Source organism: Drosophila biarmipes, chromosome X (assembly GCF_025231255.1).
Source record: "Drosophila biarmipes strain raj3 chromosome X, RU_DBia_V1.1, whole genome shotgun sequence".
Lineage (NCBI taxonomy): Eukaryota > Metazoa > Arthropoda > Insecta > Diptera > Drosophilidae > Drosophila > Drosophila biarmipes.
The window spans coordinates 25778421-26003844 of record NC_066611.1 but is presented as its reverse complement, the minus strand read 5'-3'; the positions used below and the strand labels follow the sequence as shown (position 1 = coordinate 26003844).

The following is a 225424-nucleotide window of genomic DNA, read 5'->3' as shown; positions in this document are numbered from 1 at the left end:
TCGAAATGGGAAAATGGCAATGGCAAAATGGGAATAGGAATAGGAATAGAAATAGGAATAGGAGTAGGAATATCGCACTCAATAAAGGATTTCCACTTGAATGTTTTTCGGGAAAGTACAATGGGTAAATAGGAAAACAAGAAATCAGGCAAATGCCAAACAAATGGCAATGAAACGAAGCTGCAAAACGAATTTTCTCTCATTTTTTCTATCTCCTTTCGTGGGTTGTATAAGCCGCAAACTTCAAGTAAAGTGCGTTTCGGAAGTGTAAGCGAAACCTGAGGAAATAACAGAAGATGCTATGTGTAACAAGATAGCTGAAGGTTAGGGGAAAGAGCCATTTTGATGTCTTAGCACTGATAATTAATCTTCAATTTATAAATATGCAAATATATTTGTCACCTAACCTGGCGGGGAAAACTTACGTAACTTTTCTAGTTTTTTTGAGTGATATACAATCATTAATTTATCCTTGTTTTACAACAACTAAGTACAGATAAATAAGTAAGTACCCAGTGGAAAAAGTATATACAAATACACTTACTGTTGCGAAACGCACTGTCGGCCTTCTACAGATGCACAGGAACGGAGCCAGATACATAGATGTATACGTATAGATGCATTTGCCAGATTGCAGATACATCTGCGCGACGCATCCACACTTGATCGACTTCTGACTTAACGCAGCTCGGGCGTTCAGAATGCAATTTAGCGAGCCTCGCAAATCTCGCCAACGGGAAGCGCAACAAAAATAAAAGAAAATCAAGGAAAAGAATGAAAAGGCCAAAAACAAGAAGATAAAGGAAATTGGGATATGAGAGGGCAATCATCGAATAAATACGTGAGTGCCTCACAAAGTGCCGAGTCCTTGTTTTCCTCCCCGCCATTCGGGGGCGAATGTAAATAGGGGAGGTCCACACAAAGGGAAAAATGAATGGCGAGGAGATGAAAAAACCGAGGCCCCGTCAAAGTCGAAGTCCTTTGAAGATACTTGATACAAATTGAAAGCGATGATCTGGAAACGTCGAGTTTCTGGAGATGGTATCTGCGCGACGACGACGACGGCGACGGCGATGATGATGATTGTTTATTTGAGGGAATTTAATTCGCCAGATCGATTGCGGTAGTTGATCTTTGGAACGTAATTTGTGCGATTTCCAAAGGGTATTCTCGGTGGATTCGAGGGAGCCGGAGTTGATTCGAGATGAGTTGGCCAAGCGAACGGAAGAATGGAATCGTGGATGAATGAATTTGAGCCCAAGGAGGTGGCATCGGCGTCCGCGATTATGGATTTATTGAAACGAAGTTGTGAAGACTCGTGAATGGAGAGGTACGAGTATTGCATAGCAGACAGAGCGATACATATTTTGCATATGCTTACTGCCAAATTTAAACTATTAATTATCAATAATAATGTTACACAGATCCCTTCCCCTGTTCCGACCCTTTCGCCAACTTCCTTTCCGCTAGAGATTTATGGGACTCTGATCGGGCATCACTAATACCCATCAATTGCCATCTGCGCTCCTCTTCCCCATCCTCGCCGAAAAATACCCCTCCGAAAAGATCACCGCTCATTTTTTATAACTTCCGCTCGCTGGCTAACAAAAAATTGCATTAGGAAAAATCACTTTGGGCACGCATGTGTCCTGCGTCCTGTGTCCTGTTCCCTCTGACCCTCTGACCCTCGCCCACTCTCTGGCCTTCGAAGCGGAACCCCCTCCGATTTTATTTGTCCCCGATTTGCTGGATCTCTTTGTTTTTTGCACGTCGCGCGCCGCCCGCGACGAATCGAGCGTCCTCTTCTTCTCCTCTTTTGGTTCCCTTCCCAAACGCCCTGCTCGCTTTTTTCACCTCGAAGGATCCCGGTGTCCTTTGTTCCCCTGTCTAGGGAAAAATACAATCTAGGAGTGGTTGCACCGGAATTAACAATTAGTATCCTACATTGCGAACAAATTTCCCGAATCTCACCCATATTCCATCTAAGGTCTGGTTCCATTTTTAATTTATTTACTTAGGGTTTGAACATTTATCTGGCCACCTATCTTTGCTGTATTACATCTAAGAAGTGTTAATATCAAGCAGTATACGAATCACAATCGTTATTATGGCAGAAGTGGGAAATTGTGCCTAATTAAGAACCGAAATATGTATGTTCAACCTAATAGTTACAATAAAGTTATAAATACTCATCATTGTACAAGTCCGGTTGTTCTGCAGTTGCATTTCCCGTTCATATCTCGTTGGCTCTCGTACTGTTGCAGCTTTGCTTACCTTGATAATTGTAACTACTTTCCTCTTATTGTTACAGATTCGATTGCTTAGTTTTTTTACAAGTCTCTTTTCTACGTAAGCTGCTTTTCATCTTGGTTTCTGCAGACTTACTTCCCTAGCTTTCATTGTGGTAACGGCTGAAACTCAAAAATGCTGGTTAAATAATAGTGGGTTTCTTTCAAATAGTGGCAAATTCTTGGCAGAAATGATTCTTCTTAATAATAATATTATCTACTATGGTATTATGTGAGCCAAGCTAGGATGCCATTTCTCTTATTTTTTTGGTCTGGTTAACCATATCCATTCAGTTTTGCTATTACACATTATATTATAGCATGAGATTTTATTGTGGCATTGTATTATAATCAATTTTAATTTTTTTAGTGTGCTGTTGTTTTTACGCGCGCACAACGTAGCATTGGAACGCGGGTCTTGGGTGTTGTGTGCGTTCGAGGAGGACATCGACGACAGTCAGTCTGGGCAGAGCGGCCATCATTTGGGATTAGAGCGAGTGCGAGTGTGCGTGTGTCCAGGCGCGTGTGTGTTTGACCTTTGCATCTGCCAGAGGTCGCTGGTCGCGGCGCGGAGGGGGAGGGGGAGGGGTCACGCTCGTTTCTAGCTGCTTCTTCGGCCCGACTTCCATATAAATTAAGATCCCTAAACGCTGACAAAGGCCACTAATTCAATGGCAATAAAACGGATATTAAACACACATCGGGCTCTGGCTACCGACGAAAGTGAGCCAAAAGGGACGGGAGAAGGAGGGGTGGGGTGATCACCCCCGGGGCTGCTGATCACTGTCCCCCACCCCCTTCTCACAATACACTGTCACTAAATTCGAAGCATATTTAAATACTCTCTATCGAGCATTAAAAAAACACGTGAACTAGAAAAAGGTGAAAAAAATATATTTTGAAAATTACTAGAAAGTACCAGGACACTTAAAATATTAAACACAACTAAAGCAAACAAAAATACGCAAATTTGTATAGTAAAAATGTGAAAGGGGTACCTTTTCTTACTGTGTATCTTCACCCATTCTATTTTGCCGTGCATCGTTTGCATTAATGAATTAAAAACTGAAGAATCTGGAGGGGGGAATGGTAGCTATGGAAAAATGAGTTCACCGGTTGCCTCTGCTGCTTCGATCTCACTGCTTTTTGTATATTTTTATGAAAGAAAAAGAAAAAACGTGGCAATGCACCCTGCAGGTGAAGCTTAGTTCGTTGAGGAAATGATGAACTAAGTGCTAGGAAAGATATCATGATTATAAAGTTTGTAGCACCTTTTATAATTTGATTCAAAAATGTGTAAAGTATTTTATTTTCTGATTTTTAACACGTTTTACATTTTATAGTTAAGACCTTCTACCCATGTAAGGGCATATAAAAATCCCGCGGAATCTGCCGTTTCGAGTAGCCCTTCCCTGCCAGCTTCCCCGTCACTTTTTTATGACCCGCCGTCCGAACTGATCACTAATTCATTTTTCTAATTTCCCAAATGTCCGAGAAAAAGGTGTGTGGTTCACCTTGGTTGTGGGGCCATCGGAAACATCGGAGGGTCCGAGAGTGGCGATCGATTCATTATGTGCGGTAATTTATGTGCCGCTGTCAACTGTGAACAATTGCGCGGCTGCAACTGGTCTTCGGCCGCCTCGGGGCTGGCCCTCTGGCCTCGACTTGTTTTGTCTCCCCAGCCCGCCCAATTTTCCTCTTTTCCTGTGTCAAAGGTCACTCACATCGAATCAGGTGCATCCTTACCGGCCGAGCGGGCCTCATAAATTAGCCATTACCAACCAATTATCAAGGTAGCCGTGGACAATGGACTGAAAAACCCGGGGGAAACCCCGGGAAAACGTCAGGGAAAACAGGAAGCGCTCGCCTCTGTGTGTCACCGCTCTTTTTTGTTTCTTGAGGAGTCCCCTTCCCAATTCGCATCCGAATACGAATTCCATGCCAAGGCTGTGCCCAGGATTGTGCACAGCAAGAAATTAATAGCACTAATTAAAAATGAAAAATATACATTTTAATGCAAATGTGACGCTGCCTTTTGGATTTATTTTTTAGGACTTAAAGAATATCCTCAAGCTAAAAATGCACAAGTTTTCAATAAAAATATATTAATAAATTGATTCTTATAATGTTTATTCTCATCACATCTCTATAATATGACGATCCAAAGAATATTTCTTAAAATAAATTGTAGTCTTCTTGCATGTTGTTTTCAGTGTAGCTACACCACATGGGTAATGGTTCGATTCCTTGCGCGAAATGCGGCCAGAACCTCGATGACAGGCGCAGCAAGGAGGAGGGGCCAAAAGGACGAGGGTGAGTCCTTGCGGAAGTTGACCGGATATTGAACAGTCTTTGAGACGGTGGACGGGCCCCGAGATGAGCACTTACAGGTGGGTGGTCCACCTGGCAAGTCCAATTCCACGTGATCTAAGAGAATAATCAGCGAGAAGTCCCCGCACAGCTTCCCAATTATTTTATTAAAGGTGAAAGGTAAGCTAGGAAAGAAGAACAAGGTGACAAATCTAATTTTAAACAGTATATTTTAAATTTACAATGTGTTAAGAAAAGCATAACACTAGTCTAAAAAATTGTAATCCTGTTTCGTGTTTAATAAATAGGAATTAAAAATGTATGTAATTAAAGAGTGTTGAATAAAAATCAGCTAAACAGCCCACAAATACGCATATGAAATGTTAGCAAAGCAGCATTTAATTTATGGGTTTTCCATATTTTCCCAGCCTCTCAATCGATTTCTCAGGGCTTGTTATCCCATCCGAAGCGAAGCCCATGCTCTATGTCGAGCACCCCATGACCCCATGACCCCGACTGCCCGACCGCCCGACTGCCATTAAGCAAATCAAAAATCATTAAACTTGACCAAACCCCCGTTCAAAATCAATCAAATCGGACAGAAGTAAAACAGATGCGCTTGCTCCGGAGTCCGGAGTTTTCCCCTTGCTTTCTGTGCCATGTGACTACCGATTGGATTCTGGCCAAGTTAAGGGCGACCACCCTGGGCGCGGCCAAGCAAAAGTCCGGCAGCAAATCGGAGGGGGCTAAGGAGGTAAAAAATGTGTGTATTGGAGGAGGCGGAGGAACCTGCAACCGGTCGCCGGTCCCGAGCTGTCTGCAGCAGTTGGAACCTTGGTCGCGACCCCAACTTTAGGGATTTTCTCCGACTTTAACAGCTCGGGCTGCAGCTCGTGTGGCAAGTGTCTCGCTCCGGCCTGGCACTGCGAGAAACTAGGAGTATGAAATAAAATGAAATTCAAATAGGATTTTCAACACAGTTCCAATTTATTGTAACAGATCCCAAAAGAACACATTATTTAATAATTTGTTATACATTTTATATTAGAATTTCCCACCTATACTTTTTGAAATATATAAACTATTTTAACACGATTCCTAAACTTCAAAAGGTTATTATATAGTTCTTTAAGAACCGAAGTTTGTATGATGGCACATACTTTGTGATTGTTCGGCTTCGGTACGTATTTTCTCTGTGTGTATTTCCTCTCCCCACTCACTGCCTCCTCGCGGATGCCATGCTGTGCCGCTTATTAATGACGCACAATTTTTGTATCATTTACGGGTCACAATAATGTGTCCCGCTTTTCGATCGCTGCGTTCCTCCGGCTTCAAACTCTAAACTTAAAACCCAGAACTCCCAACTCCCCAGTTACCAGTTCTCAAATCCCGATTCTCAGTTCCCGTTCCCGAATGCGTTCTTTTTGGGGCCTGCAGTGCACAGAAGCGCATTCTTTAAGCTCCCTGCCCGGCCATAATTTATTATGCGAGAAATCTTATTCACGTGACTTATTTGCTTCTGAATGCCGCCAGAAGAACCGAAATCAGCGGCGGACTCCGATCCGAACATGAGTTCGAATCCGCGCCAGAAACCCTGGCCAACTGCAACTTGACCAAATGACTCACCGAGGAACCTAGAGAGAGCAGCGCGAAGGAAGAGGGAGGGACCCAGCTAGATAATGGCGGCCGCCTTGATGTGGGTCCGATTCCAATGACACTTCGATACCCACACACCCAGCAAAACGGCCCCGCGAATGCCATTGGGGAAGACCGAAAAGAATAGTATCTCGTGACGACAGCGGGCAGGGATCACAAATTGGATAGTTCATTCGGGAGGGAGATGTCGTATTCATAGAACTGGCAGATAGTGGGATCTCTACAACACCAAACTCGGGAAATATTTAAGATACCTTAAAGCGTAGTTATGTGGATTAGCGGTGTGTGTGGGAAGACGCTAATGCATTTGTAGTTATCCATTCCAGGCCTCCATTTTTGGTAGTTACTATTTCTGATAAATAAGATGGGCAAACACAGAGTTGGAAATGATTAAAATATCGGTACTAGATAGGGCATCATAAGATTCGGTGACTCTGCACTGGCCTTTCCCATTTAGTATTATTTTTCTCGCTTTGCCTCTTCGCTGTGCTTTAATTTATTTTCATCTGGGGCCGCGTGCGATTTTTATGCTCATTTTTGTCGAAGACATTTAATGATCGCATATATAATTTGAGGGAATGCGCATATGCACAGCCGTGTCTCAGTCGCAGTCTCAGTCTCAGACTCAGTCTCGGTTTCTGTCTCTGTCCGATTCCCCGGCATTATTGAAATGCGACTGTGCGGATCGGTGGATCTCGGGATCTCGGGATCTCTGGATCCGCGGCCTTTGCTTCTTCGGATGGGTGATGGAGTTGAGCGCTGCCCTGTCGCTCCCCTTTCGCTGCAGTGGCTCATAATTTTATGGGAGCTGCTTCGGCAAATACACTCGCTAAATTTATGCACATTCCGATTCCGACCCCCCTTAATATCCATAACCATCCCTGCGATCCCCGCCCTCCGAAACAGCCAATTTGCATACCGAACGGGGGAATCTAGACTTTTGGTGACGACATTCTTACACCCTTTTGAGGTTTAACTTATTTGGCAAGAACAATACTATATTATGTTCAAGAAGCTCTGATTTTATAAATTCAATAAAGAAAATCGTTGCCTGCTTTTTGGCGAACGACTGAGGGGAATATTCGGAAGCCAGCTAAAATCACTCCTAATAGCATAGATTTTGTCCAACCAATTCCAGTTTCGGAATGCCTGCAGGAAATAGTCTAGAGGTCTGAAACGCATACTCTCCATCCACATTCAAAGGGTATTCTTCAGTATACCAGGTGCACCCCGCCACTAAAAAGGAGCCGCTCGCGCAGTTGGAGCTCTTAACAAATTTGTTCGGGGCAGCACGCCCAAAAAAATGGCAACAACAATCGTGCAGATCGCGAGGGAGATCCAATATGTTAACCCGCCCGAGCCCTGCACTACCTTAACCCCGGCTGCCCACGTTTCTAATTACGAGCTCGTGTGCTGAGCTGCGTTTCGGTTTTTTCAGAATTTTTTCCCATTTTGGCTGGGTTCGATCTGTTTCGTTACGCTTCTGGTTTTTGGTTTTCTTTTCACTGCGCTGCGGTGACAAAACGAAGAGGAGGCAGGCAAGCCAGCATCTGAACATCTGAAAGGCCGCATCCACAGCCAACAAGCCAACAAGCGGGGGAAAACAGCACGGGGAATCAAATAATATACACATACATAACAACAATGACAACGCCTCGGATAAGCTGGGTCAAATTAGGAATGAGGGGAGAAGGGGGAGGGCCAAAGGGGGTTTTCGGTAGCCCACCACTTGTAGGCGCGGCCCTGGTTGACCCGCCAGTCTGCCCCCTTTTCCACACTCTTCGAGTCCCATAACTTCTGACCAATAGGCCCCTGCCTGTCCCTTTTCGGGCTCAATTTTTATCTGACTTACGGTAGCTGCAACAGCATTTTCTTAAGTGGCCATGATTGAAGGATGTTCACTTTGGGAGCGGCCTCACGAAAATGGGAAAACTCGGGAGAAAGTGGATGGATAGGTGTGCAGGAACTGCGGCTGAAGATTACCCTAAGCTAAAAGCTATATAATGAAGGATACAGCAAAATACAATATAACATACTAACCCAATTCATCAATCCACGAATTTTATTTAATTTCATCAATTACAGTGGTGTTAAAATACTCTTGTAGTGTACTCAAGTTCAACACCTCAAAGTGAGCACGTTCCGCGCCAAGTGATCGTTCTGGTTATTAGGCCCAGAAGATCAGGTATCAGTACTTCGAGTCCTTATCTGCCACTCCCCAGATATTGCCAAATATTCCCTTTGAGGAGGATGTGCCAAAAGTCAGGCCAATGTTTCAGCTGATCTTTGACCTCCTCCGAACTCTCCTCGAAAACAGTTTGAGATTCAGATTTCAAATCTATAGATCCCGGTCTCCGAGCCCCTTTCAATTAGCCAGGGGCGTTGGCCAGGCTAATTGGGCGAAGATCAGAGGCAAAAGATATCCCATGGAAATTCGATCGCCGTAGAATATGGCATTTCCCCCGAAATGGGCCGACTATGGGCCGCACAAACATACGTAAATATGAGAAAGATTCCAGAGCATTTTCCGGAAAATAGAAGTGCAGGCAGATCAGCGACAACAATTCATCTCAATATGCCAAAGTCGCTTTCAACGATCCCATTGTTTGGACATCGGGAAGAAAAGGATAAATAAGGGTCCCGTCCCCGTCCCCGTCCCCGTCCCCCGATCCCAATTTCAATTCCATCCCGAGACCGAGACCGAGACCGAGTGAAAAGGCCAGACTTTGGGACGCCCGAAGACCCAATTTCCAGATCGAAAAGTTGCCGGCAGCTTAGCAGAAGAAAGGCGAAAGGAGAAAGGAGAAAGGGGAACCAGAACGAGAACGAGAACGAGAACAACGGCCGAAGAAAATGAAAATGAACAATAGGGGAAGGATTATCCCGGCAATGATCAGCGGCCATATAGGATGAAGACATCGTCTTCAAACAGTAGGCCAATTCTCACACCGAAGGAGACGGGCTGAGGGCGAAGAAAGAGAGGCCAGAAGCACTGGAATACACGGAAAATAAAAAGATCAGCATCTTTAGAGCCAGCACCGTTTTAAAGAAGGAAGGAAGAAAGTAGTTTTCGATGCAAGTGATCCTGAAAAAAGTATGACAAAATATTACCAAGCTATGAAGTTAGACGAATTTAATGCAGCACATGTATATAATGCCTAAACCAATTTTGTTCTGTGTAGCGAGTGACGGATCGGGATCGGTCTAGTTTCGGGGTAACGTTGAACAACTTGTGGCGGAAAATGGAAAGGTTAAACAAAATAAAGGTCGAGCGGTGGGTAGGGAGGGTAGAGGAGGATGCTGATGAGGTGGAGTGGTGGGAGGAGGTGGGGGAGCGGCCAGAGCGGGCGGGGACAGGTAACGTCGGTCGTCGATGAAAGAAGGGAAAATCAATTTCAACTCGAGCAAAACAATTACCGATATTGCATTCACACACTGTACTGAGAAACACCAAACGGCAGCTTGGAAACACACCTAACACTTTGTACCTGAAAAATATATAGCAAAATAAGTTAACTTATTAAGTTATTAACTTAGAAAGATTTCTCTTTCTAAAAAGCGTGTTCATACTTTGTCTTTTTCAGCGATACAATTTTAGGGACTTGCACTTATGAGTTACAAATTTTATTTTTGCCAGCACCTGAATATGAAGTGATACAATTCCCCTCCAAATAAATAACAATACCCCTTCTCTCAGTGCACTTGTGTAGGCAGCCAAATCGAAATTCGGCTCGGCTGTCTTCGGTCTTCAATCTGCACACACAAATAGTGTCAATCAAAAAGGTTGCACAACTCAGAAATGCCGAGGCGGGTTTCTTAGCTGCAGATAAACGCGGTAAAGCCGGAGAAACCCGTTGCACCGTTCTCGGCATTCCGGGAACCGAGATATTCCATTATATACAAATAAATACCCCCAACCTTCTCGCACCACGGAAAATGTTTTGGAAACTCTCCGCGCATTGACAACATTTTGATTTGATTCGATTCGATTTAACTTGCTGCGGAGGGACTTAACTGAAAACCGAATATGCCCCATAAGGCAATCTGTCCACTCGCCATTGTTCATTGTTGTTATATTCCAGTTGGTGTTTTGTCAGCATTGGTTTTTAAGCCAGGGAAAATAAAAAACGTTGATTGACAACGCTCATTGTTGCAGTTAACGACGGCGACGATGATGGGGATTTTCCGGCGAAAAGGGGGGAAGATCTTGGAAAATCGGGGTCACCTGCCACCGAATTCGAGCCCGTGGGTTAAGTCAGCGTCAAGAACGCGAAGAGACCGAAAAACTTTTCGTGTTCAACGCAATCAATCGAAAAAGTTTGATTTGCAATACGATTCTCCTTCAAGTCAATGGGAAATATTTAAGTGAACATTACATTTTTTAAACATATTTATAATGGGAGTTTGGCTTATCTGTAAGGAGGTGTAAATTTGTTTGTTTTTAGCTTAGCTCAGAGCTAGCTATTCAAAGCTATTCAAGATATTCTACAAGTGTAGGCAGATATGACAAGGAAATGCCCTAAAGTCTTGCACTGCCCTTTTAAAGTCGCACCCGAAATATGAAAAATACAATCGTTCAATAGCAAACACAACCGCAAACATTTTGCCCAGCGCTTCGGAAAAGTTTTTCACTCGTTGAAACTTTTATGAAAATTGCTCATACGCCGCGTGGCCTCCGCTGCTCTCCCTTTCTCTTTCCCGCCGTCCCCCCGTCTGTTTCGGGGAAACGGTCAACTGTAAATAACGACGGGGAAATTTCAATTCGAAATTCCAATTTCCAACAATAACACAAAACTCCTAGCCGTCGAATTCGGTATCTACATATCTTCGTATCTGTGATATTCTGATTTTTTCGGCCTTTTTGTGGAGTTTGTATTGTGTAGGCATTTCCGGTGCGCGGCTATGGAGGAAATTTTTATGACGTCAACTCACACACAAAGCCGACCGGCTCCACCAAAAAGGGGAATGAAAATACTAATAATAATAAAAGAAATGATTGAAGTTAAAATTTTTAAATTTTCTTCGTTTTTGGCTGCTTGCAACCAAAAAAATGAATTTCGACCGGAGAATTTGGGAATCAGATCCTATGAATTTACTTTAATCTGTGATTTTTAATCCCTTCTGCTCACAAATTGCGAAACGAAAATTAACAAAAAATAATTAAAAAAGCGTGTAATTTTTCAAATACGTGTAACTTGGTTTTTAGTGCTATAGCAAAGAACCATTTTGTGTTATAGATTTGTATCATACGGCCCATTTTCTTGTATTCCGTTTTGTATTTTGGCAATGAGCCTACAAATTGGCTTGCTTGTCTTCGGCCACACATGCATAATTAATTTTGTTTCTTTTCCTTGACAAAACCCCCTCAGCCAGCCTGCCCCACCATTTATTTTTCTATGCAAGCTTCCGAGCAGATACAACCAAATGAATAACACAAAGCGATCCCTGCGACGCAGTCTTCCCTTTCTTCTCCAAAAACCTTTTCGCTGGGCTTTTTTGTTTAATAATGAGACGACATTTCGAACGCATAAAATCGTCATAATAATTTTTGATATATGAAGCAGCACAGGGCGATACCAGAGCGCTAATATCAAACGAATTCTTTTCAAGATAAAGCAGCCTACAGACCCAACAAAGGCAACGGCGGCAGTGGCAGAAGAAACCGAAGACCCGACGAGGAGACTCTACCTCGAGCCCCAAGGTGATGCTCGCAGTGAAGCTGTAAACTGGGCGGACATAAAGTGCATAGCTACTGCGCGAAAAAACGGCTTTGGAAGCAGGCGAAGCCTCTGTCTAAAGTTTCCCTGAGCCCCAAAAGTACCTACACCAAACAAGCCCCAACCCCGATCTAAGTCAGATACATTTACTTCCATTAGGGCCCCAAAAATAGCCAGATGCTAGCGGGGAACGAGCCAAATGGCCAGCTTCTTGGCCAGCTGGAAACTTGATTTTGTTTTTGTGGAGCGACAGTAGCTCAGTCGCAACGGGTGGGGGGTGGTGAGTGGAGAGCGGGGCGAAGGGCAGGGCCACATGGGAGGGGCAGACTGAGGCTGAGGCTGACGCTGACGCTGACCAATTCCTATAAGAAAAGCCCCGAAAGACGCAAGGGCGGGGGACATAAATAAATAAAACAGCCACAGAGTCAGAAAAATCGACAATAACAACGGCGGGGGAGGGGGAGGGGGAAGGAGCGGAGTGGAGGGGCGGGAAAGGAGTGGCGGGCCAAAAAGAAAGAAAAAGAAGAAGCATTAATCGTAACAATGTTATTAGTCGTACAACAGGGGATTAGGCTACCGATTCGTGCGTCCAAGGAGGTGGAGATGGGCTCCCGGAGAACTCGGACGCCCCTCTGTCTCGCTCTGTCCCGCTCCCGCTCCCGCTCCCGCTCCGCAAGCGATCTCCCCCTCTCTCTCTTTGGGGCGGGGAACCTGCAGCTGCCATTCTGCCGCTGCTTCCCCCCTTGGCTGCCCGCTCCTCTTCCTCGCGGCTTCTGATTGCCTCAGCTTCTTCATATTGGCTGGCGTTCTTCGATACCCTTTAAAGAAGCTGCGGCGCAGGCATATCTTCGTATAACGATGTTTGTTGAGTAGAGTGACAGTCCCAAAATTCCCCATTGCTTTGACCATGGCTATCGAGATATGAAGGATATCAAAAGTCACCTAATCAAAGAGGATTATTGCCAGTCGAGGTGGAGTTTTGGAAAGACTTAAGGGAGTACTTTTCAATTATGCTGGGAAAGTACTAATTTTCTATAATAGCAAACTGATCGCGTTGGGAATTCCGAGCCACAAATAGACACATACTTGTTTCGAGCCCATCCAGGGGTATACTTAGGTCAGGACACCTGATGTACAATGCGTGTCCGCTGCGCCTCCTTCCTCCCCCCCCATTTTGGGCGCGTTTTATGGACAATCTTATGGCGGTGATTAAATCATGTTGCACGGGGAATGAGGCTGCCGTGGAAGGGGTTTCAGGGGTGTTCGGGGGTGTTTAGGGGCTTTCAGGGAGGGTGGACGGACTCTGTTTGTTATTCCACCAACGCCAGATGGGTCATGACTGTGATTGCGCGATAATTGCAAGTCACGGTGCGCAGAGTACCCTATACGAATTATTGAGTGGCACAACTTTTTGTTGCTAATTTCATGTCGGGCGTCGTCTTGAATGAGGGCATAGGTTGTTATTTTCCATTGCTTTGGGGCACATATACTCATATGCACGTATGCATATACTTACAAAGCTTGGTAACATCAAGTATTTCTAGGAGTATCAGTTTGTTTAAGAAAATCAACTCAACTAGAAACTGTATTAACCCCCTTGCACCCTATTTTGGTCGTAACTCCCACTTGAGTTTATTACTTTCCTCTAGAATGTTTCGTTTGTTGTTCTCCTAATTGCATTAATTAGAAGCAGCAGAAGCTCACGAAAGTGCAGAAGGAAGCTTCGATTCCAAGGGAGGAGCAGGGTGGACCCTTGTGAGGAAGACGCTGCTCCTTTTCCTTCGGCGAAGTTCTTAAAATTTTTTATGGTGGTCAGTTTTCAACATTGTTGCTTGAGGGCCCCAAACAACTTTCACTGCAATCCCTCTGAACGCGAGTTATTCTGAACGGAGGCACCTCGCGTTCAGTTAATACGAAAAAAAAACAAAAATAGGGGTTACAACATTTTTGGGCAACTCTTCTGAATTTTTATACATTTTATACATTTTTTGCCTAATTGGTCAATAATAGTTTCCAGGTATAGTGCCATTTAAAAACAAATTTAGTTACGAACTCAACACGGTATTGCCTTCCTTTTTCCGACCTTTATTTGCAACATTATTGTCAAAATACCTATTTTTTGGTCACAGAAAGGTCTAGTTTAATTTTTCTCATTTTTTTACATACGTTTTTTTTGCCAAAATGGGTCAAAAATTAAAGTTTCCAGATTTGAATGCATTTCTTTTTCCGACCTTATTTCACAAAATGTTTGTCAAAATACGCATTTTTTGGTCACAAAAATGGGTAGCTTAGTTTTTGCCCAAAATTCCTTTTTTTTTGCGGTTTTTTAATCATAACTTGGTCAAAACGAAGCGCACAGCTGAGAGACCGACTATTTTGGGCAGCGAACAATCTAGGCTTACGACCCCCAACACATACCGACAAATTATTTTTTGAACAATTTTTCGTATTTTCTTACGTACGTTTTTTCTTACCAAAATGGGTCAAAAATTTAAGTTTCCAGATTTGAATGCCAATCGATGGGAAATTTAATTACGAGCTTAACAAGGGATTGGATTCTTTTTTCCGACTTTATTTCACAAAATGATTGTCAAAATACGCATTTTTTGGTCTCAAAAATGGGTAGCTTAGTTTTTGCCCAAAATTCTTCTTTTTTTGCGGTTTTTTAATCATAACTTGGTCAAAACGAGGCGCACAGCTGAGAGACTGACTGTTTTGAGAAGATAACAATCTGGGCTAACAATCCGCATCGCATTCCAAAAAATTATTTTTTTAAACAAATTTTGGAATTTTTTTCACGATTTTTGCCAAAAGAGGTAAAAATTGATGTTTCTAGGTTTGAATGCCAATCGATTGGAAATTTAACTACGAGCTCAACGAGATTCCCGCCGCCTGTCACCCCGTCACTCCCCTAGGAGCCACGCCCGTTGCTGATCCGCAAAACACTCATTGAAAACGACCAAGAGCAAACCCCTCGGGGAGAAATGGAATGGCAATCGGGAAGGGTGGGGTAACCGCAGTGATCGATGGCTATCGATTGGAAGGATCTGGGGAAGTGAGCAGAACAATGAAGGGAAACAAGGAGGCGAACTCACCGTAATTGCCGAATAATGGCACTAGGACCCCTTCGCTGCGCAGACACTGATCTGACCCTGGACAGAAGCGAAGCTGTTCCTTTTTTGCAATAGCTATTTGTTGATGATTTTGAATACACGCAGAACAAAGGCGGATTCTTGATGGGATCGTAAAATATTTACATCTACTAGGACTACTCCTCTTCTAAGATATTTGTGTTAACTTCAAGACAAAATGGAATATATTCTTGAGTAATAATAAAATGACTCAGCCTGTGTACTCTGCCAATATTTCCGAATTAATATTTTTAATTTGATCTCTTTTAGCTGGGATCTCCCATCTTGAACTTCCACTCCTGTTTTCTCAGTGCACCTTTCAGGCGGCGCAAGCAAGCGTAATTAACGCGAGTCGAGTAGTTGAGGTGCAAAAGAGGTGTTAAGAGAAGAGGGATCGAGGAACGGGGCTGACCGAGTTTTTAATTAAATGCATCTTAGCGTAAAAGGTGAAAATACTCTGCCTTTCCTCCCGCCACCCTAAAAGACAAGACAAGAAACTTGCGGAAGGTAAGTAGGAGAGGAATAACATTATGAGGTGATGAACAAGAGGGTTAGTTTTAGTTGGGATACGCGAAAACACCGTATTTGTATATAATAAGTGAACGAAATAAAAGCACAATTCATGAAAACCACTTATATCACAGCTTTAGGAATTTGTTCTCCCAAGAGAAGCCGTTTATACGGTATTTTTGAACGGTTTTTAGGATATAGCCACTGTTTCAGACTGTTTTTTGGGGGGAAGTCAGGTGCCCAGCGTCTTCATTTTCCTCGCCCCTCCGCGCACCCTTTCGCATCGTTTATCGTCGACTAGCTTGTGGCCTGCTTGCTTCGCTTGCTTGCCAATTTCCACTTTTCCGGCTTTAAGCTCTCACCAACACACATGACTTGCGCTCAGCTTTCCATTCACCCCGCCCTGCCCGCGCTTTTCCAGCCCCCTCCCCACAGAGGCCATGCCTCTGGCTCATTTTCCATTCGCTTATGCATTTTTCATCATTGCCGTGAGTTAACAAAAGTTCTTTAAGTAACTTTAACCAACTGTTAATGGTGCTTTGGTTCCTGAGACGCAGGTCCTCCTTGCTTTAAAACAATAGCAGCAAATATGTATGTAAGCTATAAAACATGAACATGAATTAAGAAGATTAGCGAGGCAAGGTGTTTAATAATACATTTTCTTCGTCCTTTTTTATATTTTAGTCGAACATCTTTTAGTTTCTTGATAATAATAACAGTCGATCTTCATAGAATGTATGAACTGTTAAGAGTTTGGCAAGGAACCTGTACTTTAAATATATAAAAACACCTATTAGCATTGCAATACCTTGTCGGTGAGTGGGCCAATGGGCACTTGTTACAGCCGAATTTGCACGTATTTCCCAGACTTAAGCCAAAAATGTGAAAGTGAGTGGAAAATCAAGCGGCATCGCTGTGATATATGGCAATCACGTTCGCAAGATGGATGTGCGGATCCTCGATCGCCGTGCATAGCAACTAAAAACATTATGGCCTGTTAAGCACACCTCGCTTGATTAACTGCAAATTGCTGGCCAAACATCAACCGAAATCAGCGGCAGATTTATGGGTCTATGCCCCCACTATATCCCCTATAAACATAAAACTTTGCGCATCCCAAACGAACTGAAGAAGTGAAAGATCAGTGGGGAAGAAAACCCATGAGAATCTCCAGCGAAGCGTGCAACAATTAAGTTTTTCCACCGGAGTCAAGCAAATAAAAAATATGATTTTCATTAATAAAAGGTGGGGATAGGAAAAACAGAGATGGTGTGGCAGGGGGAAAGCCAACCGAAAGAAAAGAGGAAAACAAAAATAAATCAGCTAAAACCAGAGGAGGCCGTAGATTGTCGCTTGTCTCTGGTTTCTCGCTGTTTGATCGACAGTCGACCACTCCATCTTTCGGTTCCGAGTCCGATCCTCCAGCTCTTCCCCCGACTCCCTCCTCTGATATACACTCGTCCCTCTCCACGACCCCTCTGCCCCTCTCTCTGGCGGACTACGACGACGACCGTTCATCATATACCCTTCAGTCCATTTAACACGTTTCTGACACTAATCCTGCCTTGATGAAACTAATTTTTTCTCCGCTCGCTTGTTTTTTCCTCCTCGTGTTTTCCATGTGGCCCCCGGAACCCCTAACCCCGCCAACCCGCCAACCCGGCAACCCGAGACCCCCCCACCTGGTCAAGCAGCCAGTTGATTTATTTCAGCGTGCGCTGCTGGTGATCTCCGATGCTTAGACAAAGTATATGGCTATATAAACTATATACTAAGCCGGCCAGCCACTGCGACAAAAATACTCGAAAGGGTTGCAGCTCACGGAGAATTTGTTGTATCCGGCAGGGTCAAGGAAGTAGGGAACATTAACATATCTATAAGATTCAGACTAGTACAAAGATTTTTGTATTGGTCTTTTACTTGGCAAACGAAAAATACTTAAAGTTGGCTCACGAATTAGGACGAACTGCAGCGAATAGAGAAAAACCAGTGGTTTTTAAGTTACGCTTTCCTAATTTTTGGGCCAATTCAAAGCAAACGCACTCCCGATTTCTGCAGGTGCACGAAGTGACTGACAGCCGACGTGTTTTCATTGCCGCAGCTTCTGCTTGGGCTCATCGCATCTCTTATTTTTTCTCAACGCAACTCAACTCAACTGAAGTGAACTTGACTGGCTGAAAGTCGGCAAGTCGGGGACGGGTCCCAGAGATAAAGACGGAGACGAGGTCGGAGAATCGAAGATCGGAGATCGGGGACCTGGAGACCGGGACTGGGATCGGGACTGGGCCGCGATGGCTTGCTGTGATATGTATGGCTATATCTCTGGCATGATCTTGCCACAAATTAGTTTGGTTAGCTGCCGTGGCCCGTTCCGATGGTCTGCTCTAAATGTGGCACCGAAGTCCTCCTCAGTTCTTTCGGTTCCTGATTTTGTCCATGTTTTTTCTCTTTTGGCCCCCATACCATCCTCCGTTGCCCTGTCAATCATTGAAATGTTTGCGGACCCGAACTCAAAAGTCGAAGCGTGGTTAAAGCGACTTCAAGTCCGGCTCGGATTGGCTCGGGTTCTCGCATCTCTTGGGTATGCTGTTTTGGGATCTTTCTTGCCAACTAACCAAATATACCCAAATACATATTACACATATCATAGATGTCATCATCATCCCAATGCCACCTTTTGGGATCAAGGGGGAACAAATTTTCCCTTGTAATATTATAGGTACAAGCTAGAACTTGGGTGTGGTTTTGGGATAACATATCGCCTTCTTACCAAACGACCAATATTTATTTAAAACCGGAGAGTCTAGGGTATCGCTCAGTCGAGGATTTTTTATTTCCCATTCAGTTTCTGGTTCTTCTTCGGACATGCAATGTCATGCTTCATTTCCTGGGTTGTCAATTTGTCTGGCAGTGGTCGTTGCTGATCGGCAGCGAGTGGAAATCAAATGAATTATCGCTTAAATGCCCGCAAATGATCAAAACAGCAGGTGTACGACGGGGTTGGGGATCTGGATCTCCGAGAGGGCGTTGCCTAGGATATGATATCCTGGCTCGGGCGCAGCCTAAGGCCTTACAACCTCATAGGGCCTAACGACCAAAACCAGAAGTCGGAAATCAAAAGCGAGAGTCGCGAAATGTGAAACCAACCCTCGCCAAGTTTTGATTCCGTTTCAGATGTCAAGTGGATTGGGATAACTTAATTGCTGCGAACGGGGGAGGACGACGACGACTTTCCACTTCCACTCTGCTACCACTTCCCCCGAAAACGCCCGCTCAAGTTCAAGGGGTAAATTCGTAAATCTCATTATAGATAACGCGGTAATCGCCCGATAATCGGCCATGTTATCATCATCATCATCATCATGAGGCGGCGGCGTCTTGGGCTCATTGTCGTCAGGTCTTCGGGCCCTTTCCGAACGGGGTTTTCCAGCGAAATCCGCGCGCATCATAAACTCATAATCACCTCGGTCCAAAAAGGGGTCGGATCTGGATGTGGGCTTAGTTCCCGGGCTTATTACACGGATAGGTCAGTTTCGTCTACGGAGCAGGTCGCCGTGCTCAGCAGGTCATGTTGATTTGCATCTGTGGATTACAATTATGGTTCCATCTCCACTTGGGTGGAACATTGAATTCCTGATCGCCTCTTGAGCTTACACAATTGATTATATCATAACCCGTTTAAACAAACTCAACTTCTGATCAAACTTTTTAAAACAAACTCTTGGTTAACATTTTTATAAAAATATCTATTCTAGTTTGCGATTCATTAGTACGTCTTCCAGCCAGGTTTTGGAGGAGACAGAAGTCCTTGTTGTTCCCCACAACTATCCAGCACTTGAGCTCGACCGGCTGCTGAAGTTTTCCACGCGAGTCAGGTTGATCTGCACCTTCTGGTCTGGGTGGTCTTCACCAGCGGGTCAGAAGAGTCCACCTCGCAGGTCGGTTTGGTTTCGTTTGGCTTGGTTTGGGCCCGAGATTAAGTACTTGTCCGTCTGTCCCTTCGCATTTGTATTGTTGCCGCGCACTGGGACAACAATGAAGGCGATTAAAGGCGTTTTATCCTGCTAACCGCAGCGGTCCTCGGTGGACCATCCATGTCCGTCCTTTTGGCATGCGGTTAATCCTTTGGCTATGTTGCACGCGAGGCGAGGGCGGAATTGCGAAGGACGGAGGACGCAGGACCCAGCACAGGTACTCAAGGCATTACCCAAAACTTGTGCAGCTTACGCGAAAGTCCTTTGCCTGAATCCGGGCTACCAGCGAGTCCTGGTCGTGCACTGTAAGAAATACGTGTATAAATGAAGACGGTAAGAAACAACCAATTAGTTGCAACTTTTATTCAAATGAAGTGGTGTTTTCCCTCTGTAAAGGTTTTACTTCAGATTATTTACTTGAAACTGTATTTCTTTTACAGCTTATTTTTTATTATATCTATTTTTCGCAGTGCACTCGGAGTTCTTGTCCCTCCAGTTGGTCCTTGCCACTTGGTCCTGCGTCGTGTGCGCGGCCACTTTGCGGTTGCGAGCGCTTAACCGCATCATAAAACCATCAGCGAGCATAAAGGCAAGCCATTATAATCATCGGGCCACGCACAGCGAATAAACCCTGGAAATTAAGACCGGGATCTCGGATCTCAGACCTCGAAACTCGAAACTCGAGGCCCTCCCCGCTGGGCTCTACGCCTACCTAGCCTCCTTTCAGATGCTCTGATCCTGCGGGTCGCCTTAATGAAACTGGGTAAATGCAATGAAGCGGCGGAAAATCCTCCAGATCTGGATCCGCTGCACTTGCCACACAACAAAGTAATCGACAACTCTCGCCCTTTCGGGCTTCTGGTCTTCCTCAGGGTCTCCACTGATCCCTTGACATTTTATTGACTTACTTAATATATTTGTTAGTAGTATACACACTCGACGTGATCATTAACTTTCTGACTTAAACTTTAATTTTAGGAAGAGCCAAGAAATCACTAACCGAACTTAAAGTCAGTGGTGTTTTAAATAGTGAAATATTATGAGCTCCCAAAACACAGGATATTACAAGTCCGCAATCAGCTTCAACTGTATTAAGATGATAGGTGCACCTAATACCGAATATCTTCGGTGCCGCCCCATTTAAATTGCAATTACTATTGGCCAAAACCAAGCTCTTCAGCTCTTCAATTCAGATTAAACATTTACTCCCCTACTTGCCAAATTTACCTTGCACCATGGACAATGACATGTTAATTAGCGCAGGCCCTAGTACAATACAGTAAAGTTATAGAAGTCTCTAGCCAAATCCCCTCCCAGAAATGAACTCCTTGGACTTAATGGCCGGTTGCCAGGCAACGAGCCTTCTTAACCAGGCTGATGCCACGCCCCCATTGTCACCTTGTTATGCCACTGCCACGCCCTTCGCCCGCAATTTGGGATCCCCGCGAACCCCAGAAAACCTCTTTCTGAAGACAATAAACGACAACGGCTGAGGCTAATGAAATTTACTGGCTCGAGGGAAAACAAGGGGGTGTCATGTCGGGGTCCCGCCCCACACTGTGAATAAGAGCAGCGTAAACTCAATATGCATATGAGATAGCAAAGTACAATTTTAAAATATACAACATGTTCCATCAATCCTCCATCTCCCTGAGAATAAAATTTGTAGTAATGTTTGATGGTTTTTCTTTATTTTATATTTTTGATTACTTCTGGTGCTGCTTGCTAAATTGCTAGAGCAATTTGATTATAAAACAAATCCCTCTATCAAATTTAATAATGTATTCCTATGTTTAATGTACAATTTTCCTCAGTGCATGCTGCATGCCACGCGCCTACGACAGAGGCTAATGAATGTGCTGGGCAATAAAAAATCAGCCAAACGAATTGTCGTTAATCAGCCAGCAAAAAAATGGGAAAAAATTGTGAAAAAATGGAGGGAAGAGATCTGGAAAAAATCGAAAAAGCCAGGCCGTTGCCTGTGTTTCTAGTTGCAGACCTGAACACCCACACATAAGACACCCCCACCCCCTCAGTTTTTGGCCCACGGAGCAATCAAAACTGTCGCCTATGAAAAATGTTTTGGGGCAAATGGCGGCGAACTTTTCGCTGCCGGTGACTCGCAAAAAGAAAAAAAGAAAAACGACGACAGAAGCACACCCACGTGTACATATGTGCGTTCAGCTTTGAGTATTTTCATTTTCAAATCGGCGTTTTACTTGCTTTGCACCTTGGGCTGCCTTTTTCCAAGGGTTTGCTCGTTGACGTTGAAAGTACGAATGGAAAGATGCAACTTTAGGTTTTTCAGAGGAAGTTTTTTGCAATAGTTAAGTGCGAACCGTATTGGATTTCGGTGCGTTTTCTTTCACCCCTTTCTTTTTTAACAGCCACAAACGTTTAGAAAGTAAGTTGAAATATCCCCAAATTTGCGTCATAGTTATATATTAATTTACAGTCAGTTATTAGACATAGACTTCTATGTGTTTCGAAACGTTTTAATTAAAATTGAAGTCCTGTTTTCGGGTTAAACTCAAACTTTTTTATTTCAACGCACGTCATGCTTCCCTGAGTTCTACTCCAAAAACATTTTAAAGTGTTCCGCAACATTTTTAATGAAAGTTAGTTCTTGTTTTATTTTATTCCTGGCTCTCCACAAATTTCCCGGATTTTCCGTAGTTGCTGGAGACCCAATTTGCGCGCTAAGCCCTCCCCTCGAAGGGTAATTGCCTCGTGTTTCATCTACACATCAATTAGCCGCAACAATTTAATTTGCCCGCCTGGAAATGGGAAAAGTGCAAAAGCGGGAAAAAACAGCGTTTTCGACAAGAAAAATCCATAAAATATTTGTGCAACATTTTCTCGCCCCCGCTCGCTGTGGGTGCGAGCGAGAGGACGAAGCACTGTCGTCAGCTATTTCAAATTGTCATAAAAGTTTGATAAGGTTTTTCCGCTGGTCCCCAATTTCCCCAGCCCCCAAATTTTTTTCTGCGTCAGCTACATAGGAAAATGTAAAAAGTTTTGGTAGAAAGGTTGGTCGCTTGACTGTATCACTTGCAGTGGGTGGTGGATGGTGGGGATACACTTTGAAATACGGGCTAGGAATTGGAACAAGATTTGTAAAATCTCTTACCTCGAATCAACGAAGTCAGGTATGACTGTTTACTGAGCAATGTTGATAGTATTTTCAGAAGTTGTTGTAGTTATTCAAGTGGGTTATCGTGCATACCCAATCTATGGGGTGTTTTAAAACGTGAATAGTAACTGATTTCCGAGTTCCTAACTCGCGGACCCAAATTCACTTGAGTTTCGAACCTTTTCGCCTCGTTCTGCGTAAATGATAGCGGAACAATGGGGCCGCCCGTTGGGGAGAAAGAGAGGTGGCGTGCTAAAAGCGAGTGGCTGCCTCTCTCCTGTCTCTCTCTCCCTCTTTCGTGCTAGTGTTGTTTGCGTTGTGTGTGCATGACAATTTGCGACGCAGAAGAAGAAGATAAAGATACAGAAGAAGCAGCAGCGGGAAAAGCAGCGGTATTGACCAGCGTCCTTTGAGCACCCTTCGCCACCCACTTTTCCTTATCTCTCGCTGTTAGCTAACAAATTTTTGCGTTGTTTTCGCTGCCTTGTCGTTTTCATTAAAATTTCATTGCTGCCGCGCAAAAATACGAAGGTACCTTCTTTTCCCCCTCTTTTTATGACTATGTATTTTTTCTCCACTTTTTTCTTTTCTGTGGCAACAACAAAGTTGTTGAACTGAATTTTTTTGGGGTGTGGTTCCACACTCAAACGCACACGCACACACTCAGGCCCACACACATTAGCCAGGCCAGCAACAACACAGAGGTAAATACAGCTGCTCGGAAAGCAGCAAGGAGCAGTGGTCTCGCTCTCACCAGTGGCGGTGGCAGGGCGCGAGAGACAGAGATGGCGGGAGAGTAGATGACTGGAACGGAAAGGAGTACGGCGGCCTCACTCTAACACGCAGACGAGAGCTGGGCAGCCATTGCTAAAAGCAGACTCTCACTCTCTCTCTCTCGCTCCCTCTCTCTCGCTCTCACCACCAGTTGTTTGTTTGTTGTTTTTTCTGCTTCTTTCTTTCTTTCCGTTTTTTTCGGCAGACCCTGGTCGAACGACTTTTGCTCTGCCCGCCCGCTGCCCGCTGTTCGCTGCGCTGCTGCCGCCGCTGCCGTCGTCCGTGGAAGGTGTACCGCAATTCATTTCCAGAGTAACTTTCGTGCCGCTCGGATTGTTTTTGTGCGTCGTCCGTCGCCCAGTTGCTCAGTCGCTCATTCGCCCCGTTCGCCGCTCGTTCGATCTCTTCGCTTCTCGCCGCGTTCGCCGATAAGCAAAGCCAATAACAACAATCAACAATCAATTAGCCGTCGCCAAAGCAAACAGCAAAAGCCGAGATTCAAAACAAAAGCTGCAGCTATAGCTGAGGCTGTAGAGAAACCACAAGTCGGAGAGAAATACTAATAACAAGGGATATATACTGCGGAGATTTCCCGGATATATCCAGTGCCAGTGACGAGTATCTGTTTTTTTACCGTGTTGCCAGTGCCAAACAATAAGCTCGCATAGAAACAAACATCTCTGGAATACAATACATGTGTGGCATATATTACACATACCCATGCCATAACCATATAGTAGCTGGATCCGAAAACAAGTCGCCATTGGAATACTGCACACCGTTTTGCTTCTAGTTTCTTTGTGTTTTTTTTTCGGTGAGTGCAATCCGCCGATGTCGGAATATCGGTAGAAGTCTTTACATCCAGCGAGGATCGTGGAGAGGAGAGATGAGCCTGGGATTATCGGGGGAAAGCGGTAGACCTAAGTAGTCCACGGGTGCGACAAGAGGCGGGAGTATCTTTAAGATATTGGGCTTTAAGAATCTCCCAGCGTTCTTTGCTTTCCCCCAACATCTCATTTTAAGTTTCATATTTCACTCTAATTAACTCAAAAAGTGTTAACTCTTGATGTAGAGTAAAGCGAAGGGACCCAACAATCAGCAAATGTTAAATATATTATTTCGTTTTAAAATATCAGGTTTGTTCAAGTCATTCTATTAAGTTTTGGCACTTACTTCTGTTGTCTTCATACTGTCTAAAAGCATCTAAGAGTTACTTTACTATTTTTTGAGTACTTGCGTTGGGTAGTTAGTTGTTAAAGTTTGATAGTCTCCGTCAAAGATTTTCTAATAATTCATTCACAGTTCAAATTCCTAAACCTGAAGATGCATTTTTTGTGATATTGTAAGGTTCGATAAGGTTTTGTTTATGCTTTTTGATTCCATATAAGACTGCTTCTGTTTTAAAAATTATATTTCCTGTTGAAATTGAACTCTCATTTTTACTAAAACGCTTAGAGATCAAGTTTTTCGAGTTTAAAGTCAAGATCAGAATTTTCCGAAAACAAAAAATAAGTATTTAAAGCTTAACAAGTTCTGTCAGATGTGAATTACTTTTAGCTGATATCAATTCCCATTCGTTTAACAGGAGAAAGCGTAAGAGATATTTGTGTTTAATCACTGTGGATATCTCTTTATTTGGGCTTACATTCAATGGGTTTTAAGAACTTGGAACTTTGTTTAATCTTCAACTTTGTTTTAGTTCCTTAAGCTCTCCGTAGTATCCAGATGCACATAGACCGGGTTTTGTTCAGGAAATTCCGCCTATGACTAATGTCCGCATCGTAATGTGAGAAAAAGCGAGACGCGGGAGATTCGTTATGATTTTCATAATTTTAATGGGCATATTAAGGCCGCCTCCCTTAATTAGGCAAAATAGAAAAAAGGCAAAGCAAGCCCGACGAAAATCAATACGAGAAATGTGATATAGAAAAAGGCTACCAAATGATGGGGGCAACGGCGAAGAAACCCTACGAAAACCAATATTGGACACAATAGAAGCCAGCCGACGGACCCGTTTAGGTCACATTATTCACACATATTCCCCACTTCCCGACCTCAGCGATCTCAGCGATCGGATCGTCTAATTTCAAAGCGGCGGCTATAAATTATAGTGTCTGAATAAAACGTTGACTCCTCGCTGGCTACTTTGTTGTTCTGCTTTATTATTAATTTGCATATGGCTTTTCTAACAAAAATCAAAAGAAATTAATATGCACGTCGATTCATTTTTCCCCAGCCGATGATCTCTCTCCATCCGAATTGGATTTGAGCTTGGACTCGGATTCGGATTCGGATTCCGAGTGTGAAGTTTGTGGGGATCTCTTGGGATCTGTTGGCCCCCACCCACGACTGGTTGTTGGCCCAGCCTAGATCGCCCCAATATCTCAATAGCTCAGTGATTCAATGTACCAATGTCCCAATGTCCCAACGTCCCAATGCCAATTCATTCATTCACAACATCCGCCCAGCGTTTTCGATTGTGAATTGAAAGTCGACGAGATCGCGTCGCGACACATTTGATACCTTATCGCGGATATCCAACTGCTTCAGCGAATATGTGAATTTCGCCCTAGGCTGCACTGGAAAAAATCAGGAAGTTTGATGTGAGTTCTGTAAGGAAAATCCTGGGAAATTCCCTTCAAAAGCGTAGGGCAAAAATACAACATCTTACAACTCGTTGTGGTTCAGAAACACCCCTCCGGGTACTGATTAAGTAATAAATGTAATAATAGTAATAAAATACATGCAGTTCTTGGACTATAACCAACTCCATGGCTTGTACTCGGCGTCTTTTCGCTCACTGTGAAACGGTTTCCATTGTTCCGCCTCCCCAGCACGCCCCAATCTTTCGGTTCGACTTCGACCCGGAGTCGGACGCGAACTCCCACACACTTGGCCTGGGTATGGATAGGCCGCATATAGCTGCTCGTACCTGGGAGATCGGGTGTTGCCTTTTTTTGTCGTCATCTTTTGTCAATCTCTGTGGCGTCGCCTCGCCCTAAGTGAGGTTTCGTTTCGTTCATTTCATTTGATCTCAACTGGGCTTGTGGCGTTTCTGGGACTCACTTCTTTTTTCCTACCAATTATTTGTATTATTAATTTTTATCTCTCTTCACTCTGTGCTCATTACGCGGCACTGGCGGTGTTGTTGCTGTTCGCTTCTCAAATTTCGTTGACAAAGCCATTTAAATAGAAATCACTCAGACGGAGGTTTACTTTTCAGGTTCCATTTCCAGTTTCGACTTATCAAGATCACATTGACAATGCGTCAAATAATAAGTTTTTCTAGCCGCTGCCGCCGCTGTTGCTGTTGTTGTGACCCGCCTGGATCTCTCTGCTCTATTAGTCTATTATTGATTTATTTTTCGGTCCACTGTCCATGATGCAATCATTTGTACACGGCAACAGCCGTAACCAAAACAAGCGCAGTTCATTCAGTACACGTTTGCCCACAGATCTGTGGCTGTTTTTTGATGCTTGTAGCCTTTTTTGAATGAAATTGTGGGGCGAAGCAGAGAAATGCTGTAAAGACAGAAATTCGATGAATTAAAAGCATTTATTTGGGAATTGAAACTTGGGTTCTGAATGAACATGGCCAAGATCCTAATCCACATACATGTCACAGACTTCGTACGCCACTTACAAGTAAAAGATACCAATGCATATTTTCTCTGTTCAACTTGATTTATTTTTATTTTATTTCATAGCCTGTCAAATCGCTAATTGCTGAGTTAATGGGAAAACAATTAAAAAGCGCAAAGCAATTAGCTCGCAATTAAGTAAGCGTAGCTACGTGCCACCGACTATTTCATACTAAAGGGAAACCTTTTCCTTTCCCAACAAGTCGGGGATTATGCTTAATCTATGGACGATAGATTACTTTGATTGAGCAATCTGCCTCGTATCTGTTAATTACACCAGCGTCTGCTCAAGTGTCAATTCGATTAGGTAAATAATAAATAATTTGCCGTGCGATAAGCGAAAATACAGAAACTAATTAAAAAAGTGGCAAGTGGAAAAGTTGTCGCAGCGGCACAAACAGTTATCGCCTGATTTCTAGGCCATGCATGGAGGCGTACATGGGGATGTAGTCGGAGGCTCGGTTTTAATGCCTCTTAAACTTGTCAAATCTTCACACTTTTTCAATTATTTGGCACGTTGCTTAATTAAACTTCAGCCAACGTCAACGTCAAAGTCAAAAGTCAGTAGCTGGAATCCGCATCAACAGCCATATCCACATTCGCATCCACTTCCAAATCATCATAATCGCAAGGTTGCACTTTTCACCATAGCCAGCTGGAATAAGTAAATATAATTTTATGCGAAAATTGCAAATTTAAATGTCAAAATGCATTTGCGTAGAAATGGCAGCGCGTCTAGCTGCGAGTTTTCCAACCCGTTTTTCTTTCTTTTTGGGACGTGACTGCCGCTCCTGCTACCTCATACTTGGGGCACTTCTCGTTCTTTGTTGCATTTATTAAGTTGCATTATTGCCGAAGAGACAGACAGGCAGACAGGCTTATTATGCTGGCCAGCGTCAGAGGCAGAAACAGAAACAGAAACAGAAACTCGGACTTCGGGTTTTCGGACCGTCTAGTCCAGCTCCGCGCCGAGCCAACCCATATGCACCGTGCCATGTCTGCATATATATATATACCCTATTCCAGTAGCCGCGGATCAATGTAAATGAGCCTGAGAAACGCATTTTCCCCGCCTCCTCTGCCGCTCCCCGTGCTCCATCTCTTCGCTGCCACAACGCGTTATCCAAGTAGACGAGGGCAAGCTTACACTGGCTAGCGGGGCCCCGAACAGGGAGCTTTGGATGCTCTTGGGTGGTTACGTAGTGCTGGAAACTTTGGTCTACAATATTGTCTCGTCCCAAAGAGTTTCAGAAACAGGAGTATTCGGAGTGGCTTTGGTCTAATATTTGGGCCACTATAACTCGGAGTGCAGTGGCAGAGATCCCACCTGCCTGCTGGTCAGTGTGGAGAGTGTGCAACTCGCCCGGGCATATTAAGTTGTTACGGGGCTCGTTACGACGGCTAATAGCTGCGATGGCCAGAGAGCAGCGACCACTGCGATCAGGGGACTGACAGGCTAGCACTCCTGACAGCTGCACACAGTGGCCCCGGGTGACTGACTAACTAAATATAGAAATAGCCGCGGAGACACCGCGCTTAATATTAGTCGGAGCCAAAGCAGCCCAAAAGTTGTGCAAAGTCGGACCATTAATCATGTGGCAACGGACGCGGGACGGAGGTCCCAGAGACCAGGTCCATTCCCATGGCCCAGATGCACAGTAGCCAAGTGGCGGTTCGATTTCTTTTCGACTCTTCGACTCTCCGACTCTCCGACTTTCCCAGGGACCGTCAGACAGCAGCATCAGCAGCTTCATCAGCGAACAAAACACTTGGATGTGCGGGCTTGTGTAGGGTCTGGTTCCCCTTCTACGAAGGCCGAGACCCCAAAACCTTACGGTAGCGGTGGCATCTTCAATCCGCCGCTGGATTTCTGGGCTTTATTTTGCTTCTTGCTCCCGGCTGTTTATCCAACAAATATTATTTTGACCGTAATTACGCGCTGACAAACGAATTGAACTGTTGAACCGCGGAAATCGAAACCGAGAGTGAAACCCGTAGAGGCGTCTGAACACGCCGTCCTAAGATCGGGCGAATCAGAAAGAGAAACCGAAGACGTTAGGAAAACCGCGTTCAGAAATTGCCGAATGGAATTTATAATGAAAGTGTCTGTCGTCCGTACGTGATATGTGTCCGGCCCAAATGATTTTGTCCCGACTCGTTTCGAACTCACAATGGATCTCCCTCCTCCCTCCTCCCTCCTAAAAAAGAGCCAGCGGGCCTCTTGTTTTGTTTTTTACTGTGCTCTTTTTGCCATTTACCATGATTTTTCATAATCAGCGAGGGCGGAAGGCCAAGGGGGCAAAATGTCTAGAAAATCACGTAGAGCTACGGATCGCCATTCCCCTCCCGGCTGTCTCCGAAAATGTGTCACACTTCTCTTTCGACAGATGCTGGGAGTTCGGCGGGTTGTTTTCACAGTCCCAGTCGAAACAGCCATCGATCGATGGCTAATGGAGGATGGCTCCGCGAAAGGGCCCGGAACTTTACTAGGACGGCGAAGAAGCAAGGCTAATTACTTAATTGACTCTTTATTTTGACTCCTTGTACTTGCTACAACCATCGCCGAACAGGCCCAACGAAGTTCATACATCTTTTTAGAAGACTCACCTCGCATTTTGCGCTGGTGGGGGTGTATCTCTGGATTATCCCTGATGAACTCCACAGCCTGGCCCCGGCCCACTATCAATGACAGCTTTGGCCCTGATCAGCTTCCGCTGGGTTGGACTCCGGAGATACCGGACCGAGATTCCGAGAGAACCCTCCCTGGACGCTTGAGGAGGGAATCGAATCCTTTAGCGCTGTATGCAGCAACCGCCCCGTCCTTTCCGCCTCCCGGTCCTCGAGTTGACGCCAGATGTGTTATTAATTTGCGTGTGCGCGTGAGCATGTAATTTGGAACTGCGGAGGGCAGGAGGCACAGGGTCTGTCGTCGCACATCGGGCGGGGATCGGGACGGGGATCGGGGATCGGGCACCGGCCACCGGGCACCACTTCGGGTGCTGTCGCAGGGTCGGGCCTGGGATGGTTTCGGTTTTGGTTTTGGTTTCTGTTTCGGTGCACCGCGCTTTGTGTCCTGCGCATCTCGGGATCCGGATCTGTTCTTGCGGCTGCGTTCTGAGGCCGGAGTGCATTGGGCCATGAAAACGACATGACAAAACAAAACAAACTCTGCACATACTCCTCGTATGTGGATAAGGGCACACATCTCGGCGATGTGACAAATAGCTCCCTTTTCAGTATTCGGCTCTCGGCTTCAAAACAAAGCGAGGTGTTCGTGCTAATTCCGCAATTACAGCCTCACGGCTTGTCTCCTCCCTTGAACTGCTGGGTCGGGACTCTTCTCCCTACAGTGCTGCCAGTACCGCCAGTAGTGCTAATTTTTTCGCACGAAAACTGCCGAAAGCATGCGGAAAGTATCACAAAGGCAGTTTAATCCGGACTGGCCGTCTCTTTCTGGGCTTAATCTTAATGCCCATTGTCCTGGATCAGGCGCTGTCCTGCCCGAGACATTGTGTGCGAGCTAGTAAGTGTCTGAAATAATCCTGCGGCTAAGCGCAGATCAAAGATCTTTAAACCACAAGATAAGCCGAGCGCGACTTCGGATCCCTTCGGCAACCGGGACTCGGGACTCGGGGCCCCGTCTTGGAGGCGGTTGGGTAATCTTCCCGGTCCCGAATGTGTGTTGCCCAGATTAGAAGATTTTACATCATAGGCAGACCTCGGGATTAGGGCCAAGGAAGGGAGCGATCGGGAGTGGGCGATAGAGATGGAAATAGATAGAGCCGGCAGATAGAGATGGAGGCACCCGAGACCTGCCTTATAAGTCGCGGTTCTGTTTGGTCTTGGTCTTAGAGTGTTTTTGGAACTCGTGGCAAGAGCTTAACCCACAACAAATTGAATTTTACAGATAATTGGCGAATTGTGAGTGATTCGGCGGCATTAAGTGGTTTTCGCACGGACTTCCATATCTCGGGCACTTTGGTCAAGTAATAGCTGTTTGCACTGGCTGGGGATATCCGTTTTCCTATCTTTCTTTGCTAGCAAGATATGGGTTCCGAGTGCTAACGATAGAGTGATAAGTAATTCAAGTGGCATTTGAAGGGCAGACGCGAGGCTGTGGGTTCAAGAAGGCTGTGAGTTTGGATTCAGGTGGGATTATCCAAGGGGGAGACTTGCTCAGTTGAGATTAAATAGTATTAGCAGATATTAAATAAGAGGAATCACATTGTTAATAATCGCCTTCGATACCTTGCAGATCCCTTTGGAAGCAGCCCTGTGAGCGGACCAAACAGCGACCATTGATTATCAGAGCGCACTGGTGGACCGATCCAGCCATATAGACACGGATTACAGGAGCCTGAGGCCAGTGGAGACACACAGCTTCAACGTGGCGCTGCACTCGACCGAGGCCTTGATGGCGGCGGGCTTCCTTAAGTCGGGCGACCTGGGCCCCCACCCGCACAGCTACGGGGGTCCGCATCCGCACCACTCGGTGCCCCACGGACCCCTTCCACCGGGCATGCCAATGCCCTCGCTGGGGCCCTTCGGCCTCCCACACGGACTGGAGGCCGTCGGGTTCTCCCAAGGTATGTGGGGTAAATATCGCATCGACAATTTTGGTATATGTGCCCCGTGTGCACCTCACGTAAGCAAACCAGATCGCTCAAATGTGCTGAAAGTTGCGAAAAGCAAATGCTACACTGCGGGGAAACCTCGTGAGTTTTTTAGTCTGTCTTGGGATCATCCGAACCATTCGGGTCCGTCCCTTGTAATCACACCTCAACTACACTAGTACAACCTTCCGAAATGATCAGTCCAGTCATTGGTCAAGTAATAATGGCTGTTATAGGGCTAGCCTGCTAAGCCTGCTTTGGGTAGTCTACATTTTTCCCACTGTAAGTCGGGCTTCCTCCTCGTTTTGCTGCCTCTCAATGTCAGTTCGCTTCGATATTGCATCATTATCAGTTAAATTGTCAAAATGAATAATGAGCTTCGGGCTGTTTCGGAGTCTTCGGTCGTCTCTGCGACTTTATCTTTAAGTTTTCAGCTTTAGATTCAGCTTTTCGGGTCCAGTTTTTGCTTCGCTCGGTGACGCTGCAAATGACAAACAAAACCTGACAAAAATCACAAAAAATTGGCTACAAATCGCCAACAAAAGACTCTGCCAAAGCAACACACACAAAATATTGAACAGCTGAAACACAAAACGAAGAAAAAACCGAATCGGTAAAAAGAAAAATGATAAAAAGAAAACAATTTGATACTCGTAATAAATTTGTGTGCTTATTGTTGCCTTGCCTTGTATATTTTTTGCGATTTACTTTTGTAATAAGCCAAGTAATTGACAGAATTTTAACTTGTTATGTAAGTGAGTTGTGGCCACGGTGCAGCTATAATACGATAATAATAATATGATGAAAGAGGGAACAATTAAAGAAAGCAAAACGAGTGGGACGCGACCTAAAGTGGAAAAGTGAGGGCTCTTAAAACAAAAGCTGGTGGAAAAAGTTAGAAGAACTTGTTACAATCAAGTAGCTGGTATATTTTTCGGTTTCAAAAATTTCCGGTCGAGCCATCGCAAAAACTGCCTTCCTGGAATCCCATAAATTAGCCATAAAAATATTTGAAAGAAGTCCAAAATTTATAGGTGCAGTTAATTAAACGACAGACCTCTCCATAAAGTCAAGGCGAAAATCAAAATATTAAGCACCCAAAAAAACAGGCACGGGCACACATTAAAAATTACAATTAATTGTGTGGATAAAAGATATAAACCAAGTTGGCAACCATTTTGAAAGCGAAAACGAACCGAAGCTGAAGCTGAAACAGAAACAGAAACAGACACGAAATGCGGCAGCTGCACGGTGAAGTAAAGTTTTTTATTCAATTTATAAATTCATGACCAAAATGACTAACTCATTAATTTTTGATAGGGCCGGAGGGGAGGGCGATAGTGGCGGGGTGTACTCGGGACAAAGAAATATCATATAAATACATGGAGTGGGCCTATCCGATGGCGAAGTCTCGATCTCGGCGAGTTCGGGGCATTCGAATTTTAGAGTTTTCGAGTTTCCGAGGGTGAGCGACAGAGAGAGCTGGCAAGGCAAACAATGCGGCGGCTTAGTACGCACACACAGATACATCTCACAGATACCACACACACACACATCGCCGCTGTACATGCAGGGGAATATTATGTACTGGAAAAGGGAGTCGAGTTTTTGGGGCGGCTGCTGCTCGGGGGTTGGTTCCTTTGCCAGTCCTTTTTATTCTTTTAGGGGTTGGCCGCCGCATTTTTCGGGGGTTGCTATATTCATACACACACACACGCACACACACACACACCCTCCCTCGAACACCCACAGAAGCTGGGGCAGCAAAATAACGGTTGCTTCCGAAAATATTACTGGGAAAAGCCACGGCAGCCGAGGCGTATACTTAATTTGTCCCTGGCCAAAAGCGAAACTTTCAGCACATTCGGTTAGGCACTCGCCTTCCCTGGAACTCGCAATCTTATAATTTCCTCTCTTTCTCCCCCTCATGCGATCTATGCTATCCAGGCGTCAACACACGAAAGCAGCGTCGCGAACGCACCACATTCACACGCGCCCAATTGGACGTCTTGGAGGCCCTGTTTGGCAAGACCCGATACCCGGACATTTTCATGCGCGAGGAAGTGGCCCTGAAGATCAATCTGCCCGAGTCCAGAGTACAGGTAAGCACCTCTCGTAGCCCGGTGAGAAGCACAGTTGCCCCTTCGCGGAAGGATTGTGCGTGGTTGGGCCTAACTGGCGGAGTAGTTCTGTAGTTAAGAAGACACTTTTGGTTATTACTTTGTATCCAGAGTGTCAGCTGAATTCCTTTGATTTACGTCACTGATTCCGAAAACCAACTGCTTCTCCCCCCTATTACCCCAAAAAAGTGCGTTTGTTCCTGGCCGCATCGCCTTTCCCTTCAACCTCTCCCGCCCAAAGGCAAATACAAACACTTGCTGACCTGCTAACTCGTTTTCCGACTTCGAAAGCCTCAGTGCCGCGGGCACACGCCCATTACCCGCACATGTGAGCCTTCTAGCCCACAAGGACTAGCACAGATACACTGGTATAGTTGATTTAATTAGGCGAAATGCCCTCGAAAAGCGCCTGCGAGCGCGGCGGAGGCCGAAGGAAATCCATAAAACAAACAAATTACAACAGCTCGAAACAGATTGTCGAGATTGGCGAGCATATCCGTGGGATGGCCGGGATGTGGGGGTGGTTCCCGTAAACACATATGGAGCGCACAGATTTGATGACTTTCAATGCAAATAGACAGGCAGTGCGAGCGCCCGTTTCCATTCTGAGAAGAGTCTTCCCCTTCGAAGGAAAGTGAGTTTCCTTATTTGCCGAAAGTATTTGCGGGGTATGACAAGTCACCCCTCCAGGACATTGGATGGGAAACAAAAGCGTAACTGAAGTTTGCTCAAGGCATTAGGCGAGCGTAATTTGCGATAATTTCTAGCGTCAGCCAGATGAGCACGATGACAGCAAGTTTTACAACTCAATTTGGGTGAACGAGGACGGCGTCGGGGTTCGGGATCTCTTTATTTCACCGTCTGTTTGTTTAGGTGTCCACGACCGATCGGGCCTAGACAAACAGAGTTCCCTAGCGCCGTTGGCCCGAAAACTGCCAAATGGCCCAAAACGATCTCGGTTTCAGTTTCCGGTTGCCGAAACTGTCATCTCCTTTGGTAATTTCTTGGGTAAACACAGCCGCAACATGGATCGTTTGGAACTGCAATGAAAACACACAGACGAGCCATCAAAATAAACACTATTGGCAACTACATTGATCTATCGAGTTGTTTGCTTTGCTTATGCCACTGCTTTTGCTTTTGCCATGCTTTGCTTGCCCTCGCTTTGTCCGCCACTGCCCTTGTCCGTATAATTTAAGGACGTGACATCGCAGGGTCAAATGCGGCAATTGCCAGATAGTCATGTAACTCAAAACTGGGAGAGAAAACTGCTCAAGCTCATAGCTTTAAAAAGTCGAAAAGCATGCTTTCGAAACAAAAAAGAACTACAACCTTGTGCATATGTAGACCTTAATGCCGGTGCCGAATATTATGAGACATGAGGAACCAGAAGGCTTTAAGACCCGGTCGCAGAACTACGGAGGAGTCGACTTTAAAGACCCAGCCGGGGAAAAGCAACAGCGACTAAGGAAGCCCCTGCAGTGGTCGTCTTGGTCGGCTCGGAATGAAAAACGAGACGCTCTGTTTCCAGGGGGAATGGGAACGGAAAAGCAGAATGAATGGTGAATGGTGCGAGAACCAGAGCTCTGGGATCGTAGTGCTGGAGCAAGGACACCTTGCACATGTCCCATGAATCGACTTCTTTTTCATTGTTTCCCCTTTAAAGTTACGTTTTTTACACAATTGATTCCAGTAATGCACACCGGGAAGCGGAGAGAAACACACATAGGAAGTGAATACTTAGGGCATTGTATAGATTTTCTTTTTCCACGTGTCTCTTCTTGGATAGTCTCGAGCGTCGTTGTCTGCCTTTAAATTGTTTTTTGACCCGGACAGCACAGTGTTGTATGGTCAAGACTTAGCTCCCCAATAAAATCAAAGTCTTGTTCTCAATAAATTATGCTTATATTTTATGCCTTAAAATATATTCGCTTGTTATGTTCCCATCATATGTATTATCATAAGCCTCAACTGGAGTGCAGAAACTTAGCCCCACTTTGACCCACTGTTCCTGTCCTCGGAGTGACGCAACATGTCAATGCATCCGCTCTTGTGAAAACACCCACACTGCTTCACGTATCAGATTACGGACAGGAAAACTAGGAAAAACCTTACAAAACCCCAACTGACTGAAACGGCGAATGGAAATGCCTGGGAAAATCGGGGGAGGGGCAGCAGCAGAAGCAAACACGATTCGTTTGCATGTTACAAGGCGTCTGGCTTTTGGTTTTCGTTCGGCTTTTGGTTTGGGCACTGCGGATTGGGGATCCGATGGACTGGTTCTTGAGACTGGGGCTTGGGGTTCGGGGTTCGGGGTTCCGTGTTTTGCACTGCAAGGAAGCCAAGCAACTAAATTAGCCAGGCTAAAACTAGTCTGCCGGCGGGTCGGGAGAGAGTTTTCAGCTGGGTGGTTTGACTTCGGAAGACTCGAATCCGAGGAACCGTCTATGTAAATAAGAACAATGGGGAATACATCATTTTGTATCGCCAGATTAGAAGTTAAGGCACCAGGCTACCCGTCCTAGGAGGTCACAGCGAAGACCACCTCCAAAGGATCGCATCCTCCTTATAACATAACCATCGAGTCTTCGCAGCAGGGTCCCCATTGAAAGGTCACCACGTTGCCACTGGAACAGAAAATCACATCACATAAATAATCATTATCGCCAGAGAAGGGAGGGGCGGGAGTCCGGAACGGAGTCGGAAAGGGAATCAGAAGCAGAATCAGAATCGGAATCAAAGTCAGAATCAAAATCAGAATCAGAATCCCCCAACGAAAATGGAGTCATAATCAGGAGGCCGGGGCTTAGGCCTGGTAAATATTAATTGAATGATAGGCATCTTTATGGCCCGGCAGCGAGACGCGGGACTCGGAGATCCAGTTTCCGGGGTGGGTCCGGCCGCTGTCTCTTTCGCTCGATGCCAAGTGAGAGGGCGTTGATTGCAACCAATACAAATAACGTAATAATTTTACGCAGCTTATCTGCACCAGAACAGAGCAAACATTTACGCCCAAATGTTTTCATTCGCCGCTCGGGGGTGCGGACCGGGTTTTTCGCTCGGCGGTCGGATGGCTGCCATCGCTGGCAGTCATAAATCACGGGGAAACTGGGAACCGGGAAGCTGGGAGACTGTGAGACTGTGAGACTGTGAAACCGGGAAACCGGGAAACCAGCAGTAGAACAGCCTCGTCCCAATCCCGGGCACCCAGGCACCCCTTTGGTTACCACTCACAGATCCTGTGCACTAAGAGGAAATCAAGGGAACTTGGAAAGCAAGTTATGCGCACACATGATCTTGGATATTTCTGATCTGAATTCCAAATGAAAGACATTTTGGATAGGGGATTGCCTTTTTAAAAGCCCTGCGCCTACTGACTGTCCTAATTAGGTCATTAGAATGTAAAGGGCCAGTTTACGAGCCTTAGATTGGCTGAATTCTACCCATGGGATTTCCATTAGCCCCAGCATATCCATTGCCTATCATATCGCTGATAGGTTTAGTTCTCAGACTTATAGACTTTCGCCTGGTGTAGACGCACCCCTTCCCTGGGCTCCCTCCCTCTCCCCTGTCACCTCGTCCTCCGATGTGCCGCCTCGTTTTCAGCTGTTCCTCATCGGGGGTTGGAAGTCGAGAAAGAGACGGCACCAGCGGGTGCGACAGAGAGGTCGCGAGGGAGCGCACCTAAACTTAGCCAACTCTTTTTCTATACGTTTTCCATTTTCCCTTTTTTCCTTTGTTGCAAAAGGATTTGTCTGCTGCGAAAAACGAGGGGAGCGCGCAGAAGATCCGCACAAGGGAAAACTTTGCCGCACAGCTGTTTTATAAAATTAATTTTCCCATTGCGGATTAACAATTTCCACTCTTTTCCCCGTTCCCCTGTGCGCGAAGGAAAGCAAATATGGGGCTTAGAGGGGGACGGGACGAGTGGCGAGACTTATGTATAATTTTCAATTTGTTAATGCAACGTGAAAAATTATACGTGTGTTTAGCTGAAGGCGAAGTTAAAAGTCATTCGGGAATTGAGTAAATAAAAAGTATAGAGAAAACTACACTAGATAATCCCCAAAAGAAGTGAGCAGTCGGATTTCCATGGTACTATATGTTCAATTTTTGAGCACAACGTTGCTACATAACATTTATTCATTGTGCTTTTAAAGTCGAAACGTGAAGCTCAAAGATTATCTTAAAAAACAATTTCAAATCCAACTAATTTGTATCTTCCGAACGATAAAAATACTTAATAAAAAAAGGATTAAGTTGAGGACACTCTAACAATTATACAATTTTTAATAGGGATCTACATATATGTGGAAGTAAAAAACCATTTTCTAAAAAGTGTGAAACCGTCGAAATTAGCTAAGAAGTGTATGATACAATTCCCATCCGGAATTTCCCAGAGCCCCAACAATTCGCCTCGAGTGTTTGCTTTAGTCAAGTGTCTCTCTCACTTGCCTCACTTTACTAGGTGGTTGCGCTTGTTTGTTTATTTGTCAGGCGGGGGCGTCAAAGTGGGCGTATGCCGATGGCCAGCGGCTGCCATTTTCCCACATCAATTAGTTTGCCCGGCGAGCAATGAATAAATTATGCGGGGGTGTTTGCGGGATGGAATATATACGTACAAATACATGTGCTTGGTGTTCGGGTGGGGGTCTCTGGACGCACAACAAGTGCAAAAAGTCACGCGCTGCTGTTGCTGGCAAATAGAGAGAGGAAAAGTTACATCAACAGCCGGCGGCGGCCAAAAAATTGACTCGATTATATTGTCACACGGAATCACTCCCCGCCCAAGCCACCCACAAAATTGAGCCGGAAAACCACCCGTAGCCACCCACTCGTCCGCCCCCGGGCGGAAAAGGCATCCCTTCTGGACCGGGGAATCGGAAACCCGGAGACAGGAGGACAATAATAAACAGCCCATAAAGCGGCACACTCGAGCGCAAGGAATTCACTTAGCCTTGTTTGTTATGCTTAAGGGGCTGCAAACAATCCGCTAAGTGCCAGCTCAGGCGGATTGGCTATATTTTAGCCGAAGCTGGGCGTTTTATAGCCAGAAAGGGGATATTTTTGGATGCTACGACTATGTTCGATACCCAAAGAGTGTGGCAACTCAGGTCGCCTAAGTTCGAAGCACAAATAGTGCTGGCAAAGCAGTCATTAGTAGGGGACACGGAGAAGCAGGGAAAGCAGTCCAGCTGACAATGATTTCGAGTTACATAGTTCCGACTTTGTATAGTCCCGAACTATGTTCAATACCCAAACAGTGTGGCAACTCTGGTCGCCTCCAATCAAAGCACAAATAGTGCTGGCCAAGCAGCCGAAGAGCAGAGCAAAAGCAGAAGCAGGGAGAGCAGTTGAGCAGTTGAGCAGGCGGACTGACTGCACGGCAAATGTTATTTCAGTGATTTGTTGTTTGGGGTTGGTGTTGCTTGCTAATGGCTTGTGCTTTGGTAAACAGCTGAATTTATTACCGCTCCCCCACGCAGGCCAGCCGCCACCCCCTGCCACCCCAACCTCTCCACGAGGGAATCCTCGCCCCTTTACAGAAGTTAACACTTGCCACGCGGCTGCGGCCACTCGAGCATTTCATTGCCGTTTCATTATTTCCTCGATGGGGAGTGTGGGTGCGAACCTTTCCGGCAGCAGAAAAGGGGACTCGACCAAGTAAAAAGAGCATTAAACAAGGCGTATCAAATTTCATTATTTGTCGGCGCAACGCTGCGCCACCACCCTCTTCAAACTCGAAATTCGATTTAAATTTTCAATTCCATCCTGCATTTGTAAATCCCCTTTTGTGATTTGACTTCGCCCGCTCTGATTTCCTATTCCATTTCTTTGATTCCGTTTAATGAACTGCTCGCAGATTTCATAATAATATTTGACAACACTAAGCTTGGGAATTTTCGCAAATTTTTGCAGAAATTTAGACAACATTTGGCGGTGTTTGAGAGCGCCTTGATTCGTCCTTCTAATGAACTTCAAAGGGACCGAGGGTGGGCCTCGACTTCAAAGCGTTTCTTTTTTAAATTGTTGGCTCGTTTGCGGTTTTACCTTGTTTTCGATTTTATGCTGCGGCAGGCGGAGTGGGAAGGAGCTCCGGATTTATGGGCACATGATTTGCTTGACTGGCCTCAAATTTGTAATATCGGAATTCAGGCTGCGGTCTATTGATTTAGCCGAGCCCCGTGGCGGAGGAACAGTTTTAACGGGGAGATGGTGTACACAAAATCTCGGAAATTAACAACCTGAAGGATTCTCAAAAAAGGCTTTACAATTATCAACTACAAAATTATAAATTAAAACCGGAAATCTGTCACATCCTAACAATTGTTTTCCCCCTTGTTTTCCAGGTGTGGTTCAAGAACCGCCGCGCCAAGTGCCGCCAGCAGCTGCAGCAGCAGCAGCAGTCGAACAGCCTAAGCAGCTCGAAGAACGCCAGCGGCGGCAGCGGCGGCGGCAGTTGCAGCAGCTCGTCGGCCAGCCGCAACAGCAACAGCGGCAACAACAACAACGGCAGCAGTAGCGGCCACAGCCACAGCAACTCGCAGAGCTCCGGCGGCAGCAACAAGGCCAGCCAGAAGCAGGGCAACTCCCACTCCCACTCGCAGTCGAGCGGCGGCAACTCCTCCGGCGGCGGCAGCGGCAGCAACAACTCGGCAGCGGCAGCGGCAAGTGCAGCGGCCGCGGTGGCAGCCGCCCAATCGATCAAGACGCACCACAGTTCCTTCTTGAGCGCCGCCGCAGCGGCAGCCGTGGCCTCGGGCGGTACAAACCAGTCGGGCAACAACAACAACAGCAACAACAACAATGGAAACAACAGCCAAGGGGGCGGCAACTCCACGCCCAACAGCAGCAGCAGCGGCGGCGGCAGCCAAGCCGGCGGCCACCTATCCGCGGCGGCAGCAGCGGCGGCCCTGAACGTGACCGCCGCCCACCAGAACTCCTCGCCACTTCTGCCCACGCCGGCCACGTCGGTGAGTCCGGTGAGCATCGTCTGCAAAAAGGAGCACTTGTCCGGCGGCTATGTGGGCGGTGGTGGCGGCGGCGGCAACGGGGGTGGCGCCTCCTCCGGCGGCCTCAACCTGGGCGTGGGCGTGGGCGTCGGGGTGGGCGTGGGTGTCTCGCAGGATCTCCTCCGATCCCCCTACGACCAGCTCAAGGACGCTGGCGGCGACATTGGCGCCGGTGTGCACCACCACCACAGCATCTACGGTTCGGCGGCCGGCAGCAATCCCCGCCTGCTGCAGCCGGGCGGCAATATCACTCCGATGGACAGCAGCAGCAGCATCACCACCCCGTCGCCGCCCATCACCCCCATGTCGCCGCAGTCGGCGGCCGCCGCGGCCCATGCCGCCCAGTCGGCCCAGTCCGCCCACCACTCCGCCGCCCACTCGGCGGCCTACATGTCCAACCACGACTCGTACAACTTCTGGCACAACCAGTACCAGCAGTATCCCAACAACTACGCCCAGGCGCCCAGCTACTACTCGCAGATGGAGTACTTCAGCAATCAGAACCAGGTCAACTACAACATGGGCCACTCCGGCTACACGGCCTCCAACTTCGGCCTGTCACCGTCGCCTTCCTTCACGGGCACCGTCTCGGCGCAGGCCTTCTCGCAGAACAGCCTGGACTACATGTCGCCGCAGGATAAGTACGCAAACATGGTGTAGAACCTACTCTTCCAGTACTGCAGCGGCAACTCCGGGGGCAACGGGAGTGGTTCGGGATCGGGATCGGTATCGGGTTCGGGCTCAGCATCGGGGAGCAACAGTTCTCCCCAACTGGATCATGGTCACCACCAGCAGCATCATCAGCAGCAGCCGAACCAGGGTCAGAACCATCTTCACCACAATCACCACCATCCAGAACATCAGGATCAGGATCAGCAGCTGGATCACTCCTTCGGCTAAGTGGGTGCATGCGACCACACAGCCCCACAGATACATATCTACACACCTGCAGATACAGCGCGGTCCACTCTCCCCCGACTCTCTGCTGCTTTCTCAGAACCTACTCAAAGACAAGGCCCAGGGGAGGCACTTCCTTTGCGATCATACTTGGTGACAAGCTTGCAGATACAGATTTCTAGAGACCTCTAAAGTTAACAGGATATTGTAGTCCCGCTGTTCTTTCCGGTTAGATTCTTCTCGACTCGTATAAAGACATGCCAATGTATAGGTAATTTAATAAACATTGAAGTTCGGAGGGGCCTGTCTAAGCCATAAGTTTAAAATAGGTTTTTAAATTGACCTCACACTAGCGTTCATTTGAGTTGTCCACCAAACCTAAGCCTGCTTTTTTGATTCGTTAATTTCAAAATGATTTTTATAGATTCAAGAAGAATCTCAAGGAACAGCGTCACAACACTCCAGATACCAAGTATGATCGGGAAGGGAAACCCCCGCTGGGTCGAGTTCCCATTTTTTTGTAGTTAACAAGAATTTTTTTTATATACATAGTAAACCCCTAATCTAGAAGCGTGTGTAAAAAGCAGAGATTGAATAAAATGAATAATAATAATAATAATAATAATAAATGAATAAATCTATAACTATGCATAGGAATATAGACCTAGCTTAAGCCGCCAGGATCAACGAAGAAAATGAGTGATAAAACAGGAAGCCCCATGACAAACGCAGACATTTGTTAGATTCCCAAATTCCAGGAGCAAACGCAAGCGAGGGAGCGTGAGGAAGGCGTAATTTGTAAGTCGGAAGGAGAGTTTTTAAATGCAATACGTAGACCATTCCATGGTAAGGCCAGGGGGTTGGGGGTCCCCAGGAAGGGTTCTGGGGGTCTTCAGGAAAAACACAACAGGAGCTGCACCACCATCGGGCAGGCTTAGCATATCATAACGCTAGCACTTAATTCCAATTTCAAGTTCTTTAAACCAAACTAAGACATAACATTACTAAAAAACGAGAAAAGGAAAAGAAGTTTAAAGTTCAAATCATCATTTTGTCGTCTTTATATAACAAAACAAAGCAAAAACAAAAATATTTATACATAACATATAAAGATATATAGAGAATATAAACCCAAATCAGCTAAAACGAATTGACATTTCAGACTTTAAAAGCATATAATAAAGTAATAGCGGAGGCCCAACTAAGGGAGTCCGTGCAGAAGACAAAAGTATCTAGCAACTAAGCGACTCGGAATGATAGACACAAACGATGAAATACCACAGACGACGACGATTGATTGATATATTATTACATATAGGACATTTTATTGCAAATAAAAACAAGCCACAATCCAAAAGCGAAACAAAAACGACAAGAAATATTTATAAATTAATTTAATGTAATTTTTAAAAAATGTACAAAACCCTAAAAAACATGGAAAATATTTGGTAAATATATATATATTAATGATATATATGTGTGTGTGTAAATGTTCTTCATACAAAACGCTAAAAGATTTATGAATATATATAAACAAATACGACAAACTTTTGTAATATTAAACCACACACGACGCAGACAGGCACACAAGCAAAGATAGTTCAATGGAGTTTTCTGGAATTTTGTTTAGTTTTAATTTCAATTTAATTGTAATTTAAGCTTGACAACTTGTTTAAAAAACACGATCACACACACACAACAAACGGCAGCCCACACACAGCAACACACTCATAAGCAAAAGCATGTAAGGAAAATCGAAGAATATTTAGCATTTAATTCACTTAAACTAAGAACATTTTTTTTCCGCGGGATACTCTTTAAGCGAAAAACAATGTAAGATGATCTAGAGGGATGAGAAAGATGAGGAAATTAGTTATTAATATTTAAGAGCGGATCTATATACAGCATATATATAATTATATATATGGTCCCTATATATTATGTATAATTATATGCTAACGTTTAAGCAAACTGGTTAATTCTTTTTTTTTTTTAATTATAAACCGAAAGAAAACTAAAATAATTGTAAAAAGTTCACAAAAATATGATCAGATGAATAATATATATAAAGAAAAAACACAGGCCCGTCTTTTTATTTATTCGACCTTCTGCAGCATCTTTGGCCTGGGTGAACTGGAAAACCGGAGGGAAAACTGACGGAACAATTACTAGTGATACGAAAAGAAACAACTTATTTTGAGTTTTTCTTTATCATCCTTCGAGAAGCTTTTTCTTCTAAACTAAGCTGAGTCATAGGTCCCGTCGACCGATACACACCTGAGTGCGAGGAATTCGGCTGGGCAAGCCGAACCCGATCCTCGGCGGCTGCCAGAACATTCCTGGCGGTCCGAAGCCAATCGCTTCTGAGTCTCACTTCCAGTGGCCGCGGCTGTTTGTTTGCACTCGCGCATTTATTGGCAGCCGTGGGGCACGCGTCCGCTGATCCCGGGTCCCGACTCCCGAGTCCCGAGTCCCGAGTCCCGAACCCCCAACCCCCAACCCGAAAACGCCCTTCGACTGCGCCTGGACAGCTATTGAGGCACCTCCACTGCCAGTCCCATTCCCACTTGCAGTGCGTTCCAAGGCGAGCCGGGCGAGGCAGGGCGACCCGAGTCAGCCATCATCATCATAAGCCATTAATTCAGATCATAAAACTTGCCACGCCCCGACCCCGACTACACTCAACGAAAAGGAGATTGAGTAGCCGTGATGCCGTGTTTTCAATCAAACAAACTAGTTTATCTCAACCTCTTTAATGAATCATAATTATAATGCAGGGCAGCCATAAGAACTTTAGCTTGGGGAGTAATTCTTCACAAGCTAAGGTTGTACTTCGACATTTTTAATTATTGAGACTTAAAAACCAATTGTGACGCCTTCAAATTGTTGAATATAAGTCATTATGCCATATATTTTTGCAAACTGAAGGTTGAGTAAAACCTTACCTCCATCCTAGCAACGCACACCGCACTCCGTGCGATGCAGTGTTATATTATTTATGTGCCTTTCTGGCCTTATGATCCTAGGAGAACGGTTCCTGATTGTCCAGCCCCTGGAGCGAAATAGCGCTGCTGCACTCCCTGCCATAAATAGCTTGGTTTTTCCTTTTAACGAGCCCACTCAGAGTTAATCTGCGTCGACCGCTGCCGCTTGTTATTTGCGATTAATTATGCTAATGAAAATGCTGGGAAATTCATTTGCCATTTGCGGCTAATTGTCGCACCAGCTGGCGGCGCGTGCTGCGGCTCAATCAGATTGCGAACCGGAGAACCGGAGAACCGGAGAGCCGGCGAGATAGAGGCCATCCTATGGAGGGCTTTACGAGCCGTCTATCTGGGCGATCCATCGATTCCCAAACTTCTCGAATGGCGGACCCCCCCGCACCGGTTCCATGCCGTTTCGCGTGCTATCTGCCGAGACACGCGACCCATTTCTTTCTTCTTTTTGCTTTCCCCATCCCATTTCCATTCCATTTCAATTTTCCCTGGCAGAGAACAGGGACCCGAGCCCCGGACCCCGCACAGCAGTGGCAATCCATCTCCATCGGCCGACGTCGTCATCAATGGGCGCGTGTTGCTTATAGAATTACCAACTAATTCGGTATTTATGAGGCTTCGTCGAGTGCATTTTGCTGGTCTAGGAATCGCTGTTGGCTGGGTTCCGCTTGGGTCTCGCTTTTTCTTGGTCTGGCTGGGCTTGGGGGCCGGAGGAAGCCAGCAAATTGAGATGCTTCCCCGGCAGGAAAATGTTTTTAATCTTCCGCTGCGCCTTTTAGCGGCACGTAAACGCGAACGTAACCCCCGGCGAGAGCGGCGCTTAATAAAATAGCATCCAGTCAGTGTTTTCCCTCCCAGCCCGTTTTCGGGGTGGCTCTTAACCGGGTCCTGCTTTCCCGAACCGAAGCGATTGGGTTAGGCCTGGCCGAAAACCGCCAATTAGTCTGCAGTTTGCAAAAGATAAGATTGGTCGCTGGCCTGATTTTGCCGATGCTTTTAATTGGACACCTACCCTCCAGTTTATGATTAATGCTGATAATTAATTGCCTTTAAAAATGCACCCAGTAAATGATGACTCGGCGATGGAAGCCATCAACTGGAGCCATCACGGTTCATTATAAATACATTTAGAATAGGTATATTCTCTGAAGGATGGTCAGACAACACTAGCCCATTGATTGATTGGTATTATTATTGAAGAAATTGTTGACATGTAAGGTATATTTTATAAATTTAGTTTACGCCCACTTTACTGTACATCTCCATTTCTCAAAAAACAAGCGCCGTCTCACCTACATTCGCTACCCCGGGCACTCCCCAAGTGTACTAGATGGACCACTTTCGCTGTTGATTAGCGGTTGCTGCCGGTGGTCGATTTGTCAGCCGCCACGTGACCTGCCCCTCATCTGATTAAGGGCCACTGGAATCCAGATGCCGATCCGATCCTGCGGCAGGAGATGGGGACCGTGATGACGCTGGTGAGGAGGAGACCTTATCCTTACCGCCCGTCAATGTTTTCATCTTTCACGCAGGGCGACGGCGGCTGCCTTTTCGGCATTTTATTTATCAACTTAATTTTGGCTTGGCTTCGGCTAATGGAGAGCCATGTGAACCATGTGAACCACTTAAACCACCCCATCCAACCACCGCTGACTTCGGACCCACTGTCCTTGCACTGAGAGACATTCCTCAAAAATATCTTACGCACCACTTCAATAATTAGAATATAAAGCACAGAGCTTGCAAAGCTCGAAAAACATATCATAACTTTTTAAGCTCTGATAATATTTATATATTTATTTTTATAATATTTACAGGTACATAGAATATATTTTATATTCAGGCAGTATTTACAAAAGATCGAACGCTTCTTTTCGGTATAACTATATTCGGGCAGTATTTACGAAAGATCGAACCCTTCTTTTGCTCTAACTGTCCCCCTTTTCTGGCCGTGTAGCCACCCCGTTCCGGCGGCGCCTGCTGCACTTGCCCGATAATGTGCGGCGTGTGTGTTTATTTTGATTTGCAGCCCGTAACTCCGCCTCGAAGCCCCCGGAAAACCCTGAAAAATCCCCGCAGCAGGTTGACGGCTACGGCTTCGCCTTTGAAGTGGTCCGCTGATCAACCGTGAAGCCGGCGAAAAAGAGGAAAAAACTTATGCTAAGCAGAACCAGTCGAAGTTTCGGTGGGGAAATCTCTCATCTCACTTTTTTATTATGCATTTCTTGACAACTGATTAATTGAGTTGGGACAAAAAGACAGAACAAAGGACGGTTGTTTGGCACATGGAAAATTTTGGCACAGAATCAATAGACCACAATCAAAGAGAAGAGAAAAGCTTTGGCATTAAAGCCGCTAATTAATGTGCGAGTGGACTTTTAATATTTTCTGTTGCCAGCGGATCGCAGCCTGATTGAAGTCTGACAAATTGGCGGGGAGCCATCTAAGCGCCAGTGCCAAAGTGCCAAAAAATGTGGGGGTATTGAGGATATAGAGAAAAGACATATTAAGTGGTGGAGGCCAAGACAAGTATCTAATGACATTGGCTTTCCAAACTTTTTGCTCTCAGAAGAACTTTTTTCAAACTTTTAAGGCCTTTGTTTCACATTCAACTAGCTTCGAATAGGTGGATTCGGCTTGCGTTAGTTCTTAGTCTCGAGTGGATAGCTTTATTAAGATCTGATAGATGGAATCAAGAAAAATTCTCAAGAGTTACCTAACCAATGGAAAGGGAAAAAGCGTAATTTTAAAGCAGCTAAGTTGAACTGAAACCAACACACTTTCCAATTCATATCACTCTTACTGAAACTCAAAAATTAACTGTCAAAAAGGGGCACCTACAGTTCAGTACTCTAAGGTCGGAGGTCGATTTCGAAAACTTTGGGGTGCTTCTTTTTTTGGATGGGGTCACCTCTCCGTCTTCGGTTTTCGGTTCCCCCATCCATGAGATACTTCTCGGATGGTAGCTGGGCCCAACAAAAGGTTAAGCTTAATTTGATTAATTAGTATGAAAAATGTTTTGAAAAATACCCATTTCAAGCGCGAGCGAGATGGTAGCACAAATAACGACGACTTCTCAAAATTCGTGGGGCTGCCCTGCCTCATACAGTATATACAAAATAAGAAGATACATAAATGGATTTCGGGTCTTTGTTTACTCCGGCCGCATTGTGGCCTGTGGAATGTGCTACTTGTGTTGAAAAATGGCCCACAACAAAAGATGAAGCTGGGAAATCAACGAAGTTACATACGGGCATTTGCATATATGGCTATCAACACGCATTGCTTTAGCATATAAAGGCGTGTGATTTAAGTTGAATTGTTTATGCGATTTTATGCTATTTTTGCACCAACAAAAACGCACCGAATTCATTATTGTTTTTTAAATACAATATTTAAATGACTCGGACTCACTCGCCCGAAATGCGATAAATAATGCAGTTGGTGCTGGGCCGGTGCCGGTGCCGGTGCCGGTGCCGCCCTGCTACCCGTTTCCCTTTGTGTTCATCTGATCTGATCTGACACTGTCATTGCATAAATTTCGGTTTTTTACAGCTGACAACAAAGCCAGTCCAGCTGACAAGAAGAGTTCGTTAAGGAAGCCAAATAAATAAATAAAGAAATGCCTCCACGGTGGCTCATTCCGTTCATTCCACTGGATCCCTCTTATTTCCCCCTGGAAAGCCCGCGGAATCGGGTTCAAGAGCTAGGGCTCCCGAGAAACAATACGTTTCGATCACTCTCGGGGTGAGAACCCTAGGAAAATATCCTTAATTTTAAACATTAATGTAAGTTTTGCAGTTTTGAGCAGATCCGACTGGATTTCCTCTAAAAAACTGTATAAAATGTTGTACGGCTAGGTATAATAAGGCTATTTAACTAAACTTAAAGAAATAATAAAATTGTCAGCTTCAGAACCTCCAGTAACCTAGTTCTTAGTACCAATAAAACTATACTGTAAAATGTACATTGCAGACATTTATGGAAATATAATTTAAAATTTAAATAAACAAATAAGATACTTTTCAGTTAATATTTCGTTCTATCATAAGAACTGTAGGCGCTGCAAATTTCCGGGGATTGTGGGCGTCAGAGTAGGCGTGGCCCGCGCAGAAAAAAATTTGCGCTGCGCAGGCAGCCGAGGAATCTGCATGCCTAGTCTGACTGTTCTATCTCTTATCTCAGAGGGGTCTCAGCGTTCATACGGACAGACGGACATGGCTAGATGGATTCCGCTAGTGATTCTGATCAAGAAATATGTATGTACTATATACTTTATGGGGTCGAAAAGTTTTCCGTCTACCTGGTATGTACATACTTTCCGACGAGTCTAGTATACCCTTCTACTCTACGAGTAGCGGGTAAAAAAAAAGTTCTTTATATGAAAGTATATAATCAAAATCTCTAACAATTAAAGTTAAGGGACTTAAGAACCGTTAATAATTAAATGGAAACATGAACAAGTCTACGTAATTTGTTAAAAGTAATTATAAAAACCTTAGTCATTACGTGTTTAATAAATTGCTTTGCTAAATCATTCGCTTTTAATTCGAATATTAAAGCTAAACTATTCACCTATTGAAAGTCGGAAATATACAAAAACACAACAGAAGAGTCGACCGCTGTGAGTTGACTCGAAAAAATCGCATTTAGAAATGAGAAAACTTAGCCCGAGCAGTTCCCAGTGCTGCCTCCAGCTCTGTTCCCAGCTCTGTTCCCAGTGTTCCCACAGCGGTGTGGAATGCGTTCCACGTGCTCTCGCTCTCGCACTCGCGACCTCTCTGAATGGCCATCCCGTTCTGGCGCGGAGGGCGTGTTCACAATGTCGCCGAAGCAGCGCCGGCAGCGACGTCGACGCAGCGCGTCGCTCACCGTTAAATTGTCGCCATTGCAGTGCGAGAGAGACGAGTATAGGGGCTGCCTCCAGCGCGCCTGTGTGTGTGTCTCCTTTTGTTGCATGAATTTCTTTGCGTTTGCGTTGCTTACATTAATGTTTCGTTGCCCCCTCTCCCTCCGTTTCTCGCGCCCCTTTACCCCTCTCCCCTTCTTTCCATCCTTTCCCCCCTTTTTTGTGGAACCAAAAAGCCACCTTCAACAACATTTTCGCCCCTCCAGAATTCACTTCAAAGTCAGAATGCCTCCTCTGCGCCTCTTCTTTCTCTTCCCCTTCCTCTCTCAGCACTTCTTTCCTCCTCTTCCTCTTCCTCTTCCCCCCGCCTTACATTTGTTGTTGTTGTTTTTTTGGGGTTGCATGGGGTTTTTCTTCTTGTGTTCTCTGTTCCGTTTTATTTTTTGCGGGGGTTTGATTTTCTGCTTTGCTGTTTTCCCCCTTTCCAGGCATTTTTCCTTTCTTTCGCTGTATTTTGCCTTTCTTCATTTGCTGGCAAAAATGTTTCTTTTCATTTGGCCAAACAGGCAGCGCCAATCGAGCCAACCCCCATCCCCGGCCTAACCACCCCCGAACCGCCCCCACTTTCCGGTACATAAGCCCCGACCCCCCCTTTTCGGCAGCCCAAATATCGCACATAAAACTCATGGAAAGTCGAGGGGTGGGGCGGGATAGGGTGTTCGGCAGTAGGGGTTGGTACAACGGCACCAGAGATAACGAACTAACTAACTAACTAGCGTTGAAATCAAAATCAAGCAGGCCAAATTCTGCTACCTCGCTAGTGGAGGGAGTGCGAAGGGGGTTGAAGCGTCGGGAACTAGGAACTAGGAACTAGGAGAAAGCGCGATGACAGTACGAAAGGGCGGGACACACACTCGAGGCAACTGCACTAGCGAAAATATCCTGTAAGATGTGGGAGTATTTACTACTGTCATAATGGAGTGTTCCACTGAGTTGGGTTGCAATATACGGCATTGAGTATCTTCGAACTACGAAAGGTACTTACACTCCGTTCCACTACACATCGCTCCATTTAACATGGCGAGCATTGAAACTATTTTATATTCTCACGGTGTAGAAGGGAGGAGGTGCGTCAGGCTCCACATCGGGGACTCGGGTCCGCCCCCAAACCCATTGCCGACTAGGCCTCCTCACTGCCCTCCCTCGCAAATCCACTTGGCAACAATTTTTCAGTTGACTTCAAACAGTTTTCTTTCTTCTCGTGCTGCCTCCTGTTGCCCTTGTTTGTTTAGGATTAATTGGGGGACTAAGGCAATTAGGGTAAAAATTGATCGGTTTGAGGGATTTGGATTTACTCCGAGAATGGCAAACTTTATCTGCTGCCAATTTGATTTGGTTAAGGGAGCTTTAATCAAGGTGATTTCGAAAACATGGCAAAAATCCTTAAACTCAGCTATCTATTTTCAGGAGAGGTGCACATTTATCTTACTAATCATTTTGCATTCCACTGAGCTGGGCTCGTTTCTAGGCGCCCAACTAAATGGTGTTCAAAGACCTCGGATGAAAAGTGACCCTCCCAGTCCAAAGGTTTCTTGGCTGCTAGCCTTCAGCCCAACAAAACTTAAGTTCAGAAGTAAAAAAACAAACAAGCGCCGACGAAATTAAAGAAAATAAAATCACATAAAAAATGAGCAGATTTTCGTTGTTATTGTCATTCGGTGTTTGGTATTATTATTATTGTGATTACATTTTGTTGTTTATTGTTTTAAATTCTGGCCGCCTTTGTTGTCGCTTTTTGCTCTCGGGTAATTTGCTGATTAAAACAACACAGGCCGGTGCAAACACAAGGTAAGACAACTGGCTGTTGCTGCTGCTGTTGCTGTTTTACCTGTCTGCTTGCTGTTTTCAGTCGCCGGTTTTCGGTGTCCCTGTGTGCGAATGCTTTTGAGATTTAAGCATTTTGAGTTTTCAATTCATTTGACTTTTCATTGCAAATGCCAGGGTATTATCCACACGCTTTTAAATTAATTAAATGCAGCAGCGCCGGCAGAGCAGCCGCATGGCAGGGGCAGCGGGGAGTCGGTGGAAATTCGGGGGCGAGTCGGAGGGAAAGTCGGGGTGAGATATAAAAACGCTGCACAGAACACAGAAATACGGAGTACGGGACTACGGGAATACGGGAATACGGGAATACGGGAATACGACAGTCCTGTGGCACAGAAGCACAGAAGCACAGACACAGAAACCAATCCCAGGGCCAAGTCCTCCACGGTAGCCAAGCAGCAACATCAGCAGTCATAATCGTTTGACAACGAGCTGCGGGGACCGCGGTGCGCGGGGTGGCTTGATGAAAACTCTACGCCCTGACCCACCCCGTTCGGGCAGGGCGGGCCGAAATGTGCAACGGTTGTCCTGCACGCAAACAAAAACCTCCTCAGTGCAGATATAGTGCGATCCAAAGTTAATACCATGGTTTTTTATTTACGCAGCAATTACAATCCCCTCTCTATAAGATGCGAAAGACCTCTGCAGCACCAAAAACTGCCATGACAACGATGTTTACCTCTCAGTTACGTATCAAATCACCGAATTGAACATGAACAGTCAACCTTTTACATTTTATTGAGGGCCATCGAAAGAGAGTTCCATTTGAAACACATCGAAATTCGCTCTGTGTGGAGCTTCGATAATGATGTCGATAATACGGCCTGCATTGATAAACGAAGCTAAAAGGTTCGACAGACCATCGGCCACCCTTAACCCACTGCTGCCCAATTCCGCTCTTGCTAATTGGCATACGCTCAATTAAGCAGTGCGGCAACCAGAGCAACCAGCAACAACACTCGATTGCAGCTAGATGGCAGAAAGGGCAGCAAGATCCGAGGAAAGTGTTGCAGCACTTGCAGCCAGAGGTGTCTACACTTGCAATGGGCTTGCCTCGTGAAACAAACTCGGGCATCATTCAACTCCTAATGAGCGTAAGCCAAGATTGGGGAAAACTGACAGAAGCAGCGGCCAGTCATAGACACTACGCAAGCTTTCGGGAAACTGCGTTGAGTGTATCATGCGAGATGACACTGCTGGAAAAACAACCTTAGGTGTTTAGGGGAAACAGCAGTGACAGAGTTGCTGTGGAAACTGCAGCCGTGAGGACAACTGCAATGGCCAGAAAAATCAGCCAGCATAAAAGCCGCAAGTGTAACAAAGAAGCCATAGTGCTAATGCCAAAAGAAGAAGCGCAAAGCAAACATTAGTGGCAAAGACCTCACACCATTTAGCCAGCCACATGCGATAAGTTCAGGGGAGCCACCCAAGAAGTACAAACCAAGCGAAACTAGCGAAAGATTTAATAGTTTTCGAGCAGTCTCGTGGTGACTGTAGTAGAATATTAACCCTTAGTGTGTGAATCGAACTCGATAGTAAATGAAAGCTCCCGAGCCACCGGTTTTTTCGAAATGCCCACAATCAATCTGTTGCAAGTTGCAGCTGCAACACTCAACGGCAATGCCCGGCAGCAACATCTCAAGCAGCTTTGCGAACTAGCAACCAGAAAACCCGGACGAGAACAACGGAGCACCCATCAGCAAATCAGCAAATCAGCAGCCGGGAGATGGAACAATTACCGGGACGAGTTTACCGGCTGATTAGATCGGGTAACTAATTTCAGAGCCGCCCTTCCATTTCCCATTTGTTACGCAATACTTGCACCCGCTTCCAGGGGTTTCAGGTCGTTTCAGGTGCTTTCAGGGGCTTTCAGGGACTCTGATTCCGACTCTGATTCTAGTGCTGATGCTGATGCTGATGCTGATGGTGATTCGCATTCGGATTCGGCACTCAAGATTGCGTTGCTAGGTGTTGGCATTAACTCGCAGGCACAGCAGCAACATCAGTCATCATTTAGCATAATCAAAGCAATCACCCGCAACCAGGGTTATTATTAAGGGGGAGGGGTTTTGAGTCCTGCGTTCCGGGTGCTGAGTGCTGGGCCTTGAGCCCAGGGGGGGTTTTCCAGTTTCGCCGGGCAGAGAGCTAAGTCAGAATGTTAATGTTCCCCGTTCAAGTTAAATGCATATGTCAACATTTTGTGGCATTTTCAGGGACTTTACACTGCGCAGGGGATGGGGTGCCTGGATAATGCCCTCAGCCGGGGGACATCCACTGTCAGGGACGGGCGGGGGGCTCCTCTAATTAATGAAATTTTTCACCAGGCTGGCGAGGCGCTCGGTACTCCGTAATTGAGTTGTTTGCGAGTGCACAGATAATTATCTCGGTCCGCATTCGATTGCCAGCCGGAGCGAGCGAAAACAACGAATCTATTGATTGCTATTTCAACACACGATTATGCATGATTTATACAATCAATTATTATTTATTAGCTATTACAGTCACTTTGTGGGGATTTGCGTTCGGATAGAGCTGTTGCCAACTCTACCTGGCGGCCAAGGAAGGGTTAACCGCATCTTAATTAATTGCCTATATATCAGTTTTATTTCACTACATTTACTGAGGTTCATACGTCGGCCCGGGGGCTCGAATTCGATTTAAAATGAAAGAAGCCCTTTGGCACTTGAAAGCCCGCATTAGTATTGCAACAGAGTGCCTATTTTTATTGAATAAACATAATGCGGTTCTGCTGCTCATTTCCCATTGGCACGGCCAAACCCCCTACAGATCGAGTTCCACGAGATCGCATTCCTTTCTTTTTATCAAAGCCAATCAGCACCCAAGCAAAAGTTTGTCCTTTGTTGTCGCCAAACGCCCGGTAGGTGATAGTTCCAATTTCAGAGATAGCCTGATCCCCTGCACACTGAGGTTTGCGACTGTCAATCAAGCGATCGGCTTTCAGAGCCACATGCACTCACAGCGGAGGACTCCGCACTCCGCACTCCGCACTCCGGACCCCGATCCCCGATCCCATCTGTCCCTCCCCGAGCCAGGGATCGAAAGCGGAATCGAATCGGGCCTCCATTGTGTTGATTTGCTGTGTGCCGAAGGCGACACCATCGGCGTGCACTGCCGGGATCATCTGTGGCCTGAACTCTCCTTTCCGAACCTACATTCGTGTGTACATGGGGGCAGGGACAATCCTTGCACTGACATTTCTCACTTGGGCGCGATAAGAGATCTGGGATCTGGGATCTGGGATCTGGAAATGGAAGCCGGCGAGTGTCAAAGCCATCTGAGGCCAAATAGAGCAAACATTTCAATTAGGCAATATCTGGTAACCCAATATGCCCGTGTTGTCCACGAATGCCTTTTTGTTCCCGTCTTATCCCCACAAAATGGCGGATTCAGTACCAAAGTTGGTATTTAAGTATTGAGGCAAGCAGATTGGCCAAATGCCTTGCCCATCCAACAACTGAAAAAGCATTGCTTATCACCACAGGGTATTTGACGTGTTTACTTTCAGAGTAGAGCTGGACACATATTTAGTTTCTAATTATTGCAAATAATATGCTTTTTATCCCTCTTATTATTTAATTTATTTTCATTTAAAGTCTAGTTTTTAAAGCTGTTACCTTTGGCGAATACTACCGCCATTATGTGGCCGCCATCAGGATCCTTGGACGACCCCCTCCACTGAACTTGAACCGAGAGGCAGGACAACAAGACTCCAATTAGCCGGGCTCTTCAGCTCGGCCCACCGAGGCTCATTACGATGGAAGGGGGTTTGGTTTCGCAGGGGTGGGGTGCGGAGGGAGTCCGAGGGGGCTTAGTTCGGGGAAAAGCGAAGCACTTGCTGAGGGCCTTAACACTTGGCATCTGGCCAAGGAGTGCGGCCACGGGTATCTGGTGACAGCGGCGACGCTGGCCAGTGGTCCACAATAACCCGGGCACACTGGAAAACAGGCAGGGGCTCGGGAACAGCAACGTTGTAAGATCACGTTGGCATGACATGACCAAGGGTAGTAATATTTATCCCACACTTGCACACAACAAGTACACCTATCCCGACGGTAGGGAGGAAGGACTTCGGTCGACCGTCGAGTAGTAGCACTTGCTTTCTCCCAGTGCACGGGTGTGGGCTGGGCGGGGGATCCTACGATGTTGCTGTAACTATGCTTCAGCTTCAGGTGGCCAACAGGTGGGCGGGGAAGGGGAAGGGGAAGGGGATGGGGAGGGACAGGGGCGGCGTTCTGCTGGCTGGTGGGGGGATGAAAGCGTCAACATAAGAAGGCAAGGTATTATTTTTAAGCTCTTCCTTCATTGTCTGCCCTCCCAGACGATGACCAGCGACATGGGGAGCTGGGGAAGAGAATGGGGATGGGCACTGCGGTGGGGAAGGGGGTGGATGGCCAAACCAAGACCAGGGAAAAGAAAAAGCCCATGCCAAAGAAGATGTTGACGTTGACGTTTGGATCGAACTAAATAAATGTATTTACTTGTACTTTGTGGCTCAATACACGAAGGGGCAAGGAGCAAAGGGGGTTCTGAGCATGGGCGGCGGTGGCAGTGGCGAATAAGCCCTTATTCCGGGGGGTGTGGCCAATCTTGGGCGGTTGTAACTTGAAACCCTCGCGCACGGAACAACTACAAGAAGTAAATTAAAAGAACACAAATGCCACCAAAGACAACGGGGACGGAAAGGGAGACGAGTATATATAGGTGGAAAGATAAAGTTCGAGGCACAGGGGACCCCTGTTGCATGAACCAGGCTGTATAGGAAACACACTTTTCGAAAGCTTTTCTTCAATAATAAACTTGGTTATCATATCGAACCGAGGCAAATGATATGGTATGCTGTCCCAACTAAGACATCTAACAAGTTATTTCAAAATCTGTACTGCCTTCTGGAACCGATGTATGGGTTTGCTTAGGGGAGCTGGTCTGTAGAACGGGGAACCTAAGTCGGAGCTGGCGAATCACAAATGAAATGCCAAGAAACATGTCAATGATTTCCGAGTGCCCTGACAACCGAACGAGGGAGAAGCCCTTATGCGGAGGAGGACGGAGCGACAGAGAGGCAGCCAGGGACTTAGTGTGGTCCAGTCCACATCCACTCCACATCAGACCCACTGTGGCCGAGTCCAAGTCCCAGGTCCAGTTCCAAGTCCCCGAACCAATCCACTGGAACCTGGCCACTGGGCACAGGGAACGCTCGATGCTGGGTGCTGTGTGTAGTGTGTAGTGTGTTGTGTGTTGAACGTGGGACGCCGTCACATTGATGGACGGAAAACGTGGCGGCCGTCGGGGTGGACCGGGGGCGGGGCAGCGGCTTAAGCTGGACCCGAGTCTGTCGCTGACTGTGGCCCCCGTTTTGGGATACCCTAATTTCGATGACAAGGGTATGGCCATTTGTTCGTTCCACCGAGCTTGCTGGGCTTTCTTATGGCAATAACTTGACTTTATGACGCCACTATCATACTTCAAACCGGTATTTAAAACATAAGGTCAATCCAAAATAAAAGGTACTATGTGGCACTACAGTTTTGAAAAGGCAAATTTCAGAAATATATATTTTTTGGATTAATATTCGCTTTACAAACAGAGAAACGAGGAGATGGTTCCAGAGTTTTTTCTGGATATAAAAAAGTTTACATCTGATTGGGTGTATTATCAACCTCTAAGGGCATCCGGAATGCGGTTCGGTCGCCGGTCGAAGTCTTTCTTGTTGTTACTCGCGTTTTGATGAGGAAAAATGTGTGCTCTAATTGACAGTTTTTAGATTTAAATCTTTGGCCTTTGGGGAGGGGACGAAGGGGATCCCGTGAGCAGGGAATTCGACTCCTCGCTAATGCATTTTCAGCGTTTTCGGACGCCCGTGCGACGGGAGCAGCTTATGGCCACCAACAATGACATGTGTGATGTGCGATGGGCGGTGTGGGGATATTCATATATTCATTCATGCATCGCATATGCTCTTTGTCAATTAAGCAATCAGCAGGAAGTTTGCTGCGCACTTTGCCTTATCATCCGTCGTCCGTTCTCCTTCTGCCCACGACAGCCCTCTCTTTCTGGAGCTCGCTTCATTGCATCAGAAAATCACATCATCAAAAGCCCGTGCCTTCGCTTCTGAACATACCCTCGATCGGGATCGCATGGTAAGGGTAGTGAAGCGGGAACGGTGTTTTGAATCCCTGAAAAGGGGTAGGGACCTGCAAAGTACCTATCTACTTCTGTATCTTTCGACTATAATTTTTCTATGCTGTAAGAGCTTGTACTCACTTCCTCCGAATAATAATACTGTTTGATAAATAATAAATAAGACCTTTTAGAAAATGTTTAACCTAAAAAAGGCTAAGAACATTTTATAAGGAAAACCATATCTGAGCTTTTTGTTAAAAATTAAATATTAAAAAAATGTAATTAATTAAAAAATTAATTATCCGTATTTTTAGAACACCACACAGTACTCCACAGTGTTTCCATCTTCGAACCCCCAAGTGCGATCTTCCCATCTCTCGACTTTTGCCTCCTGACACTTGACGTTTGTCGTTTGTCGGCGGGCGATTTTCATTTTCGCAGCAGTCGCCAAAGAGGAGGAGGCTTTCGAGTAAAAAGGGAACTGGCGGGCCGGGGAAAAATACTCGGCGAACTGAAAAGAATGTTGAGCCGCATATTAAATACCACCGCCTGAGCTCAAGTGTCAACAGAACTCTACGACTCCGCCCCTGATTCAGAATACCTACCCACTGCCTCTTTTCCGATCCGGCTGCCGACTCAGGCTCTGATTCTGGTTCTGATTCTGATTCTTCTTCTGACTCGGATTCTGATTCTGATTCTGATTCTGATTCGGGCAATAATCGGCCACAGGGCGACTGCAAAGCGAGCCGGACCCGCCAAGACCTCCCGCGGCGTAATTGAATATTTGGAGTGCAAAACCGCACCCGGGTTTTGCAACCAGGAGGAAATGAAAGGTGGTGATGGGCCATGGGGTCCTGCACCGTGGACTTAACATCTGTATATTACTCAGTGCTTTCTGGACGAGATATGTGTACGCCGTGGGACTGATTAAAAATGTATTGAGAGAGTTACCCATTTTATAATACCTGACTGTGAGTCCTAACAGCAACATGGTCCATCAGAGGATCTGAGTTGGGAAATACCGCCTTAACCCATCGATTCCGATTAGTTTGTGGGCCGTTTCCAAAGCGCGAACCACTGTGCCCCTTAAGGGTGAAAAGGAGTGTGGTTTTGATGTGTGTAAATAAAATGAATGACTTTTTGCACGCATGTGGGCGAGTGGCCCGGGCGAGTGGGCGAGTCAAGTCGCTCGATTATTAAAAAACACAAGTACAATAAACATATAATAATAATAAGCAGCATAATGACGAGCTCAATAACCGAAGGGCGGCGACAAAAATAATGCCCGGGAGGGGGACGGCCGGAACAGTGGCTCGTTGAGTTTCGCCAAGGAGGCCGAGGGAGGAGCTGGTTGGCGGAGGATACTTCCTCCGGGCTGAAGGGGGCTGCGACTGCCTCAAGTAGGGTTGCCAACAACTCATGAATTGCTCATTTAGCTGCCAGAGCTGCCACTCGAGCGAAGAACGCTGAAGTGCCGAGTGCCGAGCGACGAGCTTTGTTCGTTGAAGAAACAAACGAGAGTCGCGGGTAGAGCAAACTGCAGGACACCCTGAAAACTAGAGTTATTATCCGACATATATGTTAAAATTAAATTTGAATCGTATGGATAATCAGTTCACAACGCATTAAATACTATTACTAGTTGCTTAGTAGGTGACAACAACACCCGTACGATCTCATCACCGATACTCTCGTGCTTGTGGCATTCGACGACAGGGTATCCGAAACAAGGACAATTGTCCCGTGTCGAGTGGTCGCCGAGTCTCCCGAGCTGGAAAACAATGCCAAACAATTGACTAGGACTGTAGGCACTTGGCCGTACAGATATGTGCATTTAATGTATAGTGTGGCAGCCTGAATGGGAGCAAGTGGCACCTGTGCCGGTCTGAAAACTTGGCTTCTCCCTTCGCTGGCACTACCACGCATATTTGCCTTTGGCATTTGCCACTTGCCATTCGGCGGCGACTTTCCGTGCCATTTTCCTCTTGCCGCTCCTCGGATCTTGCCGTTTTCCCGGCAGTTTGTCCAAGAGCTTAGTGCTCCCAGTCCCAGCCCAGGCGTTCCTCGCTCCGCAGTGCCCATTTGGCCTGTTGTTATCGGCGAGATAGCGACGACGGGCGGCGGGCCCAGACCTGCCCGGATCACTGGCTGGATTACGGCGAGAATTCGGCCCAATGCGATAAGCGATTAAGCCGCCGATCAGCCGCCGGATGAGGAAGGAGCTTACCACACGGGATTACCATCACCGAAGGACTCGCGATACTGGATGGGAGGCGAACGGATCAAGTGCGATCGAGGAGGATTGAAGAGCCTCCAGATCTCAGGGGTACCAAATACGTTCATTATTTAAAAAATGGTGCGATATGATTTACGAGTCGGAGCTGTACAGTTTTGCTACTGACATTTTTCCTTACATTTTCTCAGTGTAAGTAGTTGTGTAGTTTTCACGGCTCCCAACTGTGTAATCCCACTGAAATATTTTCGACTTGATCGACAGATTTTTGGACGGCAGTGCATTGGCCTCTGGCTAAGTCGGAAATCGGTGAGTCGGAGAACCGGAGAATGGAAACCGGAGTCAGCTAATTGCTCTGCCATTGTCCAAACAATGACGCAGTCGAAATGAGGAAAACCCGCCAAGCACTTGATTAAATTAGCGCCTAATGACCGCCGACCGTCGCATTTACCAACTAAAAGCGATCGCTGGAAGCTAAGTCATGGCGTTAATTGCGTAGAACCAGGTGGCGAAAGGGGGGAAAATATCGAAAATATCAGTATCATCACGCTGGCTAATCGAGAATAATTGACCCACGATTCGAAAAAAACGGCGGGAGCTGCGAAGCAAATTCCACAAAATTTGTCAAAGGTTTTTTCAGGTCTAATGATAAACAACGATAGAATGTATGGCGATAAAGGGTTTGAAGCTATTTGTTAGATATTTAAGAGTGATATCTAAATATAAAAATATCAGCGCATAAAAACTACGTAGTTTGGCAAGGTCGGAAAAAGGAGTGCCATATATCGTTGAGCTCGTAGTTAAGTTTCCAATCCTATGAAAATGGTCAATAAAATGTAATTCCCAAAAAGTAAAGGGGATCGTTACCCCAGGGTTTTAGCACTTGGTCTTTTAACTTTGCGCCCCTTTTGACCAAGTTACGATTGATAAACTGATGCTACCCGTTTTTCGACCCATAAAAACTAGCTATTTTTGCAATCATTTTTCGAAATGGTGTTGGATTAAGGAATGCCGTACCTCGCTGAGCTCGTAATTAAATTTCCTGTCGCTTGGCATTATAATCTGAGAACTTTATTTTTTGCCCATTTTTCGTGAAATCGTGAGTTATCCCTAAAAATGAGAAAATGGGTCCACAAATTTATTTTCCTACAAGTGATGGGTATCGCTAGCCTATGTTGAAAGCTGCTCAAAACAGTCGGTCTTTCAGCTGTGCGCCTCGATTTGACCAAGTTAGGATAGAAAAACCGCAAAAAATTAAATCCCAAGCGATTGGCATTCAAACCGGGAATTTTAATCAAAAAATCATGCCGAAAAATAAATACTCAGAAAAGTTATAGGGCTCGGTAGTCTAGGTTGTTAGCTGTTCAGAACAGCTGGTCTTTTATCTGTGCCCCCGTTTTGACCAAGTTAGTTGAAAATTTGTCTGAAGTCCGACCACCTATTTTTCGATCCAAAACAAGTAAAACCGTACCTCGTAGAGCTCGTAGCTAAGCTTGCAATCGAGTAGCAAACAAATCAGGAAACTAACTCTTGACGAATTTACAAAAACACGTAAAATCAAGCAGCAGTAAGCGAGTTATAAAAAAGTCTGCAAATAATGCCAGGGACTTTGGACTTAATGGCAGTGCTGCTGGCATCCTAAGCCCTATGCCGTCTCCTCCCCGACAGCACTCCCTCAGCCAGGCCGCTTCCCTCACCCTCCGAATCTGCTGGGCTGTCGCTTTTTGTGTGGATGTAAACACGGGGCTGGCCGAACAATAACTGTTGACAGCTCGTAAATTAATAATTTTGCACAGGCACAGGCACAGGCGTCGGCTGAGGGGGCGGGGGAAGCGGCAGCGAACTGAGCAGGGAAACCCTGGGGAACGGAAAATGGGAAATCGATCTGGAGGCAGGGGTGCAAATTAGCCGCGTTTCCGCCTCGATCCGGCGATCCTACGCGGCAACAATAATGACAAATAACAGCGGCAGCAACAAATAAATAGAAAAATCTCCGAGTCTCTGAGCCCTGACACTTTGACTTCCTGTGGCATTTTCCTATTCATTTTCGTTCTCCTTGGCCCCTTCCCGATTTTTCGACATTTTCCCAACCATCCCGCTCCCGTTCCCTTTGTTGCTGCATTTCCACTCTCAAAACAAATTTCAAAAAGAAATCAAAACAAAAATTTCGATATGCTCATCACCGCTCCTAATTTTCCTACTTTTCCGGCAAGGAGTTTGTTTTGAAAGTAGCCGACAATGGTGCAAAAATAAAAATAAAGGGCCATCGAAACTCTGGCTCAATTATCTTTACTCCAATTGTTCAATTGCCGAATTGTTTGATCGCCAATTTTCGAAGTCTCTGAGTTGTGCGAGTTGATCTTTAATGATGTAGCCGCAGCGGGCGGCGAGCCTGTGATCCGTGTGATCCGAACTCCGAACTACAGGTGAAATGTAAGTCCCTTGAATATGCATCGAGCTCTTCTTAAGAGAGCCACGATTTCCTACAGCTTATAGTCTGAAGCAGACGCTTTTATCAATATTATCAGTTATGCTCACCAAGTGTACTAGCACTATCGATTGAAGGATCAAATGATATAGTCTTGTATAATAATGTTCTCACATCAAACCCTAAAATCTGAAATATATAAAACAGAAGGCATTTTCTACCAAATGTGAGGTACAGAAATGGAAAACCCCTACCGAACTTATGGGAACTTTCTTCAATTTGTGCAGATGACTTGTGGAAGTCGCCGCAGAATGACAGCTCAAATTGTAGAGACCATCGGAAGCCCGAAAAATGACAGAAAATGTGACAGATCACGACCGATGTGTCAAAGGCTGAATCAAGCTAATTTGTTGCAACAAAGCTTACAGAATCTCAAAAAGAAACCTTCCTAAAAGGGGAATACTTGAAGAGAAATGTATGTTTCAAGAACTAAAAAACAAGACTTTTCATATTAAATATTACCTAAAGCTATCCCAATAAGAAGCTAAATATCTTACTAATGAGCTTTGATTGCCTAACCATAAAACAGATTACAAGTAAATAAATTCGGAACAAAATAAAAACCCATTATTATTTCCTGTGCAAGGGAGCGGAATTGAATCTGACAGGTTCGATCACAAAAGGTTCGAAATGGAATCGAATGAAAGAGAGAGGGCCGTGGACACTGGCGGAAAGTGAAAAGTGTGGGAAATTCGTGTTCGTGGAAATCAAAGTCCGGAAAAGATCCGATCCCGGGGAGAACAAAAGTCGCATTGTTCCGAAGGAAGTTGCAGTTGCGTTGCCCAAGGCAAGTGTGTCAACCCAAGGCGATCCCGAGTACCTGTCCCTTCCTCCCCATCGCACAGTGCTGTCCACCTGGCTGTTTACAAAGTGTAATATTGGCCAAAGGAAAACTATACCACTATCACTAGAAACCACACACAAGCAGAACTTTAGCAAGAATACACATTTTACCTCAATATAACTCAAATGGGTTTTGGGTGATACACAATGGTACTTAATAATTAAACAACTTTAATAAGAATACTCTTTTCCTCCAATGGATCTCCAAAGTGTTTCAGTTCTAGCCTAGGTAGTACTAGTTAGCTAAACACCGTTGTTAATAAAAGCTTGTAAGTCCTTAAACTAGTGCTAGTCATCTTACATGAAAACTGCTATGCTATTTGGTTCCATTTGAAGTCACTTTTTCCCAGACGTACCCCGATTTCTTGCCAAGCTGACAGCACTACCTGCCACTTTCTCAGGTTGTCGAAACTACCTGGCCGCCCCGCCCCTTCGCCTTTCGAACCACCGCCTCCGCCCCTGGGCCGCTGTCATTCCCCTTCCCCCGGCCTGTTACAATTTTAATGCGTGTCCGCTGCGTCAAACGGCATAATAAAGCAGAGCTGGCGGAGCAGGGCACCAGTACCGGGCCCTGGCTAGTGGCGAAAGAATGGAAACTAAATGCATGCATGCGTGCGTCCTTTGCATTGAAATAAAATAGCATAAAAATGGGCAACTAATGAATTTTCAAAGCGATTCCTGCGGGAATCGACCTTCGGCCCACTTCACTTCTGTTCCGTTTCGAACGGGCCCACATTTTGCTTTTAGTACACGGAAAACAATGTTTGAAAATGTTGGTAATATTGAGCAAATTCAAAAACATATTTGAAAACCTACAAACTCATTTGGCTTGCCTCTAGATTGTTTGAAGACTTTTTATTCACCTTTAGGACAACCCACTTAAGCCCGACTCAATATCACAATTTTCCTCACACTTACCTCTCAACTGCCAGTAAAAAGTATTCGAAAATACAAGCAAACTTTATTCCCACTGTGTATTTTTAGCAGACACCGAAGGAAGCCACAAATGTACAGAGAAAGAAAATGCGGCGCAGAGTGGGCGCTGGAGCGGTATTCACGGTAATCGCCAAGCCCGAACCCCATTCAAGGGAACCAGAGCAAGCGCGGCCGAACCCCACCCCAACACCACCCGGCAGGCCAACAAAAGGAAACTCAAACCGCAACACTCGACCACCCACCGTCCCACTCCCACCTCCCTCCTCCCACCAGCGAACGCCCACCACCCCCTGACAGAAGCTATTCAACCAAATGTTGTCTAAATGTAATTCAATACTTTTTCAATCTTGTTGCCATTGCCGGTTACTTTTTCCGCCCACTGTTACAGTTACCGCCGTTCACTGAAAACAAAAGTTTCTTTTCCAATAGGTTACTTTTTCCCGCATTTCTGTAAATGCGCCTAAAATCATTCTACCTAACCAATTGCCCAACTAATTGAGATCCCTGGCTGCAAAAAATTCCTCTTTGGAGACAATAATAATCATGAAAACAACTATTTTTTGCAGTGTTAGTAGCAGGTAGAACAACGAAAAGGAAAATAGGGGGAAATGTTGCTGCAGCAAATTCGAAACACATTTTACCCTCCAATTACTTAGACATAATACGAGCTCTGATTGATCTAGGTTGGTCCTGAATGTTTACCATAATGTTTACCAAATGTTTATGGCATTCGAAATACAAATTGTTTTAACGCTTAATTGTTTAACGCTCACTGTTTTCATAATTTATTAACTAGTAGTCACTTAGGAAGTATGGTATCGCATTAATTACGTCTGTTTGAAAAATATTTTAAAGTCTCTATCCCTCGCTTATTTTCAGCACATGTAAAATAGTTTGCAGGATAACCCCATCACATTGGCCGTGGTTACTTTGACATTATCGAAAGTCGCTACCTCCTTCCTGTCACTTTGACATTTCGCCGGTCTGACAGTCGTGTCACTTATGCATGACAACAGGTCTCTAATTTCACCGCGCCTGTCTGCGCTTTCTATGCTCACCGCTTCGTAAAATGTACTGTGCTCGGTGTTCAGTCGAAGTTGCTGGCTACACTTAAAGAAAGACGCAGTGTTATGTATTGCCAGTGAATGTGAAATATATTCTTGAGAGCGGGATCAGTAATAGGTTCCCCTTACACAAAGTGCCGGTGAAATGTATGCTCAAATATTTCATAAAATGTAAACAGTAGTACATTTCGTAGTAGCACTATTTCGCAAGCTTTAGATTTGTACCAAAAAGCATTTAGGTGTGTAATGAACTTAAGGACTCAAATTTCAAGGCCTTGAGGCCGAATTTTGAATTCAAAACCACTGCTCCTACCGTTCTTAGCTAACCCAAAACCGTTTTTGAATCAGAGCAAATCTGTTTACAAAATGTTCAAAGTGTTTGGCCTCCTTCCGCGCCATCCCTCCCCGTCGCGCCCCTGCCTCTGCGCCACCCCCCGCGCGGAGTGGGTTTTGTGAGCGCTAATAGATTTTCTATTACCAGGGGGAAGGGCGCCGGGAGGAGGGAGAAGGGAGGGCGGGGCGGGCGGTGTACCGCACCCGTTCACACGCATGACCGAATTCCCATTTTACGCCCCGTCTCATCCGGGGCCAGGGGCCAAAGGTCCCAGTGGAATCGATGCGGCATTATTATTATCATTATTAAAGGAGTCGATATGGCGGTGGCAAATCCCGGCCAATGCGAGTAATATGCCGCATGTCCACCCACTTCACCGCGACCCCGTGCTCGCCATTTACCGCCCCCATCTGCAAGAGCTGCGAGCGGCGCCCGCAACTTGTATCTCGTCTCGCGAGCGCTGCACATGTCAGTATTAGGCAGTCGCCAAGGCTCGCAGCCGAGTTAAATGGGTTAGTTCTATTCAGTTAGCTCCGTGGCGCTAGTTTCTGAACCAATCGCAGGCTTATCCTCTACCTGTAGGGCCCATACTTGTTTAATTGGTTACGTTACTATGTTCGCACTATGTGAGCAATTTTACAATTTCTACTAACTTTATATGCTCTTGATATTTCCCTTGGTAAGTACCAGGAAAAGTCCTGGTAAGTAAGGTGCGACTTAACCCTTTCCTCGCAAGCGGCAATACATGTGTTGGGGTAGTAGTTGCCCCTTTGAGCTGTGTGTGCGTGTCAGCCTTTGCAACAAATTGTAATTAAATGAATGTATTCCGGCGAATCACAGCGAGTCGAAGCCGGAGGCAGGATCTCGTCCTCGCGCCCGTCCCCGGCCGTTTTCATTCCCGGGTCACCATGTCAACCATTGCGATTCGAAAGCCGCAGTGGCAGGTGGAAAGGGGTCAGCAGAGGCAGTTGTTGTGGCCGCAAGCATTTTTCCACTTATCCGGGATTAGCAAAAATGGAGCATTAAACTAAGTAAACAGTCATTGTCGCCGGCGAGTGTCCCCCAGTGAAACAAGGGGCAACATTAAAGACGAGCCCAATCAGCCTGGCTTGACGAAATATTTGGGGAAACGCCAGTTTTAATTATTCACACAAAGCCGACCTCGAGGGCAAACTATTGGCATCGGTTGGCTTGCATCAGTAACGAGCACTTTCAAGATAAACATTTATTTTATATTGAAAGCGAAGCGTTAACTGTTTCTGAAAACAGCACAAATTGATTTATTTTAAGTCAATTGACACATTGGTAATTATCGTATGGATTTCGTTTCAAATTCTATACCTAATCAACGTACTGTCTAACAGTCATACCTAAAAAGCGTCAGTAATATTAGTTCTACTATTTATCTTTTAAAAGTTGTTTTCTTACTGAAACCGAGTCACCCGCAAACTAAACCACTATTTCTGGTGATCTTCAATTTGAATAAAAATAGGTATGGACTATTCGAACGCTTTTCCCTAGCAGAGTTCCGCACCGTTCGGCCGCTTGCCAACACTGGTGCGCGTCATATGGCGCCGATAGCCGACCATCGATCTATCGATCGCGGGGCCAATCTATTGGCGGCAATCCGCGCCCACCACTGCCATCGCTAGTGTGTTTTCAGCGCCTTTTTGTGGCCAGACGAAAAACAAGCGAGGATTTGCTGGTGGAAAGTAAGCCGCAGGACACAGGAAGACAGGAAAACAGCAGAATGCCCGCCGGCATTGTGAAGACCCCGATCAGTGGCCGGACAAAGGAGGCGGCCGTGGCCAAGTCCGCGGAGAGAACGGCCAGCGGTGGCAAGAAGTTCGTGCAGACGCGTCTGCCGTTCAAGTTGCTGACGCCAGGGGGCGGCGCAGGTGCTGAGACTGCAGTCGGAGGAGCCGCCTCCGGCGCCTCGTCCTCCGCCGGCGACCCAGTCTTTGTGATCCTGGACGAGAAGGATCCCGCTCCCCGCAAGCGCAAACTGTCGTACGGCGACGAGACGCCACTGGAAGGCACCGGATGCTCTGCCGGACAGCTGCGCCGCTCGAACAGCAAGGAGAACCTGGATCTGTCCAGCTCCATAGCCACCAAGAAGGTGAAGACGGCGGATTCGGTGGCGGAGGATGTCATCGAACTAGATGATGATGATGATCGCGATGATGGGATTGTGGAAAAGAAGGAAGAGGTGGCCAGGGAGACCAAGGAGGTCAAGCCGAAGCCCAAGAAAGCCTCGCCGGCACCCATACAAATTAAGCTGCCGTTGGTAAACAAGCGATCCAAGCGCAGGAAGTCCCTGAAGAAATCCGAGGAAGCGTTGGACACTTCGCCCAAGGAGACGGCAAAGACGGGCAGTGAGTCCAGCGATGATATTGAAGCCTTGGCCGAGGAGCTTAATCCCCAAAAGAAACAGAAAGTACAGAAACCACTGAAAAAAGCACCAGAAATAAAGCATGATGGTGAGGAGGAGGGAGCTAGGCAAAAAGAGGAGGAGGCTTCAAAGAAGCAGGAAGAGCCTCGAAAGACGGCCAAGGAATCCAAAAAAGAAGAGCCCAAGGGCGTAGAGCATAACAAGAAGAACGATCAATCCACTATTGATCTCTTTATAGCCAAAAAAGTTGATAGCAGCAAGAAAGAGGAGCCGGAAGCCAAGAAGAAAGATCAATCGGTAGCAGAGGATCCCAAGCAGAATAAAGCCCCTAAGAAGGATTCAATCAAAACGTTGGGAAAGCCCAAGGCGGAATCAAAACCTGTAGAAAAAAGCAAGAAAGACGAAAAGGAGGCCGGCACAACTAAGTCGCAGAAAGAGAAAGAAGATGCAGCTGCAAAGAATCAAAAAGAAGAAACAAAGGAGAAGAATGCTGAGCCAGAGAAGGCGACGTCCAAGAAAGCTGAAAGCGCAGATAAAGAGAGGATCAGCAAACAAGCCAAGAAAGAAGAGCCTGCTGCCCAAGAGAAATCGGACAAAGGATCCCCCGAGGCCGCTGAAATCTCGTTGATCCTCTCCAGCAGCGACGAAAACAGTTCCAGCAGCGAGCACGAGATGGACGTGGACACGGACACCGCGGCCGGTGACAGGACCTCCGCGCAAAAGGACGCTCTCCTGCAGAGGAAGAGTCTGCCGGAGGCCAGCGATACCCAGAAAACCCTTACGCCCAAGCAGCAAAGGCTCCTGGAGCGAAGGAAGAAGGCTCGCGAGGAGAAAGAACAGAAACTAGCTGAGGAGCGTCGCCTCAAGCAGCAGGAAAAGGAGCAGCGCGAGCAGCAAAAGAAGCAGGAGCGCGACGAGAAGGAGCAACAGAGGAAGCTGGAGAAGGACCAGAAGGAGCAGCAAAGGAAGATGGAGAAGGAGGAGAAGGAGCGCAAGCGGCAGGCGGAGATGGACTCCAAGAACGAGGAGAAGCGCAAGCGCAACGAGGCCAAGGAGGAGGTGCAGCGCAAGAAAGACGAGGAGCGCCGCAAGAAGGAGCAAGAGCGCGAGGAGGCGGAGCAAAAGAAGAAGCGCGCCGCCGAGTCTTTTTCCAAGTTCTTTGTGCCCAAACAGCCCAAGGCCGGTGGCGGCTCCAACAACACATCCTATCTGGAGCACGAACAGAGCAGCTGCGACAGCTCCAAGGCCAGCAGCCAAACGCTGGCCTTCCGACCCTTCCAGATTAAGGACGACATGCTGCTGGCGCCCATTGTCCGTGCCTCGCTAGGCGGGGAACAGCGCTCCCAGCTTGATGGTCTCTTCAGGTTCCTGGAGGAGGAAGATGATGAAGAGGAGGATATCGTCAGGAGGAAGCCACCAAGTCGGGCCCATCTCTATCTTAGCGAACTGAGCAGCGGACGGAGAGAGCCGCTCAAGATGCAGCGCGATGCCCGACTCCAGAGGCGCACCAAAGATGATGAGGAGGAAGACGAGGTCCAGGTGATAGGTGTGTCTCCCTTCGACTATAGTCCATCATCTGCCCCAACTGATATATTTATCTTACTTTTTCCGCAGATGATTTGTCCAATGCTGGGTTGCCCATCGAGGTGGAGCAGCCCAAACAACTGGCCAGGATGCGGGCCAAGTATCTGCATTTCGCGGACAACCGGAGGCCGCCGTACTATGGCACGTGGCGCAAGAAGAGCGGCAGCATCTCCGCTCGTCGCCCACTGGCCCAGGACAAGGTAGGGAACACACACTTCTGGTTTAAATATTAAATAACCTTCATCAATAACCTTTTTGCTCTTAACACAGGTGCACTTCGACTACGAACTGGACTCCGACTGCGAGTGGGAGGAGGAGGAGCCGGGCGAGTCGCTAAGTGCCAGCGAGGACGAGAAGGAGCGCGAGTCGGAGGAAGAGTCCGAAGAGGAGTACAACGAGTGGTACGTGCCACACGGCCATCTTAGCGACGAGGAGCTGCAGAACGACGGCGAGATTGACGATGGACACACGAGGGAGGCGCAGAAGGCCAAGCTGCAGGTGCTGCAACAGGAGTTCGCCCAGGAGATGAAGAAGCAGACGAAGAAGATCAAGCCGCGCCTGCTGGGGCCCGTTTGGCTGGACGAGAATGGCAACCCTTCGCAGCTGTTCCCGGCAATGTTTGCCCACACCATCGACATGTACGCCTGCTGGCAGATGGAGCCGCTCAGCCTGGAGCCTCCAGAGGAGCCAGAGCGCGAGGATCAGCTGCCCGAGCAGCCGGTCCCGCTGCAGCTGGACGATCGCCTGATGCAGCAACTGGTGCGCCTGACCCACGGCAATCGCAACTCGAAGATGTTTCTGATCAACGAGTATTTAGAGTACCTGAAAACCCAGGCGGCCGCCGAGTCCAGTCAAACGGTGCTGCCCTCGAAGGCTGTGCTGCGCGAGCGCTTCGACGAACTGGCCAGCTGGAAGACCGTCGAGCTGGGCACACCCGAGGCTGCCTCCGGCAGCAGCGCCAAGAAGACCAAGAAGCCGAAGAAGCGTCTCTGCTGGGTGGTGGCCAACGATATGCTGGAGAAGTTCCAGCTACCGGAGCTCCCGCTGCAGAACCAGTGGGACTACACGCTGACGCCGAAGATCAGCGAAGGAGCGGATGCCCCGCAGCACGAGCAGAGTCCGCCGGCGGAGGTGGAGGCCAGCGCCTCTCCCGTTGTGGCAGCGGTGGCGAACTCGGCTCCCACAACGCCCATCGGTGAACAGACGCCGTCAGCGGCTCAGGGCGCCAAAAAGCGGGCCACCCTGATCATGTCCGTGCCCCGCGACCATCCGATCCACCCGGCCACCAAGAACAAGCTGATCAGTCAGTTCCTGCGGCGGCGGAGCGATGCCAGTAATCCCAAGGAGAAGAAGCCGGAGAAGCCACCGCCCGCCGTCAGCGATGATGTGGTGATGCTCTCGGACTAGGCATAGGTTCACCTCTTAGGAAGCCGCGGACCCGCAACTACCGTCTCTGGTTTTGCGGTCTTCCTCTAGGCGTGTATTCAAATTATCCAAACATTTTTTTTCGCTAGATTCGCTCGTAAGTTGATTTAATTTCTTAATGTTCCGATGTACGTTCGACTTGTATGTCCTCCCTCACCACTCCATCATCCTCATCGGGAGCATCCTTCCTGCCCACCACCCGTCACCCACCCACTCATCTGTAGATCTGTTAAGGGGTTCAGCGAAACAAGTAGTAACCAATTGCAATTATCTCTACGTTTCGATTGCGTCAATGAACCATCTATACATATATAGAATATATGCAATAATACATTATGCGACAGTCTTTGATTTGATGGCCGGCACTCCCAACTCGGTCGAGAGCCGACGCGATGAAGACGGGGTCAGGGCTAATTCTGCGCGCGCTCTGGGGAGTCTCCTCCAGATCCTGCAGCTCCAGCCGACGGACTGCGCCAAAGTGAAGCGCGGGCCCCTTCCTACTACCAGCCGCCTGCCTGGGATCCTCTTCCCTGCTCTGGGTCAAGTGGCCGTGCAGCTCAGCCGGATGCGCTGGCCATCGTCCTTTGTTGGAGCAGCAACGTCCAATCGTCACCTGACCCCCTGGGCGACCAAAGCTTCAAAGGCGGCATTCAAAATTGGTTACACTTTCCCAACTTCCTTTCTGATCGAATTGAGAAATAATACAAAGAGATGGGCGACCACGACCGTGTCGCAGTAATTTCTTGATTTTTGACACCAGGCGAACATAAATCATAGCAGGTGGCTGGTGGGCGCTGACATTTTCTTCCTGGAAGGGAACCGTTACTGTGGTATAAGCAGACTAGAGATGGTCACTTGCTTGATCAGCTTTAGAGACCGTACAAACTTTTTGAGCGGCACACCTCTAGTAAACCCCTCAAAAATTGTCGTTGTCCACCTACTAATTACCCTGTTCGCCTGGTGTTTGCATTTGATAAATCGCTAAATTTTGAACTGCATTTCAACATTTTGAAGGGCTTCGGAACCTTTTTTTTAGTCAAAACGGAAGATTTATTGGTCTCAGACACCAGGCGAACAGAAAACATAGCAGGTGGCAGCTGGTAGCTACAAGCTAACTAAAACAGCTGTTCCTTTTTCAAGATGGCGGTCCTTTCCACATTTCCCCTCCCCCATTGGCCAATAGGAAGCGATCTCCTTCAAAAAGCGCCGTTAGTTGAGATCCAAGCTAAGAGTAGTGATGAGCAACCCCAGTCGTGTCACGAATTTGTCACGCCATGCACGAAATAACAGTTAAGTCCCTTGCATTTGCTTGGGCCGTGACAGAGGGGAGCATTCACGAGGGCATCTCCGATAAGCTTAGATCAAACTAATCAGCTGATCATTTCGACACTTGCTGAACGTTTATGTTCGCCTGGTGTCGAGAAATAAGAAACCAAGCAATTTGACAATTTGGTGGACGGGAAAAGAAGGTATTTTGCATTTCTGATCTTTATTAACATTTTCATAATGTCAGAAAAGTAATTTCTTGATCTCGACACCAGGCGAACATAAATCATAGCAGGTGGCTGGTGGGCGTTGACATTTTCTTGCTGGAAGCGAACCGTTACTTTGGTATGAGCAGTCTAGAGATGGGTAATCGCTTGATCAGCCCTAGAGTTCTTACATATTTTTTTAGCGGCCCACCCCTGGTAGAACCCTAAAATATTGTCGTTGTCCACCTACTAATTATCCTGTTCGCCTGGTGTTTGCATTTGATAAATCGCTAAATTTCCACTGCATTTCAACATTTTTTCAAAGGCTTCGTAACCTTTTTTCAGTCAAAACGGCAGATTTATTGGTCTCAGACACCAGGCGAACAGAAAACATAGCAGGTGGCAGCTGGTAGCTACAAGCTGACTGAAACAGCTGTTCCTTTTTCAAGATGGCGGTCCTTTCCATATTTCCCCTCCCCCACTGGCCAATAGGAAACAATCTCCTTCAAAAAGCGCCGTTAGTTGAGAGCCAAGCTCACAGTAGAGATGAGCAACTATAGCCGTGACACGAGTTTGACACGATACTCACGAAATTACAGTCAAGTCCTATGAATTTTCTTAGGCCTTGCGAAAGGGAAGCAATCACGAGGGCATCTCCAATAGGCTTTTAATAATCTGATCAGCTGATTGATTCGACACCTGCTGAACGCTTATGTTCGCCTGGTGTGAGAAATTAGTATTGTACAAATTTCGCAATTTGTGCGACAAAATAATACCTAAAAGTATGCAGTGTGTTTGCTTGGGCTGCGCCGAAAGGAAGCAAGCACGAAGGCATCTCCGATAAGCTCAGAATAAACTCATCAGATGATTGCTAAACTCTCCCACTCGCCTTTCTTTTATTTATTCAGATTTTAATGTACGGAACGAATCAACCGTCGATTTATTTTTAAAACTTTTTTGTTTATTCTTTTTGCCATTTTCGTATTGTTATTTTTTCATTAATTAAATTAATATTAAATATACATTTAGTTAGGATTCCCGACAAAAAAAAATACCGTGGCTGCGTTGTTTAAGTGAGGGTGTCGTGTGTGGGTGTCGTGTTTAAAAACGTGGACGTGAACGTGGTCGTAGTTTGATCTGCAAAAGTAATGTATTCCATCTACTTGTATAAACGATTATCCATTAATTATTGCTATTGTAATCGTTGTTTAATTGTTACATGCTCTCGTTATCAACCGCCTGCCCGCCCCATTGCCCTTTCACGACGAAAGTTTGCTTAGCTAACTAAAAGACCCGAGCATTGTGAGGAAATCTCAAGACAATAAAGTGCGATTTCTGGTTATTTTTCAAATAACCGGTTGTTGGAGAGGGTGCCCAGGGAGTGGGGTGGGGGTTTCCGGTTCCTGTCCCGTTCACAATGCTGATTTACAAGCTCGCACTTATAGCTCTGTATGTACATAAATACGTATCGTTATATTAGATATAATAAGGCAAATTCACGAGGGTCAATGAAAAGTGGAGTACACATCTTATGGGGTTCTTTTTGTTTTCAAGGAGGGTAAGTACAGTGCGTTTCGGCCACACAAACCAGTTTCCTCTAGGAGTTCCTTATTCGGGAGAAACACAATGAAAATTGTGCGGAATCAGTTGGGGCAGTTATTAGAATAAGTAGTTGGGCCTAGTGCAAAATATTAGTGCCAAATAAACAAATCCGTCTTTGAATTTCCTTACTGTTACACGTATGAAACGCACTGTCTGAACGTATTTATGTATTGTCACAGAAACCAGTCATGGTCAGTCAGTCAATGTGTGTGAATATCTTTTGATTAGGTTTGAACAGCGAAAATCGTTAAGTACTTATAATGTAAGATCAAGTCATTTACAAACTCATTTGCATGTTTTCACAATATTAATAAAAAAATTTAAAAACCTGGCTTGTATAGAAATAAATCGAGGACAGTTCAAAACTTATGCATTGAAAACCTGGGAACACTTCGAATCAAATATTATTCGTTTAAAACAATTATATTTTTGTAGCCTACTAGGAATAGTTCCGAAATACCGTCCTCTTCTTTTTATAATGTAAATAATAGCTTTGATTTCTAATAGAAATTAGTTAATAATCGTCCAATCTATAAAATCGACCCCAGCCTACGGTGTGTGATAAGCGTTTCTTGTCGTAAAACTTTTCCTTTTTTTTGTTATTAACTTTTTTGGTCGCCTTGTCTTTTAAGTGTTCGCCACGAGTGCAGCATCTGCCTTTCCTGGCGATCATGTCTCCTCTGCGGCATCGCCGGGCGATGCTCCTTCCTCGCCGCCCGTCTCCTCCGGCTGGGAGTCACTGCGTCAGGGCAGCAGGAGCGGGCGGAAGTAAGCGCGGCAGAAGATCGTCGACGCGGAGGGCGGCAGATCCTGGTTGCGATAGTACATGTTGCACTCGCGCTCTGTCAGCTTGTCGAACACGGCCGCGTAGTCGCGATGGAATGTGGCCAGGTCGACGTTGGCCCTTCCAATGGCGGTCAGGGCCAGGAAGAGGATGTCGCGGTAGAAGGAGTGCGACCGCTCCACGCCGTTGTTCTTCAGCTTGTGCCGCTCGTTGGCCAAACGCTTCAGGGGAGTGGCGAAGTCGTTGCACCGAATGGCCGAAATGATTTGCTGAATGACACTGCCGGACACAAAGGGATTATAGAACAGCTGTCGTCGAGGAATTCCTCGCCGGGATTACTCACTTCTTGTTGAGCTGTGACTGGTCGGTGAGCAACGCCTTGATGAGCGGATCCGTCGGCTGGGTCTCCCTGTACAGTATGTACATCGGCGGACCACTGGCCTCGGTGTGCAAATTCAGGTTGTCCCACAGGCATTGGATGTGCACCGTCTTCACCTTGCTCAGCGGATCAATGTGCTCCTTGTCGCTCTAAGCATTGGAAAACAAGGGGAAAAGATTTATTAGTCGGCCTGAACAAGCAATCTTCTAATTAAGCTGTGATATCATAGTATTTATCCAGAATCTACATTTACAATAACAAAAGATTGCGTAAGAATGCGTTAAGTAACTCTTGCTGAAAATATGATTACTAATTATCCACTAACCGGTATGGGCAGACAGAGCTCGGGCAGGTGCGTCTTGCACTCGATGCGCTCCATCAGCCAGAGCAGGTTCCAGTAGATGATCGGATGCTCCTCGACGAACTCCGGCTTGATCAGCGCAATGTCACCCTCCTGGGTGAGTATGTTCTCCAACTCCTTGCGCAGCACCAGCGGGTTTAGGTACGGCACGGTCAGGCTGGACTTGTGGCTAGAGCCGTTGGCTGCTCCTGATCCTTCTGCTGCGGGCTGCTCCTTGCCGTCCTCAAACGGCTCTGTCTGATCCGACTCCTCCGACTGTCGCTCGATCTGGACGCTGAGGAAGGGCACCGTGAGCTTGTTGCAGGCGTGGCAGGTGGTGTTCAGGTTGGAGTCCTCCGCTGTCCAGCCGCTCATGATCTCCTCGTCGTAGACGAGCACCGAGCAGTTGTGGCACTGTGAACACGTGGTCAGCTGGATCAGCACGTCGCAGTCACGATCCGCGGCGCTCTGGGGAATGAAAATTCGTAAGACTTTGACTGCGGTTCCACGGTACACGAACTCACCTCGCCGATGTGGCTGTAGAGGTTGTCGGGCAGAGCGGGGAAGGCGTGCATGTGGAGAGCGCCGGTGGAACTGTTCTCGCCCAGCGGCACCAGGTTGTTGTAGCTGGACTTGCGCGACTCACTGAGCCTGCCCCACGGATCCAGGTCGCTGGAGACGCGCCGCAACTTGCCCTCCTCGTGGACGGCGGCGTCGTGCTCCTCCTGCTCCGCATTGCCGTGCTGCGCATGATGGTGATGGTGATGGTGCGGATGATGCAGGCCGTGCGGATGGTGCCCGTTGTTCGTCTTCGTCGGCGTGGAATTGGCAGAGATCACGCCCTTGATCTCGTCGAACTTCTTCGTCAGCGAACTAGCCGCCGACTTGATGCTACTGAGGCTGCCCTGGATCAGCTCGTTCGACTTCTTGCCCGTCAGACTGGGACTGTGTTGTACAAATAACGAGAATTAGTCGGGTTTTCATAATCGGAGCATACTATAGGTCGATGTATAACGAAACAAGAATGAAGTGGAGCCAGCAGCAGCTGATTTCAGGCCAGAAGAGCCTTTTAAGGTCAGTCTGTTTCAAGGAGTTACCAGAGTTAAAGACCATCTTTACATTTTTGGAGAATGTATATACATATCTGGCCAAGACCCAGAAACCAGTTGCTGGTGGTGCTGCTATACATTATGGTGGTGCGGTGCTTGTGGATGACTATAGCTAGTTAGTTCGATAGATTCTTTGTGTTAGTATGGATGCTATGCGTGGCTTTTGTCAAACCTTGAATTGCCCGCCACCAACGAAGTTTTACAGGGACTTTAAACCGTAACCATAACCATAACCATAACCATACCCAAAACCAATGGCGAAACCCTGTGGTACGACAATTATGTAGAACACAAAACGAAAACAAGAGGTTAGGTCTCTGTTGCGTGTGTTCTTGTTGTGCCGCTGTGTGTTAGTTGCTGCTGACCACTTGCGAATAAAAAAAAGCAAACAAACACGCTTTTTAAAAAATACATAAAAAACATAAATATTGTGAAAGCATGAAGCTGATGTGAAAGAAATATAGAAAAAGGCATTTACAACCGATTCTACTTTATAATAAATTGTTTAAATAAATATTAAAAAGAAATGGTCGAACAATATCACAATGAAAATTACTGAATGAGGAAAATAAATCATCATCATTTCAAAAACATAATTTTGGGGAAAAAAATGGGAACAAAAATTATGCACTTCTTATTAAAAACCAACTTAAGATAGAATATAATAGTTGGAACGTACACCTATACGAAATATAGGGCTTGTGATTTCAAAAGTCTCTTATTTTACTGTACTTGTAGGACCAATGTGAAGTATATGTCCCCTAATGCATTTTAGAAGCGGCCCTTTGATAATGAAACAATGAATTGTAAAAGTAGGATTCACAATCCAACATATGATCGAATCTTATCTATTCCCTCACCATGGAGCACAAGTTGAGTGTGGAAAGCAGCACAACACACATTTGGTGTAGTTTTCGGGTATGTGTGTCTAGAGTTCTCTAAGAAAGGTCTCCACTTACCTTATGCTCGATATATTTTCTATAATATTGGCGGGCAATTTCAAGTCTTTCTTAAGGGACAATCGTGCGGGTGAATAACGTCTAAGATATAATTATATATATATATATGTAAATAAATCATAAAACGAATGTGGCACAGGAACGAGGTTGACTTAAAGAGAGGTAGATTAGGAGAGAGACATTCAGGGAGGGTCCAGTTTTCAGATCGCTAGGCCAATTTAAAACAGTTATTTTATAATCGCAAAATCAATGACCAATACTTCATATTTACTTTAATCTTTTCCAGCAAATGATTTGAAAACTGGATGGAAGTGGATAGAACGTAGCGTTATGAAGTAAGAGACAGATCCGCTTGCTTTGGTGATTGGACGTGGAATGCTTGTGGAACTGTGTATTCAGATGAATCAAAAGGAGGCACAAAGTGGGGAAAACGGAGGGGGAAAGACTGCGGAACGCCGGAGTTACCCGAACGTGAACTTCAGCGAGGATCCGATGTTGGCCAGGCTGTTGGTCACCCCGCTGCTGGCCACCGGCATCGTCTCGGAGCGGTGCATGCTCTTCCCGATCTGCGTTGACTCGTCAAAGGTGGCGCTCCTCTGGCCGCGGAACAGGATCGGCTTGTCGGTGTACATGCTGCTGTCGATCTGCGACTGCGAGTGCTGCTGATCCTGCTGCGCCTGCTGTGTGGGTGTGGCACTGGCGGTAGACTCTTCCTCGTTCAAAGCGCCCAGCGGATCGTTCTGGGTCACGGGCGTGCGTGGCGAGATTCTGAGGGGTAAAAATAAGAGTTACTTCCAATTCGAATCCTTTGAATTCTCGGCGAACTTACTTGGTTGGACTCTGCACCCGCTGGCGCGCCCGCTGTGCGGCCACATGCTCGTCGACCTCATCGTCGTCCTCCTCGTCCGCCTCGTAATCACCTCCGCCGGCGTATTCCAGCTCGTCTGCGGCCGCCTCCAGCTGCTTTTGTGGCGTGCTCGGCGATCCAGCCGTATAGTCCTCTTCGTCCTCATCCTCGTCGTCGTCATCTCCGCCGCCAATGCTCATGATCTGCTTTCGCGGCTGCTGTTGCTGGAGGGCCTTGGCCAGGATCTCGGTGTCCCCGCCGTAGGTCGGCGTGTTCGGGGCACTTCGTTCGCCGGGGATGAGCAGACCGGCGCTGTTGACCGCATCCCCCATGGACTCGTTGTTGCCGCCCGTAACCGTCTGCCGCACAATGCTGCCCAACTTGTTCCTCAGCCGATCGAAGGCGGCAAAGTCTAGCAGGCCATGGCCACCGCCATCACCGGAGGAGGAGGCCAAACTGGTGCGCGACTGCCCGTCGACCGTCTCCAGGGTGCTAAGGTTCTGGTCCTGGGACGCACTCAGCGATTTGTTCACCTTGGAGGCGGCCCTTTGCTTGCCGGCCTTGCGGAACTGCGCCGCTCCCAGCACCACGTTCTTGATGCGGTTCCAACGGATCTGGCTCAGCGTGGTGCTGTCCTGCGGCCATTGCGACTCCAGGACGCAGCGGTTGTAGAAGCCGTAGGTCAGCGCATTGGCTTGCACGCCCGAGCGCTTCATTAGGTAGTGCAGGCGCACGGCCAGCACCGGCAGGTTGTGGATCCCGCACAGCTGCATCATGATCCTGTAGCAGAACTCGTCGCAGGTTATCTTCAGGCGACTGGCCCGCACCAAGACGTCGTAGGCGGCGCGCAGGATCTCCGGCTCTTTGCCGGAGTGTCGCGTATCCAGGACCATAGAGGGCAGGATGAGAAAGTACAGCGAGTAGCAGGTGGCCAACAAGTACTTGGACCACGCTTCCGGATGCTGCTGACACCGGCTGGCCATCTTCTGGGAGAGCTTGATTTCGTGCTTGGTGCGCCGGGCAATCGGTGATCCCGGCGAGAGGGATGCGTTCAGCTGCAGTTGCAGGAATTTCGAAAGGGCCGTTTTTTTCGTGCTCTGCAGAAGCTCCGGTTGCAATGTGAAGTTCTCGTAGTTGTAGGCCAATCCTGCTCCTCCTGCCGTTTGAGATCCCGCCGGCGTCACACTGTCCGGCGGAAAGATGTACTTAGTCCGCTCGCTGTTCTGACCCGTGTCCCAGTCCACCAAATGAAGCTGAGCGGGGGTCTCGTCGTAGTTGCCCACCTTCTCCGCACACTCGTCAAAAAAGCTCAGGCCATGATCGCCATCGGAGACGAAGGAGCGCTCTTCGATGAAGCGGATAAACATCTGGGTCTTCATCATCAGCTCGAAGAACTTCTGGTGTGACTGTTAGGGAATGCATAAAGGAATTATAGTCTTAACCAAAAATCTTAGATAAAACGTGATTTAGACCGCTGACAAGCTAAAGTGAGAAGGAGCCCCACTACTATTTTGATATAGATGCAGTTACGCTGTTGCCTACCTTATCCCGCGATCGCAGAAAGGCCTTCAGCTGGAAGAGGGCACTTGGATCGGTGGCTCCCACCGAGGGCGCCTTGGAAATGGGCACCAAGAAGTCTCTGTAGCCGCGAAGAATGCTGGCCATGAAGAGAAGAAAGGCCTCCTGGATGCGCTGCTCCAGCACCAACTCACGCTTCCGCTTCCTGATGTCGCGATCCAAGCTGTTCGTGGAGTCGTAGCTGATGGGCTTGGCGTTCTCCAGTTCGGTGAGGGTCTGGCGGAGCAGGCGGGCTGCTCGCTTTGGGAGCAGCTTGGGCGACAAGTGGCGCTGCGATTCACATAACTGCCGAGAAGGAATATTAATTATATATTATTATACGCAAAGGTCAGCCCCAAACTCACGCTAATGTTGTTGGTGTCCAGGTCGATGCAGGTGACGTCCGTGGGCGGCTCGTACAGATCGAAGAAGCGCGAGTCCACGCCAATAAGATAAGGCAACGGGGCGTGGAGCACTTCCGACAAGCCCAGCGGGCAGAGTGGGATGTACGGACACTGCCACTTGAACGGGAACAGCAGGGAGACAATGGCCTCGGCCACAGCAGTTAATGTGGCAGGTCTGTGAAGGCGGAATAGATGTTTAGTAGGTATAACTGACACAGTCCTTCGGAGAACGTGGAGCACATACCTGAGCGAGTGGATGAGTATCTTCTGTTCGGTGAGGGCCAGCAGGAGCACATGTAGGCAGTTGTCGGTGCCCAAGTTCTGGAGCAGCATGTGGAAGCCGGCACCACTCCGAGGCAACGGGGAATCCTCCGGCTGAGTGAGCAGGATGCGATCATTGGACTCGCTGGACAGCTGCAGGTGAATACTGGGCGCCGGAAACGGCACCTCGTCCAGCAGCTGGGTTATGTACCGTTCCACCGGAATGGGAATATTAACGCCAAACAACACCATGCGCTGCAAATGGATACAAGATCAGATCTAATACATTTAAAGGGCAAGACCTAAACTCACATGAAGGTACTTCAGCCATTTGTCGAAGGTGTCGCCGAAGGGATGGTGCGACAGCAGGCAGATGGCCTTAATCATGTGCAGCGAGTGCTGGCTGCTGAACTCCTCGTTCCAACCGAGCAGCTCCTTCTGCTCCGCCGACAACTGCGACTCACTGCAAGGATTATTCTTAGAAATCTCCAAATTGACAAACAATTATTGGCAACCTACTCGTAGTCTTCGTAGAAGGTCAGCGCTGATCCGTAAACCTTATATGTGCCATCGTTCACCGTCAGAACAAAGGTGCTGAACACCGGACTGATGGGCTTTCGCTTCTCCGTTCCGTTGACGTGTGGCCAGGCCTCAAGGGAGGCGCCCATCGGCAGGCAGAAGAGCGGCACGCTCGGGCACAGATTCAGCGGGAAGTCGGTGTGGTCGACGGTGGGGTAGCGCAGCAGGATCTCCGGCTTGTAGCTGATGTGCTTCGGCCGGTACATGGATTTCTTGTAGCACAGATAGACGTCGCTGCCCACGTAGCCCTTGTTCAGCGTCTTGTAAATCAGGCAAAAGGCGTGCGGAGCCCGCTCGCCCCTGCTCTGGACGATGACGCACAGTTCGGTGACCACCAGCTCATTGCAGGGCATGTCCGCCCGGGCACGGCGGTACGTGAGGAAGGTCTTCGCCGAGGAGTTGTTCACGTTGGCCACACGGCCGCCGGGCGTCTCCGCCACGATTTCCGCATCCGACATGATCCGCTCGTGGCCATCGTACAAGACTCCTGCAAAAGGTGTGGCGAGTTAATATTACAGTACACATTTTTGAATGAAAGTAATCCCTATTGAAAGTGGGACGTTAACATAGACACTATACTTTCTGTTTTTACGCTCTTAATAAATTTCCATGACAAGGATATCAGCTTAAGGTTTTCTTTTCATATCAAGAACCCTAACCAAGCTATTTTTCGATTGGTTCTTTTTAAGTTTTTTACATTTGAGTTGGGGTTTTCCACTAAAAAAATAAGAAGCCTAAAAAAAGTCGAATGTATAACACTAAGATTCAGTCATACTTAAAGTGTTATTCATTCCTTTCAATTTAATAGGTACACAAAAAATTCAGATTGGTTGAGATAATTATTTCCAGGAAATAATAAATATAAGTCATGCAGGCGCGCATAAAAAGCCCAGATTCATACTAATCAAATATAATTTCATAAGTCTCAAAAAGTATTTAATTCAATAAATTTAAATGGGGCATCACAAACTGAATCTTTCATTTTGACTGAGTTTGTATAAAAGTTGTATGTAAAAGAGTCTAGATTATGAAAATGCATGGATTGGCGGAGCCTATCAGACCTTTTAACAATGCCATAAGCCCTGACAAGTGAAATATTTGGGGAGGGCATTCGAAAAAATCTTATGACCACCCACCTATGTCCACCAGCGGCGGGCGATCCTTGCCCCGCCGGTAGTAGATGTAGCAGTCGGTGGTGCGGACCGATCCGTGGTTGAGGTTCGCCTGCAGCCCCGTGGGCGTGTGCGAGAGCAGCTCGTATCCCTCGGGCACCTCCTCGCCCAGCAGCGGGAAGTAGACGCCGATGTCCGTGATGGGTTCGATGGTGCTGGCCGCCCGCAATCTTCCCGAGTCGTTGAAGCTGTTCTCCTGCAGCAGCTGGGGGTGCTCCGGCATCCCGGCCACCACGAAATAGTCGGCGATGCGCTTCTCCTCCATAGCAGCGCCGTTTCCTCTGGAAAAAGACAGCACAGAGCCGGGTTGAGTGGTTAATTCTCGGGTCTCATGGCGGGACTTGCAGGCAGATTAGATAAGGAGGGCCGACAGACAGTGGCTACCAGTTGTGCCCGTCGTACCAGTTGGGGTTGCTCCCAATCCCATATTAATTAAAGTTTTGCTCAGCTATCTTCGGTCGGTGGGGGCAAAGTCAACGAAACTTCCGAGGGGAGATTTGATATGTGACACCAGTAATCGTGTGCTTCCCAGTTAAATTAAGAAGTAGTTCGTTGCTACTTCATATTTTAGTTTAATGTTTAATGTTTATCTTGTTGGTAAATATTTAGTTTGAGTTTCCTGAAGTAATTACCAGGAGTAGTTAATTATGTTAGGTTTTTGAATTCAGCAATACAAAAACTAAAATGAGCCTACGTTTTATCATTTTTATGTCAATTAAAGCTGTGATTAGTATGTCGTTTAAACTAAAAACAAGCATCGCCAGAAGTTTCATCACCATATCACATTACCCACAAAGAAGAACCGCAGAGTCTTGGTTTTTCTGGGTGACCCACTGTGGAAGACAGCTGACCCCGACCAACTCGCACTCGAGGCTTCACTGTACCCACCGCGCGGGGCGCACATTCTTTTGTCAACATGCATTGGCTGCGACTCCGGTTGAACTTTGTATGCTGGGCACTCGTGCTCCAAACAACAAGCAGCAACAAATGGAGCTGGCGAACAAGTTCCGCCCGATGATTCAACTTCCTCCGCTTCCGTTCCGCACAACAACAGCAGCAGCAACCGCAGCAGCAACCGCAGCAGCGCCTTTTGTTTGCGTCGATTGCCGATGCGTTGTTTTTGTTTACAGGAGTGCAGTCGGAGGAGGGGCCAGTGTCAGGGGCGTGGGCAGAGGGAAAGGGAAGAGGGGCGCCACAAACTTACTGCACTCCCGACTGGTGTCCTCCGAGGGGCGGGTGGAGCGGCCTGGCGCTGCGGGCAACCTTCAGCTGCTTCTGTTGTTCGCCTTGGACTGCAATTGTCGTCTTTCCTTCGCCTTTTTCTTCACACTGCGTTAATTTCCACACACCAACACGGAACACACACACACGCACACAGTTGGACTAGTTGGGTTTTCCTTTACATCATTTTCGCAGGGTTTCCTTTGGAACCTCCGAGTCCGACCGCAACCACGATTGCAACACGCACAAGGCGCTGGGTCCGCGAATTCCACAAGATTAGGCTCTACGCACGTACGTGTGGAGTGCAGGGGACAAAAAGTAAATTAATGTTCGCCTAACTGGCCTGCCAGCCGTGTGCGCGACTCTGAGTGACTGGCAAAACGGCCATTCGCCTGCCCGCGCTGCTGGCCAACTGTATAATTAACGCGCACTGCGAAGCAACCACGCGACTATTATTAACCGACTTACTATTATTAATAACTTTTTCCTCCTTCCAGTGTTACCAGACGGTTCTCTTTGCTCTTGCCCACACTCGACTGTCGATGACTTTCGGTGTGTACCATCACTAAAAGTTTTCCGCTCGCGCCAAAATGAAATTCAATTCATTGCGATTCCTTCAAACATTAATGTTAATAGATACATTTTAAAATCTTTCAATTAAGACATAAGTACTTGTTTGATAAGCTGATTCCTTTCAATTTCATCGACAATTGGTCCTGTTTCTGAACATTTTGAGAGTAAAATTCAAACTGCTGTCCTGCTATTATACAGACCTAGTCGATACATTAGCGTACTCATTTTGTCATCTCCAGCAAAATCGATAGGCTGCCTTGATTGTGCCATCTCAATTGAGGCAAACCTGGGGATGGAAGCGAGTTCGAAGCCGAAGCGCTCTTTTAAGCGTCCCTTCGCCTTTCCCAAGAATTGTGTGTACCGCCCGCTGCGGCAGATAAGCAATATGGAGCGGAACCTGAAGCTGCCCGCCGACAGGCCCACCTGTGAGTACGGGAAGGTGCGCGTTTTGGCCACTTACCTGAGTTTGTACTCCCCATTTCGCAGACTTCACGCTCAATGCACCGCCCTCGCTGGTTCCGGCCAAGAAGTACTCGGACATCAGTGGACTGCCCGCTCCGTACGCAGATCCCCACACAAAACTGCGGTTCGCCAACGCCGACGAGTACGCGTCCATGCAACACATGCCCTCGGACATCATCAATGGCTACCTTACGGTGCGCGGCTACACGAGCGCCGTTGGATAGTCACCTCGATCTACGTAGTATACATCCCGTTCCGCCGAGACCCCGCCACTCACAACAGCCAATTACGGAACCGCTGGCCTTTTACTCGCACTGGCATTGCGTGCGAGGCTGTTGGATTCCAAGCGATTTGCTGACTGCTCCCTGGCTGGAACACTGCCTTCTAACAACAAGAACATGCGCTATTACCATATATGTAGACAGCCTACCCAGAAAGAGGTGCCCTTGTAGCCGCCAGCCTCTAACGCACTCGAACCCATAGGTACTTGCATTGTTAGCATCTATTATTTGACTGTAACATTGGCTCCGAGTCCAAGGTGAGACGCATGCCTTGAGATAGGTCCTAACACAAAAACTAAATATTGTGACAGCCATTACGTGCGTTTGCGGTTGGTAGTTTGTTGCGCTAACCATGTGGTCTTAATCGCAAACACAATAACAACAAACAACAAACTATCTTTAGGCTTTAAATGTTATATTATCCTGATTTTGGCCAAAGCAGATGATAAAGTTAATGGAGTTTTTATTTAAGGACGATTTATAAATGATTACGAACTACATTTCTACTTTAATATCATTCGCATAATCATTGTTATTGTGTACTATTTAGCAGCTATCAGAAGTACCAAAAGCAAGTTTCTAAAACTTTTGTTATTATTGGGGCTTCTCCCTACCTCTGTCCCTCAGGGTCTCCCTTCGCCATCTCTCCAGTAAACGTAATTCGAGCTTGCTCCTCCAATGGTTTCAAATACAAAGAAACGGACTAGTGCTCCGTGATGCGTCTCCCCTTACCTCCCCCTCTTTTGTGGCAGTCGACTCGGGCTATTTCCTTACGGCTTTGGATGCTAGCCAGCCTGGTTGATTGGCCGGCTAATACTGTTCGGCTGCGTCAGCATCTGCAGGTCAGAGCGGAAGCTCCGCGGCAGCCCTGAGATGTCCAACTGGTGCTTGAGCACCACCATGGTAGCCAGGGTTTTCAGCGTGGGCTCAAAGTCGAGCACATGCAGATCGCTGTAGTCGATTAGCGCCAGGCCTTGAGGAACAACTCCGCCGGTCGCAGTTGCTCCGCCCGCCTCCTGAGTGGGCGATACGCCTGCCGATGGCGAGCCGCTGGAGGAGCCGCTCCTCGGACTAGTACCGCCGAACAGAAACATTCTAGTGGCCATCACGATAGCACACTGCCTTCGCCGCGCCGTCGGGGCCTTGCCGTTTGCCCGTATCAGGTTCCACAGCTTGGTGCGCGGATCGAAGGTGTACAAATCGTTGAAATGCTGGTCAAGCAGGCCATTGTAGCCGCCAAAGACATATATCAGCTTGTTGTAGACGAACATGCTGTGGCTGCGCCGCCCCACGGGCACCTTGCCGGCCGTGAAGGGCCGATGCCAGACCTTGGTCTTCATGTCCAGGTAGACTATCTCGTGGCAGTAGGTCTCCTCCTGGCTGTGGTATGGACTGTGCTTGTCGCCCCGCCCACCAAAGATGTACATGCGCTCCTGCTCGTAGGCCACCGCCGCATGGAAGTCTCTGTAACTGGGCGGCACGCCGAATGTCTGCACATAGCGCCACTCCATGGTGTCCAGATTGAGGCTGTGCACATCGCTGCTGAACTCGTTGATCTCGTCGACGAAGCCGCCAAAGATGAACATGCTGTTGCCGATGACGCAGGCCGAGTGGCCGTCCCGCGCCCCTGGCAGGCAGCCGGTGACCTGTGGCCTCGACCACTGGGCGGTTTTGGGATCAAAGCAGTAGAGGGCATTGCAGAGGTTCTCGTCGTTGCGACCTCCCCAGATGTAGATGCGCTCCTTGTAGGCGACCACGGTGTGACCATAGCGCTGGAAGGGCACCAGAGGATACTTGAGCGGCACTCCTGCGGCGTCGAGCTGCTGGGGAACCAGTGTCCAGCGCATTGTGTGCGCGTTGAGGGCGTGGACATCGATGGGCTCGTTATAGCGATAGTCGTATCCTGTGCAGTAGCCACCGAAGCTGTAGATGAAGTCGCCCACGCCCACTGCCGCGTGGTTGACCCGCTGCGGCCCGCCGTCCAGGTGCACTGTCCACAGCATTTTGGCCAATTAGAGCACCAAGGAGATTGGGACTGGGGCTGGGGCACTTGCCTTGGGCCAAAACAGCCAAAGCACACAAAGGAAAGCAAGTGCGCCGCAGTTGTCGTTCTCTTCGTGGGCTCGGGGGAGGCAGGAGGCGGCGGGGTGCAGGTGCGAGCGATTGAAGGCCACACAGGTGTAAACGCAAACGCTGATACTGATACCAAACGCTCCGCTGCTAAAAAAAATTAGCCTTTTTATTGTTGTAGTTGCTCTCTAGAGATGGACGCGTGACGACAATTCGAAAACACCCAGCTGCTCTCGTTCGTAATGGGCAGGCTCCACTGATCCACTGGAATGTGAACTTATCGATATTGGTTTCACATTATGCAGCTGGCTCCACTGGGATGCCAGGTTATCGCTGGACTTGACGCACTATCATTAGTATCGATACTTCAAAGTGGCTCACTTTTTTTAAAAATTCAAACTTGGTTAAAAGAATGTGTTCACATTTACAATTATTGACAAAAGACCCGTATTTAAAAAAAAACCGACTGTTATGAATAGCTAATAACATATGCTAAAGATCCCCATCACTTTTCCGAACAATACTTTTCTCACCCATTTTCACCAGATTTTTCTAGCTTAACGATGTATACAATTCCTTTTTCCGACAATGTTTCGCATAATGATTGCCAAAAAAATAAGTCGTTTTTATAGGACGAAAAAGGGCGATACGAATTGATATATGAAGTAATAGAAAACATAAATCAAAAATACTTTACTTGCTTGTCGGCATAACTGTTACCACCGTTAGTTGCCGCGCCAAAAGATATGCTATGGTATTTTATTTTATAATTGGATCCAAGTAAAACGGTATAATATTATTCATAATAATCCTCAGACACCAGGCGAACATAAGCGTTTAGCAGGTGTCGAAGCGATCAACTGATTAGTTTTATCTAAGCTTATTGGAGATGCCCTTGTAATTGCTTTCTTTTGTCACGGTCTAAGCAAATTCATGGGGTTACGTTATTATTTCGTGCTTATCGTGACTAGATCGTGAAAAACTCGTGACGAGCTCCTGAAACTGCTATGCTTGCGCATCTCTCGTCTGCGCATTGTTCTTAACCAACGGTTCCCTTTCACAGTGATTCTATTGGTCATAAGGGAGAGGGGAAATATGGAAGGACCGCCATCTTGGAAAAAACAGCTGTTTAAGTTAGCTTATAGCTACCAGCTGCCACCTGCTATGTTTTCTGTTCGCCTGGTGTCTGAGAGACGCACGCTTGTGGTTGCTCATCCATAGTCTGCGCGTTGTTTTCAAGTAACGGTTTTGAGGGGAAATATGGAAGGACCGCCATCTTGGAAAAAACAGCTGTTTAAGTTAGCTTATTGCTACCAGCTGCCACCTGCTATGTTTTCTGTTCGCCTGGTGCCTGAGACTGAGACACCAAGCATTTCGACTGAAAAATTGTTGCGAAGCCCTTCGATTTGTGGAGGCAAACTTCTTAATTCTTAATTTCAGACACCAGGCGAACATAAACTTTTAGCAGGTGTCGAAACGATCAGCTGATCAGTTTATTCTAAGCTTGTTAGAGATGCTCTAGTGATTGCTTCCCTTTGTCACGGTCCAAGCAAATGCCTGCGGTTTCATTTTAGTGCCGTGCCTGTCGTGACTAGACTGCGACAAGCTCGTGACGAAATCGTGACACCGACTTGCTTGCGCATCTCTCGTCTGCGCTTTGCTCTTAACCAACGGTTCTTTCCCATGGAGATCGCTTGCTATTGGTCATTTGGGAGAGGGGAAATATGGAAGGGCCGCCATCTTGGAAAAGAAACAGCTGTTTAAGTTAGCTTATTGCTACCAGCTGCCACTTGCTATGTTTTCTGTTCGCCTGGTGTCGGAGAGTCATAAATGCAGCACTTTGGCTGAAAAAATTTATCGAAGCCCTTCAATACGTTGAAGAAAATGAGTGATTTTTAGATTTCAAGCACCAGGCGAACAGGAACGTTAGTAAGTGGCCAACGATAATTCTCGAAGACTTTATTAGTGGTGTGGCGCTTTCAAATATGTAAGCGGTTTGTTGGCGACCAAGCCGTCGCCCATCTCTAGTTTGCCTGTACTAAGCTAACGGTTCCGTTCCAGTAAGAAAATGTTACGTCCAGCAACCACTTTGCACGGATTATGTTGGCCTGGTGTCAGAGATCAAGAAATCAGCCGTAATTCGCCGGTGCAGATATATTTTTCAAGAATATTTTATTTATTTTAGGTACCGAAAACGCATAGATGTATGCTATAACTTTTTACGTCTGTCTCCAGCGCTGAACAGTAGGAAACATTTTGAGAGAAATTTATATTCAAAAATTCAGAAACGCACCTATGCAAATGTAACCAATAACGCTCACAACTAGTATGATTCATAGGTGTTCCAGTTTGCAGGCCAGTCGTATGTGAATTTTATTACGATCTGAGCCAGGCATGCCCTTCTTTATTCCGCCCTTATTTCGCACAATGATAGCCAACATACACACTTGTTTTTCATAGTTTTTGCAAGCTTACTTGCGATATTTATTTTCTGCTGTATATAGGTGTTTATATACGTCAAGTGTTTGTGTAAATTAGATTGGTTGTAGTACAAAAGTTATAACAAAATAAATAACAAGAAATCATTTAATACAATATTACGTGAACATACATTATTAAGATGCAATCTATGCTCATTTTGGGCCCGGTCCCCAGTTCCAGAAAAAAAGACACGACTTTGCGGGATGGACACGAAAGTCGAATCAAATGCTAGGATTGCGAGGAGGGGATAGGGAATGGAGGCGCCCGGGGATTCGAAACCCCGCCTCCTAGACGTTCGTGGGCGCGTCCATGCCGCAGATAACCGACTTGACCACCGACGCCGCCGAGATGGCTGCGAAGTTCTGCCACTTGCGGGTGGATGTGCCGTCCTTGTAGTCGGCGATGCCCTTCACCAGAATGAAGCTCTCCCGGCAGTTGCCGATGATGCTGTCGAGCACACTGCTCATCTCCACGTCCGTAGCCAGGAGGCCGTACTTCCTAGCGAACTGGGTGCGCAGCTCGTCGCTCCTCACCAGATCCCTGCCGGAGCCGATGGGTCCCAGGTGGAGGCGCAGGCGATTGACCCCGTCCACCTCGTCGGCGGCAATGGGATGGGCCACCTCGATGACCTCGTTGTTGCCGATGTTCATGAACAGCTTGTCCGTCCGCGCGTCCGGCCGGTTGAAGTCCGCCTCCGTCTTGTGGGCCAGCGCCTGCTGGGCCTGGCTCAGGTAGTCCTCCCAGGGCCTCTTCACCTGCATGTTGGCCTGCAGGCTCTCGGCGATCTGCTGAAGCGAGTCGTTCACCGGGAAGTAGGTCTTCACGTCGTCGCCGCTCTTGTACAAGTACACATACGGCTTCTCCTGGCTGTTTGGGCACACGATTGGGGTACATAACTGTGGGTTACCAAATACGGAGCCCTCCAGTGCCTCACCTGCTGCTGATCAGCGCCCGCTGCTTGTCCACGTACGAGATGACCACGTCGCCCAGCCGGACGTGCTTCTTGTAGTCCGTGTAGTGGGGCACGCCCCCGGCCACGCCCACGATGAAAACGAAGTCGACCTTTTGGAATGTGCCCAACAGGCGGGTGGTGGTGTTGCCTGTCGCCGTCATCGCCTCTCGGTTGCTGCCCACCGACGGGAGCTTGGTGCTCACAATCCTGTGCGCCCCGATGTTGCCCAGGGTATAAACGTTCGATTCGCCTGCGGAATAGAGGAACTCATGGTCAGCGGGGTTTCGGGCAGTCGTTGACTCACGCTCGGGACAATAATATGCACCAGTAATGAAAAGAAAGGAGATGAAGATCAGGTCATACATAAAAAGTATCCAGCAAATATAAAGTTAACAAGGAAGAACGCTATAGTCGAGTGCCTCGACTCTCAGATACCCGTTTCTCAGCTTGAGGAAGCAAAATAAAAATCGAAGTATATGGCTGCAAATAAGTATTGCAAAGCGTAACCTACCGGCTACTTCGGTATTTGTTATGCGGCAGACAGTTTTAAGCGTTTTATCCCTTTGGGGGCGTTAGAGTGGGCGAGCCAAACATTTTTTTCTGTCAATCGAAAGATTTCACTCCGACAAATACATTTCAACAAAAAAAAAATCTAACATGACAGCTGTGGCCACCATAGTTTTGCGGTTTGTGGGCGTTAGAGTGGGCGTGGCACCGCGCTGCGCTGCGCAGGAAGCCCAGGTATCTGCATGCCAAGTCTGCCTGTTCTAGCTCCTATAGTTTCCGAGATCTCAGCGTTCATACGGACAGACAGACAGACGGACATGGCTAGATCGACTCGGCTAGTGATCCCGATCAAGAATATATATACTTTATGGGGTCGGAAACGCTTCATTTTCCCGGTTACATACTTTCTGACGAATCTAGTATGCCCTTTTAATCTACGGGTAACGGGTATAATGAATAAAATGTATTTAATAAATTGATTTCCAAGCTTTGGCATTCTAGAAAGTTAAAATAATATTGTCAAAGAACTGTAAAATGACCGCTCATCCCGATTCTTTTGTGGTAAACACAGGATACTGAGATATGTATATTGATGGTTAACCATTTCACCAGGTGCGTGACGGAGCCAATCCGTCTGATAGTGAAGTTGCATGTATGTACAATATAAGGGCATGTATCCTAGGACAATCCTTTACCTTAACAACAACCAAATACAATGAAACCAAAAACCGACGACACAACACACAAAAAGGACACGAAAATGACAACAAATCAAACTGTTCCGGGCCAAGTTCATAATTTCTACCCAAGTTTATGGCAAGTCATTCGAGCACAGGGCACACTCGGTAGTTGGGAAACGCGTGTTCACAGTACTCGCACTACTTGATGACTTGGGTAATACATTAATATATGCACTTGGTCTTAATATAAAGTTATTTAACATTTTATAGACAGTATTTTATAGGGGTACAGTACCATACGCCTCGAAACCTATGAACTTGACCTTGACTTAAGAGTGCTTCTGAGTTTTGATGTGGATTCTGGAAATTTGGCTTACCGAATCTTCGTTTCTTTTTGGACTTTCTGAGTGAGTTCGTTAGATTGGGATCGGTATCTGTTACATGGGTTGGTTTTGGATTCAGGGGCGGGTGAAATGTTTTTATATTGCAGGCAAGCAAACAATCAACAAATTGTATGCAAATTCATTCGCAATGGCGGAATTTTCGTGATTTTTGGCCACCGCAGTCGAGGTTAGGGAACAGACGGGGAGAGAGAGAAACAGAGAAAAGATGGTTAGGCAAGAGTTCGATTAGTACGAGTTGGGGAGAAGTCGACGAGTCGCGTTCCAACGCCAACGCCAACGCCAATCGATATTGGCAACGGGTAATCGTGCGATCCTGCTGTTCGTTATCGAACTAAACCTACCGACGGTGGTGTATCGGACGAATGTCTCCTTGTTCTCGAGCATCGCGTCCACGGCCAGCTTCTCGCAGTACTGCGCCGTGATGATGGCGATGGTGGGCTGTTTGCTGGAGGCGATCGTGGGCATCTGCTTGACTACCTTGATCTCCTTGTCCTCGTGGTGGATGCGGGTGTATGCGTTGTACTCCATCGACTTTATCAAACCGCGCTCCTGCAGCGACTTGATCACCAGCAGGACATCCTGCTCCCTCCAGCCGTAGTCCCTGCGAAATGGGAAAACATTTTAGAGTCATAGGAGTCCATTCTAGTGATGCCTTGGTAGATATAGACAATTATTCACTTTATACTTGATCGAATAGACACTTGCACCCCTGCCCTTTGCAGTGCACACAAAAGTAGTGCTAAGCTTAAACACTATATGGAACACCGTTAAAAGGAGTATAGTATATTGGTAATTCAAAGAAATCAAAACCTTAATATGATAAATATTCTATTATTTTAGAAGACCCATTGTTTAAAGGGTAGACCCTAGGTCTATAACTTTCCCTTGTTTCATCACTTTGGTCAACTACTCACTTGGCCAGATCCTCGGGGGAAACGGGATTGGGGTATGCCTGCTCTATGAGCTCCAGCACCTTCTCCTGGGTCAACGGCGGAGACTCGAACTGGGATTCCTCGAGGGAAACTGCGGGAGAAGAGGGGGAAGCACACGATTAAAGCACATGACTGGGAGTCCCCTTTTCAAATGGTTATTCACTTAGCCAGGATTTCAGTTAGCGAGCAACGACATCTACTCTGAGCGGTGGGCGTGGCTGGTTAGGCGGTGTCTGTTAGTAAGGAAAACACACACATACGCAGACGTCGGCTGGCAGGGCGGTCAATTAAGTGCTCAAGCAGCGGATTTTAGATTTTAATGGCAGACGGCAGACAAATTGGACACTTGAGGTGTAGACTGCACTTTAGCACAACTGGGGGGTTTGAGTGCCTCGGGTTGGGGCTTTGAAAGTACCGAAGGCGGCGGGTGGAGGAGCAGGTTCCAACTAAAGTTTGGAGCAACAAGCGTAGTGAAAGGCCAAACCTACATATCATTTATTGGGTTGCTTCACTTTGCATGTTATCTTTTGCGTTTCGAGCAAGAGTTTTTGACGACCCAAATTGTTTTGTCAATGGTTTGCTTGCAGGTAAATAGTAAGCACCAATGGAAGCGGCAGGTTGAATGGTCAACCTATGAATAAGGGTACATTTATATTGGAAACTGTAGCATCCAATTTCTGATTTCCGATTTCCCTGCCTTCAATCAACGCTTATTGTATGCGAAGCGTTATCAAAACGACAATCTTCATGGCTAGTTCAGTGTTTATTTGAACATTGAATAGAAGGAACAGTTGGAGGGCCATTCGCTTGTCAACAGGAGGCCAAAAGATACATCCTCTACCTCTCGGAATGCCTACAGTTTGGCAAGCCCTCACGAAGAGTGCTTTGCTAGCACACAAAGCCACCTAAAAACCTCAACAGTTTGCAGGGCATTTATTTTAATTCGCTTTATTACATTTCTGTTTTTTATTTCTGTGGAGTGCACAACACTTTTTATGCACATAATGATTGCATATTTGGTGAGTTTTTAGTGCGTGCATTAGTACGAAGGAAGAACAAACGAAAAACAAAACGATCAAGAGCAAAAACAAGGCGGAGGAAGGAGGGAGGAGAGGTGCAACGAAGCGGATACAAAACGGAGTTCATTGAGCGGATTAGATGATTAGTTGGGGAGCACTGGGAGCACTTCACTTCCGCCGGGCGCTCAGCTGCTCGGTGTACATGTCCAGCCAAATGGCCTTCATCAAGTTGTCGCCGTCACCTGTCTTCCGCTGCGCCATCAGCGCCTCCTCGAACTTCCGGTTGCAGTCGCCGTAGCAGTAGATGATGTACCCATCCCGGGCTGATCGCCAAACAGCCACCCGCACAGCCCAGAGAATAGATGGAGTCGTTCGGTTCAGATGAGAAGTCAGAAGATTATACGCGGAGAGGCAAGTTAGGCTCGGAACTTGATATTGAAACCCCCAATCAAGGTGTCTAAAAGTATGCAATCAAAAATTTATACCGAGATCCCAGCGTAAAATGTATGATTGCATTCTTTTGGAACGCCTTCTTGAGCAATTCCAGTTGATGTTTTTGCTCATATCAAGTTCCTTTTCTACGCTTTCCTATAAATAGCATTGGACGGTACTCACGTGGTCGTGAAGGCGGTGCCGAGGTCTCCTCCAGGATGCGCAGCTCAATCTCGATGGACTGGATCTCCGAGTATCCGTGCTGCAGCAGCTTCATTATCTTCTTGATGAATCCCACATAGTCTACAGGGTAAAACGAAAACAAAAGAAATTAAAGCTTTTTAACAGGAATCAATACACATTCAAACATTGTCTTACATTTTAAGACATAAACTCGAAACTTAAAAAAAAACCAAAAACCGGTTAAATAATATATATTTTTTAGCGTTTATAAATGTGGAAATGTTTTCTTGAGATTCTAGGTTTTTACAATACAATATAATAATTAGTGGGTGTTAAATTTGTTTATAAAGAAATAAAGTTAACATAGATTTGAAAGCACTTTAAAAGGCGCCCAAGGGTATACTTCAAAATGCTCTCATTTAAAATATATTGTAGCCTACCTTTAGAACCCTTCAAAAACGTGTAATAAACTGATGCTAGCACAATGCAAACCCACCTCTCGGAAAGTCCTGCGGACTGACCAGCTCCTTGAAGAAGTCCTGGGCGATGTGGGCCTGCTTCTCGTCGTTGGTCAGCCAGTCGCGGAACCAGAACCTCAGCGTGCGCGACTCCTGCGAGTGCTTGCCCGTGTTGGCGCTGACCAGGAAGACCCGGAACTCCAGCGACAGGGCGGCCGCCTTGCTGGCGCTCTTCTGGCCGGCGACCGTGTCCTTGTTTATGATGATGCCCGTGTGGTCGCCGCCGGCCACATGGACGCGGTCGTTGATCTCGTCGACCAGCTTGCGCTCGATGAGGATCACCGTACTGTTGGCCGTCTTTCCGCGGGGCGTCATCACGACCTGTTCTGTGCGCGGTGGCGACTGGCTCCTCTGAACGCCGCCCGAGTTCTGAGCCAGCTGGCCGTGCTCCTGGTCTGGGCCTGCGACAATTTTGCCATAGTTTTTATTGCCATTCGGCAGGACTCCGTTGCCTGTGCCGTTGCCGTTGCCGTTGCCGTTGCCATTTCCACTTCCATTTCCATTGGCTGGCTGCGATTTGTTTGGCTTGGGGGGCGGCGGTGGCGGCGCCATCTGTATGTGACTCCTGCGCTCCGACATGGTGTGCTCCTTGCTCCCTGCTCCTTCGATCCGATACGATTCCGCTGCTCCGGCGACGTCCTTGAGCCCAAACTTGCTGTTGCTGCCGAAAGAAAAGCAAAAGTCGGCTGACTGTCATTAGCGACTGGGTGACAGTGAAACGTGCTAGTTAAGATCGAGCTTAGTACTTTGTGCCACCCAAAAATGTTTTAAGGTAAATATAATTTATATATAAATAAGTCAAAATAATGAGTTCTGGGGATTTGTGCTGAAACTCTTCCAATCACAGATGGGTTTTACATTAAAAACTACAACAAATATTGGTTGCAACGCAGAAAAATTATAGTCAAACGTGTAGTATTTTACTTAATGTTTTAGTCATTTTCTTACTCGCCTGTTTTTTGGCTTAGAAATTGCTGCTACTTTTCAGAGTTTACTCATAGTTTCGTTATAGGTAAATTAAACATTTTAAGAACCCATTGCTCTGCACTTTCGAAGACTCCTCACTGTGGCCCCTATTTTTAGCCTCCGACTCGCATGTCCAAGTTTCCGCTCCCCTCGGTCGTATCAAGTGTTACCTGTTCCCCTTGACGCCCTCCGATTTCGGGCTGCTTTCACTGTCTGTCTGGCAAGGGGCCAAACAGATTTAGAATTCATAAATAATTGGTGTCATAAATCCACCCTTTGCCAACCTCCGCGACCCAGTGACTTGGATTCGGGCCTACGAACCAACAATAAAAGCAACCAAAACAGAGCGACTAAGAAAATCAATAGGAACTTGGTAACGCCGAGTGCATGACTACCAAAAGGGGTCCCAACGGGGGCTTTGGTGCAGGGGGTTGTCGCTTGGGCCAGCCACCTGCCACCCCTGCAATTAGAGGCAAAAGCCAACTTCCGGCCAAATGTCACCAAGCAGCCGCAAAAGGTTTTTGAACTCGCCCTGGGAGAAGTGAAAGAGACGGAAAACTGCTGGGAAATGGGTGAGGAAGGCCGGAAAATGGTGTGCCTCCGGGCTGACCTGCCGCCTAATTTGCATAGGACAAACAAAAAACGCAAGCCCCAAGGGAAGGGAGAGGCGAACGAACCGGGCTGGTGGAAGGACGAACGAAGGCGGGAAATGCAGAGGAAACAAAATTTACATTTCTCAAATGCCTGTCCTTGGAGTTCCAGGTCCCCAGAAGAACATTGGGGCGGCCAAACTCATTAGGTGGAAACTACACTTCTCGGCTGGTGAGGGAGGAATCCAAGCACCAGGCACACGCAGTAGCAAAAGTTAGTTCCAAAGCAATGACATTAGTCAAGTCAGACCACCCCGTGTAATATAAACATAAATAAAAGCATATTTTTAGTTTTAGTACATGTCCAATGGTATTCAGATAACCATTGGCATCAAGTGGCAGAGCGAATACTGAACCTTGGGCCCCCACACACTCGAGTATGAGGCATTATCCGTTCATCCCACTCGCTTAATTAGATTAAAGCGCTTCCTCCCTCTCTGGACTTCGTGCGCCGAAGGGTGCACCACTCGAATTTCACGGCCGGAAATTATTGCCGTCTGCAATTTCAATTAAAACAAAAACATGCTCAGACATGCGAAGATAAAGTGCACCAAAAAAGGTACAGTCCCGCCCGAGGCACTCCCTCTGCGAGTGCATTTCTTCACTTCCGCCGGGCAGTATTTTCGTTGTTTTACAGTTCGCCGATCCTCGGGGCCGTCTGGAATGGAAATTCCTATCACCAGTGCCTGGCGATGCGTAACTCCCGGAGGGGCAAAGGGCTTGCCCCGGCGAAAACCCTTTACGCTCGACGGAGCTCCAGTCACGTGTCGTGTGTACTGCGGACTTGGCGCGCGGTGCCATGCCCAGACACACACAAGCCAAACCAAATTTCATATTTGGCTGGACGAGAACCACACGCTTAGGAGGAGGGATCCAGCTGCAACTTCCGTCAGCAGAGTCCCCCTCAACCCAGGCCAAACCAATTTTCCAGCGCCCGTTCTAGTGGGTTTTCCCCATACGGATATAAATATCAGAAGGAAGTTCATTTCTTGGCTGTCGAGATGAAACTGTCATTTTAGAGTAAGTGTCAGTGGCCAGCGATTTCCAGTCAAATGAGACGGTAATCTGCTGTTCCATTGCAATGCTCAGGCAGTCCCCAAAGTCCCATGTTTTCATCGAATGCATCGCCAAGTTTGTTCTCAGTGTGCCATTCGAGTGCGGCACACTCAGCCCGAAAGTGGGTTGCGGGAGGCCCACGCAGAAAACATCATATGTAGACACTTCTGTGCCAGCGGCTTCCTGTTCCCCTCCTGCGTGGGCTCCGCTGTTGTTTGGCCAAGGAGTTCCCCAGCCTCTCCTATCGAAAACAGGTTCGTCTCACTGTTTGCCGGACCGAAGGCAAGGCATCGACGTCTATTCGGCGTATCCACAGGGGCACAGCCGCTAATTACCGCGTAATTTCAGTTAATTTTCCCCTTCGCAATTAGCCTAGGGCGAACGTGACTCGAAGTCAAAGTTTCCGAGCCGATGCGACCCAGCGGTGACAACTATGCGGTGACTCACGGCGGAGAAGCGTGCGATCGAACCTCGTTGATTCAGCGCCTAGTTGACGGCCGCGTTTGCTTCGCTCCACCAGGGAAGGCTCCTCCGTGGGGCCATCCACCGTCCCACCACCTCTGTCCGACTGAGCAGTGCGCTGCAGTGCGTGCATCTTGCCCCATCGAGCTCTAAATATACCCGAATGGTCCCCGGCCAGCAGCGCTTCTGGACAGTTTCACAATCTCGTTTCGGGTCAAGGCTGTTCGGAAATCGTTTCTCACCCCGCCCCTCAGAACGCCTCGAGTTCTGGCGGCGCATCGCTTTCGGTTGCTTATAAGACCACATGGAATTCTCGTAGCCAAATTTTGAAGGAGGCTCCTCGAGCACTTGGGGCTGAAGAATTGGCCAATTTATTTGGGAAAACAAGAAACTGTTCTATCAGTCCTTGTGGGCTTTTATTTTCGAGTAGTTTCTTTCAAGAGCCAAACCATTTTATTTCAAAATAAGGCTAGTATGTGATGCTTTTGTCTTCTCCGTATCTATTTCTATCTTTAAATTCGATAAAAATCTGGGGCCGGTAGATGTTCTACTAACGCATTTTCCTCCAGAAAACCTATCTGACAAAACCAAAACCAATGTTATATTAAACTGGAACCTCCAGCGCATCTGATTATTTATTCTCGCCCTGAACTTTAGCTGCCAATAGAATTTGCATATCTGAATAACGCTTGGCGGCTGAAATTGTTTTTCCATTTCGGTTAATTGAGTTCGTTTGGTTTTGCGGTGGCATCTCTTCGAGGCACCCAAATAGGCGGTGACGTCAGCCCTTTTTCGACATAGTATTTCAGAGTGACGGCTTTATGGCCTGTGGCGCAATATCTGAGGCATTTGTGATTATTTAAATCGGCAAACAAATCGCACAGTCGGGAGCTGACCTTCGAAGCGAACAATCCAAGCTCGGGAGGGATCCCGAGAGTCATCAGTATCACAACTGCTTGAGCTCTCCAGTTTGTATCTTTCCTCTGCCCCCAAACTTGTTATATCTGCGGTGCCTCGCATGTTTTTCTATGTTCTGCGCAGAACCGCCAAATCCACGGCCTCCCGTCGTCGGTTCGTCTGGTTTCCTAATCACCCAGTGACTCACTGCCCAATCTTGCGCAATTGGAGAAATATTTATACTCGGATGCGAGATTTATTTGTCTTCGTCAGATGGCTCGCAAACCCCATTTATTGAGTCTCTCGTGTGGGCGACGGAAAACAGTGCTCTCCCTCCAGATTCGCTCGATGCAATGTTGTAGGTTCTGGGGCACGGGTGTCGACATCGTCTGTGCGCCATGTCCCCGTCCGCCTCTACTCTGGTGGATTCCATGATCGGATCACTTGATCAGCTGGCCGCGGATCAATAATTGACGCAGTGCGTGGGTTCCACTTCTCTCCCTGCCCTCAAATGACCAGTGCCCGCCCCCTGAACTCCCATTTCCTGCTCTTTATTGCCCTGCTGCACGGAACAAACACTTTTAGAGTACGTCCGACCTGCAGATACCCTACAAAACATGCGCCGAGTGTGGTCAGTATTATAGAAACACTTAATGATGGTAAGTTTATGGGTAAAGTAGACATGTCGGAACTGTGAACCCAGATAAGTTCTTCGAGATAACCAAGTTTCTGCTTAGCTCTACCTTATTCCACTATGAAGCACTCACAGATCACAGTATAAGGGCCAACAAAAGCATAGCGATGGCCTAGTGGCTTGGAAAACAGGCAGTTATAGAGTGCGTCAGGTGGACCTTTAGTTTCGAGCCACAGCCCCAGCCATCGACGTACCCGAAGTGCAGCCATAAGTGAAGACCAAGAGAAGTCGGCTTTCCTTTGGTTGCTCAATAGCCGGCAATATTCCGGGAATTAGCGAGGCAGAGTTCAGAGCAGCACCCTCCCCAATGGCAGTCCGCGGTGGTGGTTTGGGTGCTCCGCAAATTGGGGCGACTTGTGGCAATATGGCCGAGCACACGGCCGGAACACACATCGAGAGTGCAGTGTGCGAACGCCGAAGGGCCCCTTTCCACCCCTTTGCGATTGGGAGAACCCCTTCGGCTTTTCCTCGCTTTTGGGGCAGGGTTTCTCAGTGTGCCAGTGGGGTGGTTGAAGGAGCGCCGATTAGAGGCGTCATCGGTGACCCACATAGCAGTTAATGATTGGAGAAGCGGATGCGATACTGCTAGGGGATACCCAGCACAATAGCACTTGAAGCCGGCATAACCGATTCAGACAGTCTTCAAACTTAAGCCTTTGGAGAATATTTGACTTTCAACTCAATAACATGTGCTAGGTCGAGCAGAGCCTTCAACTCATTAGCGCACTGACAGCCAGCCGCAAAGCCAGGCCCGTCCACTCCGCTCTAGTGTTACCAAGCCACTTTCAAATGGGCCGCCAAACGCACAGAAGCCGGGTGAAATTCGCGACTCATCTCGAATGGCACTTGGTTATCGGCAAACTGAAATGAGGTCGACTTCCCGGCGTCCCCCGACAACCTCGTATCACTTACACCAGTTGCACGCCCGTCTCACGCCCCGTTTCATCCCTGCAAAAAGTAGCCCGGCATCGGGAAAAATCACAGAGGAACTGAAATCAAAACAAGAAACAGCGGGAATTATTTTTAACGCGGAGCCGGACGAGAAGAGGCTTCCGAGTTGAATGAACCGCACACCGGCCAGCGAACATATCGAACGGGCAATGGAGGCGGAGCAGATGGTCTCGCCTCGGCCGACAATTATTCCCCACGAAAACGAGGTGTCTGAAATGGTAATTGCATTCCTGGCGAACTCGCGAAAGCAAAGAACAGTAAGTTCTTATTTTTCCCCGTAATAGAGCGTTCTATAGACAAGATGCCCTTGCAGCATAAGAGATATTCAGCGTTACACCATGGTAAATTCTAGGGATTATTGCTGGCTTCTGATATATATTAAACAGAATATTTCGTTACTTCTCCGACCGTTTCGTTTCTTTGACTGCTGTATGCAAGAGTCCTCCGATTTGTATTAAATCCAGTTTCAAATTCATAAAAATATAAAACAGAAAAATGATATTCCCAATACTATGAGATAATGTGTAAAAACACCGAAGCCATAATTCGATTCATGTAATTTCCCCACCAGTTTTCCGATCGTTCTATGACAAAATGATAAAATCAAGTTTAGAACAATTAAAAAATGTTATTTCCGGGCGTAGGAGGTTGCATATATGTCAAAAAGACCAAAGATATAACTTTTCTTTTCTACAAGATATAGTTGACTGAAATCAATAGTATTATTAGTATTAATTATTAGTTGTTTGTCAAGTTATTGTGATGAATACGAAACCTTTTCTGAAATATGTTGAAACTAAACTATTCAACGCAAATAACTCAGGTTCAGAGGAATTAGATGTGGAGGGAGGGAACTCAAATTTGCCGAGTCCAATCTGTTTTCAAAATTTCAAATCTCCCGAAACGTGCAACAATATGCCCCCATAAACTGGAAAAGGAAAACTGTGCTAAGCAAGCACACTGAGCAACCCGCGCAGCCGAACGAGAATGAGATCACTTTCGGACGCCTCTCGCGTTGTATACAATTTGTTAGCCAAATGTTTTGGCCTCGTAAAAACCGTTCGAATTTCCACCGACCGGAGCGGCGGACGCACGGAGCTCAGAAGAGGCAGGGGGAATGCAGGTCGGTCGAGTACGTGCGAAGCAGAAACAAAGCGGAAACGGATTCGGATAAGCCCCGGACATTGTAGGGAGCGCAAGCTGTGCTATCAAAGTGCTCCCTGGAGGTCAGCGTCGTTATTCCCACTTAGCCTTGCTGCCCGAATTGCCAAATTGACATTCAAGTACGATACGAGTGCCCCCGAACCCAGTGGCAGTGCACGAATTCAGATTAGACATCAGGTTGTTGGGAATATTTCTGGGCCCGAGAGTTGTCACTCAAATTGGCATATCACAAGCTAGTAACTCCAACTAGTTTGTGGCTCATTTGCTGCCAAACAGTATCTAGTCGGGCAATGAAATCACCAAAGGTGGCGGAGCAAAGCACAATCCGAGCCTTAGGGCTTACAAGTAGCCCCATCAGGCCCCGGCAAGGGAGAAGTACAGCAGACGTAGCCCCACCCTCCCGGACTCCCACCCGGACTCCCGCCCGGAGACACTGCCATTGGGCACGGACTCACCTGTTGCCAGATCCACCTCGGAGAATCGGTGTTATTTGCCACTGGACTGGCGCCGGTTTCCCTTCGGTCGCTTCTACTTGCCCAATTCGTACTCCACTGCTCTGTAAGAACAGACGTGTTAGCCACTCTTCACAAAGCTCTGATTGATGCACAGCGCAGAAATATCTCGGCGAAAAGAATGCGAAGCACGCGGGGGAGGAGCGCTTTCTTATCTTATCAGGGAGTGGGTGGCCAGGGGAGTTGGGCATGTCCCGCTATCAGCCGACAGCGCGATAGCGCGGACATCGATACTCGCTCCGTTCGCTGATTGCTGTTTGCTGTTTGCCGTTTGCTGGCTGTTCTTGGCATTCTGTGAGCTACAGTCACTAGCTTTGCGGGCCTTTCGAGATGACGTCAGGGCTTAAAGGGGGGATTGAGTCATGCACAGCACTGAAAGTGATAACAAGAAGTTACACAGTGAACGGGCGCCGTATCAGGGCAGTGCAAAGCCAAGTTACTCGCTACACTTCTCGGGCGACCCGACTGCGATCCCACTTTTCTCAGTGCACCTGAGTCATCTGATCGCCAGAACGGGCGCTGTGACGTCACAGAAGGGTTGCACTTGAAGCACGGAAAGCACGGCAAGCAAGAACAGCAACTGGTTCACCTTCAGCTGATCAGCCAGTAGCGCCGTCTCCCTCGCGCACTCCATTCAATTTCCAACGAGATTCTCTTGTTCTACACTTGCAAAAACAAAAAGCAACAACGAGCACTGTAGCTGTGTGTGTTGAATTACGCGCTATTTATATTAATAAATTGCACACTCGCTGCGTTCTGCGTTCACCGTTAGTTCACTGGGTGCGCGCGTCACTCGCAAAGGTGTGTGGAGGGAGGGGAGGGGTGGGGGGCGCGTACCTTACGCCAGAACGCCGGCAAAACAATCCTCAGTTCAATCACTTTCACGCGCCAAATGCCTTGGTTACACTTTAATCCGCGCGAGGCAGAGCTCGTACCACCGCAGCGCGAGGAGGAAAATTTCGAATGAATCGAATAGTACCGAGCGAGGCTGAGAAAACCGCCGCCCGCATTTGAGAAAACGCGAAGAGACGGACCAGGGATGGTGTTATTTTCAGGGTTTCGCGGCGCTGGGCGGACGGTCACACAGGCGGATTTAGAATTTGCCCGCTCTCCGCTCAACAGAAATGTTAAGGCATTCTCTGCCGCTGCTCTGTCACTGTTACAGCCGCCGAGCCTTAACATCGCTGTTAATGGACCGAAAAGCGCTACCGAACCGCGTCGAAAACGCGCAGCGAATGGTCACACCACTTGATTTCGAATGGCTCCGAAAAAGCTTTCACGCCGCTTCCACACTTAAAATGCTCCAGCCCTTTTCTGATTTCGAAAATGAACAGCTTTTTGAAAATTACTTACAAGAAATTCTGTGTCAATCAAATCATCTTTAAGCGGCTTAAAAAATAGTTTCAAAATGAAGTTTGTACGCGTGTTTCACGTACTTTCTTTTGCGTTAACCTTTTTACAAAAGTATTACTTTATCGACATCGAGATGCAATATTTCGAATACCGACCAAAAGTTCGGCGAAAAAGAAAGAGATGAGACTATTTTCCTTTGGCCGACCTCTTGTATTGAAAAAGAAAGAGAGGGGACCTATTTCCTGTTGAACCCTAGTTATGTAAGTGTTAAAGTAATAACAAGAAGATCGCAAGCAATACATGCTTATAGATTTACGGAATTGGTCTATGGATTTCAAGAAACAGCTCCACTGTACTGCGATCCGATGAGGTGGGTGTGAAAGTTTTATAGCTGAGCATGGTCGTCGCCAACCAGCGTCGCAAACTGGCAACAGCAGCAATAGAAACAAAGGGCGATCCTCACGAGCATAATTTTACAATATTCAAAACTCACTCAAAATTTCCGTTGCCGTCTTTATTCGAAAAAAATAAATAAAAATGAACAATACAACAAGCGTTCGTAGGTACTTCAAATATCATGGGTCTACCTCGAATAGAGGAATATTTTCAAAAATGCTCTTGCATACAGTACATGCTAGCTTTGTGACACCTTCGTACGCAACACGTATACATTTTTCTTTTTGTTTCTTTAGGTTTACAAAAAAGAGACCATTACATGTTGTCTTTAGGCTCGGATTATTATATGAATCGTTGTCAAAAAATTAAATGTTTTCAAAAATACATCACAGACAACTTAACAAAACAAAACGTTACTTCTACGAGCGTTTTTTATAACCTTCACACAGCTTCCCAGCATTTCTTAATTCTACTATCCGAGATATAGCTACAAAGGCTCCTGCTTAGCGACGTTTGCGCTTCAAGGTCTCAAGGTAGTCGATTATAAGCTGGGGGTACAGGTACCTGACAGACGGAAGAGTGACAGTGTCCATTTCGGAGCAGCCCTTCCAGGTGACGAACAGGAAGAGAAGGCCACGAACTTTAAAACTGTGCTGAACCTTCTCCATCTCCAGACCGCGCTCCAAGCCGAAGACACCCTGGTACGGCTGCTTCCAAGGATCTCCGAACGCCCTGCGCCCGCCGCATCCGCTGCGTCCACCGTTTCCACAACCCTTGGTCAAATTAAACAAGTTTCCGGCCGGCCTAGACAGACGGCTATCCAGCTCTTCAAGCAGCTGGTCCAACTCCATCTGGATCGGATCCTTAATCGTCAGCTGCTCCAGGGCTTCCAGGGAATTCCATACTCCCCTTGGTGGGTCCTCAGGAGAACCAGCGGCACTGGCGGCACAGCAGGCCAACGAAAGGGGCGCTGCTGCTCCCAAGGCCTCATCGCTGCTGGTCTTCCTGTAAGATGTCACTTTGAGTTTCTTGGCTTTCGCCTCGTTTGCAGTGACAGCAGGAAGTGAATTTAAGGGCTGGGTTGCCTGGGTCAAGGTTACCGAACACGACGTGAAAATGGCCGTATCCACTTCGCTTCCAACGTCCTTGATCGCCGGCTTCTGCTGGGTAGAGGCTGGGCTCGGCTTCTTATTGCCTATCTTTGCCTTAGCCTTGCCGCCTCTCGCCTTCTTTTTCTTGCCATACCAAGGCTGGTTGCTGCCCCAAGCCGTCTTGCGTGCCGAAGAGGTGGTGGGAGCCCCCTGACCCTTTGGCTGTCCGACGCCATCAGCGATTGAAGTCTCTTCCGGCTCGCTTTTAGAGGAGCTCATGGGAGGCTCCTGATCAACTTGCTCCACAATAGTCTGCTGTTTCCCCGGCTTCCTTCCTCCGAAGAACATTGCGGGATAATCCTGATCTTCTTGCTCTACAAGGCCCTTCACGACAGCCAGCTGCTTCCGCTGGGTAAAGAATACCACCGGCTTCTTCTGGGTAAAGAATACCACTGGCTTCTTCTGGTCCTCCTGCTTTACGAGGTCAATGGATAGTGGAAGCCCGATCGGCTTGATCTGGGTAGAGGGTCTACCTGAAGAGGTGGTGGGGACCAGAGGAGCGGGCTCTTCGTTTACGACCTCATCCTGCTTGGCCTGGACAGAAGATCCCTCGCCCTGTTTCTCGGCTCCCAAGCAAGTTGTGGGGAGCTTTTGGTCCACTTCCTTTGCGAGCTTCGCCTTCTCCTGGCACTCATAAAAAAGTTGCCGCTCGAAGTTGCTCAACAAATCGAGACACTTGTCCATCTCCTCGAGCGGTTCCCAGGTGCTCTGCTCGGGTGGATAGCCCTCCCACTTGACCAGGACCTGGGGACGGCCGTTGAGGAAGCGTTTTCCGACTATTTTTTCTACTTGGAACTCGGGATCCTGGTCATCGAACGGCGATTCGCCCCCATCGGAGCGCCCTCCAGCTGGGCTGGCGGTGCAGCCTTCTCCTTTACCAGACATTTAGAGCTTTTCAAGAACGATTAACAGGAAGACTGGAACGGAAAACGGGATTCGGAGATTTACCCTGGAAGCGTCGACGACAAAGTGGGAGAAGGAAGCGTCGCGCGGAAAAAAGAAACATGGCGGCAAGCTTGAGCTGGGTGCTGCCAGCCCGCTGCAAAATGCATTCGCTACACGTGGTCTGGATAAGCAGTCTCCACTGCACTGTCTACATATATAACTACCATTTCCAAGCAAAATATGTTGTAGACGAAATTTTAAGCAAAGAAAAATAGATATAATATATTTTTCTGTAATAATATCATAATTATTCTTGCCTATCATTCTACGTCGTTCCTAAAAGCCCTAACATAGAATAGAAATCCCAACCTCAATTTGCTGTAAATTAACATCTTTGTCACCGCAGTCGACTGAAGGTTTGTCGCTATTGCTCTATTCAGAAGTTGGTTTTAGTTAGTTTTTCTAAACATCCAATTTCCATGTACACTTGAATGGCTAAAAAGCTTACTAGCAGTTCCTAATCAGTTCAAACTAAGAACCTGTAATACTTCATTTTACTTTTAAGTTAATGTATAACATTATGTTTCTAAATTAATTAATTTTAAATAAATTAATTAGTACTGTTAATACTAAAATGCTTCAGAACAGAACAGAAAAATAAAGTTCGAAAGGGGCAGTTGAAAAAGGGATCCCCGAAATTCAACAATTGAAAGTGCGCACTTTCGTCTGAAATATAACAGACTGGAATATCCCCAACGGTCGTATTTTAAACGCGTTGGCAGCGCCGAAGCTTGCCGCCATATTTCAATTTTACATTCCGCGTTTTTCTTTGTGTTCCTGCGAAAACATGCCTGGTGGGCAGCCGGACGAACCCCGCGGCTCTCCGGCCGTACCTGAGCCGGTGTTTATCGTCGAGAAGATCATCGGCAAACGCATCGCGAACAGTCGCCTCCAGTTCCTGGTAAAATGGGAGGGATTCCCCAAGACATCGAACTCCTGGGAGCCCATAGAGCACGTGTCGCACTGCTGCGACCTGATAGGCAACTTCGAGAAGGAGCTGGTGAGGCAGGGCTTGGCCAGGGAGTTGGCAACAAGTAACGAACCAGTAGCGAAAATCCTGGATAAGCGCCTCGTGGACGGCTGCGTCCAGTACCTGGTGAAATGGCGGAGCTATCCCCAGGAGGACAACAGCTGGGAGCCCCTGGAGGCCCTGAGCCACTGCTTGGACCTCCTTGGCGACTTCGAGGCGCAGCTGATGGCCAGGAGCCAGGCACAGGAGGCGCAGTTCGTGGCTCAAAGCCAGGCCCAGGAGGCACCTTTCATTCCTCCTAGTCAGGGTCAGGAGGCGACTTCCTCGGCCGGGAGCAGCCAGTGGCCTTCCGGCAGGTCAAAGCGAATGAGATCGCTATCTAAGGATCCGCTAGTTGGTCAACAAGCCGCGAGCAATACGCTTGCAGTGACAAAGCGCAGGCGCAGGGGTCCCCTTCCCCGACGAGAAGCTTGCATTGTGCTCTTGGACGAGTCCAGCGACCTTGGGGCCCCAGAAGCAGCAGTGGCATCTCAATCGGAAGCAGCTCCATCGGCAGTGATCAATCCTCCTGTAGTGATAAAACGCAGGCGCAGGCGCCTTCCCCGACGAAAAGCAAGCATTGCGCTTTTGCACGAGTCCAGCCACCGTGTGACCCCAGAGGCAGCATTGACATCTCAATCGGCAGCAGCTCCGCCGGCCCAGGAAACGAACGAACCGAGCATCAGTGAGCAGCCACCATCGGATGTCTTGGCAATGGAGCCAGTGGGTGCTGGGGCTCCCAGCGCATCGAATATGCCGAGCCCGGACACGGAGCAGGAGGAGCTGCCAAGCTGCAGCAGCGTGTCCAATCCAGCCCCGCATAGCTGGAAAATGCCGCCGTGCAAGAGCACTTTCGGCCTAATGCGCGGCTTGGAGCTGGACAAGGTTTGTCACAGCTTTGCGGTGCGCGAGCATCTCTTCCTGTTTGTCACCTGGAAGGGCTGTCCAAAGGTGGACGCTGTGCCGCTGGCAGACCTCGCGAAGGTATACCCAATAGAAGTTTTGCGCTACTTTCAGAGCTTGGAAAAGTTACCTTAGGGTAACCAAAAGAGAAACAAGACAAACCAAACAACCAAAGATTTATTTATGCAGCCTCACTGCAAGTACAAACACACTCTTGTTTGTGATGATGATGTACCTTCGGCACGTTTACCAATAAAACCACACCATATGTAAACTCATTCAAGTTGCCTAAGCCTGCGAAAGTAAACAATGCGAATAAGCCAAGTTCAATGAGCCAGAGCAAACGAATTAGTGAATCGAGCGGGAGAACCGGTTGTTTTTGCTTTTATTGATTCCATTTCGATTCTGGCTGCTATCAGAAAATCCCAAGTGGTGTGTCACAAGTGTCAAGACCCATCTGGAGAGATAACCCAGCCGGGGAATCGAACAAAGCCATCGTTTGATTTTATTGTTGCTAAATTTCGGCGGGGCGCCGGGAAAGAGCGCGTGCCTGTACTGAAACAAGAGTGATTTCAACACGATGATGCAGCACTGATCGAAAGCCCACAGCCCGATAGCTGGAGAAGGTATGATTATATCACTACTATTAGCTTAGGTTCAGGTCTCAAAGTTGCACGGACTCCTGTCTAAAATAATCATTTCTTGCTTCTTCCCAGTTGTAGTGCCTCATTGTACTGATTATAAAGTTCAAAGAACTTAAACAGCTCACCAATTCTGCTGTAATTGTGTGGATAAGTACTGATCTAACTTTCAGAAATATTAATCATGCTGTTTTGTGTCTCCGAATCCATTAAATAGGTTCTCTCAGTGTGCCGCCTCGCTTGCGACTAATTGCCTCTTGGAAGTTGGAAGTTGCCCGGCTGGTTTCTGCTCTCAGGTCTGGGAGCGCCAATCGGCGAGCTGACCCCACTGCAGTTCGCATCGCGCGCTGATCGAGAACGGAGGATGAGCAGTCGGTGTGCCTCTTCCACGTCCACCTGTGTGTATCTGCACCTGCTGGTGCTGCTCACACCGCTAGCAGGTGAGTGCAAGTGCCAAACAAGTGTGCTAGAGTCAAGGAAACTATAAAACAGTCGCTGCGTTATGTCTTTTTTGATACTACATATCTCGCACTCGAGTATAATCTTGTTCACTAAAACGTCTTTTTAGCAAACATGGTTCTTATGAGTACTGTAATTTGAAATTAAAGGAACTGTGTACATCTTAAAACGAATATTATCCGCCGCGTTCGTAGATCGGTGCCTATTCTTAAGTTTAAGTTTTTGGGGGGAAATACTTGCAACTTCGTTGGAAATGCCCTTTGGGGACTTTTGTAGATCGCTGTGACTCAACCAACATATCAAATCTAATGGCACTTTCTCAGTCCCAGCTAGCGCAACACCTGCCATAAGTCCGCAGTCGCAGCGCGGCATCGTCTTTCCCAAGGATTCCTTCGATGAGTGCTTCCTGGACGAACTGCAGCGGACGAAGGGCAGTTGCCGGCGCATGGAGGATTGCCCCCTCGCCCTGAAGGGATGGCTGGAGAGGCGCGAGTCCCCCAAGACCTGCTACTTCGTGAGGTTCGATCACTTCGTATGCTGCAAACCGGAGGAGCCGACTGCCACTGAAGTGCCGCCCACGCTCCCCCCCACGCGAAATCCCTTCAAAGCGCCGCTGGTGGTGCGATCCAGTCTGCAGGGTGAGTGTTTTGAGGCATCTCTTGTGTTTTGTAGCTGTTTCAATTATTTTTCAACACTGTGATTATTTAATGTTGTCTCGAAGCCATTTAAGTGATAAGTTTGCCTAACCTAAATTAATCCCTAACCTTGGGAAACCACTCCAAATACTGGTAGATTTATAGTCTCAAACTGGTTGGAAGGCAGCCTTCATGACTTCCCCAGTTTTCTGCAATACATGATGCAATCCATGACTAACGAGGGTTCCCCTTTTACCTTGCAGCCTGCTACGATCTCAACAATGTCAAGAAGACCAACGAGAACGACTTGACCTTCGTGGTCTCGGTAGTGGGCGGGATGCCCACCCGGCCACGGGAGTTCCCCTTCATGGCGGCACTGGGCTGGCGTTCCAACTTCGATCAGCGGATATACTACCGGTGCGGCGGTGCCCTGATCGCCAACAACTTTGTGCTGACGGCGGCCCACTGTGCCGACTTGGGCGGGTAAGCCTAGCACTCCAATGGGGCTCTGATAGCAATCTCGTTTTGGCAGCTTGCTTGGGTTGTTTGTTTGTTGTTTCAAAGGGGATGGCTCTGTGCCGCTGTCTCAGTGACATTTTATCCAGAATATAATGCTCGGAAATCAGACAAAAGTTGACACTTTTAGCCTGTGTGGGCCCAACAATAAGCACTGTTTTATGATTTGTTTTTAATGTTTAGTTTTATTAGATTTTACAAACGATTTTACAAACGTTCGACTAATATTTGTGCGGCACGTCAGGCCAAACGAGCTGAAACACATAACTTGCAATGCCAAATTATTGATATTTTCCAAATTATTGGTCCAATCAATTTCTACTTTTGGGAGTGTAATCTAGACAATTTGCACTAATTTAATGTAGTTCAAACTTACAATGTCGTCTTCTCTTCTAGTGAGCCGCCCAGCCAGGTTCGCCTCGGCGGTGACAATCTGACCCTAGCCGAGGGCGAGGATCTCGTCATCCGCCGGGTGATCATCCATCCGGAATACAATGCCAACACCGCCTACAACGACATTGCTCTGCTAGAGCTGGAGACGGCGGCCAAGCCGGAACTGAAGCCCACATGTATTTGGGCGGAAAAGGAGATCGCCAACTCACTGGTCACGGCCATCGGATACGGGCAGACCAGCTTCGCCGGACTCTCCTCCGCCCAGCTGCTCAAGGTGCCGCTGAAGGGCGTAAGCAACGAGGAGTGCCAGGTGCACTACCAGGAGGACCAGCTGGCCCAGGGACTGCTGGGCACCCAGATGTGTGCCGGCGACATATCCGGCGAGAGGGACACATGTCAGGGCGACTCCGGGGGACCACTGCTCATGCAGGACGGGCCACTGGGCTACGTGGTGGGCATCACGTCGTTGGGACAGGGGTGCGCCAGTGGCCCGCCATCGGTGTACACCAGGGTGTCCAGCTTCGTCGACTGGATCGAGGGCATTGTGTGGCCAGCGCAGCAAGAGGCGGCTGCCCCGAAACCCGCTGAGATGACCAGTCCCGAGTTCGATCTGAGGGCGATGATCTAAAATCAAGCTAGTAATGTATATAAAATATAGACTGTATTGGTCGTAAGGTTCTACTAGATAACGAAAAAATTTACACAAAGGCAAATCTTCTGCATTACTGAAAACAACAAAAATATTTAGATTAAAAAAGAGTCAATCAACTATAAACAAATGCTAACACTAGGCTTAAACTTTCGTTACTTAAAAAATGTACGGCTGAACTAACTTCAAAGTTTTTTAAATTGTATTTACTTGTTCCCCCATATACTGCCTATACTTTTGAGAGCTTGTCGATTCCTGCCTGCTCTTTAACGTAAACTTTTGGTTCACCAATGACTTAAGTTTAAATAAATATTTATACCATTGAGTGCTCTGCGTTCCCTTTCAGGGGATAGAGTTTCTTATGTGGAAGCACTAATATGTGGCTGATTCAGCTGGCTTCACTGGACAAACAGCTGCCCGGAACGGAGGCCCCTGCGTTGGTGTGGGCCATATAAGTGTTCAGAGTCACAGACGGCGGATAGTTGAGCGTCGGACACTGGGCGATGAAGATGCACTTCGTAACAACGCTCCTGCTGGTCCTGGGAAGCGCCTGGAGCCCCTGCCTGGCCTACCTGCCCGACGTGAACATTTTCACCAACTACCGCACCGAGGTGTATAATGGTAAACTTCTACTTGAGCTTCGTAAGTTAGAAAAGAAAAAACCCACCAATCGCAGGCATTCCCTCCGAGATTGACACCACACCGTTCGTTCGGATCGGGGACAACTACTACTACATCGAGCCGACAAACAAGGTCAACTGGTTTCAGGCGGCTGGCGCCTGCCGCATGATGAACGCCCACCTGGCCTCTGTCGAGGACAAGCCGGAAATGGAGGCGCTAATCAAGTACATGAAGGCCAAGGGGTTCAAGAACAACGACTACTTCTGGATATCGGGCAACGACCTAGGCACCGAGGGCGCCTTCTACTGGATGTCCAACGGGCGCCCGATGACCTACGCCCCCTGGAATGGGCCCAAGCAAATGCCGGACAACTACGGCGGCAACGAGAACTGCGTGCACATGTTCGCCACCCGGGAGATGATCAACGACGCCAACTGCAAGATCCAGATGCTGTACGTCTGCGAGGCGACGGAGCCCAAAACCTTTAAGTTCACCTACATCAAGTGGTAGTAGTCCTTGCGCAGGGAGTTCGCCATTCCTCTTCTGCCAATAAGAGCCGAAAATTACCTGAAAACAATGTTAAACAAATGTCAAAATATATGTAGTGGTAGTATAAGTGGCAGTTTGTAGCTGGGAGCTGCCTGAAACAGCTGATATTAGCCAAGATGGCGGATTTCTATTCACTGACGTTTCAATACCAGGCGAACATAAGTCATAGCAGGGGGCTGGTGGGCGTTGACATTTTCTTGCTGGAAGGGAACCGTTACTTTGGTATGAGCAGTCTAGAGATGGGTAATGGCTTGATCAGCCTTAGAGACCGTACATACTTTTTGAGCAGCACACCTCTAGTAATACCCTAAAAAATTGTCGTTGTCCACCTACTAATTCTCCTGTTCGCCTGGTGTTTGCATTTGATAAATCGCTAAATTTCCACTGCATTTCAACATTTTTTCAAAGGCTTCGTAACCTTTTTTCAGTCAAAACGGAAGATTTATTGGTCCCGGACACCAGGCGAACAGAAAACATAGCAGGTGGCAGCTGGTAGCTACAAGCTGACTGAAACAGCTGTTCCTTTTTCAAGATGGCGGCCCTTTCCACATTTCCCCTCCCCCACTGACCAATAGGATGCGATCTCCTTCAAAAAGCGCCGTTAGTTAAGAGCCAAGCTCAGAGTAGTGATGAGCAACCCCAGTCGTGTCACGAACTTGTCTCGCTATGCACGAAATAACAGTTAAGTTCTTTGCATTTGCTTGGGCCGAGACATAGGGGAGCAATCACGAAGGCATCTCCAATAGGCATATAATAATCTGATCAGCTGATTGATTCGACACCTGCTAAACGCTTATGTTCGCCTGGTGTCGGGAAATAAGAAACCAAGCAATTCGACAATTTGCTGGACGGGAAAAGAAGGTATTTTGCATTCCTGATCTTTATTGACATTTCCATAATGTCTGAAAAGTAATTTCTTGATCTTTGACACCAGGCGAACAGAAAACATAGCAAGTGGCAGCTGGTAGCTATAAGCTGACTGAAACAGCTGATATTTTTCAAGATGGCGGACCTTTCCATATTTCCCCATTCCCACTGACCAATAGGAATTGATTTCTATGAGAAAGAACCGTTAGTTGAGAACCGAGCTTAGAGCAACCACAGTCGTGTCACGAATTTGTCACGACACGCATGAAATTACAGTAAAGTCCTATGAATTTTCTTAGGCCTTGCCAAAAGGAAGCAATCACGAGGGCATCTCCAATAAGCTTGTAATAAACTAATTAGCTGATTGATTCAACACCTCCTAAATTATTATGAATAATATTATTATACTTTATGCAGCATTGCTTAAACGAACGAATTTTTACGTTTTCCTGGCCATTTACTTGGACCCAATTTTAAAATGAAAATCCATAGCATATCTTATGGCGCGGCAGCTAACGGTGGTAAAACTTGGAGGATGGTATCGATATTCCTGATCAATTATTTGATTTCTTACTTACCGACGAATTTATACCCTTTGCTCTATTAGTAAGGGGTTTATAGAATTATAGCTTCTTTCCGTGTACAAGTAATGTATTTTTTTTAGGGCAACTCAATATAAAGCACCAAAACAAAGCACTAAGTATAGGAATAAAACTATTAATATTTACGGACACATAAGAAGACGAAACTGTTTTAGTTTTTGCCGGCTTTTATTTGTCGCATCGTTTTGCTTATCGCTTCCGTTTTCTCTTTTTGCTAATTATACAATCAGTTAGATTTACGATTTTTGCTTACTAAATTGTTACGATTCCGATTCTTACACAGCTATTGAACTCTATCATATACATGTATCGATCGATTTATTTGATTCACTTGAATTGAATTTAGTTGCGTTAAATGTAGTTAATTAAATTTAATTTAATTTATTAATACCCTCTAATATCGCGGCGACAAAAAAATGTTCTTGAGTATATGCTTGTGTATATATAACAACAACGGCACACAGGACATATGCGTATCATGAAAGGAAGAGCGAATGCGAATAGAATGGTTTGGGATTGGATTGGAATCAAAAATCGAAACAATTACGCAAAAGAAAACGAGGGGCAATGGATAAGGGGCAAAGGACAAAGGACGAGACGCATGGAATCCAGTAAAGAAATGAGTTAGTTTTACAGTTAGTTGGGCTTACTTGCTAGGCTAAGCGAACAGTGATCAATATTGAAAAATCTACGACATAACCTCAACATTCATAGCGATTATGCGTGAGTTGTGTTTGTGTTGTGGGGTATATTTGTGTGTGGGAGTGCTTACATATGCTCTGGTACACAGTTATGTAGTCTAAGTAGTTTTCGATTTACGATTTAAGAGTCTTACGTGGCTAGATTGCTAATTCTAAACATTTGTTTGTCCACGTTAATCCACAAGTTATGCATATAAATATTGTATATTTATCAATTAGTTAATATTAGTAACTACATACATATAATTCATATAAATATTCAACAGACGAGTGCATAAATTTAATAATTCTTATACCTTTACTCTCCATCGCTCTATAGCTATCTTATTCTCACTTACGGCTCCTTGCCTTTTTCTTTTCCCTTTTTCAACTTTCTATGCTAACTTTACCGTTATGTTTCGTGTTCCTTTAGATCTGGGTGTCTGTGTGTGCTTATGCGTCCGTGTGTTGTGGGTGTGTATGTTTGTGATGTGAGTGAGTGAGAAAGTGTGTAAGGTGGGCTTCAAAGCTCAGCTGCAAGCTTGTAGGAGTCTTCGTGCGAAAAGGAGAGAGCACCTTCGGCATTTGCCAACACTGGGCATTGCATTTTTTACACTAGGCAACAGAAAAAAAGTAACCAACCAAATTTTTCCGAATTGCTAGGATCATAAGTGACTGAAAACCCAAGTTCCTTAAGGAAAAAAAAAACTTAAATTATTTAGTACATTTCTTATTCAGTCCTGCTTTTCACTTTCACTTGTACTTAGCAAGGGAAATGTATCTGTACTAAAGTGTTTAGCCACTTTAAATTTGTTATTTCTGGTTTAACGCTATGTTATGAGCTCTTAGCTCACATTCCACAAACAAGCTTTAGAAGTCACTTATGAAGAGAAACAAGAGAAAGTAAAAATCGGTGTAAAGAAACGCAGTAAATAAACATTTTTTTCATATTATTAAAATTAATTAATAAGCAAATTAAAAAGTTTTGTATACAGCTTGCTTGCAAAACTTCTCTGGAACCCACTAGATTAACGATACAAAAAAAGGTTTTACACACAACACAAGAAATAAACATTAAAATATTGCAACATTTTACGTACATTCTAAAGCTGTTTTTTTTTTTTTGTCATTTAGGATTTTATACGAATCAGAAAAGGAAACTGTACTCTTAAATGAAAATTGTAAATATTGCTGCCTAGCTTTTAAGATCCGAAATGTATCTCTGTGTTCAAGACTCGCCTACAAAACGATTGACAAACATATTCGTAGACTATTTAAGTGATTTTAAAATTAGTTCGCTTTTTTGTTTCTTGTTTGGTATTTTTGTTTTGCTTTCTTTGTTTTCTCTTACAAATGGAAAGAAGAACAGCCTAAAATGTTATACATGTACAAAGTCTAAATGTTCTTTTCTACTCTTCTGCTAGCTCCTTTCGAAGTGTTTTTTAAAAACCTTTCTCAAAATGGCAGTGCGTTTAGAGGGAGGCGTGGTGGGTGGGGTGGGGTGTTACAGTGGGCGTTAACTAAGTATTAACAGAGCTTTGAGAACTATACAAAACAAATGGCAGGAATCTATGCGAAATGCACAACATTGTGTAATCATAATAGTCGGTAGAACGTAATAAGTTTAAACAAAAGATTGTTTTTTTGTTGTAGGTTTGTTCTTTTTTTGTCATTTTTGTGTTGGTTTTTTGTTTGCTTTTTCTTAAAAACACAATTGCTTACGGTCTGGGCAATATGTTTGTACAGTTTTAGTTGGCTCACTATTCTTTGAGCAGGCTTGTAAAGACTAATAAGCATCAAAATAATGATAGTACTATGGTGATCATAAAAACAATTACATTTCAGGTATAAAATTAACTTGAAATAATGAAAAAAGTTTTCGGGAGTGGAAGTTGAAAGGGAGGAAGGTGATGGCGCATTATACTTTCTAGGAAAATGGGATTTTTAGCTTTTTATGTTACTTTTTTTTTACAGTTTGCGCGCATATTCACTTAGTAATATTAGCCTAAGACTTGCGCGCAGATGTTTCCGTTTTTTTTTGGGCAGGGAAGGGTTTTTTAGTTTACAAATATTTGCTTAAAACGTAGAGCATTTTTGAAACTACATGGTACTTTACAATTTATAATGCGCGTGATCATGGGGGTAAAACGGGGATGGGAAGATATGGAGCTCTAGAGCTATAGAAACATATGTTTGCGGACCTTAAATATGTTAGCAGCTAATTTCATACTTCAGTTTATCGCTCTTTTAAACCATTACACTCTAATTTTGAGTTTACATTTATATTTATACCGTTTTATCTAATATATATCTATATATATTCTTTTTTTGCTTTCATATTTATTTTAGAAATAAAATGAAATACATTTAGCGAAATCAGAGGCAAAGTTCCTAACTCTAAGCTTAGTAGGTTTCCTTCGCTCCTCTAATTTAAGCGAGACAGCAATGTAAAATAAAGTCTAAACATTAGTTTGTTGGGCTTATGGTGTAGTAGGGAGCAGGATAAAAGGGAAGTTCGGGCAGCAAGGTCGGGGTATTATTTAGAAAAATGCAGCATATTTTGCAGTAAAACCTGAGAAAGAAATATAATTCATAAATATTGCTAACTCGTAACTATCTCTTTCTCTCTCTCACACATTCACATTCAGAACCACTTCCTATATTCTAGTCCTATCGCTCATCCGGCTCGTTCTGCTGCTGATCCTGCCCGGATCGCGAGGAGCTCGAGCTGCTGCTGGCAATGGATGATTCTGAGGATATGGAAATGATTGATATGGCTGACGACGAGTTCACCAGCGTGCCCCGCAGCGGCGGCAGTCGGCTGCTGTTGTTGTTGCTGCCACTGCTGCCACTGCTGCTACTGTTGCTGCTGTTGCTGCTGCTGTTCGACGCGTTGCCGGCACTGATGGTCGGCGATCCGCCCACCGATTTCTGGTAGCGGTTGCCGCCGCCCAACCGCAGGTGCTGCGGCCTCTGTTGGTGGTGCTGCTGCTGGTGGTGATGCTGTCGATGACTATGGTTGCTATGGCTGTGATGGTGCTGCTGGTGGTAGTTGGAGGAGTTCGAGTTGGACTTGCTCAGCTGCTGCTGCATCGGCGGTGGCACGTAGTACTGCTGGTGGTAGTAGCCGTTGGAATTGTGGTTACCCCTCTGGTTGTAGACGCGTCCTCCACTGCCGTCTCCGCCTGCCCTGCTCGAGGAGCCCGATCCGGAGCCATTGCCATGTCCACCGCCTCCGGTGGAGGTACTAACTCCAGAAGTCTCTTGGTGCTGCTGCTGCGGTTGATCCTCCAGCTCTGGGTCCATCTCCTGGCCAGCGATGTGAACGATTTCAGGCTGTTTTGGTGGTGAAGAGGTTATACATGTGTTCATGCTGCTGCTGTTGCTTCTTGTCATGCTGGCTGCAGTTGCTCCCAATGTCTTTGGATGAAATTTGGTTTGCACTTTCGGTTTCAAATATAACCGGGACTCAACTGCGGCCAGCATGGGAGCATAGCCGACCACCTGATGCCTGGGCATTAGGCAGCCGGCCACCACCAATCATCATGTGTCAAGGCGGGGGATTGTGTGCATTACCGACGAGCCCGTGGATGAGCTGCTGTTTCCGTTTCCGCTTCCACTACCGCCATTGCCAGTTCCATTGCCATTGCCGTTGCCGCTCCAACTGTTCGACGAGGGCATGCCCACGGCGAGCAACGGCAGCGGCATAGGCATGGAGACCAGGCCATTCGGCGGCGACAGCGTGATGTCGATGATCTCCGGAGCACCCGATGTCGTCTCGACCACATCGCAGTCTTTGCTGTCCTCGGAGTCATTTCCCGACGAGGTGCTGCCACGTCTGTGACGCGACTGCGATTGGTTCTGCGACTGCTGCTGCTGCGTATGGGAATGGCTTGACGCATTCTGTTGCTGCTGCTGTTGTTGGGCTCCGCTGGCTGAAACGCCCACGCCCACCACCGCCGCCGTCGTCGTCGTTGTCGCGGCAGACGCGACGGTCCCGGTTACATACGGCTGGCCGCCAGCCAGATGGCCACTGGGATGCCCGTGCCCGTGACTGTGGCTGTGCGCATGGCTGTGCCCGTGAGCGGTGGGCACCTGCGCCGGATGGTGGTACAGCTGCTGGACAACGGCGCCCGAAGGCATGATCACATATTTGGGCGCCCCATTCGAGGCGGAGTACGCAGTGGGAGCGGCAGTGGGCAGCGGCGAGATGCGATCTACCACCACCAGGTGCTCGAAGTTCTCGCGGATCCATTCGCGGTAGTCGATTACGTCGTCGGTGATGTGGATGATTCGACCTGCGTGGGGAACAAAGAGAACCATTACAAATCCAGAACAATTGGCACGAACTGTACAGTTCTTATCACCGATGCTGTTCAATGGGTCAGCACTAAAATTTGCTTGGCTAGTTTGCTTCCGACTTCCAGCTTACAAAGTGTTCTAGCATTCAAATCCTGTTTCTCTGTGCCCTCATTGCCCTCATAATACCCTTAAGTCGAATAAAAGGTCGTTAAACCAGAACTAGACTGAATTAAGGGAAAAAAAGAAAACATATAGCGGATGCAAGCAACTTATAAGGGGGACATTACAAGTTCCAATTGTCTGAAACTTTGTAGCTTTACTAGAGATTTAAGATTATGCAGTTGTCATTATATTTTTTGTGTATGTATATTAAAGCTCCCTTGTTGAAAACTGACCCTTCATTAATCTTATAGGATAATTAAATAGTATTTCAGTAGTTCTGAAACCCCCGATTGGTCGTCATAACAGTTGCATTCTGCTCTAGCCTAATCTCTATTCCCAAGATTTACATTTTTACATTTGAAGGTAACGATCACTTACCCAGTATGGAATCCACCCGTGGATCGATGCCGAGTAGGTTAAGCGGGCTGACGGCGAGGGCGAGGACGCGGTAGGCGCACTTAAAGGCCTGTTGGACCTGGAAGACGCCGTAGCTGCTCCGTCCGATGTCGTTGCCCGGCGTCAGCGGATCCTCGATACACAAAAGCGACGGTCGATGCCCATCGACCATGTCGCGCTGCAGCTCGTCTTTCGGCATGTAACGACCACCGTTCTTTATGGAGATGCCGATCTTCATGTAGTTAAACCGACGGCCGTAAAGCTCGAAGAACTCGAGGAGGAGCACCCCCAGATTGGCTGTGTCGTGGTAGATGCCGCGCGGATGCATCTGCAGGAAGCTGATACACATGAGGATCAGCGAGTAGGAGGAGATGCCGCCCGTGAACACCTCGTTGAGATCGCGGAGCAGTAGGAACTGCTTGAGCACCAGCACCAGCTTTCCTAGCACTGGATAGTCGCGCTTAAACTTCTTAATAAGCTCCGCCGACTGCACGCCGCTCTGCATGTTGAACGATATGTCTACCTTCACCTGCGTTTCCCGGTCCGTCAGCTTGATGATGGGTACGGATGCCTTGTCCAGTACACGCACTGTGCAAGCCTCGGCGATGCCGCGGCTTACCAACTCGAATTCCAGCGTGCGCAGGGGCAGTTTCTCCCACAAACCTGAAGTAAACCGAAGAAAATAAGAATTAAAAAGGCTCGATTTATATGCCCTCTTAGGGAGCAACATTAAATTTGGGGTCTCAACTTACCTAGCACAACGAGATCAATGTCGGAGGTGGGCAAAAAGAGGCCGGTGCGGAAGGAACCAAAAATCTCGACCACCGCCTGTGGCCAGATGGAATGGACAACGGCCTCGATGCGCTTGACCACCTCGTTGCGAATGGCGTGTTCGCAGGGCGTGGGTAGGACGTATTGGTAGAAGTGTTCCATCTCCTCGTGCAGCCCGATAACGCCCTCGCCATAGGGATAGTCTTGTTTGCGCCACGGCTCGCCCTTGTACTTGGCGATCATCTCCATGTGGTTGTTCATATAGTAATGGGCGCCGCCGGCCTTGTTCTCCGGGCGTTTCTTGCGCGACGGATTGTAGTAGATGCTGTTCGTACGGCTGGCGGGCGTTGTCGTTGTCTGTGGCGGGTTGTTGCTGGTGTCGCTCATACTGGTGGCTGGACCAGTCGTGGTCGCGGCTGTGGTGGCCGCTGTGGTAGCCGGACTGCTGGTGCCGGTTCCGCTGGTTCCTCCACCTGAAACGGGTCCGTTGGTTGAACTGCTGTTTGCGGGCGAGTTATTATCCCGGTTCGTGGTGGAGTCTGCCGACGAGCTGGTAGTGCTGCAGCTGTTGTTGTTGGTGCTGTTGCCGCTGGTGGTGATGTTGCTGTGGCGCTGCGTGGTTCCGTTCAGTTGCTGCTGCTGCTGCAGGACCTCCAGGGAATCCGCTCGGAAGTTGAGCACCCGATTTAGCGAGCTGTTGGGTCGCGATAAGTAGGGTTTGCCCGTTGAATTGTTGCCAATACTGTTGGTCGGGTTGCTGCTGTTGTTGTTACCACTGCTGTTGTTGCTGCTGTTAACGCTGCCGTTGGTCGTCGTCGCCTGCTGTAGCTGTTGATCAAGCAATGCGCCCATCTCCTGGGCATTCGTCTCCCAAATCTTTAACCATGTGCGCAGCGATGGTCCCTCCTGTTCCTTCTGAAACCAGCCAACAAATGGATCCATTCAAGACGGTTTCACACGGCTGTTGGCTGGGCGGGAAACGAGAGGGGCGCGTCTCTCTTTCGCTTCGTCCTTCCTTCTATGTCCTCTGCGTCCTTGTGTACAATATTTAGATGATCCTCTATGTCTATTTAGATCCGATCAAATCTGTGGGATGCGTGTTCCACAGGGGAAAAGAGTTATCGTCTCCTTTTGGCAGGGACTTTACGCCTTTTCTAGTTTCTCAGCATTCGAGAGCTGCAATAAGCGTGGCAAATATGTTTCAATTAGATGTTTGTCTAGAGTCGTAACTGTCACTATTAAAGATGAAGAAACACCTGAAGAGTTTGTCTAAATCAATCAATACACTTGTGTAATTATTGCTTTAATGGGCGATAATATATTTTATATGTAAACCTAGTATAGTTTTCATTTACTGTCAGTCTGATTAACATTCAATTTGGTTCGCTGGCCTTTTTCAGAATAATTAGGTACTGACAACCCTTAATAATAAGGATTCAATGTTCCTATTCGGGTTTATAATTATCCAAATGTAACCCTGTTTTGATTAATGCTTAGGTTAGGACTAAGCAAGTAAGCTTATGTGAATATAAAAACTATTAACATATTTCGTTTGCTACGTAGAAATGTACAATGTAGGGCAAAATAAAAAACAAATGCTGCAAAGGGAATTCAAATACCATTTTTGCATATAATAAAATGGTATAGCGACACTGTTTTTGTGACTTTAACGAAATGCCTATATATTTTATTGAGGTCTCCTCAAAGATGAAATACCCTTCTTCCTTTAAATCGCCAGAAGAAACTTACACAAGTATAAAGTATCAACATATTAGGCATTTCAAAGTGTCAACCAACTTGAGGTCTTCCATATAAGGCAACTTTATTCACTTATCCCGCCTTCCATTGGAATTGTGCGGCACTTATTATTTATGGTAATCCCCAAGAAAGATCAATAACAACACGGCCTTTATATGTATGTTTGTAATTGGATAAATCTCTTGAATGGCAACCCGCTACCACTGATACCGATACCAATACCGATATCGATATATAGGTTAAACTAGGGGATAAATAAACAAAGGAAAGGAGACTAGAAAGAGAATGGAGAGGCTAAGGGGGGAAATAACAATAAATAATAGTTGTTGTTTCTGGCCTGCCACTCTCCAAAAAGGCGTTTGCATGCATTTTGCTCAATTGGAAAGCGTAAATGGCAAACTATTAAATTATGCGCTCTTTTCTACAAATAGAAATGCGCGGCTCTCCACTCTTTCCCAGGTCTTTCTCCTCCCTCTCTCTTTCTTTTTTTTGCAGCCAATTGCAGCTGAAGCGTTTAAAGGCGCCAGGCGAAAATTGTTTTTCAGAGCGCAAAAAATCACACACACTGGCAAAACTGGCAAGAAAAGAAAAACCAAAATGGGCCACAACAAAAAGGTTTTCACGTACGTAAAGCAAGTACAAAAAAAAGAAGCAAAAGCGCTCACGAGACTCCGAGGCCCGCAAATAAATGACTTCCAAAGTGATATTATATCTCGCACCAATACACTGATGGCTACTCTAGTTTTGTGCACTTGCGTGTGTATGTGCAAGGGCGTACAGGTGGCCGTAGTATGGGGGTGGGAGTGGGAGCGGGACAGCACACATGCACATGTACCGAAAGGCGGCTTCGATTATGCAAAAAAAAAAAAGAAAACGAACATAGACAGCGAAATTAAGGGAAGGACCAAGCAGAGCCATGCCAGACCCACACACTGACAAACTACACATTTTACCCGATTCCGATATTCATTTGCTGGCTAAATTTTTCTTTTAAATTCAGTTGCATTTGGCAGAGGAAAACTCCCACACACATACACATTCATGCAAGCAGGCCACCGCGCACATGTACTTGTACATTTTAGGCAAATTAACACTTTCTTAATGCTGGTCAGTGTTGGTTAACGACCCGAGGTGGGCCCACAGAGAAGGCGTGAGGTGATAATAAAGGAAGACGGAAAGAGAGGAAGCGCATGCTTTTTTATTGTTTTAACCGGCAAAACTTTGCTGGGCTTAAATAAGGCTGATTAACTAATTGCAGCTGCTATCGATAGGGGTTGCCACCTGGCTGCGGAAGACTGCTTTACAGCACTGGCCGCCGCAAATGTAAACATTTAATTTATGCAACCGCTGCAGTAATTCAGCGAAAATCAATTAAGCAGACTACTTTAGTCACTCGCTCCCATTCTCGCACCCACACACGTGCGTATCTGGCCCGCTCTTCCCATATTTCTCGCGTAATTCCGTTGGAATTTTTCACACACAATTATTTTTTCATTCTTTCTATTTTTTTTGGCCGTTTTACCTTGACGAGTTTTGTTCTCGTTGCCATTGCGTTGTATTTCAAGTTTATCACACTTACATATTCGCACGCACACACGCGCACCGAAACGTGCACAAAATACACATGTTGGCCATAAAAAAAGCTAAGTTATAGTAGGACAGTTGTTTTTTTGCAGCTCAAAACCCGCCCAAAACTTAATGGAAAATTACAGTTGTTGTCGGCGTCGCTTATGCCTCTTCTGCTCTTTGTCACACACACTCTCTCTCTCTCTGTCACTCTCTTCCTCCTCGCTATATATCCTTATAAGCACTAACAATTTCTGCTTCTCGCTCACTTTCGTTGCGCTCCCGCTGGCGCTCTCTCTTTCGCTCCTTGCCTCTATGCCTTTTTATGCACACCACACGCACACACCCGCAGGCAGCGAGACATTCGACACACGCACACGACTGGTTCTTTCGAGAATCGAATTATTACCGAAATGTATGAAGTGCAATAAGTGCGCCTCGCAGTGCAAGTTTGCATTTCCTGTGCAGATCGCAGGCCTCAACCGCGTGCGATTGTCTCTCGCCCTTTTGCAGCGCTCCCTGTCAATTTCTGTTAATTTAAAAACGACAGCAAAATTGCAATTTGTGTGCGAACACGCGACTACTAGAGGTGGAGAAACACCGATGCTTTCAAAATATCGGTAACATCGATGTTTGGCTGCGGCTATCGATGTTTTTATATTTTTATTTATGCTCCATAACGTCTTACCTCCAATTCCCTAAACTACAAATCAACTTATTCCAAAAGATAAGTATGCTCAACAAGATTAGCCTCATCTTAGAAATCAGCCTGTTGAACACATTTGCTTCAGTCTTGTGTGTCGACCTTCTCCAGCCTCTTGGGGAGTCGATGTATTCAAAGCTATATTTCTGCGGGCAACCTTCTTAGGGGGTTCGCAAGTATCTGCAGTCGCCCAAAACAAATGTTTGTAAAAACGTAGTATTTGAGTCATGATGTGATAAATCATCGGTGTTCTATATAAGACATCGATATCTCTGTAAAAATTCACTCCGATATTTTTCGTAGCGTACCAGTGAGACCGTTGAGAAATAGAGCGGAAACGTCTACCAGTGGTGGGTTCTATCGATACATCGGATGGCTTGCGGGTTGCTGTACTAGCTAATTTATATGGGGGCGATAGTTCGTGATAAAAATTAAATTTTATTTAGAATTTTTTTTTTCTGAAGTTAAAAAGAAAGTTCTATAGTCAAGACTATCCTGTGGACAAATCACGGTGTAACCTTACTAACATCCGACAATCAATTAAAGTCGATGTACAGGTTCCTTACCCTGCCAGCTGGTCATCACTGATTCATCATCCCTGTGTGTGTTTTTGCTTTGCAACGATGGACGATGAAACATCGCTAAGTTCCGAGGAATTGTTGAGCGGCACAGTAAATAAAACACTGGAGACAGCGTCGCTATCTTAGTGTTATTAGTATCTGTAACATGAAGGAGGAGTCGGAGCCGTATGGGAAAAGGATTCGAATCGAAAACGTGCAAAGCCTGGGCACAGAAAACGATTTGTTGATAGCCAAGATATGCGGTAAGTCAGCTCCAAGTCAGCTCCAAATGAATATTCATCAGCACCTGAATCATCAGCATCCTTTTAGACCTGCAGACAGAAGTCTTAGCCCAGCGCGCAGAGATCAGGCAGTTGACGAAGGCTATAGCGACGCTTTCGAATTTCGTAAAGCAGTCGATGAGATCGATCAAAATTAATAATGTGACGCAAAACTGTGACGACGATTTCCCAATTAGTTCGGAGGCGAAGCTCCTCGAAGTGGACGGAAAGATAAGCCAGGACCCCGCCAGCTATGTGGGTTTTCATTTCAAACCCTGAAGCACGTATATTCCTTAACTCCAATATTTTAGGTTCATGCCATCAAAAAACTGTTAAGCCAGGGAAGGACGAGCCGCTCCATAAGATTAATTTTATGTGACGACATTATCTTAAACTATAATATTGACGGAGCAAAGGATAAGAAAAGACTGAAAGATTTTGCCCACTTGTTTCGTGCGATCATGGGTACGTTTTTAAGCCTGGTTTGCAGTATTACCCAACAGTTTATCGCTTTTCAGACGCCATCAGTCAGGTTGAGAAGTCGCTGCCCGCCGAAAGAGTTCTATCCAAAGCGCTGAGATGCGTCAAGAACTGCGCAGCGAAACACAAGGGCAAGGGCGGTGGCGAGGATCCTTTGGCCTTTTTAAGTATAAGTAGGGTAAAATAAATGGTACAACTACTTGTAGCGTATGAAGAATCATTGGGGAAACGGCAAAGCTGGCTTACCATAAAAACTATTACTTAAAAAATAAGGAAAAATAATAAAGGACTGTGCATACTTTATAATAAAATAATACAATTTTACAAGAAATTTATTACGAACTATCGGTTCTATCGGGAGGCCACCGCTAGCGGCGGCTGGCACGGAACTATCGTTGGAGTGTCATCGCTAATTTGCGGATAGCTTCAATTGTATTTCGTCAGAAAAACTGCCCACAGGTGGGAGACGCGACTCCATTTGCCACTGGCAGCATTGTGGGACGGGAAAGGAAACCATGGCGCTGGCCATCAAGAAGCGCTTCGGCTCCTACGCGGAAACGGTGGAAGGGGCGCCGGCGGTAAAGAAGCTGCGCCTGCAAACACTCGCCGCCGACGCGAAGGCCGGGAAAGCCGGAAAAGCGGGAAATGCGGAGCGCAAGCTGACGGTGCTCAGCCAATTGGACGCCTATGTGGGTAATGTGCTGCCGACGGGCCTGCCCTCTGGGCCACCGGCAGCACCCACGGCCTCCACGCCCTCCGGCGGAGCCGCCCTTGTGAATCTGGCCGCAGCGACGGGCGGACCAACCACACAACTGGCGGCCGGGAATAGCAGGGAGCTCCTCGAGCTCCTGGTCAAAATCACCGACGAAATATCCTACGAGGACGTGGAACTGGCCGAGCTAAAGGAGGTGGCCAACAAGATCTTCCAGCTGTATCAGCTGCAGGAGCGCGACAGCGATACCTCCATCCGGGTGAAGCTGCTCGAGCTGCTGTCCGGGCTCGGTTGCGAGTGTGCCACCGAGCAGGCGGTGACCATGATCATCGACTACTTCATCTTCCTGCTGCGGAAGGAGGTCTCCCAGAAGGTGCTCGCCCAGGGCATGATGTGCCTCTTCCGGATCGGGGAGCGCCGGAAGCACCTGGTGCCCATCTCGTACAACACCCAGGTGGCCCATTTAGCCAAGGAGCAGCTGCGCTCTGGCTCCACCCACACGCAGAAGAACGCCATGCTAGTGATCGGTCGGTTCGCCACCAAGATGGAGGGCGAGCGACACTACGTGTGGAAGCTAGCCTTCTACATCGACTCGCAGGACTCGGGGGTCAGGGCCCAGGCACTTCACGCGCTGCTAACCCTCGGCGAGCGGGGATCCCAGCTGCCTGCTGTGCTCTACAAGCGCGCCGTTGAGGCCATGAAGGATGACTACGAGTGTGTGCGGAAGGAGGCCCTGCGCCTGGTCTTCATGCTGGGCAACCGGCATCCGGACTACATTATACCCTCGGACAGGCAGCAGGAGGAGCTGCGTATGATAGACGCCGCCTTCAGTAAGGTGTGCGAGGCCCTGTGCGACCTTTCTTTGCAGATTCGCGTGCTCGCTGCGGAACTGCTGGGAGGGATGACCGCCGTCAGCAGGGAGTTCCTGCACCAGACTCTGGACAAGAAGCTAATGAGCAATCTGCGACGCAAGCGGACGGCGCACGAGCGGGGTGCCCGCCTGGTGACCAGCGGGGAGTGGTCGTCGGGCAAGCGGTGGGCGGACGATGCGCCGCAGGAGCACCTGGACGCCCGGAGCATCTCGATCATAGCCAGCGGAGCCTGTGGCGCCCTTATCCATGGCTTGGAGGATGAGTTTCTCGAGGTGCGCACAGCGGCCGTTGCCTCCATGTGCAAGCTAGCCCTCTCCCGTCCGGATTTTGCGGTGACCAGTCTCGACTTCCTCGTAGACATGTTTAACGACGAGATCGAGGACGTGCGGCTGAAGGCCATCTACAGCCTGACGGCCATTGCAAGGCACATAGTGCTTCGCGAGGATCAGCTGGAGATAATGCTCGGTTCGCTCGAGGACTACTCGGTGGACGTGCGCGAGGGACTGCATATAATGCTGGGTGCCTGCCGGGTGTCCACGCAAACGTGCCTTCTGATGGTGGTGCAAAAGCTGCTGGATGTGCTGGCTAAGTACCCGCAGGATCGGCACTCTACGTACGCCTGCATGCGCAAGATTGGCCAAAAGCATCCGCATCTGGTGATGGCCGTCGCCGTTCACCTGCTGTACGTGCATCCCTTCTTTGAGACGCCCGAGCGGGATGTCGAGGATCCGGCGTACCTGTGCGTTCTGATACTCGTTTTTAATGCGGCAGAACACTTGGTGCCCATCATCAGTCTGCTGCCCACGGCCACCCATCGGCACTACGCCTATTTGAGGGACTCGATGCCGCATCTGGTGCCCCAGCTGCCCATCGAAGGAGCTTCCTCGGCGAGTGCCACCCACAGAATCGATTCAGCCATGCGCCAAGCGGGAAGCTCGGCGGAGTACCTCCAGATGATCCTCAGCCACATCGAGGAGATCTTCACCATGACTGATGAGCGTGTGGAGCTGCTTCAGACGGCCCAGTCCAATCTGCAGGTGGGTGCGGAACCTACTTCTACTTGAAAATATCTTAAAATTCTGTAATTTTAGCGCCTGGGCGCGATCGATGCTGGCATGTATGGCACCTCGAACTTCTTGGAGACCTTCCTGGCGGCCCAAATCCAGATCGAGCAGATGCAGCGCTGTGCCAGCACGCAACGGAGCCGGGTGCCGCTAAAGGAATCCCTGGCGGCACTTATCCGAAACTGCCTCAAGCTGCAGCATACGTTCTCCGGCCTAAACTACGGCGATATATTGCAGGTGAAGCAGCTGCGACTGAGAGCCTGCGCCTTGCACTTGGTCCTGGTGGTCAGGGATCGCTCGCAGAGTGCCTTGGGTCCCTGCCAGATGCTGTTGCAAACCGCCGGCGATATAAGTGAGTTCATCAAGGCAAATACAAAGGAAGAAGAGGAAAAGCCGCCGATTGGAGTCTTGCCACTATTGGAGCCCGAGCAGTCCAAAAAGGAGCCGGCACGAAGAGATGCACAGCCGGATAGCTTTACCCGCAAGTTGCTAAGCAAACTGGATGGCATATCGGATCCAAAACCAGGGCGCGTCTTCCGCGAGATTCTGCCGCTGGTCCAGCAAGCTCCGCCACTGGCAATGCCACCCGCCAATGAGAAAATACGCCGCTGTGTCGCCAATATCTTGGAGCCGTGTCCACTGCAATCGCAGGATAATGTGATCAAGGTTACAGCTGGCCTAATAGCAGCCGTGCCCTTTGTGGCCGAGATCGATAATCTGCTGGAGTCGCAGAGGGCGGACATGAGAATCAAGATCAAGTACCCGGACCAGCACGTGCACACGGTGGTGCCGAAGCGGAGTGACTTCAAGCCCATCATGACGGAGCAGGGGGAGCATGAGACAAATGTGCGCCTGCGCACTACCATTCTGCTCTCGCACAGCGTTTGGACTGAGTCCTCGCTGGTAGAGATCCAACTCTGCCTGGCCGTTCGACCTGGCAGCGAACTGGAGCTCTGTAAGCCGGCCAAGGTGCTGTTTGCACCCAAGCCAGTCAGGCGGGGCATTTAGCCTAACTCCCCGGGGGATGGGCTAGATGGAGTGGCTGTAGATCCGGGTCTGGAGGCGAACCTGGTCGAAGGGATCGTTGTTGAGCGGTGCCGGCGGTGGAGGAGCGTATTCAAAAGCTGACAAGGCCACAAGCCGCTGGAGGATCAGGAAAACAGTTGGACAGCATATGTATTACTTAAATCCAACTTGCAGATTGTTTAAGCGTCAATTGTGTAGGATATATAATATGAATTTGTTCAGTTCAAATAACAAATTATGTATAAAAAAGTGGAGAAAGTAAAAAATCAAAATATAACAAGGAAGAACGCTATAGTCGAGTGCCTCGACGGACATGGCTAGTGATCCTGATCAAGAATATATATACTTTATGGGGTCGGAAACGCTTCCTTCTACCTTTTACATATTTTCGACGAATCTAGTATATCCTTTTACGAGTAACGGGTATAAAAATGACTAGGGTATTAAAATTGCTATTATAGGTGTCCGAAAGTATGCGGCAGTATATTTTAAACTTAAAACTAAAATGAATTCATGCACTGCATATTATGCACAGCTATTATTTTGCCGAACAAATTGCGAAATTTGTACAATACTAATTTCTCACACCAGGCGAACATAAGCGTTTAGCAGGTGTCGAATCAATCAGCTGATCAGATTATTATATGCCTATTGGAGATGCCTTCGTGATTGCTCCCCTATGTCTCGGCCCAAGCAAATGCAAAGAACTTAACTGTTATTTCGTGCATAGCGAGACAAGTTCGTGACACGACTGGGGTTGCTCATCACTACTCTGAGCTTGGCTCTTAACTAACGGCGCTTTTTGAAGGAGATCGTATCCTATTGGTCAGTGGGGGAGGGGAAATGTGGAAAGGGCCGCCATCTTGAAAAAGGAACAGCTGTTTCAGTCAGCTTGTAGCTACCAGCTGCCACCTGCTATGTTTTCTGTTCGCCTGGTGTCCGAGACCAATAAATCTTCCGTCTTGACTGAAAAAAGGTTACGAAGCCTTTGAAAAAATGTTGAAATGCAGTTGAAATTTAGCGATTTATTAAATGCAAACACCAGGCGAACAGGATAATTAGTAGGTGGACAATGACAATTTTTTAGGGTTTTACTAGAGGTGTGCTGCTCAAAAAGTATGTACGGTCTCTAAGGCTGATCAAGCGATTACTCATCTCCAGACTGCTCATACCAAAGTAACGGCTCCCTTCCAGCAAGAAAATGTCAACGCCCCCCAGCCTCCTGCTATGATTTATGTTCGCCTGGTATTGAAACGTCAGTAAATAGAAATCCGCCATCCTGAAAAATATCAGCTGTTCCAGGCAGCTCAGAGCTACAAGCTGCCACTTGCTATGTTTTCCGTTCGCCTGGTGCCTGATAGCCATAAACCCAGCACTTTGACTGAAGAAGTGCAGTTAAACTTTGTCAGGAAAATTTATAAGTACATGTAGCGCCCGGATGTAGGCAACGTAAACATCGTTAATCGCTGAATTTCATCACTTCGGATTTTGGCAATTCTTTTGCGAAACAGGGTCAGAAGAGGAAGTGTCATTCGTCCCTGAGCTCGCCAATGAACTCCCATTCTATAAACAACAACCCTGAAAAGTTTGGTCAAAAAGTTAATTTACCAAAAACTGATTGAGGTCGGTAGCCTGGGTTCTAGGAAAATTTAGCTTTTGGACATTTTTCGCAAAATACGTGATTTGACTATTTCATGTGAAGAAAAACATCAAACATTTTCATTTATATAGTTTTATAGTTTATTTCTCATATAGGTTTTACAGCTTACACGTGTTCTGATCGTTTTGCATAGCACTTTCTCCGTTTGCTCATTTTGATTTTCGGCAAAGATTTTTGTTCGCTCTATTCTGATCCGGTGTCTGCTTTCACATACGCTGCTTTCCTTTCTGCTTGTTTCTTGTATACGAATTTGTTAATCTTAAGTTTATATTTGATTCGCTAAAAACTCATTTTAAAAAAGTACTTTGTATTCTTGTGTTTTCATTTGCATTCGATTTCGATCTGCACAATATTCAATTTGTTTTAGGCCGTTGGTTAGCGGTTAGCAATGGTAATCGTAATAATAATATGCAAGTAAATTGTTCAAGTTGGATATTACTGAGTGGTTAGATAAGTAGTTCTTGTTGTAAACATTTTCAATATGCTGTGAAAAATATACAATGCAAACACATCAATTTTCAAACCTCACAAAACACACAAAAGTCGATAATAATCGCTTATCGTAATTGTTCATCGTGTCTTTTTGTTTCTTGCTAGGAATCACAGTATTGTGCAAATTACCTTTATAAGTTGAAAATTGTTTGCATGGGTGTCTGTTTGCTGTTCAGTGTGTAAATGTTTGTGATTCTGTAAATGCTCATGTAAAATAGAACCCGACACAGGCAGTGCAGTTGTTGTTGTGGCTCTCCTGCTATCGCTATCGATATCGTTTTCCCTGACTCCGTCGAAGAAGACGAACGACTATTTCGATAACTCCACTGATGAACACTTTAGTTTGTCTTTGGATTTTATACGAATACGACAAAGGAAATATTAGTTTAGTTAAATTGTTTTACGTTTGCTCTTTAGGTTTTCACATTGTTATTGACTATTCTGAGTTTATATTGGGGAAATCACAATATCTACGCAAAATCTTATACATCTCTCTATATGTTTTGTATATATATATAGCTTTGTCGTGAACATTAGATTTAGATCGTTGTCTCCTACACTGTAAATATATATCATATATCCATATATATATCCGTTTGTATAGCAAGTTTGTTTGCATTGTTGTATGTAGTTCTTTTGTCTTTGTTTGCTGTCCTTGCATGTCCCTTCTGATCTAGTTTCCGCCTCCGTTTCGCTTCCTACTCCCCTCCGGTATACTTTCCCTCGTGTGTCTGTTGTATCAATCGTTGGGATATGCGTGGTGCAGGTGATTTGTGTGTGGATCGGTTGTCTCCCAATTGTGGTGTGGGTTCGGTTTTTGGGGAGGTCTGGTGTTTGGTATTGGTACTCGATTCGATTAGATTCGGTTGAAAACTATGCTGAAGCCGGGGACTATAGTTCGTTACAAGTAGCTAGTTGAAATAACAACAAACAGAACGCAGTGCACAAAATATGAGTCATCAAATCACGCCTCTCCTTCTTTTTTGTTTTTAAATCTACGCAAAAATTTGACTAAGCAACCCTGTATGTTCGTTAAAAACCAAATTATCGTAAGCTAGGTGGATACATTCCACCTACTGTACTTAACATACTGCCTAACTCGCAAATAAAACTAAACCGATTCGAATTAACGTTTCAAAAACTGAGTTCGTTTTGGGGTTCGAATTAAGCGCAAATATCCTTAGTGTATATGTTCGGATCGAGTTTCTTACAAAGCTCTAAGCATTTCCTCTCTCAAAGCGGAAAGGTGGTTCAAAAACTAAAACTGTGTTTTGTTCATTTTTTCAATTTATTTATTGTATTGTGTTTGTTTGTTTCGATTTTAATGCCACTTTGTGTGTTTTTAGTTTAAAAAAAATTATGAATACACCTTATTATTACAGATACTTGGATTATATCTGGACAAGTGGAAACCAGAGACTCGAATTGCATCTCGGGTGCTTTAACATTTTCATTAAATAATACAGGCAAGGGAGTACTGTGCGGAACAATTATAGGTTTTCAGCTGCATATTTATAATAGGTTACAATGCCCCCGACTCGTGCAAGGGGGTCATCAACTAATTTGTTAATTAACTAATTTGCTTTACTTAAAGAATTAATGGACAAAATGAAAGGATTCTGTTTAAGCACTATTCGCGAAAAATTGCATTAGACTATGGACGAAAACCGGAACTTATACGATACATATTTACGAATCGCCGACGAAGGGAGAATCCGAAGCTTCAGCTTCCCTTCATTTCTTGGTCTGGCGTTGGAGTCTGCGCTGGCCTTGAAGTCTTTGAATGTGGCGAAAAGTATTCGAGGTCAAGTTGAAGTTTTGACTTGCTGCTAGTTGAACACATCGATATTTGGTTAGTCGTACATTGACAAGCGTCTCGTACAGCAGTTCTGTGTAATTGATAGCAAAATTTTCAGGGCATTATCTTCGCAACTCAGTCAATCATTGGTCGAAGCCGCCCGACGGTTCCTACTTGGTTTTTGTACATTTGGAACAGATCTTAGTTTAGCTTAGACTGGGGTGGATATATCTATTGGCTCCACTTTCCATCTCGATCCTTCGGTTCGCACTTTGCACATTTTGGCTTGCAAGACTCGACTTAGTTTCCATGTAGACATTAATCCTCGTGTTTCTAACAACTAAATAGTATTTTAGTACAAAAAAATTATTACACAAACATGCATCATCATTAAGTGTTCTTCTCCTTCCCCATACAATTTTACGTTTACAATCATTTTTCATTTTGCTTTCGTTTTTTTAAGCTAATGCAAAAGTTTTGGTTTGGTTTTTGAAAAGGCGTTAAACTGTTTGCTAGAATAATTGTATAAGCCAAAAGAAGCAAAATTATATGCTCTAAATTCACGCGAGTTTTTCTTCACTTTACAATCGTTTTTTAATATTTATAATTTTGTTTCCTTTTTTGCAGACACTTAAAGCAGATTTCGTTTTACACATAGAACTACACAAAGTTTTTTTCCAGTTTAGGGGGCTTTTGAATCGTTTTAAAGAAAATCACGAAAATAAGGGGCAAATGATGAATAATCCCAGCCACGCCTCTTAGACGTAGGTGGCCACGGCTCCGGCTGCAGCTCCTCCGTTGCTGGCAGAGGCGCCTCCTCCTCCGGCTGCTGCACCTGCGGACGAAGATCCCGAGGCTCCGGCTGCTGCCGCTCCCGATCCGCCGGCTGTGGGCGCGGCCTGATGCGCCGCGGCGGAGTTGTTCAGCGGCTGCGGACTAACCGGCGGCTGAAGCTTTCCAGGAACATACTGGCCAATGAAGGAGCCATCCTCAGTGAATTGTCCTGGGGTGAGAAGATAATGCCAATATCAATTTCTATTACTTTCCATAGTTCCTCCAATTTAAGTGGTTACGGTGAAAGTGTGGTTTAAGTTCTTATTACTTTTCATATCATTGTTGATTAGGGGTTTCTTGAATTTTGAGAGTGCCATCTACATTTCCTTTCATTTTGTGGAGATTTTGATGGCACTCTTAAAAGGTCGTTACAAAATAAAAAATTTGTTGCACGGTAAAGAAAAACTGGTGCGAAATGATATGAAAAAGATATAAAAAAATAATATAAATTAGTGCTTTCTCTGGGTTAGTTATCTTATTTAAATTCATCACCACAACCAACACCAGTGGTTTTGATTTTAATCGCGTTTTTATATTATCAGTGATTGTTAATTTGATTAATTTTTGTTGTCTTTTCGGCGCATTTTTTGAGGATCAGGATGGGGAGCTGCAGGGAGTTTGTTAAACTAAAACTACTTTGGCAAGCAAACTACAAATACGAAAAGACAAAATAGTACTAGAAACCAACTCAAATTTACCTTGCGAGTTTGTCAGCTCAAAATGAAGATTAACCAAAAAATAAACCTTAATTCAGCAGAAGGCTTACTATGACATGCATTTTTATTTATTTAAACAATTATAAAGTCTACACACTCGCGTTGTTTATTATTCGGTTTTCTTTATTTTATTTGATTTTCTTTCTAATTTAATATGCGAAAGTACATCAACATATGTAAAAAAACTATATTTTCATATATTTATGATGTTCTCTTCATTCATTCTTTAATATTAAATACACTGAAAAGATAGACTTCTTTTGTTGCTGTTCCCGGAATACTAGGAAAACAAACAGGGAAACTTGTACATTTATGTTTATGTATACATTTTAAAACACTGTTTCACTGTCCAAAATCAAAGCAAAATTATTTAGAGTCATTTCACAAACTAAAAAATAAAAATAAAAAATAAAAACAAAATACACACAATAGGCTTAAATAAAGTAGTAAACATGTAAGCTACAAGGGTTTCATATTGATTTACGGCAAATCTAAAACGGAGATTTTACATTCGAGTGTTGCTTCTTTATAAAAAAATTATTAAATTATAACTTATTTACGCTTTATATTTATAAATATTTATGCATTACAAGTAAAAAAAGGGAGAGAGCGGGACAGAGATATACAAAGTGCCGGGGGACAGAGTGGGACAGGTGTACATGTGCGCAATGTAGAGATTCCAAAAGCGAGCTTCACATTCTTCAGGTTCTTTAATTTTTTAACAAAAAATTACACGTAGCAGCTGCCCGATAAAGTCCAGAAAAATAAATGATTTCTTCAGTGATTCACATGCATCTTCGTCGATTTGCGACGAAGTCTCGTATTTTGTTAATAGCCTTTTTGCTGCATCCTCGTTGTTGATATTTTTGTTGCTGTTGTGTTGTTCATGTTGTTTGGCAGTATTGATTTGCATTTGTTGCTCTAACAATTTGACGATTTTAATAGCTGTATATAAAACCTCTAAGTTTATATATACTTTAAATTGCTCGTGGTTTCTGCACTTAGTCGAATACAAAAATTAGTTGATACCCACTGGTGGGGTAGCCTTTCTTTAATGGAGTCCCATTCGCGTTTCTTTTTCTTTTCTGCTGTGATGGTGTTTGGTCTTGTTGATTGTTGGGGTCAAGGGCTCGGTTACGATATTTTTTGAGTTGCTGTGGCGGTGCGCTGCTTACTAAATAATCAAAGTCCTTTGCGTCCATATTGGCCAATAAAGGACCCATCTTCGTTCATGCCTGCATATTGGTTGCCGTCGTCGAATTATATAGTTTTTGTTTTTTGTGTTTGTTTACGTGTTTAGAAAAAAGAAAAAATTATCAAATAAATACAATGTAGTGCACTACAAATAATAATAATAAGTAATGTTAAACATATAAACAAAGAACACATAACAAGGAACACAAATTTGTAAATTGGCTGAAATGAATTTTTTTCGTGTCGTATTGGCGATCAAAAAACGTGCGCGGAAATAATCGATTTCCATCGCTTTCTTCGATTTTTTGGCAGCACTTGTCGAGAGCAAATGAATGAGGACTCTCATTCAAGAGAGTGGTTAGTAATGAAAAGGAACGTACAATCAACGTCGTGCTGAGATCAATAACTCTATCAAAAGAAAGCAAAAGCGCAGGGCTCTCTTCGGTTGCCTGGAAGGAGTTGGGCAGAGCCTTGAGCTTCATGCAGCGTCTTGGAAGCGGCAAAGAACTGAGAGAGTGCACCACTCACAGCTCCGGTCAACACTTTAGCACTCATGAAAAACAAATACAAACATTAGGGTGGCTCGTATTCTTACGCTTAAGCATGCTAGACTTAAGTGAGCAACAAATGTTAGCCAGTACTTTGTCAAAACCGTCGTTGTCCTATTTCTAACCTTGTATTGTCGTTGCTACACAAGAAGTATAAAAATAAACTTCCAATAAAAGGCAACAGTACGCAACACTGTTTAAATAATTCTAATGACGTAAAGTGAATCGTGTAAACAATTGTACATCAATCATTGATGTTTATTTGATATAAATATAAATTGGTTATACTAGAAAATACTACAGATTTGTATTAATTTGCAAACAAATTAGTTTCCTACTGTAAGTACAAAATATTTGGAGGTATTCAAATGACCTTCGCTGTAGTGGCATTAAGCTGTCGTTGAAGCGCAAGGAAACGAAAGAGCCGAAAAGGAAACAGGCAGCTAATCGAATAAAGGAAGAGAGCTACCTGACTGATTGCATAACAACAACGTCGGACCTTGGGGGAGGGGGGAAAGAATTTCGCATTCCCACACTCTCTTTAGGCCTCGGGGTGCTCAGCAGCCGCCATGCACAGTTCGTAGGAGGGCGGGCCGGCAGCGGGGTTGGAGATGGAGTTGAAAGTGGGAGATGAAGAGGACGAGGAGGGCGGTTTGATCAATGGAACGGTTGACGGCGACGTCGACGGCGACTGAGGCAGCGAAGGACTCTGCTCTTGTTGATTTTGCAGCTGCTGCTGTTGTTGTTGCTGTTGGGGGGACGTCGACTTGCTGCGGGCTGCGGCAGCGGCGCGAGCAGCGGCAGTGGCCACAGCTGATCATTATCCATTATAATTTATTCAGTTTTATTTTTACATCCCAATCGTCAAACCAAAAACAAAACGTGGCAAAAGAAATCAAGAGAGTGAGAAACAACCAAAGAGAGAACGAAATAACAAGAATAATGGGGTGGGTGGGTGCTGTGTTTTACCCTGGAAAGGACACTTATGTCTGATAACCCCAATAACGGCAATGCAGCGTCTTAGCCTAGTAGTATTATACTGTGCTCTGAAGTTCGCCAAATAACATTATAGGAGGTTACCTACGATCGAAAACTATATAAAAATGCACAAGAAAGTAAAAAGCAACGACCAACTTAATACATTCCGAACACAGCATTACCGTTTTTAAGGATACTCAGATACTAGAGAGGGGAGCACTGACACACGCGTATGTGGATCGCTGGTTCGACATATATTTTATGTAGTTAAAAAGGACTCTAACCTGTGTCGCCATCCCCGTATTCGGCCATCGAATCGGTGTCGCTCTCCACGCCGGGTTTGTTCGCTGAACTCACGGATTGGCGACCAGCGCTCTTGTTATCCAACCTGAAATTGAAGGATACGATTATGTCGAGAAAGCTCAAAATATGGGCAATAGTACGAACGGATTTCTATTGTAATGAAAATGCCTCTTAAGTTAAAGGTTAGAAGGGTTTTTATAACATCGAACACCTAAACTGATTTGTTATCGATCGTAAATGCGATTATGAACTGTCGATAGGTTTTGATGCCGCGATTTTTCTTTGCAGCTGATAACAGAAATGCATAGTTTTTTCAGGATACGATTAAATCAAAGAACCTCAAACATATTGGGTACAATATAATCTGATTTGTAATGTTATGCCACTCAATTCTTTAAGCACGAAATAAGGAGCTTGTTGGACTTACGGTTGCGAGTACTCGTGGAAGCCGCCCTCCTCGGGATAATCCCGCCGGCCGTTGGCCAGCTCCCGATCGTGGACATCGTACTTGCCGCCCCGATTGCGCCGGATGATGCAGATGATGATGAACAGAATGATGATGAAGGCCAGGGCCAGCATCATGCCGATGAACCATCCGGCATTAGCCACCGCCTCGTTGGCCACCATTATCGGTCCCTCCACGGTGTTCGTGTCGATCTCCTGCACGGCGCTCGGCGTGTTGAAGTGCCCATCCACGGAGACCACGCGGAACTCGTAGGCGGTCTCGGGGTCCAGTCCACTGACTACCTGGTGGTCCAAGTTCTTCTCCTCCTCTGTCTTCTGCCAGTCGGTAACGCCCTTGATCCTGGATTGCACAAAATGGATTAGCCACTAAGTGGCGTATAGCCTGGCATCTTGATCTCACCTGTGCTGGGTGAAGAAGTGAGTGCCAGGATGACCCTCGGTACTTGGCAGCCAGTTGACGCGGAATTTCGCCAGTCCATTGTCGGAGGGCAGCTGCTCCCAGGAGAAAGAGGGCGTGGCAGGAGCCACATTGATGGCGTCCTTCAGCGTCGTTTTCTCGATATAGTGTCTGTGGAAAGCAAGAGGTACAAGATTAAGCTACATATCAATACTGGATTAGCTAGGCTCAAACACTTACTCGGATCCCTCGCCCATTTTCGTAGTGGCCGTGATAGAGATGCGGTACTTGGTGTTCGGCTTCAGACCGGCCATTTTCATGCGCGTGGCCCTGGGATTGGTGATGTGGGGCTTGTACTCCAGACGCGGCTCCACATTGCTCTCCTTGACCTCCTCGTAGTAGATCTTGTAACCGGTGAGCTTGCCATTGGGATACAGCGGCTTCTTCCAGTGGAGCATGAAGGCCGAGGAGCCCAGGGGATAGGCGTCCAGTCCCTGGACCGGCGACGGCACACCCTCGGGCGTATCGAAATCGATGACCGCGCTCGGCGGTCCATTGAAGCGTCCGTTGTAGGCCAGAATGCGGGCAAAGTTCTTCGAGTCCGGCTTAAACTGGGTGACCAGAGCATTGTGGGCATCGCCCTTTACATGGATCTCCCGCAGACCCTCCTCACCCTCGTTCTCTGTCCATGTCTGGATCTTGTAGCCCTTGAAGTGACCCCTCACCGACTCCTCGCTCACCGGCGTCCAGGCCATGTAGCCACTGGTCGAGGATGTGATCTGTCGCATCGTAAAGTTGTTCGGCGCGTCCAGAGGACGATCCTCTCCGGAGTAACCAACCACCTCCTCGGCGGCCACATTAGACTCGCCCTTGTCGTTGATGGCTACCACCTTGATCAGGTACTTGACGAACGTCGGTTGATCGGCGATCACAATGTTGTTCTGTCGCCAATCAAAAATGTTGTTGTTCTCCCACGAGGCGGCGGGGATGTCGCGCTTCCAACTAACGTAGTAGTGAAAATTGGGGGCATTGTGCTCGATCTCCGGCATGGGTGTCCACGAGATGACCAGGTTGTTGGGCTCGGTGCCCTGGCCGACGACATTGTCGGGGTTCTTGAACGGCACATCCGGCTGGGTGGTGCAGCTCTCGCTGTGCGCTGACGGCGGCGAAGCTCCGATCTTGTTGAAGGCAATCACACGGAACGTGTAGTTGGCCCACGGTGACATCTGGACGACAAATGAGGAGTCCGTGTTGGGCACTTTCTCGTACGCCGCGTCCCAGGAGGCGGGCGTGAACGAGGTATTGAACTGGATGGTATAGTGCAGGATGGGCGAACGGTTGTCGCCCTGGGGCTCCCATTGGATTTCCGCCTTGTCGGCCTGGCAGGTGATGCCCGTCAGTCGGGGGGCATTCGGCACATCCTGAACGATCAAATTCGCCCTGGCCGTTGCCTCATCCAGCTTCGTTCGGGCCACACACGTGTACTCGCCCGAATCCAACTCCATGGTCTTGGCAATCGTCAGGGAATTATCGTTGGTCTTCACAAATCTCGGCTGGGCCTCAAAGTCAATCGACTGACCGTCCTTCCACCAATCGATCTCGATCTCCAGCGTGTCGTCGTGGGCCTCGTTGCAGCGGAATGTAGCCGATTGTCCTGCGGCCACCTCGTAGTTCTGCGGCTCCTGGGTGATCCGCGTGTGCTCCATGACCAGCAGCGAGCCGTTCGCCTGGATCTCACCAAACTTGTTCTGTGCATAGCACGTGTACTGGCCGGCATCCGAGAAGGTTACATCCTGGATCTCCAGATCGCCGTTCGCTTGGACATTGTAGCGACCTCCGGTCAGCCAGTTGCTGGCCCTCAGCCAATTCACCAGCGGCTTGGGAGATCCCTTAACTCGACACTTGATGGTCACATTCCGGCCATCCACAGTGGAGACGGCCGACGGCGGCACCTCGATGGTGGGCGGCTCAGCCTGAACATTCAGATAGACATCCTTGTACACATAGCCAAGGGAGTTGGTGGCGTTGCACCCATAGTTGCCGGTGTCACCCTTGACCAGATTCACGATGCGGATAGTGTTGTCCGTGACGGTTCGTCGGGGATTCGGGGGCGACTGCTCGATCGGCTTGCCATTGTGTATCCAACTGATCTTGGGCTCTGGGACACCGGCGGCGCGGCACTCGAAGACAACCTCCTCGTCCTCGGCGGCGGTCTGGAAGTCCGGCTCCTTGGTGAAGTACGGCACGGAGTTGACATTGAGGATGATCGAGAAGGACTGGGCGTTGCCCACGCCGTTGGACACGTCACAGGTGTAAGTGCCGGCATCATCAAAATTCGTCTGCCGGATGACCAGCGATTTTCCGTAGTGACCTTGGGTGATCCGGTCGCTCCACTGTATCCGCTGCCCGTCCTTGCTCCAAACGGTCTGCGGCAGCGGTGTTCCACCGTAGATGCAAAACAGTTCCATGCGCTTGCCGCGAAGGGCCAGGGACTGGCGTCGGGAGACATATTGACGCACGGGAGGATGTTTGTTTTGGGAGGCGCTCACGCCCATCTGCTTGACATCGAGGAGCACCTTGTTGCCGATCTTGTATTCACTGCGGAACACCGAGGTGGCCGAGCAGGCGTAGTAGAAGTCTGAGCTGGCATCCTCGCGGGTGATGTTCGAGAACCACAGATTGCCCTCCGGATCCAGGGTCATGCGGGAGTTGTTGATCGACTTGATGCTGCCGTCGGTGGACTCCTGGATCATCCAGTTGACGGTGGGGCTGGGGAAGCCATCTGGGGCCGCGCACTTGAGCATGAAGGGCTCGCCCTCGACGGCCTCCAGGGTCTTGGCCGCCTCGTCCTTGAAGGCGTTCAGCTCCGCCTTGCGCACGTACACCGAGTTCGAGGTGGCCGTGCCGAACTCGTTGGACGCAAAGCACTGATAGTGGCCGCGATCCTCGTCCTTGGGCACGGTGATCACCAGGGTTCCGCGTCCTGGCTGCCGCAGCATGCGGTCGTCGTACGCCTGCCAGTCGAACTTCTTGCCATTCTTGATCCAACTGTATCTGTTGGGGGAGAAAAAAGAGGGAGAAGGGTGTTAGACATGGTTTTTAGCTCTTCACCCAAAGGGTGAATCTTTATGGAATAATTTCATTCCTGCTATAAGGTTTTTAATACCAATCAAATTTATTCTAATTTCATTCATTACAAACATTCTAATCCAAAATATAATGAACCAGACTTTAAATTGTGATCTCAATAGCTTCATATATTACGTGCCTAGAACATTATTTTGTTGATATATTAAAACCAGAAAAGTTCTCAAGAAAAGGCTTACAATAGCACTCAATATAGGGTCGTTTGTACGCACTGAACTCCACAACACTCAATCCCTGCGCATGAAATAGTACATTTTCTTTGGGATAATTTCACTTAATTTAAGACACACATTCACCATTGGCCCAAAGTTTATCTAATGCCCTTAATTGTTTGTGTGAACATAAGCCCCATTCCCCCGTCGTTCTTCCGCATTTCCTCATTGGCAATCGAGTCATTAAGATCGAGACTCTCTAACGAGTTAATTTCCACATTTAATATTGCTTAATCAACATTTCTCGAAGCGGCGGAGAGCAAAGCAGAAATTTCAGACAGTTTTTATGCACAAATTATGACAACTTGTTTAATTTCCAATTGCGAAACATGTTGATTGAAGTGTGGAGAGCGAGGGCCAGGGGCGGTTACTGGGGGGTGGCGGATTTTTGCTTGTTTCGTGTCTCGATTAATTGCAATTAAGCCGCAAAGGAAGTCAACGAGCTGAGCCCACTTTTTGCTGGTATATTTATTCCTCGAGTCTGCATCTCGTCTTGCATCTTTCGTTTTTCGTTCGTTTGTATCTGTTACTATGCCAGCCTTTATGGATAAGTATTTGCAGCAATAATGACTTTTCAAAGGAGGAACAGCCCAAAACATAAATAGCAGTTGGAATTTGCTCTTATAGCTACTACATTTTGTTTAATTTTCCAGTTTTGCTACTAATTTCACCGCAGTTGTAACTATTTGTGCACTTTCTTACAAGTCAAACTCAAAGGCCCGAGTCAATTATGTTGGACAAGCCGCGCTGCTTGAGCTTGTTAAGCATCTTTTTTATTTTATTTATTTCTTAGTCTGCCACACTTTACATAGCACTTTTCCAAAGTATCCCCGCACTTTTCAGCTCTTTCATCGGTTCTTTTTCGACTCGCTCTCGGCGACGGGTCATGCAATAGGTCAATCATTTGAATTGTTTTTAAGTGTTGTAAGTTGAACTGTGAGGAGAACTCTGGGGGATTTTGAGTGGCGAGTGGGTTTGTTGAACTGCACTGCAGCGTTAGTGAGCCAGCGGATTTCCTGGGATGCAGGCAAATCAAGAGCATAGATTTTGGTTGGGCACTCCCCTAGTTGTCGGAACTTTTAGTTGCCCGTCCTAGGAAAGAAGGTTAATTTGTGTCAATAAAAAGTGAATTGTAGCTCCTGGGCCAACCCTTTCCGGGTCAAAAAGCCCACCAAAATGAGACAGCACAGTACCAGGATTTCCATTTCAGGCCACGCGTATCGAAAGTGGTTACCTATGACACATTAAGGCTGGCACCCCTGAACTATGACTACGAACCATAGACTGCCAGCCAAATGGCGGGCTGAGTGGAATGGCAGGGTGCAAGGATACCAGGACAGCAGGCTAGTGGTGTAGGCAGTCGAGCGTTAAAGCACGGCGTCTGTCGCCATCGCTCGACACCATCAAAACTCTACCCCCACGCCTTTTTTCACCGTTTCGCCAGCCAGCGAAGCGGTCACCTGAAACGGTTGCCAAAGACAACAACTAAATGGGCAGACAGCAGCTGCTCGGCCACGCCCCGCCCTTCAGAACGCCCACAGGGTCACGCCCCCAGGAACTCGCCCGTTTGCAAGTTGAACGATTTGTACATGTATTCAAATGACTTTTTACACGGTGTCACTTCCTTAAAGGGTTGGCAGGGTCCTTGGAAATCTACCTATCGTAGCTTTTGTAAAACTAAAGTACTCAATTATAAGTGATTTGATATATATTTTAAAGGAATATTGCTATCATACGGTAGAAAATAATTACATTTTAAGACTTAGCCATCTTTGGTTTTCTGGGCCTCCTTATAATTTTCTTTTCAGCTGGCCGCAAAGATACTTTGTCTTACTTTTTCCCAGCTCGACTCCACTTAACCCCAAAGTGCACTGATAGTTTTAGGGTTGACTTGGCTTCACTTAACTTCACCCACCCCCTTTGCAAGTGCAATTCACCCCCTGCCGCCTTTTTTCGGCCGCCTCTGCCTCTGGGTTTGCCTTTGCCCTTGCCTTTGCCAGCCCTTCGTGGCGATAGAAATCTGAAGGGAAAATGCGCCAAGAAGTGCCAGGATATGCCTGCTGATGACTCATCAGCCCGGCTTACACTCACAAACACACACGCTGCTTTGCATAAGCGTGGGCGGGGGTGTGGGGGAGCGAGGGTGTGCGAGTGTGCTTGGGGTGAGGGTGGGGTCTGGCGGTTGAGCTCCATTCCTGCCTTATATATTGGGGTTGCAAAATAACAAAATGCCGTAGCATACTTTTTTGCGCGCTCGCCGCCGAAGCAAAGTGGACACAGCGAGGGCAGATATGCGAGTTTGTACGTATGTACCTATAACCCAGTTTATATATACCTAGCAGACATACCCTGGGAGCACTCAACTACGATCTGGGAAACACAACATTGTCATAAAAAATAATTATATGAATTTATTTAAAATTTATTAACAAAAATTATACATTTTATACAATATAATATATGTAAATTAGGTATGCATTGTGGTATACTACTGTTGTTTTGTCTCACATAAATTTGTTTCAATATTTATTTTTAAAGTATTTACTTTGTTACCTACTACTGGTATTTTTGAATATAAGTTGATATAACATTTGGGGACTATTGGGGAACTTTGAGCCCAAGCTCCATTTTTGTGGACTCAATTGTTTCTTCCAGAAGCCAAAACCGCTTTTAGCCCAAGGGAAGAGCTCTCAAAGAGGGGCAAGCGGGGGCAAAAGGGGGCGGGCGAGACGACGAGACACTGGGCGGATGGGGGGTCAGACTAAAGTTAAACAAAGGACCAAAGGAGGGGCCAAAATGAATATTAGGTCTGAGAAAGCAGCAACCCTCACTTAGCCGCAAATAATTATACCCTGAGTAGCCTCAACAGGTTGAAGGCGGCCTTTTTATTAGCCATAGCTTATATTGATCTAACAAAATGAGAACACACCCCAACTCCGGAGATATGCAGTTTCGCTAAAACATTTAAATCATTTTGCCATTTTTTGTGTTTCATCACCCAAATTAGTCACGTTCTCCACATTCCCATGGGACCTCAGGGTGCACTGGCTTTTCTCCCGGACTTAATTCTGAATTAATTCCGTGAATCGGCGGCAGCGGACAAATGGCAAACAACTTTAAAAGGCCTCCGTGTCTTTTTAGTGGGGGTTGCAAATAGAGGAGCTGTCGACAAGGGTTGGCCCAAGGACCAGTCTTTTTCTTTGACCCGCTTGCACAGAACAGCAGAAAGCTTTTTCGGCTAATACCACATCGTGAGATCCAAAAGGACAGGGAATAAAATTGGATCCGCAGGAAATGGGGCGTATTCGTTGTCGTTTTTGCAGCTCTAACTTGCAATGATACCGAAAAGCAGTAAGTACAACTTCTGGAACTTGAACGAAGAAATTGGATTTTACCAATGGAAGACTTTGAAAAACCGTGTTTCTTAGTATTACCCGTGTTTTGTAATAAAACAGCACAGCGGGCGGAAGCAGGAAAAGCGGAAGCGTCTCCAAGGTATCAACGTACTATAACAACAGTTCGGAACCCGAAAATAGGATACTGGGGAACCACCGCTCGCTAATGGCCGACAAACATGCAAACACAACAATATGTTTATAGTGCGATGGAAGGCCCAAAAAGGAGCAGCAGGAAGGTGCAGAGAAGGGGGTTGGCGGAGGGGGCAGGTGACACACGACCTGTGACCTCTGGCTTGGCAACAGGGCAACAGATGGGTCCAACGGAGCGAGCGAGTACGAAAAGTAGGTGTGACAACGACCCCAGGGAAAGGAAAAGAGAATGGCAGCCCGACTAACTGGGGAAAATCTCGTGGGTCCTGTGACAATCCCCAAAATGCCCAGTCTAATAATGTCAACTAATCATTCCACTTTTGTGAGACAAATTAGGTAATTCCACGAGTGAACTATACAAACCCGAGGCGGAATGCGGACTTTATGTAACTTTCCAAGTCAAACATTCGTAACATAACTTCCGATCGCTAGTTCTTAAGAGCCGTAGAGCACTTAAAACACGAAAAACTTGAAGAAATAGGTTCAAAACTTCTGGTACCATGTGAACGCCAACTTTTCGTGCTCATTTGCTTTTCTTCTGCCTTTCGATCAAGCAAAAACCAAAAAGGCAATTGACATTGCTGTGCCCCTCGTTGGTTGCCCAATCTGTTCTGTCCATCCGCCGAAAATTACAGCAAGTAAATAAAGTGAAATGACAGCAGACACGCAGTAGCACTGAAGATGAACTCTGGAAGATTGAAACCGTGGGCAACCGACTGAATCACCGGAACATGGGCAACCTCAAGCCAGAGAGTCGACGAAACTAGCTTGTGGCGATCGGCAGCAATTTTCCAGCTCTGTTTCTTCGCCGAGGCTGCTCAAGTTCAAGTGGACTCCCTGCTTATTACTCTTCCGCCCGCGCCTTCCCACTGACCTTTGATTTTACTCATCGCATCACGAAGTCAAATGTCAGCTGTGTCTTTCAATGCGTTTTTAATTGCCACAGCAACGGCACATCAAGTGCTCTGAAGGGTGAATAGATATACAGTGAGATATATATTTATATATATGAAATATTTTGGATAAGAACTTTCAACCGTTGTGTGCTCACATCCCAAAAGTGAGCGGGAAATATCAAAACAAAATGCGTACCACAAATGATGCATTTTACTTGCAGGATGGGCGAAATTTATGTATATCACATGATACGATTCCTTCGAGTGAGTGGAGAAACTCCGGTGCTATCGAGGGAAGCGAAGGGGGCAAGGACCAGATGGAAAAGGATTAGGCGGGAGCAACAAACGCTTTTAGCTAAAACAAACAGAAAAGAGTTGCCACGTGCCGCTCTCGGAAGGGGGGTCCGGAAAACGGGGCAGGACGATGACTCATCCAGCCAGGCATAACTCCACTGGCTGAATTGATGAATGCGCAGGGACTGGTGGCACACCAAGGTTTGTACTCAACATCTGACATGAAAAGCAACACGAGGCTCAAGCCCAAGTACAGTGGGAAAAGTAAAGCAAATGCATATCCTGTTACTCATTTGTTTTAGTGTCAAAACATGCCCAAAATGCCCACTTCGACACCACTGTGCCAGGGGAGGGAAGAGGCATTGGTGCAGGGGATTCCCCTTGGAGTGCTGCACCCGCATTCCAGTGCACACACCCACTTGAATCGTCTGAATGGAGTTCCTTCCTCCTGAAGCTTGGCTTTTTTATGTCGCAACAGGATGCCGCAACATCTAGTGAGGGAATGAGTTCGAGTATGCGTCTAACGACTTGCAAATATTGTCTGTACGTAGTACATATTTAAAAAGCCGTTTTTGGTTTTACGAGCTAAAAAAGATGATGACGACGATGCGGATTGTGTGGGAATTCGGGGCTCGGGCTTGGTTGGGGAGTTCTACTAGAATTAGCAATGGCTAGCAATGCTTTGAATATTTCATTACTAATTTGGAATACACAACTCTTTTGGGTTTCAAAAATATGATGTCTGACTTCCCATAATCACTCCCTAATATCCCAATACCCAAGATTTTTTGACCCCTATGCCTAGCACGTGTACATACAATACTTATGTATAGCATGCTGGTCAGTTAACTAGCGTTTGGCCCCGAATTTCGATGCCAACAACGTTTTCCGCCCAAGGGGCATCCCCCAAATTCACTCTTGCCATCCCTTTTGCACACAAATCGATGGCAACCTTTTGGATGGCGAAGAAAATGTGCACTGAAAAAGGTTCCATTTGCACATTCTATATTTAAAAATGTACATTTAAAAATGGTTTATTAAATATTTGAATTTAAGGTTGTAGACCCCTCAAATAAATAATATTTCTATTGTTTACATTTAAAATAGAATTATTACCCACTTTTGCACTATTTTTTAATGTGTGCCTCTTGCTGGTTTTGATAGCACTTAGTGGGATGGCTCTGTTTTTGACAGCGGAATCAATAAAATAAAAAGTGTTGTCACTCCGGCGGAAGAAAACCGAGTGCGAAAATAAAACAACACAACAAGAGGGATAGACGGCTAAGGAAGACACCTGTGGACACCGGCGGCAAACACCTGAACCGGAAGTGGCGAGTTCTAAAAATATGTTGATATCATTTTGGGTTTCCATATATTTAAATTCCCAACGTTAGTGCAACGTCATTAAAGTCACGGAGTCCAAGGAAAAACAAGAAACCCAGAAACCACTCATTCCGTTCGTAGTTGTTATGTGAGTAATGTTTCTTCTTTTCCCCTTCTTTGGGTCGAGTTTACCATTTAAAACCATAAAAGGCTAAAGAGCGCTCGAGCCACCGTTAAAGGTCGTCGGCAAAAGAACACAGAGACGGTAATGGGAAATCATGATCATGAATGCAATACGCAACGTGAGAAATGTTTTAAGAAAGCTACAGAACAAAGTTCTTAACTTGATTTTGGACTGCCGTATTTTCTTGCTGAGCACAGGTTTTTACTTGATTTTAATCTTTGGCCGGAGATCTGAGTGCAAGTTTTTACGATTTTCCATCGCGAGGGGAATTTCGACTGCGGAATAATGTCGAAATGGAGCAGATCTCGAGAGTTGCCGAATTTCTTACATGACAGATTCACGTTCTCTACAGCTTTGTGTTTTTACCGTGTATTATATTCGGGAGGATTTTTTTTTTATTTTATTGTATAATATAATAGGGGGATATTATTGATGGGGAAATATATTTTATTGTTTTCAAATAAACTTCTGAAGATATTTGTAAGGAATTATCGTAATGGCTTTCAAGGTTCATGCCACTTTATTGCCCCCGTACAATGAGTCATATAGGACTTGTTAAATAAATAAATAATATTTCTCTTTCCTTTCCACCCTCCCAAGAAATAGAAATGATATCGGAAGGAAGCCCCACTCTTTTTACCCGTTGTCTTATTTTTTCCGCTGTCTAGTTCATCGATTTTCTTGAATTTGGCTGCATTAAATATGCCGAAAGATACTCCCTCCGATTTCCTCACCCATTTGCCGCGTTTATACGTTAATTCCTTATATGCGCCACAGCCGAAGTAAGGCGGAAAGCAAGGGGAAGAGGGACGGATATAGAAGCCGAATAAATGACAAAATGGCAACTTGAGCCAACAACACAGAAACGTGCCGTCATCAGTTAACTCCCACCGCCTACTGAGCCTTTCACCCCTCACTTTCCCTTTGTCCTGTTCCCAAAAAGTTTGATTGATACGTATGAATCACGCTTTTCCCCACTACGGAAGTACAGTCAACACTGCAAGCAGAGTTGGTTTTCAGACCAGCTGACCTAAAGATTAGGGTGACCATTTCAAAAAACGAATTTGGTTTGCATCTAAAGCAATTTCTAAAATATTATTCCATTAGCCGTCCTTGGGTTTTACGGATATTTTGGCATTTATTTAGTTATGATCTACTTAGTAATGGTTCGTCCTAGAAGGATTCACCGTATTTGCCCGCCTTTCACTCAGACCAGTGATGACTCCATCTCTTTGGGGTTGCAAGTTCCGGATTTAAATCGGACTACTTAACAACTGAATTGTTCAGTTGCAGTTTTCCCCTTCTTTGTTGTCTGCCCTTTTTCCTTGGTTTTATTTTTCCGGGGGTGGCAGGAGGAAAGTTGGCGCCAAATTGACGAGACAAAATCATTAGGGCAACGTCAGGCCAAACAACAAAATTAACGAGGGGAAGATGGAAATAGCAGGGCCAAGTGGAGGAAAACAACATTCAAGGACATAAACTAGTAGCGACAGCATCTGAAGGACTTTGTGTAATGTGGTGTGAAAAATCAATGGGCCTTCAACTCCACTCTATTCTCCATATTTTTATCTCTACCAAGCTTTCAGCAGCTGTTGACGTCCTAAACTGCGTGTGTGGAATATTCTGGGATACAAGGATAGCAATTGTGTATTAATTAAACCCCATCCTTAAGCTTGGCCTGAGTTTTGTGTCACTTTTCAGTGCTTCAAACAAAAGAAAAGTCGAGTGTTTCTTGGCTTTAAAGCTAATATGATTGTCATGGCTCCCACACAAGCATGAACAGAAGCAAAAACCCACAAAACTAGTTTTTCACCAAACAACTTTTCAAAGCCAAATAGCGTAAGGTATTTCACCTTCTTTTCTTTCAAAGGCTGAGTCTTAACCCTTACAAACCAAGGGCATCTTGAGGAATGTTTAATTTATTTTAAATGTTTAAAGTGTTTCGAACACAGAATCGAGCGGTTCGTCAAACTGAGCTTTAACCCGTTTTAATTGAACTACTAACCCCCGACTGGCACTCAAAGAGAGAAGAATAGATGAGGCACAAACCGTATGGAAATATTTTCATTTTGAATGAAAATACAGACCATGACAAAGACCATGAAAAAAGGGAAAGTAATACGCCGATATGATCGCATATTTCCCCCAGGGGAAACTTTGTAACACTAAGGGAATGATAAATTATTAGAAAACACGTTTTGGACTTCATTTTGGACCTTCATTTATTCTGGCCTTCTCTCTATGCGGATTAATCATCTTTCGATGCGTCAGTTTGTTTTGTTTTGTACTTGATGACCATATGGGTCTGCAGCTAATATGAAATGCATTCAATTGGAAGTGTGTAGCTAAATTCTGACTCACTTTTATGAAACCTACGGTACGGAAAACGCATCTCTTGCATGCGTCGAAACAGGCACTTCCGTTTAATATAGGCCGCAAGAGCGAAATGTTTATAAGACTGAAGAATCCTTATAAGTAAAACAAACTTGATTGGGTATAAAATTGTTTATTGAAATTTCTCACAAACTGGGAAAAGTGTCTACCCGACAGCATAGTATGGTGGTTGCAATTCAGGGATTAACATTAGATCGCTTGATCATACTCAGTGGGTCGGTGGATCCCTTTCCTTTTGACTTAAAACAGTGCATTATGCATTTCACAGCAGCAACATGAAGAGCAAAAAGTAGCAACAGAAAACGACAATTGCGACACCAGACAGCGGCCAATGACAACAATAAAAGTGTGTCAGGCTGAATCACGGAGGCGTATAGATAGATATAGATGTGGCTGTATAGATAGAATGCACCGCACACACAGCCGAATAGGAGCAAAAATAAAAAGATATCAGAAATTAGGCGCGCCACTGATGAAATGCAAGCACGGGAAAATAGTCGAATATGAGTATAATTTATGCGTCCCAAATTCAGATTTTATACACGTGAAATAAAACTTAAAGTACTTTAATATTTCTCACTCTTAAAATAAATAAAAGGTAGATTTTTTAAAAATGTTAAAACTATTTCTTAAGCTGTCAATGAAGCATGTAAAATAAATAAAATGATGAAAGCAACAAAAGTATTGCTAGTACAATTTTCTCTTTGTGCATCCAAAGCGAACGCAAACCAACGAGCATAACCAAATAGTTATGAATTAAAACTGAAAAGAAAAATGCCTGTAATTTAATATATGAAATTGGCCAGCAATTTCCGTTTTATCCCCACGATGTTTGCTTTGTAATATACATATATCTTTCACAAGACCGTAGCTATTTTGCTATTACAAAATGTGCAAAGACTTTCCATTGATTTAATCCAGGTTGGCAACTGGAGTATGCCACTTTTGTGGCGTAAATGTATAATTATTATTTAATCTGTAAGACACATATGATCGATTTTATGAATCTTACGAATCGATTTGTCCACAACTCGAATTTTTCTATAATTTAAATAGTACTAGAACTTAGCTATCTATAAATAAACTCAGTATTTTACTATTAACTGCTGGCTATAGAAACAGAATGGTTTGATCATTTGGTGAGTCTCTTTCATATCTCTGGATAATGTGCCTAAAATTGTCCAGAAGAATTACGTAATGCAGAGCCGGCATTGGTGAGTTGAGTTCTTCTCTTTTCTTCGTATAAATTGTTTTCATTTCGCTTTGGTTAATATTCCCAGCGTGCTTGACCATCCGGTCAAACTGGTTTTTTGTGATATTACTGCTCTGAGTCTGATACTTTTTTTTACATTTTTCTAACACTGTACCTGAACCACTTGCTGTGAAAGAGGGCGGGAGCGAGATGGCAATACAGAGAGAGAGAGAGAGAGAGAGAGAGAGGACCTAAGGAAAAGCGCACATTTCCCACTATTAACCCATTTTAGTTTTGTACGTGTAAAAATAAACAACACAATTCTCTCATTCCTGCTGCTTCTCTTCTCTTCTTTCTTATTATTATTCTTGCACATTTCTCACGTTCTGCGTGTGTGTGTGAGTGTCTGGCATTCGGCCATCTGTTGCTATTCTGCCGACGCCAGCAGCGCTGCTACTGAGCTGCAACTGCACTGCTTGCACTTGTGTTGTTTCTGCCAATTTTCATTAGAACACAGTAACCATCCATTAGCACGAACAAATAATTTAGGGAAACTTGTGTGATGGAATATATATCAAATAAAGTCACGTGACTCTCTAGTTATATTTTTATAACAGGTAAAAGGAAGCGCTTCCGATCCCATAAAGTATATATACCTATTCTTGATCAGGATCACTAGCCGAGTTGATCTAGCCAAAACATCGCTTTGCTGCTTATAAAAATGTGCCACGCCCACTCTAACGCCCAAAAACGGTTTAAACGCTTAAATCTGTCTGCCGCCCACATAACATCTACTGAAATAGCCGGTAGGTGGCGCTTTTCTGCTTATATATCTTCATTATCCTTTCGCTCCCTTAAGTTGGGTAACGGGTATCTGATAGTCGAGGCACTCGACTATAGCGTTCTTCCTTGTTTATATATATAAAGTGTATTTTTTAGTACATTTATTATTGATTGATTTGCAGTGGCAATATATACTCTGCTTAAAATACTGATTTATTTATGCCCAGCCTTTATGTCTAGTAGCAATAAATTAAGGCCTCATGCACTTAATTTGTCAACAAATTATTTCTTTAACTTTCAGTTTGTCAAAAAGAATGAAAGAAAGTCAACTTCGGCAAGCCGAAGTTTATATACCCTTGCAGTTATAAGAAATAATCAACGTTAGTAACACCATGTTAAATTGTTAAGGACTTTTGCGGACTTGAAATATTCCATTAATTCTCAGACCGTTTATTTGACAGCTATATGTAATAGTCGCGCGCTTTTTATTAAATTGAATTCGAAATTCGTAAGAATATACAAAAAACTATATTCCCAATATTATGGGATAATAAGTTAAAAAACTGCAAAGCTATAATTGGTTTCATATTATTGTCCTACCAATTTTCCGATCGTTCCTAGAACAGTTATATGATAAAGTCGACCGATTTTTATAAAATTAAATCCAAAATTCGGAACTTATTAAAAAACGTTATTTCCAAGCGTAGGAGGTTATATGTTAAAAACACCAAAGATAACATTGGGAAAGTTTCAGCGTGATAGCTTGAAAACTGAGAGACTAGTTTTCTTAGAAACGGACGGACACGGTCATGTCCGTGGCTAGATCGTCTCGTCTTCTGATGCTGATCAAGAATATATATAGTTTATGGGGTCGGAAACGTCTCCTTCACTGCGTTGCAAACTTCTGACAGAAATCATAATACCCTCTGCAAGGGTATAATGGGAGCAGAACTATTTTTCTTTTAAATTCTTTTTCCAACACAAAAACATTTTACAGATACTTTGGAATTCGTTCGTAGCTCTGCTCTGTCAGTTCTTTTCCACTTTTGTCCACACCCCTCCCTGTTCTTTGGCAATGAGGTCATACCATCATCATCATCAGCCGATGTTTGCCCTCTGTCCACAGCGTTTTTAACTTTAAATTCCGCATTTTCATACAGAATGACTGAATTCTCCTGCAATGGGGCCCAAAGTACACGCTCTACTAATAAATGATCAAAAACATGTGAATAAAACAGCCGAAACGAAACGTGTTTAGGAAACAGGTTCAAATCACTCGTATGGGTTACTCAGAGCGACAAATATCATTCACTTCCTCAACGAGGCTTGCATCATGACCAAAATAAAACAAAAAGTAATAGGAGGGTGAGTCGGAGCCAAATCAAACTTATAAATACATTTAGAAATATATTTTTAAACAATTCGAAGACAAAGATAGCTCAAAGCAAGAAGAAAATCCATATGAATATGACAAAATGCTTGGTGTTCGGAAAACTAAATACCCTGAAACTAATTGAATCTGTTTATCTTCCGAGTGATAGAGCATTATTTACAAGAATATTTACTGCCTACTTATACCAGAGGTCTCGCTCTTTTGAGCACCGAGCTACTTTCTAGGGCAGACTATATCAAGTTGCCTTAAACTGTGTGTCCTGCTGTTCTCGAGCAGATTAAAAATACTTGTGACGTCGCGAAATATTTCGTAAAGAACCAAAAGTCTAGAAAAGAAACAACAAGGTTGAAGTAAAAAAGCAAAAAATTAGGTATAGGCTGCTTAGATTTGATTTATATGCAGTAAAACAGAGGGCAGGGTACATAAAAGAGATTAAAATATTAACACCAACAATCTAAATCTAAATTTAGAGATCACAGTTCCGCGATCCCATGATAACTTACTCTGGTTCGGGAATCGCATCGGCTTCGCACTCTATAATGAATGGGTTGTTGCTTTCCTTATTGGGTTGCGCTACTTTGAAGAGCAGTTCTCCGGGTGCCGGTTGCTTGGTGATTCTTGGTGGGGAGTTGCCTAAAGGTATCACGGAAGAAATGGGGAAAGATCGATGAGCTCTGGGTTCCGGGTGTACTAATTGATCGCATAAATTGAAGACTTCCCCCACAAAACTCAGACTATTTTTAGCCCCGACTAGTTTTTGAGAACAATACGTTTGGGGAACACACTTAAGGGCCATTTAGGGTTTTAGGAGGGAAATCTTAAGTGATCTATGTGCTCTAAGTTCTATCATGTATAAATAAATTCCAATACATCTTTTTAATTGTGACTCAATTTTCTTTTAACTTCAACTAAATTATATATTTTTTAGGTCAATTTTGACGATGATTCACTTACTTTTGATTGCTGCACAGCCCGTAATAAGAGCCACTAGTAACGCGGCCAGTATCGTTGACTGCCGCCACATTTTCGTCGTTTGGCACTCCGCTCGTGCCCTCGAGTGTGTTTCGCTTTTGATTTAACTTATATCTTTTTTCTATTATTAATTTAGTTTGGAATGTGTGACAGTCTGTCTGCCGCGGCTGCTGCTGCTCTTGCTTCGGTTTACTCGTCGGTTGCCTCTTAAATATCAAGCAATTTTCCCACTAATGAAAATTGCATGCGAGCCGAGCTTTTTTCCTGCTGCTGTTGCACTGCGAAAATGAGATTATGACAACGACGATGATAATGGTGTGCCTAGAACTTTACACTTTTCAATTGCAAAAATCGCGACGCGACGATGCGACTAGTGTGAGTGCGAGTGGAATGGCGTTACGAAAGGGGGTGGCGGTGTGGGTGGTGGCGTTAAAGTTTATCTCGTCTCTTGTCTGCAAAGAAAATGGGGAAAAAGAAGAAGAAAAAGAGCCGTGAGTAATGCGATTATTTAACTTGATTTCAACGAGAAAAGTGTTTACTGAATGACTACCAGATGTATCAGCTAAAGCACTTCTTTGTTCACGGGAATTTCCCATAATAACTTATTAAGTATCTAGCCATATGGTAAAGTTTGGTAAAATGAATTAATTTTAAAAATCCCCACTAACTCTTAAGTCTCACCGCTAAACATTTAATATTTACGTTAGGACAAAGAAAATTCAATAAGTTTAAGGTATCTTACAAAATTTTATTTATTTTTTGCTGGTTTTTGAATTATTTTTTGTATGCAAATGCATTAATTTCAAAATTTCTCATTAAGTCTTAAGTCTTACAAATAAACTTTTCGTATTGACGTTACCAACATACCGATATTCATCTTATTACATTTATTCCAAAAATTTTGCAAAAATCCCATTAATATAATCCAACTTTTATTTTTTAACGAAATAAAAAACATGATCATACCAAATTTAGCCGACCTAAAAACACTGAAATAGACCTAGATTTGTAGAGTTTAATCCTTATTAATGTCATAAATGTATCACCAGAAGCTCACAAATTTCAGATCAGACCCACATCAAAAACCTTGGCCGGCGAGAGACACCAAAAAGTCGATATCAAACTTTTGGCCATTTCGAATAATTAGCTGCGCAGAGGTAAACAAATGAAAACTACAAAACAAGGGAAATGGAAAAACAAACGTAGACGAAACGAGAATCAATTATTGTAAATGTATTACTTCTGCGACGATATGTGCCTTGGGATAGTGAAAACAAACGCGTAGGAAGTGGCCAAGAGAACTGAGGCAATGGGTGAGCCAAGTGCAACGGAGAAGCGAAGTCCAGACGCAGAACCATCAATGCATCAATAGACACGTTAGCATATGTATATTTGGATGTTGATGGTATGGTATGGTATGGGGGTGTACGAGGTAACGTCATAGACCCGGTTAGAAAATGTGCCAGGGCAGTTGGAAGTTGGCAGAGGAAGCACAAACGCAGTGCAGAGGCAAAGAGGTAAGACAAGTAAAAGCGAGATGCCAAGGGGTGCCTATGTGGGAAATACCCACCTATTGGAATTCTGTTAGTCTTCAGTAGCAAGAGTTGACACAACATATCATTAGCGAGTTTCTGTCCTAAAAAGTTTTTGCCTATGAATTGAGATACAATATTTTTCACAGCCTACTTTTAGACACCTTTTAAAAAACTTCCCACCTCTAGAGATTTTTGCTGCACCCCCGGGGGAGAAGTTTCAAATACCCGAGATATACCCCGTACTTGTACCAAAATAAAGGGTTGGAAAAGCCCCGTGTGCTAATTGAATTAGCGATTTCCCATTGACAGGTGCCAGTTGCGGCAGCCGTGTGCCGTGTTTTTCTGCGCTATTTTCCGTCGGAGCCTCTTCAAACTGGCTAAAATGCTGAACTGCAGCGGACGTTCCACGTTTTCGGCTTTCAGTTTCGGTTTATTGGGTACATGTCTCCAAACGCATTGCTAGTGGATATCTCGTGGATGTAACTTCCTGTGGTGTGATGAGCCACCAGCAGCAGCAGTTCCACCATCACCACCATAACTTCCATCCGGGGCAATTGGAATCGCAACTGGAGCGACGCAACTCCCCCGACTTGGAGCAGAATAGCAACAGGAACACAGACCGCATTGGCTCCTCAATGGATTTTCGAAACCTCTGCCAGCGCCTGGATGTAGATAGTTTGAGAGGTGAGTTGGCGGGAGATATTGGCGATTGCTCAAAGGTAATCCCGCATTTCAAGACCTTACTCTTCAAGGTCATCTGAGGAAAATCAATGTTGGGTACAACCAAGTCCTAAGTTTTACACTAGACTAGTTATAATGCTTTAGAACTCTTTTAAAAACAAAAGCTTTCAAACAAAAAAACTAGCTCTAACCTAGCTAAAGTAGTGTTCCGGACCTACTTGGTTGAAAAGATAAGATTACTTTGTTGATACCTTATTTTGGATAACAATTGTTTTCTAAATCGGTCCCCTACAGCCAAGTTGCCCCAACTGAAGTTGCCCAAATCGCTGCCCAAGTTGCGCGGTCGCAAGATCTTCCGCAGCTCCAAGAGTGGCCCAGATGCACCAGGACGATCCTCGAAGGATGCCGGAGGAGGAGGAGCACCGCAGCAATCGCACCTCCAAGTGGCGGGAGCCCAGTCGCAGCAGTTTATCAACAGAACGCCCCAGAGGATCTCCACGATCAGTTCGCTGATGTACGAGGGCGAGCAGGAGGAAATCCGGGTGGGACAACTGGGAAGATCGCAGCCGGGAACGTACAGAAGTGCCGGAAGCCTCGATGACGACTACTATGCTCCTGGCAGCGGCGACAGAGCTTCGCGACCCATTAGTCCCATCAAAATAGCAGATGACTCTCCGCCCCCTGGAAACACGGGGACCTCTACATTGACCCAGCGATTGCAGAGGGGCTACAAGAGCCTCAGCGAACTGAGGCTCAAGCACATCTTCGCCAAGCAGACGACGGTGAGGAGGGACAACATCGAGGTGGATCGCTATGTGGAGCAATACGAGCGGGAACTGAAGTCGGAGAAATTGGCCAGGGAGCGCAGGGATCGGGAAATAGCCGAGAACTATGACATTAAGATCAGAACTTTGGTGGCCACTCGGCAGAACACCTTCGATGAGGACGAGGTGGAGCACGAGCAGTTCGAGAAGGGCAAGAGCGGGAACCATGAGACGGATGAGAGCGGGATGGAGACCACCCCGCCGTTGCCGAGTCGCCGGAAACCAGGTATAGCTGCCACCAGATTCGCCAAGGTGCGAAAGCCTCCCCTGGAAATGGAAGAGGCTGGGAAGGAGCATGAGGATCAGGAAGCACCACCAGCTCGACAGCGTCCCAGTAGCTATAAGCAGTTGCTCACCAAGCTGCCCCACCATCTGCCAAGTCTACCGAATCTCTCGCAGTTCTCCAGGAGCAAGGAGGAGGCTTCCTCTAAGACCGCAGAGAGTGCTGGAGCTAGGGAAAGTAATCCAGGCTCTATGTTGGGCATAAAGCAGAACATCAAGAGACTTCGAAAGTCCATCAAACGACCGGCCAAAACTAAAACTAAGGCCACAAGAGCAGCTGGGGATTCAGATGAAGAAAAAGACGGAGAACTGGAGGAGCAGGAAGTTGCTCCCAAACATCCACCTGGCAGGAGCTCCACATCCAATCTGCGCGCTCGTCTCAGTCGTTTTGCCTCCACCGAGCAACTGCAGCAGCGTTGGCGGAAAAGCTTCAAGGAGCGAGCACCCAAGGAGCCCAAGGAGGGAGCCAATGTGGATCCAACTGGAGCCGCCACTGGAGTCCTTGGAGGCCTCCTACAGGGCTCCCAGCTGGAGAAGACCCTGGCCAAGCTCAACGAGAAGATGCACCAGCTCAAGTTTTTTCAGCAGCACTCCAACGCCAATGAAAACCCAGTTAAGCCAGAGCGAGAACCCAAACCGAACACTGTGGGACACGAGCCGGTGGAGCTCGATGACGATGAGGAACTGGAGGCCACCTACCATCGCAGCGATAGCCTCGATGATGAGGAGGAGCAGAATGATGACAGTGGCGAGGATATATCCGCTGAGGAGGCATTTGGCCAGATCCAGGAGGAGCATAAGGAGGAGGATGCGAGGAAGAGGGCATCCCTATCGGGAACTGCGACCACCCACGCTGCTCGCCAAATGGCAAAGCTGGCGAAGATTCAGGCAGCGTCGAAGGGCGGAGCAACCGCCTGGAGCAGCGAGTCGCTGGAGGAGATGGCCGAGGACGACTACCCGCGGGTGCTCATCCATCAAGAGCACTCCGATACGTACGAATCCACGCTGATCATAGCAATGTCCTCGAAAGCCGGATCCGTTTCCCCTTCTCCCTATCCTGAGATCAAGATTTCATCTTCCTGTTCCCCCACTCCGAGATCTCCATCGCCGGAATTCAAGACCCCCGCCGGCGGCAGCAACGTTTGGTTGCCCAACGAGCAGATCATCGCGAGCTTCAAGGAGCACATCCCCTCCCCATCCTGGCCAGCTCCTGCTCTGTACAAGCCGAAGAGCATTGATATATTCGAGGCATCAGCTGGGGGATCATCGGCTGCCTTCGCCGACTTCGATGAGGCACTCCGAAATGCCCCGGTTTTGAGGATCAGCGCTGGCAGTAGCATCGACACCAGTGGCGAGGAGGCCGACGATAGCAGTTCCCGGGTAACAAGAATACGGGTGCAAAGTCCACAGATTGGGAATAGTAGGGAAAGCCTTATGGCCCAGGAGGAGGAGGAGGATCGATATTCGGATGAGGAAGAAGAGCAAGAGGAGGAGGATGAGGATGAGGAGAGGAATGCCTCGGAGCGACCGCCGTCGGAGTCGCCACCACCGCCGCCACTCCCACAGCGACGTCCGCCTCCCAAGCGCCCAGCTACCCCTCCCATTTACGATGCAGTGCCTCCGCCTTTGCCCATCAGCAAGCCACCAACAGCTCCTCCGGCCGAAACCGCTCCTCTGGGGGCACCTGTCCCTGCTCCTGCTCCTGCTCCAGCTCCGGCTCCAGATCCCACTCCCATCAGCAGGGGAATCCCCCAGAGAAGCGCCTCCATGTCGAGACCGGCCAAGCCGCTGGTCAAGACCAGCTCCCTGCGACTCACCTACAACGAGCAGGTGCGTCCCGGTGATGTGGGCAAGGTCAACAAGCTGATATCTCGCTTCGAGGGCGGCAGGCCACGCCTTTGTCCGCGGAGGATGCACAGCGAGGGCGAGGAGTCCCAGGAGGATGTGCCAGAGATGGGGCGGATCCTAGAGCTCCAAATAACGGAAAAGAGAGCCGTGGACTCGGTGACCCCGACGAATCGGGCTGTGGTTGTCATACCACAAATTACTCTCAACAACAACAACAACAACAATAACAACAACGAATCCGATAAGGACGATGAGCTGGCCCAGAGTGGCAGGAAAAGGAAATCCATGGAACTAGCTCTGGACCGCCAGAACTCCAACTGCAGCCGATCCGAGTACGGCTCGCCCCTTTCCTTCCCCAGCAGCCGGCGAAGTTCCACGCCCACGAACACCACCACTTCAACTCCGAATCTCGGCTCCAATCCCAACCAGAACCTGCAGCATCAACGACGCAGCCGACGATCCATGACCCGCGATGATGACAATTTCTATAGCTTCGATAGCGACGAAGGTGCGTGTCTTGTCGTTTCCTGATGTCCCATTCCTGATATCAACCCATTTGCTTTGAATTCATCTATCGATCCATTTCGACACCCAGAAATTTCCCGACATCCATAGTTTTCCCAATAACTAACTATACTAGTAAAACTTCATTTTTTTCAGAGAACAGCTACTACTCCATAAGTCCCTCAGGCAGCAGCCGCTATGTGGTGGAGATCTAAGCGAAATAGGATTAAATATAAAATTTGAGTGCTTTCAAAACATTAAAAAACTGTATCAATACAAAATTATTAATACATCAACCATTGAAAAGTTAAAAACAAAAGTTAAGCTAATCAAGCGTAGTTTCAGACCTTACATTTTTTAAATTAAATATCAAATAAAAAAAAGGAACGTTATCAATGTTTGCCCAAATCTCCAACCCATCATTTTTTTTGTTTAGCTTAAGCTTTTATTTAACAAACAAAGTACAACTTGTATAACTTAAAAACCAAAATAAACAAGCGATATAAGTATCGCACATGTACGAGCAAGTAATCGCATTCGAAAGTCAATTTGGGAACTTTTCGGGAGAAGATAAAATGCAGAACTAGTCAGTTTTCGGGGATGCAGGGAGGGAGTGTTCCCAAAAGGACGTGCATAGCAGCGCTAAATGCAGCGGGCGAACGGAGGGCTGGAATAGGTGCCAGCTGGCACTCCGCACCAGCACCACCATGTGCATCTGAATATCTGTGTTTGTGTCGTATACCTATGTACCACACAGATCGAGGGGTGGTTGCATCGATCCTGAAAACAGAACCTGAAATTACTTCCCCTATCGCTCTTGGCGGCTGACTCGAATCGCTGACTGAGCGCATTTTAATTGATAATTTATGCTAATTAATTAATTTGGAACTGCAGCCAAGGGTGGAAATGGAAGTGGATGCAGACATCCCCACTTCTCACTTTGTATGCAACATATGGCGGGTTTGGGCTGTAGGGATAATGCCCCGATAACTTGCAACATCTGTCAGCTCTTCATTAGTATAGGACGTAGTTTCGCTTTGATCCTAGCATTAAGGACTGGCGTTTTTAGAACATGTAAGTTAGGTACACGGCTATTATATGTATTTTCCCACTATTACTCTATTGAAACTCAGTTTAAACTGCATCTGACCTGAGCCCCTTTCAATTTAAATTCTACACGCTAAGTGCCTTTTTGGCTTGGATTTTTAGTGGCCTTGGCCCTTTGGTGCGACCGCAATGCAGTGCCATATGTGTATGTCCGTCTGTGCTTCCAGCCATTTCCTCCAGCGCGCTCTTCCATCATTTTCGCAGCTTAGTCATTTTCCGGGGGCTGATTCATTAGGCGGCTTAGAAAGCCCCTTCCCAATGCCTCATCAGAAGTGTGGAAAACGACTCTTGCGGGGTCACTTTGGGTCTTTAATCAGGGCAAATTAATAAGCACGCATCAACGCAGACTCTCCCCCAGCCCCTTTGGTTAATTAAACTTTGCTTGTGGTGACTAATTTTCAGACTCTTTGAAAAACTCATTTTTATTGGGGCCTAGAGCGATGCAATGTGGTTTTCCCGCCCTCATGCCAGCGCATTAAATGCCAATAAATTCTGTAAATTACGAACCGGCTACCAGCATTTCCCAACTCCAGCTTAGGAACTGTTGACTTTAGGTTGGGCAATTAAGAAAGTGGAAATCTACGTTCGGAGCCAACGAGCCCAAAAGTAAATAAGTGCCAAATTTGGGTAGCTGGCAAACAATGAATGGGTCATACATAGTGATATATGTACTTTCCACCCCTCGGGAAACAGCTGCAAGCACAGTTATTTGACACGCGACCAAATGCCAACCAGTATGCAGCCGAAGTATCTACAAAGTTGCAAAGATACGGATACACACGCTGTTAACCCCTGGTGGTATCCGATCCGAAGGTCCAAAGCCACCCCAATCAATGTGAATAAGTTTTATGTTCTCTTGCTCTGGATTTTTGCGTGTGGTCAGCATGGGAAGTGGAGTGAGTGCGTGAATGAATGAATGACAGCCGACGGCTGACCAAACATTATCTCTTTTATCTGAGCTACAGTTGATGTCCAAAAAGTTCTCATTTGGAGTGTTATTTATTATCAGCCAGTAGAGGTATACAAAGCACTAAAAACTTGATCAAAAAGTTATACCTCTTTCACAATCAATCAATCAGGCAAACAAATTTCCCCCTCCGAGCTCAGAGGAAGTGCGCAAAGCCGAGCAAAAGTTTTAGCCAGAAGGCTGGCTGGCGGTTAGTCGGTTGGTAGGCTGCGAAAAGGGGGCACATTTTCCACGGGGAGTTGCTGTCAGGTTTCCGGACCACAGACGAGGAGTTCAATGCTCTTCTGGCGGAGGCCACTCCACTCCCCGCTCCCGCTCCCCGCTCGCAGCTCGCCGGCAACATAATGCAATTTATGAAACGAGAGCTCGGCTCACAACTTTCTTGCCCCGCCACATCCACATTTAGCCACATTTAGCCGCATTTAAAGCGGGCCAACTAACGCACCTAACGGAAGTTGTAGGTCCTCAAGTAGCAGCACGGGAATACTGAAAAGAAGGGATGCGGAAAATAAACTTTTCATCACTCTAATCGATTTCTTCGGAATGGCCAAGGTCGAGGGAGAATAGTCCGGGGTGCAAGTACTGCAAATTTAAAGAGACAATATGTTCTAGGCCCAATAAAAAGCGAAGATACTTTAAGGCCCTACGATCGAGTTCATTTTGCACTACATCTACTATTTATATTATATCAAATAACTGGCGAACATCAATTACAACAACAACTTAATTACCCGCCAAATCAGCAGAACAAACAGCAAGAGACGCGAAAGAGAGGCTCTAAGCTGGTCGAGCACATTTTCTCACTGGGTGTGTCCGATAGCACAGTACCTAATACCTGAAAAGAAGCACATCGGCAAGATACAAGCTTGAATCGGCTTTGAGTCACCATTGGGGTCTGGAAAAAGCTCCTCAACCGGCGAAGCTTTTATTGCTATTGGTTTACGGCAGAAAACCTTTTAGATGACAACTGCGATCAAAAGTAAATACCAATACGGATTGCCTGCCTCTGCGGAGTATTAAACTCGATCGCATTGAGATCCCGCAAAACTCGCTGAAATAAATAAACACAAACCCCTTTTATGGTGTTTTCCAGTGCAGCTTGATGACTGATCAAATGAGAGGAAGGCGGAGATTGCAAAAGAGTTCAATAATCCGTAATCGTTCGACAATTTCATTGGCGTACTGCACAGTGGGGCCCAAAGCATTTAACCCACTTTATAACAGTTGCGATCACTTGATAACTAAATTAACACTGCCAACCGAAAGGTGATTGGGGAAAATCTCGAAACTGCCACTTTCATATTTTACTAAACATTTCTTGAGTGCTGGCAACCAACTATGAATTCCTGCCTGTCTAATTAACCGAAAAGCCATGCTCCTTTTGTGTTTGCACATTTAACCCAAATGATAAGAGGGCTCAAAAGCAGTCCCATTGGGCTTGGAAAACGGGAAAAAAGGAAAATGTGAAAAAGAAGTTGGAGGTGACTGCACAAGAACTAAAACACAGCGAAAAGCTAATGCAAACTGCAGTCGCCACTCCTGTCTGTCTGCCTTTTTCCTTTCTTCGGTCTGTGTGCAACTGTGCCACATGGGGTTTTTCTCTGCCGGCGTCTTTCCCGCTTTCCGCGATTTCCCAACCCGAAAACACTTAAAAGTGCAATGCACCCGACGCCGGCAGTCAACGGTACTGGCACCTAGAGCAGCCGCAAAAAAGCCGATGAAAACAAGCGAAACTAACAGATGCACTGGGCGAAAATGTATCGCAAGCCGGTTAGTCCCACTAACTGAAATATTTTTGAAAATGGGACAGACAGCAGGCTAAGGAAAGGTTTTGAAAAAAGAGTTTCAGGCTAGATCCATTAAACGAGACATCTGTCCTAAGGGCTAGCAATGGTGGTTCCCTTTCGACATTATGATTAGGCATTAAAAATATATAACTAGTATTTTTATACTTAATTAAGTATTTCAACTGTTCACTGTTTAGGTAAAAGCTGGGCAGCAACACAGAGGTAAACAAAAGCATAGCAACAGACATCTAAGTGCGGTAACCGCGAAAACCGCGATCCGGCATCGAGTCCCCTCAACGCTTTAGTCGCCGTATTGCAACAAAGAAACGTGCAAAATATAAATCTGAGTCAATATCTTACAATATTAATAATTAATCATTTTCTGGTATGAACCTATTACACACGTATTCTAATTCTAACCAAACACGGCTAGCCACCAGCTAATCAAAGAGCAACTCGTCGAATAAAAGAGTGGAAACGAACCGAGAATCCAAGAGCCAAATTGAAGGCAACCAATGATGACATCACGCTGTGTTTGGCCTTTTCTGTTTGTTTTTTGAGTGGCAGAAAAATACAGAGTTTCCTGGCTTGCTATTGATTTTGTGGCCGCAAAGAGTGAAGGATTTTTTCGGCCTGCGACATGCGACATGCAACATCCTAAGGTGACATCATAAAGGATTTCGCCCAGGGACAACGAAATCGGACTAAAAACTGGCCAACGAGAGAGAGAAAGGCCGAGTGAAAATGACGCAATCGCCAGCTGTTCGAGAGACAAAGTAAAGACTAAAATGAGATTCGAGAAGTCCACATGGCACAGCTCCGAGCAGAAACAGATCGCTGCGCTGATGATGATATCAATAACACTAGCACACATGCTCTCGCAGCAGAACGTATAAATTTATTGGTATAAATTGTATATACATCCACATAAATATACTATCCACTTGGAAAGCACAGAGTCTTAGTTTGCGTTCCTAAATTCGCCCGACGTTTTGGGGCGTTCCATTTTAATTATAACAAATGCCAGGCAATTGCACGCCAAAAAGAAAACATCAACATAAATCTCTTATGAATTGGGCGAGCTTTGAAGGAGGTCGGAAAAGATATCGATGATATCATATAATGTATGCTCAGCAGCCGCCAGAGGTGACTAAATCCAACGGAAAGCAACGACGAGTGCGAATGAAATTGATCGACCCAAAGCTAGATGACACAAATTACAAAAGCCCCGGGGGAATTGATAAACAATTGAAAGTTCCCTCGGGGTGCTCAAGAACAATTCAATTAGGCAGGAAAACACCCAAGATCAGTGTAGTTATTTGAGCTCTAAGAGGCGAACGATAGGAAATTCCTGGGAAACACCACCAGAAATAAATGAAAATAAAATGTTTCTCGTGGGTACAATTCTCTCTAGAGAAAGCAAAGCACTACCATTTACATGAGGTTCTTTGATTACATAAATCGTCAATTGCCTAGCTGTTTTCTTCATCTCACCGATCAGAGCCCTTCAGTGCTGACAAACTACAAAAATGTATTTTCCAGCAACGAGAGATCGGAAAATCGGCACAGAAGTGACAACAAAATAGGCGAAGCATGACCAAAGCACAATAAAACGATGCTTTGTACACATTCAAGTGGCCCCGAGTGTGGTTCTCCGTTTCAGTACCTCCTCAATTAACGAACTGCTTTAATTATGCTTGACTTTTCCAATTGTTCGTGGCATAAATTATAGGGGATGGGGGTTCTCTGCCGATAAGCTTTTAATGTCCCGCTTCAAGTTCCTTCGCTCGATACTTTCAATGAAAGTGATCCCTTGCATTGGGGCTGCCTTTCATTGACGCGTATAGAACCAGCCTTTACGAGTTAGACTAATATGTTAAATGCAATCTGAACATCTTTGTAAGTCGAAAGTTGCAATTAGTAAGCTACTTTTAAACTGTCTAATAAAAACTCTTACAAGCTCAAAGGAAACGCGTATATATATTCCATATCAGCAACTCGGCTTTGGAATTTCTTTTTGAACTCGCGTCAGTAATTTAACATGTTTTGTGGTAGTCGGTCAAACTAAAAAAAGCAGTTGATAAAAAGCCCATATTTATTTATCTCTAAAATATACAGGCCTAACTGAGTACGAACCGGATGTTGTTAAATTAAAAACGCCAAACTTGATCTTCAATGTTTCGAAAAGGATTTGGATAAGTTTCCAGTTAGGGAAAAGTTTTAGCTTGCAAAAAAGCTTCGAACTCGAAATACGTATTTATTTATTAAGGCCAACAAGGGCATTTTATTAACCCTGGCAGGCAATTTTTGTTTAGTTGACGCGGTCTCTGTTATTCCACTATTTATTATTATTTTTCTTTTTTGGGTCGACTCGGGGCGGGGGCATTGCTGGGGCGGAACGAACCACCACACATATATTTACTATTCACAACGATGACGTCGTCGCGATGACCGCATGGTCAAAAGCAACAGCAACGAAAACAGCGGCGAGGGGCAGCAACAACACTCCTACAGTCAAACTTGCTCAGCTTGAATTTTCTCCAACTTTTGGGGATCTATTGTAATCAAAAACATTAAAAGCAACCACACCAGTTAGAAAATGGTCTTTTGAATAAAATATTCTTGACCTTGTCTTAGTTGGAAACTGAAGCATTTTCCAGGGTTTTCAATGGTCTTTTAGTTGATTTAATCGGGTTACAAAATTCCAAGGGCTTGAACGAATTTCATTTTCAGCATCTAGTGGCTAGTTTGAAGTGTAGATATTTTTGAATATTTTACCGAAGGAAATCTCCACTTTCTGGGCGTCTGATCGATAGGATATAGAGAGAAATCGCTTTCGAGCGGAATACACATGTGAAAACGCCAGAAGAGCGCCAAAGAGAGCTCAAAGTGATCTCTTGAAGCTGCCCCACCTTTTACACACACACGTATGTGTGCAGCCGTAATTCGCGCTCTGTCTGCGCTCTTCTTCTTCTGCATCATCTTTGCTAGCTGCTAGAAAACCTGTTTTGAGCCACTAAAAAACGGTGTGTGTGAGTTAGGATTTCGCCCTTGGATCAAAAATTAAAGAAAAAAAAACACGCAAGACAACATATAGATTGCTTACCTCTAAGATATATACCGAAAGCCAGTGACAAGCCAGGATTTTGCCAAAAAAAAGCGCTCAAGAACCCAAAACCCAGGTGAAAGAGAGAGGGCAAAGAGAGTGAGAGAGAGCCACACTCAAAACTCGATTACGAAGTTTTGGCTTCGTGGTAAATACAAATACATACAAAAACAACAACACGGCTCAGCTTTAATTTTGAGTTTTTGAGCGCTTTTCTTTGGTCTTGCGTACAGTTAATGACGCTATTGTTGTTGTTGTCTTTATTTTATTGTTTTGGCGTCCTCCTTCTCCTTCTCCTCCTCCTTTTTTGTTGTCATCGGGTGCTTCGCACTTGGCGTGGAGTTTGCATTGCCTTTTCGGCTGCATTCGCCGTTCATTTGAATTTGAGACAAAAAACAACTATTAACTTTTTCGGGTGCGGCAACGTGAAACAAAAAAAAAGGGGGAAGCAACGCAGAGACAAGCAACTTGGCTTTTGCCTGGCGATTTATGTCCGAGTGCCAGCTGCCAATTTTGAACAATTCCCAGACAAGCACACCCGCACACACGAACGCACACCATAAAAAAATATAGGCAAATCTAATTTATATACGCGAAGTAAATAAGGCAATTTTCTACACGCCGCAGTCAACTTTTTACTGTTTTAATTCCCGGCGCCACTAGCCCCGACGCGCCAGCACACACACTCACACAGCGAGCATAACGGAGCACCAAGTTGTACGGAAAAAAGTAAATGTTTAAGCACCCAAACAACAATATGTGTTCGGGGCGTTCGAATATGTATCGCGGGAACGGGCCTCGACTCGAGCGGATACGTACCACCACAGCGCGAGAGGGAAAAATTCGAATGAAACGAATAGTACTCAGCGACACCTGAGAAAACCGCCCCCCGAAGTTGAAGAAAACGCGAAAGACTGACCAGGGATGGTGTTTTTACTTTATGCTTTTCGCGGCGGCCGGCAGATGGTCACACCGGCGGCTTTCGAATCTGTCGCAGGCAGAAATGTTGAGTACGGTCTCACCAAAATGTTGGCAGGGGTAGCCGGGACACCATCCTTTGACGTTTTCTAACAGTGGCAGATGTCGTTGCATCTTAGCAGTGGTGTCAAATGCGGGGTAAGGAGGATGTCTCGGATAACGCTGCCAACGTTTTGGCAAGACCGTACTTGGGCGCACATTTGAGCAAAGTTATTTTCCCAGCCCAACGGCTGGTCACGCTAGCCGCGTTCATGCCGCCAACTTCGCGATCTTTGCCAACAATTACGAACTTTGCGAACTCGGAGCAAGCAATTGAGTAAGTGACCTTCGTCTCGCAACCCGCAGAAGGAAAACAACTGCCACCCGCCGCCTGGTGAGCTGCCCAGCCGAAGGGAGGATAGGGGGCAGGTGCTGAGTGGGCCCCGCCATCCCGGCCCCCCACAGTTCACGATTCGCGCGCCCGCATCACCGAATCTACTCACTCTTTCTTTATTTCAGCCCAGAATCGCCTTTTCCCGGATCACTGAATTGGCTGCAAAATGAGGCAGCCCCCGACTGGCGCGGACCGCAGGAACAACCACCAGGTGGCAGGCCACTAGCTGGCACAGGACGAGCGGTTCCATCTGGATCAGCAGGCGCAACAAGTCCCTGCACGCAACAAGTTACCACAGACTACCGAGGACAGTCGACAAACCGCCTCCAAGGGCACCCACGTCCAAGACAAAAACACATCACATAACCACAATGAGCCTCTTTGGCTCCAAAAAGAACCGCTCCCTCTCCGTGCGGGTGAGCACCTTCGACTCGGAGCTGGAGTTTAAACTGGAGCCGCGCGCCTCCGGCCAGGATCTGTTCGACCTGGTGTGCCGCACCATCGGACTGCGCGAGTCCTGGTACTTCGGGCTGCAGTACGTTGACACGCGCAGCAATGTCTCCTGGCTGAAGATGGAAAAGCGGGTGAGGGACCAGCGCGTCGAGCTGCAAGCCAGCAACAATGTGTACGTGTTCAGCTTCTATGCCAAATTCTTTCCCGAGAACGTCAGCGAGGAGCTGATCCAGGAGATCACGCAGCACCTGTTCTTCCTGCAGGTCAAGCAGAGCATCCTCTCCATGGACATCTACTGTCGGCCCGAGGCGTCTGTCCTCCTAGCCTCCTATGCGGTGCACGTTCAGTATGGGCCCTACGACTACGAGACCTACAAGGACGGCATGCTGGCCGGCGGCGAGCTCCTGCCCAAGGGGGTGACCGACCAGTACCAGATGACGCCCGAGATGTGGGAGGAGCGCATCAAGACCTGGTGGGTAGGCTACAGCTCAACAACCCGAACTACCACCTGAATCCTTGCTTTTCCCCACCCCCAATCCGAATCCAGGTACATGGACCACGAGCCCATGACGCGCGACGAGGTAGAGATGGAGTACCTGAAGATCGCACAGGACCTGGACATGTACGGAGTGAACTACTTTCCTATTACAGTGAGTCATGGCCCCATTGCTACGGTTGCCTCACGTGAACCTAACCCAATCCCCACCAGAATAAGAACAAAACCAAATTGTGGCTGGGCGTCACCTCCGTGGGCCTGAATATCTACGACGAGCGCGACAAGCTAACGCCAAAGACCACGTTCCAGTGGAACGAGATACGGCACGTGAGCTTCGACGACAAGAAGTTCACCATTCGCCTGGTGGACGCCAAGGTCTCAAATTTCATCTTCTACTCGCAGGACCTGCACATCAACAAGATGGTACCAGAGATAGTTTGGAGATTCATAATAGAATCGATTTGATTTTAATTTTAACCGTGTCCCATAGATTCTCGACCTGTGCAAGGGCAACCACGATCTGTACATGCGGCGCCGCAAGCCAGACACAATGGAGATCCAGCAGATGAAGGCTCAGGCCAAGGAAGAGAAGCAGCGCCGCCAGATCGAACGCAAGAAGTTTATCAGGGAGAAGAAGCTGCGCGAGAAGGCGGAGCACGAGCGCTACGAGCTGGAGAAGAGCATGGAGCACCTGCAGAACGAGATGCGCATGGCCAGCGACGCTTTGGTAAACCCGCTGCTTCGTTGCCACCTCCATTCCTCTAATCCTGTGTGTGCTTCCTGCATTTCAGCGCCGCTCCGAGGAGACCAAGGAGCTGTATTTCGAGAAGAGTCGCGTCAACGAGGAGCAGATGCAGCTCACCGAGTGCAAGGCGAACCACTTCAAGACGGAAATGGACCGTCTGCGTGAGCGGCAGATGAAGATCGAGCGGGAGAAGCACGAGCTGGAGAAGAAGATCCGCGACGCCGACTTCTATGTCCACCAGCTGACAGTGGAGAACGACAAGCGGGAGGCGGAGACCGAGAAGCTGCGCAAGGAGCTGATCTGCGCCAAGATGGCGGAGCGCGAGGCCACCGCCCGGCTGCTCAACTTCCTCAACAGCGGTCGTAAATCCTCCACGGACAGCCTGCTGACCGCCTCCAGTGTCTCGCATGCGGCCAACACGGCGTCCAGCATGGCGGCCATCAGCACGCCCTCGCTGACCACCAGCAGCTCGACCAACGACATAGAGACGGCCGGCGGCGCCGAGCTGACCACCCACTCGTCGCACTATCTTGCCCAGGGGGACAACTCCAGCGGCATCTCCGACGACTTTGAGCCCAAGGAGTTCATCCTCACCGACAACGAGATGGAGCAGATCACCAACGAGATGGAGCGCAACCACCTCGAGTACCTGCGCAACTCCAAGAAGCAGGTGCAGAACCAGCTGCAGACCCTGCGCTCCGAGATCGCGCCGCACAAGATCGAGGAGAACCAGAGCAACTTAGACATACTCAGCGAGGCGCAGATCAAGGCCGGCGAGAACAAGTACTCCACGCTCAAGAAGCTCAAGTCCGGGTCCACCAAGGCGCGCGTGGCCTTCTTCGAGGAGCTCTGACCCGCTCCCGAACCCGACTAGCTATATCTGTGTGTGTGCCTGTGCGCGTGTGTGATGAGAGCCCTAACCCTAGTTGTACCTTACCTGTACTGCACTAAATGTTCTTCGACTGTTTACTCAAGCCGCTGCTGTAATAAACTAACTTCAGGCCTGGACCCACATGCATGCTGTGTTCACGCCGAAACATATTTGCCTAGACAGTACGAACTTGTGGGTTGTTGTGGAGGGACGAACCATGTTATGGTTGTCATGAGTGGCATCAGACCGACCGAACTACTAACCAGAGGCAACGGTCTGATTACCGTCTGGTGCCCTTGAGAAACGAAGTTATTCTTGGCAACAATTTGAGTTAACGCTAACTGGAACCTTGACGACACTGGGAAGACGACCCATAGGAATATCTATTGAGGGATCATCCTAGATCATGTAGCTTTCTTGAATATGAAGAGTGCGCGGCCCACTCGCAACATCGCTTTATCTCTGTCTGAACCAGTTTCTTCGCCCAGGTTCATTTGAGCCACCCTTAGACGGGGCAGCCTCGTCTTTGGAAGCATATGTGCACACATTCCACGGGGAATAAAACGAAGTCGGATATCTTCTAAAACCAAAGTAGCTTTATTTCTGTTTTAAAACATGTGATCATTTACATTTACTTAGTTTCACTTCCTCCACTAGACAAATAAACGAAGTTCCGATCGCACTCGCATCGGCCCAGCTCGAGTTCCTGACCACCCACCCCGTCCCCGCTGAAGTCGGCTCACCTGCCCACCTGGCCACCCTTCACTCCGGCGAGCAGCGGCTGTGTACGGTAGTAGTGCTTGCAGTGTATACATTGAATTCATACTTTATATAGACAGCGAGCGCGCGAAGGGAAACGTTTCGAAAGCGTGTGACTGAGGGGAGCGGACCCCGCTGGCCCCACCATACCCGGCCAAAGTCCCGAGAAGTCGGCTAGACGCATACGAATGCTTATAGTAATTACAAATTAGTATTGGGGATGATTCTCTCTTTTACTAAGGAATTTAAATAGTTTTACGTCTTTTGTTAACACCATGGAATATTTTCATATATATATACCTATATACACACATATAAACTTACAGTAGATATCGCCTAACATGCAAATCGCTTGAGTGCAAGTAAGGCCTGCAGGCAACGAACTCCTTACACTTGTATTCTCCAAACGGAAGGGGTTTCGGGTAAGTAACGCCTGGAGACTATTATATTAACGAATCGAACACCACTTGACTACTTGTATTGCTTGTATACATGTTCTAGCACATCAGCATGTAAGACTTCCCCGCCTGCTCCGCATTGCTGCATTTAGCCGATATCTACTGTACGTCGTCCCGATTTTCACTTTCGTTTCCAGAACACACTCGGAGCGCGAGAAAGGGAGGCGAAACAGAACCAGCAGCACCCGATTGCTGGGCCAGGCTCTGATCCTGGAGCACACAACTGAAATTACACGAGCGGTCGTGGCAGTCAAGTTACATTATCAGTAACACACAGGAGAGCACAAGCCTGCTCAAGTTTATTAAAAACAATCAGTTCTCGGGTAGGCTGAATGCGCAAGGGTTCTGTTCGGTGGTGTGTGTCGGTGTCTGGGTGTGCAGGGTATATGCCTAACACGCATATTATGTATTGTATTAATCGGGGTCGCTTGACGCGTTTCCGCTTTAAGGGATCTCTCCAACACGTTCTCAAATGTAAATATTAAAAAAAAATTATATCAACTACGCAAGTGCCGACACTTTGGTATGCGATCTCTATCTATCTCTCACCGACGACAGTCATCTAATATCTCCCGATCTCTAGGCTCCCATGCTCGTGTGGGATTCGTGTCTGCGTGTGTGTTGTGTTGGGTTGTGAAGGATTCAAGATATTTCCGGCGTAGTGGGAGGAATAAGCGGCAATCAGCTGCGCTGACCGTGGAATTTGTGTGTGGGGTTCCGGGGTTTCTGGTTTCTGGGGTCTGGGAGCTGGCTTTGGGACAAGGAACCCATCGTCCCCCTTTCTCATCGTGTTCTCGTTCGCGTTCTCCAGGGCTATAGCGGTAGATATAGATGTAGTTCGTAGATATATAGACAGGTTGTGTACAGTTTGGAAATGGCTTAACGTTGTTAACTCAGGGACAACTGGTTGAGAGACAGTAGTCGCTCCACTGCCGCGTTGATGTCCCCAAAGGTGGCAATCAGAGCTGCGGGAGCACAGAGATTCAGATTAGAGTTGGGCTGTGAGAGCACCAGCTACCAGTAAGAAACTCACCCTGCAAGTTGGCATCCCGGTTGGCGAAGCCCATCGCTGCCAGCTGCTCAAGCTGCGACTGGTAGCGCACCTCGGGCGGCTGTGTACTGTCCGCGTTGTTCGACATCCCGTTGAGCATGCGCATCATGAAGTCGTTGAAAAGCTGCGCGTTGGGCCCACCTCCCGGAGCCAGGCTGGGGGCGCCGGTGGCGGGGTTGCCGGCATTAAGGCCGCTGCTCGGCGAGACGTTGTTAGTGGTGGCACCGCCGCCACTTCCATCGCCGCTGGCCGGATCCGTGGAGTTGACTCCTGGCGGCGGTGGCGGAATGCCCAGGGTGCCAACGAGACCGGGGGCCGCGCTGCGCAGCTGTTCCATGCCCTGCTGGATCTGCAGGATGGCGTTCATCGCATCGGGGTTGGTCAGCATGTTCATCACCTCGGGGTTCTGCATCTGGGCCATGAACTGCGGCATCATCTGACGCACCTGCTCCTGCAGGGCGGGGTTGTTGGACAGGAGCGGGCTGCTGCTTAGCAGTCGCGAGGCCATGTCCGGGTCCTGTGACATGGACTCCATCATGGAACGCGTGTAGGGCGCGTTAAGCAGGTTTTGCATCATGGCCGGATTGTCGGCCATCTGCTGGAGCAGGCTGCGCATGGCCGGCGTGTTGAGGACATTGTTTGGCGGCAGATCTCCCGTCCGGTTGCCAGTGCCGCTGCCGGATCCAGTGCCATTCGTTCCAGAATTGGCACCGCCGCCGCCCCAGGGATTCGGCAATGGGTTGCGGTTCTCGGTGCCCTGTTGCGGATTGATGCCGGCTCCCACACCGCCGTCGACAAGCCCGGCGAAGGGGTTGCGGCCGAAGGACTCGGTGGCCGCGTTCATCATCGGCTCCTGGATGTCGCGGTAGATGCGCTGCAGGGCACTGTAGCCACCCGGCACCGACTCCAGATTGGACATGGCCCGGTCGTGCGAGCGCATCAGCTCCTGGAGCATCGAGGGATTGCGGGCCAGCTCCATGGTCTGGCGCAGCAGGTCCGGGTTGTTGAGCATGTGCGAGATCTCCGGGTTGCGCTGCATGAGGTCCTGCATCTGGGGATTCGATGTGATCAGCTGTCGCATCGTATCCGGATTGTTCATCATCTGCTGTACCAGCGGATTGTCCATCAGGGAGCGCAGCATGTCGCCATTGTTAAGCAGCTCGTTCTGCATGCGCGCCTGCAGGTCCATGAAGGTGTTCGATCCCGCTCCCAGCGCCTCCATGCCGGCCAGTCCACCGAACTGGTTGAGGCCGAAGGGCGTTTGGCGCACATCGGCCGGCTGGCGGGCGGGCGCCTCGTTGTTCCGCGTCGGCGCCTTGATCACCAAATGTACCGTCAGGTTGTCCTTGATGTTGTGCATCTTCAGTGTGTCCGTGTCCTTCATAATTTTGCCGGCGAAAATGAGCACCAGCTGCTCGGGCTCGGCTTCGAACTTTTGTGCCACCAGAATTTTGAACTGAAAGTCGGAGGCAAAGTGAGTGATTTATGTATTTTAGTGGGGCGCTGATTTCGCCTTGTGTGTGCTTCTCTGTGTGTGCAGGCAGGCCACTAGCCACCCTTTGCTGTGGTACCTGTACCTACGGCCACGCCGAGCAAAGTGCACTGTACCCGCAAGCACTGCTATGTGTGGCTTAGGCAAAGCGCACTGTACCCGCGATTACAGGCTTTAATTGCCCATGATGGGGGCGGGGGCGGAGGGGAATCGATGGGAATGGGCAGGGGCAGGGGCAGGGGGAGCTGTGGGCGGGGATCGCCCAGGGTCACCACACCGCCGCAATGGGTCACGCGCACCGCACTCACCTCTCTGATTCCAGAATCTTCGTCAACCTCGACCGTCTTCTTGTCCTTTGGCGTTTTTACAACCACGTTGATGCGCTTGCTGCCGCCTTCCGCCATTTCGATGGTGTAGTTGTCGCGTTTTCGTGTTGCTGGTTTGCCTGCGCCGATTTAGCTCGCTTGTGTCTAAATTGTGTAACGACTTGAATTTTAGTTGGTGCTCTGGATAGATACGTGTTTTCAAACTAAATTATTTCCCATTTGATGAAAAGTAATTCGTCACTTTCTCACTCACACACACACAGGCACACACATACGCTCGATTCGACTTTTCGATAGCGGATGCCAGGGCTGCCGGCCCTAGCAGCTATCGATGAATCGATTACTTGTGGCTGGTGGCTGTCACGGACGCTTTGCCGCTTTTTAAGCAGTGTGCACTGCTTAGAAGTGCACTATCCCACAGAACCAGTGCACAAATGCGACTGTCGTGCAGATTAGTTCGAACTGCAGGCGGCAAGCCAACTATCGTATCGTTAAGCGGCGCTGCCCAGCCCTCGTCATATCGCGTATCGGACTGTGAGAAGTTCCGATAAACCGATAAGCAGAAAATAACCGAAAGCAACGCGAGCGGGGGCAGGGAGGAGAGCGATCGCCGTCCTTAGCCAACTGAGGATTCGATTCAGCCAGATACAAGCGAAACAAAACCAGAAACAAGACAACGAGCGGTGCAAAACAAACAATTGGCCGTGTGGTTAGTGGCCTGAAGTATCCTAGCAGCCCTGTGAAAAACGCAGCCCACACCTGGGCAGTGAAATGTTTAAGAGCCACTTCCAGGAACGCAGCGTATAAACGGTTTCCGAGAACTAGCCACCAATACAGAGCCAACAAGTGCCACGGCCAGCAAGGTGATTTTGTGTGTGTGCGAGAGAGCGGCTCGTCGGTGTGCGCGTGTGCCTGCGAGTGTGAGTGAGCGAGGAGAGCGAGAGAGCTGAATAGAGTGGACCTTTACAACAGCGGCAGCAGCAGCGGCAGCTGGAGAGGATAAGGATTAGGATCGGGGACAGAAAGATGATGCTCCAGGCGCAGCTCGTCCTGCTCCTGGTGCTCCTCACCGGCTGGTGCGGCCCGTGTGGCGCCAAGAGCGTCATCATCGAGCCCGGATGGATGGAGCCCAGCAAGGTGGAGCAGCACATCGGCGGCGACCTGAAAATCAAGTGCACCATCAACGAGGAGTACTTTCGCTACAGCCAGGATCACTGTCTTGTGAGCGAGCTGTACGTCATCGGCGGTGGCAAACAATACCGCGATGCGAGGAACATAAGGCTCCTGGACAACACCACCATCCTGTTCACCGACACCAATGCCACCGAGCAGGAGCACGAGTACCTGTGCATGTGCGGCGACTATGTGATTAACAAGGCGATGGTCTACGTGGGCACCAGCCCGCTCCTGGTGCGGGACTTTAACTGCCTGGACTACGACTTCCAGTTCATGGTGTGCAACTTCACACAGCCGCCCAACAAGGTCATCACCAAGTACAACATCAGCTACAACACCAACAACGACTGGCGCTACAGCAACACCCTCGACTGCAACTTCGACTCCGCCCCGGTGGTCACCTGCAATCTCACCGACGATAACTACAAGCGCTTCAGCGAGACGTTCTACTTCCGCCTGCTGATCATGAACGCCCTGGGCCACGAGACGCAGAACATAACGATCAACCACTTCGAGCGCCTGGTGCCGGCGCGCCCTGGCCAGAACCTGACCTTGGTCAACAGAACCGAGAGCTCGGTGTGCCTGACGTGGGAGATGCCCCGGCGCTCCAACTACAATCGCGGCCTCGTCTGGCAGGTGGCCGTCGATCCGCAGAACTTTGACACCATCAGCCGGCCCAGCTGGCTGAACAACAGCTCCACGATCAAGGACCTGCTCTGCCTCACGGAGCTGCCCTTCGCCGGCTACAACTACACGCTGCGTGTGCGCGTGCGCGCCAACCAGAACAACACTCTGTGGAGCGAGCCCTTGATCTACGCCTTTGCCACCGCCCCAGCACGACCTCGTCGTCCTCCGCGAGTCACCTACGGCAGCTTCTACGTCTACTCCTCGGAGGAGGGCATGCGCATCTACTGGGAGCCCCTGGAGGCGCACGAGCACAACGGGCCGGACTTCGGATACGTCATCAGCGAGTACCGCATCAATGGCCACAAAGTGTGAGTAGCAGGGGCCTGGGGAGTCTGTGTGTACACCCTTACACTAATTAGTCATTGGGAAACCATGGGGTACGAGGCAGGTGTACGAGGTGGCACGGCGGAGAGATTCACCGGAATGACGGCTTCTTGCGAATACGTAAGACAAGCCATACGGCGTAGTATTTGCACACCCAGACGCGCGGCGGACGGGAGGGGCCGCGCTTCCATTGTAGGGGTTCCATTCCGGTGAAAATGTTTATTTTTAACGATTCGTCCGAAGTGCCGATGGTACGGCACACACACCGTGGCACACGAGTACCCAGTTCCCAGTACCCAGCACGCCGAATCCCAGAGGCAGAATCCGAGGCAGAAGTGGGAGAAACACGTTCATTAATGGGAACATGGGGGGATGGGAGGCGCTTTACGCGAATGCACTTCCTCGGAAATCGGAGTACCAGCTCTCATCCTCATCACGCCTCTGGAGTCTTCGCGTCTGTGGCCACTGTTAATTATTGATAGCACCGGGGCAGAGCGAAGGTCTATTTAGACACTCGGCCTGCCCTTCTCTAGAAAGGTCTAAACAAACCGATTATTTTGAAACCCAGTGCATGTGCAGTATCCATCTTATGCGCCGCATTCTGGCCATCTCAAGTTGTGAGCACTGCTACCAACAAAAGTCAAAATACCAACAAAGGTTAACCCTGCCAAAAATAGCCACCAGACATTTCCAGCGCCACTTCTGCCTCAGTCATCCACAGTTTCAAGCAATAACACCTCCTAGCGAGATAAGAAACCGTCGACACTGGCAATTAGGGCCCACTTCTTGATATCGAAGTGCATAGGTAGGGGCACATTTTCTTCGGGGGATTCGGTTGAATCTCGGTTTGTTCCCTACATGTAAAATGGAATAATGGCTGCGCCAAAATGTATGCAACACTCGGGAAAGTACATGCTGGTCTTGATCACCCCAGTTTGGCAAGAGATTAACCACTCTGGTTTCGAATGCAAAGAATCCCAAGAGTATTTTGTAACTAAAATATGACTAGTCTTCAAAATACTCCTAAATCCTACTGGATGAACCCTATATTGTGTTGCGCAGATGGAAAGTCCCAAGCACTGAGCGCAATCTACAGATTCGCCTTCGTAGATTGAGTGGTGTGTATATTTCCTCTTAATGAGCTATTCGAGGAACTCGGTTTTTATGACAGCGTCTTCAGTGAGATTAATTGAATAACGTTGGTTTAGGCCGGATGTTTATGCATTTTCTAAATTAAATGGGGGTATCTATTAGCTTGCATCTAAAGTTTTCCCCTAAGGATAATGGTCACAGAAACATGTAGTCTTCATATGCATTTATTACTTTGTTTTCAATAGTGCAAATTTTAATACAACCCATGGCAAGACTTAACTTGCTGTTTTTGGGTGTTCGTTTTCCCAAGCTGAAAATTTGAATTTTCCGAAACAGCCAGACTTGCGATTTAGCAGCCCGATACTGTCTCCTCAGTAGACGATAAGTGTGCAGTCTTCAATCGCCGAATTAGTTTACTCCCAGGCTGAAAAAGGAAAAGCACAGAGATAACACTCAGTTATGCTCGAAATAAATATTAAGATTATGATCCCATTATTTCTGTTGTTCAGCTGACCTGGCAAAACCCGCATTCTTAGAATTGGTAATGGTTTTTTTTTTTATTATTCATTGTTAAATGTGATTAACGGCCAGATCAGTTGGGGACACAAAAAGTTCTGAAGAAAAAATCCCTTTATATGGAATTTTGTGGGCATTACGAAATAATTGCGTTCAACGCTTATAATATCTGTTTTTGAGTTAAGAAACCTAATAACCTATGCCACCGTTCTTTTGCTATTTTACTATTACAAATAAGAAAAACAATTAAATACTCGTTGCTTTATACTTGTCCAATCGATTTCAAGTGTACAGGTTACCATCTCACCTTAAAAAGTGTGAAATTCCACACTTATTCCTGTTAGATATAACACAGTAAACACTTATCTTGACGGCTCCACCTAATAATCCTACTGCCTCCGCTTCTCCCCTTCAGAAACTCGAGCCTCATCAAGGTGGAGTCCAACTCGGCGATGATCGACCACTGGAACATGAGCGCCGTCCACAGCTTCCTCATCCGCAGCAGCAACAGCGAGGGGGTGTCCGTGAACGCCACCCCGATGACGATTGGCCCCATCAGCAACGTGGACTTCAAGCAGCGCGAGCCCAAGAACATCCGCAGCGTGTACCATCCGACCAACAAGAGCTACACGCTTAGCTGGGAGCCGCCGGAGGATCACGTGGAGCTAAGCAACTACACGGTGTTCTGGTGCGTGCCCAAGCCGGCCCTGCTGTCGGAGTGCGAGGGATCAATCCGGTTCGCCGAGGTGCCCCGGGGACAGCACCAGTTCACCACGGCCCGCGACCAGCTGCCGACGCTGCACATGGCCGTGTCCGCCAACTACAGGGCGCACAACCTGGGCCTGCGCTGGACGATCTGCAGCAGCGACAAGAAGGACGACCTGGCCAAGATGGAGCCATCGATCGACGTGGCCACGAGCACCACGCTGACCGTCAGTTGGGGCACGCAGCGCGTCTGTGCGGTCATCCTGGCGGGCTACAATCTGACCTACTGCCAGCGGTCGACCGGACGGCCGGACAACTGCACCACGGTTAAGATCGACCGGTACACCAACAAGCACGTCATCCAAAACCTCGTCCCATACACGGACTACAGCGTGAAGATGCTTATGTACTCGGAGACGCGGGCCAGCAAGTACAGCGACGAGCTGGTCAACCGTACCGCCGAGGCGGCGCCCAGCCATCCGCGAGAGCTGCAGCTGCTCCGGGTGACCAGCGCCAGTGCCGAGCTTGCCTGGAAGCCGCCGCTCCTGGCCAACGGGGTGGTGCGCGCTTACGAGGGCTCCTACCGCTCGCTGCGCGACAACATCACCGAGACGTTCCGCGTGGGTGCGGCCGCCGACGAACTAGTGGACAACGAAAAGCCCATCAACTTCCGGCTGGGCAATCTCACGGCCTTCACGCAGTACGAGGTGAGCGTGCAGGCGCGGACCCTCTATCCCTCGGAACCCAGCAACGTGATCTTTTTCAGCACGGCCATCGGAGGTGAGTCCGCAGGGATTTCTATTTGATAAGGTTTCGGAAATTATTTCGTTGGTATTTGATTTCCCTTTTTAATACTACTAATTACTAATACTAATAATGACTGAAATTATTTAAAAAAGCTGTATATGTATATGTTGCCTACGCCACTGAATCGTAAACTTATCCGCAGTGCCCTCGCCGCCAAAGCTGCAGGTGATCAACGATAAGGACCAGAGCTCACGACTCGACTGGGAGCCGCCCAGGATGCCGGCTGGCCGCATCGATTTCTACGAGGTCTCGCAGCGCGACAACAACGCCAGCTGCCTGTGGAGCACCATTCTGCCGGGCAACAACCGCTCCTTTGTGATACCCACGCCGCGCTGCACCAGCCACAACCCCTTTCAGCTGGCCGTGCGTGCCATCAATGTGGAGCAGCACCCTCAGATGGACGGAGCGGACAGGGCTGAGGTTACTGCTAGTGGTGGTGCGCTGCTTCTCATGTCGGCCACCGGCCAGAGATGCGAGCCCAGGACGGATGCACTCGGCGAGGAGGAGCGGGCGCAGTTTGAGGCCTACGCAGCCAACATGACCGCATACCGGCTTTACCGATCCGACTGGGATGTCTACGGGTTCATCTGCACCCCGGACACGCACAGCGTGAAGGCCATGTACCAGACCATTGAAGTGACTGTGGCGATCCTGGTGCTGGGCGTCATCTTCTACCTGGTGTACAAGAAGTACCGCAAGATGTCCGACATCGACCTGGTGCTGCCGCAGGGAATCATAGAGACGCTAAAGAAGCAGCCGATGGATATGGGCATCGGACCGGATTCGTCCGTCAGCGGAGGCATCGTCTGCACCCGGGTCGATGATTCGCCGCAGTACACACCTCAGGATCTGCCGCACGACTTCAGCAACTTTGGGAGTGAAAGCTCAAAGCTGCTGCTGCGAACAGCGTCCTCTTCGGGCGGCGGCGGCTGTACGGATCGCGATGGGTACGACGAGCAACAGGAGAGGGGAGTCATCAGCACCGCTGGGCCGCCCACCAGCTACCTGGCCATGCGGCACGGCCTTCTCGTCCAGAATGATCGCGAGCGGGAGAGGGAGCGCCAGCAGGCCAGGGAACAGCAGCGGGAGAGCGCCGCGGAGCGGGAGGGCAGGGAGCAGAGGACCACCAATGGCTACATCAAACCCACCCAGATGAAGAGCTGGATAGGCGGCGATCACTCGGAGAATGAGGACGCCTTTTCAGTTCCTGCCACCACGATGCCAGCTGCGATGCCAATGGCCCAGATTCCGCTCAACGGCTACGTCCCGGTACCCATTCCCCAGTCGCGTCTCAATCCGGCTCCAGTCCAACCATTTGCGCCGCCAACAGGAGCACCGTCTGCCGCCACCGCCGCCGCTGCGTCCACCTTCTTTCCGCCGGCTCACCTGCTCAACGTGGACAACTACGTGCAGGCCTCGGATCTGCACAAGCTAAAGCCCCTAGTTACAGCTCCATTGCCGCCAGCAGCAGGAGCCGCCTTTGCGGATTCGCCGCCAACCGCCTTGCCAATGCGACAGCTCCCGCCAGTACCATCAGCTGGTCCAGCCACTGCACCCGCGCCCAAGCTGGCCGACATCGGCTACACCACCATGGAGCAACTGCAGCGCACTGGGCTGATAAAGCCTCCGTTGAACGCCGCCACTACCGCCGCCGTGGGATCACCAACGCACGCCGCTGGAGCGTCGACCGGCGCCAATCCGCACTCTCGCCTCCAGCCGCAGATCAATGGCTACGTGACGCCCCAGGACCTGAACGCCCTCGCCCACAACAGGCACGTGCTCTAAGATGCCGGAGCGCCCATTATCAATGCATGACAAGTGCACTCACCCATCATGACGTGCGACATATTATCAGACCCTCGCGTTCGCGTTCGCCTCCCATCATTCAACCCATCTCCAAGCGCATCTCCTTCCAAGGCCATGTCATCGGATCACCCCGGAACCCGGAACCCGGAGCCTGGACCCTGGAACCCACTTGAACCACTGTCGGGCAGCTGTTTATAGTAATTAGTGAAAACTCCTCGGACGAATGCAGTTCTTTCGTTTGTAATTTATTTTTTATTCTTTGCGATGCGTGTGAGAGGCAGAAAGTATTTGTAACGCTATAGTATTTTTTTTATATATATTCGTACTGTACACTTACCCACTTAACCGCCATCAACATAAAGCTAATTTTAAATGAGTTTTTAAGCGAGTCGTTTTTAGTTTGAGTTCGAGTTTCCCGGGGTCCCTAGCGATAAGTCGTTGCTCAGTGGTTGGTCGCGCGTATTCCCGGCCGTGTACCCTATCGATAGCACCCCGGCTAGCGCATCGAGCGCGATCTGGCGCTCAGTCGCCGCGAGAGCTCTCCAGCAATCGGATGCCATTTCGACGAGAAGGTAGGCTGGGCTTCTGAGCCCAAGACGGAGGACTTGCATTCCCGGCTTATCAGCTCATTTTTTCGGGGCATTGTTGGGCGATCGTTTTGAATCACTGTTTCAACGTTGCTCTATTTATTCCTGAGAGTTTTGTATATTTTCAGAGCTTTGGTAAACTTTGGAAGTGATAAGGGGCGCTGATTGTGGCGAAAACAACGAATCCCATGGACTGCAGGGCATGGAAGTGCCGGCTGCTTTCGCTGACGCTGCTGGTGACCGTAGTGCCCTGTGGATGGGCCGGCGATGCAGAACCCTCTGAAACCGAGCAGCCGGGCTGCATCTTGAATGTCTCCAGCATCCGGGTCGGAGACACCAGGGATGTGTCATGCCAGTGCGCAGGGGATGTGGGAAAGAACATCACCATCGAGGAGCAGGGCAAGAAGTTCCTGGTGGACTCCTTCAACGGCACCGCGCTGTACAGGAGTCCCAGAGCCACAAAGCAGGCCTTTAGGCAGCGGTACATGTGCCTCGTGGACGGCTATGTGGTGAGCAGCGAGGTGGTCAACGTGTATCCCCGGCTGGATGTGACCGATCTCGTCTGCCGGTACCAGAGAAGCGTGTTCAAATGCCGCTTCACAGCGCTGGAGTTGCTGGCCTTTGCCAAGGACACCCACTACCAAATGTCGCGGAACTCTGGCAAGCCGGTTGTCTGCAACAAGACCGATCCCGGTCCGGACAGACGCCCCATCCAGGTTCTGTGCGATGTGCCCACCGACCCGAACCTCATTCCCGAAGGAGACTTCACCGTGCTTATGAACGACAGCTTTTCGCCTCAGACGCAGGTCATCCATCGATCCGAGTGGCAGGTGAAAGTGCTGGACTGGCCAGAGGCAGAGCCCATCGCCAATCACACCATGGAGCCCAACCACACCTGCTACGTGTGGAACGAACCCAACGTCCTGGGCAATCGCGCAGTTGAGTGGAATGTGGTGCTGCGCCACGAGAATGCCAGCCTTTCAAAGGACCTCACGCTCGTCCAACTCCGGAGAGTCAGCTTGGTGGACTCCATCTGCTTTGAAAACCCACCTGAGGGCGATCAGACGTTCTACGTGAGTTTCAGGCGCCGCCTCAACGATGCCCAGGCGATTTGGTCTGACTTCTGGAGTCCCGAAATCAACCTAACAACGCCCGTAAAGCTGCCCGTCCGCCCGCCACAGTTCCGGCCCCCTGGGTTCTCCTACGATCCCAGGAAGAAAGAGCTGAAGGTCTACTGGGAGCATCTGAATAGTGTGGAATTCAACGGACCCAAACTAAAGAGCCTAGTGAGCAGCAGCAATGGGTGAGCCAAGGCAAAAGGGTCTTTAGTAACATTCGAGAAAACGCTTTCTTGAAGCACCTTAAAGGCGAAACTCTAATTGTGAGACGGGACTAATATGTGTTCTGATCCTGACATTCCTGGTATTGTTACTATAATTTTCGCACTAGTTTTCAAATTGTTTGCCATTAGATACCGAGAAAGCCTTCCGTTTTCATTGGCATCGAACTTATTTTGATCAAGACAGTGTTCAGCGACCCCTATATCAACTCTAGGCCCCGATTTTTAACATTAGAAAGCAGAATGGGGTTCTCTAATATGAAAATCCAGATTCTATGTCCTCCTCTCTATTGTTCTAGCGAAGTGGACACCATCACCAACAGTTCCGCGCTGCTCAAGAATTGGGATGATGAAAAACCGGGCACGGTCAATGTGTGGAGCCAGAACGTCCTTGGGGCATCCCAGGATAGCAGCCAGCTGGACGTGCCCACGCTGAGCGCCCTCAAGGACCGACAGGTTTCTTCTTATAGGTACAACAAAACCAGCTACATCCTCACCTGGAACGAGCCGACGCAGACGGAAAACCTGCATGGCTACATTGTCTACTGGTGCCAGTTCTCCGGAGTGGTTCAAGACGATTGCGATGACGATTCCATTGCGACGCACTTCACCCTGGAGCCGAGCTTCAATTTCTCCGAAAAGATGCCCGCTCCTTGGTTCCGGAGGGGCGTGGCGGCCCACTACAATGACAGCCTGAGCGGCGGCATTGTCTGGCTGCCAGGTGAGCACGAAGCCCCCGAGGAGCAGTCCGCCGTCCTGCGCTATGTGGAGGGCATCCTCGCACTGGTGGCGCTCGGCGTGATCTTCCTCGTGGTCCGGAAGCTGCAAAAAATGTCGGACATCCGCGTGGACATGCCGGATATGAGTTGCGACAGCGAGACCCTTGAAACCAAGGAGCCCGTTCGGCCCCACTATCCGGCAGTAATTCCCGGGGAAAAGTTCTACGAGGGCATACTGAAAAGCCTTAAATTCGAGATTCCCAATGAGGAACCCTACGTGGAGCTTCAGGCGATTGCGGGGGCCCATCCCGCACCGCAAGCACCGCAGGCACCCCAGGCCAACCAATATGTGACCATCAACACCGTGGCCGCTCCCGGCTGCGACGGGTACATCAAGCCGCCGCCCATGCGATGAAGTACGGGGGCTATTCGCAGCACTCTTGCCTCGCCTCGCCATCTTGTGATTCCACTGTAAATGCTCCTGGGTCGTAGTTAGTCATTACCTCATTATCAATCCCACTGATCAAAATATCCTCGCATACACATTTTTGTATTATTATTGTAGTCAGAATTTCGCGAGCTCGAAAGAAGACTTACTCGTAGAGCAAGGTGCACAATTTCTCAGAGGGTTGCCTGCTCCACGAGAAGCTGCTCCACGTTGAAAGTAACCCAATACCATAAGAGAACCTAGAGTCGAATGTACTTATAATTAAGTAGTGCCTAAGAAACCCACGCCCGCTCTAACGCTCATAACCATTAAGCTAGAGGTTAAAATTCGACATTCAGATTCTGAAGTTAGGCAGTTTTCCTTTGTTTCGGCTTTGCCCCTATTGTTTGCTACAGAGTTTTAAAGAGGTGAAGCCGACGCAAATGGTTGTTTTATCACAGCATTTCAAACTCTGCCGATATGTGGGTACTTATTTCTGCTCCCGATCAGCATCGCATTGGGGGAAACTGTGCACTATTATCCGGAGAACGATTGGACACTCGGCCATGTGGTGGCCTAAGACCACTTGGCTGTTTTTGATAAAAAATCTCTCGCTAATCTCGAAACATTCCCCTTATTTTGTTTTTTATCCCCCATAGCGACGGCTTAGGAGCCGGTAACCTTGGCCGGGTCACCCACATACACACATAAGTGCAAAATTCACAAGCGTGCTCTCGTTTCCAGTTTAACTCTAGTTCGTATATTTAATAAAAAAATTCTTGTACAAACCAAAGATTACAAATAACCAAGGAATACATATATATTATGTATGTATGTACATGTACGCAAGGACAGAGAGGAGGAGGAGGGGAGTATCCTGTGTGATGCCAGACCAATGGGCTTGGAGAAGGAGGGGTCCGGAGGTCCGATCGCTCAGAGATTGGACGTGGCCGCCTTGCCGCCGTGCCACTTGTAGGAGCCGGAGTACTTGAAGTTGTTCTCCTCGCACTTCTGGTCCGCCTCCTTGGGGCCGCGGGATCCGTACTGGTAGGTGATCGGCCGGACGCGCTCCCGCTCGATCTTGTGCAGAATCGGTGTAAAGATGCGCCACGCCTCGCGCAGCTCGTCGGAGCGGACGAAGTGCATCTGGGAGCCGCAGAAGACGTCGAGGATCAGCCGCTCGTAGGCGTCCGGGAGGTAGGAGTCCTTGTACCTATGCTCGTAGGTCAGATCCAGCTCGGTCTCCTCGATGTCGAAGGTGATGCCGGGGCTCTTGGTCATCATCTTGAAGTACAGGGCCTCGCCCGGCTGGACGCGGATGACCAGCTCGTTGCGTTTTGTGCTGCCCTCGAAGATGTCGCCGGGCACGTCCTGGTACTGTATGCGCACCTCCGCCTTGCGCTCGTTCAGAGCCTTGCCGCAGCGCAGAATGAAGGGCACCCCCTGCCAGCGCTCATTGTTGATCTTCAGGACGCCGAGGGCGTAGGTGGGCGTGTTCGAGTCATTGCTAACCGTGGGGTCCTCCAGGTAGCCCGTTCGCGCATCCTCGGTGGTGCCCTGCGGATTGCCCAAGTACTGGCCGAGCACCATGTCGTCCAGCGTAAGGGCCTGAATGCTCTTGAGCACCTTGACCTTCTCATCGCGAATGTCATCCGGATGGCAGCTGACCGGCTTCTCCATGGCCACCAGCGAGAGGATCTGCAGCAGATGGTTCTGCATCACGTCGCGGATGATGCCGAACTCGTCGAAGTAGCCACCGCGTCCCTGGGTGCCGAAGGGCTCCTTGAATGTGATGAGCACCGAGGCGATGTTCTCGCGGTTCCACGTCGAGCTGAGGATCTTGTTGCCGAAGCGAATGGTCATCAGGTTCTGGACCATCTCCTTGCCCAGGTAGTGGTCGATGCGGTACAGCTGCTCCTCGTGGAACAGTCCAGCCAAGTGGTCGCTCAGCGCCTGCGAGGAGGCGTCGTCCCGTCCGAAGGGCTTCTCCACGATCACGCGGTTCCAGCCGCTGAAAGTATAGGGAACACTTATAATTCCGCTTGATAATATCACAGGCCAAATGTAACGTCGCATTATTTCAATATTTGATCAGAAATGCTATTGAAGAGCTATATTGTATCCATTAGATTTAGGTATTGGAATTAAATTGATTCATAAGATACTCACTGCTTTTCTTTGATATTTGTTATATTTTAACATTGGAATATATCAGGACTAAAGTGAAATGGTATATCTGTTCTTCTAAAAATGCTATTTCTCTGACAAATATATGATTATACCATGATACTATCCTTCTAGCTTTACGAATACAATAAGGTATGATACGACCTTGGTCTCGGCAAAAGCTGATACTTACCAGACCGACATGCATATCTGCTTAATGTTGACCGTCACCTCCTCGAACACGCTGGGCGGCAGGGCTAGGTAGAAGATGCGGTTCGCCTTGTTCTTGTTCTCCATCAGCTCCAGCTGCTGGTTGAGCAGCTCGAACCCAGTGCGTCCGTCGTAGCTGCCGGAAACGTACTCATTGAGGGCCCAGAACTCCTCGTACTTCTTCTGCTCGTGCGGCTGGACCTGTGGAAATGCAGATATGGGTCAGGCTGCTGATATGGGAATCCCATTCCTATCCCAGTGCCGACCCGCCACCCACCTTCATGTAAGGCAGGCACTGCTCCTTGAGGCTCGCGATCGTCAGCTTGGAGCGCGCATAGCCGCAGAACTTTGTGGGCTTGGGCAGGAGGTCGTCGCGGTATAGCCACCACAGCGTCGGGTAGATCTTCTTCTTGGCCAGGTCGCCCGACGCCCCAAAGATGACGAACGTGTGCGGGATCTGGCCGTCGAAGTGGGTGCCCTCACAAATCATGGTGGGGGACTTGAGCGACTTGATGATGAGGTCCAGGGCGGTGTGATCCTGATCTGTGGGCATTGCAGAGGGATACTGTGAGCTGTCACCAACAGGTACTTATCAAAATGCGAGGCGGTATAGTTTCAGGCATGAATATACAGCTTCAAAGTTACTTTTATTTTGGAAGGTCTGCTGGTGATTTCACTTTCATTTCTGTCTTTTCAAATCAGAATTCTGATTAATTTTACGGTGTCCGGTTATACGTGGATTTGTCAGTAGAACCTACGAAAGTTCTATGGGTAAAAGGAATTTTAATTGCTTATATTTTACCAAAGCCCAAAGGAGGACATAAAGGTATTCCTCGTTCAAAGAAAATTTGGCACAAGAATAATCCATGTTGAAAGCTGGCTTTATAAAGGAACTACAAGGAATGCTTGCGAAACAACTGAGCATGTAAACCCACTAAGAGTGAGCACCGTCAAAACCTCTGAGACTCTCAAACCCAAGACCTTCATACCTCGGCGTACAGACGGACATGGGTTGTATCGAAATATAAATGTTTTTCCATTAACCTTGCACTTGGACCCTGCTTAACTTTCATTGATCCGCTGGAGATCCCTTCGAGCGATCGGGGATCACAGCACACTTGCCTTGAGTTCCAGATGGGGATGGTGGGAGCGTGAGGACACACCACAGGTCTGGAGGTAAGTGAACATCCACGGCCGTGCGTGCAGACTTTAATAGGTTCGGCGGTTCAGCTCGGAAGTGCGGGAGAGCGATAAGCACTCGATAAGGACGGGATCCGTTGTCTAATCACCGCCGAAAGCCGATGCCGATGCCGCTGACTAGTCAAGCAGTCCGCGAGGGCTCTGCCAGAGGTCACCCTCCGTGGTGGGTGGTGCCAGTGGGTGTGGGGGCCAGAGCGATCCGAGAAGACCAGGTGAGGCAGGTGCGGAAGCTCGATCTCGGGCAGGTGCGCTCACAAGTGAATCTTCCGATGCGGATAGCACAGAACGAATAATCGCCGCGCTGCGGTTGGCTTTAACGAGGTGCAAGTGTAAGCGATGAACCGGGCAGCGACGTCGACTTCGAGGCGGACGTCGGCACAAAGTGCAAGCGACATGTAATAGTTGTCTGGGCATATATAGATATATCCAAATCCATCAGGGCTTCGGAGCGAAACCCGGCAGTCCGCGAAAGCAGCCTCAGTCGATCGCGAGGCGGAGGCCCAAAGGGTTCTCAGATTTGCGGTGATCTTCAACTTGGTCCCTTAATGGAAATATTTGAAAGTCACGAAAAAACTTTCGATGATCCAATGACCTCGGTGACCTCCGAATTTTCCGGAGCGCCCTTTTACATAATTCATTTTGTAATACGGAGAAGGGAGACTCTCCCGAAGTCAGGATGCCTTAGCGAGTTTGCCTAACCCAATATATGTATGTACTTATTGGCAGTTAGGATGGAATAACAAACAAGTGTGTGATAGGAGGCAATAAACTTTTAACTTTTTTCGAAACTAAATGTATTGCTGTCGGAAAGTGTGGGCTTCTCGAAACATCGTTATTTTCTGGGAATAATCATGAGTCGTTTAAAAGTCAGACGGACTGGAAGGGTCATGCCGCTGAATCACGTGATTTAACGAGCGCGCGTCTGGGTTCCCCGAAGATGGAAAACCAAATGGGGTTTACCCGAATTTCTGGGCAGGTCTTTCCTAATGCGGCAGTGCATACTTTCCGGCTGCAGGAGATCTGGAAGATAACCGATCCGGGGGAGCTGAAAGGCACCAGATGGGGCCTTGGGCCTGCAGGATGGTGACTAAGTCGCTGAAACGCTGCGATTGTGAGTCAGATCGCCATGAGCTTACAGTGAACCATCCGTAACTCGAACAGCTGTAACTTCTAGGGCTCGAAGTTATATAAGACCAACTCAGACTAGAGTTGGTACTGTCAAACGTGGGGCCTGTGTCTAGGTCTCCCCAACTTAATGTCAGGGGTTCGACTCATGGAAGCTCGACTGTAACCTCGTATCGCATTTGACATTGGCACAGACGAGGCATTGGGGCAAGGAGAATGGAGAATGGAGAGTTGGAGAGCGGAGGAAGAGAAAGAGAGGCCGGAGAGAGCAAGGTAACGCGTTTGAATATTCCTAACGCCAAGCGGGTTTTTGTTTGTGCTTCGAACAGGCTTCCCGTTAACCCCGCTGCCCAGCCGCAGGTGGGCTAATTATTTTTGCGTAGAATGTATATTGTACGTACGATGTGCGTGTTTCAATGTCATAGCCACAGAGTGTGGAATGGAGAATGGAGAACGGAGCTCTCCTTCGCTCCGCTCCCGCGAAAGGTTGTGCCGGGCTCTAATCTTGGGGAGTGCTTGTTGTTGCCACTGGGGCCTGCGTTGTGGGGCCGATGGCCAAGAGCGGGTGGCCACACGTCATCGTGGTCGGTTGGTAGCTTAGCCATTAAGCGTTAATGGGGCAGTAAGAGCACGGGTGAGAGTGAGTGGGGAGTGAGCGCGCCAGGCATGGTTGCGCTGGAATTGGGCTGGAAGTGAGCGGCCTGTGATAAGACGCCTGTCCGCGTCCGTTGCTTTTTGTAGGTGACCCCAGGCGAAGAGCACATTTGAAGGGCGCAATCGCAATCTCCCACCTGACGCGACAGTGATCGCGAAAAGTACGCGCCCGAGACCGAATTGGTAGCAGTGGCAAGCAGCAGACAGTCCCCCGAGCAATTTGAGCCAGTTTGAAACACCAACTCCCCACAATTACGTTGCGGTACTCACCTTCCTTCTGCGTTGCCATCTTGACCCGAATGGATTAAACACACAAAACTACAAAAAAATGTGACTCTTTTTCACTGCTTTCCGACAATTTAGCCAGCGGCTTCTTGTTTGGCCGCAGATCTCTGTTTTCTGCTTTCTGATTTCAGATTTCCAATTTCCGATCGCCGATTTCACCTGCGTTTCTGGGCAACCTTTGCGGCTTGGGCTTCGGCCTGGGGCAAGTGGTAATTGCGAAGAGCTTTGTCTATGTCTTGTGTTTGGGTCGTCGTAGTCGGCGGTAGTAACACGGCTATCAAAAGCGAGTGCGGGCCGCGGCAGTAGTAATGGAGCTAAGCACGATCATTCCCTGACTGACTGAAACCACACCGAAGCACGGGCAGAGCAAGAAGCGGCAAAGCACAACACCACAGCAGCAACGCCAACCGACGCTTTGTAACCCCGACTGCGGCGTCGATCGCGCATCCAGGAGCGGACTCAAGCGGGTCGGTAGTGATCTATTATTATCTTCACTTGGGGTGGGCTTAGGCTTATCGTACTTATTATGTAAAGACAAATTTTGCATTTATACATTTTTTTAATTATTTCTTAACTCGGCTGTAAGATCTATTCTAATCTTATTCTAATAAAATACTACCATTCTACCACAATAAAAAAACGAAAACACTTTTTGGTAATTTTTTAAACTATAAAAATAATTATGAAATTGTTAGCTAGGGAATTTCAAGAAATACTACTAGTTATTAGTGACGATTTATTAGTTCCCTTTCCCATATATACAATGCACATAGATTCAAACTTTGGCTACACCAATTAGGTTGCTATTTTCTTGATACCATGTTACGGCATTCTAGAATCTGTAAGAGTGCTAGCATTAGGCTAAATTTACTGTACAAAAAACACCAAATTACCCCTTCTACCGCTTGAGAAGAATGCCCTTATCGAGGGTGAATAAATTAAAATATTAACAAACCCGCCTGAACGGCGTACGATTTTTATTCCAATGATTAGTGAACACAATCCAATCGCCAACTCTCCCATGATTTTTATTTAGTTTAGTGTATTAGCGCCCGCTGCGGGCCTTTGGCTATTGTTTAAAACGTACAGCACACAGGCCTTAGTGGTCTACAGTTACCAAATTAGGCTGAGAATGGCAGGCAGGTAGCCCTGTCCGAACAAATTATAAAACTATGGGTGATTAAAAAACTAAGGGTCCATCCCTGACCCCGATCCCCAATTCAATCCGCCCCTGGCTGACGCTCTGCTGTGCATGCTCATTCACACACGCACACGCACGAACTCGTGTGATGCGAGTTTTCTGTTTACATGTACGTATGAATCGGAATCGGGCAGAGAAGCGAGCGAGAAAACGGGTTGGCCACTATGACCAGCTGGGGGGAACGGATCACGATAGCCAGTGATAAAACCTAGTCGACGAGCAGAACGAGATCGCGGCCCTACGGCCGGAACTACAAGGAATATACGGACACGTACACAGACTACATACGAAGGGTTTGGGAGCCGTTTGGGTGTTGATTTGATATTCATGAGCCAGTTGCTTGCAGGTGTTGTGTGGATTTTGAATCGCATGCGGATGACTCTTGTGCATGCTTAAGTGTGGGTGTTGTGTGTTTTCGCTGTAGCGATGGCCCCTCTCTATTTACAAATTTCTTATATGTATGCTAGGCTCCCGGTCCGGGATCCGGTTTGCGCAGCCCTGCCTCCCAAGTCCTACGCCCTACGATCCCAGCTCCTAAGGGACTAGAGCGAATCACTCGGCTGATGCACGGGGAGCCTGCGGGACTCGGATTCTGGTGTTGGTGCTGGCACTGGACCTGGACACGAACGGTTGAGGGACGTCGGTCGTCAGTAGAAGAGCACCGAGTGCAGGATGACCCGGTTGCGCCGCTCCTCGAACTCCTGAATCATTTCGTCGATATCGTTGTCCAGGTCCGTTGACTTGGCCATCTGCAAATGGGCACAATAATAAAGGGAGTGGAAACGAAATGATCCTATTACCAAGTTGATCATATCCGTGATGAGGAAGGCGCCCATCAGCGCATCCTCCGCGTTGTCCACCACATCCACGTTGAGGACGTGCACGGGCCGGTTGTCCACCGAGTCCATGGACTCCATGTGCAGCACCACAAGGTCGTAGACGCGTTCCTCCACGGTGACGATGATGTCGAACTGTTCCTTGGTTTCCTGGAATCGCTCTGGGCACTTCTTGATGCGCCGATTGCGGTCCAGCATGTGCAGCAGGCCGTTTTGTGTGTAGCTGGGTGGAGCAATGAAAGAAGATCGGATGGGATTAGCCAAACGGGATGCGTCAAATGCTCGCGGCGGGCAACTCACAACTCCTTGTCCTTCGCCTCCAGGTCGCGGTAGATGTCCTCGTAGCTGGTGCCGAACTCGTACACATTCGGCTTGTCGAATGCCATGCCGGGCAGCTTGACGCGCTCGCCGGTTCCATAGGACCGCACGTTAAAGCCCTTCTTGGCCAGGAAGTTGTGCGCCTCCATGGAGCGGTTCATGTTCGAGGAGCACACCACGGCCACCGAAAGCTTGCTGGGATCAGTCATGTCTCTTTCTCTTTGGCAGTGCGTTGCAGTCGGAATCGAATCGGATCAGCAAGGAATATAATATAATATGTTCGTCCGATGTAGGGATGTGACAAATCAGTACATCAACATATCGATATTTTTGTGTTGCCAAAATAAAGAATATCGATATTATAAAACGAAATTTGCTTGGAGGCTTGTCATCGGCCTAGGCTGCCAAATTACTAACACTGGCAATTTATTTGGCGCAGTCCGGCAGCACTGGCCGTCCATTCTTGTTTTTGAATTCCAACCGAAGGAAATTTCGATTTCAAAAGCGCCACAGCGGCTTTGCTTTTGAAAAGTTCAAATAAGTCGCGACTCGTGAAAAACGGCATGCTCCCGTAACCCCTTGCAACTGGACAGGCTAATTCAACAGTCCCAGAGTCAAAACAACAGTCCCGCAGAGGCAATATCAATAGCCGACAACAGCCTTCCAGTTCGGAGCTCGTGGAATGCGGCTCAGCAAGTTGGAGCCGTTGCCTCCATTCCGTACCTGTGTGTGCAGCAGCGGCGACAACCGCATCGCGTGTGTTGCGTGTGCTTGTGAGTCGATCAGGTTTGCGGGACAGTGGGTCGCGTTACCTTCTTCAATATCAAAATCGGTGGCAAGACCAGAGCACAACTGTTCTCGGAGTTGAAAGTAGGTTTAAAACTTTAAAGGTGCTAAACCTTAAAATACATTCCTTTTTAAAACCCAACCCACAGAAAGGCAAAAGAAAAAAGTCGAACCTCTCAATTATTATAACTTCTACAATACGTTTAAGAATTTGACTGTGAATTATCAGTCCGAGCTGAGCAGATTATAGAATGAAATAGGGATATAAAAAGAATGATAAGTTACTACTGATGATGGATTTTATACATATTCCATTTCAACTCATATTTCAACATAAAAACCATATTCCACAGTGTCTAAATAGTATCTATTAAGTTCTAAAGAAGCACCTGTGCCACCTCAGTGGTATTTCATGTGCACTACTGAAAACCCATTTCGTTTTGACCAGTTTGGCCCCACTGTGGCCAGTGGCGATTGGGATTGGAATGGGAATTGGCTCGTTCCTCTGCGCTGCTCACCTGTCCCACCTGAGTGGGTGAGAGCGGGAAAGGAGAAAGAGACAGAGGCCGAGAGAGCGAGGCGGAGAGGATCCCATCACTGTTAACTGGTTGGGCGAATAGCTGCCGGCGGCCAGAACCGAGCTGAACCGCTGTATCCGAGGTTCGAGATCCGATATCAGTCGTACTTTGTCACCCGATTGGTCACCGCGTCCACTTGTAGCCCGCTCTGCTGAAATCGAATCGAATCGAATCGAATCGGATCGACTGGTTGTTTGGACCTGGAGTTGGTCTTGGAGTTGGTCTTGGAGTCCGGTGCGGATGAGGAAGGGGACCAGGTGGTGGAGGAGGAAGGAGCTGCCGCGGCATTCGGGCCCGCGCTCTAGGCATCCGCCAATTATCGATTGCTTTCCGGCGCTTTCTTCGCTCGACGACGCTCGGCGACCATGTAAAGGTCACAGGTCAAGAACGGAAATTAAAGCACCAAAAAAGAATCCGGAGGTAAACCCGTTTTACAACCTGCCAATTGCCAATTGTCTTTCGCTTTTGTCGGCTGGTTCATTTTTGGTCGATCCGCGGCAATGCCAGGTGTTTTTTGGAAATTGGCATCCGAGCCATAAAGATCACACGAGAATGCTTCCATTACATCGAAAATGATGATAATATGATGTTCGCCTTGCGGTTACTAGCCAGGTAAAGTGTGACATTAACAGTGCACCACCACCTGAGCGTAGTCCTGAAATTTCCTAATAGGTTCGACTTTATTTTCGTTGTGCTGTGAAAAACCGTTGGGTCAGCGGAAAAGAGTTTCCAAGCAACCTTCAGGTTTTCTGCGGAAATCTGCCTGGTACCGTGGGAACGAAGCTTTGGACTGTGCGTCCTTGGGACTGAAGATGGTTGTTCATATTTGATTATAACATGATGATTGGGAGTCAAATATGAACTAGGTACTGCTTATAATCATGTTAAATGGGTTTATTATAAAGATTATGAATGTTTGTTGAAATAAGATCAGAATCAGTTTTATTTTTCAACTTAAATCTCATATCTTTAGGTTTCCCAATTCCCTTAAAAATGCAAACATTTCTTGCTTGGGCTGATCTGCTCTTTGTTAGCTTTTGCTCTTATCTCCGTGTTCTGGTGCTGGGAAAAAGTTCTTTGCGATCCGTAATTATACGAAGGGCAAAACACACCATTTATGCGAAAGTTTTGCGCATGCGCAGCCACTGGCGGAAGGAAAGTGCCCATAGATGCTATTTTTCTTCACAGCCAGCTACCGTTGCATACAGCAGTTAGTCAGCATAAAGAACCTATGAAGACTACGAAGTCATAAATAAAACACGTCTTAGTTCTTCGGGGTATTTCCATGGGGGGAACATCAAAGAATATTAATAGATAATCTTACTTCTAAGTGAAACACTGACTTAAAGCTGACCTTTTATTTGTTTAATTCGCAGGCCGATTGGCCCTGACTTCGCAGTAGCACTTGGTCCTGGGCAGCCAGTACAGAATGTGACCGCTGTGAGGGGGCTAAACCGCCGGAAATGCTGAAGCACGCCTCGACGACGAGCAGTACCGCTGCAGCCGGCACCGCCGCTGCCGGGGCGATAAACCCACTGTCCACTTTGCTCGGCGGCCAGCTGCTGCGCACCGCTGCCTCCAGCAGCAGCAACATCAACTGCAATGGAAACGGCAATTGCAACATCAACAGCAACAGCAATAGCAACAGCAGCAACAACCACACTGGAAGCGGCGGCAGTGGTCACAACACACCCCCGGTTCTGCTGGTAGAAGCGGAAGGGGGCACTATAGCAGCCAGCAGTGGCGCTGCTACCACCAGTGGTGGCTCTCACTCGCACTCGCCGACGCCAGCAGCAGCTGCCGTGGCAAGTACCGCGCGCAACATCCACCTGCGACCGCCGCAGCCACTGAACATATCCGCCCTGAATGCCTCCGCCTGCAGCACACTGCTCACCGAGGGTGCATCTGGGGGAGGAGGGGGAGGAGGCAGGGGCTGCGTGGGCAACTCCTCCACCCTGCTGAATATCACCACGCCCAGCACGCCGCTCAAGCCACTCACCCCGCTCACACCGGTCACCCAGCTGACCCCCAACGGGCACTTCCTGGGCAACGGCAGTGTGCACCACCACACCTACACCAACCAACACATCCTGGCCAGCAGCAGTGGTCACCAACAGCAGCAGCAGCAACCACAGCAGCTGCAGCAGGCCCACACACCTGCGCAGACGCACAACCTCAGCCAAGTGACTCACAACTACAGGAACTACAGCCAGCTGACCCCCAATCCCGTGCGCCGCAAGCTGCCCAAGGCGGGTCCTTCGCCGAGCGAGGCCCTGACCAGCCTGGGACTGCTCTGCCTGAGTAAGTAACGGTTCTGGATTAAAATGGTTACCGTAGTCCCTACAAATATATGTAATCCAAAAAAAAAAATACCACATAACTTGATACATTTTTGTCCCTGAATCCGTATACATATTCCGTCCTAAAAAAATATCGTCCTTCCAGTTTCCCTGCTCCTGGCGCTGCTCTCGCTGATCTTCCTACTGCGGATCTTGCCGAACGGACGTGAGGACGCAGTGGGCCGAGGTGCCGGAGGCGATGATTTCATCGTCGTGTACGACGTCACCCTGGCGCTGGGCGCGCTCTCTCTGTCGCTGAACCTGTGCTGCCTCCTGGTCTGCGCCATTCAGTTCCTGTTCGCCGTGAAGCTGCGCGAGCCATCCTTCGAGGGACGGGAGAACCAGTACCTATCCAAGTCGAGTGCCAGCCGCACGTGCGCCGTCAGCGGCTTCTTCATCTCCATACCAGTTTTCCTCACCGGCCTGATCCTGTACACCTTCAGTCACTTCCACTCCACTCCGGCGATCGTGACCAGCCTGCTAATCGGCGTTGGCATCGTCTTCTGCGGTGGCGCCATGGTGCACAACGTGTTTGTGTGGCAGCGCGAGAAGACCATCAGCTATCGCGGCGCTCCGCCGGGATTGTCGAACAACCTGTCGGTGATCTCGGCCGGCCAACTGCCAATGCCTCTTCCCCTGCCCCTGCCTCCGGGTCCCTACCACTCCTACCAGGGGGGTGGCCACCAGGCTAGCCATCAGGGTCACCAAGTACCGCCCTCCGTGACGGCGGTCTCGCCCAACCACTCGCACGGCAGTTTCAACCCGTTGCTCCTCGGCGGCGGCGGCGGAGGAGGTGTCTGCTGCGGGGGCGGTGGAGGAGCAATGGGGGCCGTCAACTCGTCCTTCCTGGTGCGTCCTGCCACGGCAACGCCTCCGACACCCACGCCGCGGGCACTGGCGAACAGCAGCTGCTTGGCGGGAGGCCGTGAGGCCAGCGGGTCGGTCAGTCCCGGCATCCCACCCACGCTGGACATGAGCAACATCACCGTCCTCCTGCACGAGCTCTCCACCCTGGTCTAGACCCTGACACTAGACCTACGAAGTAGGCTGGAGCTTAGACTTTACACAGACGACCTCCACCGCAGTCCTCATCTTGCCGAATCCTAATTGTAAGCAGGCCCATTGTAAATATCTGTACATACGCATCCGAACTTCATATCGAATTACATATCTCTGTAAGTTAAGCGAATTTGCAACTGCATTGCCATTCAATTCAATTAAATTTACCGGCTGGCGGCAAAATGTAATACTACAATCTCGGAAAGAGTACTCCTATTATACCCTAACTCTCTTGTGGTCTGAAGCACTCATCAATCGCACCTGTTGAGTCTGCAGGACAAGCAGACAACCTTGGATGGCATTCTTTCAGATAGAGGAAGCTGCATCTATGGCATAACTTTGGTGATGCAGGTATAGACTGATCTGATCTCGCAAAGTTTACCAAAATCACTGATAGTACATCTATGGTTCAGTGCCATGATGGTTCTTAAACAATGCTTCTTCAACTCCAACTGATTTATTAAACATTCAAAACGTATGCCAATTAAAATTGGTACTTAGGGTGAACAAAGTAAAAGTGACTCTAGAGTTCTAGACCGTTGCATCTATGCCGTTTCTTACTTGTCGGCTTCATTCTCCATGACTTTTCTTTAAAATGGTGCTGTTGCAATTTGGTTTAGTCGAGTTGCGCAGTCGCACATACCCTCCGTGGGTTCCGCAAGCGACGAACGATCTTCTAGTGACTACGGTAACAGAGGAAACGCGGAGGCTAAACCTCCGACTTCGATGTGCGACGCGTGCGCGGACGCAGTTCCCGGGTCTTGGTGTTGGTGATGCTGTTGGCGGAGTTCGTCCTAGAGCTGGTCCTCGAACTAGTGGGCTCCGGGCCAGGGCCAGGGACATCTGTGGCCGCGGCCTTGGCGGACTGATCGCTCAGGTCGGAGACACGCCTTCTGCCGACGCGACGAGGACGTGGTCGCTCCTCCTTCGCCGTTTCGGATTCTTCGGCGACTATTGGAGGCACCTCTGTCGGAGCCGGCGATGCAGGCGGGGATTGCTCGGTTTGGCTCGTCTTGCGCGATCTCACGCCAACCGCCCTCTGTTTGCGCACGGGCAGTTGCACTCCCACCGCGGCTGGTGGCTCGCTGTTGCCACGCAGCGAACGCCGGACACTCGGACTCTCGGTCGTGGGCGCCAGTGAGGTGGACCGCTTGCCGCGGACCCTAGTTGTGGGCGTGGTGGGTCTGGAATTCGGCGCCTCCGAGTCCACGCTAAGGCGCGAGCGGGAGCGGGTTCGCGGCACCGAAGCGTCCAGGGAACTCTGCTCGTCAATCACCTCCAGCAGGTGCTTGTGCTGCAAGGCTCGGCGTTTGGGCGTGGCGACAGACGGAGTGGTTGCGGGCGACGAGGTTATGGCGTCATTACTACGCAGACGCATCTTGCGGGCAACCAACGGAGCGGGACTGTCCTGGTGCTCCACGGATGAGCGACGCGATCGCAGGGGACGCGGGCTATCCCGGTGCTCTGAGGAGGCGCGACGCTGGCGCAGAGACCGAGTGGGCACCGAAGCCACAGCTGGCTCCTCGGCCTCGTCGTCGGAAAGTACCAGCGTTAGGCTCTGCCTGGAATCCTCTTCTTGGACCAAAAGTGCCTCCGGTTCGGGATCCTCTCTGACCTCCTCTTGGACCTCACCGTCAGCCACCTCTTCGGGAATTTCCTCCAGGGGCTTTTTTCCCACCTGGTCTTTGGGAATCACCTGCAGGGGTGGTTCTTCCACCACTACATCCACTTCCATATCGTTGTCAACAGGATTCTGTTTGCTCTCGCTAAACGCTACTGTTGCCACAGAATCGTTGCTGCCGGCATCCTCCTCCAGAGGGCAATCTACCTCCTTCTGCTGCTCCGATTGCGACTCATCGCTGTCCAGCACAATGGTGTCGGCCACCTCCGAGTCGCTATTGACCGTGGCGCCAAGCGAAAGAGAGGGACAGGGACCGCTGGTCGTCTCCTCCGGGCAGTCGTCCTTGAAGGCAAAGAGCTCGGCACTGCTGCAGGCCCCCAATGGCGGCGGACGGGCCACATAGCCGCGCACCTCAGTGCCGTCCAATGCAACGACGCAGTCATCTTCATCGTACTCCTCCTCCTCCTCCAGCGACCCCTTCGTTGTGTCTAGGTCATCAACCGTTTCCAGGCTATTTGCGCGGTACAGGGAAATCGGCGAGCCATCTCCCTCTGCACCGTGTGCTGCCCTCGGACTCGAGTTCTGCGAGACGTTGGTGTCGCTTGGCAGGAAGGAGGTGGGCGTGTGCGTTACCGATCGGGAAGTGGTGATGGAGCCTGTCGACTCTACAACGATCGAGTACATGGGGTCATCGTTGTGCAGCGTGGGGAGCAGGGGGTTCCGGATGCCGGCCGAGGAGAGGTCCGACTCTTCGCTGCTTAGGCTGTAGGTGGGCGAGGACAGGGGCTCCTGGACAGGTGCTTCCGAGCTGCCCAGGTATTCCAGCAGTCCGCCCATCTCCGAACGCTCTGGCTCCTGCTCATCCTGTTGGTTCTGCTGCTCCTGCTCCTCAACCGACTGCGTGTCGCCCAGCCTTAGTTCCTCCTCTTGATCCTGAACCTGGATGTCTGGCTGCTCAAGTGACGCCACATCGTAGGTGGACATTCCCAGAGTGGTGTCCATCATCCGGTGTCCCTGCAGAGCAGGCCGAGCTGCAGGCAGAGACCACTGCGAACTAGGTGCGGTCGTTAGCTCCGAACCAAGATCGGTTGATTCCATTTCGCCACAGATGGTCGTGCGCTCGGATATCCTTACCCCACAGCTGCCGCTGGAGAACACCTGCGACTGCGTCTCGCCCATCTTCGAGGAGCAGATGGTGGGCACGAACTGAGAATGAGATGTCGTTGGAGCCGGGCGGACGGTCGCAAAGCTGCCGAATCCACTGCTGCTCTCGCTCCCAGTCCCACTTCCACGTCCACTTCCGATTTCGGTTCGCCTTTGAAGCAAAGAGCTACGTGGCTGTGGGCCAGCTGGCGGCGCCAAAGGTCTAGGAGATTCCGGCGGCGGCACTGTCAACTGGTCCACCAAAGACACATTGGCCGAAGCCAACGGAGAAAGGAACTCCTCGTCCTCGTCGGACTCGACGCTGCAGGCGCTTCTCGGCTCGCTTCTGGACTCGATCTCCACGATAATCTCGTCGGTTTCCTCCTCCTCTCCCTCATCCTCCCCGGCGGCATCCTCGCTGTCCACCTCCATTGATCCATCCATCCGCAACGGAATGGGCGGCATAAAGCGGAATCTCTTTGGTCCCGCTAGTGTGGTGGACGTAGCCACCGGCGGAGTGCCTCCCACGGCATTAATGGCCGATTGCCGCTTCAGGATCGTAAGAATCCCCTGGGGCGAGCTGCTGCCTTGGCGTGTCGTCGGCTGTCGCGTCTGAAGGAAAGTTGGCGGCTGCAGGAGATCGCTGGCCTGATTTCGCTCCGCCTCTTTCAGTCCCGGCTGCTGTTCTTGTTGGTCTAGTATGGATCTTACATGGCCCTTAACATCCTCAACCAATTGCTCGGCCAATAGGCGGCGGCGTTTACGGGGCTGCAGTGAGTACTGCTCCCTGCGTTCGCGCACCTCCCGTTGTTGCTCCTCCTGCTCCCGCTGACGCTTCTCCACCGCCTGGTGGGGCACTGGTCGCACCTTGCGACGCCGGTGGGGAAGCTCCGAGAGTCCGTATTGTGCATGCCGAAGGAAGGGAATGTTCGTGTAGCCCATTTTGGCAGGGATTGAGATGGGAGGCAAGACTGGAGGCGTCTCGAAGTGCGTTGCCCAGTGGGCACTGACGGCGGAGCTCTGGAAGATGCCGCCCACCTGGCCGCTGGCGTTCTGTTTGACCAGCTGGCAACTGAAGGGCTGCAAAGGACCGCCCCCCTTCTTGTCATCATCCAGGCCGTCCAGGGTGTCGCGGATGCGGAGATAAGTGCCGGCAATGTTCTGGGCAACCGGCGCCATCGTAGACCGGTAGGCAGAAATAATGCTGCTAGAGGACTCGTCCTCTCGCTCCCGCTCGGCGGCCACGTCGTCCATAAAGGACACGGCCTCGATGAACTTACTCTTCTGCAGCAGCAGGATCAAGTGAACGCACTCCGTCTGACGGGATCGGCACTGGCGCAGCAGGCGGTATAAAACCCGCTCCTCTGGCTCCCTCAGGCACAACTCGGCCAACACTCTGAAGCGCCTGCGTTCGATACAGTGGCGGAAGAAGCGCTCCAGCAGCGACTGTCCCTCCTCCTCGTCGTCGTAGAGGCGGGCGATCAGGAAGGCCTCCGGCATGTTTTCGTTGGCCAGGAGCACGCTCATGTGCAGAGCCGATGACAGGGGACCAGGCGGTTGGATGGCCACTCTCATGGCCGCCTTGACAGCGCCGCCATCGAGCAGAGTCTCTAGGAGCAGGCGCATCTGCCACTCCTCAAAGTTGTTGGCGGGAGCGGGGTCCTTGTACAGCTCCTTGACGCATTGCTGTAAATTGGCAAAGATAAGAGTTGAAGAAATGATCTTCTCATATATGCATGTTTGTGGACTCACCTCGTATTCGCCGCGGTCCAAGCACCAAAAGGAGCGCACCGACTTGGCCAGTTCTTCGCCCAGTTGAAAGGCAGTCTGAAAGCGCCTGCCCAGCTGTGGGTCCAGATCCAGCAATAGGTACAGAATGAGAGCATGCTTGCGAGAGGGCTCTGTTTCCGGATCGAGCATCACGCGCAGGAGCGAATGTAGCGAGTCTGGCGGATAGGAGTCCGATAGGGAGGTCAGCTCCCCCAGAGAGTCAATGTACAGTCTATTTCCTTGAGCCCGTCTCTCGGAGTAAACATTCCGCAGGCGAACCAGAGGCTGCTCGCGCAGATCTTGATGATTCTCGTGCTGGCCCTCCGGCAGGAGGCCCTGTTCGATGAACCAGTAAAGCACTCTCTGGTACTCGTGCACTGTTCGCAGCGCCTGTTCGTTGGTCTTGCACTCTGCTAGCAAGGAGGGCGTCAGTCGGCGCCTACCCAGTTCGACAATGTAGGATTGCAGACGCAGTAGCTCACGTAGCTGGGCAGAGAGCTCTTTGAACTCACGCCGCTCCCGCTCGTCCAAGGGGTAGCCGCCGTAGTCGAATATGCCCTGACAAAGCTCCGAGCAGCGCATCTTGATTTGGCCGGCGCGCTTCACGATCCAGTTGGTCAGGGTGGACAGCGAGAGCTCCGTGGGATCGAGCATGTTGCACAAGAAGCTGCCGTCCAGCCAGCTGCGGGCGCAGTCGTTCAGTAGGGCCCCGCACTTGTGCTCCAAAGCCACCGACAGAATGACTTCGTACATGGCAGTCTAAATAGGGAACACCTAAGTCTAAATAAATAGGACAACGATCTGAGTTTCCTACCTTAGAGAACGTGGCGTTCGGGTTGAGCTCGCAGAACTGGGGCAGGAGGCGCAGGCGAACGATATCCTCGTGGTACGACTGTGGTCGCAGAAAGAGCGTAGCGCGTTCCCAGCGCAGGGCGTTAAGGAATCGATGTTGCACTCCGTCCTGAGCGTAGTAGCGGCTGCCAGTTGGGGTAAGCAGTGTGCAATCTTCCGGAGGACGAGAAGGGTTAACTACTGTCTTCGCCACCAATATGGGAGTTGGCTCTTACCAAAGGTCAGGGAATCGGGATAGAAGTGCTCATCGTAGCGCTGTAGCGAGACAAAGTGCAAAATGGAGTTGGACCGCAGCTGCAAACCCAATCCCGTGGGCAAACCACTGAGTATATAGCCGGCAAGGTAATGGGGCGTTTCGTAATGACGCAGACATGGGGGCATCTCTTCCTTGTACCACTGGTTGATGTCGAACAGGACAACCCTGTTCTTGCGATCTGTGCGCGAGTGCCAGGATATGATGACTAGTAGCGTTCCGCTGTCCCCAGCAAAGCTGAAAGTGGAGGCCGTAGTGCAGCCGATCACGGAGCAAACGCCTCTGTCGAAGACTTGGTGGTTGCGGACCGAGCTGGAATGGAAGTGCTGCGGAGGAAAGGGTCAATCTCTGCCTTCGTCGAAGGACGACTTGCGTTGGCTTACCTCGAAGCGGAACAGGTCGCTCGCCTGCTCCACGTAGGAGCGCCTGTAGCTGACGGAGTGCAGCGACATGTTAAGGCCGTCGGAGCTTTGGTACAATGCACATATGTAGAAGCAGGGCTTGGGGTCGTCCGGCGGCATGATGAGGCACATTCGCTGCACGCCCCCGTGAGTACCTTCCTTTCTTCCCGGCGGTTGCAGGGATGTGGTCACACGGAAGTTCATCAGGTCGTAGATCAGGACACGGCCGTCATCCAGGCCAGCGGCAAAGCCGGGCGCCAAGCTGATGCCCATCAAGCTTCGAATTCCGCTGTGGGCCACTGTCAGGAAATTAGATGATTAGCAAGCTCTGTAAGCACACTCGCACACCACACTTACCACTCAACCGCACGGCCATATGACCGCCTTTAGAGCGACATTCGTCCAGCAACGAGTCCGCGCATCCTACAAGCTCCTCGATGGGAAAGCTAAAAATATTCCCGCAGGATGGGTCGCCCTCGGAACTAGAGTTGCTCAGACTGCGGCGCCGTCCAGGCGGCTCCACAAGGCTGCCGCCGTTGAGATCGACCAGAAGGACGATGCCCTCCTTGGTGGCCACGGCCAGGCAGCCGTCGAATCGGCGCACTCTCGAGGCGCCACAGATGTCCAGGTCAAGGAAGGTAAGCGCGCTGCAGTGCAGGCCACCAGGCAGGTGGAAGCGGCGAAGCACTCGACTGTTGGGGATCGAGTAGATGAGCACCTCCGTCTTTACGTCTGTCGGGCGCTCTTTACTCTCCCACGACTCCAGGCAGATGGCCAGCAGCGCGGTGCGTTCCGGCTCACCGGGAAAGAGTTCCTCCACACAGCGGATGCGGCTGCGATGTCCTGGGCTACCATGTCCCTCGTCTGCAGACTCGCTGCTCCAGAAGCGGTGCCAAGAGAAGCACTCGCCGGTGGACATGCTGCATACCAGGAGGGTGGCGTCCCGGCCATAACGGCAGGTCACCCAGCCCCACTGACCGTCGCGTATGATGCCTCCCAGGTAGTCGGCTGCCAATCGGGAGGATCATGGTCAGAGGATGCCATTGCGAACCCCACGCCGCCACACTTACCGGTCTCCACTTCCGCCGGCTCCTGGCCAAATCCGGGTACGGCGCGCTCGGGGAAGGCTGCCGTGCGGCTGCCGTCCAACTCCACTTCGTGCCACTCCATGTCTAGTTCATGTGAGTCCGCGCTTTCACGGTGGATAGCCTGGAATTCAGTAAATCAGGAAACCCGCAAGTAAAAAAAAAACCCTGAATATTTTGGGAGTGCGCCAGTGTGTGTGTGCTGGCCGGCGTTGCCGCTTCGATTTGATTTGACATTTAAAAACGGCTTTTTTGTTTGCACGCTGAACGCTCGCCCAGTGTTGGTAAGCGCTCGAGTGAAATTCGCAAATTCGTTGATAATAGCTTTTATGGTTTCTGCAATATGTCTGCTACCTGCTCGATCTGTCCGCTAATTAAAACGTGTCTTCACGTTTCATGGATTAAATAAAACAGGGGGCAATGCCGGCAGGAGCAGCCTGACATCTGCCGCGGTCCGGCAACGCCGCAGGATTGCGAAAATATCGCGCTAGTTTCGTAAGAAATTTCGCCGGTTGGCCATTGCGAGTGTAGAGGAAGAAGGGAAAATATGAAAAAAAGAAGGCGTTGCGTTGAATTTCACAAAGTATTCAGGCATTTCTAGCGAAGTGTAACACAAGCCAGAAGTCCGGCAGAAGGCGCGATTCAGATCTGGCAACTTCCGCAGACCGCCTGTCAACCCTGTCCCGTGCGATTTGCCTGCACATTGTTCTAAAACAACCCAGCCGGAAAAGCCGTTTCAGCAGTGGGCTATATCTGCGAGACCTATATGCAATTCAGATGTGAGACACCAGACTCGAGGCTGTGTTCCAGGCAATAGGCACTACTCAGGCCGACACTCCGAGCGTTCCAAGGCGGCACCCCCAACCAGAACCCAGAGCTCACGCATTCCGCATTTCGCACACGGGACACGGCACACAACACACCATACAACAGAGCACAGCACACACACGCACACAGGCAGCACTTCTAATCTTCGGGCTGTCCACAAACGCATTGGCCAGCGACGAGGCGGTGGCACGCGGGGATCGAGGAGGAGGAGATCGAGAGGCTAGGCGAGATTTAGGTTTCGAGCGGCGAGCGGCAGGGGTCGTGCGCAGAGGTGAGTCTCTCGGTGGGCTGGGCAGGGGAAGGTGGTTCGAGAGCACATGTCGCCACCAGAACGAGAAGGAGAAGGACTAACCGAACCAAGACACCAACATACATGTTACTCTCTTCTTGCAGGCAAACAGGCAGCAGTAGACAAGAGCTAGCGGTGGCGATGGCCCAGCACGGGGGCACCGAGGCTCTGGCCGCCGAACTGGCCAAAGCCGTCGACCTGATCATGCACCCGCTTACCCAGCAACAGGCTCGCCTGGAGGCCTACATGGCCTGCGAGCGGTTCAAGGAGGAGTCGCCGCTGTGCGCCCAGGTGGGCCTCTTCCTGGCCGGATCGCCGCAGTCCAATCAGCAGGTTCGGCACTTTGGTCTGCAGCTGATCGAGTACACAATCAAGTTCCGGTGGAACTGCATCACGCATGAGGAGAAGGTGTACATCAAGGACAATGCCATCAAGATGCTGAACGTGGGCGTGGGCCCGGCGGAGGACCGCTCGCTGCTGCCCACGAAGGACGCGCTATCGCGCATCATCGTCGAGATGATCAAGCGCGAATGGCCGCAGCAGTGGTCCGACCTGCTGCCGGAACTGAGCCAGGCCTGCACTAAGGGGGAGGCACAGACGGAGTTGGTGCTTCTCGTCTTCCTGCGGCTGGTGGAGGACGTGGCCTTGCTGCAGACGATTGAGTCGAATCAGCGGCGCAAGGACATGTACCAGGCGCTAAACAACAACATGAACGACATATTCGAGTTCTTCCTGCGCCTGGTGGAGCAGCACGTGACTGCGTTTCGCGAAACGACGCGCCTGTGCAACTTCACCAAGGCGAACGCGCACAGCCGGGTCGTCGAAATGGTTCTGCTCACGCTGAGCGGCTTCGTCGAGTGGGTCAGCATCCAGCACATCATGTCTAGCAACGGAAAGCTGATGCACTTCCTTTGCATTCTGCTTAATGACAAAGCATTCCAGTGCAACGCGGCCGAGTGCCTGGCGCAGATCACGAACCGCAAGGGCCAGGCCAAGGAGCGAAAGCCGCTGCTGCAGTTATTCAACGAGGAGCCGCTGCGCTACATCTACCAGGCCAGTCAGATACCGCCCGAATCCAGCTCCACGCTGGCCATCGAGCAGCACCACAACTTCCTTAAGAAGCTGCTGCATGTGCTAAACGGGATGGCCCAGCAGCTGGTGGCGCTCTGGGGCAAGGACGACGCCACCCAGAGACCGGTGCATCTTGAAGTCCTTCTCGAATGCCTCCTGCTCCTCGTCCAGCATCCATCGCTAACCGTCTCCCATGGGTCGGCGCTCATTTGGCAGCTGCTGTTGAAGCACGAGCCCTGCTCAAAGGACTTCGCCACGGTCAACTACATTCCCAAGCTCATCCACACGATTGCGCCCAGGATCGTGAAGCTGCCATATCCTGCCTCCACTAGCTCGCCTGCCAGCCTCTCCACGGAGGCCTACATCCGACTGGAGTATGACAGCGAGGAGGAGTTCGCCCTCTACTTCTTCCGCTGCCGCACCGACTTCCTCGAGATCTTCCGCCTGGCCACGCTGGTGCAGCCACTGGTCACCTACGGCTACTGCGAACAGTGGCTCCAGCAGCGCCTGCGCAACGCGGTGGCTGAAGCGGATGCGGAGGCCAAGAGCGGCAATGTGTCGTGCAGCGTGCTTGACCCCGTCTACCTGGAATGGGATGCACTGGTGAGTGTGTTAGACGGCGTGCTAAGTCGCATTCTGCTCGTGGCGGAACGTCCTTCGGTGCCGGCTGGACTGCGACTGCTCGAGGATTGCCTAAAACTGGAGACAATCAACCCGCTGATCTACTCGATTCTACTGTCATGTATTTCGGCCCTGTTTGTCTTCCTCAGCATGTCCGCGTGCCAGATCACGGCCACTAACTGCGTGGCAATGAGCGGCGTCAGTCTCTTGCCGCGGGTGCTAGATAAGATTTTCCGAGCGCTGGTACTGAAGCCGCCCAACGAGCTGGAGAAAGTGCAGGTCAAGTCGGCCAAAAATCTGCGGCGACACGCCGCCTCGCTGCTGGTTAAGCTGGCTCACAAGTATCCGCTGCTGCTGCTGCCGGTGTTCGAGCAAATCAACGGGCACGTGGAGCTCCTGCTCAAGGAGCCTGGGCAGCACCAGCTGTGCCGTTTGATGCGTACTACGCTGCAGGAGGCGCTGATTCTCATCTCTAACCACTTCTGCGACTTCGAGCGCCAGACTCTCTTTATAGAGCACATCGTGCAGGACAAGCGGTCCGAGTGGCTGGCCTTTGGAGATGCACTCAAGTCGCCGCTGGCCTTCATGAGCTTCGTGGGCCTGGACAAGCCTCCCATCTTCGCCGTTGAGGGCGCTCCTACGATCCAAAATCGCTCGCGCCTGCTGGACGCCCTGCATGTGGTGCTGGGCGTAGTCAAACGCTGCACCTGGCCAGACGACCCAGACCGCGCCCAGCGGGGCGGCTTTGTCATCGGCTGCACTGAGCTGGGCAACCCCATCTGCCGAAATCCGGCCACCAAGCACGTCGTGCCACTGCTCTCGCACGTGCTAAGTCTGATGCGTGTGCTCAATGAGTTGTTTACGCCGGAGGCGCTGCTTGCCCTCTCCGAGGGCTACCGCGGAATCCACGGCATGCTGGAGCACGAGAAAAAACTGCTGATGGGCATTTGCGCTCTGCCCACCGATCCGTTGGACACCACAATTCGCAGCGAGCCGACGCCCTTCGAAAAGATGCAGACATTCATGATGATGGTCACTGAAGGCTGCTACCATCTGATGGGCTCAGCGGGTCCGTCGCTGGGACGCGATCTGTACCAACTCTTGGGGCTGTCCGACGCCATCATAACAAATGTGTTCAGCCGAATGGACGTGGTGCCTGACTACCGGCTGCGCCCGATCATTCGGGTCTTCTTCAAGCCCTTCGTCTACTCGTGCCCGCCCAGCTTCTACGACAGTGTTCTTGTTCCGCTCTTCGCCCACCTGGCGCCATTGATGTGTGAACGCCTCTCGCGCCGATGGATTTACATAGCATCGCTCTACGAGAGCGGACAGCTCAACGGCGAAGTCAACGACACGCAGGAGGTGCTGGAGGATCAGCTCAACCGCACGCTGACGCGCGAGTACCTGGACGTGCTGAAGATTGCGCTGGTTGGCGGCCAGATTGGGGCCGATCATGTGGCGGCCGGCGCCAATGCCAACAGCAACTCGGTGGCCATGGAGAACGAGGAGCACTCGATGGACAGCGCGCCTCAGTCGCGGGCCAGCCAGTCGGCCCTGCTCTCCGACATCATCAGTGACTTGGGCGGCAAGCTGCTGCGCAACGGACTCATCGGCAATTACGTGTTGATGACCCTGCTGAAGGCCATTGCCTGGAACGACGGCATGAGCAGCATGAAGGCAGTGAACATCGCAGCACCAGTGATGCGCTTCCTGGCCGCCGAGAAGCTTATGGACGAGAACAAGGCCGTTACGGCCTTCACCGCCGTTCTGCAGGGCATGCAGGTGCACGGACAACACGAGGCCAACCAGTCGGGCTTGGTGACGCTGGGCGTACAGTTCTACGAGCTGCTGCGTCCCCACTTCCCCGTTCTCAGCGAAGTACTGCAGCACATACCCAGTGTCAACGCGGCCGATATCCAGAAGTTCGACGAGAAGATCGCCGTGGCGCCCGTCAAGGGCAACAAGGTGGACCGCGCCAAGAAAGATATATTCAAGAAGCTCACCGCCCAGCTGGTCGGGCGCAGCGTTAACCAGCTGTTCCGCCATGAGGTGCAGATCGCCAACCTGCCGCCGATGCAGTCGCACAAGGCCAAGGGAGCCATGGGCACAACCGCCGACATCATGGATAGCAATCAGAACGCGAGTCTGGCCAGGCTCTTTGGGCCGGAGAAGTGACAGGGACCGCAGCAGAAGCAGAAGCCGAATCACAAGCAGACAAACACACAGAAACAGAGGAGCAGAAGGAGGCGTCGCAGCGGAGGCGGCGCCACCTGCGACACGACCTCGATTTTGGTCGAGGACCAGGATCAGGGAGACGTCGAGACCACGGCGACCTCAGCTGCCAAACTAGCGACGACTGAACTTAAAGTAATTGTAAACTAGCTTAGAGACGATGAGCCCGCACTGTAGCAGGAACCGCATCTCACGTCCTCGCCCGCTTCCGTGCCCAAGCCCATGCCCATGACCCAGTCCCTGACTCTGACCCAGTTCCAGTACCAGTTACAGTCAAAGTTCCGATCAGACGTTAAAATTATTAATTTATTTATTTTACAAACTAAATTTAACTTCAGCATGTAACGATTTGTTTAGTTGCTCCGTTTCGACCCGAACCGACCTGTTACTGCTTTGTTATTTATTATTCGGAATTTGTTAATCTTGTTTGCACAAAGGAGGTAGATCCATCGCTTATTGCCAATACTCCGATCCTCGAGCCTGACCCGCCCCTTCCTCTTCCCCCAGGCCCCCGCAGCAAAGCCAGAAGCCCTTTTTATACATAGTTAATTAATGAATTGTGCTTTCCCCCCGTCTTGTATAGTTACCTATGCGCAGGCATACTGTAATTTGTATACATATTCGTGTATGTACACATTTATCCTTTGAAGAAACATTTCTGAAATTACGCTTAGGCTTAGTTGATAGGCAACGAGTTATTATTATATAATACATCAATCTGTATATGAACACACATCCCGCACCCCGCATATGCATACGCATACCCTCAAAAACCCAAAAAACAAAAACACACCGGGATTCTAAGAATTGTAGTTGCGCGAGTATGTAATATTCAAAGTGAAATTATGTACTATTATTTATAACTAAATGAAATCGAAGCGGGAGGACCCGCAAAAACACAAAATCGAAATAAGCTAATAAATTTGAAATAAATTTACAAATTCTAAAATTAAATCTTATTTTTGGCAGTAAAATTCTAAATAAAATAGATTCCTGTTTTATGGAATTATGGAATTTATGGATTTAAAAACTCATCTTACGGGTTTCCTATTTGCATGAAAAATAAAAAACCGTTGGGTGAGCATAATACCGTTAAAGCATCAGTGTAAACGGGCTGTAAGCACGATTCGCTGTTATCGATAGACTACCGTGTCATCGATTGCTGCATACCAATAACTTTGATTTGCTTTGGTTTTCCGAATTAACCCGAATAAAATAACACCTAGTCTAGTCTCTTTGGTTCGCGGAAAACCCATAGCCAACATGCCCATATACGAGAGCGTTATGCAGGAGAAGCCGCCCATCGTCCTGGACATCGGCACCGCCTACACAAAGTGAGCGAGAACACCACAAACGATGCGGTGAAGTCATCACTGACCCCTTTTCAGGCTAGGATTCGCGGCAGAGGCATATCCGCGGAAGATAATGCCCACGGAGGTGGTGATGACCGCGACGGGGACCAGGAAGCGACTGTTCGACTACGGCAGCCCAGAGGAACTCTACGACCAGCTGGTGGACTTCCTGCAAACGATCTTCTTCAAGTAGGTCGACCAAATGGTGCTCCCACCGGAGGCTACATCCATATGATTTCAGGCATCTGCTGGTCAGCCCCAAGGAGCGCAAGTTCGTGCTGGTGGAGAACGTATTCGGACCCACTGTCCTACGGGAGACCCTGGCCCGTGTGCTCTTTGTCCACTTCGATGTCTCCTCAGTTATGTTCGTCCCCGTCCACCTCATCGCACTATCCACGCTGGCCGTGCCCACCGCACTGGTGGTGGACATCGGCTACAGCGAGACAACCATTATGCCCGTCTTCAGCGGCGTGCAGATCATGGCCGCCTTCAAGGATCAGAGCTACGGCGGCAGGACCATCCATGCGGAGATCAAGCGCCAGCTGGTGGAGTCGGGTGTCAAGGAGAGTCTGCTGACGGAGAGCGTGCTGGAGGACATCAAGGTGCGAACATGCTTTGTGACAACCATGGAAAGAGCCCAGGCCCGGGCAAATGGTGGTCAGGATAAGCCGACTCCCGCGCCAGCCGTGGACTACATTGTCAGCGACAACGATGCGATCATCCAGGTGCCCGGCCTGCTACGTGAGACCGTGTACGAGGTCATGTTCGAGCTAAGCAATGAGCGGGACAGCCTTCCACACCTCATCCTGCGCTCCATTCTCGACTGCACACTTGACGTAAGACGCGCCCTGGTTGAAAGTGTGTTCTTGGTGGGTGGCGGCTCAATGGTCCAGGGTCTGCTGGCCCGACTCCGCCAGGAACTGCAACATCTGCTCGCCGAGGATCCGTTCTACGCTGAGCGCTTTCACGGCGAGCTGCAGTTCAAGTTCTTCAATTCCATTGGCAAGCAGAACTTCACCGCCTGGCTGGGCGGCGCCTTGTGCGGGGCCACGGACCTCATTCAGACGCGATCGCTGGTCAAGGAGACGTATCTGAAGAGCGAGCACGTCCCTGACTGGAGCAATCTTTGCGACAACAGGCCGACGGGATCGTAATGAAAACAAAAGAGAGAGAAAAGGGAGATGCATGCTGCAGCACTTCGCTTATTCATATTAATTTTCTCATGATTCTGTTGTATTATATAGGTTTAAAGTTGACTGCAAGTAAAAAGTTTAAAAGAAATAGGAACTCAAATGCTTGTATGATTGGAAAGGTGAATTTCTGGTGCTCACTACTGTTCTGGCGCACACAAGAGGAGCCCAACTGATACTGCTGCTGAAGTTTGTTTGAAATAAAAAAAGCGCCCTCATTATGTGGAAAATCGGTTAAGCATTTATTAGCGAGGGTACACCCCCAACAAATGCTACAAAAGCGGTTCGTTTACCTTTTTTACAGAAGTTTCTTATTAAATAACTTGTTTATGAACTTCAAAATAGAGTTTTTAATGGAGTTTTTGAAATTTTACAATACGCTCTCACATGGCCATGTGAAAACAATGCAAGAAACACATTCGCTGAATGCACATAGTTTCTCTAATCTCTAATGCTCGTTAACTAAGGGAAAAAGGTATATCTGACGTATGCTATAATGGATGATTTGAATTTGTTTAGTCCCATGTCGTGGTTGTGGTTCCTCCTCCTCCAGCTCCATATCCACTTCGGATGGCCGCACTTAGGAGCCCACGATGATGTTGTTGATGGGGATGTGTATCAGCTTAACGAAGAAGCCGATGAAGCCCATGATGCAGAAGCCCACGGCGGTGGCGATGGCAATCTTCTGGAACTCCTTGCGGTCGGGCTTGGTGCAGCGCTTGACCAGACGGATGGAGTCCTTGGCGAAGGCGCGGCCGGGCTCGGCGAACTTAACAACCTTGTCCATGTCGTGTAGAGTGTGTCGGGTGCTGCAAGAGGAGGGGAAAGCGGGGATGAGTTTACGGAACTGATTTCAAGCCCTTTCACGCAACGTCAGCTGTGACGTGGCTATATTTAGGTGACGTCGCAGGTTAAGTATCCAGCGGACTTGTATTTTCTACGCCAGCTTATCGGCTTCCCATGCATCTAGCAGAGGTCAAGGGTAAATAATCAGCAGAATTAAGGGCCACCGAGGTCTTTAATTGCCTCGAAGCGTAATTCGGTTTTTGGTGGCCGGGCCGAAAAAACACAAGTCGCCCTGGAACATTGAACCTCTGCTGTATTTCGGAACCGAGCGCTTTGTTTAATTGACAAATAGGCTGGGAAACCAGCTCACACAACGCACCTCCGCTTCAAACGAAAATTTCCAATCAAGTGGAATAGTGAAATCGAGTACCCTAATGCCGCGTCGACCGATTTCCAATGACAGCTCCACGTCAAAGTATCAAACGCCAGGGTTGCATCCAATTTGAGCTGTCAGGTGGCAGGGGTGCCGTTTCATACGTTTTATAGCCAGATTTCCCCTTAGATGTTTTTGTTAATATATCCCAGTCCATTTAAACATGACAACTTTTTTGTTTGTCCGTTATTGTCCTTATAAAAAATGCGCGAATTCGTCAACAAATTAATTTCTCCGGATGTGATGGGGATATTAGCCTATGTTGTAAGCTGCCATTAACAGGCGCTATTTTAAGTGTGCGCCTAGAGGTATTATTGTTAAAAATTAAAATACCTTTTTTCGACCCAAAAAACTGAGTTTTTTGACAATCATTTTGCGAAACAAGGTCGGAATTATAATTGACGTTCCTCGTTGAGCGCGTAATTAGATTTACAACCGACTGGAACTGAAACCTGAAAACTTAAATTTCTTATCGATTGTTGCAAAGTGAAGTGACTTTAATAGTGAGTTAAGATAAAAAATGCAAAAATTTGTCAAAAAAATTTATTTCTCGGAATTTAATGGGCGTTGCTTGTCTAAAAAACAGTTGGACGTTTAGCTGTGCGCCTTTTTTTTTAATCCATGTTGTGTTCAAAACCGTGAGAAAAGAATGCTTTTTTAAACAATCTATTACTTAATTTTCTACTCAAAAAACTAGGGTTTTCGGCAATTATTTTACGAAATAATGTCGGAATAATAAAACCTTACCTTGTTGAGCTCGTATTTAAATTCCCAGTAGGTTGATATACAGCAAGCCAACATCAAAGTTTTTCATCTCTCTCCCTATACAGTTTTCGTGGAAAAACAAACCATCTTGTTTTCGCTGGAAAGTATTTCAAGCTCACATTAAGCTGCGTATTTTACCGTTGCAAGCTTAAAAACATTAAACACAAAATGCTTAAATTAATTTTTTAGTATTGGGTTCAAATGCGTGAACAAATTAATTCCTTTGGGTGTAACTGTTGTTCAAATATAGCAAAAACTGCTTTTTAACTGAGACTAAAAAATATTTGGTTTTTTTAAACATTGATGAAACATCGATTTCTTTTCTCCATAAACACCGATACTCGGAAACATCGCCCTAAGTGATGTGCAAACGACGATAGACGCCCTTGAACACCGATGATTTCAGAGCCTGGAGCATCGGTCCATCGATGATTCTGCACCCCCGCATCGCAATGTCCTCGAACTGAACTGATTTGGGAGTCCAGCCACAGAATGTCCTCGAAGCAGACCCCCGCCGCGGTGGCTGCGGCCGTGGCCAGCTGCAAGTTGAAGAAGCAGCAGCGCCGCCGCCTGGCGGCCTTTGACTTCGACCACACGATTGTCTCCCAGAACACGGACACCGTAGTTCGCGACTTGCTGCCCACGGAGGTGACTAGCGCCCGCGCCAACGAGCTGGTGGAGAACGATTGCTGGACGGAGTACATGGCCGAGGTTTTCCGCCTGCTGCACGAGCAACAGGTACCGGAAGCGCGGATTCGGGACACCATCCGAGGCATTCCGGAGGTGCCCGGTTTCGTGCGGCTGATCAAGCACCTGGCCAAACGCCTGCACTACGACCTGATCATCATCAGCGACTCAAACAGCGTCTTCATCGAAGAGTGGTTGCGGGCGCACAACTTGGCCGACTGCTTCGTGGCCGTCTTCACCAATCCGGCGGAATTCGACGCCTCTGGACGACTTTTAGTCCGGGCTCACCATCAGCAGTCGGACTGCAAGCTGAGCGCCAGCAATCTGTGCAAGGGCCGCGTCCTGGAGCACTTTGTCATCGAGCAGGACTTGCGGCGCAGCATCCGGTACGACCACGTCTTCTACGTGGGCGACGGCAACAACGACATCTGCCCCGTGCTGCGGCAGCGGGCCTGCGACTTCGCCTGTGCCCGCAAGGGCTTCGCCATGGAGAAGCACCTGCTGCGCAACCGCAGCAAGTTGAAGCTCCGCGCCCAGCTGCTGATCTGGAAGAGCGGCTTCGACTTGATGGACCAGATGCTGGCCCTGCCACAGCTGAAGACCCCGCAGCTGCTGGATGATGCGGATCCGGATGGCGAGGCCGAGGCTACGGAACTGGCGGTTCGGCGAGCCTCGGCGGTGGCTCCCGGCTCGACCAAGTCGCCAAATTAAGGAGGCATTTAAGGTTTACGCATTTGAGACCTGCACGAGTAAGTAGGAACGAATGCCATCGCAGAACCGTAGTATCACTTGTGTGTGGGGTCGCGAATTCTTCATTGCAGGTTGGTGTAGAAGAACGCGAATTCTGTGGCGAATGGGCCCTTAAACAGGCGAGATGGAATATGGAGAGATGTAGGTCTTTTTGGGTGATGCTTCGATTCTATTCATACGGTTCTACGATGCCTGGAAGTACTCGTGAAGGTCTTAAATCCACATCCCCATGCACAACACAATCATCGTTGTTCCATCATGTGGTCTGGTCTGTTTTTTGTTTAATCCTCTCCCTCCCTCTATTGCACCAACTATGCCAAGTATGATAGGTGGATCTGTGGATCTGTGTGCCAGGACTCTAGCCCGCAGAAAACACATTGTCTCTCAAACAGTACAATTTCAGTGGCGTGTGCGCCAGTTCAAGGAGTCAATTTTGAGCTGCGGCTGTTAATGTTTAATCCATGTGTGTATATTGTAACTTGTTGTAATTGATTTTATCGCAAGCTGTATATGAGTGTCCATATTATATGCATTTGAATGTGTGTTTTGCCGTTACTGCACCCGACTGCCTTTCACTGGGACTGGGACTTCGGATGGGTGGAGGGGGAGTGAGTGGCTGCATCCCAGCGCGGCCTAGAGCAGCACAGCTGCGTGCCAGGGTACCTGAGAAAGAGCGAGAGGCAGCCAGGAGGTTTCCGAATCTGCATCTGCGCATTTGCAAATATATTGTTTACAGTACCAGTGCCATTTTTAAGGTACACAGCTATATAAATCTCCATAAATTGTTTTGAGAACGTGTCTTAATACTATGCGAGAGCGCTAGGCGGTTTCTTATGGGTTCCCCCAAATGCTAGGTGACCAATAACAAAAAGTGTACCCACATGTTTAAATACATCGTCTGCTTGAGGTTCTTTATTTGCTATCAGTGACAAACTTATCATAAACATTATTTTATCGGTACATATATATAGTTATATTACAGCTCTGCTTAGGTTACACAGGCAATCGCGTGCAAGCTTATTGGGTATTTTATTCGGTAGAGCAGTTAACCAGCAGACGGGGCTCACTCATCGTTGGCGCTTGCAAGGTCGCTTATATGTTTTGTTGTTGGATGTTGGATGATCGATTGTTGGATGCCGGGCCCTGGCATACGCCTAAGCGTGCCTTGGCTGCCTAGGTGCCCAGTGGCGACATGCCGATCTGTTGCGGAGTGGACCCCAGCTCCAGGTTCTTGAGCAGCATCTGCAGCCACTGCTTGGTGGACTTGTCGTCCTGCAGGCACAGTGCGAAGGTGCCGTCACGCAGTTGGTCGGGCAGGCACTGGCCCAAGGCTTTGCGAGCGCTAAAATGGGGAATATGGTATAGTTATGAAGCCCATTATTAACAAACAGTCCACCAATACGCACCGAGTGTTGTCCGAGAGGCGCAGATAACAACGCACCACGTGCTTGAGCAGGCGGGCGCAGGGATCCTTCGACAACTGGATCACCATTTTGCCCTGGAATTGATCGAATGGTTAGTAAACCCGCTTACAGGCCGGAAAACCAATACCTTACCAGGGTGATGGCCACGTGCGAGAAGCGTTCGTAGGTCTGGCATATGTACGACAGGCCGGACTCGTCAAGCAGTATCTTCTGGATGATGAAAGTGGCCACGGTCTTGCTTAGCTCCGAGCCGCTGTCCATGATGCTCAGGCAAAGAGGCACGATCTCAGTGGTCAGCAGGAAGGTGATCACCTCCTGTTCGTCGGTCTGTCGGAGGGAGAAAAAAAACAAATGCTATGAGCTAAGAAGTGGGATAGCTTGCCTAGCTGCCTTCCACCCACCTTGACCAGCGCTCCGATGACGCCCAGACTGGTCAGACGCAGATACTCGAAGGGCCTGGTCTTCGACGTGGTTGACAGAAAGGGGTACAAGTACAGCGGTATCTGCGCCTGCAAGAAGGCCGTGCGCGTCTCCGGGTGTGAGGCGACGCACTGCAGCAGGGCCAAGGCGTTACACACGCGGTTCGACTGGTGGGCCGTCAGTGTGGGCGGCGTGATCGATGGATATATGTTAACGATCTCCTGCAGCAGGGCACATGCGGTTCCGAAGCTGTTCCACAGCATGGGGGCCAGGTCGGTCTCGCGCTTCTTGCTCAGCTCCAGCAGAGCGGTCTCACGGGTGTCCGGATGGGCCAGCTCGTTGATCCACTGGTAGACCTGGCGCAGAATGGGATTAGCACGGGCAATGGGGTGTCTGCACCTTTACTTACCTTCTCCTGCTCGCTCTGCTGCTGCTGCTGGGGATTCATGAGCGGACTTGGCTGCGCACTCATCGCGACGTTTGTTTTTGTAGAAGCTTGCAAGGATCTGTTCCGTCAGTCGGCGGGAAATCAAGGCCTACTCGGGGTTTGACTCGCAAAATGGCGTCGAGTCACTTTCTCTTGGCAATGATCCTCGCACCTAATACGCGTTGGTTCAAGTTTTTTTTTTTTTTTTTAAATATTAAGTTACTTCCTTCCGTGAAGAGGGAAGAATTATTTGGCCGCCCCGTTGGAACGGGTTAACGCCACTGCCAATGTATGAAATTAAATTTCAAGAAAAACAAAATTTAATGGACAGCTATGTAAATATCGTGCAGTAGTTTCTGGTGATGTTATGATGACAATGAACGATGAGCGATGACGATGAACGATAAGCGATGAAAATGTTATCAATATGTGTGAGAAATTTTAATTTTGAGATTTTGTGAGTTGGTATAAGCGTGGATGGTGTTATAGTGTGTTAAATGAGCAGTGTGGAGTGTGTTGTATTAGATATTAATATTAGCAGCTCGAATGAAACTGGTAATCGATGTCCAATTTTCAATTGGTTCATTTCCAAGTAAACGATAGATATCGTTATATTTAAGTAGTGTTGGATAATTTTGTCTTGTTGGTGTATATTTTGAGCAATTTAACAAAATATGCGAAATGTCTTCATTAACGTTACACGAATCGCATAGGGCGTTATCGTAGACTTTCATTTTGGAAAGTGTGTATTTGTCAAAAGCATGTCCGCTTAAGATTCTGTTTAGAGTCTTCGTTTCTATACGGTTGAATAGGTGTTCTTTGTTTTTAAACCAAGGCTTGGAAGTGGTATATGGTGAGAGGAGAGAGTAACCCTTGTTACGCTCTAATGAGAACAGACTGTATTCACGCTCCCAGTCTTGTTTTATTTGCGCGAACATATGATTGATTGCGTCCTTAAGGGTCCATCTGACGGGTGCGAAAGAGCCGTTAATTTTAGCATTTTTAGCCGCTGTATCTGCGAGATCGTTTTCCCAAATATTGGAATGGCTTGGAATGTGGTGAAATTCTATGGATAGCAGGGTTGGGTTGTTTATGACTTTTTTCAGAATGCATTGAGAGATGCAGTTTTTGGAGTTCGTGTTCTTTATTGTCTGGATGGCACCAAGACTGTCAGTTAAAATTGCTATTTTGGAGAACTTTTTTGAAATACCGAAGTCAATGGCTTTTTCTAGGGCTGTGAGTTCAGCAGTCAGCGACGATAGTTTTTTGTCGGTGTAGAAACTTTTTATCGAATTGGAATTTAAGTGGACAAAGGCACCTCCTGTAAAATTTTCCGACACAGAACCATCCGTGAAGATGATTTCCATATTTTTTGAGGTTAAACTTCTTATTTTTTCTTTAAATAAAGAGAGAATTATAGTCTCGTTTGCCATTTTTTTATTTGTACAAGTACCTTTAAAGAAATTTGTGTCAACTGAAATCTTGCGTGTGGACAGAGAGTAAGGACAAATAGGAGCAATACTATCCAGGATATTTTTAAATTCAGCATAAATTCTACTGTAACTAGTATTTTTGGCTACAAAGGAGTTTGACAGAAGCGACGCAGATGGTAGTCCATGAGCGAACGTTTTGGCCAACTCCTTCGCTGTAGCGAATTTAATCCTATAAGCTGGAGGAAGTTCAGCTGCAAGATTATAAATAATATTAATTGGAGTCGATTTAATAAGTCCTAAGGCCTTTCTAAGGTGGAAATTAGCATGCTTATTTATATTGTTTTGTACTGATTTTGATATGTTTGAAAAAGAGGAGCAGGCGTATTCATATCTAGTTCTAATAAATGCTTTATAAAAGAGTAGTGACTTGCTTGGATGTACTCCGAAGCGGCAACCACTGAGCATTTGAATAAACATATTCGTTTGATTCGATTTAGAGATCGTTTTATTTACATGCTGAACAGACGAGTTGTTTGAACTTATGACTCTACCTAAATAATTTATACTATTTACATTTTTTAAAATAATATTATTGCACAAGATACTTAAAGGTTTTTTTCTTAGATTAAAATGAATGGTGGCTGATTTGTCTGGATTAAAAGTAAGATTATTAATATTGCACAGTTCCATAAACCTATTTACTTTTTGTTCTAATTTCTCTTCAGCCATCGAAAAGACTTTGTCATAACAGACTAGAAAGAAGTCGTCAGCGTACTGGAACAGAATACTGTCATGGTCATTACTTAAGCTGTGAAGCTCAGCTGTATATAAATTAAAGAGGATTGGACTCAGACAACTACCTTGACTAACTCCTTTGTTTACAGTTATCTCTGCAGTACCCATAGTGAGAACTCTTTTACTAAGGAAGTTTATAATGAAATAAATATGATTGTGGTCGAAACCCAAACTAACTAATTTGCTACCCAGAATAGGGATATTGACGGCATCAAAGGCTTTACTTAAGTCTAAAACCGCTGCGGTAACGTGGAAACCACGAGCTTTTAGGTTGGCTATGTTATTTATTACATCGTTGATGCATTGGGCAGTAGAATGGTTTTTTCTGAACGCATAGGATCTTGGTGGCAGAATTTTATTTTTATTAATGTACTCTTCCATCCGCAATTTAATCAAACCTTCTAAGCACTTAAAAGTCACACTTAGAAGGCAGATAGGTCTGTTGTTGGTAATAATTGAAGAGTCTAGATTTTTTTTGGGAACAGGTATAACCCTTATTTTCCGCCACTGATCTGGAATAAACCCATTGTCTAAAGTAATGTTTAGCAGGGATACCAGTTTTTCTATTTGACTTAAGGGTAGAGATAGAAGCATTCTGTATGAAATGTTGTCAAGACCCTTAGCCGAGTCTGGGTTACGAGAGTTAAGGAAGTCAAGAAGTTCACGCGCTGAGAAATTAGAGTTGGTATATCTATAAAGCAGATCAGGAGAAAAAGATACGTCAGGACACATCGCAGTGTTGGGAGCTGTGGCTATTTGATTGAGAAAATCTCTATGTTCTGAGTCAGATATTGCACTGTTTGACGGTTTAATTTGTTTAAAAAGTTTAAGATTTTTGATTTTGTTCCACATATCTTTCAGAGAAGAGGGGTTAGAAATGTCTTCTGCTAGCTTATTGAGGTTTTCTTTTCTCATTTTATAATAATAGTTGTTAAGTTTTTTATTACTGTTAATATAGGCAATAGCATCAGATTGTAGTTTGGATTTAAAATATTTTTGTCTGCACGCGTTTCTTAATCTAAACAATTTTTCACATACCTCGTCCCAATACTTTTTTGGAACATATCTATTGTTTGTATTTATTTTAATTGAATTATTACAGTGTATTGTTTGGGATAAGTTGGAAATGCTATCTAACGTTGTAATTTGAATTTTGGAAAAGTCTTTGATTATTTTATTATGGTTAAATTTAATAATATTAGTCGAAGCAGAAATTTGGTCTATTTCAATTAAGATTGGGAAATGATTGCTATTTGATATTTTAGAATTTATTGAGGACCAGTTAGAACAAAGATTGCTACTATTAATGAAAGTGAGATCGAGTGTTGAAGTATAGGATGGGTTATGGGAGTAAGTTGGAGAGCCGTTGTTAAGGCAAAAGAAACCGGAGTGTAAGAGGGAATTTTCTAAAATACCGCCTCTGACATCTTGAGTATTATTACCCCAAATGCTGGATTTGGCATTGAAGTCACCACCTATGACAGTTAGACCACTCGATTGAGCAGCAATAGTAAATAGATCATCGCAGCCTTGTTGAAAAGAATTAATGTCTGTGCTGGGAGCAGCATAGACACTGAAAATATTAATATTATTTCTTAGGTTAATTGTACGGATACCAATGACTTCTAAGCTAATATCACAGTTGATTTGTTTAAAGCGTATGTGTTTTTTTAAGTAAATTCCAACGCCTCCATAACCATCGTTACGCGGCTTACATACAAAATTATAATTTGCCAAGCTACACATGGAATTATTGGAAATCCATATCTCTGATAAAATTGCTATGTCTATGTTATTGTTTACTAAGAATAATTCTAGTAATTGTTTGTTATTATTAGCAGTTAAGCTCTGAATATTATACTGTAGGATTTTTATTGTCATTTAAATAATATAACTTTATGTTTTATTTTCAAATGAAAACAGATAGACAAATGAAAGAGAAAAGAAAAACGAATAAATAAAAAACAATTAATTTAACAGAAAAAAAAAAAAAAAAAAAAAAAAAATCAGAAAAATAAGTAAATAGATAAATAAATAAATAAAAAAGTTATTATTCAAAATTAAACAAGTTGATTAATTTTGAACAAATCAATTTTTGAGTTTGTAAGTGCTATTCTGTTTCTTAAATTCTCTAAAAAGTTTCTTGATTCAGGTACTAAATTGGTTGTTTCGTTGACTAGAAATGAGGATATTTCAGAAGCTAATTGATTTAAGCTATTCTCCGCAGCTTCAAGAGCTGGATTGTCTAAAAAAGGTTGACTAGAGGGTGAGGAACTAGGTGGATTAGAATGAATGAGAGAAAACTTTTCGTTTGGAGTGTACTCATGTTCATAAAGAGCAGCTTTCCAGCTGATCATAGTGTCGCGTGAATTTTTATCTTCGTTTTTCTTGTTAAGAGAGTTCTTAACAACCTTATTAAAAGGGTTTTGTGCAAATATTTGTTGGGTAGCTATTTTGGTATTATTTTGTAACACTGGATTGGCAGATTTTCTTTGCCATGTTGGCTGGGGGAAGTGGGTTAAGTCGTTGGTGTCGACTTCATCTAAAATTTGGAAGAGAGAGGGGTACCTAATCTTCGTTTCATTTCGTGATAAATTCTCAATAGTCATACATTTCTGGATAGCGTACGCTCTCTTACGAGCAGGGCACTCAAGAGAGGTGGCTGGGTGATTTTGTTTGCAGTTGGCACAAACGAGTTGATTACATTGTTGTTCTCTTGAATGCGAAAGAGAACATTTACTGCATTTTTGTTCAGTTTGTTTACAATGCTGAGCAAAGTGATTAAATCTAAAACAACGAAAACATTGACTAAAAGGAACATATGGACTAACATTAATTTTGGTGTACAGGAAGACAATCTCGTTGGGAATTTGAGTACCTTTAAAAAGAATCTTAACCCTAGGAGTGTTAATAAAAATATCTTTATTGTCTCGGTCCTTAGTCTTCACACGAATTATTTCTTGAATAGGTACTGGAGAAGAAATGTACTCCTTAAGTTCAGAGTCGGAAAATTTTGTCGGAATATTAAAAATAATACCCATTTTAAAAATGAAATGCTTAAGAATTTTAGGTTCGTAACCATTACTTTTAAGATTTGAGGACAGGATGCTATTAGCTGCCGTTGCTGACTTGCACTCAGCCTTGCAGCGCCCATAACCAATCTTATTTACTGAAATTATATCTTTAATATTTAATTTTAGCAGGACAGCATTTAGTTCAAGAGGATTTATAGGAACTCTTCTAGGTCGGTTTTCGCCATTGGTTTCACCAATTTTGTCTATGTAGACCACAAAGGGTCCCTTGTGAGCGCTGCTGTACGAGTATCCGTTGTTTTCCAAATTTCCACTTTCTCTCTTCTCTTCTTTGCTAGCAGGATCCGTTATAGCTTTACCACTTACTTGGCTGGTTGGACTCGGATGACTTACAGGGTCAATGACTTCTTTCATCACAACTTCTTCGCTTTCCGATTCTACTAAATTGTTATCCGTAGGTTTTTTCTTTTTATTTAAGGGCGATAATTTCGGCCTTTTAACGTTGCTCAGCTCCGAATAAGGGTTTTTACCCTTGGCCTCGGAGGAGGCCATTTTTCTTGGAGTAACTTTACCCGTAATTGATTGTTTATTTAACCAATAACAACAGACAAATATTTATAAAAGGTATTAAACGTATATATTACGTTATATTTTTGTTTTGAAAAAAAACAGAATAAGTAAAAATCGGTATCACACACTGCTCAAACACCTCCGTTGCATGCAACAGTCAGCACGCGAAAAAGTGGTTCAAGTTTAAAAAGTAGGAAAAGAAAACAAGTGGCGACTTGCTCGGATGCGGATTAAAGATGGCACAACGTCGATTTGGAATCATCGATAGCCCTTAGCGACTATCGATGTTTGTGCCACAAATTTGAAAATATATTTGTAATTTAATGTAAATTCTTACTCAAAAATTATTCCTTTTCACATTGTTAGGATTAAATTGAAAAAAAAGT

At 47.6% G+C, this 225424-nt stretch overlaps 28 protein-coding genes across 48 annotated transcripts; 16 read left to right on the top strand and 12 right to left on the bottom strand.

Moving 5' to 3' along the window:
• Nucleotides 1-23815: 23815 nt before the first annotated feature.
• On the top strand, nt 23816-41682 carry LOC108024221 (homeotic protein ocelliless). 2 transcript variants are annotated; one of them, XM_017094088.3, is made up of 4 exons: nt 23816-24307; nt 31390-31729; nt 33695-33849; nt 40218-41682. In XM_017094088.3, the coding sequence occupies exons 2-4, from the start codon at nt 31549-31551 to the stop codon at nt 41538-41540; spliced, it is 1659 nt and encodes a 552-aa protein (XP_016949577.1). In that variant the 5' UTR covers nt 23816-24307; nt 31390-31548; the 3' UTR covers nt 41541-41682. The 2 variants fall into 2 exon arrangements, with proteins under 2 accessions (XP_016949577.1, XP_050745172.1); XM_050889215.1 differs by lacking the exons at nt 23816-24307; nt 31390-31729 and adding an exon at nt 33193-33212.
• A 25502-nt stretch (nt 41683-67184) lies between these two features.
• On the top strand, nt 67185-71282 carry LOC108024229 (chromatin assembly factor 1 subunit A). The gene is made up of 3 exons (XM_017094101.3): nt 67185-69483; nt 69552-69721; nt 69792-71282. Exons 1-3 carry the CDS (start codon nt 67296-67298, stop codon nt 70926-70928), a joined length of 3495 nt encoding a protein of 1164 aa, XP_016949590.1. The 5' UTR covers nt 67185-67295; the 3' UTR covers nt 70929-71282.
• A 2075-nt stretch (nt 71283-73357) lies between these two features.
• Nucleotides 73358-84130, bottom strand: LOC108024181 (DENN domain-containing protein Crag). 2 transcript variants are annotated; one of them, XM_017094016.3, is made up of 14 exons: nt 83616-84129; nt 82376-82692; nt 81180-81726; nt 80973-81123; nt 80644-80915; nt 80361-80574; nt 79981-80301; nt 78421-79844; nt 78057-78359; nt 77592-77672; nt 76048-76468; nt 75509-75991; nt 75148-75332; nt 73358-75083 (listed from the first exon to the last, which is right to left on the bottom strand). In XM_017094016.3, exons 2-14 carry the CDS (start codon nt 82674-82676, stop codon nt 74765-74767), a joined length of 5022 nt encoding a protein of 1673 aa, XP_016949505.1. In that variant the 5' UTR covers nt 82677-82692; nt 83616-84129; the 3' UTR covers nt 73358-74764. The 2 variants fall into 2 exon arrangements, with proteins under 2 accessions (XP_016949505.1, XP_016949506.1); XM_017094017.3 differs by lacking the exon at nt 77592-77672 and having other exon boundaries at nt 83616-84130.
• Nucleotides 84131-84459: 329 nt separating this feature from the next.
• On the top strand, nt 84460-85448 carry LOC108024234 (INO80 complex subunit C). The gene is made up of 2 exons (XM_017094106.3): nt 84460-84630; nt 84692-85448. The coding sequence occupies exons 1-2, from the start codon at nt 84498-84500 to the stop codon at nt 84889-84891; spliced, it is 333 nt and encodes a 110-aa protein (XP_016949595.1). The 5' UTR covers nt 84460-84497; the 3' UTR covers nt 84892-85448.
• Nucleotides 85395-87261, bottom strand: LOC108024233 (kelch domain-containing protein 3). The gene has a single exon (XM_017094105.3). It carries the CDS (start codon nt 86949-86951, stop codon nt 85734-85736), a length of 1218 nt encoding a protein of 405 aa, XP_016949594.1. The 5' UTR covers nt 86952-87261; the 3' UTR covers nt 85395-85733.
• A 2204-nt stretch (nt 87262-89465) lies between these two features.
• LOC108024208 (uncharacterized) lies at nt 89466-103480 on the bottom strand. 6 transcript variants are annotated; one of them, XM_050888232.1, is made up of 10 exons: nt 103316-103480; nt 102422-102522; nt 95105-95812; nt 94609-94728; nt 94236-94316; nt 92957-93065; nt 92384-92643; nt 92016-92072; nt 90434-90701; nt 89466-90366 (listed from the first exon to the last, which is right to left on the bottom strand). In XM_050888232.1, exons 3-10 carry the CDS (start codon nt 95703-95705, stop codon nt 89787-89789), a joined length of 2076 nt encoding a protein of 691 aa, XP_050744189.1. In that variant the 5' UTR covers nt 95706-95812; nt 102422-102522; nt 103316-103480; the 3' UTR covers nt 89466-89786. The 6 variants fall into 6 exon arrangements, with proteins under 6 accessions (XP_050744189.1, XP_016949550.2, XP_043948889.1 ...); XM_017094061.3 differs by having other exon boundaries at nt 95105-95787; XM_044092954.2 differs by lacking the exon at nt 92016-92072 and having other exon boundaries at nt 95105-95787.
• An 856-nt stretch (nt 103481-104336) lies between these two features.
• On the bottom strand, nt 104337-106516 carry LOC108024107 (uncharacterized). The gene has a single exon (XM_017093885.3). It carries the CDS (start codon nt 106261-106263, stop codon nt 104731-104733), a length of 1533 nt encoding a protein of 510 aa, XP_016949374.1. The 5' UTR covers nt 106264-106516; the 3' UTR covers nt 104337-104730.
• A 576-nt stretch (nt 106517-107092) lies between these two features.
• On the top strand, nt 107093-108565 carry LOC108024087 (uncharacterized). Its single transcript, XM_017093862.3, has one exon. It carries the CDS (start codon nt 107111-107113, stop codon nt 108368-108370), a length of 1260 nt encoding a protein of 419 aa, XP_016949351.1. The 5' UTR covers nt 107093-107110; the 3' UTR covers nt 108371-108565.
• On the top strand, nt 108404-111853 carry LOC108024222 (serine protease snake). The gene is made up of 5 exons (XM_017094090.3): nt 108404-108861; nt 108952-109316; nt 109659-109973; nt 110234-110453; nt 110883-111853. Exons 2-5 carry the CDS (start codon nt 109241-109243, stop codon nt 111505-111507), a joined length of 1236 nt encoding a protein of 411 aa, XP_016949579.1. The 5' UTR covers nt 108404-108861; nt 108952-109240; the 3' UTR covers nt 111508-111853.
• Nucleotides 111854-111898: 45 nt separating this feature from the next.
• Nucleotides 111899-112765, top strand: LOC108024224 (C-type lectin 37Da). Its single transcript, XM_017094095.3, has 2 exons — nt 111899-112149; nt 112205-112765. Exons 1-2 carry the CDS (start codon nt 112032-112034, stop codon nt 112657-112659), a joined length of 573 nt encoding a protein of 190 aa, XP_016949584.1. The 5' UTR covers nt 111899-112031; the 3' UTR covers nt 112660-112765.
• Nucleotides 112766-114316: 1551 nt separating this feature from the next.
• LOC108024186 (non-canonical poly(A) RNA polymerase protein Trf4-1) lies at nt 114317-124391 on the bottom strand. 3 transcript variants are annotated; one of them, XM_017094027.3, is made up of 6 exons: nt 124212-124391; nt 120460-121654; nt 119690-120370; nt 118424-119145; nt 117482-118183; nt 114317-117419 (listed from the first exon to the last, which is right to left on the bottom strand). In XM_017094027.3, the coding sequence occupies exons 2-5, from the start codon at nt 121418-121420 to the stop codon at nt 117518-117520; spliced, it is 3030 nt and encodes a 1009-aa protein (XP_016949516.1). In that variant the 5' UTR covers nt 121421-121654; nt 124212-124391; the 3' UTR covers nt 114317-117419; nt 117482-117517. The 3 variants fall into 3 exon arrangements, with proteins under 3 accessions (XP_016949516.1, XP_016949515.1, XP_050744177.1); XM_017094026.3 differs by having other exon boundaries at nt 114317-118183; XM_050888220.1 differs by lacking the exon at nt 124212-124391 and adding an exon at nt 123816-123955 and having other exon boundaries at nt 114317-118183.
• A 535-nt stretch (nt 124392-124926) lies between these two features.
• LOC108024102 (uncharacterized) lies at nt 124927-126025 on the top strand. 3 transcript variants are annotated; one of them, XM_044093097.2, is made up of 4 exons: nt 124927-125328; nt 125404-125601; nt 125658-125811; nt 125865-126025. In XM_044093097.2, exons 2-4 carry the CDS (start codon nt 125485-125487, stop codon nt 126011-126013), a joined length of 420 nt encoding a protein of 139 aa, XP_043949032.1. In that variant the 5' UTR covers nt 124927-125328; nt 125404-125484; the 3' UTR covers nt 126014-126025. The 3 variants fall into 3 exon arrangements, with proteins under 3 accessions (XP_043949032.1, XP_016949368.1, XP_016949367.1); XM_017093879.3 differs by having other exon boundaries at nt 124936-125328; nt 125385-125601; XM_017093878.3 differs by having other exon boundaries at nt 124941-125328; nt 125396-125601.
• A 205-nt stretch (nt 126026-126230) lies between these two features.
• Nucleotides 126231-129841, top strand: LOC108024230 (integrator complex subunit 4). The gene is made up of 2 exons (XM_017094102.3): nt 126231-128447; nt 128502-129841. The coding sequence occupies exons 1-2, from the start codon at nt 126342-126344 to the stop codon at nt 129480-129482; spliced, it is 3087 nt and encodes a 1028-aa protein (XP_016949591.1). The 5' UTR covers nt 126231-126341; the 3' UTR covers nt 129483-129841.
• Nucleotides 129842-131378: 1537 nt separating this feature from the next.
• Nucleotides 131379-168786, bottom strand: LOC108024155 (neuroglian). Of its 4 annotated transcripts, none has more exons than XR_006368139.2 (9): nt 168684-168786; nt 155206-155501; nt 154755-154884; nt 139126-141939; nt 138889-139056; nt 138451-138828; nt 138005-138108; nt 137212-137555; nt 135103-136235 (listed from the first exon to the last, which is right to left on the bottom strand). XR_006368139.2 is itself a non-coding variant. In XM_017093966.3 (8 exons), exons 2-8 carry the CDS (start codon nt 155273-155275, stop codon nt 134209-134211), a joined length of 3909 nt encoding a protein of 1302 aa, XP_016949455.1. In that variant the 5' UTR covers nt 155276-155501; nt 168684-168786; the 3' UTR covers nt 131379-134208. The 4 variants fall into 4 exon arrangements, 2 of the variants coding, with proteins under 2 accessions (XP_016949455.1, XP_016949456.1); XR_007764119.1 differs by lacking the exon at nt 168684-168786 and adding an exon at nt 168555-168575; XM_017093966.3 differs by lacking the exons at nt 135103-136235; nt 137212-137555 and adding an exon at nt 131379-134453.
• On the top strand, nt 157098-161428 carry LOC108024156 (protein PIP82). Its single transcript, XM_017093968.3, has 3 exons — nt 157098-157442; nt 157734-160901; nt 161054-161428. Exons 1-3 carry the CDS (start codon nt 157256-157258, stop codon nt 161110-161112), a joined length of 3414 nt encoding a protein of 1137 aa, XP_016949457.1. The 5' UTR covers nt 157098-157255; the 3' UTR covers nt 161113-161428.
• Nucleotides 168787-169033: 247 nt separating the features above from the next.
• On the top strand, nt 169034-171950 carry LOC108024160 (moesin/ezrin/radixin homolog 2). 2 transcript variants are annotated; one of them, XM_017093972.3, is made up of 6 exons: nt 169034-169158; nt 169341-170140; nt 170216-170318; nt 170378-170587; nt 170655-170891; nt 170956-171950. In XM_017093972.3, exons 2-6 carry the CDS (start codon nt 169587-169589, stop codon nt 171760-171762), a joined length of 1911 nt encoding a protein of 636 aa, XP_016949461.1. In that variant the 5' UTR covers nt 169034-169158; nt 169341-169586; the 3' UTR covers nt 171763-171950. The 2 variants fall into 2 exon arrangements, with proteins under 2 accessions (XP_016949461.1, XP_016949460.1); XM_017093971.3 differs by having other exon boundaries at nt 169105-169215.
• Nucleotides 171951-172354: 404 nt separating this feature from the next.
• LOC108024161 (ubiquilin-1) lies at nt 172355-176154 on the bottom strand. Its single transcript, XM_017093973.3, has 3 exons — nt 175849-176154; nt 174031-175504; nt 172355-173962 (listed from the first exon to the last, which is right to left on the bottom strand). The coding sequence occupies exons 1-3, from the start codon at nt 175942-175944 to the stop codon at nt 173886-173888; spliced, it is 1647 nt and encodes a 548-aa protein (XP_016949462.1). The 5' UTR covers nt 175945-176154; the 3' UTR covers nt 172355-173885.
• Nucleotides 176155-176243: 89 nt separating this feature from the next.
• LOC108024162 (cytokine receptor) lies at nt 176244-183355 on the top strand. The gene is made up of 3 exons (XM_017093974.3): nt 176244-178037; nt 180077-181146; nt 181316-183355. Exons 1-3 carry the CDS (start codon nt 176893-176895, stop codon nt 182956-182958), a joined length of 3858 nt encoding a protein of 1285 aa, XP_016949463.1. The 5' UTR covers nt 176244-176892; the 3' UTR covers nt 182959-183355.
• Nucleotides 183356-183504: 149 nt separating this feature from the next.
• Nucleotides 183505-186824, top strand: LOC108024138 (cytokine receptor). Of its 2 annotated transcripts, XR_001768133.3 has the most exons (4): nt 183505-183551; nt 183695-184869; nt 185205-186095; nt 186711-186824. XR_001768133.3 is itself a non-coding variant. In XM_044092824.2 (3 exons), the coding sequence occupies exons 2-3, from the start codon at nt 183755-183757 to the stop codon at nt 186037-186039; spliced, it is 1950 nt and encodes a 649-aa protein (XP_043948759.1). In that variant the 5' UTR covers nt 183505-183551; nt 183695-183754; the 3' UTR covers nt 186040-186765. The 2 variants fall into 2 exon arrangements, 1 of the variants encoding a protein (XP_043948759.1); XM_044092824.2 differs by having other exon boundaries at nt 185205-186765.
• LOC108024141 (glucose-6-phosphate 1-dehydrogenase) lies at nt 186789-192082 on the bottom strand. Of its 2 annotated transcripts, none has more exons than XM_017093923.3 (4): nt 191677-192082; nt 188705-188970; nt 188411-188628; nt 186789-188062 (listed from the first exon to the last, which is right to left on the bottom strand). In XM_017093923.3, exons 1-4 carry the CDS (start codon nt 191693-191695, stop codon nt 186985-186987), a joined length of 1581 nt encoding a protein of 526 aa, XP_016949412.1. In that variant the 5' UTR covers nt 191696-192082; the 3' UTR covers nt 186789-186984. The 2 variants fall into 2 exon arrangements, with proteins under 2 accessions (XP_016949412.1, XP_016949414.1); XM_017093925.3 differs by lacking the exon at nt 191677-192082 and adding an exon at nt 189550-189898.
• A 547-nt stretch (nt 192083-192629) lies between these two features.
• Nucleotides 192630-194369, bottom strand: LOC108024142 (RNA polymerase II subunit A C-terminal domain phosphatase SSU72). Its single transcript, XM_017093926.3, has 3 exons — nt 194029-194369; nt 193693-193951; nt 192630-193641 (listed from the first exon to the last, which is right to left on the bottom strand). Exons 1-3 carry the CDS (start codon nt 194253-194255, stop codon nt 193540-193542), a joined length of 588 nt encoding a protein of 195 aa, XP_016949415.1. The 5' UTR covers nt 194256-194369; the 3' UTR covers nt 192630-193539.
• Nucleotides 194370-194489: 120 nt separating this feature from the next.
• Nucleotides 194490-199003, top strand: LOC108024140 (uncharacterized). Of its 4 annotated transcripts, none has more exons than XM_017093921.3 (3): nt 194490-194819; nt 196787-197711; nt 197856-199003. In XM_017093921.3, the coding sequence occupies exons 2-3, from the start codon at nt 196874-196876 to the stop codon at nt 198767-198769; spliced, it is 1752 nt and encodes a 583-aa protein (XP_016949410.1). In that variant the 5' UTR covers nt 194490-194819; nt 196787-196873; the 3' UTR covers nt 198770-199003. The 4 variants fall into 4 exon arrangements, with proteins under 4 accessions (XP_016949410.1, XP_016949411.1, XP_043948760.1 ...); XM_017093922.3 differs by having other exon boundaries at nt 194490-194916; XM_044092825.2 differs by lacking the exon at nt 194490-194819 and adding an exon at nt 195469-196022.
• A 243-nt stretch (nt 199004-199246) lies between these two features.
• Nucleotides 199247-206167, bottom strand: LOC108024157 (protein ELYS homolog). Its single transcript, XM_017093969.3, has 7 exons — nt 205919-206167; nt 205206-205856; nt 204831-205147; nt 204410-204773; nt 204157-204347; nt 203325-204101; nt 199247-203258 (listed from the first exon to the last, which is right to left on the bottom strand). The coding sequence occupies exons 1-7, from the start codon at nt 206016-206018 to the stop codon at nt 199518-199520; spliced, it is 6141 nt and encodes a 2046-aa protein (XP_016949458.1). The 5' UTR covers nt 206019-206167; the 3' UTR covers nt 199247-199517.
• Nucleotides 206168-206387: 220 nt separating this feature from the next.
• LOC108024158 (exportin-5) lies at nt 206388-211707 on the top strand. The gene is made up of 2 exons (XM_017093970.3): nt 206388-207032; nt 207155-211707. Exon 2 carries the CDS (start codon nt 207192-207194, stop codon nt 210915-210917), a length of 3726 nt encoding a protein of 1241 aa, XP_016949459.1. The 5' UTR covers nt 206388-207032; nt 207155-207191; the 3' UTR covers nt 210918-211707.
• A 419-nt stretch (nt 211708-212126) lies between these two features.
• Nucleotides 212127-213613, top strand: LOC108024092 (actin-related protein 10). The gene is made up of 3 exons (XM_017093867.3): nt 212127-212308; nt 212363-212515; nt 212568-213613. Exons 1-3 carry the CDS (start codon nt 212238-212240, stop codon nt 213478-213480), a joined length of 1137 nt encoding a protein of 378 aa, XP_016949356.1. The 5' UTR covers nt 212127-212237; the 3' UTR covers nt 213481-213613.
• Nucleotides 213614-213734: 121 nt separating this feature from the next.
• Nucleotides 213735-214792, bottom strand: LOC108024099 (protein transport protein Sec61 gamma-2 subunit). Its single transcript, XM_017093875.2, has 2 exons — nt 214682-214792; nt 213735-214325 (listed from the first exon to the last, which is right to left on the bottom strand). The coding sequence occupies exon 2, from the start codon at nt 214301-214303 to the stop codon at nt 214097-214099; it is 207 nt and encodes a 68-aa protein (XP_016949364.1). The 5' UTR covers nt 214304-214325; nt 214682-214792; the 3' UTR covers nt 213735-214096.
• A 1095-nt stretch (nt 214793-215887) lies between these two features.
• On the top strand, nt 215888-217497 carry LOC108024253 (pyridoxal phosphate phosphatase PHOSPHO2). The gene is made up of 2 exons (XM_017094136.3): nt 215888-216936; nt 217009-217497. Exon 1 carries the CDS (start codon nt 215993-215995, stop codon nt 216896-216898), a length of 906 nt encoding a protein of 301 aa, XP_016949625.1. The 5' UTR covers nt 215888-215992; the 3' UTR covers nt 216899-216936; nt 217009-217497.
• Nucleotides 217498-217817: 320 nt separating this feature from the next.
• LOC108024093 (CCR4-NOT transcription complex subunit 9) lies at nt 217818-225216 on the bottom strand. The gene is made up of 6 exons (XM_050886075.1): nt 225041-225216; nt 219191-219489; nt 218763-219137; nt 218494-218688; nt 218344-218435; nt 217818-218279 (listed from the first exon to the last, which is right to left on the bottom strand). Exons 2-6 carry the CDS (start codon nt 219251-219253, stop codon nt 218111-218113), a joined length of 894 nt encoding a protein of 297 aa, XP_050742032.1. The 5' UTR covers nt 219254-219489; nt 225041-225216; the 3' UTR covers nt 217818-218110.
• Nucleotides 225217-225424: the final 208 nt, after the last annotated feature.

Coding starts and splice junctions, on each gene's coding strand:
- LOC108024221 (XM_017094088.3), top strand. CDS start 31,549: ATGGCGGCGGGCTTCCTTAAGTCGGGCGACCTGGGCCCCCACCCGCAC. Junction 31,730..33,694: donor GTTCTCCCAAGGTATGTGGG/GTAAATATCGCA, acceptor TATGCTATCCAG/GCGTCAACACACGAAAGCAG. Junction 33,850..40,217: donor TGCCCGAGTCCAGAGTACAG/GTAAGCACCTCT, acceptor CTTGTTTTCCAG/GTGTGGTTCAAGAACCGCCG.
- LOC108024229 (XM_017094101.3), top strand. CDS start 67,296: ATGCCCGCCGGCATTGTGAAGACCCCGATCAGTGGCCGGACAAAGGAG. Junction 69,484..69,551: donor AGACGAGGTCCAGGTGATAG/GTGTGTCTCCCT, acceptor CTTTTTCCGCAG/ATGATTTGTCCAATGCTGGG. Junction 69,722..69,791: donor GCCCACTGGCCCAGGACAAG/GTAGGGAACACA, acceptor CTCTTAACACAG/GTGCACTTCGACTACGAACT.
- LOC108024181 (XM_017094016.3), bottom strand. CDS start 82,676: ATGGAGGAGAAGCGCATCGCCGACTATTTCGTGGTGGCCGGGATGCCG. Junction 80,302..80,360: donor TGGACACCAACAACATTAGC/GTGAGTTTGGGG, acceptor CCTTCTCGGCAG/TTATGTGAATCGCAGCGCCA. Junction 75,333..75,508: donor AGCTCTGTCTGCCCATACCG/GTTAGTGGATAA, acceptor TCCAATGCTTAG/AGCGACAAGGAGCACATTGA.
- LOC108024234 (XM_017094106.3), top strand. CDS start 84,498: ATGGAAGCGAGTTCGAAGCCGAAGCGCTCTTTTAAGCGTCCCTTCGCC. Junction 84,631..84,691: donor GCCCGCCGACAGGCCCACCT/GTGAGTACGGGA, acceptor CCCATTTCGCAG/ACTTCACGCTCAATGCACCG.
- LOC108024233 (XM_017094105.3), bottom strand. CDS start 86,951: ATGCTGTGGACAGTGCACCTGGACGGCGGGCCGCAGCGGGTCAACCAC.
- LOC108024208 (XM_050888232.1), bottom strand. CDS start 95,705: ATGTCGGAGCGCAGGAGTCACATACAGATGGCGCCGCCACCGCCGCCC. Junction 94,317..94,608: donor GGCACCGCCTTCACGACCAC/GTGAGTACCGTC, acceptor TTTGGCGATCAG/CCCGGGATGGGTACATCATC. Junction 92,073..92,383: donor CGTCCGATACACCACCGTCG/GTAGGTTTAGTT, acceptor CCCATGTAACAG/ATACCGATCCCAATCTAACG.
- LOC108024107 (XM_017093885.3), bottom strand. CDS start 106,263: ATGTCTGGTAAAGGAGAAGGCTGCACCGCCAGCCCAGCTGGAGGGCGC.
- LOC108024087 (XM_017093862.3), top strand. CDS start 107,111: ATGCCTGGTGGGCAGCCGGACGAACCCCGCGGCTCTCCGGCCGTACCT.
- LOC108024222 (XM_017094090.3), top strand. CDS start 109,241: ATGAGCAGTCGGTGTGCCTCTTCCACGTCCACCTGTGTGTATCTGCAC. Junction 109,317..109,658: donor GCTGCTCACACCGCTAGCAG/GTGAGTGCAAGT, acceptor GCACTTTCTCAG/TCCCAGCTAGCGCAACACCT. Junction 109,974..110,233: donor GGTGCGATCCAGTCTGCAGG/GTGAGTGTTTTG, acceptor TTTACCTTGCAG/CCTGCTACGATCTCAACAAT.
- LOC108024224 (XM_017094095.3), top strand. CDS start 112,032: ATGAAGATGCACTTCGTAACAACGCTCCTGCTGGTCCTGGGAAGCGCC. Junction 112,150..112,204: donor CCGCACCGAGGTGTATAATG/GTAAACTTCTAC, acceptor CACCAATCGCAG/GCATTCCCTCCGAGATTGAC.
- LOC108024186 (XM_017094026.3), bottom strand. CDS start 121,420: ATGGATCCATTTGTTGGCTGGTTTCAGAAGGAACAGGAGGGACCATCG. Junction 120,371..120,459: donor CATTGATCTCGTTGTGCTAG/GTAAGTTGAGAC, acceptor GGTTTACTTCAG/GTTTGTGGGAGAAACTGCCC. Junction 118,184..118,423: donor GCTCATCCACGGGCTCGTCG/GTAATGCACACA, acceptor CCACCAAAACAG/CCTGAAATCGTTCACATCGC.
- LOC108024102 (XM_017093878.3), top strand. CDS start 125,232: ATGAAGGAGGAGTCGGAGCCGTATGGGAAAAGGATTCGAATCGAAAAC. Junction 125,329..125,395: donor GTTGATAGCCAAGATATGCG/GTAAGTCAGCTC, acceptor GCATCCTTTTAG/ACCTGCAGACAGAAGTCTTA. Junction 125,602..125,657: donor GCCAGGACCCCGCCAGCTAT/GTGGGTTTTCAT, acceptor CCAATATTTTAG/GTTCATGCCATCAAAAAACT.
- LOC108024230 (XM_017094102.3), top strand. CDS start 126,342: ATGGCGCTGGCCATCAAGAAGCGCTTCGGCTCCTACGCGGAAACGGTG. Junction 128,448..128,501: donor CGGCCCAGTCCAATCTGCAG/GTGGGTGCGGAA, acceptor CTGTAATTTTAG/CGCCTGGGCGCGATCGATGC.
- LOC108024155 (XM_017093966.3), bottom strand. CDS start 155,275: ATGTGGCGGCAGTCAACGATACTGGCCGCGTTACTAGTGGCTCTTATT. Junction 139,057..139,125: donor AAAATGGGCGAGGGATCCGA/GTAAGTGTTTGA, acceptor TGCTTTCCACAG/ACACTATATCGAGAAAACGA. Junction 138,829..138,888: donor CACTTCTTCACCCAGCACAG/GTGAGATCAAGA, acceptor TGTGCAATCCAG/GATCAAGGGCGTTACCGACT.
- LOC108024156 (XM_017093968.3), top strand. CDS start 157,256: ATGAGCCACCAGCAGCAGCAGTTCCACCATCACCACCATAACTTCCAT. Junction 157,443..157,733: donor GGATGTAGATAGTTTGAGAG/GTGAGTTGGCGG, acceptor GGTCCCCTACAG/CCAAGTTGCCCCAACTGAAG. Junction 160,902..161,053: donor TAGCTTCGATAGCGACGAAG/GTGCGTGTCTTG, acceptor CATTTTTTTCAG/AGAACAGCTACTACTCCATA.
- LOC108024160 (XM_017093972.3), top strand. CDS start 169,587: ATGAGCCTCTTTGGCTCCAAAAAGAACCGCTCCCTCTCCGTGCGGGTG. Junction 170,141..170,215: donor GAGGAGCGCATCAAGACCTG/GTGGGTAGGCTA, acceptor ATCCGAATCCAG/GTACATGGACCACGAGCCCA. Junction 170,588..170,654: donor ACCTGCACATCAACAAGATG/GTACCAGAGATA, acceptor CGTGTCCCATAG/ATTCTCGACCTGTGCAAGGG.
- LOC108024161 (XM_017093973.3), bottom strand. CDS start 175,944: ATGGCGGAAGGCGGCAGCAAGCGCATCAACGTGGTTGTAAAAACGCCA. Junction 175,505..175,848: donor AAGATTCTGGAATCAGAGAG/GTGAGTGCGGTG, acceptor TCCGACTTTCAG/TTCAAAATTCTGGTGGCACA. Junction 173,963..174,030: donor CCGGGATGCCAACTTGCAGG/GTGAGTTTCTTA, acceptor GTGCTCCCGCAG/CTCTGATTGCCACCTTTGGG.
- LOC108024162 (XM_017093974.3), top strand. CDS start 176,893: ATGATGCTCCAGGCGCAGCTCGTCCTGCTCCTGGTGCTCCTCACCGGC. Junction 178,038..180,076: donor CGCATCAATGGCCACAAAGT/GTGAGTAGCAGG, acceptor TCTCCCCTTCAG/AAACTCGAGCCTCATCAAGG. Junction 181,147..181,315: donor TTTCAGCACGGCCATCGGAG/GTGAGTCCGCAG, acceptor ACTTATCCGCAG/TGCCCTCGCCGCCAAAGCTG.
- LOC108024138 (XM_044092824.2), top strand. CDS start 183,755: ATGGACTGCAGGGCATGGAAGTGCCGGCTGCTTTCGCTGACGCTGCTG. Junction 184,870..185,204: donor CTAGTGAGCAGCAGCAATGG/GTGAGCCAAGGC, acceptor CTATTGTTCTAG/CGAAGTGGACACCATCACCA.
- LOC108024141 (XM_017093923.3), bottom strand. Junction 188,629..188,704: donor AGTGCCTGCCTTACATGAAG/GTGGGTGGCGGG, acceptor GCATTTCCACAG/GTCCAGCCGCACGAGCAGAA. Junction 188,063..188,410: donor CAGATATGCATGTCGGTCTG/GTAAGTATCAGC, acceptor CTATACTTTCAG/CGGCTGGAACCGCGTGATCG.
- LOC108024142 (XM_017093926.3), bottom strand. CDS start 194,255: ATGACTGATCCCAGCAAGCTTTCGGTGGCCGTGGTGTGCTCCTCGAAC. Junction 193,952..194,028: donor GAGGCGAAGGACAAGGAGTT/GTGAGTTGCCCG, acceptor TGCTCCACCCAG/CTACACACAAAACGGCCTGC. Junction 193,642..193,692: donor TCACGGATATGATCAACTTG/GTAATAGGATCA, acceptor GCCCATTTGCAG/ATGGCCAAGTCAACGGACCT.
- LOC108024140 (XM_017093921.3), top strand. CDS start 196,874: ATGCTGAAGCACGCCTCGACGACGAGCAGTACCGCTGCAGCCGGCACC. Junction 197,712..197,855: donor CCTGGGACTGCTCTGCCTGA/GTAAGTAACGGT, acceptor TCGTCCTTCCAG/TTTCCCTGCTCCTGGCGCTG.
- LOC108024157 (XM_017093969.3), bottom strand. CDS start 206,018: ATGGAGTGGCACGAAGTGGAGTTGGACGGCAGCCGCACGGCAGCCTTC. Junction 205,148..205,205: donor TATGGCCGTGCGGTTGAGTG/GTAAGTGTGGTG, acceptor ATTTCCTGACAG/TGGCCCACAGCGGAATTCGA. Junction 204,348..204,409: donor TCCCGATTCCCTGACCTTTG/GTAAGAGCCAAC, acceptor GTCCTCCGGAAG/ATTGCACACTGCTTACCCCA.
- LOC108024158 (XM_017093970.3), top strand. CDS start 207,192: ATGGCCCAGCACGGGGGCACCGAGGCTCTGGCCGCCGAACTGGCCAAA.
- LOC108024092 (XM_017093867.3), top strand. CDS start 212,238: ATGCCCATATACGAGAGCGTTATGCAGGAGAAGCCGCCCATCGTCCTG. Junction 212,309..212,362: donor ATCGGCACCGCCTACACAAA/GTGAGCGAGAAC, acceptor ACCCCTTTTCAG/GCTAGGATTCGCGGCAGAGG. Junction 212,516..212,567: donor CTGCAAACGATCTTCTTCAA/GTAGGTCGACCA, acceptor ATATGATTTCAG/GCATCTGCTGGTCAGCCCCA.
- LOC108024099 (XM_017093875.2), bottom strand. CDS start 214,303: ATGGACAAGGTTGTTAAGTTCGCCGAGCCCGGCCGCGCCTTCGCCAAG.
- LOC108024253 (XM_017094136.3), top strand. CDS start 215,993: ATGTCCTCGAAGCAGACCCCCGCCGCGGTGGCTGCGGCCGTGGCCAGC.
- LOC108024093 (XM_050886075.1), bottom strand. CDS start 219,253: ATGAGTGCGCAGCCAAGTCCGCTCATGAATCCCCAGCAGCAGCAGCAG. Junction 218,436..218,493: donor CGCACGTGGCCATCACCCTG/GTAAGGTATTGG, acceptor GATCAATTCCAG/GGCAAAATGGTGATCCAGTT. Junction 218,280..218,343: donor CGCCTCTCGGACAACACTCG/GTGCGTATTGGT, acceptor TCCCCATTTTAG/CGCTCGCAAAGCCTTGGGCC.